This window comes from Schistosoma haematobium, chromosome 6 (genome assembly GCF_000699445.3).
Source record: "Schistosoma haematobium chromosome 6, whole genome shotgun sequence".
Classification (NCBI taxonomy): domain Eukaryota; kingdom Metazoa; phylum Platyhelminthes; class Trematoda; order Strigeidida; family Schistosomatidae; genus Schistosoma; species Schistosoma haematobium.
Genome location: NC_067201.1, coordinates 4516060 through 4763538, shown reverse-complemented (window position 1 = coordinate 4763538; position 247479 = coordinate 4516060). Strand labels below are relative to the sequence as shown.

Here is a 247479-nt window from a genome sequence, read left to right as displayed (position 1 = left end):
AATATTGAATAACTTGTGACCTCTCGAAATATTCAGTGAGATATTCTAATTTAAATTATCGCTTTGCGTCTATATGAAAATTTCAATAGTTGAAACCATGAGTTATTTGAAGCTAGACTATCATGGAGAACCTGGAAGCACTGGATGGTCTTTTCATCCTATTGTGTGACTCCTCAGCAGCGCACATTCATGATCCCACCCCACGCGAGATTCGAACCCAGAACCTGTCAGTCTCGCGCACGAGAGCTTAACCATTAGGCCATTGAGCTGGCAGGCATCCAGTGGTGCCAATGTCTAACTATAACCAATCCACGAAATTACTGAGGAGTCCCATACTAGGACGAAACGGCCGTCCAGTGCTTTCAGGTTTTCCACGGTGGTCTAGCTCCAATTGACTCATGATTTCAACTATTAAAATTACTAAGATCTCCACAAAACCATATCTGATATATGAAAACTGCAAAAGTATACTCTTTAGATGAAAATTCTGATGTACAATTGTTTTCAAATGTTCCTGGAGTTTTACTTGAAGAAACCCCTTAGAAAATGTGATGACAATTTTTAAGTGAATATTTTCAAAATGGATGGTTAATTGATTAATTCTTTAACAGGAATATCTAGAGAATACTATAACAATGATGTTAGAGAACTAAAGATAGACAAAAATTTCTGACCTAGGTCACGTGCTAGTTGGTACAACCTAACAAGACATATCCGTAATGTTTGAGGAACTTAGAAGAGACTATAAATAGTGGATGATCTCTGGGAGATACAAAAGTGGTCTTGAAAAGCTTAACTACTTACAAGAGTAATACTTAAGTTATAAATTACTGATAAAAATCAGAGTTAAGCTTCTCCTCAAGAAATGATATTAGCTATTATTCCAAAAATCTATTTATCCAAATGACTGAATGGATTTAGCCTCGAATTCACGCCAAAGTCTTCATACTAAATCCAATTTATTCTTCCATATATTATAGTTCAAACTACAGCTTTATATTCTGAGAAGTTATTGGTGAATTGTCCAGAGCGCAACTGACTCACTGTAGGACTGAAAATATTTACATTGACTAACCACTAAGTAGTGATCAATATCATATTGTCTAGTTCCTAGTGCTGATCGAAATCGATCAATCAAGTTTCAATGTGAGCAATATTCTGAGTGTATCAACATCGTAATTATCATATTTTGATTCAAAATGAATAAACCACTAATTATTATGAACTTCAAGTAAGTTTAGAAATGTAAACTGATGAATCTAAACTAAATAATTCAAAAATATCGCGATCACAATCATGATTCAATACACTATATTTCATCTAATGTATGTATTTGTTTACTAGAGTTCTTCAACATTCATTAGGTATTATTACAACATTCAAATTAGCCATGACAAACAAAAGTGATCGATCGATAGATCGCTGGTTGTAAAGTGGCCTTCGTTATCATCAGTTAATCATCTATTGTGATATATAATTTTTTTTGGTTAGCGTTTTTTGGCGAGTTAGTTTTCTACGGGATGGGGTCGCCAACCCCATGCCCAACCCTCCTCCTTTATCCGGGCTTGAGACCGGCAGTAGCCCTCGGAGGGACTCCAGGAGGAGTTGTTGTGATATATAATTTGCCAATAAATAATCACTAACACTTTAAAATATCTATATTCGATCAGTTAATCAATGATGGTTATTCCTCTGTAAATATATTTAAATTCAGTTCAGTCAAAAGATTGGTTTTGATGGAGTTTTGTTCTCTGAGATGGATAGTTTGGTCGTGGAGTTTTCATCGTTATTCTGAACGACATCATCAGCACAAACTTCAAGTAGAAGTCTACATTTAGATTCAAACCATTCAGCTTAGAGAATAAAACTCTATAAAAATCATCCACTTGAGCTACAAATCTTCTCCACCATCTCAAAAGATTTGTTTCGCTAGAGACATTGTAATTTTATAACATCAGTCATTCTAATGTTCTGTCAAATAACTAAATAGTTATTAACTTCTCTGTTGGTTTATCAAATTTTCTTCAGTTTCCAGTTTCATATGGTGTATCTTATAGAAAACAAGTTATTTCACTTTATCAGATATTTCTTTATTGCATAGTTTTGAATTAATGGTCTTTCCAATAAATACATGAACGGCGGTGTTGAAAACCATATTTTACAAGCTTTAGGGTATATTAATTTTACTATAGTTAAAGAATTATATACTTGTTCCTGCCACTCTAAATATCCCAAGTTCTTGGCAGAATTTAGGTTTCTCCGGTTCCTAGCTGTTTCACATTTCATCGACTGCCTATCGTCTCAGAATCCCTCCACCCCGAAATAACCAGTTCACCTTTCAAGAGTGAATCAAATTTATAAAATGTTAAATTTAGTAAGCAGTGGATCAACGAGATACTTGTTGAGAATCACTATTGGATGTTTGATCACTTTGTCATAATACATTATCTAAGCAGTACAAACAACACTCTCATTATAGCTTATTATCTAATTGAAAATAGCTGCTTTCTTCAATTTCCTTCATAAACTTCTAGGAATTTCACAAAGAATTTTCATAGTTGCACCATAAGCATAATACTGAGTTATTGTTCACTTTAAATGGAATATTGAAAACATTATGTACATTAGGACTAATAATTATTTCTATTAATTAATAATCAAATACCCGGTAATTGTTGATTATTTCTGATAAAAATGGTAACTACTAAAAATGGACTTTCATTTTCAGTACTCCCCCCTCATGCACACACACACACATACCAAATACAATTGTTTTCCGTAAGCTATTACAATGTATCCATCTATGTTCAGATATAATGACTGTGTGTGTGTTTGTGTGTGTGCATATGTGCAATTATATTTAAGAACTCTTTGAAAATATTACTATATTTAAGTAGTATCGATGATATCATGTGACGGAAGAGTACCTTTTGAAGGAATAATTATGTCTACTTACTTAATATGGCATGTTATTCAATATGTCATACTTATATTATTACTTAATTAGGAAGTTCATATAATGTTCACAACTAGTCAATAACATGTTAATATTTCTTGTTTTTACTTTTGAAGTGAATATAACACAGTACTACTTGACATGATCATATTCCATTTGGATGGTAGATAGATTAAAATAATCTTATTAAATATAGTGGGCGGCATTCCTGCAATTAAATAACATATGGAACTCAAAACAACTGTCTGTCAATCAATATTAAAGTCACAATCTTCGATATGAACATCAAGATAGTCCTACTGTATGGAGCTGAAACATCGAGAACTAGTACAACTATCATCAAGAATGTACAAGTATGTATCAATGGTTGTCTACGCGAGATACTGAATATCCGTTAACCGGATACCCTCAGCGACAACTTACTATGAGAGAGAATAAACTAGTCTCTAGTTGTGGAGGAAATTAGGAAAAGAAAAGTATTGAATCAAAAATTATTTTATTCATTTATTTACTTTAACATATAAACATGAGTACAAGGAGTCACCAATTCGATAGGCTCTACATAAATCATTCAATTTTTGTGAAGGCTGGGATACTGTCCGCACACCCAAACCGAAGCGGGTGGTTTTCTTAGGGGGCCACAACCCGAGCCTTTGACCTAAAGGTCTAATCCACAAGACAGTGGAGCGACGTAAGGAGATGCAGTCCCATGGTAGCAGACGATCAGCAATAAGTTCATACACCATTTGTTTCTTCGGGATACTGGAGCCCATGTAAATGATTGGTTTTGAATCAGGGTTTTCCAACTTTTCTAGGTGGACTCTTCGTGTCCACCGACCCGGTTAAAGCGCCGGACATTCGCTTTTCATTCTCTCAGTTCCGTAAACAACACCCCCACCACAAGAAGGCAGTGAGTAAGACGTCCTTGTCAGTGATTGCGTGCACATGGCCATGTGAGAGCGTTTTGAGAGGGAGAGAGGACTCTTCCCACTCTCGACCGTACCAGGGCATATAGAGACATAACTGATTGAGCCCTTGTCTTCCAACAATTACGTTTATTGAAATAAACTAGATGAATACTAAATGCTGAATACCTACTGATTAATTATTTGATATGATTTACCACAAATATATCTCGTTATACCACATAAACTGTACATCTCTCTTAATGGTAAAAACAATATACCTTAACAAAGATTATATCATAAATAATTAAAAGCATACTTTCTTATTTCTTAAAGTTATTTTATTTTTTACAAATTAAGATAACAACAAGATAACAACATAATCGCACCCCCCCTCCTCATTTCAAGGTCTCTCATCAAAATGTAAATAACTTGAATCCATAATAAGTAATATAATGAAACACAAATGATCGATAAGAATTTGTAGAGAACATTTGGAGTGAAACAGAAAATCTTAGCTAAGACATGACAACTGAAAGATCAATGTAGATTTATGCACAGAAAATCAATCACAACTGAATATATATATATATATATATATATATATATATATATATTAGGTGATATATATTTCAGTTTGTGAATAGGGATAGTGTGAAACTATGTCGGGTAATCAGTTCACCAAATATATTATCAAAAATTATAAGCGAAGACAGATAATGGCTAACAGTGGAATCCAGAACGTGGGTTTAGTCCTATTTGGGACTCGTCAGCTGGATGCACCTGAATCTCAGAGTTGATATTCACTCTGGGACTTGAACGCAGTACTGTTCACTTCAAACGTTATCACGTTATCTACTTAGCTACTTAGTCCTGATAGCCACTTGTTTCACGAATGTTTTTTACACTGTTATATAATAAATAATTTTTTGGATTTTGGATTTCTAACTTAGTGTGATGTTTCGTTTGTACTTAGTTTTGTGGCAAATATATTTTCTTACAGAATGAGGGTTTGTGGGACGACCGCCCAGTGCTTCCAAGTTTTCCAGGGTGGTCTAGCTTAAATAACTCATAAATCCAACCAATTAATGACTAAAATTTCCACAAACCGTCATTCTGACAATAATTATCATATGCTTACTAGTGACTGTCTCCAAGAGTTATTTCCTAAAGTTCTAGTGAGAAGCAGCGATCAGTGGAGTTCAACAGGGTCTGTTGTGAGATAGTAACTCACTGAAGACAATAGTGGACGGTGGCGCAATATCCTGGCTTGATTGAATTTAGACATTAACACCGTTTGATAACGACTCAGTGGTCCATAGGTTAAGAGTTCGCGCACGAGACCGAAGGTCCTGAATTCAAGTTCCGCGTGCAGGGTCGTGGATGAGTACTAGTGAGGAGTCCCATACTAACACGAAACGGTCTTCTAGTGTTCCCATCTTTTCCATGATTTTCTTTCGTTGTTCTTAGTTTCGATTAAAATTAAGAAAAACTGTGCATCATTTGTATTTTTAAAAGATATACACTGTACACTACGATTTCCTGTCTTTTCTTGTGTGAAAGGTTTTTTAATAGAATTTTCATCATATTTTTAAACTAGTATGATAGACTGATTAACAGTAATAATTTTAACTGTCCCATACCTAACCACCAAAAGCTGTTAATAGTCTGTTCCCTTGTTTCTGTTGACTTTTGAATGTGAGTCATATTTCCAAAAAAAACACGAAATTCAAGTAGTCATCTTCTAATATGTCTAAATTAGAAGAACAAGAATATGGTACTGTGACGAAGGGTGATACAATAACAACTAAAGAAGTATTTATTTTGGATGACTGAAATATGTTTACCAAGTACTTCTATAAGGTTGAGAACTTATGTGAATAATACTTCATATCTTCAAAACATTGATATTCATTTTGAAGTTGATATTGTTGTACGAGGTTACATTTGGCACAGGCTGATAGGAACCCTCTGGTGAGAGGAAATTGTACAGCAAGGTTAAGTATATAATCGATCCATTCCTCCAGCAGACATTCAACAGGTACCTCGAGCCTTACAAAATACGGCCAAAACTATCATATGTAACTAGTAACACTACCCAAAACATCACGAATTAAGGACCACTTGTATTTCGGAAAGCTCCCTGACTAGTACATGGAAGGCTAAGATTGGCCGAAAACGACTTGAAAAACACAACAGACTTTAAAATTATACAACAATAAAACAGACGAACTTCGTGAAGAGGCAAAAATCATCAGCTTGGATGAAAAGGCAAAAAAACCAATCTCTGTAGTTAAGGAAATTATTGAAAAGACAACTATGATCGCACACCAAGCTACCGGAGCACCCATTAGTATTGCAGTAGACACATTCACCTGGGAGCAACCGTCAAACACATTGCAGAACGGTTTTCCTGGATCGTTAGGGATAAAAAGGTGATGATTCGGGTACACTTCAGTGTAAGCTGCCAGAAATCTAAGGTGATTGGGCACAACAAATGTCCCTTAGGCTCTTCGCTCCTCCCGACGTTTATTTCTATCACGTTCACCTTAAATGGTAGGACCCTTACTAGATTCCAATGAACACCATTGCCTCTTAACCTGTGCAAACCGTTCCACATGATGGTTAGAAGCAGTAACCACCAGGGAAATCGCTAATGAAACCGTGGTCCTTACCTTCGTCGAACGATGGGTGGCAAACTTCGGCTGCCATTCAACTATTACTACAAACTGTGGACGCCAGTTCGAATCTGACTTTCCCAGTTATCTTATTACACTCGTCGGAATCGAAAGATTCTGAACTGCCTACCCCCACACACGAGTAAACAATTTGGTGGAACGATTTCACTGACGGTTGGAAGTTTCATTTTCAGCTCCAGACGTATCATAATTGTTGATTTTGAAATATGATTCACCTTTGTTTTAAGGACGTTTGCTATTATTCATTCGGAGTAAATTGAATGGCTCCACCCTTCTTCTGGGAGTAGGATATTGTCCCTGGACTGGCATGAATGCATTTTCAGTCGGTATGAGTACATTTCATCAAGTGTCCGCATTTTGTCAGAAGGAGTACCATCCAGGTACCATTATTCGTACTTACATTATTTCCTGTAGAGCTTCTTCTGTGAATATCGTGCTCCATTTTGAAAGTGCGTCATGCTATCATACAGAAGTTATCGACCATTGTTGCCTTTTGAATTATCGAACTCGAAAGAGTGTGGGTGAAAATCTATCAATAACAAACACATCGAAGTGGTCCGATTATTGGATTTCACAAAATGTTGAATAACTACTACCAATAAGTGACATTTTACGTACAGATTTTATCGGTAACATATCGCTGGAAAAATCCTTTTAGGCTGAATCTCCCTGATAAAGCTATCACAAATAATATGAACGACAACAGTGAAGTCCCACTGCAACTCATTCACGATTCTGTTTAGGTTAATTCTCTCTCCAATATATGTTGTCTCGTTAACTGTGCATTTTGGCAGGCTAATTCATCTAGTAGCACCATGAATTTACTAGAGAATATTGGGAATGAAATTCGGAACTCATATCCAAATGGCTGAGGAAAAAATGAAACCCAACGGTTGAATAAGATCACAGGATAAACAGACATCTCCCTTTACTGCGAAACATTTGGTTGAAACTGGTCATAAGGTTGACATCAAGTCAGCATTGGTAGTGTTGTACAAAAGCCTTCAGGGACGTGTACCAAGCTTTATTGAAACGTTGGTTATAGGGAGACCGAAACCTCATTTGTGTTCAAAAACAATTTGTTATTACTCTTAACCTGCCCTGGTAATACTGACATATTGTCCAGAGTGATCATCACATTGCTTTTGTGTACTTTATTTTTCTTTGTTACGGCTTATTTTTAATCTGCCTAGTTGGCCTATTGGTTTTCATGTAAAAGTGTCTTTGCAAGTATATGTGTGATCAGATTGTTCGAAATGTATTACGCGAATATGCCACATAATTCTGACAATATTCGTCTTCTAATTGCACTATCGAGAGATAACTCAGATGTTTACTTTCATCTTTGCTGATAGTGCCTAAGTTACGTATTGCCTGACTGATAAAGCGCCGGACACTCTCTGCATCATTTCTTAGTTCAAAATGTAAGATCCATTTTGAATGCTTTGTGTGTTTGTGAAAATCCCTCCATGTATATACTTGCACTTTGTTCCTATTGATCCTCTTAGTTGTACATTGTTAACTTTTTGACTAAATTTGAGTTGTTAATATTTGTATTTTATTATAGTTTTCGTTTTTACTACACCTTCAATAATTCCCCGTGTTTCTTCCCGAACTGTACTTATGTTGTTTTACTTTATACTAAATCTGGGCGGTAGCCATTTTGGTTTGTTCCTACTTTTGATTGCTTGACCTGTATTGACTGGAATTGTGCATTTTGGTTGTGAATTGAAGCACTCTTCCAGAATTGAAAACACTCTGTGTTATAGAGCGACCAATTATTACCTTTTGAACGAATCTGTACGTGATCTATCCAGACAGGATAGAATAACCTTTAATTGTGGTGATTGATTTGATCAATTGAACAATTATTGGTTGGAGAGCTGAGTGGTTATATTTGTTTAGAACCGTCATCTTACTCAATTACTTTGTTTTGGTTTCAAACGGGCGAGGGCACGTATCTAACTCATCCAGACAGCTGTCCATCAGTCCAAACCATAGTTTGGATATTACACAAAAGGCTTGTGGTCAAAGTCATATAGTTCGAATGGAGCGGTAGTAGCAGTTTTAGGGATATTGTCTCAGTGAACTGAAATGTGCTGATCTGCGCGGAAGAGATTAACCCTCGGAAACATTATGCCAAACAGATTGTGAGCGAAGCCATGTAAGTGTGAAATAGGTTATCTATCTGGTGTCGTCCGACTGTCAAGAGCTCTATAGTCGTCAGAGGGTCTAACATAGGAAGAGAACTTTTTGGAGCGGTGATGCACAAGTACTATCGGTGATTTCGTCAGCTGAGTTTATGTGTATGTATGATATAGAGTGGGTTTTGGTTCGTTAATATATTTCATCGGCTATGTCCGCTAGTTCACCACCATCTACTTCTTTGGGTCCAATGGCCAATGTTAATCGAATGTCTTAAGGAATATGTTTGACCTACAACTGATAAATTAGGCGTTTGTCTATAAGAAAATTCCTCAGCATATGCGTTGTGTCCCGTTTCAACGGTGAAGGTGTATGCTGTACGCTAGCCAAAAGTTGGTAGACTGTCTACTGGTTGGTCAGAGATTTGACGCGAATGACCTCTCTTTTTAAATTATCGTATGGTGTCCGAATATGGTTTGAAAATTGGGCTAATACTTTGTTCTACAATGTCGTTTGGCAACAACATGTTTTGGTAAATATATTCCGCGTCTAGACTTGTGTTTCCATGTGCAACAAAAAAGATTTCTAGCCTTGCAAATCAGAGTCCAGCTTTTATAGAGTTAAATGGAAGAACAAATACAGATACGGCACCCACGTAAGCGGATTTAGATGGGGGGGTTACAGCTTTACTAAGCAAGATTATACGGACAAATAACAAAAGTAACAACAGCGACAATAATAAACCAAGGATTGTGATATGAAAATGAGGCAATAGCAAGCAACAGAGGACTCATAGAAAAAAACTTCCACTGTGAGTTTATATATGCGAATATAACGTAATAATTGCAAGGAAATAATGTCATAACTGAGTTTATTAGCAGTGTCAACAAACTGTTATCAATTATGATGATAATTCCAACATAAAACTGTTCACAATGTGTAAAGAAGTTTCCGGGAAATGGTGCGTGTTGTAACTGCAGCTCACAAATTTCATTACTTAACTACTCATGCCTATGACTCCCAGTGGAGAATAGGCCACTGATCAGCATTCTCCAACCCACTTTGTCACAGGCCTTATTGTCTAGTTCCATCCAATTCTTGTTCATTTTTCTCATGTCTATCTCCATTTCTCGGCGTAATGTGTTCTTTGATCTTCCTCTTTTCCTTTGTCTTTGAGAATTCCATATGAGGGCTTGTCTTGTGATGCAGTTTGGTGCTTTCTTCCATGTGTGTCCTATCCACTTTCAGCGCTTCTTCCTAATTTCTTCCTCTGCTGGGATCTGGTTTGTTCTCGCCCACAGTGGGTTGTTGCTAATAGTGTCCGGCCAACGGATCTGAAGTATTTTGCGTAGCCAACTGTTAACAAACACTTGTATCTTTTGGATGATGGCTTTCATAGTTCTACAAGTTTCCTCTCCATACAGTAGAACTGGCCTGACATTTGTATTGAAAATTCGGACTTCCATGTCGGTTGATAGACAGTTGTTTCGAGTCCCGGATGTTCTTCAGTTGTAGATATGCTGCTCTTGCTTTGCTGGTCCACACATTCACATCTTTATCAGGTCTGTAGATCGCCAACGTAGATTATCTATATCGAAATGATTGGAGGTCTACTCGAGTTAGACGTGAATGGTGCGACAAACTAGCTAATGTCGAAGTCACACCTCATGGTCAGCACCTTACGTGGGCTACCCCATCGACGTCACAAGGTACCATAGATGTTTTGAAGGCTGTACAACACAGGGGACGCTATTACAGAAATATATTGGTTAAAGTAGATACAATCGAAGGTAAGACCACTGCCGCACGGGCCAATCCATGGCATACGATTAACTGATGTGCGTTGGTTGGCCTTCACCTTGGGAGGATCGATGTTTTGTTCGGTATTCAACTATCCAACTACCGGATAATTTGACTAGGGCTTAGTGACATTTCAATGACCCTACAGGTCCACTGTGTTCATCATTTATGCTGCCCACATACGTAAAGGTTTATACATCTACTAAAGCTTCTCCATCAAGTGCGATTTGATTGGTGCATGTTGTGTTGTATCGGAGAATCTTGCTTTTCCTTTTGTGTATGCTGAGATCCACTACCGCTAAGGCTGCTGCTACACTGGTCGTCTTCTCGTGCATTTGTTGTTGCATGTGCGATAGAACAGCCAGATCATCTACGAAGTCTCGATCGTTCAGCTGCATCCTAACTGGCCGTTGTATCTCATGCTTTCCCCCAGATGTTGACGTCTTCATGATCCAGTCGACCACGAGGAGAAAGAGAAAGGGTAAAAGTAAGAGACCTTGTCTGACATCGTTCTTTACTTCAAACGAGTTTGTCAGCTGTTCTCCATGCACGATTTTGCAGTTTAATACATCATAAGAATTCCGTATGATATTGACTATCTTTTCAGGCACTCCGTAATGTTGAAGAAGCCACCAATTTTGTGGAGGTTAATCCCTTTCAAAGTGACTTCAATATTTATTGTCCCATTAAATGTGTATTTTAATAAGTGAATTCTCTTGATAGCATTGTAAATTTACTCGATAATATGCAATAGCTCGAAAAGCAGCCGTTGGTAGAATGTGCTCATAGTCATAAATGAAATTTGCAGGCAGACCAGAGTGCTGGAAAGTGAAAGAGTGAGTAAAAATTCGAAGCATATATATGGTAATAGATACGTAGGTAAATTTATTGATTGTTCAATCTTGTAATCAGTTAAGGGATAGATAATGATTGAGATACCTATATGGTTTCAAACAGACTATTATACACTATTACATAGTGAACCAGATGTCTAAATCGCAACAAGTAGGTAGTAAAATAATATAATGGGCTTACTATAATGCCCACTATTAAGCTGTCTTAAGAAATTGATTAACTGTCTCCTTTTGACCAGCTTTTATAGCATAAATTGTTCGGCTGATTCTAATGGCTGATAGCTAGTACACTCAGGTAAATCATAGGACAGCGCTCCAGATATTTCACCATGTAACATACCTTACGAAATACACCACATTCGGGAGCTATGAAATCCACCTCCAGATCTAATTGCAGTTCTAACCTCAGTTCTAGATGCCTTAACTTATCCACTTTAAGGTGCTACAGGTATTTTTAGTTTGACAACACTTTAACCAGTGAAACCTGTAGTTCAATAGCGATCACTCAGTAAAGTCAAAAGTCAGAAGTGAGGAGGTTCGAATATATATTTGTCAGGTTATCAATATACCAAGAAGCGAATGATCTAAACTGGCTAGCGGTTGCAGGAGACGTTGAGCACAGCGTTCCCACTCGTGACCTGGTGCGGATGCGTGACCGAGCGCCTTCAGCTAGGTGGGCCTATTAGAACCAATGTGGTCGGCATAAAATGTCGAAGACTTATAGAGCTACTGATTTTGGGGATTTTTTTACCACTACACACGTCTCTCAACAAAACTTCTGCAATCTAAGTTTCTTGAATAATCGATATGAACGATCTGTATTATTTATTTATTTTATTATTAGAAGCTTAATTCAACATTATATTTTTGGTACAACATAGAATTCTCAGCATAAAGTATTTCAACAAGTTTCCTATTCTTATATCTTGATCGATTGTGACGATAAATTTTGAATGATGACCAGTTAGATGTTAGGAGTTCGGCAATCCACATTAGATTAATGTTCATTCGTTTCAATGCATATTGCCACCCACCATAATGTCGCTGATTGTACCTTTTTGTACCCCGTATAGCGAAAGGTTGTAAACTTTTCATAGACGCGCCTGAATAGATTATGAGCACAAAAGACATAGTGATGTACTAAAACAAACAACAAAACAGATAACTTGAAGACATATCTATATCAGAGGAATTGGTGGCCCAGATATTCAAGCAGGCCGCCATACACTTTCCATACACTCAAGAACCAAACACGATAACGCAGATGCGAATATAAGGAGGTACTTATACTCTTATTTATTCGTAACAATGTTTTTTTATCTAATGACTGAGTTTTTGTACGCTATCGTTGTTTCAGTTATTTGACCCTGACAATTACTTACTTTTGAATATGCAACAACCCGGCGTAAGTAGTGTGGCTGCGAACGTATTCAACCAGTAAGTATAACTTGGGTTTTCTAACAGTAAATCCCCGTGATAGAATTGATAGGAACAGAAAGGGAGCCATAACTGCGAATGAATTGCAGCAGGCATTATCCAACGGTTAGTTTACAAATTGTTGAATGCATTCGTATTTCTTCATGTTAGTCTTCAGTAATGAAGATATTGGGTCGGCGGACCTGTGTTAATCCTTGCAGCTCGTTTTCCAGTTGAAACAGCTCCTCTGAAATATTCACTGATGGGACTGATACCATATGTTCGGAGAGGGTTTTCCAATCATTGGCTACTCGATGAGAAAAACGGAACCCCACTTTGAGTTTATGAGATCGCGGGTTTTGAACCTTCTTGCTATGGCCTCGGATAGGATTAGTTCTGGAGGGAGCGTTAGACACAGTTGAATGTGTTAGTATCTTGAATAAGACATGGACTGGCTGTTTGGACACAGTCAGATTTTATATTGTTTACACTCACTTAGTACCAGCATTTACTGTAAAATGCATTGGTTCACAAGTAAGTTTTCCTGGCTGTGTGAAACTTATCCGCCTCACAGAAACTGATGGCTAGTTTGAACCATTCTTGTCGACAAACTATTTCCCTTTTTCGTCAGTGTCCAGCTCTTGAGAAAAAAATGTAACATATTTGCTTCTCAATAAAAAAACCCTTTGTTGTTGTTCATGAGTATTGACTTAAGGTTTTTTCAGGTGAAACAAGAAGTCACGCTGAAAAAGCAGTGGCTTTGACACTAGTGTGTCACTGAGATGCTCAATAAGCTTACACACCTCTATCATCATAGTAGTTTGAACTGATGAGTTTCATTTGTACTTATCAGCAGCGATGAAAAAAGCTGGCGTATCCGTACTTAAACTAACTGGAGTTAGTATAAAACATCGTCATTCGAGTCTACATAATCAAGTATCGATGTTCGCATTTATTACGCTACGCTCGTTCACTTCATATAACCGTAAACTTCGTGCCCTGGTAATAGCTCAACTGCGCTAATTGCTTTTTAGTTTCATATAGAAGCACGTCAAAATGAAGTTATGAAAGGTTCTGGTTGGAGGCATTATTCGCATATATTTTGCTCTTTCTGGGCTACAATCTAAAACATATGCATCAAAGCATGTTATATTACAGTCTCGACTAAAACAGAATATATTTTCTCCGTAGCCAGATGACTTGACTGTCTTCAATTGTGAAACCAGTCGTTGGAGACTCAGATAAGTTATGAGTCACCTCCATTAAGAAAAAAGTCGACCAAAATGTCAGTTCATCATTAGTTTTAAGTAGACCAATTAAACTTCGGTAAATAACTTTTAGCCTGTGTTCTAGAAGTTGCTTAAGACTAAAACGTCATTTAGTACTTCTAGGATTAGGTTTAAAGGTTGCATATATGCAGAAAGTTTGCTTTTGAAGAAATCTAACCAACCGTTTTTTGATTCTTATAACAGACCTTGAAATTCATACTGACCAAACTAATTCCCCCCTTAGTTATCACACAAGGCCTTTATGGGATATTTTAGAGGATCATATATAGTTTCATCTGACTACGCAAACCCAATAAAATGTGCTCGTTATTAACAGGTACTTAACTGTTTGGTTTACATAAACACTAAAATGAAACAATTTGATATGACATAGTTTTATTTGGTGAAGACACTGGCAAAATGCAGAGTCTTCTGACCACTCTAAGCAATAATGCAAGCATGTTCGGGATGCGATTCTCCCCCTCGAAATGCAAAATGTTACTTCACGGTTGGGTTGCATTGACACCCGAATTAATGACACGGAGTGAAGTAGTTGAGAGTGTTGACCGCTTCACTTATCTTGGAAGTCTCATCATCCCTTGTGGTCTGGTGTGTGATAAAATCTCAGCACGGATACAGAAGGCTGGACCAGCTTTTACCAACTTGCGTCATTTATGGCGTAGGCGTGATATCCGTCTATCAACCAAAGGACGGGTTTACTGCGCAACAGTTCGTTCCGTCCTACTTTATGGCAGTGAAACACGGCCGGTAAGAGTAGAGGATATCCGTAGGTCACTAGTATTTGATCATAGGTGTTTTCGAAACATTGCTCGTATATCCTGGGACCATCGAGTAAGTAATATATTTGTTAGGAAACGGGTGTTAGGTAAGGATGGCAAATCAATTGATGACGTAGTGAAACTTCATCAGTTGAGATGGCTGGGACATGTGTTACGTATGCTCAATGACCGACTGCCTCGATGTGTGATGTTTTGTTGTATTGGAGTAGATTGGAAGAAAGCTAGGAGCGGCCAGACCAAAACGTGACACAAATTCATGAAGTCACTGACAAGTGGACTGAGCCATGTTGTTAGGTGTAGACTACCTGGCTGGGGACCGCGAGATGTTAGCAACCGATGGTTAGGGACGCTGAATGACATGGCTCAAAATCGTTTGCAATGTTGCAGGTGCATCCACTCTTTTTGTTCTCCCAAATTCTAGTCTTCTGAATTCTTCATGTCCCTTTCTTTTTTCTCTTTCTAAATTTATTTCACTGGATTATACTCCTTGAATAACATCTTCAAGCCCTAATTTTTCTGATTACAGCTTATAATTTTACTACATCTAGCACTACGGGATTTGAATCGACCACTGCATCTCTGTGCTAATGTGGTGTGGCAACTCGAACTGATGTACGTACGTACGAAGTTCTACGTTGTTACTGACTGACTGGAACAATTTGATTGGATTAAATCCATAATTAACTCGTTTAACAAGGTTTTTATTCTTATCGACTGTTGCTGATTGTAAGGTTCGCTGTTCGATAAAAATCTGTTTCTACGGTGATCGATTTCTCACGTAAATGTAATTATTTGGCAACTGTATTATATGATTCTCTGTTTATAGTTTAATTTTGTATCATCCTTGTTTTTTTTTTATTTTTTCCGAAATATTGACCTTAACAACTCCCACACAAAACAGGATTGGGGACATCATTCAATATCAAAACGGTTGAACTGATGATATGTATGTTTGACAAAGATATGAATGGCACTATAAATGTCTATGAATTCTCTCAATTATTTGAGTACGTACAACAGTGGCAACAATGTTTTCGATCATATGACAGAGATGGATCCGGTACAATCGACTGTCGAGAGTTTCATACTGCTTTAACAAGCTTTGGTTATCGATTGTCTCCAGAATTTTCACAATTCTTAATTAGAAAATTCGATAAAAATCGCCGCGGATCAGTAGGATTTGATAATTTTATCTTGGCATGTGTTTGTTTAAAGGTAACTTTCAAAATTTTATCTTCCATATTGTTTCCTATTTTTGTGCGTCAAAACGTTTTAGTGATAGATATACGAAAATAAATAAAGATAAAAGGCCTAAAAATACCTGTGTAACTTATTTATCGTGTTAGGAATGTGAGTTGTTCGGACATTCTGGAATATCGTAATCCCTTCGGCTATCGGTAATGTTTTCATTACTTTACTTTTCATCTCGTTCAACTTACCCTGATGATGTATAGTGTGGCAACTTGACTTGGCCCATGTCCTTATTTTCTTTATGATTAACCAAATTTGAAAGCTAGATATGTATTTGTTCTGAAATGCGACATAACTTCTGCTTTCAGTTTTTACTTTATGTTTGCTTGTCATGATGACTGAGACTATATATAACCCGAGGAATTTGTTGCTCGAGATCTTACCATACCAAAAATTCCGTGGGGTAGCAGAAAACTTAAAGTCAGACATCCAAGTTATGCTCTTGATTGTCTTGTAGTGTAATAGGTTTCACATGTTTCGGATGGATTATTAACACCCCCAGTAATGATGTACAGCTAGAAAAAGAAATTACAAACATTCAACCATAAACAGAGCATACACTCCCTTGATTAATGATTTCTGATCCCTCCTGAAAGTTTTGGAAAGTATAAAGCGTATGTAGCGAAAAATACTATTAACAAGACGATCAACTCGTTATCTATTGAGCTTCTCGGTCAAGCTCCGTGACCTAAAAGGTCATTGATACTCAAATAGGTTTTTCCTCACTTTCATCGAGTAGTCCTCTTTCATGATTAAAGCATTTAAGAACTATTGATTGTCAGTACTTTAACATCACTCGGGATTATCAATAACTGTCTCCAATGTTTTCTAAATTTCCTTCCATTCCCCTTGTTAATCTTTCACTTTGACTTTATTTTCCTTCTAATGCGCAACCGATTCTAAAGATTTAATTTTACGATGTGTTATTGCTGCTCTGCTAAAACTGTGCTCCATACTACAAGCCACTCTGTAACAATTCATATTATTACACGCCTATGTGATTTGTGCTGACTTTCTGATAGACAAATTAATCCGTTTTTCGGACAGACAATAAGAATATGCAGGTAAGAGCAAGCAAAACGAGCCTACTCAATTTCCATGAGTGTGATTTTGCATTGCTTCGTACGGATAAAAGAATATGTGATAGACAAATATATGTACATACAAGTTCTCTGAAGGTAATAAGTGAACAGCTGACAAGGTCAAACATATGTGTACCTAGTAACTCAAAAAGGTTAGATTAATATATTTGTCCATAAGTAGGAATTGCTACAAATGCTTTTAGTGTTTTAACCTTATTTCTAATCGAAAAAATAGTTCCACTAGCCCAAGATCCTAGAATATCTTCCGTTTGTTGGATACTATGTTACAGAAACCCATGTGTACTTATTTACCTAGCCAATATGAAGGACTTGTTTACCTTATCCTTTGTAACCGGAGGCTCAACCGCAACGTCTCATCGTGCTGCATGTGTAGATTTACCATTATGTTTTGCAGAATGAACTATCAATTTTCAACCTAGAGTAGTTTATTCTGTTTTCAATTAAGTCGAACATGCTTCAAGTACTTTTCATTAACCCACTATCCGCCAACATCTTATACACTATATCGTTATTAAGTTTGCAAATGTTACTGAAGTTGAGAAGCTTGTAATTAATTTTAGACGATGCATAGAAGCAAGTTATGGGTCGTTAATTCCACAAATCATATGGATTATAACCCAATATCATTCGTCAAATTAACAAATGTATTAATTGAGGTTTTGAAGATGTGAATGAATAAGAACGCTCAAATGTTTCTTGTCGTATATACCGTTTCTTCCTTCCCATCGTTTGAGAGATTTTTCAGTGGCATCTCCCACTGAAAGATTTATCAAAGACTATCAGTTTACTGAAACTTGTCTGTTGCGGTATGATTGATTAAGTCAGAGCTTACTAGTAACTATCATGTAGACTGACTCCATCAATCAGCATTCATCACGATTGTCCTGTTGTCCTACATTTCCCTTAGAGGTAACTGTTTCTTCGTCTTATTTCTCTTTCCTGGGTTAGTGACTTTAGGAGGAATACACTGTAGTCCACGTTGTCTTGCTGAAGACTTTAAGTCATATCTGTTCTTGGAGTAAGGCCGGTTGTTGTTTCATCGTTGTTTCGACGTGCCGCATATCAAATAAATAGAGCTTGCAACGTCAGATAGGTGTTTGGACAGCAGTCTGCTGTCAACACATTCGAGTATGTCTAACTTGTGGGAACAAATTTATTGAAGGTTATTTTCAATCTCCCTTACAATGGGCGCTTAAAACTCCTAAACCTTTCCCTCCTATCGTATCGTAGAACGTAAAGTGACCTGATGTTGACATTCCGTATGTTTAATAACAGTTTGAGGGTCAATACGTCTCATCTTTTCGCTCCCTCCAGAACTAATCCTATCCGAGGCCATAGCAAGAAGGTTCAAAACCTGCGATCTCATAAACTCAGAGTGGGGTTCCGTTTTTCTCATCGAGTAGCCAATGATTGGAAAACCCTCTCCGAACAAATGGTATCAATCCCATCAGTGAATATTTCAGAGAAGCTGTGTCTCAACTGGAAAACGAGCTGCAAGGATTAACACAGGTCCGTCAACCCACTATCCTTATTACTGAATACTAAAGGCTACATAATCACTTATTGATTTCCTAGTTTGAGGCTTCTTAGAAGACTAAAACATGTTTATTAGTCTCTGGTTTTCAGTGGTATTCTAAGTGTTCATTATTTGATAAAGAATATTTACAAGTTGTATGTGAGCTGATTATCATATGCAGTAACGAATTATACCCGTAATTGCTTGCTACATTATTAAAAACCATTCATTCTCCGGTTAGCACTGGTGATCACTATTTTATTTAATTCATAAAGAGTCGTCCGTACATTCTAGTCCCCACATAGTGATTTTTCATCTATATTTAATGGTTTAATACAATGGTAGGTTTTCGAATTATGCGTGTGTCTGTGTGTAATAATGTAAATTCTTAAACAAACTAGCAGTCTAAGGAAAATAAGCTTCTTGTCTAATCATACTATGATTTTGTATAGAACTAAAACAGTCATCATTGTGTTTTATTTGCTGTTTGAATATATTTCTAACCCACTGTTACATAGTCAGACCTATTGGATTGTCATAACTTAAGTCTTATTAATACATAACGTAATGATACCGCCAATTAGAGAACAGTGATTTATCGACCGGACCAATGACGCATAAACCCGTACGAGCAGTCTACAGTCCTTCTCCCTGCCTGTTGAGTCCAGAACATCAATCTCAGCCTCTGTGATATGAATCATGCATTTCAAACAGACCACATCATACCACAAAATAGAAAATAACATTTATACATGATCTAGCCAAAAATGGCTGTGAATGTGGGAGACCGTAATTAATAGACTGGGCATAACTCAAGAACGGTAGATCGTATAATAATAGTCCATTGGTCAAAACAAAGCTTTTAATAAGAGGAACACGAATATGCATAGTTTAGCTACTTACCAATCATACAATAAAAATATGTGTAACGTATTGGTCCATAAATAGTTCTCAAAAGTTACCATTCATAATTCTCGTTGAAATGAGTTGAATTCTTTGACTCAAGCTGCTTACTTACTGTGTAATCAATTTCACCTTCTTTGTGACTCATTTGCTAGGTATCAGCCTTGTAGGTTACTCGGTCTTTGATAAATCAGGATCTAATTATTAGGCTTAATTCTTCTGCATCACATCGGTGTTATTTGAAAACTTTGTTCCATCATCGCTAAACCTCCATTTTACTAAGGAACCTAACTTGTAAAATTTTACATTCTATGATATTTAATCATAATATTATTCATTTATCATTGTTAACTCCTTTCTACTATTGTCAATTAATTCAGTATAATAATAGCTGAGGATATTAATTACACAACTATGGAGCAGTGGCTTGGTGGGTAAAACATTCGACTTTTAATTCATGTTCTAATCCCGCTCCAATTGTTTCGATTTAGGTAACCGGGTAATATCATTGAACCTTACACTTAGATTGTTGTTTATATCTAAGTACCTAGAGAATTACTTAATTTAAATTAAAAAGTTCATTGTATTAATGATATTGTTTGTTTTTTTAAGCCAGTATACCATTTACCTTCTATTAAACTATTCATTTTATCATTACTACTATTATTATTATTATTGTTACAGAATTTAACTGATGTATTCAGACCTTATGATTATCAACGAAATGGAATGGCACAACTTAGTTATGAACAATTTTTAACTGCTGCATTCAGTGTAGTTAGTTAATTCAACATTATTATTAATGGTCAAATATTATCAATATCCTATTCTTTAAGATTGTAAAGATAATAGTGCTTACTTATTTATATTGATCAAGTTATTATACTTGACCCATATTCTTGTTTAGAAACAAACAAACATAAGTATGGAATATTATGTAATTATCTAAATAACTTATTGTGAATATACAGTATAATTGGAGACCATATCTGTCTGTCTCATGTAATTGTCTACAGTGAGGTTACTACTATAACCAATATACTCACTTTTTTCATTAAAAAAAACAACAACTAAAATTGCAATTACTTTGTTCTGTTCTATGCGAATAGTTTTTGTTTTCAGCAGGTAATAATAATGAATTTATTGAACACACTAAATAGAGGTCAGTGTTAGTGGTATGCGACTCTATTGTGCATAAAATCAAATTAATTGAATAGGGGTTCAAGTCTATCATTTATAATTAATAGTTGAGTAGTAGAAAGATTTATTAAATAAGATCAAGTGAAAATAAATCAAGTATACAGCCTTTTGCAAGTACAGAAAGAACAAGTCAACATGTTAAAACAGAAATTAATCAATAGGAATGGAAACTTCTTTGTTCACAACTCTGAACAGAGGAGTTTCAGGACGAATAAAACAGAAATTGCAAATTCCTAAATAGCATTTTATGATAAATAGTGTATGGGATCTGTTACTGATACACAGTGTGCTACGTGCTAACCCCTCAACTGAATACTTGGGCGAATAAAATACGCAAATACCCATCCGTACATATATATATATATATATCACTGTAACCCTTAGGAAATTTGTCTATTTCTTAGCCAGTGAAATGCCATTAACCTTTAGGTCACTCCTGATTGCCACCGATGATTTCTCGACAGGTCATTTCTGATTGACTTACCAATAGAATGTTAGTAAGTAATTATCAGGGGTTTATTTGTAACTATTTTTAAATTACAAGCTGATAGTCGTGATTGGTGTCACAGAGGGAGAGAGCTTCTCAAATTCAAGCAATATATCAAGAGTATATTGTTAGTCAAGTGTTGGTATGTGGACTCAAGTGTCATTTTAAGAAATCAGTTATTCACTAACTAATACATACACACACACACACTAGTACTTAATTCAATCAGTACTATCATTCGATAATTAAAAAATTTCATACACATAGTTCCCTTTATCATTTTGAAAAGAGCGAGAATAAACATTCTAGTAGAATAGCATGAATTCATTTTTATTTCGTTGGTTCTCGTCACAGTTTATTTACGAACCTCATTCAATTCATTTGTTCAAGGGTTAGGGAATACTCTTTATTAAATAAGTCAGAAATTGAAAGATTTATTTATTTAGATTGAGTGTAAATGACAAATGACCAGTTAGTTATAATGTACTTGTTAGTAGCTCAGTGCTTTATGTTCCTCTTTGTTAGTGTCCACTGTTAGGTAAAACGTGTTATAACTTGTGGTCTGAGCGCCCTGCTAATGTATAACGTAATGATACCGCCAATTAGAGAGCAATGAATTATCGATCGAACCAATGGTGCATAAAACCCGTACGAGCAATCTGGAGTACTTATCGGTCCTGCTTCCCGCCTAGCCTAGACCAGCCAGTTAAGTCCAGGACACCAATTTCAGCCTCTGAAGTATGAGTCGTTTATTTTAAACATACTGGGTTTATATACTATCCAGACAGACTACATCGTACCATAAAATGGAAAGTAACATTTGTACAAGATTTAGCCAAATATGGCTATGAGTGTGGGAGATTGTAATTGAAAGACTAGGCATAACTCAAGAATGGTAAACCGTATAATAACAGTTCATAGGTCAAAATAAAGCTCATAATAAGAGCGGCATGAATATGAATAGTTTAGTTACATAGCAATTATACGATAAAAATATACGTATAGTACTGGTCTCTAAATGGATCCAAAAAACTACTACTCATCATACTTATCGTGGCATAACAGAACTAAAATATATAACTCAGTGATTACTTAGAAGTAGTTGATGTATCGATTTTGTAAATCGTATACTTACACTAAATTATTGATTAAATAGTACTATCTGTCAACATTCAAATTTATTTATTGATTTGGTGAAATTTTAGTTGATATACAACTTTGTTCTTATTGATTAGTTGTGCATAAATAAATAATTATCTGATAACAACAACAACCTTGCTTGTTGTTATAATCTTGTTATACTGAACAAGTAACCATATCAACGATCAAATACGCTTTATTTTCAAGCTAGTAATTGAGAATTCATTTAAATTAACCATTTCATTAATATATATCGACATTGATATAACTGATGGTTTACAATATTTTCCTCTGTTAGAAGTATATTACTTACTTACGCATGTTACTCCCAATGGAACATAGGCTGCCGATCAGCATTCTCCATCCAACCCTGCCTATGCAATCCTTTCCAGTTGTTATTCATCCTTTTCATATCTGATTCCATTTCCCGGCATAATGTGTTCATTGGGCTTCCACTTTTTCGCTTCCCTTCAGGATTCCAAGTTAGGGCTTTCTCAGTGATGCAGTTTGATGATTTCCGTAATGTATGTCCTATTTATTTTCATTGTTTTTTTCCTAATTTCCTCTTCAACTGGAGGCTGGTTTGTTCTCCCCCAGAGAAGGCTGTTGCTGATGGTATTCGGCTAATGTATGTTGAGTATCTTGCTTAGACAACTATTTATAAATACTTATACCTTCCTGATGATGGTTGTAGTAATCCTCCAAGTTTCAGCTCCGTACAGTAGAACTGTCTTGACGTTCGTATTGAAGTTTGTGACTTCAACATTGGGTGACAGTTGTTTTGAGATGCATATGTTCTTCAATTGTAGGAATGCGGCCCTTTCTTTGCCAATCCTCGCCTTTACGTTAATAAGACTAATCATGTTATATCAGAACCAGGATTCACAACCCAGAATAGAGAACCAGGTTTACACTAGTGTATACTTTATTCAATATAATTACAAGCAGTCACACACAAAGAGTCCAGAATAGAAATCACCAATAAGGCGTTAAACCAAATATTTAATACTCCGTAGGCTGTGACAGTGAGACTATGATTTATGGATGACTTTTTAGCAACGCTAAAGTGACCTTGAGGGTGTCCACCTAATAATTAGGACCAACTAAGGGTTATAAACCTGTGTGAGGAATTCGAATTACGATTTACAGTTGATGGTTAAGGTTAGAAATTAGATTTAATGTTTTAATCACGTACTGACATCGTCTATAATGACAAAACTCGACTCAGCCAAATGGATCAGTGAATTTCGTGCCGAAACCTGTTATCTTATTCATGATTGGTTCGTCCTTAAATTATAGTCCCAACGCTGTGACTGTTTGACCCAGGCTCATTGACCAATCATACTTTAATTTCATTACCATACATCAGAAGTTTAGTTGTATGAGGTGTTCGGTGAATGTATTACTTCATTTAATCATGTCACAAATGGATATCAATTGAAAAACGTTTAAGACTCAAAGTAATTAATGTTCTTTTAAAGCACTTGAAGTGTAGACCAGAAGTTTTACATTGTTACATAAAAAAGTAGCTTCGGTTTTTCAATAAGGAAAAGGTTACTATCAGAAGGGGTTTTGTGGAGATTGTAGTAATTTCAGGCGTCGATTGAAGCTAGCCCGCCATGGAAAACCTGAAAGTACTGGACGGCCGCTTCGTTCTATTGTGGGACCCCTCCTTGACTGTGTTCACCCACGACTCCACCTCGCGGGAGCCGAACCCAGGACCTATCAGTCTTGCGCGCTAGCGCTTAACCACTAGACTACTGAGGTGGCCGTTATCCAAAGGTGTTTATGTCTAACTTCAACTAATCCACGAAAAAGATTAATGAACACGACATATTTGAACTAAGATTGAATTTGTGTTATTAGTTCAAGCATTTGTCTTATAATCATTCAGTTATCCGACTAACCTTTATCCTACTAATAATTACTGGAGTAAGCGATTGGTGATGTTAACTACCATAGTCAATATAAGAGATTTTTGGTTGAATCTCATTACTAAATGTAATATTTCTCCGGTTGAAAGACAAACAATTCATTCATTCAGTATGTATTTGTACTGTGGTGTGTACTACTGATGTTGACATATATAAGTAGTATGTATCACTAACCAAAAGTGAATTGACTAGTGGCAGAAGGTCTAAGGAGAGAGAATGATTGAACGAAGAAATAATCAAGTTTAAGACAATTGATTGACATTTTACAAATGATGTATTTACTGTATGATTATCTGATTTCACTAAAAGATTCTCTAATTTCCTATTGAAATACATTTGGTTATCCTCGCCTATGTTACCGTTCACTACAGTACTTCATATAGTTGTATACTGTAAATTCTATTCAAGATAATAATTTAAAATTCCCCCATTAAATTTTAACACGAATATAGATATATATTAGGGAAGAATATTCTCATCAAGAAATTCTCTTTCAATTCTATAATTATCCATCCAAATTAATTTGAAAACTAATCAGGTTTAAGGGAAAGTACGTCGTTTACAGTAACAATGAAGATGCTACAAGTCGAATGTCGAAGACTTACAGAGCTATTTATTTTGGGGGGGGGTATTTACCGCCACAACAGTAAGTATATTTAAGATTGTTAATGTTGAAATAACTAACATGTTATATTAACTTGAATAAGCATATAAGTTAAATGAATGTGTTATATTAATAATCAAAATCAATATAGGTCAGATAGGGTTACAGAAATAATAATGGAATGATAATTATTTATCTCTGTTTACTTAGAATGATTGGAATGACCTTGAGCGGTCATCGATTTTTCTATCGTTAATTCCAGATAACATAATTTTGTTGTTCTACTAAAGATAGTTTCTTTATAAATCAATACTAGTTATGAACAAACCATTGGTGGAGAAAATTTGTAGCTCAAGTGGATGATTTTGATGAGGTTTTGTTCTCTGAGCTGGATGGTTTGGTCGTGAAGCTTCGCGACCTATCTCAACCTATTCAGCAATAGGAGAAAGGAGTCAATCTAAACGTCTGTTTGCCATCAAGCCTATGAATAAAACTGGTTTTGATGAGTTTCATTCGGTGATTTATTTATTTGAACACATAGATATTAGTACAAGGGGGCACCAGATATATATGCGCCACATAATAACAATGAGAATGGGAAGAGAAAAAGAATGTAAGGTGTGTATAAGAGAGAAGAAAAAAATAGAACAATAACGACCACAGATTAGTGTAAGATAGTGTAGTAATAATAATGGAGGAGACGGAAAGGTACAATCAGAACTAATTCTTTCAGTTAAAGAAGTTACGGTCACTTTTTATGAAGAAATTGAAAGAAAGTTACAGCAGGATCGCCACTGGCTTCTATTCTGAGCTATATCTGATAACGTCTCTAGCCACTGTGTCGCACCATCTCCAGGACCCCAGCCAGGAAGTCGTGAAGGACTTACACAAGCCAGCCCTTTGCAGCTTTCTTTCAACCAGGCAGTTACTTGAGAACATTTAGACAGAACCGAGTTTTCACCATAGGCAAGCTGCTGACTTATTCGAAAAATAAGGATACACAGATTGGGAATAAATGACATTAAATAAAATAATAATAATAATTTGAATTGTTTGACTGTTAATCGAAGCAATTATAGTGTTTCCCGTAAGTATTATCATTTCATTCTGTTTATTTGTGGGCTGTGATACTGCCCGGGTGCCCAGACCGAAACAGGATTACTTGGAAAGGTTCGAAATCTGGGCTATAACCAAGGAAGATATTGAGGATGTTAATATTGTGGCCTATTTCCTCACATTCATCGGAAAAGAAGCATACAGCTTATTAAAAACTCTGGCTTTACCGGAAAAGCTCATTTCGCTTTCTTATACAATTCTCAAGGAACTACTGATAGACTATGTTAAGTATACAAATTTCAATTGCGGTAAAGGAGGAAAATTTCGTAAAATGATTAATCGGGACATCAAAAATTCCACTACATTACGTCATCCCAAGCCAGTGCATACTCAATGTTATGCAGATAACAGTTCATTGAGGAGTTGCGATACAGTTCACGAAGATGGGCACAAGTTTGGTCAATGTTTGTCTTGTGGCAAGTTTCACCCATGTATCTCATGTGCACTTCGTAATTCTAAGTGCTTTAAATGTGGTGATATTGGACATATTCAGTCAGTCAGTAATACTAATGTTCATCTTATTGCAACTAATATTAAGTCTTGTAATTCTGATTCTATTGAGTCGAGTATTCATAATGATCATTTATCTTTATCAACGATTTCAAAAGACAATGTAGAGTCATATAGCAGTTCAGAGTTAAATAAAACTCAGAATCCTTGTGAGACAACGGTTTCTAATCAATCAATTTGTCGGATTTCTCATGTTATTGTGCCAGATATGGTTTTTCCTAATGATTCACTTATTTCTAATGAAATTCCTTGCAAATCTGAGGAAAATATATGAACATAATTATGATCGAAAACCTGATGTTGTTTTGATAGATGCTGATTTTTTCTAGTGATCATTTGCTCTACAATGACATTCTAAATAAATTCGAGGAAACTATTTCAGAAGAGTTAAATCTTGATGTTCTATCAAATATTATTTGTCCTCACAATGCATTTGTTTCTTGTGGGAAACTTGTTCAATCCGAAGCACAAGTACTAAATGAGCTTGAGTTTGATTACAATTCGGATGATTTCATATCAATTGTTGTTTTTCCTTATCACGAAGTTTACTCTGATCAATGTGAGAAATATGTTATAAATGAAGCCACATTATTCATAACTTGGAGATATGAAGATCTAACATTATTTCGTGGGGGAGGATAGTGTTTGAAAATCTACTGTGCGAATTCTAGACATCAATGACTTGAGTACACACAATCGACATGTTTATCAAATACAATTCCAGGAACCAGGTGAGTCTATTCCAATTTCGGTTGTTAATTCTAATGCTAATGAGTACATTCTAGATAATATAGAGTCTTTATCCAATACACTATCCGACAGACACAAGATGAACTTGAGAAGAAGACGTACAATCGATTACAGACACCTAGACTCCAATTTAAGTCGTGGCGGATGTGGTGTCTGAATGAACTAATGATTCCTTTGTACTCGTTGAGTGCTTGATTTCGAATTCCAAATACAGTACATTCGTTAGTGCTTATCTAGTACTTCTTGATCCAATTGCGTTATTCCTGGGATTCTTAGTTCATACTATAATTCAAATACTCCTAATCACTATATAATTTCAGGGCAACAATAATCTCTTTAAAGATAAAGATTTTTTTCTCTTTATAACTACAAACTAAAGTGAATTATAAAGTACGTAACGGTTTCTATATTCGATCTTTATTAAAGTTTGCACAGAAATATAAAATCGCATAAATTCACTTGTTGTTGTTTTACTTTTATCTTCTAATTATTATTTAGGATTGCAATTGATCAGTCTCATGTTGGGATCCTTTGCGGATTGCCTTGATATACCCTTAAGTCACAAGCTTCACCCCATTACACAAGCAGGTGGCTATCAGGACTTAGTAGATAAGTAGATAACGCGATGATGTTTAAAGCGAATGGCACTGGGTTGGAGTCCCGGAGTGAACCTCAGCTCTGGGATGCAGGTACACCCAGCTAACGAGTCCCAAATAGGACGAAACGCGCGTCCTGTATTCCACTGCTAGCCACTATCCATCTTTGATAAAATCGTATAGTTTAGTAACCGTAATACAAATTCTAATGATGAAATCCATTGACCGTTGAAATGGTAATACAGTATTATCTTACTAATTTTTTCCGAATATTTCTAATGAGTGATACGTATTGGAAAACTTACTATCTACTTACTAGCTAATGGAATTTACTTCCTTATATATGTGATAGATCCGACTCTTGGGTTTGTATTCCCAAATTAACCGTTACACACCGTTTCTCTGATTTAAAAAAAGACCACCTATCCTTATTACTGCAGAAGACTGAAGAGCAAGTGGTTGTGCTATATTCTAATGAAGAATAAATAAGTGGTAACTGCTAGAAATTAGTTATGGACTATTATTACATATATTCTTATCGTATAGCTATTATGTAGCTATATTATATGTATATTCTTATTCCTCTTATTACAAGCTTTCATTTGACCTATTGACTACTAGTATACAATTTACTGTTTTTAAGTTATTCTCAATTTATTAGTTACAGTCTCTCACATTCACAGCTACTTTTGGCTTGATTTTGTATAAATGATATTTTCTATTTTATGGTGTGATGCGGTCTGATTTACTTGTAGATGAACAGTGTGTGTATGAAATACATGATTCATATGGTGGAGGCTGATATTTGTGTTCTGGGCTGAACCATTTGAGAAAAGTGAAAAGCTACTATGTCAGTGGACTAATAAGAACTCAAAGTTGACTATAGGCTCCTGGTGCATATTAATGCATCAATTGTTTGTTTCAGTGTCAAGGTCATTAATTCGTGTCCTAATTGGAGATTTTATCACGTGATATATTCGCACGGCATAAGGACTAAACAAGTTGAACTAAACAGTTCATAGGTAATTTCGGAAAGTCATTTGATTTTTATTCTACTTTTTAAATAAATTTGTTCCAAATATTTTTTAGGAAATAAATTTATTTATGCTGATTATTACTTACACCTATTACCCTTCATGGAGGAGCGTAGGCCTCTCGCCAGCATTTTCCATCCAACTCTGTCCTGGGCAATCCTGTCGAGATTCTGTTCATTCTTTTGATATCTGCTTCCGATTCTCGACACAATTTGTTCCACGATCTTCCTCTTTTCCTTTTACCTTGACGATTTTAAGTTAGCGCTTGCCCAGTGATGCAGTTTGATGATTTCTGTAATGTATGTCCTATCCACTTCCAGTGTCTTCTCCTAATTTCTTATTCAATTGGAATCTGATTTGTTCTCTCCCACAGTATATTGTTGCTGATTGAATCCAACCAACGGATATTGGGTATCTTGTGTATACAACTGTTTATAAATACTTGTGCCTTCTTGATGATGGTTGTAGTAGTTCTTCGAGTTTCACCTCCGTACAGTGGAACTGTCTTGACGTTCGTATTGAAGATTCTGACTTTGATTCTGATCGACAATTTTTTTGAGTTCCATATGTTCTTCAACCGTGGGAATATCGTCTTTGCTTTGCCAATCCTTGCATTTACGTCCGCATCGTATTCTCCTTGTTCATCGATGTTGCCACCCAAGTATGTGAATATCTCCATTTGTTCCAGGATGTCTCCATCTAGTGTGATTGTGTCGGTGTTCTCCGTGTTGTGGTTGAGGATCTTGGTTTTCCCCCTCTGTATGTTGAGGCCTACTGATGTAGAGGCTGCTCCTACATTAGCTACCTTCGCCCGCATTGGCTCATGTGTATGGGATAGAAGACCTAGGTCATCTGCAAAGTCCAAATCTTTTAAATGCATCTATTGTATTGTATTCCGTGCTTTCCCTAAGATATGGAGGTGTAACGGAAATAAAACTCCTAAAATCCCTCCAAGGTATTTTGTTGAGCAGTATTTTTATTTATTTGTTTCTTCGCCTTGTCATGTGTTTAACCTTTATTCAGATCTCTTTTAACCACACTTTGTGTTCTTCAGTCTACTTCGTCCGAGCCTCTATTATGCGACTTTGGTTAAATACTCACCCTTTATTACTTTTTTTTGTTGCATATCGTCGGACTATTGCCAATAAGGTTGTGTTTGACTGAACCCAAGGTCATGGCTTGGTTCATTGTCTAACTGTTAACCTTTGACCGTCTACTTGGAAAGATTGCTGGATTCCCTGCAGATCGATATCTGATCCCATCTTGTTGGGAACATATTTTATTGATTCTCAGGTATTGAAGTCTTGTATATTAACCATTTATTTTGTTGTTTGGTACGCTAATTTTTGTAAGAGAAACCTTTTGCCGTATAGCACAGGCTGTATCGTTCGACGTATTTTGTATTTTTGATATGATTTGTCCTCTTTCTTAAACAATAGAGTCGAACGCTGCCTTAAGGTCGAGAAATACTACCATTATGGGGCGTCTGAATATGTGTTCGTGTTCTAGAACCTGACGTAGTGTGAATATCTGATCTATACAACCACGTTCAGGTCGAAAACCAGCCTGATTTTCTCTAGTCTGTTCTTCACGAACTTTGGTTAGGCATCGAAGTATTATTGAAGCTAATATTTTAGACACGATATTAGTCAAACTGATTCCTCTGTGACTGTTACAAGAAGACTTTCATCTTTTCTTATAGACTAGCACAATCAGTGATTGAGACCGATCAGATGGTTTTACTTCCAGTTCCCAGATTCTACCTAAGACCTCAGTCAATCTCACTGCTAATACTGGACCACCATCCTTAAAAATCTCAGGCGTAAACCTGTTAGGGCCTGCTGCTCTCCCTCGCTTCAGATTTCCTATAGCTTTTTCAACTTCGTAAAGAGTCGGAGGACTTACATTAACTTGCCTTTCAGGTTGACTGGAGATCGTGAAAAACCAAAGTGTGACTGAAGGCCAGTTGAACTGATCCTTAAACTGTTCTTTCCATCGGTCCAAACTCTTGGATTGAGAATGAATAATATATCCATCTTTTTCTGAGATAGTTTCGCTAACAGTTGGGTTCCTAACACCGGCTTCCTTAACAAGTCTAAACAGTTGTCTGCTGTTAACTATTGCCGCTGCCTTTTCCACCTCTCTTGCTTTCGCTACCCACCACTGTTTGTGATCATTGAGTAGGCTTCTTATCAGCCTGCACTCAGGCTAATTCCGCTCCTTGTCAACTCCAGAGCCAGATGGGATGAGTTTTCGAGAATGTAGCGGTGCGGTAGATGTTGCTGAGATTCAGTGTTGCTCCCTAACCTTATGGTTTACCGTACTTGCAGACATCGCTGCTGTTTCCACAGCTTTTCGGATGTCATTCCATGCTGCCTCAGGGTGGGCATCACATACATGGCTGCCTAACTGTTTTTCTAGTTGTCCCTCAAATATACTCATAGCTTGACTATCATTAAGTAGGGCCCTAAGAGGTTTCCTTGCAGCGTTTTCCTACGTCCAGCAAGACGCAGACAAATACGCGCTCGCACTAGAGCATGATCTGAATCTAAGCACGTGTTCCAGAATGAGCGACAGTCTTCTATCGAGCCCCTCCATCGGTGGCTGATAGTGATGTGATCTATTTGGGTCCAGTGTTGAGACGAATTCGGGAGTCGCCATGCTAACGGATGTTTTCGCTTATGCTAAAAGTTAGTATTTGTAAGAAAAAGGCGGTATTCTGAGCATAGCTGCAACAGACGGTCGCCATTATCTGTTCTTTGAGCCACGACACCGTGAAACCCACCCAGGTGTCTTTCCCTTTCGCTTGGTTACCCTACTTCAGCATTAAAGTCACCAGCGACTATTACTACATCAGTGCGCCTAGCCTTTCGGAGAAGGTCGGGAAGCTTTCTGTAAAACTCATCGTTTACATCATCTGAGCTGCAGTCAGTGGGAGAATAGGCAGAGACGACGAAGAGGCAACGACGAGTGTCCCTATCTTTCCGAGTTTTCATTGTTCCGTTTAGTCGGACAGCGCACAAACGACTGTCTACCGGGATCCAGTCTAAGAGAGCTAGTTCTGCCCTAGAACTTAATGCCATACCTACTCCAGCAAGGCTGCGGGAAGCAGCATCAAGGCTTCCAGATACATGAAGCGTGAACCGAGTTGGTTCTTTATTTTGGCATGGTGAGGTCAAATGAATGACGCTACTCGGATCCTGTATGCACGTTTTAAAGATGCAGCACACATCGATGGCGCAAGATTATAAAGTCCTTACTAAGGAAGCCTGCTGTCCTATTTGGTATTGTGTCCAACGTTAAGAACTCCTACATGTAGTTTAATGCGTGATTTCAGGAGACCAGAAATAACGTTCCGCGTACTCGAATCGTTTGCCGTAGCAGTGAGAGGTGATGAGGGGAAGTGAGGAGGGTTAGTCGTGGAGATAAGAGAGGTATGAAAAGGTGTAGGATGGATTTGAATGTGACCAACTTGTTCTCGTGTGCTGTCACGGGTATGAGGGTTGACGTCAGTTCCCGGCTACCCACACCGTGGAAGGGTATTTCTTGAGGAACCTTGAAAAGGAAGTCGGACTGGTGTTGGTCTTAACGACCTGGGAGCGTGACCGCAGAGCCCAAAGGACAACTGCTTAGGGCCGGTCGCGCACGGTTTTTATGGAAGGTTTTTGATGTGTTAGCTTCGTTCGTCAAAGGGAATCCGTGAGGTAAGGCGAGGTGTGACATTTTTAGGGTCGACCTTTTTTAACCTCTTCCATCCTTGTGGGAAGGCAGCATCGCTGCAGATGCTGCTTGTCCAAGGGAAACACCTTACTGCTGTCACACCCCTCTACAGTCAGCAGTACGACTTCGCCCTCAGACCTTGAGTCGCTGCATTTAGTCTTACCGTCCTCCAGTCGACCTGCCTGGCATGGTAAAACCCGCAGGAGCATATGTTCCGGCCAACATAGCTCGGTTGGGTCATCACGATAGGCAAGCCTGACCACCGCGTCAGGGTACCATCTACAGTCGGGAGTGTTGAAATTTATCTTGAATTTGTTGAGTGTGTTAGTATCTCGAAGGAAGGCTGTGTTGAACTTTTGTAATCCTATTTTCACAGCTTGCCAGTGTTTTGTTAGCATTAGTTTTAGGTTGGCCACAACTAGGTGGTGATCTAAAGTTATATCAGCTCCTCTCCAGGTTCTCACATCTTCCATTTTTTATTGATGCAAATATTATCTATCTGGTTCTCAGTGGTGCGGTCCGGTGAGATCTATGTAGCTTTGTGTACTCGCTTGTGTAGGAATATTGTATCATCTATAACCAAATTGTTGGATGCACATAGATTTGCAAATCACTCCTCATTTCCGTTTCTCTCTCCCAGTCCGTGTAGTCTCATGATATCTTCATATCCGGTGTTGTCCATTCCGACCTTGGCGTTTAGATCTCCCATCAGGATGGTGAGGTCCTTTCTTAGGCACTTTGCTATGACCGATCGCAGCCTCTCATAGAAATGGTCTTTATTGTCGTCGTTGCTGACATTGGATAACCTTCATTGTGATCTCCACCTCCTTTGTTTTAAATGATGGTCTGATGATTCTAGATCCGTGAGATTCCCATCCTATAAGTGGATTACGTGCTTCTTTGGACAGAATCTTGTCAACTTCCTGAGTGCGTGTGGGGCATTTTCTTCTTCGTGACCAGAGTACAGCAGCATCTCCCGAATCTATCTCTGTTCAGTTTGGGTCCAATGTGTTTCATTGAATCCGAGAACCATCAAGTTGAATTTCTTTATCTCCGTAATCAGCTGACTGGTCTCCATGGTCTCCCACATTGTCCGAACACTCAATGTACCCATAAAAATTGTTGACTGATTGTTAATTATGTTCATAACTAACCAATAAAAGTGTTGCTTAAGATTCCACCAGGTCAGTCTGGTCTAATCTGTCGGTAGACTATCCCTGTTGCATGTAACCCGCCAGTTGAAGGTTATTATTATCCTGTTATATTAGTGTGACTCATAATTTTTATTTATTTCGATGACATGCAGTACAGGTTGGTGTGTTTGTGCGGTGCACCTAATGACAATGATTCCTTTAAATATTGTGCTAGCCAAATTGTTATTTTTACGTTAAGAAACAGATAACGTTTGAATCCAAGTTGTTCTTGTTGTACATAGACTCTGGTGTCGCCAGTATCACGTTTACAGTTCTAGTAGAATATCGGTAGATTGAATTAAATTCTACACTGGTTGCTAGAAGAGGCATCGGCTTCGCCATGAGGCATCATAATTATTCCTTCAGCTTTCAGGGCAGAGTTTAAATTGTTTAGTTTGTTTATTCTAGTCGACGTTTTTTAGCGAAATTTTCTTCTACGGGTTGCGTTGTCGACCCCATTTTCAACCATCCTCCGTTACTCGGGCTTTGGACCGGTAGTAGCCCAAGAATAGTTACAGGAGGAATTTCATACTGACTATGGTAACCTGAAGTGGTGACCGTTTATACTTTCGTCCACTAAGATCTTGATGTGAATCCTGTCACACCCGAATCACTTTGAGAAACCAGATAGTATCGCCAATCTTGACATTTGAACTGCAGTCCGAGGCAAGAACCAAAATCTGTACCTAATAAATGAGTCTGGTATGTTGATCTAACTATTGACCTTAGGTTATTTGAAATCCAGTGGGTTGCAGCCTCAACATGGGAATATTAATTTTCGATTTTACCAGTACAAGAATATGTAAACCATTGGTGTTCTCTTTTCCGATGATGAAACGAGTGGTGCCGTTTTTCTTGATCAATGATTTATGATTTACTCTTAGCTCGAGTGCAGTATTTTTACTAACTCTGTATGTTTATCTTTTAAAGTATATTTGGATCGACCGAGAAACAGACAAATATGAGAGAAACTGCAATATTTGAATGTGTTTATAAAACACCAACGAGATTATTGCAGACAGTTTCGTTCGTTTTGTTAAGTCGAATAGAAAACCAAAGTGATAAGTTATTTAAAAGATAGAAACCTGATGAACATGTTCGGCAATATCATGATTATGCGAAGATACTTTTAAGAACATCCAGATTGTAAGTGTGGATTATTGAAACCTGGTTTGAGTGAAATTCGACTTTGTTAAGAGAATTTCCTGAAGCCACTCGGATTTTCTTGGGAGTCCTATTTTGCGCATGCTGTTATGGGACAAATAAGAGGGAATGAAAACTGTAAAAGCTGATTTTAGGATTTCAGTGCTGTTAATTATTAACGTGTAAATACCAGAACTTAGTTGATCTATCCTTAATATTCTACTCCTAAGTTTTCAATTGATTTGTTGACAATCGTCCTGATTTCTGTTTCAAATTATCGCCAATTAAAATTTATATTACCATTCCACTTTTGTGAGAATACATTCATTTTGCGTATCATATTACTCATGAGGAAAAAAACTGGACCAGTTCATCAATGCTCCACTCTTCATCACCATCCTGATCGTATTTTTCCATAAATTTTTGTACAACACTTTCTGACAGTTTGCGATTAGAATTTAATTCTAATATCCTCTTAACTTCTTTAGAGGAAAGTTTTCCCGATTTGTCGGTATCTGCATAATCAAAAAGTGCTCTGATTTCCTCCATGGACATCATGACTCGATTGGTGCTGAGTGTTACTCTTTTTAAACACAGTCTAATTCCTTATTTACGATGTGTTGTGGTTCAGTTATCCACTGATTTAATCAAGTTAAATTTTGTGCCAGAGATACGGAGGTTAACATCGTTTTATTATCTTTGGTTTTTGATTGGGTATCAAGTAGGAAAGTTCTGAATGGTAAAACATAGTTTTCATAGCAGGTTATGTAGTCCTATCAGTCCCATCCGAACTCACTCGTAACAAAATACACGGTACCGTTCAGTATTTGGTAGGTATACGCACATCCCTACGGTTCCTTTTTGTGGTGTGGGAGTGCAAGAAGTATTAAGTGAACAAATATGGAGGAAAAAGGTGAGCCAATGAGTCAGCAGACACATAGGGTGCACTGATGAAACCGGCCAAAAACAATCAGAATTAACACTATCATTAGGTTGGGACAATACGATAGTCGAAATCGGAAGTTGATGGCGTAACGTTTCGGGTGCGTCACATAACGTTATGAGTAGCGCGCAAATCCATAGAATACAATAATAGTAATAACATATTTGGCCATTACAAGTGGATAGGCACGGCAACTACTACGTGAATTCGGACACATGACAAACCCGTAAAATATGCATTTGTCTCGGTATTTTGGAATGATTTTTCTCTATATGGGCTCGAAGAATTTGCGGTTCACTTGCTTAGGTATTAAATCTAAATTTCACTTTAACCACAGAAATGCTTCCGCGTAAGCCTAAGAACTTGAATTTCCATTTTGTATGGCCTGCTTAGAGCAAGGATGTCCTAATCATTTTAAGTATATTATTGTATAAGTCAAAAGTCAGGAATGAATTGAATACAGTTGATAACAGATCAGCTTTCTGTAACCATCCTCTGATTGGATACTGAGTTGGAAGTGATTTAAAAAACGGTAAGCATAAATGCTGTTTTTCGTTAGCTGGTATAGAACATGCACCTGCTTCCTCGTCATTACGGCACGATCGCATGGGACCTTATGCAACTCAAGCAATGCCGTTACTAAATCTGTTCAGTATTCTTTTATGCACCTGATAAGATTGAACGACAATGTCAGTTTTTAAAAGCACCATCACTATCTAATATTTTCAAGACTGGATGCATAAGTCTTATTATCCAGTTAATTCAGAACGAACCAAATACAATAAAAACAAGTCGTACGATCAAACAGACGCTGAATGAAAAGATCCATAGAAATAAATTTCAGGGTTTCTATCCTCCTTAGAAGTATTGTAGAATCATGGTCTACTTCGTTAATAGTATTGCTCTAATAATAGACCTAATCCTAAAATTGTAGATTTGTCATGATGCAACTACCTAATCTATAAGGTCTTACGTGAAGTTTACTTCATCGTCTGCACCAACTCACTGCATCCCAACAATTACCAATACATGATGGAGAAAAAGCTTAGGCTAGAGATAGAACAATATATTTATTATGAATAAAAGATATAAGGCAACATTCCACAGGGACCACGCCTGCAAGGCCGAGTCATGCCATCCGATCAACTCGAATTCGATTCGTTGTCCCCGCTTTTTCCATCTTTGGGTTTTTCTCCGACTTAAATGCTGAATGTTTACTTCCCGAATTGTCTCGTGTTAGGGCCCAATGCCACTACAGTATCACCACACACTTCAACCACCAGCAAACATCCATGATAGTAACACTTGTTTTCTTCTGCGTATTCTTCACCGATATTTTAACGTGTTTATTCTTTGGAGTCCCTCTAGTCTTGTCTTTTTACCTCACTTGATCAGTGGCTTATCACAATATCCGGTCTTTGGTCTCCGGATTGATGTTACCGATTTATTTATTCGTTGTATCGACTCTGTTTTTCTGGGGTCGCAATCGATATATCATTTAACCTGAGTACAGGAACCGCAGAAATTTAAGTGAGTTGGGCTCAAGATGTCACGGTTATGCAGTATTCAGCAATGCTACAGCCTGAATTCTCTTTTATGCAAGGATCAAAAACCCAATCGTACCAGGAATTGGGAATGAACAGGTGTGAAGATGTATTTAAATAACGGCGAAAGTATCAGAGTGTATGAATTTTGGTCTGACTGGTGGTTGTGGTAGTTGCACAGCAAAGCTTACTCGGTTGTGATTTCGAGGGGATGCACGACTGAGCCTCTTTAGCCAGGGGTGTATCCAGTAAAACTGACACATTATACATGCTGTGCTCCCTCTGTTCGACTTTAGTTTCTGTAGTATTCAGTTGCAAAACCTTGAAAGTTCTATTCTCCCTTTAGACTGTTCACTTAGCGTGTAAGCATGCCTGAGACGAGGGTTCACAGGCTTTGGTACCAATGAATAGAGTACCGTTAATTGCTCACTGACCGTGTGCATTGATAGAGTTCTTCCAAAATTTATATTTAAGTTACCTTCATTATACCAATGAGCTGCGATAAAAATGCTGATGAAGCTTATGCATCACTTCCAGCGTAATTAGCTGGACTGAGAGTTGCTTACCATATACATTATTATTCCATTTCATGGCACTATATTTTAAATCCATCACGATACGCCAACATCAATGGATGATGCGTGATATGTGTAAGATCCAAACTAAGGTTTGGACTGAAGAATAGCTGTCTAGGTGTGTTTGTAGTGGTATTGGACCATAACCACACAATCCTCAAAGCTGAACACGAAACGACTAGGAAAATAGATATTCAATATTTAACGCAGAGAAATACCGAACGATGCAAAAGGCGGGAACAACGAGTTGAACTGATTAAAGTTGATCGAATGGCATGGCTTGGCCTTGCAGGCGTGGTCCCTCCATTATTAGAGCAGTACTAATTCCATAGTAGACCATAATTGGTGAGCCCGACAGGTTAGATACGCGCCCTTATCCGGTCGAACCCAAAACAATGTGACTGGGCAAATTGACGGCTCTAAAATTCGTCATAAATCTAAATGTACATTGTTACCTAAACAAATATGACCACCCAGATATACAACCAATAATTGTTCAATTAATCAATTATAAATTACAATAAATGAGGAAGTTAATAAAGGATGAGAGAAAATTACCAATCACAACAAATAAATGCTATTTTATCCTGTCTGGATAGACCACGTACATATTCTTACAGGAAATAATATTTGGTTGCTTTATAACAATCCCAATTCTGAAAGAGTGCATCAATTCACAATCAAAAATGCACAATCCCAGTCAGTACAAGGAAAACAATCAAAAGGAGGAACAAACCAACATGGTTGCCGCTGGACTAAGTATCAAATAAAACAACATAAATGCAGTTCAGGAAGAAACATGAAAACTTACCGAAGGCGTAGGAAAAATAAGAACTGTAATAAAATACAAATATTACCAGATCAAATGGAATCAAAAAGACTAACAAAATGTACAACCAAAGGAATGAACAGGAACGAACTGCAAGTGTATATATGGAGGAATTTTCATACACAAAACATTCAAAATGGATCTTACAATATTTAAGTCTCTGGGATGATATTCTTGTCAAGTCACGTAAATATATGTCTAAAAATGGTGACACTCATGGAATCTATGATATTTCCAGACATCAATGTCAGTAATACAGCGTCGTGACCAGATAACAACAGTCCTCTACAAGCATTAGTGGTCGAACGCAGGATAGCAGAACATTCGTAGCTTAGGTAGGCTGCGCTCAACAAGCCCAGAACAGAATTGTTTCCTGACGCAGTGTGGACGCAACCTCTGCAGCCGGAGAAATGTCGTGACGGAGGAGCAAGTGACCAACACCAGTCGTCAACAAATTGAGTGTAACTTAGATTGCTTGGGTATTCTACACAGTGAGGTAATATGGTCCGTTTGTTTCAGTTTCGAAAGGATTTTTCTACGTATCATACGTACTCCACTAAATTGCAGAAAAGTGTGTAAGACTTAGGATTAACTTTTTCATGAAACATTATTAGAACTTTCTAATAATTTTTCGATAGAAAACGCGAATTACAATTTAAATTTAAGTGTTCAAATGGATTTTATAGATTCTCTGTTGTCAGTTAAGTGGATAAATAAAAAAAGCTTGTAGGCACAAAGAAATCTCACTGACCACCATCTAAACCATCTGACATTCGGGTCACTAAATGTCCAGTGGTTGACTGATTCTTCTTAAGATCAAGAACAGCTAACGCACACCATGATTCGGCCCATGCGGTGGTTGTCGTATTCTCCTTCTTATATATTTCTGTAATAACGTCTTTTGTGTCATACGGTCTTCAAAGCAGCCATAGTAACTTGGTACGGCGAAAGGGTAATCCACGTTAGGTGCCGAATGTGAGGTGTAACTTCAAAGTCAAATAGTTGCTCACATCATTTTCATTTAAACCGAGCAACCCCTCTACTATTCGACACGGACTATCTACGCTGGTGATCTAGAAGCTTTTGCTTCACTGGCTTCATTTTCAATATTAATATATCAAAAGTGACTCTTGATAGAGACCTACGTTTATCCGGTGAACAAAATAGAGATATTAGTAAACTATAACAAGATGGTGTTGTAGATATATCAAGTTTTCTCTTCAAGGACTCTGGAAAGGTTGCTTGAACGACGTGAGCTGACAGTAAATCCTGGAATTTGACCAACAGTAAGGGGCAAAATTTACATACACAGTCCACCTTGCTATGTCATGCGTCTGATTTCTTGGTACTATATCTGTGGTTTGCTTATGGATTGAGCTCGCGTAGGTGGTTAACTGATGCACAGAAGTGTTTAGGATGCCAAACATTATTTAAAGATCGGCATTCGGTGACTTACACTTTATTGAGTAAACATCCATAATAAAGTTTAAATTTAAAACCCCTGACTAATTTCGTACTTCAACTTTGGATTCGTTATCAATTTTGGGAGTAAAGGGAGACGCGCTACACTTTAGTACTCCAAATAGGGGTTGAATTAATCTGCTAAAAATGCAGCGAACATTCCTGCTGCCGAAACTGCCGAAAATGTTCCTCAATGTAACCATCGCGAGGTTTCTTCTAGAGGCGTTTTCTCGCGGTTGACTTAAGATCTCGGACATCGGGGTACGATGACTCCAAGAATTATATCAACTCCGAACACGTTTGGAAGGAAATTGCCTGAGTTGAACATGTATTTTTTAATATGCCTCGGAACAATTTACACTAATGTGTCTTGAAAGTTATTTCATCGTTATTCTCCAAACTTAGACATGGAGTTGGATCCTCCTAAAGTCCTGACTTAAAGTCTAAGTTTGAAACTTCTCTCCAAGATCTACTGCCTTCAGCGAAAAGTAGTAACTCAAACGAAGGGAGAAGAGTTCCTAGTACTTGGTTATGGATTGAACCTAACAGGATATTCTGTAGCCTGAGAAAATGTCAAGTATACAGTGACTTTCGAGTACCTAGTATATCAACATGACTCAAACTATTTTATTAACGGTGAGCTGATACCTAACACCCTGAGCTTAGTGAAAAGGCATGTGTTATTCACCTTACCAAAGGTTTTTGAGAAATCGAGGTGTGCTTCATCGGTCTTCCATTCGCTGCCGAGAATGGTGGCTGACCTGCAGATTGGTAATGCAGGATGTGGCGCCTCTTGAAACTACTTTGCTTCGGGGAAGAGGAGTTTGAAGATAATAAGTAGTTGAGTAAAACATTTTTCATCACGAATTTTGTAACCTCTGAGGGTACTGGAAGATGTGCTACTGTCACCCAAATTTGAGAAATTACGTATATGCGAGTTTCAAGTATTTTTGCTTGCACGCACTTTTGGCGAACATCAGAGTATCACACACTGGTGTGACTATAATTCATGGATGACTTTTGAGCCACGCTAAAGTGACCTTGAGGGTGTCTACCTACTTACTAGGGCTAAATGAGGGTTATAAAGCAGTTTGAAGAATATAGACATTGATTTACAATTAATGATAAGGGTAAGGATTTAGATTTATGGTTTTCATTACGAACTGACATAAACTAAAATGCCCAAACGCTATTTGGGCGAATGGGTGAATGAATTTTACGCCAAAACCAGAGACTCGTTATCCTAAATATGATTGGTTCGCCCATAGATTATTGTCTCGCTGTTCCTGAGGTATAAACAAGAGAAATGCACCTTCCATCGTTCCATTAAATCGTAACATGAAATCTCAAGTCCATGGAAAGTGTGAGTCAATTTAACTGCATAACACCGTTCAAGTTTGAAGACTTTATATGGCGCTTGTTTAGTTCGATACAAACGTGTCGGCGACCTGACGTTTGGTTTCAACTATGGTAAGCTATCACCTATTCTAATCACTGCCTTTTAGCCTGTTAGTAAGAATGCAAAGATCAGCCAGCATGTTAATTATAGGATTAGATGTACCATGCAAGATGGCCGGCAACTAGTAGGGACGTTCAAAGCTTTCGATCGTCACATGAATATAATATTGTGCGATTGCGACGAGTTTCGCCAAGTCAAAAACAAGACAGCAAAGCAAGACAAGGATCGCCAGGAAAAACGGGCTCTAGGCCTTGTTCTTTTGCGAGGTGAACATGTTGTAAGTAACTTTTTTGCTATATAATTCTGTTGTCATGTACCGTACAAATGTTATTTAAAGTGTAATACGCACTAAACAGGTGCAACATTAATATTAAAATAATGTTCAACTTCCAAAAAGCCATTAAAGATCGTTGAATCAACGTCCCTTACGACGTTAGTCATATTTCAGCCAATCTGCGTCATTGAGGATTCCAAAACATTGCAAGTGTGGAAATCTCCCTCTATATAAATCGGTCATGAATGCAAACTCAAATTCCAGACTTAATTCGAAACTCGAACTCTGCTTGTTCTTTGTATGCTTGAAATTCACTACTCTGGTCAACAAGACGGTACGAACTTAATAATTGGTCTTATGTTAATACTATAATGTGACAACTACATATTTTCTATGGACACTACTCTGTTTTCCAAGTATGGATCTGTAGTCATATAGTTAACACGTCTTAAAAGTGTTGCAAGTTTATTAAGAAACTTTCAGAGTTGATTATTTCCAATGCTACTCGAACTAAAATTCACTGCATAAGCAGCTGTGCTTCATTGTCTTCTTGGATTAACCATTTAGTCGCAAAGACCCTGAGTTAATTTAGAACTTAGTTTAATTTCCTTGCTAATCTGGCTACGTTTTAATACACCGTAATATTCATGTATGTTCCGGGGAATCCCTGTTAAATTGCAAAGCTACCAACTCTCCGTTGTTAACAATGATGTTTTGTTTCTCATCTACAGTCCAATTTGTCGTAAATCTATTTTCACTCATTTTACGTTGGATTACTCGTTCTCAAGTATCTATAAACTGTTAATTTCATACGACGCCTGGGAAGTATAAGTTTATGTAGAGGTGTGTGTTTCACAACAGTGCTATATTTCACCAGATTTAACGTAGCATCAGTCCTTAAATTCACCAACTTCTAGTCTTAGCTATGTTGGTAGATGCGGACGGCGAGAATATGATTTATGGACGAACCAATCATGTATAAGGTAACAAATTCATCCATCCATTTGGATAAATAGAGTTTTGGCATTATCGTCAGTCAGTCAGCTAGCATCATAGCTGATGTCAGTTAGTGATGAATACCTAGTTTCTAACCTTAACCATCAACTGTAAATCATAATTCGAATTCCTCACACAGGTTTATAACCCTCATTTGGTCGTAGTTATTACGTGGACACTCAAGGTCACTTAAACGTCGCTCATCGGTCGTCCATAAATTACACTCTCACCAATGCAGACTAATTGGTTGGAGTCCGCGTGACTTTCGTAACCAATTGTTGGAGACTGGGTGACATGGCCCAGAACCGGTCACAATTTCGTAGGTGTATACACTCTCTGTGTTCCCTTAAACCATGAGATTAAAAAGGTTTTATATCTTTCTTTTTAAGCGCTAATTCTTTCTTCCTGTTCTATATCCTTATATGCAATCTTCCCTTTATATATTACCACCATTGAATTAACTAATTTGTGAATTCGGTGTTGATCTTGTTGTGGTAGTGAGGTGTGGCAAATTGGACCGATGAATATATGTGCCTGGTCCTACTTTGTAGCTGACCGACTGACTGAGAGACCTGATTACTAGTATCCTCGAAGCTTTCTCACTACTAATAAAACTACCTAGTTGGTAATAACTTGATGCATTCATTACTGGATGATGACTGTGAATGCACATCAACTGAAGCTGCTAAAAGATACCGTGAACATCTTAACGTTTGGTACTCCACTTCCAAACAGCTTAGCTCTATACCCTGTTCGAATTCAGTTTGAGTAGTCGAGCAAATAGAGGTGGATATCGCCTACATAAAAAGTAGTTTCTGTTCATCCTAATGGAGTCATGTCAATTTTGTAGAGGGAGTAGCGAAAATAAAGTCCACAGTTTTTCGTTAATTAGGAGTATTATTAAACTCTTTACAGACTAATAAAAGAAACTGGAATTAATAAGTCGAGTGTAAGTGAGACTATTTCGGAAAAGGACACATCTGCTCCCAGTCCAGACGTTTAGAACGATGGGCGGAACATTTTAGAAAACAGTTCAACTGGCCTTCAGCTACTCTACAACTACCCTCCATTCCCAGACTGTGAATGGAACATTGAAGTAGGTCCCCCAACTCTAGCTGAAGTTCAAAAGGCCATAGTTAATCTGAAACAAGGAAGGGCAGCTGGTCCAGATGGATTGGCTCCAGAAGTCTTTAAGGATGGTGGTCCAATTTTAGCGATTAGGTTGACTAATATTTTAGCTAAGATCTGGGAGTTAGACGTTATTCCATCTGACTGGTCACGATCACTTATCGTCCCAATATATAAGAGAGGGTTAAAATCAACCTGTGACAACCATAGAGGGATTAGTTTAACTAATATAGTATCTAAAATACTAGCCTCGATAATTATCAGACGCCTAACTAAGACTCGTGAACTGCAAACACGAGAGAACCAAGCTGACTTCAGGCCTGGTCGTGGCTTCATCGGCCACATATTCACCATTCGTCAGGTTCTAGAACACAGCCATACTTATCGGCGTCCGACAATGGTGGTCTTTCTTGACTTGAAAGCAGCATTTGACTCTGTACATTGCGATATTCTGTGGCAGTGTCTGTCATTGAAAGGCGTACCTCGGAAGTACATAAACCTTGTGAAGGCTCTTGACTCGAACACTACTAGTCGAGCCAGAGCTTATAGCGAACTGTCATCTACTTTTGCAACCTCAAGTGGTGTCCGTCAAGGCTGTCCACTTTCTCCATTTTTGTTTAACTTCATCATAGACCTACTGATGGAAATAACATTCTCGTCGACTGAATTCTCGGGTATTGACCTCCTTCCAGGAGGTCTACTTATCGACTTAAAATACGCAGATGACATAGTCCTGTTTGGTGAAGACGCTGACAAAATGCAGTTTTTTGGTAGCACTAAGCAACAATGCCAGAATGTTTGGAATGCGCTTCTCTCCCTCTAAATGCAAGTTGTTGCTTCAGGACTGGTCTGTGTCAACACCTGAACTAAGGATAGGGAGTGAAGTAGTCGAACGCGTTGACAACTTCACTTAACTTGGAAGTCTAATCAGCCCTAATGAGTTGGTGTTTGGCGAAATCTCAGCATGGATTCGAAAAGCTCGTTTGGCTTTTGCCAACTTACGTCACCTGTGGCGAAGGCAAGATATCCGTCTATCTATAAAGGGACGAGTGTACTGCGCGGTAGTCCGTTCTGTTTTAATTCACGGCAGCGAAACATAGCCATTAAGAGTAGAAGACACTCGTAAGCTACTAGTATTTGACCACAGATACCTTAGAAATATTGCTGGCGTCTGGTGGGATCAGCGGGTAAGTAATAGTGAGGTTAGACGTAGGGTATTAGGGAATGATGGTAAATCAGTTGATGAGGTTGTGAATTTTCATCGACTGAGATGGTTGGGCCACGTGGTACGTATGCCTGAACACTGATTACCACGACAAGCAATACTGACTAGTGTTGGAGTTGATAAGAAGAAAGTTAGGGGCGGACAAACTAGCCAAAACGTGGTATCAGTTCACAAAGTCACTAACTTCTAGTCTGAGCCATGTTGGTAGATGCAGACTACTTGGTTGGGGTCCGCGTGACTTTCGTAACCGATGGTTGGAGACTCTTGGTGACATGGCTCAGAATCGATCACAATGGCGTCGGTGCATACACTCCCTGTCTTCCCTTAAACTAAGAGATTAGAATTGCTTCATATCTTTCTTTCTACTAACTAATTCTTTCTTCCTATACTACATCCTTATATGCAGTCTTTCCTCTATATATGACTACCATTGACCTAACCGCTCTTATGAATCCGGTGTTCATCTTGCTATGCTAATGCGGTATGGCAACCTGGACCGATGCACATATGTGCCTGGTCCTACGTTGTAGCTGACTGGTCAGGAGTATTATTAAACTCTTTTTAAGTATGACATCTAAGTATGTACTTAAAAAGGGTTGGGTTATTTGTCCTTTTCAACTGGATACTAGTGATTTATCTTGTGATAACTATCAATTGTTCTGATCAGACTTTAACGTTCTAAGTTAGTAACTGCTGGAAACAAATGGCTGTCGATACTTATCACTACATGTTTTGTGATTTTGAACTCTACAGGTTTCTTTGAGTGTGCAGTGTACCGCCTTAGGTGACTAATTAAACTGAAAAGAGGCTTAGAGGACTTAAACCCCGAATATCTTAATCCTACCTGGTAGAACGATGGACGGCAGATCTGACTGTAATCTACTTCAGATGGGCTATCTTTAGAAGTCTATCATTACGTTTGCTAGCGTCACAAATTATTATCTTCAATTTTCTAACCTTTTCTAGGCTAAAAGCTTTGCTAGTTTGGATAGTTTTCATTTTGGAACTTTTATTTGGATATGTAAAATAATCATGTTTATAACACGTTTCTTATAATTATCTAATCCGTTATCTCCGATATTCATTCTTATCTCATTCAACTGAGTAATAAATTAACAAACCATGTGTTGACGGTTAAGTATTGGTTTTTCTGGTAATGATCTATTTGTAAATTATTGCTTTTCTAGTACTGATGCTTAGTTGTCACTTAATCTATTTAATTACTACTAATCTACCATTCATAAGCTCGAATCTCCCGAAATAGGGTTTTATATTATTCACAGTGCTTTTATACTTATTGAGCTCCCCTAAATTTATCTTTAAATTATTTGTTTAGGTTACTATGAATGTAGATGGTCCCCCACCTCCTGAAGATGCCGCCCGAGTTCCGCTCCCTACAGCAGGTGCTTGGTCAACTGGAGTTAAGCCATTGACTGGTATTGCTGTCGGGCGCGGCATGCCCCTTGCGACCCCAGCAGCAGCTATTGCCCCAGCTCCACCCGCTGGTTTAGGTGGGCCAGTTTGGGGAGTCGGAGCACCAGCACCGGGTCTGATGCAGCCACGAGCGCTTCCTGGCATGCCACCTCCACCTCCTCCCCCTGCAGGCGCACCAACTGCGGCGTTCGGTCGTGGAATGCCAACTGTCACCGCTGTACGAGGATATCCTCCTCCTCCACCTCCACCTCCTCCTGGATATCATTGAGACGCAATCTGACTCATGGTATCTATCCCAGATAACCACTTATTATCGCGGAGAAGTTTTGTAAAAGCATTTACTTGTTTCAATATACTTTTTTAAGCACTTTGACGTTCATATTTTCTATAAAATCCTTTGCTGTGGGTCGCTCCCCTCCTTTTACTAATTGGATTTCGTGACTGACACCAATCAAGAAACGTGAATTATTTATTAAATAGGACTAAAGGTTATCCAGCTTAATATTAGGGTTTTAAAATTAGACTTGGTGGACAAAAAAGGTATGGGACTGTTCTCTAAGAGAAGGATGAAATGACAGCCCTTATTTATATATATTTTTTCTGTAAAAGCTCAGTTATGTTTTTCATTATATTTAGGCATCTATTATTGTCATTTATTCAGTTGTTTAAATCATAGTTGTAATGGTTCCTTGCTAAATCGGATGCGAATATTGTAAATTTTATTCAGATTAAAAGCACAATATTTCTATTGATAATATATTCGTAATTATAATGGAATACAAAAGTTTCTCGGTTAAGAGATTCTATGGAGATACTATTAGACAGAAATAAATAATAGTTTATACTAAATTGTGCAAGAGTTCTATTCTAAAGATGGGAAATGTTAGTTGGTTGTTTGGAATGCTTTGCAAGGTTACTTCATTCGTCCACTTTACACATCTACTTTCTCAACTCCATTTTTAATAATGAACAATATTTCTTCTCCTAGAAAAGAAATAACAAGTGCTGTATTATTGACAGGAGATTCATATTTTGCTATCGATGTTTTTATAGTTGTAATCGACTTACTTTTTAGGTAAGTAGCAAGTTGTGGGTCATTTGCTTTTAGTGCCAAATTACTTGGTTGTTTCCCATAAATATCAGTAATTATTGGGCAGGCTCCAGCTGTGATTAGAATTTTACAGATGACCCTCCTTCGACTTGCTGCGGCTTTATGTAGTGCTGTTTGGTTCCTGAGAGAAAGACAAAACGAACATTTGAAATATTTTATATGGAATTAGCATACATGCTTGATTAAAGGTTGCGTCTTATTTTTACAGTAATCTGCTTCAGAGTATGATGTACCTCACAATTTTGAAAGTGAACCAGTTTCCCTAAACTGTCGTTTTAAATTGTATTTTTCAAATACTTTGTCAAACGTACAGACTTTCTGACTGATATGTTAAACAAATTGCTTGGTCGATGCTATTTCTGTGCTATTTTTACTTTGGTCAGTGCTAGATATTTATTAACTAACTATATATTTTCAAGAGGCTCTCCTGTACCATTTGTGTCTATCTTTGTTCTCCCGGTTAGCGTGATTTTCCTATCCCATTATTTCAACTGTTAATTACCTCAAGTATTTTAGACTGAGCACCATGCTATTGAGACTTATCTTCGGTATTATTTGATTTTGAATAAGATATGAATGTTTGCTATTTATGAACTTCATAATCATATAATAAAGCTTGGATAGTTCGAATACAATTCATGTACAAGAAGTAAATGATTAGATATTTCTCCGGACATTCGTGTCTACATGCTAGATGAATGGTTAATATGTTATTCTTGGAGTATGTATACTCCCTTGTCTATGATTATTGTTGCTAGATTTCGTCAAGGCATTCTATATTCGGCCACTAAGTCCTTGCTTTGAAGCCTGATCCGCACGTTTCCCTTTTCGGTATACTCAAATACCTGGTTAATGAGTTTATTTAAGTTAGAATATATAAATATTAAACAATTTAGAAGGTCGGTACTTACTTTTCATATTCTTGTAAGTCGATTAGTTTTTCTGGAACTGGAATGAAATTTGCAATTAGTCTGTTAATATCTAATCATCTATAAGTGTAAATCTAAGTGAATTGTAAACTTTTTAATGAAATATTACTTGGATCAGTGAACTATGAATGGGAACCAGAGATTTATTTATTGATTAGAGCTTTACATGATGGAGTCTCGTTTCTCGAGCTGGATAGCTGTCGTGGAGCTTTCATTTTACTTCTGAACAACATTATTATTATTATTTGGACATATTGTTACAAGGGGCCACCAGATACATATGTGCCACACAAATCTAATTTGATTTGTGTGAGGGCTGTGATACTGCTCGGGTGCCCAAACTGAAGCAGGTGGTCTTCTTAGGGGGCCTCACCCGGAGCCTTCGACCTAAAGGTCTGACCCACAAGACAGTGGAGCATCATAAGGAGATGCAGTCGCATGGTAGCAGGTGACCAACGACTGGTTCATATTTCATTTGTTCCTTCAGGATCATGGAGCCCATGTACACGATTGGTTTGGAATGAGGGTTTTCGAACTCCCGTAGATGGATCGTCCCTATCCACCAACCCGGTTAAGGCACCGGATATTCGCTTTTAGTCCTCTCAATTTCGTAAACACCAACGAGAAGGCAGTGAGTAGGACTTTCCTAACAGTGACTGTATACGCGTGGTCATGTGAGAGCATTTCGAGAGGGAGAGCGGACTCCCTCTCTTCAGGTAGAAGTGTTTGGTTTAGTCATCAGTCCCAAATATAGATGTATCTTAATAAATGGTGACAAATAATGGCCTTCACATTATTGCAGAATATAAAGTAAATTAACAACGTTGGATAAAATAGTTGTCGCCACCATCTTCGTTTGCATGAACAACTAGCTGTCAAACGCCACAATTTGACATCGTTCATATCAATGCACGTGGATGATTATGAACACTTTCGACTGAAGAAATGTCGAAATATTGGATAGAGAGAATGATAAGGAAATCACAGAGTTTTTAGAAGTTTAGAACTCAGGTCAGTCGGTAAGATACATAATTGGATATAATTGTTTGAGTGAAAGGAATTTTGATAATTCTTTTAGTTTTGAAAGTTGAATTTACACGATCCACTGAAGTCAGCTAGATAACCAATGAAACCAGAAAGTAGAAGATCTATGTGTACAGTCGACTTTTATGAAGTACAAAAGTTTAGAAATCAAGCTATTGTATTCTTACTAGAATGTCGCAAAATTGTTGTGCTTAAATAAAAAAATAAACATTCTGAGTTCAATTCACTTGGTATTGTTTACTTGGGTCTTCTCATTAATGTTTAGGACTGCAATTGATCAGTCTCTCATCGGTATATGTGCATACTGTGCATATTGCCTTCATTCACAAGTATTATAAGCAAATATATCTTGGACGAATACACCGCTAAAGAGTCCTAGTGTTGGGTCGAGACAGTCATTCTGTGTTACACGGTTTCATTGACTTTCCTAACTAGCTTGAATTGGCGATGAAGGTTACATGACAACACAATCGAAGCCAATTCCAGCACTTACAGTGATCAATACTTTTCAAATATTATTAACTTTATAATAAATGGAATTTAGTTAGTATCAAATGTCTAGGATGTAAGTCTTGTCTAATTTAGCATTTGTCATTCAGATATACCATCATTTCAATATTTATGTTCACATGAGGTTTTAAACCTAATATCTTTTACTTCAAGTATAACAATTGATCGACCACCAAGTACAAATATCAGTTAACTTGTTCTTTAAATATAACTTAAACTCTTACTAATACTGTTATTCTTATCTGAATTTATAACGAAACAAAAAGAATATATGAAGAGAGAGATTAATTATTTGTATGAAACTCACTGTACTTTAAGAGATATTCAATAACTTTTACATGTCCAAATTTTGCTGCTAAATGTAAACATGATCTTCCATATTTATCTAATGCATGTATACTTGCACCAGTATTTAACAATAATTCAATATAATTAATTAAACCATTATGTGATGCTCTAAGAAGAGCTAAAAAATGGAATGAAAATAATTTATCAGTTTAGGGGTTGTGGAGATTGTTAAGTTTTTGATTTAAATCATTATTCAATTGAAGCTAGACTACCATGGAAAACCTGAAGGCACTGTTTGACGGCCGTTTCGCCCTATAGTGGGATTCCTCAGCAGTGCGCGTCCACGATCCCGCACCCCGCGAGATCCGAACCAAGGACCTATCAGTCTCGCGCCAGGCGCTTAACCAACTAGACCACTGAGCCGGCTGGCATCCAATGGTGTTAATGTCTAACCTCAACCAATCCACGAAATTGCGCGACCATCTTCCATTGTACTGAGGTAGACACCTGTTTCTACCCGACACGGATTAGCTCTACTGTTCACAGCTCACCAGAGCTCCGAGACTTTTCTCACGAGGAGGAGTCTCATACTAGAACGAAACGGTCGTCCAGTGCTCTCAGGTTTTCCATGGTGGTCTAGCTTCAACTGACTCATGATTTCAATCAGAAAATAATTTATATTTAAAAAAAATTATTTACTACTAAAATACTAATAAAGATAAAAAATCAATTTCATTGAATAATACAAACACGATTTAGTTTGATTGTGGAGTTTTCATGAATCAAATTTCTAGGAAAATAATGATGTATAATGGGATAAGCGATTCAAAGTTTACGAATGATTACACAATACTAATGATGAGACATTAGAAATGGTTACTCGAAGTGTTAGAAATATATGAAATCCCAAAATGACAGAATAATTGTAGTTTATCATAGAGAAATTGGGTATGTTGTATTTTATTTTTGTGCTGGAGAAGAAACAAAACCATCAAAATGTAACTCCGGAGTATGATTTTTATGAAATTGCCGGCGAAACTATAATTTATGCACGAAGATAAAAGATCTCGGATTTCGGCTCAAAATTCACCCATCCATTTGGATAAATAGAACTTTGTCATTATAGCTGATTTCAGTTTGTGATGAAAACCCTTAATCTAATTCCTAACCTTAACCATCAACTGTAAATCATAATTCGAATTCCTCACATAGGTTTATAACCCTCATTTGGTCCTAGTTATTAGATGGACGCTCTTAAGGTCACTGTAGCGTCGCTCAAATGGTTGTCCATAAATTTTAGTCTCATCAAGTTGCCTTCTCTGAGGTAAATGATTTTAGAAATAACGACAAAGTAAAAAGTCAGAGTGAAGAAAAAGAAAGTAACTGGATCAAACATTTAAACATTGGTGGCACAATTATTGACAACAATCATGGAAATTCACTGTCAACACAAGAAACTATTGGTCACTTATAGAGAAATTGTGATTGCTCACTTCTTTGTTTACATTTATGTTAATGATGAAATTTAGCAAACAAAACAATAAAGAACGACATGATTAAACTTTCTAGCATAGTGTAAAATATAATTTCACTAGAAAAGGCTAATCAACGAAAAAGAAACATTCCTAAAAAGTTTCCTCTTTCTGAATTATGATGCATAATGTATTTAAATAAGGAATCAATGATCTTGAGTGCTGTTAGAGGTACGAGGGTGGTTATCACTTCCCGGTTGCCCACACCGTGTAAGGATTCTTGTAGAGGCACCTGAAAAAAATTGGGTTAGAGGTGGTCTTGGTGATTTGAAAGCGTGAACGCAGTGCTCAAGGAACAACTGCTTGAGGCCGTCTTAGCTTCGTACTTGTTGAGACCTTATCGCCCGAGAAGGAAATCCGTGGGATAAGGCGAGGTGTGTATTTTCAGGGTCGATCTTTTCTGACTCCACCACTCCTTGTGGGAAGGTAGCATCACTGTTATGCTGGTTTTCTGAAGGAAAAACTTTACTGTCGTCACACCTCTGTATAGTCAGCAGTACGACTTCACCTTGGGGCCTTGGGCTTGATGCTTTTGGTCTTACTGTTCTTCAACCTACCTGTCTGGCATGGTAGGACATTAACAAACGATTGTTCCAGCTAGTATACCTCGATTGGTTCATTACGATAGGCGAGCCCGACTACCACGTCAAAGTAGCAACAACGGTCGGGTAAATAAGGAATATTTAAGAGACTTTCTTGAACAGATAAGTAAATGAATATATAACGCTAAACTTGTTTTTAAATACGTCCATATATTCATTACATATCAAAATATCATTTTGTCTATTATGAATCAGTTAGTTCTAAATTTAATAGTGTCAGATTGAATCAGTTTGATTCAATACTAAAACGAATATACAATTTGACTAGAATAAGTTTCTCAATTTACTGTTTTACTTATCTAGTCAGTCATATTAAACCCTATAGGTTGGATAGATACTAAGTATTGTTTACACTTTAAGTTTTAAACTAATTTTTAAAAAAAGTTCTAATAAATACAGATATCAGATTCTCATCAACTTAGTATATCGATAAAATTATGTACTGTGTAAATAGAAAGTTTTCACAGATTGAAATCATGAGTCCGTTGAAGCTAGACCACCATTGAAAACCTGGAAGCACTGGACGGCCGCTTCGTCCTAGTACGGGACTCTTCAGCAGTGCACGCCCACGATCCCGCACCACACGGGGCCCGAACCTTGGACCTACTGGCTTCGCGCGCGAGCACCTAACCATTAGACCACTGAGCCGGCATCCAGCGGTGTTAATATCTAACTTCAATGCGCGCCGCTGAGGAGTCCCATACTAGGACGAAACGGCCGTCCAGTGCTTCCAGGTTTTCAATGGTGGTCTAGCTTCAACTGACTCATAATTTCAATCTGTGAAAATTTCTAAAAATCTCCACAAACCCCTTCTGATAAATAGAAAGTATCACAACTATTGTGGCATATACTACTTGTCTTTCAGCATAAGTAGTATATAACACTAATCAGAAGAGAAACGTATAGCAGCAGAAGTATCTATGAAGATCGAATTGAAGAAAAAAGAAAAGGAAATAGAAAGAAATTATGAATTAGAAAAATCATACAGAATGTAAAGGGAAATTGATGGAAGATTTGTAAATGAAGCATTTAATGCAGTTTGTTGAACTGTCATGATTTATAATTATGTAATAATCTTGACACTTATTGATAATTGAATGGTGATCAGTTTCACATTGCCTGAGCCTTAATACAAACTATAGTCTAGTCAAGGTCTTCAATAGGTTCAGTTACTTGGCGTCACACTGAAATTTGTTTGCTGTTGAATGATTTCAAATAATCGATGAGAAAGCAATAACATACATTTTGTGCTGGTTAAAACTCATTAACAAGGTCAATTATATGGAATGCTTAATGAATTCGTATTCTGTCCAACTAGTTCAATGTTATAGATGTTGCCTGAAATACTGAGCTGTGTTTAAATTTGTGTGAGAGGGTCATTAGGAAGCGACGTTTAACCGCTTCAATTTGTAGGACGTGGTATTGTTAGGTGAGCATTGGGCAGACGACTTGATATTTCAGTAATTAGAGCTTAACATGTCATGAGACCAGTAATATTCAATAAACAAATTAAAGGCCCATTGTACCCTTTACATGATATTGTAAATCGCAGCTAAAACTTGATCTGTACTTTCTAAAGCAATTATATTTTAGAATGAGAAGAAACAAGAGGTTGTTTCAAAAAAGGAGTAAAGAAGTTGAATAATATAATTTCTGAACATATCTTGGATACACTTGGTGAGTAACATAAAATCCTTTCAAATGATTGATGAACAACTAAGACTTAGTTTTTGATTATTTTCGAAAGCTTCAAAAAACTTGATTTACTCATAAAAAGAAATAATTGTTAATCTTTGTTTTACCTGATACCCTTGTGGTGTGTGCCACTTCTATCGACATAAGTAGTATATAACGCTAGTTAGGAATAGGATGTCTGACAACAGAAGGCCAAGAAGATCAAGGAGGAAAGAATAGGAACAGAAAGCAATTGGTATGGAAACGAAGGAACGGTCAAGTCGGAGACAATTGATTGACATTTTGCAAATAAAGTATTTACTATATGATTCTCAGATTTTACTAAGAGATTCTGTAATTTTATGTTCTAATGCATTCGATTGTCTCCACTTGTGTTCTCGTCCACTAAACCGTAACTCACAGTTTCCAAACTCTATAATTTAAATAGTTTAATAGGTCTTTTTTGAAACATCTATAGATCTAACTGAGCTATGTTAACTTTGCTGTTATTTATTGTAGTTTTTCTAGGTTAAGTAGACACCTATTTCCAACAATATGGTGTAATGCTACTATCACATCATTTCCAGGATTTTCTTTTCTAGTCGTAGACTTTGTTTAAAATGTTACTGACTTACGCCTGTTACTCATCGTGGTAGAGCATAGGCCACCCACCAGCACTCTCCATCCAACCCTGCTCTAAGCAATCCTTTCCAGTTCCTTCCGGTTGTTATTCATCCTTTTCATTTGGGCTTCCATTTCCCGACGTACTGTGCTCTTTGGCCTTCCTCTTTTCCGCTTCCCTCCGGTATTCCAAGTCAGTACTTGCCTCGTGATGCAGTTAACTGATTTCCTGAATTTATGTCCTATCCACTTCCATCATCGCTTCCTAATTTGCTCTCCAGCTGGTTGCTGGTTTGTTCTCTCCCAGAGAAGGCTGTTGCTGATGGTACCCGGCCAACGGATGTTGAGTATCTTGCGAAGACAACTATTTATAAATACTTATACCTTCTTGATAATGGTTGTAGTAATCCTCCAAGTTTCATCTCCTTACAGTAGAACTGTCTTGATGTTCGTATTGAAGATTCTGACTTTAACGGTGGTTTACAGTTGTTTTGAGTTCCATTTGTTGTTCAATTGAAGAAATGTGGCCCTTTCTTTGCCAATCCTCGCCTTTTCATCTGGATCCGATCATCCTTGTTCATCAATGATACTTTCCAGGTATATCAAAGATTCCGCATCTTCTAAAGTTTCACCATCAAGTGTGATTAGATTGATGTTCTCCGCGTTGTATTTGAGGATCTTGCTTTTACGTTTGTGTATGTTGAGGCCTACTGATGCAGAGACTGCTGCTACACGAGTTGTTTTTATCTGCATTTGTTCGTGTGTATGCGATAGGAGGGCTAGGTCATCTGCGAAGTCCAAATCGTCTAATTGATTCTGAGCTATCCATGGTTTTGTTTAAAATCATATCACACCATAATGATAAGTGTCCGCATGAATTTACAATCAAATTTATTTCTGAATTTTTTCTTTCGCAGGTCACCAAAACATCCGATTATATTGGCTTGTAACTAATTTAAGTAGTATCACTTGACCTTGACATATTCTCTTATTTTTCTTTATAGATGTAACACAAAAATAGATTATATTGTTTACAATCAATAAATTGTGTTATATGAGCTCACACATACATACATACCTACACACACTCACACACATACGATTTGTTACTCAGTTAAGTATTTCCATGTAGCTGATTTCTTCACATGATTTGTAGTTAACTGACTCATTTTACAAAAATCAACTTCCAAATATGATTGGTTTAACACAGTATAATCCTGATTGTTAAAAAGCTATATATTTCTTTGATAATTTTGATTTTGATTATTACCCTGAAGAAGTCCAGACAAGTTGGCTGGACGAAACGTTGGAATTAGTTATATTTCAATCTCTGAGAATATTTCAAATATAATTTTCACATATAATGACTTCTCTATACTCGGTGCTCAATTACTGTCAAACTATTCGTTCTAATCTTGACGAATATTCGTATAGATCATATATATATATTTTATCATAATATTTATTATTTACCTTTATTGAGACAATGTTGTAATTGTTGTGATGTAAGTGGACTAATCAATTTTTCAGGCTTCTGACGATGATGATGATGATGATAATTTTTAGATTTCAACGATAAATCATTAATTTCTATAAAGAAAAAAGAATCGGAAATAAATTAATAATAATAATAGGTATATGTTGAGGAATAAGTCACTGAAGAGTGAACTGAACCATGTTGGTAGGTGTAGACTACCTGGTTGGGGACCGCGAGATGATAGCAACCGATGGTTAGAGACCCTGAATGACATGGCTCAAAATCGTTTGCAATGGCGCAGGTGCATATACTCTTTGTGTTCTCCCAAACTCTAATCTTCTGAATCCTTCATGTCCCTTTTTTCCTCTTTCCCAATTTATTGCACTGGATTATACTCCTTGAATAACATCTTCAAACCCTAATCTTTTCGATTACTGCTTATACTTTTACTACCTCTACCACTACGGGATTTGAATCGACATCTGCATCTCTGTGCTAATGTGGTATGGCAACTCGAACTGATGCACGTACGTACGAAGTTCTACGTTGTTACTGACTGATTGACTGACTGATTGAAAAATCAATACCATTGACAGATGAATGATCTATAAAATCAGTAAATATTCTTATAATTATGTGTGCTGATTTTAAAGTAAACAAAATCCCCCACTGAATCACTATAAGAAGATGAAGATATTTTAACAAGAAGAATGTGTTCTTGTAGGCTTTGTTATATTGTATCTATGAATCATACTCTTTCCAAACATATTATCAGTTCAAACCTGATCTATATGTGCTTAGGAGCATTTTGTTCAGTCTCTTAGTTTATGATGATCTTAACATCTCTTTATATTTTTCTAAATTAACTTTTAAGACGCTATTGGTTTTCGTTCTTCACTTATTTACTACTTATTTATATAAAACATAAACATGGGTACAAGGAGGCACCAAATGGATATGCGCCTCATAAATCATTCGATTTGTGTGAAGGCTGGGATACTGCCCGGGTGCTTAAACTGAAGCAGGTGGTTTTCTTAGGGGGCCACACCCCGGGCCTATGACCTAAAGGTCTGATCCACGAGGCAGTGGGGCAACGTAAAGTGATGCAGTCCCATGGTAGCTGGTGACCAACGATTGGTTCATATGTCATTTGTTCCTTCAGGATCATGGAGTTCGTGTGCACTATTGGTTGGGAATCAGGGTTTTCCAACTTTCCTAGGTGGACTTCCTCTTCACTCTTCATCTTCCTGTCTGTATTTCTTAGGTGAAGAATTATCTTTCATATCACTACACTTTATCTTATTTTGATATATTCTTTTGTATTTTTTATCAACCTTATAATCATCAAAGTCAATTATCTATGTGTTATTAAACTCTGATTACTCTTTTAATAGTTGTCGATGACAAATTAATTCTCCATTGCTTCTGCCTGGAGTTTGTGCTGATAATGTCGTTGAGAAAAGATCGATGAAAGCTCCACCACCATACCATCCAGCTCAGAGAATAAAATTATCCATTTCTGTTATGAATCATTGTATGTAAAAAAAATAATTATTATATATAAGTATCAGAAGGGGTTTTGTGGAGATTGTAATAATTTCAATAGTTGAGATCATGAGTAAATTGAAGCTAGACCACCATGGAAAACCTGAAAGTACTGGATGGCCATTTCGTCCCATCATGGTACTCCTCCTTGGCAGTGCACATATACGATCCCACTCACGAAATTTAAACCTAAGGCCTTCAGTCTCGCTCGTGAACGCTCAATCTACTATAGATCACTGAGCCAGTCGACATCCAACAGTGTTAATGTCTAGCCTCAAACTATTTTAGTAATTTTCACCGGTAATGACAAAAAAAGTGAACGTTACCTTGAATAGATGCTGTCACCTTCATATCAATATCATCATCATCATTAATAGTAGTGGTATTATTATGAACGTTATCTTCATCGCTCGATATAATTTGTATTTCCATTGTATCATTACTAGATTCACTAGTATAATTATTATTTTCATAGTTTCTTAATGATAGTTCTTTATTCTCTTTATATTGTTGAAATTCAGTTTCAATTTTTTGTCTCATTATTACATCACTATTTGAATTGATTAATTTAATGGAATCATTTGGGGAAGACCATACATCATGCTGTTGTAACAATGATAAATCGATTGGAATATTATTATTATTATTATTAAGGAGAATATTAGTCGAGTAGTGTTTTGTTAAAGTACTTGATGTATCTTGAATACTATTATTAGTAGTAGTGGTAGTACTGTTATTACTGTTATCACTATCATCATTAGTATTAGTAATGGTATGATTGTTTTTATAATTAAACGGATTCATTTCATATATTGTATACATAAAAGGATTATCTTGGCATAAATCAATTGGATTATTATTTATTTTATTATCTATTTGTTGTACTTGTTTGTCACTAGGGGATTTTTTATCAAAAACTTGAGTTAGATATAATGTTGAACTGATTATATCATCATTCCTTTAAAAAACAAAAAAAGAAAGAAAAGAAAAGAAAAAAAGTTTTGACAAACATATCAACTACTTGTATAATGATTAGAATTGATCATAGATTAGGGATTGTTTTAAGAATTTCAAATGAATTTAATAACATGTAAATTTAGTTTTAAAGTAATATTCATTTGATGCTGTTTTACTTGTATCTTCCGATTGTTATTTAGTACTGTAATTGATCAATCTCATGTTGTTATATGTGTATCCCGTGCGAACTGTCTCGATATAGATTGAAGTCACAAGAACTGTAAGCAATGATGGATAGTGGCTAGCAGTGGAATTCAGGACGCGTGTCACTTCGTCCTGTTTGGGACTCGTTAGCTGGATGTACCTGGCATCTCAGAGTTGATGTTCACACTGGAACTTGAACCCAGTACCGTTCGGTTCAAACGCCGTCGCGTTCTCCACCTAGATACTGAGTCCTGATAGCCAGCTGCTTGTGCAATGGGGGTGAAGTTATATTCACTTGGTGTTGTTCAATGATAATGAGATAGGTAATTATTTCATTTGTAATCAATTGAGCAAGACTATAATTTATGAACGAACCAATCATGTATAAGATAATGAGTCATGAATTTTGGCGCGAAATTCATGCATACATTTGGCTAAATAGTATTTTGGCATTATAGCTGATATCAGTTCGTGATGAAAACCCTAAATCTTATTCCTAATCTTAATCATCAACTCTAAATGAAAATTCTAACTGCTTTATAACCCTCAGAAAGTATCCACTTGCAAGGTCACTTCAGTGTCTCTCAAATGATCATCCACAAATTACGGTCTCACTAAAAATTGCTTTTTTTATAGACTAGAATGATTGTGCCCTTTCAGTTAAATGTAGCATGTTTTTTTCATTCTATTTGGTACTTATCAATTGGACGTACAACAATCCTTCCTAATAACGTATAGATTGTGTTATGTTCATAATTCAAGTGTTATGTCTGAAAGTGAAGTATAGTCTAAACTATTGTGATTGTGAATTAGTGATATTAATAATTTTCATCTTTTTGGAGATTGTAGCAGTGGTTTAGAGGTTAAGCGTTTGTGTACACGGTAAGAAATCTTATGTTTGAATCCCACATGTGGGATTATGGATAAGCACTGTTAAGAAGTTCTATACTAGGACGAAATGGCTGTCTAGTGATTGCAAGTTTTCAATGTTGGTCTAGTTTAGATTGATTGATGAATTCAACTATTAAAATATGTTTACACTGTTGTGAATATGAATATAAAGGGAAACCAAATATATTTATATATCACCGAACAATGTTTAAATGGGATTAATATGAAAGTTTTAACTTGTATATGATTGCTGGTTAGTATATACTAAATACTATGACAGAATGTAATAGACAATAGTAAATCTATTCTGTAAATGAAATCTTCAAACATGCAATTAGTCATCATATTATCTACTTACTCTATTCTTGAGTTTATCAACCCAATCTATATGATTGAACCGCAAAAATTAGTTTCAAGGAACAAAACAAAAAGACTATTCGGTCAGGAGTTCCTGCTGACATTTTTTACAGCAGTTCAAAAAAGTCTTCAATATTTTTTATCTGATCTCAATGAAATATCGTCGGTGTTTTCTAAATGATGCAATATTGTAGATCTGAAGTGAATGAAGAAGTCAAATTTGAAAGATCAATCTATCGTTTAATACAACATTACAGAAAATCTTGATAAAATCTAAAAACTATACATTAAATGCATAATTTTCATATCTCTTACATTAGTTATCTTTTACAAACTTCATTCTTATTGTTATTTCAAATGGCTATTGGTTAATTTTCCTTTGGTCTTTAATTCTCTCTTCAAACAATCATCTATTACTAGGCATTTCACTTCGAATTAATGTTACATACTACTTCTATCTGTTAACATAAGTAGCAGATATCACAGATCTTATGCATAGAAATTGTAATACTTGTAACAGTTTAATTTATAATTTCTTTTTCTCATAAGAAGTGGATAATTACAATGTTTTACATTAATTAATTTTAATAGTTGAGATAATGAGTCCATCGAAGCTAGACCAACATGAAAAACCTGGAAGCACTGGATGGCCTTTTCGTTTTATTGTGGGACTCCTCCTTGGCAGTATGTATCCACATCAATTGACACATGATCTGAACTATTCAGATGACTATAATATCCACAAAACCCCTTCTCGTATTAATCAACGTACGCTCACTAGTGACTGACATCAAGAGGTATTTCTTGGAGTTCTAGTGAGAAGCAGAGACCAGTTGAGTTCAACCAGGTCTGTTGTGAGATAGTAACTCACTGAAAACAATGGCGGATGTGTCTCTCATTTTCGTGGACTGGTTGAAGTTAGACATTAACACCATTGGATGCCAGTCAGCTCAGTGGTCTAGAGGTTGAGCGTTCGCGTGCGAGACTGATAGGTCCTGAATCCGAATCTCACGTGGTGGGATCATGGATGCGCACTGCTGAGGAGGAGTCCCACAATAGAACAAAACAGCTATCTAGTGCTTCTAGGTCCTCCATGTTGGTCTAACTCCGATTGACTCATGAACTCATCTATTAAAATTACTATATTATCCACAAAAATCTCCTTCTGAAATTAGTTTTCAATTAAGAAAAGAAGAGAATTTTCTAATCAATGGTATCATTTACTCATTTTGTCCTATTGTATTTATAGCACATTTAATGTACGTCTATGTCTATCATAATACAGAAAGGCTTTGGATCACTCTTAACTATTCAATGAAAGTGTTTTCAAGTATAAAGAAATGAATGTATAAACTAATAAATGTTACATAACAGTGCAATAGGTAATATGGTATAGTCACTTGAAAATAAGTATAAATGAACGAGGATAATTCACTTGGATCAAAGGTAACAACTAAACAAATAAAAATGACTTGATTGAACTTGACTAGATCTTTTCTAGACTCATAGATCTGGTTTGAAATAATGATTGACTAACATTTCTGATGTGTATACGTTTCTGGTTTAAGTCAGATATTATCTCATTTGATAATTAGTGTTTAAAATCAGTTCTTATGATCAGAGTTGATGAACTAGTCTAGAAATGATTGGCAATTGTAGAATAATAGTCAAAAATGTGTTTGAACAGAATACAAGTTCATTATTCTACTTAGACTTAATTAAAAGCAAAAGCGAGGATTGGCAAAGCAAGGGCCGCATTCCTACAATTGTAGAACATACGGAACTCAAAACAACTGTAAAAAACTATTAAAGTCAGAATCTTCAATACGAACGTCAAGGCAGTTCTACTGTATAGAGCTAAAACTTGGGGAACTACAACAAACACCGTCAAGAAGATACAAGTATTTATAAATAGTTGTCTTCGCAAGATATTCGACATCCATTGGCCGGATACCATCAGCAAGAGCCTTCTGTGGAAGAGAACAAACCAGCTTCCAGATGGAAAGCAAATTAGGAAAAGACGATGGGAATGGATTGGACATACATTACGCAACTCGTCAAACCGCATCACTGGGCAAGCCCTAACTTGGAATCCTGAAGGGAAGCGGAAAAGTGGAAGGCCAAAGAGCACAGTACGTCGGGAAATGGAAGCCCATATGAAAAGGCTGAATAACAACTGGAAGGAACTGGAAAGGATTGCTTAGGACAGGGTTGGATGGAGAGTACTGGTGAGCGACCTATGCTCCACCACGAGGAGTAACAGGTGTAAGTAAGTAAGTAATTAAAATGATGTAGATAAACAACTTTTATTCATATTATGATGTGTTTGCTACTTATATCGACATGAGTAGTATATAACGATAGTCAGGATTAGAATGTCAGGCGGCAGAAGGTTGAGAAAGAAAGAACGGGAACAGACAGCAATTGGTATGAGAATTTAGGAACAATGAAGTCTAAGATGATTGAGTGATATTTATTAAAGGAACAGTCAAGTTTAAGATAATTGATTAACATTTTACAAATGAACTATTTACTGTATGGTTCTCAGATTTTACTAAGAGATTTTGTAAGTTTGTGCTCAAATACATTCCATTGTCCTCAATTGTGTTCTCGTCCACTACAATATTAACCGGATTTAAAGCAATAATTTGAAGCTTGAAACGAAATGCTGCTATTTATTAGTCTATTCAATTTCTATTACAATTTTTTTTGAACAGATATCATTCATTACAATGAGCTTGAAATGTTCAAATACAGAGATACATTCCATTCCATTTATTTGTCTTGTTTAATCGATTTCTAAGCTGAACTTTTGTCTACTTTCAAAGGTATTCTGTAAATAAATTTTCATTCATTTGTTTATCGTTTTTAAGTTTCATTCTACATAAAGAGTTGACCTTATTGGCGTGACTATCACGAACCATTGGATATTTGTTTCTTCTTTTTTTCTTCTAGTGTAGAACACTTTAGCAACGTGCATCCACAATCCTTCCACTTAGAATCGATAAGCTGTTGAAAAAGCTCTATGGAACTTTGGATAGAAATCCTTTCTTATTATACAAAATGGTGATATTCAATGGTGATAGACGAAAATAGAAATTTGAAGAGGAGATATTGAGTAACCAATGAAAAATTATGTTGATATAAAGCAGTTCTTTATAATAATGGTCACTTTCAAACGGTTGATCTATTATGTTCAATAACTAATTTGATTATTGATTGATCTTTTTCATTGAATCCTGTAAATGATAACGTGAGAACTTACTATAATCAATATAACTATATCATATGGATTTTGATGAATTTAAAGAGATAGAAGTTGGTGGAGATTTGTAGCTCAAGTGGATGGTTTTGATGGAGTTTTTTCCCCAAGCTGGATGGTTTGATCGTGGAGCTTTTATCGTTCTTTTGAACGATCAAGAAGAAAGATGAAAGATCAACGACTCAGCCATTCAGCTTAGAGAACAAAACTCCATCAAAAAGAGATAGAAGTTACAGGTTATATTGTCAACTTTCATCTTTTGCAACTTTATACTTTTATAAATAGTAACTATAGATATTAAACTCAATGTTACAGTTTAAGTAATTCAATTAAAAAAAACGTTTTGAAAATTAACAAGTCAATTTTTAAATGTTTAGTATTGTTCTAAGGATCACCGGGTATGTGATAGTGAGTTTAGATATAAGGTATTAGGGGTTGATGGTAAATCAGTTGATGAGGTTGTGAATATTCATCGACTAAGATGGTTGGGTCATGTGTTACGTATGCCTGAACACTGATTACCACGACAAGCAATGCTGACTAGCGTTGGAGACGGCTGGAACAAAGTTAGGTGCGGACAAATCAACCAAAACATGGAATCAGTTCTTGAAGTCACCAAATTCTAGTTTGAACCATGTTGGTGGATGCAGATTACTTTGTTGGGGTCCGCGTGACTATCGTAACCAATAGTTGGGAACTTTGAGTGACATGGCTCAGAATCGATCACAATGGTGTAGGTGTATACACTTTCTCTCTTCCCTTAAACTATGAGAATAAAATTGCTTTATACCATTGAGATTAGATTAGATTGAAACACACATGACGTTGGTCAGCCCTCTTGTGATTAATCAATTGTGATTACATCTCAGTTCTACAGGAGATCGGTCGCGACCTGGATAGCCCAGTGGTAACGTTTCTGGTTGTGAAGCTGGGCGACACGGGGTCGAATCCGTTAGGGAGCACCAGTTCCCTCAAGATTACAGGTACACCTTACTGACGAGTGCCAAGTAGCACGAAACCCGGGTCCAGGATTTGCTGTTGACTGCCTCTAACCACCATTTAATCGGAACATAGTGCACGCAATATCGAGTCACCTAGACTGGTAGCCACATTGCAGCATGGTCAACAGCATTCGATCTGCACCAATAAGGACTTGACACACATGACATTAATCACCACCCAGTGATCAATCGATTGTGATTACTTTATATCATTCTTTCTACAAACTAATGACTAACTGACTGACTGAAGCAGCTGTGTCAATATTCTATAAATGTTTCAACTGAAATCAAATCATAATGAAAATCATTCTTTAAATATAGTTACCAGTTTATATAAGAAAGAAAGATAAGCAATTTTCTTTGATTAAAATAAAAAGGTTATTCAGCCTACCTGTTGTTGATTGAGCATATTAATAACAAATTCGGTAGTTTTATTTATTTATTTATAACTGTTATATGGTTTGAATTGGGTACAATTATGAATAATAAAACATAAAATTGTTCTTAATCACTAATCGACCTAATTCAAATGAGAGAAAGAAAGAACACAGTTTATGTGAATTTATATAATGTAACTTACGGACTAAAAATGTCCCCTTCAAAAGATGGATTATTTGTGGAAATGAAGTTATTTTGTGATTGAGTTTTAATAAGACATTCATCATTATCAGCATCATCATCATCATCATCAGCAGCAGCATTATCATCGTCGTCGATGGAGTTATCATCAACATGATCATCATTCTCATTCTCATTATTGGATGCTATAAGATTACTTGCCTAAAATGATCAAAAAGGAGATTTAATAAATTGTTTGTTGAAAATGTAATAATTTGTTAGTAATAAACACTATGGTAGTCTATTATTATGATATATTATCCAATTTTATGACTTCGAAAAATGTAATCTCCAGGAGAAAATCATTTCTATTTATAGAATATCACCAATGGATTGAATATGAACCATTGATTAGCAACTAACTGAGCGCTCTCCATAAGACTTGAAGGATTTTGCCTTATTTACGCTACTATGGAGTTTTATACTACGATGAAACAACTGTCTAGAATTTTGGTGTAGTTTTGTTCTCTGAGCTGGATAGTTTGGTCGTGGGATGGAGAATAGCTGAGCAAAGTGGAAGAAAAATGGTACACCTAATGATAACGGATGCATATTACAGGATCCGCAAATAACAACACGTTATAGAGGACCAAGAGATAAAACTACAAAGGGCACTCACGTCAGAAGATTTGAAAATCTTGACAACAGACATCGAAATATCATGCAAACGACACAGAGAACAAAGAAGAAACTAATTGGGATCTCAAAACAACTCATAGGAGAAAACACAAACAGCTGCATGGTCGACCTGTCGAAACAACCAGTAACAAAAAAAACACGGCCAAGTCATCCAGCTCAGAGAAAAAATTCCACCAAAATCATCCACCTGAGCTACAAATCTTCTCCACCATCTCAACTGTTTAGAATCTCCTGGTTTTTACTGGTTGTCTAAGGTAAGTTCTTGATGTAAAATGTAAAATTCAATAATTATAACGAATCACTTATACTAATATGATGTATTTTTTTTAAATTGATGTCTTACAGATTTTATGCCTCACTGTATGTTTCTTCGAATTAGTTAAAACTAACTGTTTGATATTCTCATGTTTTCATAAATGGTATTCTTTTTTCAACTAATTCCTTTCAAGCAAAAATGGATAATGGCTAACAGTGGAATTCAGGAAGCGTGCCACTTCGTCCTATTCGGGACTCGTCGGCTAGATGCACCTGCAGTCCTAAATAACAATGGGACGACACAAGCAAAACACCACCAAGTGAATTAAAACTTTACCCCATTGCACATGGAGGTGGCTATCAGGACTCAGTAGCTAAATGGAAAATGCGATGGCGTTTGAAGCTAACGGTAATGGGTTCGAGTCCCATCAACTCTGAGATGCCAGGTACATCCAACTGACGATTCGCAAATAGGACAAAGTGACACGCATCCTGAATTCCACTGTTAGCCGCTTTCCATCATTGCTTACAATGCTTGTGACTTCAAGCTATATCGAGGCAGTCCGTACAGGATGCACATATGCTAATAAGAGATTGATCAATTACAGTCGTAAATAACAATCGGAAGATACAAGTAAAACAACACCAAGTGAATTTAATTCCTTTCGCTTATATCAGATAAGTATTTTGAAAGTTGAATTTATGATATCAAACATCAGTTTATTTAAATTGTATGTATATTACATTTTTTTGCCCAGACACTATCAACAACAACCTACTATAGGAGAGAACAAACCATAACCCAACGGAGGAAGAAATCAGGAGGAAGCGCTGGAAGTGGATAGGACACACATTGAGGAAAGCACCCGACTGTGTCACAAGGCAAGCCCTCACATGGCATCCTCAAGGTCAAAGTAGGAGAGGAAGACCAAAGAACACATTACGCCGGGAAATGGAGATAGACATAAGAAAAATGAACAAGAATTGGATGGAAATAGAAAAGAAGACCCAAGACAGAGTGGGTTGGAGAATGCTGGTCGGCGGCCTATGCTCCATTGGGAGTAACAGGCATAAGTAAAGTAAGTATATTAGATTTTATACTATAGGCAACTTTAAGAATATTTGCTATATGAAGTTTTTATCATAAGTCTATAAACAATGTAAATCATTATTATACAGTTGATTTCATGTTATTAAACAAATATCTACTAATCTGGTTCAAAACATGAGCTCAATGTTTCTTATAGATCATCATTGATCTTTCATCAAAATAATGAACAGTCATATCGAATCCATTATACAATCTGTTACACTGAAACTCTATCGATAATATTCGATCAACACCATTAAGATAAAGAGAAAAATGCTATCGATCAAGTTTTTTTTATTTATTTTATACTAGCACAATTACTAAAGCAGTAAAGTTATTCCGGAAGAACGAATCGAACTTTTGAGTCATCTGTTTAACATAAATCTTTCATTTTCTGCTATGTGGTGGATAGAAATTACGAGAGCAAAAAAAGCACACTGCACAATGTCATTTAATTCATTGAAGAGAATATCGGATATAAATAAACAACAACAACAAAAGAAATGATAACTTTAATAATCAAAACACAAATTTACGTCAATTGGATGTAATCTATTATTTAATTGATTCTCATCTTCCGGTTCAACAACTTTGATTTCATAACTTGTTTCACATGTTAAACTTTCCTTGACTCCTGATCGATTTAATTGATTATCATCATTATCATCTTTATCATCATTATCCTCTTGCGGTAATGATGAATTAGATGGTAATGGAAGTAAGACATGATGATCAATTAAAGAATTAGCTATTGGATTATCATTATTATTATTATATGTCAAAGAGGATTCTAATATAGAATCAATAAGAAATAAATCTTCCATATTACAAACATCCGTTAAAAAATGTACATTTTCTTGTTCTATATCAATACGGAAAAATCGACTAGCTGCAGTGGTTGCTATATTGATTTATTGAAGAAGAAGAAGAAGAAAAAAAAAAGAAAAGAAATTATATTGAAAGTAGTATGTTACTTTTTATATGCCAACCTTTTTCTTTACTTTAAAACATTTCAAACATATGACAATATAATATACTTAATTATATTTCAACTATTCAAAGTATTCTTAGAATATCTCTTGGGATATTCAGAAAAATATCCCAAAATTTATCCTGTTAAGTATAATGCTATTCTTGGACTTGGAATGGTATCATTTCCTACTGGTCAATATTTATTTCAAGTGTCATTTTCCTGTTGGTCAAATCTTGTACAAATATTGTTTTCTATTTTATGGTACGATGTGGTCTGCTTGATTTGTATATAAACAGAGTATGTTTGAAATATAGTGATTCATATCTCAGAGGCTGAGACTGGTGTTCTGGACTTAACTGACTGGGCTAGGCGAAAAGCAGGACCAATCAGAACTCTAGACTGCTCGAACGTGTTTACGCGTCATTGATCCGATCGATAAATCACTACCTCCTAATCGGCGGTCATAAGATATAACAATATCTTAGAAGGTATAGTGTTCAATTAATTGATCCATGTTTTGCCTAACGTTAAATAGTTTGTCTTTTTTTCATAGTAGATTGAATGAATAGAAGGAATTCCTATAATTGGTAAATTGAAGATCAGAAAGAGAAAAAAAGATTATAATATGAACTATACTTGATTTGATTTGATATTAAGTATGTCGTTGAGGAGTACGCCGCGTTTAACCAACTTGACTGTAGTCTATTTCTGAACAGTTATATTTGTTATCATTTGCTAGTGATTAAACTACATAAGCATAATGAATGATAAGTGTTGGGATCTATTTGTCGACCAGTACTATACGTATATTTTTATCGTATAATTGCTAAATAACTGAACTATTCATATTCGTGTTCCTCTTATCATAAGCTTCATTTTGATGTATGAACTATTATTATACGATTTACCATTCTTGAATTATGACCTTATATTGAACAGAACACGAGTGGAGACAACCGAATGTATTTCACTCAAACTTACAGGATTTGCTAATAAAATCCAACACTCAAATAGTAAATGCTTAATTTGCAAAATGTCCATCAATTGTCTCAGACTTTATTGTTCTTGCATTTTCATACAAATTTCATTCTGTTTCCATTCTTTACCGTTTGATCCTCTTGTCTCTCTGCTACCACACATTCTGTTCATGACTAACATTCTATACTACTTATGTCGATATAAGTAGCACACACCACAACTTGTTTATCAAATACTATCTCCCTGATTCACAGTCACATTTAGCTAAATCTTGTACGAACGTTGTTCCATATATTATGATACGACGTGGTCTGTCTGGTTGGTATATAAACCCAGTATGTTTGAAATAAACGATTTATACTGCAGAGGATGAGATTGGTGGCCTGAACTTAACTGGCTGGTCTAGGCTAGGCGGGAAGCACGACCGATAAGTACTCCAGACTGCTCGCACGAGTTTTATGCGTCATTGGTCCAATCGATAATTCGCTGCTCTCTAATTGGCGGTATCACTACGTTATACATTAACAGGAGACTCAGGCCACAAGTTATAACAAGAAACAATATATATTACAATCATTATTATGTTTGATTTTGTCTAACTGTGCTTGTGTCAGATATTTTGTATACAAGAATGAAGTAGAGTATACTCGTAATATTTCTCTATAAAGTCGCCCATATTTTATCTATTGTCAAAATTAAAACAATTGTTAGCATAATTCAAATCATTATTAGTCGAACATTTTATAAATTGCAACCTCAAGGACTTCTGATTTGGGGATCTAGAACAGCTCTAATTATGCTGAAACTGTAGTCGACAACTTTGTTGAAAGTAATTCGTGACTATCCAGTAAATATAAATAGGTGATAATAGAAAGTGGGATTCTCTTATGATGATATTATTATTGATTATGGTATATGTGTATTATTTGTGAAACCGTTGTTGCTGATTAGGTGATGTCCCATTAAACGGATTGCGATCATATTCTTTTGTAAATGTAAATTACAGTCAGACAATTAAACAACATCACCTATTTACTCACACCTTTTTACTTTACTTAGAGCATAGGCTGCCAATAAGGAATTTTCAGGCAACTCTGATCAGAGCCTGTTTTTTCAGTTGTTGTAAGACTGCAACGATATGCATAGATATATGAACACTTGTTTTCTTTATTTTGAACAATATATACATATGATGTAAGCCGGTCACCGAGTGCTAATTAACATTATTCTCAATTTCTTAGTAGTAAGAAAAGGTATTGTGCCTACAAAATGACAACGATTATAGTTTATGCCTGCTGACATTCTTAAAACCAATAGCCATTGATTTAATACAAGGATGGTCTTTTTTGGAAGCATCTACCCATCTTTCAATCTTCTATATTGGACAACATCAGGAATAGCCGTTTATATTGCATGTTCTATCAGCCTAAACTGATGGTTAATGGTTACCTTTACTTAGTATCCTACTTCCATTCCCGATAATGTTAACTAAAGTGTTCTATCATATGGGGTAAATGCTTCAAAGATGACAATCCCAACTGTTGGTGATATTATTCTATACTATGTTTTATAACCTTGAAATGTGTATATATCATTGAAGCACAAGATTTTCAGATGATTATACATCCCAAGCATTGGCATTTATAACCGGACTACCTGTAAATGATGTATAGACATGATGATATTCTATACTCAATCAACTACCGTGTAAACTATTTATGGAACAGAATTCTTGACCTATAGATTTATAAAGTCGACAAGAAGCATAAAACAAGGGTACAATTATTGTACATAAGCATATTAATTGTTTTCGGAACCATAAAAAACAAATTATTTAACGAAACTACTCATATATCAATACGGGAAAACACTAGGTTATATTGGAATTAACATTGTAAATAAAACGTATTGACAGTAACTTGTGGTGGTCGGTATTCAATATAATCCTTAAATTTCGTATATAGTTCATCCGATAACCGTCACTAGATAATGCCTCAGCGGTGTAATAATTAGAAGATGAATACGAAGTGTTGATTACGTTTATTATTGCACCACGCACAGATAACCAAAGTTACAGGTACGTTAAACAAACATGAAAGAGTAGTGCTGAAAAGCTATCAGGCAAGCGAATGAGTGTGAGAGTAGGCGAGACTATAATTTATGGACGAAACAATCAGGTATAAGACAACAGGTTTCAGATTTTGGCGCGAAATTCACTCATCCATTTGGATAAATAGAGTTTTGGCATTATAGCTGATGTCAGTTCATGATCAAACCCAGAAATATAATTCCTAAGCTTAATCATCAACTGTAAGTAAGAATTCTAATTCATCACACAGGTTCATAACACTCATTAGGTCCTGGTTATTAAGTGAACACTCCCAAAGTCAGTCTAGCGTCGCTCAATGGTCGTTCATAAATTAAAGTTTCACCAGCGAGTCGTTGAGTCAATGAACAGGATTAAAATGTACATATATATACCTAGGGAAACGAATGAATAATCGAATCAATTGAACGACTAATAATAATGCTAGCCGAATGAATATATGCGTAGGCAGTAAGCAATACTCAAGTGTGCATATTCATACAAGTGTAACAATAATAAAGGTACAATGATATAAGTTGTTATTGTACGAATGACCACTCTATTCGTTAAATAAGTTAACAAAGAAGGCTTAGCCAAATGAAATGTGAACAAACTCAATTGCACATGAGCTGCTATAAACTGTATGAAAAGTAAAAAACATCATGGAATGTAACAATATTAACAATGGGTGAGCGTTCGCGCGCGAGATCGATAGATCATGGGTTCGAATCTCGCGAGGAGAGATCGTAGATGCGTACTACTGAGGAGTGCCACAATAAGACGAAACGGCCATCCAGCACTTTCAGGTTTTCATAGTGGTAGTTTAGCTTCAATTGACTCATGATCTCAATTATTGACATTACTATAATATCCACAAAATTCTTTTTAATATTAAGAACAATAAAAATAGAGTGTATAATACAATCAATTACTTACAATCAATAAAAACCCAAGAATCCGATAAATGAACTCGAATTTTTAGATTAGTTTCTATGGATTGAGAGTTTTCATTGCATAAATTCTCTTGAGCATTATCTTTATTCAATTGAGTAATAATTTTTCTTACAGTTGATAAGTCTGTATCATATTTTGCAGTAATAATACCGATCCACACAGCTTTAAAGAAGAAGAAAGAAAAGACGTAACATATTTGAAAGAGATTTTGTATAAAAAGAAAAGAATACGAATAATTATTTTTTGTAACGATAAAACTATTCATTAATTTTAAAGTTGGAAACATCAATTACAGGTTTGGTATGTCTGTGTAAGTACACTCGTCAATATGTATCTTTATCCCGTCAATCAGTTGCAACGTAGGACACAGAAAGTGTATACACCTACATCATTGTGATCGATTCTGAGCCATGTCACCCAAAGTCTCTAACCATTAGTTACGATAGTCACACGGACTCCAAAAAAGTAATCTGCATCTATCAACATGGCTCAGACTAGGAGTCAGTGACTTCAAGAACTGATTCCACGTTTTGGTTGGTTTGGCCGTCTCTAACTTTGTTCCAGCCGTCTCCAACACTAATCAGCATTGCTTGTCGTGGTAATCAGTGTTCAGGCATACGTAACAAGTGTATTTTTATAAATAAGAAAGTACCTTACAGTCTGTTTCAAAGTCAAATATTGTAGGAAATCAATATTCAAACTTTATCAAAAGTAATAGTAAGTATAGGTTTGTGGAGATTGTTGAGTTTTATTGGAACCATGGTGGTTGGTAGGCATTGCTGCAAAGTCACATACTAGGACGAAATGGCCATACAATGCTTCCAGATTTTCATCAGTAATCTAATATTGGTTGGCTCATGATCTTAATAAAACTCAGCTATATCTGCAATCTGATACTGTTAGTTATTATGTGTTCACTAGTGAATAGCTTCCACGGATGATTATCGTAGTTCCAGTGAGAAGTTGTGATCAGTGGAGTTCAACTGCATAAACTTTGAGTCAGTTATCCATCGAAGACAACGGAAGATGGTAGCATAGAGTCTTGAATTGATTAAGATTAAACATTACCACTGTTTGGTGCCGGCTCAGTGGTCTAAAGGTTAGGCGCTCGCGCAAAACTGTAGGTCTTAGGTTTGATTGCCGTCTACAGGATTGCGATTAGACACTTATGAGGAGTCCCATATCAAGTCGGGACGTCTGTTCACTCCTTCCAGGTTTTAAATGGTGTTCTAATTTTGAACAGTTCATAATTTCAATAAAAAGTAATAGTATTGGTAAATCTGACAAAAAGTGTATGTTAATATGATTTTTAAGCGTCAGGTCTAATTGTATTCTCCAAGTTAGATATTTAATATAGTTTCACAAAATAAATTGTCGAGTATACACAATCAATCGTCTAGAATGTGTTTTATTGAGATCTCTACAACAAGTGCAGTTTATATCAGCGACTAAACACACATATAGCTGATTTCTTGAACTGAAATTAACTGTTTAAGATGCACTTAGTATATTGATAATGACTTGGATCAGGTTATTCAATGATAACTAATCTTTAATATCACTGGTTGAAATCATGAGTCAATGGAAGCTAGACCACCATGGAAAACCTGGAAGCATTGGATAGCCGTCTCTTCCTAGTACGGGACTTCTCAGCAGTGCGCATCCACGATCCCCCACCCCGCGAGATTCGAACCCAGGACCAGGCGCTTAATCAACTAGACCACTGAGCCGACATCCAACGGTGTTAATGTCTAACTTCAACCAATCCACGAAGTTGCGCCACCGTACACTATTGTCTTCAGTGAGTTCCTATCTCACAACAGACCTGATTGAACTCCACTGGTAACGACTTCTCACTAGAACTTCAGGAGTATCTCCTGAAGTCAGTCACTAGTGAGCAGGTGATTTCAACCAGTGAAATTTCTAAAGTCTCCGCAAAACCTATTCTGATATTATTCATTATTAATTAGTGAACTATTATACTTACCAGTTTGACGTAAACTGATTACATCATCGGACATTTCATTATAATCTTTTAAAGCAATCACAAATACATTTATTCTTGTTTCATAACCACCAATTGTTTTCCATTGTAGATGATTTCCATCTCTACAAAAATGAAAACAAACAAACAAACAAACGAAAATTTATAATCATTTACTTGATTCATAGATTATTCAATAATAAGCAAACTATAGTTAATATCTATAACAGTAGTATAAGAAATGCAAGTGTTAAACAACTACGTTAATATTTCTACAATTGTGAAATGTTTAGACTACATTTTAAATAGAATGAATTTGATTGGTTTCCTTTTTACCTATATAAAAATAGGACGAAACGGCCGTCCAGTACTTCCAGGTTTTCAATGGTGGTCTAACATCAATCGGTTCATGATCTCAATCAAAAACTTAACAATCTCCACAACTCGTAAACTGATAAAATTTAGTAGTTAAGGATAAAAATGTCATTGAAACTGGTTAAATGTAAATATTCCAAAATAAACATTATTGTTTATTGGTCAATGATTCATTTATTAGTTTAGCAAACAAATTCATATGGTAATTGACAAGTGCTTTTTGTTGCTGTTGTTGTTGTTGTTTACAAATGATTACAAAGCATTGATCAATTAGGTTGAATGTTTATTATACTTAGTTATTATTCATTCAGTTACAAATTATAGTATTGTTTTTAAGTGTAAATGACTATTTGCAAATCCACAAAAACCTCTCTCTGATTATAATCAACATATGCTCACTAGTGACTGTCTCCAATAGTTATTTCTTGGAGTTCTAGTGAGAATCAGTAGCCAGTGAAATTCAACCAGGTCTGTTGTGAGATAGTAAATACCTCACTGAGGACAATGATGGATATGTCGCTCAATTTTATGGATTAGTTGAAGTTAGATATTAACATCGTTGGATGCCCACCGGCTCAATGGTCTAGAGGTCAAGCGTTCGCGCGCAATACTTATAGGTCCTGGGTTGGAATCTCGAGGAGTTGGATTGTGGATGAACACTGCTTAGGATGAGACGGCCATTCAATGCTTCCAGGTTTTTCATAGTGATCTAGCTTCAACTGACTCATAAATTCAATGATTAAATCACTACAATCTCCACGAAACCCCTGTCTGATTATAATGATATTTGTTTCGTTTATACAATATATTCTACCCATATAAAGTAAGCGACTATTCAATAAACAAAATTCATATCTATTTAGAAACAAAAATAGATAAATACAAAATAAGATAATAAATCTTATAAACAAACAATCAAAACAAAAAAATCAGAACAAGAAAAAAGAAGAAAGATGTACAACAAATTAAAGTATAAATTTACAAGATTAAAATGTAAAATACAAAAAAAAAAGAAAAGAAACCATAATCAACTATCAATTAGTGTTTATCTAAACCATTTTATAATTAGTATCAGTAATACACAAATGTACAGATTTGAAATAATGTAAACCAATTCAATCAATTAATCCAGCTATTTAGAGAAATTAACAAACGATGTAATAACAATGACAATGACAAAAAACAAACCAACTTTATCTCTCATATTGATTGTGTTCTAATTTATATAATAATTAAATATTAAAAAATTCTATTACAGAAGATGATAATGATTAAAGATGTTACTGATTGTAAGGAAATTGTTTGAGAAAATCAAAATACATAGTCATTTGTATAACAAGAGGAACATAGGAACCAGAACGTTCTATTATCTATCTATCTACCTATATATATATATAACTAAAGATTTCTCCTCTTCCGGTTCCGTAATAATTTGATCAGCTCAACAGTAATACAAAAAGACTTGAAACTTAGAGACTTAATGCAGATTGAGGGACAAAGTGAGAGAGAGAGAGAGAGGGAGGACATAAATACCTGTTAACCCTCATAATAGTTTTTCTTTATACAAGAAAGAAACAACCGAAAACAGATTGAAACATCTCACAGTAGAATGTCATCTTTTATGATCGATATAGATGGTAACAATAAATCTTAATTAAATGAATAATTATTTTAATTAGGTAATCATAATCATAAAACAAAACAAAACAATAATAGTGAAGTAAATATCCAATGATTGAAAGATAATACCGAAAAAAAGAAGAAATAATAATGATTAATCAGCTGTGACAAATCAATGATGATATGATCCATAATCTAATAATATGGTGATGTTAAGCAAAACAATTACAATGATTGCAAAATCTTTAATTATTAATAATTATTATTACATGTTATATATATATATATAAGCACCGGTTCAATTATTTTAAAAAACGCCCCCCCCCCGCAAAAAATACACCAGAGTAAATCAAATTATATTTCCCCATATCATATAATCATATTTCATAATCATTAAAGTGATTATTAGAAAACCGCACGCACGTACACACGCACACACAGGGTAAAGCAAACAATGTAATTATCGTGAACAAATAAACATATTAATACAGAAACACGCCCACGCAAAAACGTTTTACAGGTAGGAAAAACAAACAAACAAATAAATAAATAAATAAACGGAAATCATTGAGTAATTTATATCATGGCAGAAGAGTTGATCATTATTGGAAAAAGTAAACACAAGCAGTTAAAAACAATGAAGCCAATTAACGTTTAATCAAGTTATTATTATTATTATTATTATTAATACCAATTTTTAGGTAATTAAATATGAACAGAATTGAAGAGATAAAAGAAAAGAGAACAATATGAGTTTACTGTTGTTGTCATTATTATTACTATTATTATTATTATTACCAAAGAGATAGAAAACAACTTTATTGATTTTAAATTTATTATGATCAGAAATAATTATTCATGTTGAATCAATTATATATATATATATATATATATATATATATATATATATATATTGCCATGTAGGATAAACTTAGATCAAAGTATACAACCTCCATTCTATTTTAAATAATATGAGAAATGTATTAAAGTAGGGAATATGTAATATTCGCTTTTTCTTTATTTGAAACAATTTTAGAGAATATTTCACAGAATAAACAGTTTTCAGTGATAAGATCATTGTGAATATGAATGTTAGGATCCAGATATTTGGAGCTGATTTGTTTATTTATTTGAATACATAAATATTGGTACAAGGGGGCACTAGATACATATGTACCACACAAATCACATTTGATTTGTGTGAGCACTGTCATACTGTCCGGGTACCCAAACTGAAGCAGGTGGTTTTCTTAGGGGGGCCACACTCGGAGCCTTTGACATAAAGGTCTGATCCACAATGCAGTGGAGCATCGTAAAGAGATTCAATCCCATTGTAACCGGTGACCAACGACTGGTTCATATGCTATTTGTTCCTTCAGGATCCTGAAACCCATGTGCGCGATTGGTTTGGAATGAGGGTTTTCGGACTCCCTTAGATGGATCATCCCTATCCACCAACCCGATTAAATCACCAGATATTCGCTTTTTCTCTTCTCAATTTCGTAGACAACACCCCCGCCACAAGAAGGCAGTGAGTAGGACTTCCCTGGCAGAGGCCATATACGCGTGGTCATGTGAGAGCATTTCAAGAGGGAGAGCTGTGACTCTCCCCACTCTCGGCCGTACCAGGGCATTTGGGGGCTCCAGCTGACTAGTTTCGAATAAGGGACAGTGACACATGCTGGATTTCATTATCAATCATAATCCAGTAGGTTGAAAAATGGAGATAAACTTGAGAAGAATGAACAACGATAGGATAGAACTAGAAAGGAAGGCCTAAGGCAGTGTGTGTTGGAGAATGCTGGTTGGCGGCCTATGCCCCATTGGGAGTGACAGGCGTAAGTAAATAAGTAAGTAAGTATAATCCATCTATACTATAATAACTAGTGACAAAATGATCACACTCAATCAATCTCTACAAAACGCTCAGGTAGTAATAAAAAAATGATCAATATTCAATTGTCATTATTGACATCAAAATCATTCAAACCTTTAATAATAGGGATATAAAATTATATCTTACAGTTATGTTTCTCTTTAATGACTATCAAATGAACAACATCTATTGGTATATCATTTGTTAACTCTGTCCTCTATAGATACTGTTGGTCACTGAGCTCAAAGATTATTAATTCAAAGAAATTATTTTAATGGTTGATATCATGTGTCAATTGAAGCTAGACAACCATGGAAAACCTGGAAGCACTGGACGGCCGTTTTGTCCTACTATCGGACTCTTCAGCAGTACGAATGCACGATCCCGCTCGTGGGACTCGAAAATTCCATTAGAAAAGAATGAGTTGTCTACTTTCACTGATATCTATAAATTACCTTGTTTTATTTTAACAAAATGACCTTGGTACCGATAAGTTTTTAAAAAAAACTATCCTGGTTCATGAAACTTTCAAAATTCTTAAGTAATTATAACTCTAAACGATCGATAAATCAACTACATGAATTGTATTTGTTTTTCATAGAAGAAAAATTTAAAGCCGGTTTGTTAAGTATAATAACCATCGTGAAAATGCATTATAAGCAAAGAAGTATGGTGACTAGCAGTGGAATCAAAGACGCACGTTTCATCCTATTTGGGACTTTTCAGCTGGATTTACATGCATCTAAGAGTTGATGTTCAAATCGGCACTCAACCCAACTACTGAGTCTAGATAGCCACTATTTTGTGCAGTGTGAGGTGAAGTTTTAATTCATTTCTGTATTGGTTGTCTGAATCTTCCCATTGTTGTGTAGAACTTCAATTATTCAGCCTTTTATTGGCAAATTGCCTCGACAATTCTTTGAGTCATAAACGTCATAAACAGAATGGTACTTGGTTTGAATCCCGAAGTGAACAGGATGCAGGTACATCCAACTGACAAGTCCCAAACTGGACGAAACGCGTGTCCTGGATTTCAATGCTAGCCAACACCAATCTCTGCTTATAAGGCTTGTGATTTAAAGCAATATCGAGACAGTCCGCATAGCACACACGTATACTGATAAGAGACTGATCAATTTCCGTCCTCAACATCAATGAGAAGATTCAAACAACCTATAAAAAGTTAAATGATTTGACAATGTTTTGTTTTTGTTTATTGTGAAATGTTAGGCAACCGTGAAATGTAGCTACTCGCTAATTAAATGGATTATTCTATCAAAATCTACAGATATTTTGTTACTTCACAAAGCTCATTTATGAAGAAATCCCGCCTCGCGAGATTCGAACCCAGGACCTACCAGTCCCACGCGCGAACGCCTATCCTCTAGACCACTTATCCGGCCGGCATCCAACGGTGTTAATGTCTAACTTCAACCAATCCACGAAATCGCGCGATCATCTTCTATTGTACTGAAGTAGATACCTGTCTCTATCCGACACGGATTGGCTCCACTGATCACGGCTTCTCACTAGAACTCCGAGAATTTTCTAACGAAGTTAATGACTAGTGAGCACGTGGTAATTATCAGTATGAGGTTCGAATCCCGCGAGTGGGATTGTGGATGAGCACTGCTGAGGAGTCACACAATAGAACGAAACGGCCGTCCAGTGCTTCCATGTTTTCAATGGTAGTCTAACATCAATTGGTTCATGATCTCAATAAATTATTTCATAATTTCTTTCTTTACAAGAAAAAAAGAGGGAATAATGAACTGTTCGATTTTTAATGAGACAACTAACCAACTACAAAAACCATATTCGTTTAGTTAAGATAATACGTTATGGTTAATGCATTTCCGTCATTTGTAATTTGTAGACGTAATAACAGGCATGTCACCGTTTGCTTGACTAGTTTTCATATAAATGTAATGAATGATAAATTGAGCAGAACAATACTGTAAGCTTAATTGACAATATAGACTACTGCAATTTTTGGATTTGTCCATAATGAAATTAAACTATATTTGATTGTGAGTTAGTTTGAAATCTTACAAATAATTATGAATTCTATCACTAAGCAGTAGTTGTTAAACAATTAGGGTATAGTCAGATGGTAGTCTTACCTAACTTAAATTTTGAGTTAGTCCTCACTCTTCAGCAAGATGTACTTTTAATGTTGAGTGAACGAATACTTCATGGAAGATTCAACTCTGTACTATCCAGCTTCACAATCACAGACATTAACTCTGAGCTATTCAGGGGTCGTGTAACCTCCTGTAAAACCGATATATTTTCAACTTATTGATAACTGATTAGGGAACACTGTGATCTTTGTTCGAGTGTTTGTATAATCTTAAAATGAAGGTGATTGTTTTGTTACAAAATAGTAAAAAAATTTAAAATTATGACTGTTGAATTCCTACTTGATGGTTCAGTAGTGTTATGTTTGTTCAGAAATTTTGAAAGTTTTGTCTTCCACGAATATATGTGGAAATTCCTGATAAATTTCAAACAGGAATTAATTACCTAGTTAATGATTACTTATGGTAAGTAAATAATTGTCCAGATAATATAAATTCTTCTATGTAATATAATTTAAAGCTTATGTGATTTAGTGTATTAACGATCAGAGTGTGATATTGAGATTGTGAACTGATCAGTGTTTCGTCTTAGCATGAGACTCGTCAGCAGTGAACATCCACAATCTCCACAAGCCTGCACTGATGATCGTAGAGTGGTTAAGTGTCTTTATATTAATCACAAATGTCTCTATAATACACGCAATGAGTACTTATTTATAAAATAAATACATAACCTCTATGTTGTCAATATATCTGATCCGATCACAAAAATAAGTTACATGTAGTTAAGCGTGATTTTTCTATTTTCCGGCAGCTGAGTAAATTGAATAGATCGAACAAAGCATACAAGGAAATGGGATAAATAAGAGTTTTGCTGACATAATCAGTTACCTATGAAACCTTACACACACATTATTCTACTTAGATTATGAAATTTCAACAGTTGAGATAATGAGTCATTTGAAGCTAAACCACCATGGAAAAACTGGAAGCACTGGACGGCCGTTTCTTCCTATTATGGGACTCTTCATCAGTGCGCATCCACAATCACACCTCATAAGATTCTAACCCATTTAGACACTTACACCATTCGATGCCAGTCGGCTCAGTGGTCTGGAAATTAAGCGTTCACGTGCGAGACTGATAGGTACTGGGTTCAAATCTGGTGAGATGGAATCGTGTATGAGCACTGCCTAGGAGTCCCACAATAGGAACAAACGGTCGTCCAGTGATTCCAGGTTTTCCATGGTGATCTAGTTTCAATTAATTCATGACCTCAATTATTAAAATTACTATAATCTCCACAAAACCCCTTCTGATTATGAAATTATTTATTGAAATAATTTATTTCTCAGTATATTTTGACACCGATAATAAACATTAGTGTTCACAAACCTTGATTGTTCACAATAGATTATTTCTAACTAATTTTTCCAGCCTTCGATATTCTGCTAATCCACTATAAAAATATAAATAATCATAATCATAAAACTCGACTGTATTGACCATATTGAGTGATCTGAAGAATAACACTACTCATTTGTAGCCCGTTTTAGATAATAAGTAGAAAAATACTGATCGAAATCAAGAGAACTTATCAGTACAGATATGATGAAACTTTAATGTGGACGGTGGCTTTACATGTTATAAGTTTTTCTAAGTTTTCTAAATGGTTTCTATTTAAACCTTGAAGCAAACTCTTGTTTGTTTGTTTGTTTGTTTTTCTGTAAACATTCACTTATCAGAGAAAGAGTTAGTTTATATTTAGGTACTTCCCTGTATAATAACTACTCTATTATTCATTGAATTATCTTTTTCTAGTTAGCGTTTTTTTTAGCGAGTTACAAGATACAAGGTATATGTGTTTATTAACAGTTGTCTACTCAATATACTTCTCATTCGTTGGCCAGACACTATCGGTAACAATCCACTATAGGAGAGAACAAACCAGATTCCAGTGGAAGAAGAAATCAGGAAGAAACTCTGGAAGTGGATAGGACACACATTGAGGAAAGCACCCAACTGCATCACAATGCAAGCCCTTACATGGAATCCTCAATGCTAAAGGAAAAGAGAAAGACCAAAGAATACATCACGCCGAGAAATGGAAACATACATGAGAAGAATGAACAAGGATAGTATAGAATTAGAAAGGAAAGCCCGTGACAGAGTGGGTTGGAGACTGCTGATCGGCGGCCTATGCTCCATTGGGAGGAACAGCAGTAAGTCAGTACGTAAGTAAGTAATTATTCATTGAATCCTACGTTTCACAGTATTTATATTTGAATTATTGATTATCGTCAAAATAAGGTTGGCAGATCACGATCTGATAGTGATGTAAATGAAATATTGACTATTTCATACAACTTATACTATACAAGTGTACATTTCAGTCAATGTATCATTAGTATCATGAGTTAAATACGAGTTCACTTAAAAAAAAAGAAATATATTTACATTAAATAATGATTCTAACAAGACCTTTCTGATTAAGACCCTGAACCAATTGATGCTAGACCACTATTGAAAACTTGAAAGCACTGGATGGACGTTTCGTCCTACTGTGGGACTCCTTAGCAGTGTGTATCCCCGCTCGTGGGATTCGATCCCAAGGCCTTCAGTCTTGCGTGCGAACGCTTAACTTCTAATAAGATCTATCTGAACTAGGAGTAAAAGCATTTTATTCATTATCTTTACTTTATAATATCACAGTGCAAATATTTTCTTTAGAATTCTATAAGTTTTTGAGATTAAATAAAGTTGAATCTCTTCAATGATGGATACTAATTACTAAAAAAAAATCGTAAGTTATCATTCTAATTAATATTGTTGTTCATTTCCATTGATTACAAGAATAATCTTTAATGAATGACGTGAGATCCCTAGAACTCACTTGGAAAAAGGAAAATTAGTTTCTTTTCCAAGTGAGTTTTGGAGATCTAACGTCTCCAACAATATCAAAATTACTTAAATTTTAAAAAAATATTACAAATAAACTTACTCGTTAAGTGTTACAGCTGAGATAGGTGAACGTGTTAATTTTTGTATGACTAATGCTTGATGTGAACAGAATACATCAATTTTTGATGGCATTAAACGACATGGTTCACCATCCATTTGCATAGGGATAACTATATCTGTTGTAAGATGTACACGACGACATTGACAAATTCGATCACCATGTCCACCTATCTGTAAAGTTGCCTAGTAACAACATATGCATTGAAAAAAGAAATGTAATTTTCAATGTGTAATTTAAGCAAAATATTATAAATGATTGGATGTTTGAAAATGAATTCTAAAGAGTTTCTCAACTTCATGTATATTGAGTAATGTGTTTCTTTTATTTAGATAATCTAGTCTTTATCATGAAGTAATTTTAACTAAATAACCACATAAAACTAAATATTTCATTTTGGAACCTAGAAATCACAATCTCATCATATGTAGTTGATAACTAACAGACTTCTAATCATTGAGTATACATGACCCTAACCAGGGATCGAACGTTTAATATCTAGATCACTGAGCTAAGGATAAATGGTTTACATGTTCGATTTCAGCCAATCGATAATACAGCTCAACCGTCTTCAAATGTACTTGGTAGGTAGTTACTTCACACTGGATGCTTTTAAACTGCATTGGTCATAGTTTCTTACTAAAACTCTAGAACAATCTTAAATTTAGTTACCAGTGAGCACATCATGATTATTAGTACAAGGATTTTGTGGTGATTGTAACAAACTAACTACCTAGTGCTTCCTGTATTATCATGGTTATCCAAGCAAATAAGTTACTATACTACATGGCTGGTACTGTTCAGGAGAAATATCTGAAACTAAGAATTGTGCTTATGGAGACTTGTCAATAACGTATGTAGGCTTATAGAAACTCACTCAATGTCTCAGTTATTAACATGACCACTGATCTATTGAACCCACAACTGACCAAAATTCACGTATTTACATTGTGTAGCAATCATAATAGTATTTATTATCTGTTCATTTAAACTGGTGGTCACGTTTGAAATGACTAACAGAAACCAAATAAGAATAAAGGCTAAACAAATACCAGATTTTGGACTAATTATTGATTACTCAATTCAACGAATCACAGTAGATTGTCATTGTTGCTTAAGATGATCTTAAATAAGTTTATTTCTTATATTGTTAAGAATTATGCAAGGTGTATCATGACATCACTTGTTTTATCATTGTTTTCAAGGGTATACACTATGACAAATTTTTATTATCTTAAAATAACCCATAGTGTCATTGAATAAGAAAAAGAGAAATCAGCGAAGAAAATTTTCTTTTCGACGTTTCTCTTCATATCTGTCAATTGGACTATTATCCGACCCATAAATTCTGTTCTCCCTTACCCCTTGATTAGTACGTCAACCTCATTTGTTAATTATTGTCGAATCCATTTTTGTGATACAATCCCTTCCATCCCTCTATAGACATATATTTTCCATATAACTATATATATATGAATGTACAGCTTAAGTAAATGATTTCGTCGAAAAGAAAATTTTCTTCGCTGATTTCTCCTTTTCTTTTTTATTATTTTGTTTGATTACGCTCTTAGCAACCTGTGTTGAAACATTTTATTAGACATTCCATGAATAATTTAATGTCAAATAGGTTTCAAAGTATTCCCATTGCAAAATTCCGACTTAAGTTTTTAATTGAGATCATGGACCGATTGATGTTAGACGACCATTGAAAACCGGGAAGCACTAGACGGTCGTTTCGTCCTATTGTGGGACTGCTCAGCAGTGCGCATCCACGACCCCGATCGCGAAATTTGAGCCCAAAGCTTTCACTCTCGCGCACGAACGCTCAACCTACTGAACCACTGAGCCGGCAACCAATGGTGTTAATGTACAATTTCAAACAATCCACGAAGTAGTACGACCATCTTCCATTATACTGAGGTAGATAATTGTCTCTACCCCACGTGAATTAGCTTCACTGGTCACGGATTCTTACTAGAACTCCGAAAATTCCCTCACGAAGTTAGTCACTAGTGAGAAAATGGTAATCATCAGTATCGAGTTGAGGAGAATATTAAGTTTTTGGTTGAGATCATGAACCGGTTGACGTTAGCGTAACAACAGAAAAATAGACGTATTTCTAATATTCTGATATTTTTCAACGCTACAACAACAGGCAGGATATAAAAGTGATTCAACTTACTAATGACGTCGATGTAAGACCTATGACTTCAATATATCCATCATCAATTCTTTGAGGTTGGAATTCTGCTGTTGGCTGACCCCATGGTAAGGTGCCAGATCCATATCTATCGAAAATAAGATGAAAACATGCAAGTAGAAATCTGCGTTTTTATGATTATAAAAATGTGTCAGTGGCCAGATAGTGAAGAATACAAACTGAATGAGATGAAGAACCTCAAATAAACACCGAATTTGAAAAAGTTATTAAGATAGTTTATTAGGTCATATCCCGTAAATAAAGAGATATGGGTGTTAAAAATTCCTTCAGAACACGTGCACTGGTGTCAAAGACTCGGATCTACATACTGTCTGCTATATGTAGGAGACGTGATCGAAACCCATTAGAGAAAACTCAGGCATACAACAGATCACTCGAGACGACCATATCATTACTTACTTACTTACGCCTGTTACTCACAATGGAGCATAGACCGCTGACCACCATTCTCCAACACACTTTGTCACGGGCCTTCTTTTCTAGTTCTATCCAATTTGTTCATTTTTCTCATGTCTGTCTCCATTACTCGGTGTAATGTGTTCTTTGGTCTTGAGGATTCCAAGTGAGGGCTTGCCTTGTAACGCGGTTGGGTGCTTTCCTCAATGTTTGTCCTATCCACTTGCAGCGCTTCTTCCTGGGCATGGGGTTAGCGACCCTTTATGGTAGAAAACTAACTCGCTAGAAAAACGACGATCATATCATAGAAGAAACCAAATCTTTTCAAGTTATCTATTGTATGCCAGAATCATTTCTCAATGGGGTTTTCATCCCGTCTCCTACTTTTATATCACTTGTTTATGTGTTCAAACGAAACTTCTTGGACAGACATAACTCAATAAACAATTTTACTGATTTTCGTATTAGGTAAGTCTTATTACTTCATAAGATGGAACTGACAATGATTATTATTCATCAAATAAGATATAAACTTGTTATCAATTATTCATAAACTTTCTAATAAGGAGTCTTAATACATGACATTATCATATGTATGTTAAAAATTGGACTTTTTGTAATTGAATCCCTGAGGGGTATTGAAACCATAGATTCCAAAATGAAGTGTTCATGCTATTCTTTTTATGTAAACTTACACACTTTAAGGCCTAATACCAAGTAACATGAATAACAGTAAGTGTTTTTCCTGAAGTCATTAACACTTCAGTATCATCTTCTAACATCATACTGAAATTTAATTATCACAAATTAGATTATATTGAAACAAAGTCTTATTACATAATTCAAAGGATCAGTAAAGTTGGTTGATCACTTAAGACTTTAACTGATAATAAATAAATATTCACGTGATCTTCAATTTCCACAAAAAGTACCATATTACTGATTTATAATAAAGGCCAAGTTTTACTGTCATTTTCAAAAATAAGGGTAGGTTAAAAACATTCCTTGTCAGTTTCTTTTGTATTGTTGATAACGAATAATAACGATAATAATAATGTGAAGACGGTTCATGGGTGAACCCGAGGAAGCTGTAAGAAGCTCAGAAAGAGCCAAGGATATTCCATCCAATCACCTTTTGGAAGAATATTCTAGAATCCCTACGTGTAGCTGCCCGATTGGACAATGCTAATAACCTCCTGTATGCTGATTAGAGGACTGTAATGATGATTTCGTTTCTTACTAAAACCTATTAATACTTGACAATTTTGTACTATAATTGACACTGTCTGGAATAACAATCCTTTCACTAGTCTTCTGTCTTCTCATTACGACTTGGAAGGGTTTCAGCGTTCTAGGGCTTAAGTTATACGCGGTATATCAAGAATATAAGCATCGAGATATAACAAATAATAATAATCAGTTACTTTTCACCATGATAATGAATCACTTACCTTGGAATATTTAGAAACAATATACAATGTGGTTTCAAACTACGGATAAGTGGAGTGAAATCTTCATCATCACACTATGATAATAAAAAAGAATAAATAAAGTTTACCAAAAATATTTTCATTTTAACACAAGTCTAACATCTATAGGTAAACTTTCAATATAGATAAATATGATAATGTAAATACTAACAACTTGAAGATGATCAAAACGAATCATAATTCAAATGGATGAATTTGAACAGCTCAGTTCTATTTGAAAAGCATGCCGATAATTTTCAATTAATTTCAAAGATCGAGTTCATTGGTCAATTGAAACTGGACCATCATGAAAAACCTACAAACACTGAAAGGCCGTTTTGTCATATTGTGGGACTCCTCAGCGGTGCACATCAACGATCCCACCTCGTAAGATTCGAACCCAGGATCTATTGATCTTGCGCGCGAACACTAGACCTATAGACTACTGAGCCGACTGGCATCAAACGTTGTTAATATCTAACTTCAACCAATCCACGAAATTGAGCGACACATCTAGCATTGTCTTCAGTGAGGTACTTGCTATCTCACAACAGACCTGGGTGAACAACTGTGGTCACTGCTACTCACGAGAACTCCAGGAAACATATCTTGAAGCCAGTCAGTAGTGAGCATATGCTGACTAATATAAGAAGTGTTTTTGTGAGTATTATAGCAATTTCTCGCTTGCGCGCGAAACTGATAGATCCTGGATTCGAATGTCAAGTGGTGGGATCGTGGATGTTCACTACCGATGAGTTTTACAATAAGATGAAACAGCCATTCAGTGTTTCTAGATTTTCTCTGGTGGTCTAACTTCAACTGACTCCTGATCTCAACTACCAAAATGATTAACTCTTCTCAACTATTCTATTCCCTATTTTCTTTATCCATATATTTTACTGAAACGGTTTTTGTTTCTTTATTTCGGTTAAAAGAATAATAATAATAATAATCTAAACACAATGAATGAATGAATATGAACAATTAAGCTTAAACCATAATGATCAACACTTAACTCGCAATTAAAAAAGAAAACAGAAAAAAGACATCACAAAACAGAGTAATTATTATTATTTTTCTTTTTTTTTTTTGAAAAAAAACAAAAAAATAAAATCGTCAGTTTTTCTTTTTTCTCTTTCTTTTCGTAATTTTTTTCTCTCATTCACTCAATTGATAATTAATGAGTAAAAAGTTAAAAAAAAAAACAGAAAAACAGAAAAAAAGAATCTCATGATTTTTGATCATGGAATAAAGTAATTATTAACTAAAATTGAATTGTACAATGCTCAATGATTAATGGGAAAAAAAGGAAAAACAAAAAAAAGAAAAAAAGAAAAAAATTATTTAAATTCTAGTAAATATAAATAGGCCAAAGAAAAAAAAGAAAAAAATGAGAGAAAAATGATGAAATGACATAGTTCTATTGAGTAAAATTAACATTTGCATAGTTGCTTTTCTTTTCTTTTCTTATCTAAATAACAGTTTGTTGCTTCTGTTTAATGATCTCCTGACAATTTCTTTTCTTTAGTTTGTTTGTGTTTTCACTTTTTTAAATAATAAAATATAGATTTTATACAAAATTTTTCATCGCACTGAAAATCACTTGCATTTTTTTTCCTCGGAGTTATAGACCAGACAGGAATGAGATAGAAATGATTGATTATTGATTGAGATCATGAACCGATTGATGTCAGACCACTATTGAAAACTGGGAAGCACTAGACGACCGTTTCGTCTTATTCTAGGACTCCTCAGAAGTGCGCATCCACAATGTCGCTCGCGGGATTCGAACCCATGGCCTTCAGTTTCGCGCGTGAGCGCTCAAGTTACTAGACATTCAACGAAGTTAATGTATAAGTTCAACCAATCCATGAAATCGCGCGACCATCTCTCATTGTACTGAGGTAGATAACTGTCTCTACCTCACATGAATTAGCTCCACTGATCACGGCTTCTTACTAGAACTCCGAGAATTCCCTCACGAAGTTAGTCACCAGTGAGAACATGGTAATCATCAGTATAGGGGTTGTGAAGATTATTAAATTTTTAATTGAGATCATGAACCGACTGATGTTAGACGACCATTGAAAACCTGAAAGCTCTGGACGGATTGATGTTGTTGTGAACGATAATACAAGTGGGGACAATCAATGTATATTAAAATTACAGAGTTCTTTCTTAAAATGTAAAGACCATATATATCCAATACTTTATTTACAAATCCTTCATCAATTATCACAAACTTTATAATTCTTTTATTGCTATTATAAATACACTTTGTTCCTGTTCTTTTAATATTTGATCTCAAACTTCTGCTACCAGACATTCCACTTCTGATTAGTGATATATACTACTTAGTTCGATATAAGTAGCATACACCACAATAGTATATTGGTCAGTATTTTATTGCGTAATTTTATGTATTACATTTTTTGTTTACAAATTAATCAATAAGATTGATGAACTGATGTAGTGTACTGAATACCAAACAACGTCATTTATATACGGTCATTAAAACGTTACTTATGATAAAAATTATTTAGTATGGTAGTTACTGATAATCTCTAAGAAAAATACCTAAGATACAGTAGATCAGTTTTATTACAATAGTCTTTGACAGAGTACATTTATAACTGTACACATTTATTAATGTTTGGAACGAATCATGTTATTCATTTGCATTAGCAAACGTTAGTGGATAGTGTCTAGCAGTGGAATCCAGGACGCCTGGCACTTCGTCCTATTTAGGACTCGTCATCTGGATGTACCTGCACCTCAGTTGATGTTCCCTCTGGGACTCGAACTCAGTACCGTTAACTATCCATCTTTACATATAGTGCTTGTGAATTAAGGCAATATTGAGGTAATACGCACAGGATGACTATATGCCAATAAAAGATTGATCAATTACAGTCCTAAACATCAATGGGAAGATTCAAACAAACAATACCAAGTGAAGTTAATGGATTACATTCATTTTTATCAGTGGATAGCTTTATAAGAATACAGATAAGTAGGATTCACTAGTTCTCAATTAGACAATAATATTTGATGAATGCTTTTGAAAAGATCTATCAAATTTTTATGATCATCTATTTAAATGGCGAAATAAATGGTTAGATTTCCACAGTTTGACTGTGTAGTAATTCCTATAATAATTAATTCTAAGTATTCAAAGAAAAATATGGATAAATAAAAATGAGTTATTGACCAATTAATGTTTTAATGAATTAATGAATTAACTTTATTCTATAATGATATTAACCAAAAGTTTTGAATTGATGCTGAGGAGTCCCACAATAGGACGCAACGGTCGTCCAGTGCTTACAGCTTTTCCATAGTGGTGATCTAGCTTCAATTGACTCATGATCTCAACTGTTGACATTACTATAATATATCCATAAAAACCCTTCTTATGCATATGAGTTAAAATGTGTAAAATATGTCAAAGCGACCCTCAAAAATAAGATAACAAGATGTAGAACTAAACTGAAATCTACAAGTTGTAATGTATAATTCATGTACAAATATACGACAGAGACATTGTGAGCAAAAAGAAGTAGTAGGGTATGACATTTCATCACTGAAAGTTTTTCAGGATGTTTTTTTTGTTATTAAAATCTCTTTAAATCTCTTATGCCGATGATGATTATGTCACTACCAGTGATGAATTTTGAGATGACAAAGTGACAGACCGTGACTAAAAGAGGCCAACTGCGTCTAGTGTGAGGCAATCACCCACCGAAGGCAGTAGAAAATGGTTGTCTACTATCACCAATTAATTAAAGTTTGATATTTAAATTATTGCACGATGGTTCAGCGATCTAAAGGTTATGCGTTTGCTCACGAGACCAAAGTTCCTGTGTCTAATCGCTTGGTGTGGTCGTGGATGCGCATTGTTAACAAGTCCTATGCTAAGATTAGACAGTTGCTCAGTACTTTCTTGTTACTAATAGATGTCTAACTGAAGTCAGTTCATGATATCATTATTATATTTCATATGTAAACACCGATACCTCTAAAATAAACTTTTAAATAACTATTAGCAATGGAATCCATAAGGTACATCTCATTTTATTCGGAATTTGTCAAACAGTTTTACGTATATTCTATGGTTAAACAAGCAACTACCTGTAATATATGAAGGCATACACTGAAGAAGCCTATATTCTCAAAGAAGACTGATTCTGTTCTGTCTAGAATATCAAATTTAAATATACACAAGTCCTTATGTGTACCTCTTAATCCGTTGAACTTCATTTATTAAGTCTCTTATTATTATTACACCAGTAATTATACTCATTTACTAGTATTCCAATGAAGATTATGGAGAAACTACAATTTATGGCCGAACCAATCAGACACAACATAATACGTCTCAAATTTTTGGCGCAAAATTTACTCATCCATTTAATTAAATAAAGTTTCAGCATTATAGCTGATATCAGTTCATGATAAAAAAACCTAAATCTAATTCCTTACCTTAACTATCAACTGTAAATCATAATTCTAATTCATCACATTTGTTTTCAACCCTCATTTAGTCCTAGTTACTAGGTGAACACTCTCAAGGTCACTTGAGTGTCGCTCAAATGGTCATCCCTAATTAATAATCTTACCAAAATTCTTCTTTAAAATTAGTAATAATGTCAATTAAACTAACATTAACTATAAACTTACAATAAGTGTAATATGTTCCGATAGATCACGCCAACTTCGTCGAAGTAGATCTTTACCACCAAGCTAAAAAAAAATCATGTAAACAAAAAATTAATATTTTAATATTTTTTTGATTGAAACCATGAATCGACTGATTTTAGACCACCTTTGAAAACCTGGAAGCACTGGACGCCCGTTTCGTCCTATTGTGGCTCAGTGGTCCAGTAGGTTAAGCGTTCGCGCTTGAGACTGAAAGATTTGGGTTTGAATCCGGCGAGAGGAATTGTGGATGAGCACTGCCAAGGAATAGTCCCATAATAGAATGAAAAGGCCATCCAGTGTTTCCAGGCTTTCAATGGTGGTCTAACATCAATCGTTTCATGATCTCAATCAAAAACTTAATAGTCTACACAACCGCTACGCTGATAAATATTTAAATAATCTCTTTTCCTCTTCATTTTAGATGAAAAGAAAAAAGAAAAAAACATTAATGAAGACTCCGGTAGGTTTGATTTACAATATGTTCATACTGGATATGATCGAGGTCGACAAGACAATGTATGAGTCATATGTAAAGAGATTGGAACACTTCATTTCTACCTGGAGTTTGTGTTGATGACGTTGTTCAGAAGAATAATGAAAGCTGCATGATCATACTATCCAACTCGGAGAACAAAACTCTACCTAAATCAACCATCTGGCAGACACATATCCGTGTTTAACTTTTGACAGTGAAACAAAGTTAAAATTAATTAATTAATCTCAGGTTGATTTCTTATTGAAGTATACGAAGATGATCATATGAAGAGATTAAGAATCAAGAATAAAACTGTGGATTGAAACATTACATAATAATATTTTAATGAATTAATTATGAACATGATTATCCTGAAGTACTTTGAGAATTCCTAAGTTAAGATAAACCTAGTCTTGTTGTTGAGCTGATTAATATATCTGGAATGTTATCAACACCGATTGGTACATAAGAAATACATTTTAGTTTACGAAAATAAAAACAAACAAATATTTCTTTTTAATAGTTGAGATCATGAATCAATTGAAGCTAGATGACTATGGAAAACCTGGAAACACTGAATGGCTGTTTCGCCAATTCTTTGTCAAATAACAAAACAGTTGTTTTTAACATAACGCTATATTGGAATAAACTTTCAATATGTTAATGAACTAGTATGATACGTCATCTATGATCACATTTATTCAATTATGCTATGTTATATCATTTCTGATTAAGATACTTTAATTAACTGAATTGTGAGGATGGCCAATTGGTGAAATCGAGGAAGCTGTAAGAAGCTCATAAAGAACTGAAAATATTCTATCCAAGCATCTTTTGGAAGAAAATTCCAGAATCCGTACGTATAATTTTCCCTAATGGGCAAATGCTATAATCCCCCCTTGTATGCGGATTGGATGATTATAATGATAATTTTGTTTTTACTAAAAACTATAAATACCTGATAGTTTTGTACCATATATGACACTTGGAGGGTTCTCACATTCAACTGTTCAAGTTGTACATAGTGTTTTTTATTTACATTTATTTGAACACATAAATATTGATACAATATGGGCCTCCATGGCGCAACCGGTTAGCGCGTTCGGCTGTTAACCGAATGGTTGGTGGTTCGAGCCCACCCAGGGGCGGTACATAGTATATCAAGAATCTAAGCTGTAAATATAACATGAACATTATTATATGAATGTCAGTTTAGAACAATTGTTTATCCCTTTCAATCTTATTGAATTGTGTAGTATAAATGTAAGCAAAATAATATATAAAATTTCAAAATAGAATTATGCAGTAACATCATATATTGAACTTACTCCAGCGTAAAATAATTTATTTTTTAAACGACTATTGAATTTTTCAGGATTTGCTTCTATTAAGTAAATGAAAGAAAGTAAATAAGAGTATATTGGTTATTAATTATATATATATATATATATATATATATATATATATATATATATATATATATATATATATATATATCTGAGCCATGTTGATAGATGCAGACTACTTGGTTGGGGTTCGAGTGACTATCGTAACCAATAGTTGGAGACTGTGGGCGACATGGCTCAGAATCGATCAAAATGATTTAGGTGTATACACTCTTTGTTTTCCCTTAAACTATGAGATTAAAATCGATTCATATATTTCTTTCTACGAACTAATTCTTTCTTCCTGTTCTATATCCTTATATGCAATCTTTCCTTTATATATTACACCACTGAGTTAACTGCTTCTATGAATCCGGTTTTCGTCTTACTGTGCTAATGAGATGTGGCAACTTGAACCGATGCATGTAACTGACTGACTGACATATATCAGTGATTGTTTTTCTGGAAAATATAGGTCTATAGGAGGATAGAAAAGATTACTTCATAAATGAATTTAAGACTAAATAACATATGAGATTACGTAGGAATCAAAAGGATTGTAATAATCTTAACAATTGAATTCATTAGTTGATCTAACCTAGACCACTAGTGAAAACCTAGAAATACTGGACGACTGTGTATATGGACACTGTTGAGGAGTACTATATTAGGATGAAATGATTGTCCAGTAATTTTAGGTTTTCGATGGTGATAACAGCTAGCATTAAAATCCAAGAAGCAAGTTTTATCTCATAAACAACACATTAGCTGGATGAATCTAACACATCACATTGCTTATGTTCACATCAAGACGTGAACTCAGCACCTTACATTTCAAATGTCCAATGAATTATGGATTAAACTGTTAAGTTCAACTAGACACTAGAGTTTGCAACGGGAATACATTTTATTATATTTATTGGTAAGTTTTGGAATCTTCCAGTTGTTAAGTGAACATTAATACTAGGATACAGCGGTATCCACTAGATGAGTCGCATATAGGGCTATACGAGAGCCTGGATTACACTGTTATTCACTGTTCATTTTCACTTAAAACACTTGTAACTTAATATGTATATCAACGCAGTCCTCTGAGGATGAATATGTTTAAGAAGAGATTGGTCGAAATTCAGACCTTAATACTGACAACGCAAAGATTTAAAAACAAACAAATGAAGAAAATGAAAGATAAACCAGTTGAAAATCACTTGAAATATATATATATAGCAGATTTGGAACAATGAAGAGGTTATTGATACAATGGATTACATAATAAACATAATGCATCCACTCTTTATGTTCTCCCGATTTCTAATCTCCTGATTCCTCATTGTCTCTTTTTTCTCTTTCCAAATTTATTTCGCTGTACTGTATTCCTTAAATAACATCTTCAAACCCTAATCTTTCCGATTACTGCTTATACGATTACCGCCTCTACCACTACGGGATTTGAATCGACAACTGCATCTCTGCGCTAATGTGCTATGGCAACTCGAACTGATGTACGTACGTACGAAGTTCTACGTTGTTACTGACTGACTGACTGACTGATAATAAACATAAACGATTTAAATACTTTACAAAATTTTAGAGAATCAGATGAGTGTTGAATAGGTGAATAAAAGAATAACTTAGTGTATATAGAATAGCAATTAATTTACTGAGGATTCAATAACAAAACAAATGCGATAAAAAAATAGTAATAATGATTACATCACAAAATGATAATTGCAAGTTATATTAGTTCAAGTAATGAATTAAGCAAGGTAGTAGTGATAAGTTGATTATTGTCTATTTCTATTACAGATTAATTTGGTTTGAGTCTTGTGATTGTTATCGCTATGACAAAAACTAAAGAGAAGTTGTGTTATTTTTTCCGATGATCGTAATTTGAAAAATACAGAGTTATTACACAATTTAGAGTTAATCCATCTCTAAGTTTCAATTTATATATAGAACGTCATCAGGAATACGAATATGTACCATTCTCTGTGTAATTCTAATGTATGTATTACAAATTAAATATTTATAAATGGAATTTTTGAATTGACCTAGACTCCGACGTAGAACACATCATGTCAGAAATTGGAAGCAGCCGTGAAAAGTGACGAATAGCAACTGGAAAGGTTGCCCAGGATAGGGTTGGATAGAGAGTAGGAGGCCTATACTCCTCCACGAAGGGTAACGGGCGTAATTCAGTAATGTTTTAAATTATTTGTCTCACTAAATTGTTGTTATTTATAATTTTGCATGTATAAGAATTTATTATGATATACTTTACTCTATCCTATAACCAATTTCGATTATGCTTAATTTTGGTTAAGCCCTTTTGATTGACTTACTTAACAGACAATGTCATTGGAATAGTAACAGTTCCCATATTTATTTGTACCGTTATGTTCATATGATAGACTCTAGCCAAAGTATTGATTGATTAAATACCACTCAGTGATTCATCCTCTTCCCCATGTATATATGTGCTCAAATACTATTATTAGTCCTTTTTTTGCCTTGCTGTGCTTTTATGCAATTTGACTATAAATTTTCCTATGCAATTGCTCGCACATACTCTCCTATTCAAATTTGCTTGATGTGCCTTATAGCTTTGTGATCTGTTCTATCCGTTAATAAACTGTAGTTGCTGCTTCTCTTTGCATTCTGATTTTAAACACCATTGTGGTTTATATAATAAAGGTTACGAGAGTGATTGGTTAACGAAGCAGAGTCACTAACATCATTTGAACTTATGAAAAAGGCCATATTATACATATATACATATAACTTATATATATTCAACTCAATTATCAAATGATTAACAATTAACAAAACTAACTACTGTTTTCTCAGTGTATATTTACTCATCAATAAGTAATATTAATGAGATTTAATGAGAAAGTCCCAACAATAACAACAACTCATCAGTCAATCCATCAACCAATCGTTATTATACGATTTACTATTCTTAAGTTATATCAAGTTTATTGATTACAGTCTCCCACATTCACAGCTACATTTTGGCTTGATCATGTATAAATGTTATTTCCTAATTTATGGTGTGATGAGGTCTGTTTGGTTGGTATATAAACCAAGTATTTTTGAAATAAATGATTCGCATAGTGGGATCTGTTATTGGTATTCTGGACTCAACTGGACCAGCTAGGCGAACGAAGGACCAATAAAGAAACTAGGCTGTTCATGCCTGTCGAACGTCATTGATTTGGCATAGTACTAGGATTGAATAAGTCACATTTCGATTGATGAATAAATCACATGATAATAAGCTGGGTTTAAAGTCACAACAGTTATTTAGTTGAAATACAATGACAAAATTTATAATTTATTTTTTTGTATTGCTTATTTGAATCTTCTCATTGATGGTTAGGACTGAAATTGATGTCTTTTTTTTGGTATCCTGTGCGGGTTTCCTCGATATTGCTTTAATTCACAAGCAGAGATGGATGGTGGCTAGCAGTGAATTCCAGGACGCACATTCCGTCCTCTTTGGGTCAGTAATAAATTAAAATTCACCCCAATGTAAAAGCCAACAGGCTATTTGGACTAAGTAGCTAAGTGGATAATATGATGGTTTTCGAAGTGAACGGTAGTGGGTTCGAGTCCTGAAATGAACACCAAGTCCGTGATGCGGTTACATCCACATGACGAGTCCTACATGGGATGGAACTCACTTCTTGGATTCCATTGCTAGCCACCATCAACAATTTCAATGAAATTCAAACTTTTATGGTGATTAACTAACAGTTTACTTAAAAACATGCTGCGAACATAATGATCATTCTTTTGGTTCATCTCCCCAATCGAGCATAGGCTACCGATCAGCATTCTCCAACACACGCTGTCCTGGACCTTCCTTTCTAGTTCTATACAATTGTTGTTCATTCTTCTCATGTCTGTCTCCATTTCTCGACGTAATGTATTCTTTGGTCTTCCACTTCTCCTTTGTCCTTGAGAATTCCAAGTGAGGGCTTGTCTTGTGACGCAGTTGGGTGCTTTCCTCAATGTGTGTCCTATCCACTTACAGCGTTTCTCCCTGATTTCTTCCTCCACTGGAATCTTGTTTGTTCTCTCCTATAGTGGGTTGTTGCTGATAGTGTCTTTTCAACGGATCCAAAGTATTTTGCATAGCTAATTGTTAATAAACACTTGTATCTTGTGGATGATGGCTTTCGTAGTAGTACTGTCTTGACATTTGTATTGAAAATCCTGATCTTGGTGTTGGTTGACAGACAGTTGTTTTGAAATCGAGATGTTATCCAATTGTCGATATGTTGCTCTTGCTTTGCCGATCCACGCATTCACATCTGCATCAGATCTACCGTGTTCATCAATGATGCTGCCCAGATATGTAACGGTTTATACGTCTTCCAAATCTTGTCCATCAAGTTTGATTTGATTGATGCATACTCTGTTGTATCGGGGAATCTTGTTTTTCCCTTTGTGTATATTGAGACCTAGTTCTGTTGAGGCTGTTACTACACTGGTCGTCTTCTCCTGCATTTATTGTTGCTTGTGCAATAGAAGAACTTATTTATTCCATTTTATCTTATTTCACAATAATATATATATATCTTTATTATGACAATAAGTTTTTTTTATTTTCCTGATTTCTTTTAGAATTCTATTTAAGTATCTTATATTTAAATCTTAATTAAATCAAGAAATTGATATTGTTTTATTGAATTCCATGATATTTGGTTAAGAAATAATTAATGGATCAAACAAATCAATTTTTTTTCCATTTATCCCTTCATTACTACTTAAGTAATATTTATTTAATATCAGATGGGTTTTGTGGATATTATATTGGTTTCAATGGTTAAGATCATGAGTCATTTGAAGCTAGACCATCATGGAAAATGTGGGAACACTGGATGGCCGTCCCGTCCTATCGTGGGACTCCTCAGCAATCCGCATCCAAGACCTCGCCCCCTGCGAGATTCGAACCCGGGACCTACTGGTTTCGCACGCGAGCACTTAACCACTAGACCACTGAGCCGGCATCCAACGTTGTTAATGTTTAACTTCAACTAATCAACGAAATTGAGCGATACATCCACCATTGTCTTCAGTGAGTTACTATCTCACAATAGACCTGAGGAGTTCCACAATAGGATGAAACGGCCGTCCAGTGCTTCCGGATTTTCCATGTTGGTTTAGCTTCAGCTGACTCATGATCTTAACCATTGAAATTAATATTTATTTATAGACTGATGTTCAATGAATAAATAAACCGAAGTAGTAGAATGTTTCTTTGAAAAGTGTACGTTATATTATTGTTTTGATTACCAATATTGGACGATTATCTTCTAAAAAGTTATATTCCCAAACATTTTATCTTATAATTAAATACATTATGACTTACGGATCTTATGATTTAAAGGTATATTTTTTTTTCTGGTCAACTAATTACTTTCTTTACATTACTTATCTTAGCCAATATTTGTATATCATGACCAATGTTGAATAAATAATAAATGATTGATGATTCAGTATTTTATGTAGTATTGTATGTTGGATCCTTTCTTTAATTGACTAAGTGGTCTTATCATGTATATACAATAATTCGAACTAATCATCTTTCTTTATTCACTAGCACGCATTTTTTTTATCACCTGGATGGGACACACATTGAGTAAGGCACTCAACTGCGTCACAATGCAAGCCCTGACGTGGAAACCTTAGGGACAAAGGAGAAGAGGAAGACCGAAGAATAAATGACGCCGAGAAATGGAGACAGACATGAGAAGAATGAACAACAATTGTATAGAATTAGAAAGGAAGGCGCTGGACAGAGTGGAGTTGAAGAATGCTGTTCAGTGGCCTATACTGGATTGAGGGTAACAGGTGTAAGTAAATTATATTCGCTGAATTTAATCTCAAGTTTGAAGTTAATATCCAAATCAATTATGTAATAAATGATTTGTAATTATATTAATAAACAGTTACCTACTTACTTACTTACTAATTAATGAACTAACGTAATGAAATATGTCAGTAGAAAAAAGATAGAACTAGAGATAAATTGCTTACTCTGTTATTACTTATTAGTAGTTTGAAGAGTATTGAAAAAGGTTTTTTCATTTAAACTATACACATGTGAATATTAATATATTTTAAAACACTTTTTATAATAAAATGATACAAATTCATTCAGATTAGTAGTATAGATTAATATAAACGAAATTAAATATCTCCACTTGATGTTGTTTACTTGTATCTTCCCATTGTTATTTAGTACTGCAATTGATCAGCAAGTGGCTATCAGGACTCAGTACCTAAGTGGATAACGTGATAACGTTTGAAGTGAACGGTCACAGAATAAGCATCAACAGTGAGATGCTAACGAGTCTCAATTAGGATGAAACACGCGTCCTCGATTCCACTGCTAGCCATTATCCATATTTGCATATAATACTTGTGAATTAAAGCAATATTGAGGCAATAAGCATAGTATGCACGTATGCCAATAGGAGATTGATCAATTGCAGTACTAAATAACAATTGGAAGATACAAGTAAAACAATATCGAGTGAATTTATACTTCATCCGATTGCATAAACAAGTGGTTATCAGGACTCCGTAGCTAAGCAGATAACGCGGTGGCGTTTGAAGTGAACGGTACTAGGTTTAAGTCTCAGAGTGAACATCAACTCTGAGATGTCAGGTACATCCAGCGGACGAGTCACAATCAGGACGAAGTGGCGCACATCCTGGATTTCATTACTATCCACCACCATCCAATTGTGCTTAATAATTAAAATATCAATTTATTTAAGTTCCATAATAGATATGAGCTGGTTTTATATTACAACATTAACAATCAATAAAACGAGCTCAATTTCAATTAAACAAATTTCATAATTAACACTCAACTAAAAAAAAATACGTAGAGAAAATGGAGGGGAAAAAATAATAAAAAGAAAATCATAATTAAATTATATTGTATTTAATTAAAAGTCGATAGATTTAAACCATAAAATTGTCCTAGTTTTTATTGATTATGTGTACACATTTAACCATATAGAACTTTCAATATATGTTAACAATATATTTAAACAAGCAATTAGATTGTTTCACTGATTGAAATCATGAGTTAATTGAAGCTAGACCACCATGGAAAACCCGGAAGCACTGGACGGCTGTTACGTCCCAGTATGGGACTCCTCAGCAGTGCGCATCCACGAATCTCGCGGGATGCGGGATCGGCCGTCCAGTGCTTCCAGGTATTCCATGGTAGTCTAGCTTCTATTGACTTATTATTTCAATCAGCGAAATTTATAAAATCTCCACAAAACCTCTTCTGATAATTAGATTGTTATCATTCTTTAATCTAATATACATGAATATGTATACGGAAATGATAAACTAATCAAGGTAATTTGAGTCAATAATCATAATGAAATAGATTACGTCACCGTATATAATAGGTAAAAGTACATACTGAAATTTGTGTTATTCAGAAATATAGTAAGAAAAATTTAGGAGTTTGTTAAGTTTACTAATTTGTACAATTTACATCATAAATTATTATTACTCCATGAACCAGGTTTTCCATGGTAGTCTAGCTTCAATTGACCAATGATTTCAATCAAAAACTTAACAATCTCCACAACCCCTGAACTGATAATTACCATATGCTCATTAGTGACTAGCTTCGTGAGAAAATTCTCGGAGTTCTGGTGAGAAGCCGTGACCAGTGAAGCTAATCCGTGTCGGATAGGAACAAGTGTCTACCTCAGTACAATGGAAGATGGTCGCGCAATTTCGTGGATTGGTTGACGTTGGACATTAACACTGTTGGATACCGGCCAGCTCAGTGGTATAGTTGGTTAAGCGCCTGGCGCGAGACTGATAGGTCATGGGTTCGAATCTCGTACGGTGCGGGATCTTGGATGCGCACTTCTGAGGAGTCATAGAATAAGACGAAACGGCCGTCAAACAGTGCTTCCAGGTTTTCCATGGTAGTCTAGCTTCAATTGACTCATGATTTCAATAAAAAAAATAGAGAAACACTGATCAATTATTTTAACCCCCAGGATTGAATAATGAACCTTATAGCGAGCGATTAAATTTTTAATTCGTGAAATCACTGTGATCGATAGAGTTCAAACCTGTCAAACTTAAAAGTTAGTTATCATTAATGGCAGTTAACGATGACCATTCTTTACAGGGAATTGTTTATATATGTATTCCATAGGATACTTAATGAACGGTCAAAAGGCTAAAAGCTTACAGTGAAACCTATATGTATTCTGTTCGATTCTAGGAGGGCTAATGAATGAATACTTCTAACGAATTCCATTAGAAAAGAAAACGGCTATTTAATGCTTTTAGTGCCTCACTAGTAATTAAATTAAAATCAATCCATGATGTAAACTATAAGCGACTTAATTATTTAATATATTTGATAAAACATACATGCCTCCGCTAAGAAGACTGGAAAAACAGTTAGTTAACTAATATGTAGCTTTACGTAAGTTAAAATCTTTTGAAGGCATCAATCATAAGTATTACCGTAGGGAAGGAGAACACAAGTGAGGACAACCGAACTATATTTAGCACACAGGCGTAAGTAAGCAAGTAAGTAAGTAATTTCTTGTAAAGAGGTGATATCCACAATGATTAGCCACTTCATATTATCAAAAATCATTTTTACCTAGTACTAAGTAATGCTCGAATCCTATTGAATAAACTCAAATATAACCAGTAATTTACATGATTCGATACAAAAGTGTACATTATTTTGGTACGGAATAGTTGAAAATGATTAATATGATATGCAGAACATAGATTTTTTGTTGGTTAAAATCAATCATCATTACATTTCAGTAACACCTAAGGAACTGAGTAGATATAACATAGTTTAAAATTTCACCACACACGTTTCATATTATCTGGCAAGTGATTATTCAATAGCAAACAATACAGATTTCAATGCCAGCGTCAAAGCAGTTCTACTGTACGGAGCTGAAACTTGGAGAATTACAACAACCACCATCAAGAAGGTACAAATATTTATAAATAGCTGTCTACACAAGATACTCAACACCATTGACTGGATACCATCAGCAAAAGCCTTCTGTGGGGGAGAACAAACCAGCTTCCAGTTGAAGAAGAAATTAGGAAAAGACGATGGAAATGGATAGGACATACATTATGCAAATCATCAAACTGCATCACGAAGCAAGCCCTAACATGGAATCGTGAAGGGAAGAGGAAAAGTGGAAGTCCAAAGAACACATTAAGTCGGGAAATGGAAGCTGATATGAAAAGGATGAATAACAACTGGAAGGAGCTGGAAAGAATTGCCCAGGACAGGGTTGAATGGAGAATGCTGGTGACCGGCCTATGCTCCTTTACGAGGAGTAACAGGGGTAAGTAAGTGAGTAAATAAGTAAGTAAACAATACAGATAACAAGATGTTGGCTATTTCTAAGTTATCCAACCTGTTTATACATAAGTTACACATAAGTAATATCTATTCGGTTTTCATTATCTCGTAGGAAGATCTTAATCAAACGATTAAAGTGGATAACAAGTACTTTGATATTTGTTCTATTGAATATTCAACTCCCAGTTCATTTTTTTCTTGAAGGATTATAATACATTGAAATTATTCACAGATGATTGTATTGAGAGAGAGAAAAAAAACTGTTCCTTCTTTTCATTGTAAACTTCTTAATTCAAACAATCATAACAAGCATATTTCTTTTTAAACATTTTCCCCCATACATTATTGAAGTTAATCAAAGAACTATGTCTGTTGTTAGTTATACTTTGGCGCCATTTTTTTTATAAATAGAGTTTTATAAAATATTTTAAAAATATTTGAGCATATTTTTATTTTACCAATTTAAAATTTGCTGATAAAAACACTAGACCACCATGGAAAACCTGAAAGCATGGAATGACCGTTTTAATCCTAGTATGAAACTTCCCAGCAGTGCGTATTCAAGGTCCCAGAGGTTAAGCTTACGTACACGACACTCATAGGTCCTGGGTTTGAATCTCGCGAGGTGGGATCGTGGATGTGTACTGCTGAGGAGTCCCATAATAGGACGAAACGAGGAAACAGATTAAACACAATACTATAGTGTAAAAGTGATATTTTGAAATTAGTATATTTTTTCCAATTAATCTTACCATAGATTGGGAACTATTTCATATGAACTTGATACATTACAGTATTGTAATAACTATAATCTTTTTTTAGAAAAGATAATTCTTCTAACTTTATTGAATTTCATTAAATTCATATATTAAAGATCAACACTTCTAACTATGGGATAGATTATTATTTAAAACAGAAATTGTGAAGTCTTATTCCATTTAAACTCACTGTCGTGTAATTTTATCAAGGTTAGACGTGGGGTATTACGGAATGATGGTAAATCAGTTGATGAGGTTGTGAACGTCCATCGACTGAGATGGTTGGGTCATGTGTTACGTATGCGTGAACACCGATTACCGTGACAAGCATTGCTGTCTAGTGCTAGGGAAGGGGTGGCCAAATCAGCCAAAACGTGGAATCAGTCCTTGAAGTCACTAACTTCTAGTCTGAGCCATGTTGGTAGATGCAGATTACTTGGTTGGGGTCCGCATGACGATCGTAATCAATCGTTGGAGACTCTGAGTGACATGGCTCAGAATCGATAAAAATGGTGTAGGCGTTTACATTCTCTGTCTTCCATTAAACGATGAGATTAAAATCGATTCATATATTTCTTTCTAAGTACTAATTCTTTCTTCCTGTACTGTATTCTTATATGTAATCTTTCCTTTATATATTACACCACTGAGTTAACTGCTTCTATGGATCCGGTGTTCGTCTTGCTGTGCTAATGAGGTGTAGCAACTTGGACCGATGCATATATGTGCCTGGTCCCTACGTTGTAGCTAAGCGACTTACCAAAGTCTTTTAGCTTCAAACAAGTACAACAGTACCTTCTCATTAATTGCTGAAATGTCACCAATAATACTCTTGATTTCAATACGAATGTTTACTAACTAAAGATATGAAGGTATTAAAGTTTATCTGTTCAACTATATATGTGTATGTGTATATTTATAAAAAGTAGTTTTATTCAGCTAGTTAATTAGATCTATTTTAGAAGTACTTCAATTTTAGTTACTTTTATTTGAAATATTGATCAAATCGAGTCAAATGACAATCTATACACACATAGATCTATTACAAACAGTTAGTCAACTTGATAAATTTAAATAAGATAATGAAAGTTCAAATTCATCAGAGTAATATATTTCTGAATGTTATATCTCGATGAGAATAAGGAATAGTAACTTTTGGGATCCATTTATGGACCAATACTATGCGTATATTTTCATCGTATAATTGTTAAATAACTAAACTATTCATATTCATGTCCATCTTATTATGAGTCTTATTTTCACCTATGAACTATTATTATACGATTTACCATTCTTGAATTATGCCCTGTCTACCAATCACTATTTCCCACATTCACAACCACATTTGGCTAAATCTTGTACAAATGTTGTTTTCTATTTTATGGTAGGATGTGGTCTGTCTGGTTGGTATATAAACTTAGTGTGTTTGAAATAAATGATTCATATCGCTGAGGCTGAGATTGGTGTTCTGGACTTAACTGGCTGGTCTAAGGTAGGCGGGAAGCAAGACCGATAAGTACTTCAGACTGCTCGCACGGGTTTTCTGCGTCATTGGTCCGGTCACCACTTTATTTTCTAAAAGAGATTCATCATTTCAATTTGATAATATTAAATATTTTCAAAGGTAGTTGATTGTTTTCAACTATCGTTAGAGAATCGTTGTTTCTTTTACTAATTAGATAAAATTTATGTTTTCATTTTCAGTACAAACAACATACAACACTTATTGCATCTTTCCTTTATTATTATTATCATCTTTTTCTTGAAACAATTCTCAGTTAATTCAGAAATCAGTTTTCTAAAGTGTCCAAGTATATTGATGCCCCCAAATGCTGTCGTATGGTCATAAGTGAAGAGAGTTAACTCTCCCTCTCGGAATGCTCTCAGATTGGCCACGCTTATACATCCACTGCCAGGGTAATACTACTGACTGCCTTCTCATGGAGGCGGTGTTTTTACAAAATTGAGGACGAAAAGCGAATGTCCTGCTTCATAACCGAGATGGTGGATATGGAGGATCCACCTAGGAGTGTTGGAAAACCCTGATTTCAAACCAATGGTGCACATGAGCTCCAGGATCCTGAGGGAACAAATGGCGTATGAACCTATTGTTGGTCAATGGTTACCATGGGACTGCATCTCCTTACGTTGCTTCACTGTCTTGTGAATTAAACCTCCAGGGTAAAGGCTCGAGGTGTGGCCCTCTACGAAAAATCACCTGTTTCGGTTTGGGCACCCAAGCAGTATCATAGCCCATACACAAATCGAATGACTTATATGGTGCATATGTATTCGGGGCCAATATTTATCTGTTCAAATAGTAATCAATACATCAATCGATATGCTGAAATATGATCCTCTTAAAAAGGATCTTCCTGTCTTTTGATTTATTTTTGGTGTAAAATTATGCTTGCTTAATGAACTGTATCGAAAAAGAATAAAAACTGAAATAAAAATCAATTTAGGAAATAATTCTGTTTTTTTTTTAAATTTATATTATGTACTGTATTATTTCGTGTATACCGGTCATTAGTTTTTATTAAGACTATAATTTCTTTACCATTTATTAATTACTTAGAGACAACATAAATTATACATATTGAATGATTTAAATATTGTTTATCATCAGAAGGGGTTTTGTGGAGGTTTTTAGACATTTCAATAGTTGAAATCATGAGTCAATTGAAGCTAGACCACCATGGAAAACCTGGAAGCACTGGATGGCCGCTTCGTCCTAGTATGGGACTCCTCAGCAGTGCGCGTCCACGATCCCACCTCACGAGATTCGAACCCATGACCTATCAGTCTCGCACGCGAGTGCTTAACCATTAGACCAATGAGTCGGCTGGCATCCATTGTTCTTAATGTTTAACTTCAACCAATCCACGAAATTGCACTACTGTACACCATTGTCTTCAGTGAGTTGATATCTCACAACAGACCTGATTGAACTCCACTGGTCACAGCTTCTCACTAGAACTCCAGGAAATGCCTCTTGAAGTCAGTCACTGGTGAGCAGATGACTATTATCAGAAAGGGTTTTGAAGTTAGACATTAAGTCCATTGGATGTCAGCCGACTCAGTGGTCTAATGGTTAAGCGCTCGCGCGCAAGACTGGTAGATCCTGGGTTCGAATCTCGTGAGGCGGGATCGTGGATGCGCATTGCTGGGGAGTCCCGTACTAGGACGAAATGACCGTCCAGTACTCCCAGGTTTTCCAAGGTGGTCTAGCTTCAAATGACTCATGATTTTAACTATTGTTTATCAGTTAATCATTGGTGGTTTACACTGTTTTGGAAAATACCCAACATAATACATAATTGATAATATAACCTCATTATTATTGATGTGTCAATTTTTCGTTTTTACATTTATGTTAAATGTTGTATAGTAACTGAAATAAATTCATTAGTTCATGTTTTCAGTATAGGGGTTGGGGAGATTACTAAGTTATTGATTGAGATCATGAACCGACTGGTGTTAGATCACCATGGAAAACCTGGAATCACTGAACATGCCATTTCGCCCCATTGTGGGGCTCTTCCTTGACTGTGCACGTCCACGATCCTGCCTCGCGAGATTCGAACCCAGGACCTTCAGTTTCGCGAGTGAACGCTTAACCTAATGGACCACTGGGCCGGCCTGCATCCAACGGTGTTCATGTTTAATCTCAACTAATCTACAAAAATTTATCGACTATTTTCCATTGTACTAAGGTAGATACCTGTCTCTACTCGACATGGTAAATGTAATCAAATTGAATCAATGGAAAAGTGTATCAAGAGAGTTGAATTTGAATATTTAGGATCGCCATCTTAGGAAGTATCATCAGACTACTGATTTCCTATTTAGTTCATAATAATTTATTATTGAAAATTTAATATTGATTGAGCGACAAGTCGTCGTCAAAGTCATATTTGCCTAGTCCTTAAATCTTATCTATTTCTACCGATCGAATCAGGATGTAACCAATTGTCTGAGTGATTTGACATCTCGTAAACTATGTAAGTATCTATGTGAAGGTTGAACTTGATAGTTTCGAATAATATCAGAAGGGGTTTTGTGCATATTATAGTAATTTTAATGGTTGACATCATGAGTCAATTGGAGCTAAACCACCATGGAAAATCTGAAAGCACTGAACGGTCGTTTATTATCTCGTGTACTGTGTTGGAAATTTAGGTAACTAGATTTAGTTGACAGAAAAACCCAGATCTAGCATTCGCGCTAGCCGACACTCGTGCGCAAGACCTACTAGCAACATTCAGGCGACTGAATCACTGTGAATTTGTTGAAGAAAGTAAGAAATCTCTGAAACTAATAGATGATAAGAACATTTACATATGAAAATTAGACGGATGTTTATATACTGACATCAATATTGTTATTACTTTTGATCACATTACCAATTTAACTTGTCAAAATTGATATATCACCTCCCAAGAAATTACAGGTAATCACTGATAATATCGAGGGTTTCCTACCTTCTACTTCCTATCGCTTGACATTAATGAAATTCAAAAATAGGCATTTATTATGGTTAAGTATGAAAAAAAGTGGATTAAATTTGATTTCAATGAAGATAAATCAAATTATAGAGGATCTTTAATCTAATAACAACATAATTATGACTAATTTTTCCAAATAGAAAAGATCGATCAAAATTCAGTCATGACTAGTACAGACTGCAAACATTTTTGATTAACGTAATATACACCATACAAGTTAAACAAACTAGTAAGGCTTTGAAGTTTAAGGTTATAGGTACTAAACTCAAATCTCATTGTAGATAGCAACATCAAGATGCAGGTATTTCAAGATAGCAAAATAAATTAATGTATTTTATCTAATATCACGAATTTATTGATTTCCATAGAAAACATACCTCTTGATTCATGAAATTGTAATGCCGTTGCAGCATCTGCACCAAGAGAAAAATAATTATTGAAAACTTTCAAGGGTAATGTATCAGAAATTGGTCTATTTCTTGTGGAATCATCATCTTCATAGTCGGTTAGTTGTTGAGTTGTTTGAAAATCTGTTTGTACTTCACTATTCACTTGCCATCTGTAGTATAGAAAATGAGAAATCGGAATGATTAAATAAATATATCTGGCTGAAGTATAAATGAAGTGATATGAAACTTAAAAATGTGGCAAAAAATGTATACACATCGAATTTGTGTAGGTCTCAAAAAATACAAAAGGAAAAGCAAGATTATCCGATACAACAAAACATGCACCAATCGAATCACACTTGATGGAGAAGATTTGGAGGATGCATAAACCGTTACATATCTGGGCAACATCATTGATGAACACGGTAGATCTGATGCAGTTGTGAAGGCGTGGATCGGCAAAGCAAGAGCAACATATCGACAATTGAAGAACCTCTCGAACTCAAAACAACTATCTGTCAACCAACATCAAAGTCAGAATTTTCAATATAAATGTGAAGACAGTTCTACTGTACGGGGAGGAAACTTGGACAACTACAAAAGCCATTATTCACAAGATATAAATATTTGTTAACAGCTGTCTACACAAAATACTTCGAATCAGTTGGCCAGACAATATCCGCAACAACCTAGTGTGGGAGAGAAGAGACGAGATTCCAGTGGAGGAAGGAATCAGGAAGCTCTGGAAGTGAATAGGACACACATTAAGGAAAGCACCTAACTGTGTCACAAGACAAGCCCTCACTTGGAATCCTCAAGGCCAAAGGTAAAGAGGAAGACCAAAGAATACATTACGTCGATAATTGGAGACGGACATGAGAAGAATGAACAACAATTGTATAGAATTAGAAAGGAAGGTCCAAGATAGAGTGTGTTGGAGAATGCTGATCGTCAGCCTATGCTCGATTGGGGGTAACAGGCGTAAAGAAATCAAATTTGTATGAAATGCATTATAGATTATCCCCGTTGTTGTAAACAATTTGTAAGTTATTTTATGTTTAAATAATATCTGTAAAACGATTAATGTAAACTAACAAATGAGAACTATTTATAATCATACGTATCGGATATGCACAGTAGATAGTAATTCAACTAATCAGTAGCAATATAAAATCTTCTAGTGATACTATAAGTTGTGAATGAATTAATGAAACTAAAGATAGTAAGCCTTGAATTTTCGCTCGGTATTCATTTATCCATTCATATGAATAACCATACTCTACAGTAAACGTTACACTATGAACTAAGCTTTTAAATAGGTCTCCAGTTCTGCCCAGTTTTTGTTAGTTATTTGGGTAAGATCAATCAGTGATGTAAACCGGCCAGTGATTTCAGGTCTTCAATAGTGGTCTAACATTGATCCATTCATGATCTTAATAAAAACTCAATAATCTCCAAAGCCCTATACTGATAACTACCATGTGCTCACTAGTGACTAGCTTCAAGATGGATTTCCTGGAGTTCTAGTGATAAACCGTGACCAGTTGAGTCCAACCGTGTCTGTTGTGAGGTACTTGTTCACCGAAAACAATGGAGATCGATTGCGCAGTATCGCTGATTGGTTGAAGTTAGACATTAACACTGTCGGATACCGGTTCAGAGGTCTAAAGGTTAAGCTCTCTCAAATGCAAAACCATTAGAATCACTCTGAAGACATTCAGTGGTATAATTTTAGGGTTCAGTTCTCAGTTCAAACAAGCATGAGTTCTCGATAATATCAATAGATTATCATTTTTATGTAACACAGATTTATTGAAGTTTGAATTGTACTATTTGACATTAACCCTATGTCTCAAAAGGCTAAATGTCAGCAAACAAAATACTGATTTTTAGTCCCCATCTGTACATCAGCATTGAGATCCAAATAAACCTATGTAGAATGTCCGAAATAGGATGAAATATAAATTCAAGATTCTACTGATTACTATTTCTTATTTCTTAATCAGATGTGCATGTTTTTCACCAAATATTTAGATAAACTATTTATACAACTTTTTGATTGAGATCATGAACCGATTGATATTAGACCACTATTGAGAACAGCGAAGTACTGGACGACCGTTTCGTCTTAGTGTGGGACTGCTCAGTAGTGCGCATCCATGATCCCGCCTCGCGGGATTCAAACCCGAGGCCTTCCGTCTTGCACGCGAACGCTTAACCTACTGGACCACTGAGTGAGCCGGCCGGCATCCTACGGTGTTAATGTTTGACCTCAACCAATCCACGAAGTTGCGCGACCTTCTTTCATTGTACTGAGGTAGATACCTGTCTCAACCCGACACAGACTAGCTCCACTGGTCACGGCTTCTCACTAGAACTCCATTAATTTTCTCACGAAGTTAGTCACTAATGAGCACATGGTAATTATCAGTCTAGAAGTTGTGGAGATTGTTTAGTTTTTGATTGAGATCCAGTAGGTTAAGCGTTCGCGCGCGAGACTGAGGGCCCCGCGTTCGAATCCCGCGAGGCGGGATCGTGAATGCGCACTGCTGAGGAGTCCTGAAATAGGACTAAATGGTCGTCCAGTACTTTCAGGTTTTCAATAGTGGTCTAATATCAATCGGTTCATGATCTCAATCAATAACTTGACAATCTCCACAACCCCTTAACTGATATCTATACAATTCATTGATTACCTGTAAAAAGTCAAATTTGTCATAAGGTGTAACTCTAAAAAATTATTAATTTATCATCGGTTTTAATGAAAACCTCAACTTAGTTGTATTGTAGTACTAACGTATAGACATATATTCATGGAGTTGTTACCAAAGTGACTGATATTTACAAAATTGTATGTAACTTGTAACGATGACTAATTTATTATGTTTTTTTTAGTTTTTGAATAAGACATAACTTTTGTAACTATGCCTAGTGATATCAGTTTTGAAATTTTGATTTCAGTTTCTGATTATCATTCAGTAAGTTAAACATTGATATATCAATCATATTATTACAAGTTTAAATTCTCTTATATTTGATTTCAATACAGTAACAAGATAGTACGAGTGATCTATTAAAGTGTAATCACATTATAAAAATTTTTGAATCACTTGAAGCTAGACCAGTATGGAAAACCTGGAAACACTGGACGGCTGTTTCATTCTATTGTGAAACTCCTCATCAGTGCGCATTCACGATCCCGCCCCACAAGATTCGAACCCAAGACCAACGCTTAATCTCTAGACTACTGAGCTGGTCGGCCGGTCGGCATCCAACGGTGGTAATGTCTAACCTCAACCAACCAAGGAAATGAAGCAACACATTCACTATCTTATTCAATAAGTTACTATCTCACAACAGACCCGATTGAGCTCTACTGGTCACTGTTTCTCACTAGAACTCCAGGAAATAATTCTTGGAGACAGTCACTAGTGAGCATACGATAATAATTTCGAGAAGGGGTTTTGTTGAGTTTTTAGTAATTTCATAGTTGAATTCATGGATTAATAGAAGCTAGACCACCATGGAAAACCTAGAAACACTGGATGGTCGTTTTATCCTAGTATGCCACTCCTCATCAGTGCACATCCACGATCCCACCACGCAAAATTCGAACCCAAGACCTATCAGTCTTGCGCGTGAACGTTTAACCTTTAAATCACTAAGAAATGTTTATACACAATAAGTAATTGATTAACTAATCTTAAGTACATTTTCATTGATACAAACCTGATTGTCAATTAATGTAAATTAATCATATTAAAATGAATTTATTCAAAGAAAACTTAATTTTATCCCTAGCGCATATTAGATTATTTTTATCTACTGACTTTATATTCTTACATTCATCACGTTATTCCCATTCACCGTTTCTAGTATAGAAAGAAAAAAATCTAGTTCTCCGCAGTTATAATAAACATCATTCATAATCCCTATACAGTATTTATGAGGCCTAATAGAATATGAGAAAATTATCTAATATACAAAATTGTAATAAAATTCAAGTTATAACACAAGTAATATAATATTGAAGTTAGGTAGCTGTGGCTAGCAGTGGCTAGCAGTGGAACGCAGGACGCGCGTTTCGCCCTATTTAGGACTCGTCAACTGGATGTACTTGCATCTCAAAGAGTTGATGTTCACTCTGCATCCCTGCAATTCTAAATAACAATTGGAAGGTACAAGTAAAACAACACAAAGTGAATTCAGATGTGTTAGTTTGATGTTAGTTGGCACTGGTCAATAACCTATAGATTTAACAATGAGGTAGTAAAATAATTTGACTTAATTACAGGCTGAAAAAAATTACCGGATATCAACGGATCTATTAGAGTGAAACAAATTGTCATTATAACTAATTATAGTAGTATTATTATTTACTAGCTTGTATAATTTTCTGGTTATCATTTCTATTTTAGTGTATACTACTTATGCTGATACAATATAAATAGTATGTAGCACCAATTGAAATGGGAATGCTTATCAATAGAACATTGAATTGAAGAGAACAAAAATGGAAATAAAGAGTAATTAGAATAACAATAGAATTGATGGAATCATAATAAATGCAATGAGCAACTGAAGGGGGGATGTGTAGATAACGTATTTGATGTATAATTTTCATATTTAATGAAGACATAATATAAATTTCTAAAAAAATTGGTTTTACCCCCTAAGTCCTCGTTCACTGTACTATGATTAGTAATAATAATAATAATTATAATAATAGTAGGAATGGTTACAAATTTATCCAGTAATTATTATTATTAAATTACAATAATTATATTATTGACAACGATATGATGAGAAATGAAAAGAGAACAGAAATAGTTAAATGATGCATTAGACTTATATAAAATATAAAAAAAATAATATAATCAATTGTAAAATAATATTAGATTAAGCATATTACTTACTTACTTACGCCTGTTACTCCCGATGGAGCATAGGCCATTGAGGGCCCGGAGCAACCTCTGAGGCTACTGCCAGTCCCAAGCCCAAATAAATTAGGAGTGTTGGGCATGGGGTTAGCGACCCCATCCCATAGAAAACTAAGTCGCTAGAAAAAACAATACTAACCAGAAAAAATAATTTAAACCATTTAAACTGTGCCCTATGAGTTAGAAGGTCTTCATTTAAAAGAGTTATGATGCCTCATAGTGAAAACCGAGTTCCTTCAGAAGTCACGAAACTAATGCCTCTTCTGACAACCAGAGTAACCATTAATTAAGCATATTAAAATAAGATAGAGATCATGTTTAAAACATGAATACAATTTTATTCATAGCAAAGGTCATTCATAATTAACGAACAAAGAACTATGATTGAATCGATATATATAGTGGGAGAGAACAAATCAGATTACGGTGGAGGAAGAAATCAAGAAGAAACGCTGGAAGTGGGTAAGACACACATAAGGCGAGCTCTCACTTGCAATCCTCAAGATTAAAAAAAAGAGGAAGACCAAAGAACACATTACGCCGGGAAATGGAGATAGACATGAGAAAAATGAATAACAATTGGATAGAACTAGAAGGGAACGCCTAGGACAGAGTGGGTTGGAAAATGCTGACCGGCGGCCTATTCTTCATTGGGAGTAACAGGGATAAGTAATATATATATCAAATAAATATATTAGCTAATATAGTTGGAGTAAAACTTTATTACAGAGAGAAAGTTTATGCAGAGAAAAACAAAGATGATGAACTCTTATTAAACTATTGGTGATATGAACAATGAACGGATGAAGAATTTTCAGGACATAATTTACAAAATTGTCAAAAGCACATCCCAAATATTAAAGCAAACAACTTTAAAAGATTTCTGTTGACCTGCATTATAAGTTAAAATGGAAAAAAAGAAGAAATTTTTACTACTACTACTAATAGTAGTAGTAGTGCAATATATATTACTTATGTATGCAGATATAGGTAGTATGTAACATCAGTCGGAAGTGAGATGTCTGCAAGCAGAAAGTTGAGAAGATTGAGATTAAGAGAACAGAGAAGGAAACTGAAAACAATCATGATAACAACAAGAATGAAGGAACAATAAAGTTCGTAATAGACAATTCAAAGATGTGAAAAGATTATATTTGATGTATGATTTTCACATCTTACTAAAACACTGTATGATTATTCATTGAAAAACAAATTGGTCTTCCCGAACTTGGTGTTGATTCACTGCAGTAATAGTGAAAAAAAAAACTAAAACCGTATGATTCAGTGATAGGCGTCGTTATAAACTCAAATCAGTACTTAATATCTGCACAGTTTTATTTTATTCACATATCTTTCAATATGATTCAGGCAAAGAGTTGGAATTCAACAGTAAATGTTTCAAATTCTACAGTTTACAAAATATCCCATTGCATAACTTTATGGTATTACAGATGGAAATATTTTCATCGGTTTATCATTATGTATGTTTAGGCTAATATAAGCTTTCTAATGTTTTGAAATTATATAGACGTTTTGGATTATCGCCTTTCATCTTTCATTTTGATGATCTATTGTCAAAAAGCTGATCAACTTAATACTAGACTTGATGTTGATTGACAATCATCAGCAAAAATTCTGGCAACTAACAAGCAAATAATATTACTAGCAACGTTAAATCTTCCACCAACCAGAATCAAATCCAAAACGTTCATACTAAGTTATCACCCTACTGTTACGCATTACTAATGATTAATAAGAATTACATGATCTCTTTTTTCTTGCTAATAATCATCCATCAAATAAATTCGACGATCTTATTTATAAAATATTGTATTGCCTTAAGTAGTTGTAATATTGTAACTTTATAGACAGAATCCGATTAACATAGAACGCATTCTACAATTCAATTAATCACTAAACCTAATTCTTTTCTTTTTTTTTTTCTGTTATCGAAAAAAACTTAGTCAGTTGAGGCTAGACCACCATGGAAAACCTAGAAGCACTGGACGGTCATTTCGTCCTATTATGGGACTTCTGGGCTCGAGTCTCTCTAGGCGGGATCGTGGATACACACTACTAAGGAGTCTAACACTGGGATGAAACGGCTATCCAGTTCTTCCAGGTTTTCCATAATGGTCTAGTTTCAATTAATTCATGATCTCAACAACTGAAATTACTATAATATCCACGAAAATCTCCTACCGATATTAATCAACATGTGCTCACTAGTGATTGGCTTCAAAAGGTATTACTTGCAGTTCTAATGAGAAGCAGTGACCAATGGAGTTCAACCAGATGTGTTGTAAGATATTAGCCCACTGAAGACAATGGTTTACGGTGGTGCAACTTCGTGGATTGGTTGAAGTTAGACATCCGTTGGACGCCATCCGGCTCATTGGTCTAATGGTTAAGCACTCGCGCACGAGACTTATAGATCCTAGATTCAAATCTTGCGGAGGGCGAAATCATGAATGCGCACTGCCAAGGAGGAGTCCTATACTAGGGCAAAACAGCCATTTAGTGCTGTCAGATTTTCCATAGTTGTCTAACTTCAATTCACGTCATCATCTCAACCATTAAAAAATTAATATAATATCCACAAAATCCTTTCTGATTTTTAATTATTTCTGAGTAAAATTAAAAAAATAGAAAACTTTTTTTAAAAAAAAATTTCATTGAATTTCTCACATCATTGATTTTCCACCCTCATTTCTCTATACATTTTCACGTTCAATAAGTATGTCCTATTTTGTCGGTATTATGATTATGATTAAAAAATAAAGGCATGAATTCAACCGATTGCATACAATCATTAATAATTATTATGTAATTCATTCTATGAGTATAAAAGTAAAAAAAAATTATTATTATTATTATTTAATTTACTTTTTTACTCGATTTTTCTAATCACCAACTAACTATAAAGTACTTTCAAACAAAAAGGAAATTATTTTATTTTTTTTTGTTTTTATCTTTTTTAATTATTTTTTTATATTCCTTTTAAGGGAGGGGGTGACATTTATACTTGTTTGTCTATTTGATAAGATCTTGTTGTCCCCACACCACCCTACCCTACCCTACCCTACCCCGCCCCACCCGTCCACTCCACTCCCCGAAAAAATAAAATTTAACAAATTTTATATTGTTTAACCAACAACAAAAAATTACAACATCAAAAGTATTATTTTATAATAATAAGACAATTTAATAAAGTCGGTACTAAGGTACGTTAGATAAAATGTATACGATAGTTTAATAAGGGTAGAATATCAAATTAATTGGATTGTATACTTAAACTGGTTGTATAAACAATACACGAAAACAATATGAAAGTAATAGACCATTTATTAGTGGAATAAAATAAAGGTTTATATGATAAAAGTCAATGATATCAATGTTGCTATGATGTTTGATCATAGTATCGTTTTAACTTGTGAAAGTTATAATTTCATTTATTAGGTTAACTTGAATTCAATAAAGAGTTTTTGTTTGAATAGTTCATTTCATAACTCAATAAGTTTATATTAGAATTCTTTTTAGGTAAACTGATATTTAATTACTTTTATACTTGTGTTAATTTGATATCTATTCCAGATTATGTATAAAGTTTATGCATAAAATGGTAAAGTATGTTCAATGAGCATATTTAAGACGATGTTATACATTCTACTGAAATCGTTTGGTTTATAAATAGTATTGTGCCTGATCTATAGTAAATAGTTTTTTTTTAAAATGATTTTAAGTTTTGTAAAATAAAAAGATATACAGAGAATGTCATATTTGCCATAGCAACATTAATATACTATATTATAGTTAAAATTGTATTTGCATATTAAAGATATAGTTCCTTTTCTCTATAAGCTTATGCTGGATTGTCCATGTAACAGAACAAAAAGAGAGTGAAATGAAAAAAAAATTAATGATTCCAGGGGAATCATTAGAGGTAAACGACATGAAACCCTGTAACTACATCTCACACAAGTCGGTACTCATTGTTAAAGTGTATCGTTAATCTTGAGAGAATTGATAAATCATGTTGGATTGCAACCCCTTTTCATAGAAGTAGTTACTGCAATGGTATGATCACATATAAAGATTGGTAAGTCATAAGAAAGATATAAAGTAATTTTAATCTTATGGTTTAATGGAAGATAAACAGTATATACACCTGAATTTCTTAATTAAAAAGTACTAATGGAATATATTAGTAGTAAATTCATTTCCCCAACAAAAAAATACATGCATTAACTAGTACTGTAAAACTATTAATAAGTAATGATCATATATATATAAGGAAAAGAATTTAACTGATACTTACCTGTCTAACGCAATAACACGACCTTCATAAACGGATTTTAATATTTTCGATACAGATTCATCAATATAACCCTGTAAGAAATAGTGATTAGTTTTAGTTTTAAGGGAATATATATATAAAAATTATCTTCAACAATGTAGGGAAGAAGGAAGCCCACCACTATTCGGTAGATTTCTGTTTCTGAGTACAACTTGAAATGATGATTCTCTCTTGATCGAATGAATTTAGTTTACAGATTGTTCAGTTATGCAATTACTTATGCATCCACTTTCGCTGACTATTAATAATGCTATTTTATGCTCTTTAATTTCCTAGGATAGAGAATACACCAAATGATCCGTATACGTAGCTTGACAGCGGTAGATGAACTGACGAGACGAGACAGCTAAATGCTTGTCAACATAAACATATGTCAACATAAACACTTAGTTGAAGAGTGTTATTTTGAACGTGTTTGAAATCCTTCTCATCAATATTATAATAACCACAGGTCATTCACATTTGAAATCAATGTTCATGTAAACCAATTACATTAGTATTGTGATTATTCATATATTTGTAGACCTGAGCTTTATACTATTATTGACATATCTATTTGTAATGAGTATTTCATTGAAACGGTTTAATTCTTCCCTTATCATTATTATCGAGACTATAAATCCATCAGATTAGTAAAGGGTAACGTATAACTAACCAACAATTGACAGACATTATAATTTGTCTTTCAAAGATATAACAACCATTTAGTAATTGATAACTTCAATCTATTTAAATATATCAATATCTTTACATATCTATCAATATAGTAACTTAAACGTTGTTAAAAATGCCATAAACCATTTGTAAACTACCTTTTTAATTTGTTATCTTTATAATCGTTTGGTACTCACTATATAAAATAATTGTTTCTGTCAAACCAAAGACTTATATTTTTCAATGGTTGAGATCATGAGTCAATTGAAGCTAGATCACCATGGAAAACCTGGAAGCGTTGGACGACCGTTTCGTCCTATTGTGGGACTCCTCAGTAGTGTGCACCCACGATCCCACCTCGCGAGATTCGAACCCATTTTTTAAAATTTCTTTTAAAGGTAACTGAGAGTTACTTGTGACAGCGTGACAGCAATGTATATATGTATATACATATATATACATATATGCTTACATAATCATATAACCAAATTATTAAACATCATTCAACTAGCTCATGTCAAAGAAGTAGCTAACTGAACACAGAAAAAGCAAGAGATTTTTCGTAGGAATTAAACTCATTGTCTTATGTAATTAGAACGAATAGTTTGATAGAAAATGGATTCTGAGTATTGAGGAGTCATTAAATGTGAAAATTATATTTCAGATAATCTCAGTGATTGAAATTTAAAATTATTCTAATGTTTCGTCCAGCAAACCTATCTGAACTTCTTTAGGGTACCCGGAGATTAATATAATATCTTATGTGATGTTTTATTTCAGAGTAAAATTTTCGGTGGTCTAACATCAATTGGTTTATGATCTCATTCAAAAGCTTAATAATTTCCACAACCCCATACTAATAATTACCATGTGTTCACTAGTGACTAACTTCGTGAGGGAATTTTCGGAGTTCTAGTAAGAAGTCGTGACCAGTGGAGCTAATCCGTGTCGAGTAGAGACAGATATCTACTTCAGTACAATGGGAGATGGTCATGCAATTTCGTGGATTGGTTGAGGTTAGACATTAACACCATCGGATGCTAGTTGGCTCAATGATCTAAAGGTTAAGCGTTAGCACGCAAAACCGAAAGCCTCAAGTTTGAATCCCGCAAGGCGGGATCGTGGATGCGCACTACTGAGCAGTCCCACAATACGACGAAACGGTTGTCCAGTACTTTCAGGTTTTCAATAGTGGTCTAATATCAATCGGTTCATGATCTCAATCAACAAATAAAATTTTTGGTATTCATTTTTGTTACACACTACTCTTTATTCTAACTATAAATCTATTTTCCGAAAGAAAGAAAAAACTAATAAAATTGATACAGTGACAACTGAAGTGAGAAAAAATGCCTTAAAGGAAAAAAAACTAGATATTTTTTGTATGTTGATTATGTGTAGTTCAGTTAGATGATTTTTTGATAAATTACATTTCCTTTGTTTTTAATCATACAAAGCATCACGTGAATAACAAAAAAAAAATGAAATTTATGTACTAATCTGTTATATCCGGATGAAGAATAAAGGAATGGTTAGTACTAGAATCTATTTATGGACCGTTATTGTATATATAGGCTTATTGTATAACTATGAAGTAACTATATTATATGTATATTCATATTCTTTTTATTATTGGCTTCTATTTGATCTATTGACTACTATTATAAAATGAAATATTCAGAAGTTGTCCTAAACTATTAGTTACAATCTTTCAAATTCACAGCCACTTTTAACTTGATCTTGTATAATTGTTATTTTCTATTTATCGTATGATGTAGTCCGGTTTGTTTGTATATAAACTAAATATGTCTGAAATATAAGATTCATTCGATGAAAGCTGAGGTGTGTTTTATGTCAGTTAGTCAGCTACAACGTAGGACTAAGCACTTATATGCATCGGTTCAAGTTGCCATACCTCATTACCACAACAAGATCAACACCAAATTCATAGAAGTAGTTAATTCAATGGTGGTAATATATAGAAGAAAGACTGCACATAGGGATATAGTATAGGAAAAAAGAATTAGTACGTAGAAAGAAAGATATGAATCGATTTTAATCCCATTGTTTAAGGGAAGACAGAGAGCGTATACACCTACACCATTGTGATCGATTCTGAGCCATGTCACTCAGAGTTTCCAACTATTGATTACGATAGTCACGCGGACCCCAACCAAGTATTCTGCATCTACCAACATGGCTCAGACTAGAATTCAGTGACTTCAAGGACTGATTCCACGTTTTGGCTAATTTGGCCATTCCTTCCCTAACATTAGACAGCATTGCTTGTCGTGGCAATCGGTGTTCAGGTATACGTAAAACGTGGCTCAACCATCTCAGTCGATGAAGATTCACAACCTCAACTGTGTAATCTGTACTCAAACGAACAGGGTTAAACAAGAAAAATCATTGAGTACTCAGAGTTGACTCTAGGCTACTTGTACAAGTTAACAGTAACAAGGTCATACAAGTTAGTGTTCTGATTGTCTATCTTGCCATGTGAAAATTAACAAGGCATAGAAACACAACATAATCAAAATGAAAACAAAGTTTTTTTTCATTTCGTTCATCATTATTGAAAACAAAATCATTTTATCTTATTTGATAAATTTGTTAGTTACTTTAAAATATGTCATCAGATTTAATTAGATTTTACTATAGTAACTTAGTAATAATGAGAGATAATTAAAATGAATATGAGAACAGTGAATAGACATTAATCTATCGAATTTTCTAATGATAACTTACTGAACCCCAATTTAATGCTCTAGCTAAATCATTTCCAGTACCTATTGGTAATACAGCAACTGGTGGTATTGTATTAAAATTCATTGAATCAATAGTAGAAAATATCCAACCAACTGTACCATCACCACCACATACTAGGATACGTAGATTTGGTACACGACTGAACAATTCTAAACTATAAAAAAATGAAATGAAATAATAGTAGATTTAATGAATTAAACAGAAATAATATCAATAGTTGAAATCATGATTCAAATGAAGCTAGATCACCATGAAAAACCTGGAAGCACTGGACAGCCGTTACGTCCTATTATGGGACTGCTCATAATTACGCATCCACGATCCTGTCCCCGGTGGGATTCAGATTCAGGACCTAACTGCCTCGCGCGCTAGCGCTTAACAAAAACTTATTCATTTCTATGTGATATAAAGAGGTATGAATCGGCATATATACAATGAGATCATTCGCATATATCACAAAAGTGTTTTTTGTGGAAGATGGCAGATCATGCATATATATATATATATATATATATATATATATATATATATATATATATATATATAAACATATGTATGCACAAATTAATATCCCTTTCTAGCATATGTAAGCATTACTTGCCAATACATTAGAAAATTTATTTGTTTTAATGAACTTCATTAAAGATGTATGAACTAACTATAAGAAAGATAATTCACAAGCATTGTAAACAAAGATGGATAGTGGTGGCTAGCAGTGGAATCCAAGACACGTGTTTCGTCCTATTTGGGACTCATCAGTTAAATATACCTACATTTCAGAGTTGATATTCATTCTAGGACTTGAACCAAGTACTGTTCGCTTCAAACGCCATTACATTATCCACTTAGCTACTGAATCCTGATAGGCATTTGATTTTGCAATCATGTAAAGTTTAAATTCACTTGATATTGTTTATTTGTTTGTTTGAATCTTCCCATCAATGATTAACAATTGATCAATCTCTTATTAGTATATATGTGCATATTATATTTATTGCCTTAATTCACAATTACAGTCTTAATCATCAATAGGAAGATTCAAGTAAAAATAATACCAAGTGAATTGATAAGAAATGAATGTTAGAAATTGTTACTTTGTTTCCAATACAAAAAAAGAAGGTAATCCCAAATTTATTGATTCATTATTAATGAATTTACCCCATTTTTGGTCCACCTTTAGATAAATCAAATAATTGACGTGGATTTAATAACCATTGAAATTTTTTTAATAAATTTATACCTTGATTACCACCAGATTTTGGATTAAGAAATACTAATAATGGGTTTAAAGAAACATTATTGATTGGATTTGTTTTAATTACAAATGATAGATTCGATTGAATATCAATCATATTGGATTGACTCATTGAAATAGATTGTTTATTATCATCATCATCATTTGTTATTATAGATGTCATGGAAGTTAATTGTTCTGATATATTCTGAATTAATTGATTTGAATCATTAAGATTATCTGGACGAGAATATGAAGAACGTAGTGGAGATGAATTTAATTTATAATTTGTTAAACATGAAGGTGTAACAAAACTATTTGATCGATATATTGATGTAGATGTTAATGGTGTTGATGTTGATGATGATGGGGAGGAGGATAATTTGTGATTATTCTTGAAAATGAATATAAATAATTAAGAGTATAGTGATGATAAGAAATAATAAAGAAAATATAGGAATATAAAATTATGTCAATAGTTGAAATCATGAGTCACTTGAAGTTAGATCACCATGGAAAACCTGGAAGTACTAGATGGCTGTTTCGTCCTAGTATAGGATTCCTTCTTGGCAGTGCGCATCCACGATCCCCCCGCGAGACTCGAACCCAGGATCTATCAGTCGCACGTGCGAGCACTTCAACCAATCCATGAAATTGAACGACACATCCACCATTGTTTTCAGTGAGTTGATATTTGACAACAAACCTAGTTGAACTCCACTAGTCACTGCTTCTCACTAGAACGCCAGGAAATGCCTCTTGAAGAATTTATACTGTAATACGATTAGTTATGATTAGTTCATGATTTTAGCTATGAAAATTCTGTAAGACTATAATGTATGGACAAACCAATCAGGTATAAGATAACAACTCTCGGATTTTGGCGCGAAATTCACTCATCCATTTGGATGAAAGAGTTTTGATATTATAGCTGATGTTATTTCGTGATGAAAACGCCAAGTCTAACTTCTAACCTTAACCATCATAATTCAAGGTCCTCACACAGGTTCATAACCCTCATTTGGTCCTAGTTATTAAACTGACTCTATATAGGTCATTCCAGCGTCGTTAAAAGGTCGTCCATACATTATAGTCTCACCGAAAATTCTATAAGCTCTCTATTCTATACGAATGTATGTTTGTTAAATGGTTGAAATGATATTTAACAAGGCATTATGTAGAAGTGATAACTAAGTTATTTAAGGAAGCTGATATTCATTTCACCATTGAAAATACTCCTTAGAACATCGCTTAATCGACGTAAATAATGGACCTTATTATTTGTATTCATTAACAGAAATAAAAAACTAATTTGTGGATTGATTCGATTTGGTGGTTATTGATAAATGATGAACAGTAATTGATCTAAACTTTGTATCAATATACATTCATCAGTGTCATGAATAAACTGATACTCATTGCAGAATTCCAAGATACGCTATCTATCATCTCACCTAAATACAATATTAGTCAGTTATCTATGTTATAGACAACTTTCTCAATGTAATATTCAAAATAAAGTCATGATATCATAACTTATAAATAAATATATATCAATGAATGTGTATGTCATTTAATGTATTTATTATCAGTATAAGGTTGCGGAGATTATTAAGTTTTTTTGATTATGATGAATTGATTGATGTTAGATCATCATTGAAAACCTGGAAGCACTGGACGGCCATTTCGTCCTATTATAGGACTCCTAATCAGTGCACCTCCACTATCCCGCTCGTGGGATTAATTGAATGATGTAGATACCTTAGTCAACTGTTACAATTGAAGCTATTAGGTCTAATTTTTAAGAAAAAAACGTTTGAGCAATGATTCCCATAAATGTCGTAATCACTTTCATAATGAAATCTAGTAAATAAGAAGATAATCCTTAAATTCTATCTGCTAATTAAAGAACAACTTAATCAGTTTAGATATATTATCAATATTCTTATGGGTAGAAAATTAAATTAATAATGTTTCTTGTCTTAGTGTAAACCACTTCTTCACAGGATAAATAAAAATAAATGAATTAAATGAATACAAGTTTAAATAGTACAAATTCCGTTTATAGGTTTTAGCGGCCTAGTATCTGGTTCAAGTTACATCGTAACCTGATTATTATCAAAATATACATGACACCAATTCTCGTCTATTTTCATCAACTTAAGTCACATTATTGAATAACAAAAATTAAATAGGTACGTATGTTTTGTACAAACACTGATCTCAACAGGCAATCACAGAAACGAAAAGGAGAGGAAGAAGCGAAACGGATTGGAAAAGGCATGTGAGCCAACTCAATTTAATCAAGCGTGACTCAATATTTGTAGTCAAACAAAAATAAGTTAAACACGTGATGAATAGGACAAGTAGTATTTATATAAGAACAGTCAAGATTAATAAGCGAATACGTGACAAGGTCACAATGTAGTTTTGGGAAAATGTGTCCAGAAACTAGAATAACCTATATGGGACTTAAAATAGAACTAGACAGTACAAGCTCTACTAGGGTTACTAGCGTTTCCACGCCTTGGTAATGGAGGTGTTTTAGGTATCCGGTCAGCAACCCATCCCCAGGTCCTTCTGTTTCGTGCGCGAATGCTTAACTTTCAAACCACTGAGTCAGTATCCAACGTTGTTATTATTTAACTTCATTCGATTCATGATCTTGCTCAACTCTTCATTCATTGTCTGAGGTAAATAACTATCTTATACTCAATACGGATTGTACTCCACAAGTCACAACTCATAGTTATCTAATTATATATATTTATAGAATATCATAAATCGATTTCTAAGGGCTGCAATTAAACGCAACTCGATCTCGTAAATGTGGCTGTCTGCTTAGCGACCAATCAGAATGAGGCGGGAATTATTACATCCTTCATCTTTGTAAGCAATAGCGGTCGGCTTTCCACATTCTGTGTTTTTTTTTCAGCTATTTCTTTTGTGTAGCTGTTTAATTTAGTGTTTCAGTGTGCTAAAACGCCGCAGTTATTGTAATATTCTAAATGTTGGCGCAAATTTTCTTAGATTCAACATTGTTTTCTGGGTTTTTGCTGCTGCTACTGAAGTCGATGTACTTCATCAAGGAAGCTGGCTAGTCTTATATTATACAATGTTAATCTGTTTTCCTTTGAGTATTTTTTTCAGATATGGAGAACCAAAGTTAGTTTCTCTTTTTGTTTAGCTAAAATAGGTGTTGCTGTCGCATGGGACTCTAACTGTCTGGTTATTTAATAAAAAATACATTATGAAATAACAAGTTCTATGATTACATGAATGCAGACATGATCGTTATTACACTGGGCGATACATTAGGTTTACATGGAAACGTTGCAAATAAATTCACCCTTTCTAAGTGTTTACTAAAAAATATTGATTAATCACAATATTTCTTGAATAGTTTATTGTTCCTTGATAATTTTTTTGTAAAAAAAACAAAAATTAAAATCAATAATGTTCAGTTCTCTATGAGTTACATTAAACTGTAGAAATCAATTTTAATACATTCACTAGTATCATTTGCATGTTAAAAGTTAGTTACATGATAAAGAAAATTATGTTAGTTACAGTTAAAATATGCGAAATAATGTCGATTGTTTTTTTTTGTTTTTAGATATTTAAAAAAACAAACGACATAAAATGAAATTCATTAGAAAATTATTGGCTAATTTTAGCGGGATCATGGATTCGCACTGCTGAGGAGTCCCACAATAGGACGAAATGGCCATCCAGTGCTTCCAGGTTTTCACTGGGGATCTAGTTTCAATTGACTCATGATTTCAACTATTGTAATTTTAGCTTGTTCATCATGTAATCGTATCTAATTATATTCATTTAAAAGTCATTTTTATTGATCAGCTGATATTTTTAGTCCATTATAAAAAAAATACTACAAATTATATACTATTTCTATGACAAGAAAAAGTAATAATTAACGATTTAATACAAATGTTTTATATGCTACTTATATTGATAGATATAAGTAGTATGCAATACTAATTGGAAGTGAAAACTTGGCAGGAAAAAAGCTATGAAGGTTGATTTGAATAAAAATAGAAACGAAATTAGAAAGGAATTGTAAATTAAAAGAATCATACAAAATCTGAAAGACAAATGATGGAAATTTGTAAATGAAACATTCAAAGTACACTTCTCGTATTTTACTAACAGATGATGTAATTTTGTATCAAGGTACAATGAATTAATTTCTCGCTCGTAACATAAGTAGTGGATATTTAGGTGAGAAAAATGAGTGAAATCATCTTCAGTAACAGAATCATATAAAATCTGTGATATGATATGTAATGACATCGTTACATTTCCCTCACCCAATATTATTGATATTTATTTCGATGATTCATTGCACAATTACATTGAACAATTAAACTTAACCATTTCAATGCTAATATGTTTCAATAGTTGAGATCATGAGTCAGTTGAAGCTGGATCATCACGGAAAACCTAGAAACACTGGACCGCCGTTTCGTCCTATTGTAGGATTCCTCAACAGTGCGTATCCTTAACCCCACTTCGTGGGATTCGAGCCCAGGATCTATTTATATTTGTATTTTACAAACAATTGCAAATATTCATGTTATGATTTTCAACGATCTATGCATCTTCCATGTAACTATTCTCATTCAGATTATTAATTATATTCTTTTATAAATTACAAGAACCTGTTGAGCATTAATTAGAATGAATATAATTCGGTTATAATAAATATAGTTTATGTTATATCTCAATGAGTAGAAAAATTGTATTTCTGATGTTTCGTGATTTAGTGTAAATCACTTCTTCAGTGTAAATAAATAATTAACTTTTTATACAATGTTCAATTTATTTGAAACTATCAAGTCTAAGCTTATCATTGATATCTCATAAATTCTTCGTTCAAATTGTACTAAACGAGAACACACGTGGGGACAATCGGATGGATTTGGATTCAAAATTATAGAACGTCTAAGTAAAATCTGAGAACTATTCAGTAAATATTTCATATGCAAAAATGTTATTCCATTGTTTCAGACTCCATTTTTCTTTCGTTTCTACACCAACCGTTCTCTGTTCTCTTTCTCTCTTTTTCAATCTTTTTAACTTTCTTCCGTCAAGCATTTCTTTTTCGATCGATGATATATACTACTAATATCTGTTGAGATCAGTAGCACATACCATAATATTATCTCTGTTTTAAAATGGTAATTCATCAATAAGACATATATCAATACCAGAACTAACTATCAATTTTTTTGTAATCAATACGTGTACACTACCAAAATGTACATGTACAGAGAATAACTGTATTTTATCTTAATACTTTTTAAGGTAAAACAGGTTACTTTTGTAGATATGATTTATCAACAAAAAATAGAAACAAAGACAAAACAAGTGAGAAGTCAAGTACTAATTTGCCGAATTGATAAATCATATTAGTTTAGAAAAAATAAACGTTATCTCACCAGTTTAAATCATGAGTCAATTGAAGTTAGACCACCATGGAAAACCTGGAAGCACTGGACAGCCGTTTCGTCCTAGTATGGGACTCAGCAGTGCGCATCCACGGCAGCGCTACTTCGTGGATTGGTTGACGTTAGACGTTAACACCGTTGGATGCCAGCTCACTGTTCTAGTTGGTTAAGTGCCTGGCGCGAGACTGGTAGGTCCTGGGTTCGAATCTCGCGGGGGGCGCAGAGTCGTGGATGCACGCTGCTGAGGAGTCCCATACTAGGACGAAACGGCCGTTCAGTGCTTCCAGGTTTTCCATGGTGATCTAACTTCAATCGACTCATGATTTCAACCAGTGAAATTTCCAAAAATCTCCACAAAACCCATTCTGATAATAAACGTTATAATTAGTCTTAGGGTTATTTTTTATATGAAATTAAATTACCAGAGGCAATAACCATGAAAGTATATCAACAAAAATAAAAGCTAGCTGTTTATTCCTCATAAATTAATTTAATTTTAATTGCTTCTATATAACCTAGCTTACTTCGATCGGTAATGTCATCTAGTGTAGGAGTAGGAGTAAGCTTAAAGAAAACTAATGGTGCTCAAAACCAAAAACATGGAATCAGTTCATGAAGTCATTGACAATTTGATTGAGCCATGCTAATAGGTGTAGACTAACTGATTGAACAAACAAGTCAACCACGAGAATCGTACAGTGGAACTGGTAAGTTATAAAGTAAGAAACTATTAGTGTGTTACTTCACATCTCATTAACTGAAGTGCGTTTTATGAAAAATGTACTGCTATCATAACTACCATTGATATTGTTATAGTTAGTTATTATCTCCAGTAACTAGAAAAAATTCTGAGACAGTCCAGACTGCCCAGAGACTGGAAAGACGCGATAATAAGTCCAGTGTATAAGGCTGGGAGTAGGGATTTAGTTAGTAACTATAGACCCGTTAGCTTAACTAGTGCAGTTGTAAAACTGATGGAGAAAATCATTCAGATATCTGTCATAAACTATGTTAAAGGGCATAATCTTTTTTCCAGGGAACAACATGGTTTTCGGAGAGGCCTATCATGCTTGACAAATCTTCTCATTGCAAGAGAAAATTGGGCTGCGGCAAAAGATTGGAATATTCCTGTAGATGTAATCGTCATATATTTAAGTAGGACCTTCGATAAAGTCTCCCACTCTGGTCTCACATTCAAACTGAAACGTTTTGGAATCCATTATACAGTAGTAGATTGGATAAGTAACTTTCGCCATGACAGGAGACAAAGGGTAAGGGTTAATGGGTCTTTCTCCTCGTGGGTACCTGTAAAAAGTGGAGTTCCCCAAGGTACGATCCTCGGTCCTCTCCTCTTTTTACTTTATGTAAATGAATTACCAACTGTACCAAAATCATGCGTTCTACCCATCGCTGATGACATAAAAATTTAGAAGTAAATTCTAATAATAGTGTGGTGATGCAATTAAATAACCATGATGAATCGTATCACTATACAATGTGTGGATTCGTGCTACCCAAAGTAAGAAACTATAAAGATTTAGGAGTCATATTAAGCAATGATCTCAAAACCACCAGTCACTGTTAGGCTGCTTCTGCGTAAGGCTATAGGGTATTATGGTCTATTCCTAGGTCTTTTCAGTATTTAGATGATGAGATGTTTGAATTATTATACCCGATTCATGTGCTACCACGTTTAGAATATGGGATTCAAGCAGCAAGTCTTTGTTTTAAGTATGAAGCAGATATGCTGGAAAGAGTCCAACGACGAGGTACTAAGATGGTAAAAGGTCTATCTGGCCTATCTTATGAAGACAGACTGAGACAGCTTAACTTATTTCCGTTATCTTACCGTAGAATACGGGGTGACCTAATATTGGCTTATCGTATACTGAAGGATAACCTTAATATTAATATGTCTCATCTTTTACTTCGGTCTAGGACTGATCATTTGAGAGGACATTCGAAGAAAGTTCAAAAACCGAGATCAAATCGTTTACGTCTGGAGTTTCGTTTCTCATACCGAGTAGTAAATCACTGGAATTCTCTACGGAAACACGTAATATCAGCACCTTCTGTTCATATATTTAAAACGAAATAGGACCTCCACAGCATTACAAACTGCAAGGATTAATATAGGTCGATAGACCTCCCATCCTTATTACTGAAGGCTGAAAACTAAAGACTATTTGTTTTTCATTCCCATGATTTATTTTATCATTATACTTATTTCACTTTGACACCCTGCTCTAAATATTTATGAATGGTCTTTTTAGCTTACAAGTGACATATTTTTGAGATATTTATCCTGTAACAGAAGCAAAAGTTCACTTTTTCAAAAAATTACACTATCTAACTCACTAGCGTGATTTATTCTGTCTTCATACGACAACTATCAAACCTGTTTACAAAGTTAATAAATACAGTTGTTTGCTCTAATTTTCTTTGTTTTCAAGTTATCATAATCATGATATGACTGATCTACAAACGTGGAACGTAATACTTATTTCGATATAAGTAGTATATAACGATAGTCATGAATATAATATCTGGCAGTAGAAGCTGAAGAAGATCGAAAAGGAAAGAATGAGAACATAAAGCAATCAGTTTAAAAATGCGGGACCAATGAAGTCAACCAATTTTAAGACGATTGACTGACAATTCGCAAATTAAGTATTTACTATTTCGTTCTTAAATTTTACTAAGAGATTCTGTAATTTTATATTTGAATACATCCAATTGCTACCAGAAGGCGTTTTCGGGAATGTTATGGTGATTTTAATAGTTGAGATCACGAGTTAACTGAACCTAGACCACCATGGAAAACCTGGAAGCAACCACTAGATACCGGCTCAGTAGTCTAGTGATTTAGCGATCACGCGCGAGACTGATAGGTCCTGAGTTTAAAATCTCACGAGGCAAGGTCATGGATACTCACTATTGAGAAGTCCCACAATAGAACGAAACGGTCGTTCAATGCTTCCAAGTTTCTCATAGTGGTCTAGCTTCAATTCACTTATAATCTCAACTGTTCAAAAAAAGACATTCGATTGTCTTCAATTGTGTTCTCGTTTACTAAACAAATACTATTGACATATTAATTTCAGTTTTCATATTTTCACTTGTTATAGAACATGGAGTTTTGAGATGGTGACGAGTTGTAGCTCAGGTGGATGATTTTGATGGAGTTTTGTTCTCTCTCTAGCTCAGAGAACAAAACTCCATCAAAAACATGGAGTTTTGTTGTGACCAACTGATAATATTGTTTCTAGCATATAACTAATGAATATATATATATATATATATATATAATAAAAACTTACTCTTTCAGTTAATTTAATAATCCAATCAGGTGGAACAATTAAACATGAATATGGTCCTAATGAACATGGTTCAGTGAAATATGATTCACGAAAACAAGTTGATTTATTATGATAACCTATTTTACACCAAGTGCATTGAATCGTTATATATTCCTAATGAAATAAATTGAAAATAGATAAAAAAGGAAAAAAAGGTGAATTTTACAAATGAAAAATAAAAAAAAACTTTTCTAAGCAATGATGGATAGTGGCTAGCAGTGGGATGCACATACGCGCGTTTCGTTCTATTTGGGACTCGTTAGCTGGATGTACCTACATCTCAGAGTTGATGTTCACCCCAGGACTCGAACCCAGTACCATTCGCTTCAAACACCATCGCGTTATCCACTCATCTACTGAGTCCTGATAGCCACTTGCTTGTGCAATGGGGTGAATTTGAATTCGCTTGGTATTGTTTGGCTTGTATCTTCTCATTGAGGTTTAAGACTGCAACTAATCAATCTGCTAGCCACTATCCATCATTGCTTACAAATAGCTTGTGAATTAAGGTAATATCGAGCCTTACGCACAGTATGCACATATGCCAATAACAGACTGATCAATTGCAGTCTTAAACCTCAATGGGAAGATACAAGCCAAACAATACCAAGTGAAAACAACTTTTGGTTTTTAAATTTATATAGTAACATAAACCTTTCAAATGCTGATGAGTCCCATATTAGGACGAATTAGCCATCCAGTACTTTTAAGTTTTCTATGGTGATCTAGCTTCAAGTGACTTATGATTTCAACTATTGAAATGAGAAGATATAGATGATGAATTGTAATTCAGCTATATACTTTTGATATTGTTCAGTTCATTAGTTTAAATGACTTAATTAATGAGTTTTCACTGTTATTCTTAACAATACTATCATTAATTAACTGATGTAAAAGTAAATTTCTTAGTTGTCTCAGAAATATCAAGTTAGTTTGTTGTAATGATGTATTTCGTGGCCGGTTATCATTATAGTTTGGCTTACCTTCGATTGTTTTTTTTTTAATCAAAGTAGATTACCCTGTTCCATCTGTCATTGACCATCATTTTGATTGATCCTTTCGAATGGTTTGTGTTGGGGACGATATGTCCCCAAAACTCATATTTTGTGATTTTATCTTATCGATTAACTTATCGATTAAATGTTTAAATATTTGAATGGCAGCCAATTGATGAACCTATCGACTAAATCTTTAAATAGCAGTCAATTGACGAACTTATCGATTAAATATTTGAATGGCTGTCGATTGATGAACTTATTCATTATTGTTTAAAAATTTTTTACCACGACAATATCGATTATAAATATTTGTATAAATACGCTTGATTTGTGTGCCTGATTGACCTGACCTGACCTAGTATCTGCTGGTTGCCTGTAGAATACACTTCTACGTCTTACCAAGACTTCTTGATCGAGTTAGCTGAGTCGGGGACAACGGACCAGAATAGCCTATCGAGTCTCTGAATCATTGATCCTTCGTTCCGTTCCGACTATGCCGAATCAGCAGTATCATTCAAGCTTAACGAACCTAACAATTTGATAGATTGAATCTAATTAAATGTATATACTGATTGCTAATTGATCCAGGTATTGTTTAGTCTAGTTGCAGGATTTTGACGTCTTCTCAATTGAATTTATGTCTATAGTCATTTACATCAGTTGCCATAGGTGATAACATATCGTGTTGTCTCACCAATATATTTTATTCGTATATGCGTAAATAAACAGGTCATCTACTTTGTCTAATGTAATGTTTACCATAGTTCACCTAAGTTTTTTTGTAGGCTATTTTACATTTGTCTTCCTTTAGTGTTGTGTCTTTTAGTCAAGTTTATAATTTATAAACAAAATTGACTCCAGAAGGTTTTAAAGTTAACGAGTTCGGTCCTGAAATATTAAGTAAGATTATCTGTTTCCTATTTCTGAGGTTGGCTTTGCGATTTTTGGTAGATTCGGAAAAAACAACTTTAATTAACTCGTTGGAGCAATTGCATCTACGAAAGATAGATACAAGATGAGTTTCTTAAACATTGATGCATAGCTAGGGCATTACAATGTATTTATTTGAATTACATTGGCATATAACTCTTCATGTGTATTTCTGGGTTGTTATTATTATAATTGAATATGTCAATTAATTGCACAACCTATTTAGAATAGTTTGTGAAAAATTCACTTTTCACTATACAAGTTAGGAAAGAGAATAATCAGAGACATTGTGATTACTGGCAATATACATCGAAATGAATGTATATTATTCAGATGCCGATTCTTGTACTGTTAACGTCTAACTGGCAATCACTCATTGTTTATCGTCAAGATCGACCATGAATTAAGAAAAGGAAACTTGTTGAAATACTTTGCGCTGAGAATTCTATATTGTACCAAAACTATTGAATAAAGCCAATGATAATAATAATAAATAATAAATGGATAGAAATCGATCAGTAGGCCTCAGCATACACAAAGGGAAAACTAAGGTCCTCAAATTCAAAGCGGAAAGCAGCAATCCAATCACACTTGATGGCGAAACCCTGGAAGATGTAGAATCCTTCACATACCTAGGAAGCATCATCGATGAACAAGGAGGTTCAGATGCAGACGTAAAGGCGAGGGTCGGTAAAGCAAGGGTCGCATTCCTACAATTGAAGAACATATGGAACTCAAAACAACTTTCAACCAATATCAAAGTGAGAATCTTCAATACGAACGTCAAGGCAATTCTACTGTATGGAGCTGAAACTTGGAGAACTACAACAACCACAATCAAGAAAGTACAAGTATTTATAAATAGCTGTCTACGCAAGATACTCAACATCCATTGGCCGGATACCATCAGCAATAGCCTTTTGTGGGAGAGAACAAACCAACTTCCGGCTGAAGAAGAAATTAGGAAAAGTCGATGGAAATGGATAGGACATACATTACGCAAATCGTCAAACTGCATCACGAGGCAAGCCCTAACTTGGAATCCTGAAGGGAGGCGAAAAAGAGGAAGGCCAAAGAACACATTGCGTTGGATAATAGAAGCAGATATGAAAAGGATGAATTACAACTGAACGGAGCCAGAAAGGATTGCCCAGGACAGGGTTGGATGGAGAATGCTGGTGAGCGGCCTATGCTCCTTCACGAAGAGTAACAGGCGTAAGTAAGTAAGTAAGGATAGAAATCACAAATCTAAAACATCCCAACTATCATATTACAAGACTAATCTTCTTACACAATCTATCATTGCTGATCGTACGAAAGAATAATTCAATTAATTGATTAATCTAAAATAACAGGTATACTGATCATTTTATGACAAAGTATTTGTGAATAAAAGTCATAGTATCTTATTCATTGAAGGATTGAAAATCTGAGTCAATTTTGAAACAAAAAAATTTTCAATGGTTGAGATCATGAGTCGATTAAAGCTAGACCACCATAGAATACCTGAAAGCACTGAACGGTCACTTCGTCCTATTGTAGGACTCCTCAGCAGTGCGCAACCACGATCCCGCCCCCCCGCGTGATTCGAACCCATGTTCTACAAGTCTCGCGCGCGAGCGCTCAACCTTTAGGCCACTACGCTACGAAATTGAGCGACACATCGACCATATTTGTTTGGTTTTTTTTACAAAATATTTTCAGATGATAAACAACATCAAAGATAATATTACTCACTTTAGATGAAAATCCCAGTATTGATTGTAAAGACTAAAAAAGAAATCAATATAAAGTAGAATGATATCAAAGTCAATAATAGAAAACAGTCTATTCATTATTATCATTATTACTATTCTTAAAGTAAAAAAGTAATACTCTGTAACAAGATTGTGAAATGAGTTTTGTTTATATTCCCTTTTGTCTATCTTAACATTTTGGATATGGTTTTGAGAAACATACACATACATACATACATACAAACAAACAAACAAACATACATACATACATACATACATACACATACAACATACATACATACACAATTCAAATGATAATGGTACCATAATTAATAATAACAACAACCAACAACAACAACACCAACAACGCCAGTATTGAAAACAAAACAAACAAACAAGCCAAAAAAGGATAAACAGCGGTTAAAAACCGAAAAACAAACGCATTCAACGCATTCTTCACAAATATAGAAATGTATACATACATGAAACTAGATAGGTATGTTTTTTATAAAGAAATAAGACAATTTAATTTCTATCTTAAAAAAGAAAAATCAAGTGCTTTCGTTCTTTTTTTCAATTTATTTCACGATTTATCTATTACGTAATCAAGCAATAAATACTTGAAGCAATGACGTTTTATAATGTAAAACAGTTTAGTATAGTTTATTTTATTGAAATGATGTATATAGATAAAAATTGGATGACTAATGATAAACTGTGCATTTATGTAATTCTCTATCTTTCTGACAACCAAAGCAACCATTTATTTAGGTACATAGAATGTGCGTACAATGTGGAAGACCGGAAGAGTCTTCCAAATTGCAGAATTGCTGCTATCCGTCTAAATGATTAAACCACATTATCACAATGATTAGAAACTAATAAAATGGATAAAAAAAGGAAACAAAATGATGTAGTAACAATAATAATGAGAAAGATTAAACAGTAAGACTGTGGTTCATAACCGATAGAATGAATAAGGCATCTAGGAAGGACTATTGGGACTCAAGGTCTTAAGAAAGAGTGACAGCATGTGAACCATTGTGAAAAATCTTAAAAATTTGTTAACTGAAGTCTCCAACTACCCAAACAGATAGTCTACATCAATCAACATAGTCAAGGCCAGTAGTCACTGACTTCCTAGACTGATGATATGTGCTAATTTGAACGTCTCAAGTTTTATTTCAACCTATATTAACAAACATCACCCATTAAGGTAAGCGAAGGTTTGATAAACACATAGCTCCACCCCTAATATACTTTCTAACCATGTTCTAAAGTCTGTCTTATCAAATTACATATTTCGAAAGAACACAGAATAAATATAAATTTGAAGATCTATAATCATATTGTGGTGTGTGCTGCTAATGTCGACAGATATAAGCAGTATACAACACCAATCAGAAGTGGAATAGCTAGCAACAGAAGCTTGAGAAGATTGGGTCAATGAGAATGGGAACAGATAGTAAATGTTATGGAAATAAATGAACAATGATCATTCAGACAATTGATTAAAGATTTTCAAATAAAGCATTGAATGTATGGTTATCATGTTTTACCAAAGAACTCTATGATTTTGCATTGATATACATTGGTTGTTCCCGCTTGTGTTCTCGTTTATAGCAATGAGAAAGATTCCGTTAGACAGCAATTTAGTAAAATGGTCAAATTTCTATCTTTAAATCAAGAGACTATTTGTATTCATAATGATATTCTGAATCATTTCGGCTTTGAAACTTTTTTTTAATAATAAGTAATGAATAAAATAAACAATGATAAATTAATAACAATAATAAATAGAAGAAATTGAACCAAAAAAAAAACACAACAAAAATCATACCTTTCCACAATGGTTACATTTTTTATTTTGTTTTCGTCGTTTAACCCAATGATGTGTCGTATACTTCACGAGGATAATAAAACATAAAAAGAAAATTTAACGGTAATTAATTTAAACGGTATATATATACATATATATATTAGACAGATAGATAGATAGATAGATAGATAGATAGATAGATAGATAGATAGATAGATAGATAGATAGATAGATAGATAGATAGATAGATAGATAGATAGATAGATAGATAGTTATTATTTACGCCTTATTAAGGTAATATTGGGTTTATACATTAAAAAAAGACCAATAAACAAATTAACACTAAATTGGTCAAAGATTGGTGTCCTTAAAGGTTAAATGAATAATTGCAAGCAAATTATCACCGTAAATGAAGAATTAGACAACAACAATAACATTAGACATTGTTAGCTTTAAACCTATTTAGTTATTATTTATTTAAATGAACTGTAATTATGTTAAAATCTATTTAAAGTTCAATGTTTACTTTGATAAATCAATCAAATACTTACTTAAACAAATGATTTAAAGTTGAAAGATAATTAGTTTAATTATGATTGAATATAAGAATTGTGGAATATAGTGTAATGCCTCATTTTGGGGGGATATAAAAGTAGTATGTTTAATAATAATTGAAATCATGAGTCAATTAAAGTTAGACCGCCATGGAAAACCTGGAAGCATTGAACGGCTGTTTCGTCCTATTGTAGGACTCCTCAGTAGTGAGCATCCACGATCGCACCCCCCCCCGAGATTCCACCCCAGCACCTATCAGTCTCGCGCCAGTCGCTTAACCAACTAGACCACTGAGCCAGCATCTAATGGTGTTAATGTCTAACTTCAACTAATCCACGAAATTGAGCAACACATCCACCATTGTCTTAAGTGAGTTACGATCTCACGATAGACCCGGTTGAGTCCTATTGGTCACGGCTTTTCACTGAACTCCATAAAATAATTCTTGGGGACAGTCACTAGTGAGCATGTGACGAATATAATCAGAGATGGATTTTGTGGAGATTGTACTACATTATTAATTGAATTCATGAAACAATCGAAGCTAGAGGAGTCCCATACTAAAATGAAATGGCCGTCTAGTGCTTCCAGCTTTTCTATGGTGGTCTGGCTTCAATTTACTCATGAATGCAATTATTAAATTACTAAAATCTCCACAAAACCCCTCTCCGATTATAATCGCCATAGTATGTATTTGTTGGAACCCTCCAAAAGTATCTCATTAACGTCTCCAGAAATGCAGAAAATGTTAAGAATTTTTTATTTTATTAACATTGAAAAACATTTCTCAGAAATATCCAAAGTAATGAATGATTATACGTCAAATCATAACTGGATAATTACTTATTTGTTGCTAAGATTAACATATTTCCAGAAGCTTCTACATGATTAAGACCATTTGTAAACCTACAAATAAGTTTATTTTGTGTGCATAAATTATGCTTCAAGTAAGGTTTCCATTCCTATTCCTAAGGTTTTCTTTAATATTCGGTTCATATATAGGAATGGCGTGGGGGTATAGACAGTGGGTAAGCAATCAGTATATAGGGTTCAAGTAGAGGTATGTTAGAATCCAAAATTACACACGGAATTGAAATCAAAACCTACTGGCTACATAGTATTCATGTTATCTTTAGATCACCGAGTTTAATGTTGGTGATCCAAATTTTTAATTTTAAACAATTTCCAAGATAGATCGAAGATTATTCAATAGAATGGCTGATAAGTATTTTATTTAGAATAATGATGATCTCTATGAACTACAGTAAGTCAATGAAACATCAAGATTACATTTCAAAGCTAGCAACTACTAAATAAACTAATAGTAATTGAAAAGTCATTATTATTCTATGAAGCAACAAGATATCAATCATTAATAATATTTACTCTGACTCAATTATCTCATAAATCTGTCTATTTTGATCTGTAAGTAACCTAAAACCCATTTTTATGGAGATAAATATTACTCAGGTGATAGTTATTAAGATATAACACTTAAGTATGCAACATATTTTGATATCTTCCTTGAGCGAGAGACCGATAGGTCATGGATTCGAATCTCACGGGAAGGCGAGATCATGGATGCGCACTACTGAAGAGTCCTATAATAGAACGAAATGGCTATTCAGAGCTTCCAGGTTTTCCATAGTTGTCTATCTTCAATTAACTCATGATCTCAACTATTAAAATTACTACAATCTCCACAAAAGCGCTCTCTGATTCAAATAGAAAATAGTACATTTATGATTGATTTTCAGTTCGAATTAATCACATTTACAACAACAATAACAATAGTAGATAAAGAGATTAAGTGTTACTGTTTGAATGAGAATATGTAAACAATTAATTTTTATAAGAATATCATTCAACTTTTCTCATTCAAATATACTATAAATTCAACCCTAATGTCCACTATACAATTGTAATGATGATGTAAACAAAATAGGAATAATAATCTTGATAAGCATAATTTGTTTAAACGATTAATGCCAATATAATTTGTCAAGTCAATAAACTTCATAACTAGAATGTATTTGACAATTGTACTATTATAGCTGATAAGTCATTGTATTGTTTATGAATGAAAGCACTTTTTTTTCATAAAAAAGAAACACTACTTACAAAAGGTAATTGATAATATATTGATTGTTTGTTTGTTTGTTTTATTGTTTAGTAAACACTTGAAATAGTTTGTTTTCATTTCATCTCTTGTAAGAATGGATGTTTACATTATACTTAGTGTTGTGATGGGTAGTGTCAAAAATTTGATTTTGATACCATGATGTGCTATACGCTAACCACCATCCCCACTCAATTGACTAATTGAGTGAGAAAACAAGAGTGAGCGAGAAAATATATTGGGCTAACGAATAAAATAAACAAATTCATAATATGTACCACTCTAATTCTTAGAAAATTGATCGATTTGTTAGTTCATGAAATGTACTTGTCATTTAGGTCACTTTTGAACAATTGACCTTTTGATTGACTCTCCATATTAATTAGCGATAATTCACTAGTGTACAATTCAGTAATTTATTGACAAAGTATATATGTGATCAGATTGTTCAAAATCTTTCTTCAGATTAACTTCATCTTTTCATTCTTGTATCGGAATTTATCAAAGAAATTAATAACTTTAAATTCATTCATAGCTGTGAATGGGAAATTTAAGGCTAATATCGAAAAGATATAAATGCTTAAGCAAATATTTTTATTTATATATTTATATGAATACATAATGTAAACAGAAACTAGTTTTATATTTGAATGATCACTGGGTGGTGATCAATGTCATGTGTGTCAAGTCCTTATTTAGTGCAGATCGAATATTATCGACCAAGTTGCAATGTGGCCACTAGTCTAGGTGATTCGACATTGAGTGCACTATATTGAGATAAGATAGTGGTTGAAGGTAGTCAACTTGGAAACCCTGGACCTAGTTTCTATGATGCATAGAAGTTTTTTCTATGTAGTTCTTCACAGTGTCAGTGTATCCTGTGAAGAATACACGTCAAGTTAAAAAAAAGAACTGATATGAGAATGATTGATGTTATTGTAAATACTATGGAAATGGGTAACATTTAAATAGGCAAAAATAATTTTGATTGAAATCATGAGTCAATTGAAGTTAGACAACCATGGAAAAACTAGGACGATTGGACAGCCGTCTCGTCCTATTGTGGAACTCCTCAGCAGTGTGCATCCACAGTCCTGCACCCGGCGAGGTTCGAACACAAGACCTATCAGTCTCACGCCAGGCGCTTAACCAACTAAATCATTGAGCCGGCACCTAACGGTGTTAATGTCTAATCTCAACCAATCCGCGAAATTGCGCGACCATTTTCCATTGTACTGAGGTAGACACCTGTTTCTACCCGACACAGATTAGCTCCACTGGTCACGGCCATTCAGTACTTCCAAGTTTTATATGGTGGTCTAGCTTCAATCGACTCATGATTTCAATCAAAAACTTAACAATCTCCACAACCCCTAAACTGAAAAATAATTTTGATGATTCATGAATAAGATTTTAAATTTGTTACTGTCTAAGTAATAGTTGATTTATCATTAAGTATAATCCATTCAGTTAAGTTAAATAAATCACTAATCTCAATTCATTGGTACATATGAAGTTCAAAGAAGCGATACAAAGAATAATGTACATAGTGATCTTGATTATTATCTAAGATGTAGATTGTCTAAAATATCACTTGATTAACTTTATAAACTTAATATTGTATCAATATAACTTATATATCTAATATAATTCATGATAATAATAAAATAAGGATACTTTGATTAAGTTGTAATTTCTGATTATTGAAATAATACAAATATATCAATACAATTAATTATTAGCAATCAACGTATATCTTAATTTATGTGAAATTATCATAATGTCGATTTGTCGAAATTGTGGTATATTAACAGTTAAATTCACGAGTCGATTTAAGCTAAATCATCATTGAAAACCTTGAAGTATTGGACAGAAGTTTCGTAATAGTATGGGACTATTCATCAGTGAGAATACACAATCACGCACACAACATTTCAAAAACATGACCTTCGGTATCGTCGGTGAATGCTTAATCTCTAAACCAGTAACCTGTTATCCAACTGTGTTAATGTGTAACTTCAATCAATCCATGAACTCACACAACGGTTCATCCATTGTCTGAGGTGGACAACTGTCTTCACCTGACAAGGATTGGACCCTTTGAATCTGTTGAAATTAGACACTAACATCGTTGAATGCACGAAGCCGAAGGTCGTGGGTTCGAGGCCCGTGTGAGTGACTGTAGATGAACACTTTTGAGGAGTCCCATAGTATTACAAAACGACCGTCTAATACTTCTAGGTTTTCAATGGTGGTCTAGCTTAGGTCGATTCGTGAATTCAATGGGTAAACTTATCTGCAATTATCGAGTTAACTATTGATTGTTATAATTTATAATTAATGATAGTCTTGAAAAGATTTCTTGATGTCCTACTATACCGAAAAGGGTTATTTTTATATCAAGCATAGAGTTAATAATACAACTTTGCACTTATTTTTCACTTAATATACTGAACGTATGAGATAACTCAATAAATTGGGCCATTATCAATAGAAAATACAAAAAAGAACAGTAAATTTTCCGGATGGCATTTGGTTCTCCTGAAAAACAATGTAAAATTACTCTGGCCCACAAGGGTATATTATATAACTGTGAATAATTTTTTCTGTTTTAAATTACAGCATCTAGACAAAAGCCCATATTATTATTTATTTGCCTGTTAAAGTCCTAAAATGAAACCCAAGTATAAACGCATACAATCTGATTGTCAATACCCATGTTTCATAATTATCCAGTTATTTATAAATTAATTTGAAATAGAGATTGATATGTAGGAATTTGTGAAGATTGTAGAATTCGCTTAGATTAAATAAAGAAATGATCTCAGTTGAATCATTATTAACAAATCATGATCAATTGGGTTCGAAAATGATTGACTTAAGACAATTATTCAACTGACGCAATGGACAAGGATTGTCCAATATTGTGAATTGACTGAAATAAGACATGTACAAAGCTCTATCCCGACTCATAGCTGTACAAATCAAGGGTTTGCGTGAGACTGAAATTTCTGGATTTGATCCCCTGAGATATATTCGTAGATGCACACTTCCAAGGATTATCCTACTAGGACAAAACCGAAGTATACTGCGTCCGGTTATTTTTCAGTTGTTGACTAGTTAAGATCAGTTGATGATTTAAACGATGGACGTTTTGCTATTTCCACAATGGAATATTGATTAAATTATATATTTAATTGCATTTTGAGGTTCATTCGTTTAAAACTGTTCTTCACAAGAACTAAGATCAATTCAGAAAATGAGAAACGTATCACTGATGATACAGATTGGTTTTCGTGTTAGGATTAAAACCTTACGTTGTCCCAATTGAGCCTAAACGTACTTTGCTCATTCCGTGTAGTAGTAGTAGTAGTAGTAGTAGTAGTAGTAGTAGTAGTAGTAGTAGTAGTAGTAGTAGTAGTAGTAGTAGTAGTAGTAGTAGTAGTAGTAGTAGTAGTAGTAGTAGTAGTAGTAGTAGTAGTAGAGTAGTAGTAGTAGTAGTAGTAGTAGTAGTAGTAGTAGTAGTAGTAGTAGTAGTAGTAGTAGTAGAGAGTAGTAGTAGAGAGTAGAGAGTAGAGAGTAGAGAGAGAGAGAGAGAGAGAGAGGAGAGAGAGAGAGAGGAGAGAGAGAGAGAGAAGTAGAGTAGAGAGAGAGTAGAGAGGTAGAGAGAGAGTAGAGAGAGAGAGAGAGAGTAGAGAGAGAGAGAGAGAGAGAGAGAGAGAGTAGAGAGAGAGAGAGAGAGAGAGAGAGAGAGAGAGAGAGAGAGTGAGAGAGAGAGTGGTAGAGAGAGAGAGAGAGAGTAGAGTAGAGAGAGTAGAGAGAGAGAGAGAGTAGAGAGAGAGAGAGAGAGAGAGAGAGAGAGAGTAGAGTAGAGAGAGAGAGAGAGAGAGAGAGAGAGAGAGAGAGAGAGAGAGAGAGAGAGAGAGAGAGAGAGAGAGAGAGAGAGAGAGAGAGAAGAGAGAGTAGGAGAGAGAGAGAGAGAGAGAGAGAGAGAGAGAGAGAGAGAGAGAGAGAGAGAGAGAGGAGAGAGAGAGGAGAGAGTAGAGAGAGAGAGAGAGAGAGAGAGAGAGAGAGAGAGAGAGAGGAGAGAGAGAGAGAGAGAGAGTAGAGAGAGAGAGAGAGAGAGTAGAGAGAGAGAGAGAGAGAGAGAGAGAGAGAGGAGAGAGAGAGAGAGAGAGAGAGAGAGAGAGAGAGAGAGAGAGAGAGAGAGAGAGAGAGAGAGAGAGAGAGAGAGAGAGAGAGAGAGAGAGGGGAGAGAGAGAGAGAGAGAGGAGAGAGAGAGAGAGAGAGAGAGAGAGAGAGAGAGAGAGAGAGAGAGAGAGAGAGAAGAGAGAGAGAGAGAGAGAGAGAGAGAGAGAGAGAGAGAGAGAGAGAGAGAGAGAGAGAGAGAGAGAGAGAGAGAGAGAGAGGAGAGAGAGAGAGAGAGAGAGAGTAGAGTAGAGTAGAGTAGTAGTAGTAGTAGTAGTAGTGTAGTAGTAGTAGTAGTAGTAGTAGAAGTAGTAGTAGAAAGTAGTAGTAGTAGTAGTAGTAGTAGTAGTAGTAGTAGTAGTAGTAGTAGTAGTAGTAGTAGAGTTTGCGAATTGCCTAGTAGCCCAAAAACTAAATACTTATTCTATGTTCACCAATTACCAAGCTGATTCCGACAAATAACCAGCAAAAAAGACATTTTAAGAAAATATGGATTGAACGAAAAAAAGTATTTCATTTCCATTAACTTCTCATTATAACCTGGCAGTAATATATAGTTTTACCTATGAATATGAAATCAATACCAATATGGTGCTAGTGAATATACTAACCCATTATTAAAAATAATAAACCGGTAGAAAAAATCGGTTGACTAATAAAACATAGTAAACTCCATGTAAATAGTTTAAGATTTCCACATGACATCTCTTAACCATATTAGAAAGCTTTAAAATACATAAATGTATCCAGGAAACAATAATACTTCTTTTCTCTTTATTTCTCTCTTCTCTGATTATTTAGCTCACGTTATCAAATTTTTTAAAAATCTTTTTATATAATCATTTAGAATAGTTCACAGATTATGTTAATAGTTGAAATCAAGAGCCAATTGAAGCTAGACCACCATAGAAAACCTGGAAGCACTGGATGGCCGCTTCGTCCTAGTATGGGACTCCTCAGCAGTGCGCGTCCACGATCCCACCTCACGAGATTCGAACCCATGACCTATCAGTCTCGCACGCGAGTGCTTAACCATTAGACCAATGAGTCGGCTGGCATCCATTGTTCTTAATGTTTAACTTCAACCAATCCACGAAATTGCACTACCGTACACCATTGTCTTCAGTGTGCTGATATCTCACAACAGACCTGGTTGAACTCCACTGATCACGGCTTCTCACTAGAACTCCAGGAAATGCCTCATCAAATCAGTTACTAGTGAGCAGATGATTATAATCAGAGTGGATGATTTGTTTAAAATTATGATCACATCTATTTATTCTCTATCCCCATTATTAGATATACTATTAAGACTGATTTCCATAGTGAACTAATCTCTATGTTTGAGATGAGAAATATATAGAGAAAAAAAGATACAATTACTTACAGTTTTTTCTGTTCGATAATCATGAATAAATGCTTCACGAAACGTTGGTCTACATGATACCTGAACCTATAAAGAAAATACAAGTAAAGAATGAAGTTATATAAAGAATAAAGAAGTATAAAATATTAGATGACAAGCCTGACTTAGGTCAAGTTAACGTGACTGGAAAAAAAAGGATCTTTTTGACCATGTTGAAATGTACAATTCTTTTTAGGTTCACTTATATTATAACTAATATATTAATGAGTATATTATATAATAAAGAGTTGTATGTAAATTGTATGTAGCTCTTCTAGAGTTACTACCGGGTCCCAAGTTCGGGTAAATGAAGAGGGTAGAGCATATCAGGTTGACAATTTCATCCTGCAGAAAATAATCTTGATAAAAAAAACACTAACCAGATTAAATAAATTAAACCATTAACATCTGAATTCATAGATATAATGAATGGTGATATGATATTATCGAGTTATTTTGATATTTCAAAATTTAATCAAAAGTGTCACGGAAACATTAAAACAAAATGTATTCATACAAAAAACGTTTAAAAAAACAGACATTTATGTATATATATATACATATATATATATATATTCTCTTTTTCCTGCTGACCGACTGGATTATGAAGACTTGAACATCTGAGGGGGAAGCATGGGATGAAGTGGACTGCTAAGATGCAGCTGGACGATTGCTAGATTTCGTAGATGATCTGGCTGTTCTATCACACAAGCAACAACAAATGAAACAGAAGACGACCAGTGTAGTAACAGCCTCAACAGCAATAGGTCTCAAAAATACATAAAGGGGAAAGGCAAGATTCTCCGACACAACACAACATGCGCCAATCAAATCAAACTTGAGGGAGAAGATTCGGAAGATGTAGAAAAATTAACATATCAGGACAGCATCATTGATGAACAGGGTGGATCTGATGCAGATGTGAAGGTGCGGGTCGGCAAAGCAAGAGCAGCATATTTACAACTGAGGAACATCTGGAATTCAAAGCAACTGTCAACCAACACCAAGGTCGAAATTTTCAATACAAATGTCAAGACAGTTCTACTGTATGGAGCGGAAACCTGGAGAACTACGAAAGCCATCATCCACAAAATACAAGTGTTTATTAACAGTTAGCTATGCAAAATACTTTGGATCCGTTGGCTAGACACTATCAGCAACAATCTAATGTGGGGGAGAACAAACGAGATTCCAGTGGAGGAAGAAATCAGGGAGAAACGCTGTAAGTGGATAGGACACACATTGAGGAAAGCACCGAACTGCATCACAATGAAAGCTCTGACTTGGAATCCTCAAGGACAAAAGAGAAGTGGAAGACCAAAGAATACATTACGTCGAGAAATGGAGACAGATATTGGAAGAATGGACAATATTTGTATAGAACTAGAGAGAAAGGCCTAGGACAGAGTGGGTTGGAGAATGCTGGTTGGCGGCCTATACTCCATTAGGAGTAACAGGCGTAAGTAATTTTTATATTTAACGATAAACGTTGTAGGAATATTATGAAATATTAGATAACTAGTGATAATCAGTAAGAAATTGTATATCTACTTTTCATGCTATTTAGCAATTGTCAACGAAGTGTACTTATAATCTTTAAGAACTAGACAAATATAACATTGGTCATTGACTAATAAAGTGTATATAAATATATATCAGTAGGATGTGAGCTAGATTTCCCCCATAGCAATCAATAGTGTTTGCCAACTATCACAAATCGATTGAGATTAGGCAGGTGCATAACTGAATGTAAACCCAGTAGTTTGAAACTTAACTTCTCACTGAGAGAACTAAAGGCTTTTGGACAGATTCCCGATAAGCCCTGGTATGGCCGAGAGTGAGGAGAGTCAGCTCACCCTCTCAAAATGCTCTCACATTACCACGCGTATACAGCCACTACCAGGAAGTCCTACTCATTGGCTTCTTACAATGTGGGTGTTATTTACGAAATTCAGAGTATGAAAAGAGAATGGCGAGCGCTTTAACCGGGTTGATGGATATGGAAGATCCTCTTAAGTTAGTTGTAAAACCATGATTCCAAACTAATGGTTCATATGGGCTCCAGGATCCTAAAAGAAAAAAAAAGTCGTTTGAACCAATCATTAGTCACTGGCTACCATGGGACTGCATCTCCTTACGATGCTCCCACTGCCTTGTAGATCAGACCTTTAGGTCGAAGGCTCCGGGTGTGGCCCTATAGGAAAACCACCTGTTTCGGTTTGGGTACCCGGGCAGTATCATAGACCAGACACAAATCAAATGATTTATGTAGCGCATATATATTCGATGCCCCTTCATATAAATATATATATGTTCAAATAACTAACAACTAAATAAGATTCCCTGTAGATTCATTGTAGTATACTTTAAAGGAGTCATACAATAGACTAGTATTTCCCATAATTCATTGATTATCTAACTCAGTTTATTTTATAATAGTAACTATGACAATGTGTAATTACCAAGGAACATATTTTTTTTTTATTTCACAGCATCATTTTTTTTCTTTTTTCCATTTTTATTTTGAATGAACAATTAAAGTTTTAACCATTTTAATTTCATCTACATCATTTAAATGTTTGTTAATGATGTAAAAATTTTTTTAAATAATTCACAAATTTATTACATAATGTAATTAGGTTTTAATTAATTTTTTTTTTCATAGACAATAAAGTGAATTGTTTATTTCATTTGGTTTTTTTTTTATTAATGGTCATTATGAAAAATGCTAGTAATATTTAATCAGTCAGTCAAATATAACATTAGGACCAAGCATATATATGTATCGGTCCAAGTTACCACACTTTACTCATTAGTACAACAAGATGAACACCAAGTTCAGAGAAGTAGTTAAGTCAATCGTGATAATATATAAGAGAAAGATGGCATATAAGGTGATAGTATAGGAAGAAAGGATTAGTTCGTAGAAAGAAAGATATAAAGCGATTTTAGTCTCATAGTTTAAGAGAAGATAGAGAGTGTATACGCCTACACCACTGTGATCGATTCTGAGCCATGTCACTCAGAGTTTCCAACTATTGATTACGATAGTCACACGGACCCCAACCAAGTAGTCTGCATCTACCAACATGACTCAGACTAGAATTTGGTGACTTCAAGGACTGGTGCCATGTTTTGGTTTGGCCGCCCACAACTGCTAACAACATTAGAATAAATGGAAAATATAATCATGTTTCTTAGGTTTTGAAAATATAATAATTACAAAACTATGAATAATAAAAGTTTTTTTAATAGTTGAGATCATTAGTCAATTGAAGCTAGACCACAATTGAAAAACTGGGAGCACTGGACGGTTGTTTCTTCCTATTGTGGGATTCCTCAGCAGTGCGCATCCACGATCCCGCCTCACGAGAATCGAACCCAGTTCCCAGCCCAAACGCTTAACCTCTAGACTAGTGAGCCGACCAGCATCCAATGATGTTAGTGTCTTATTTCAATCGATTCAGAAAGTCCAACCCGTGTCGGGTGGAGAGAGCTATCCACCTTAGATAATAGATGAAGGGTTGTGAGAGATCATGGATAGACTAAAGCTAAACATTACCACGGTTGGATGTCTACTTACTCGTCTAGAGATTAAGAGGTTTTCGAAAAAACTGAAGGTCGTGTTTTTGAATGACATGTGTGGAATCATGTATGCGCACCTCTGAGGAGTCCCGCAATAGGACGAAACAGTCATCCAATGCTTAGAGGATTTCAGTAATGATTTAGCTTAGATTGACCAATTAATACACCTGTTAAAATTATTACACTCTCAACAAACCCCCATTCTGACCATTATATTTAACTAGGAAAGATTATAAATACATTAGTTAACTTGTGTCATTCGAAAGCTAAGATTACTATTGATTAATTAGCCTTAAGTTTGGTTAAGCTATAATTTCTTAATCCAAATAGCTACTGTTACCATCGTATATCTCTTTGTATCCCTACACTGTTCAACAACTGTTGAGTTAATAAATAATGATGTTTAATCAATTTCTTGTGTTGATATAGTTTTATTGATCAATTCGATAGGGTTATCATAATCTAAACAACTCTAGTTAGAAGTAATCATTAGTAAACTTTAAAACTAATCCATTTGTGTTAGTGCTGAACATCAACCATTCCACGAAATTAAGCGACCATCTTGAATCGCATATAAAGTGAATATTCTGTATATTCCTACTGATGTAACTCGTTTTTTTTCTCGAATACCTTATAAAGATATCCCTTCAAATAAGTATTTTTGTCTATTAAAGAGAAAGAATGTATTTGTAAAATTTCACTGAATGAATTTGAAGTAAATCCAACATTTTGTCTAACAATCCGCTTCAAGCTTTTTCACTACTATAAAATCAAAACTAGTAAAAGTCAAAGATTTAATACACAATGAGGAACAACAGAACTGTGTTCATGAAATCAAATGCAGTGACTTTAATACCACGTATGTAGGTGAAACATCAAGGCAACTGAATTTGACGGTGAAGGAACACAAACTATGCTCAAAGCACATTCCTAAATCTTCAGTTGATGTAAGAAAACTCGAGAATAAATCAGCGGTAGCATTACACTCGATAGAATTGGGTCACACAATTGATTTGACTGGCATAAGAATCCTTCAAAAAGGCTTTAATTCTTACAAAGAGAGAGACTAACAGCCAAAGCCATACATAAATGGGCTAATCCAAATATTATTAATAGAAGTGATGGAATACAATTAGCTGTTCTATGGCAACTAATAATTAATAGCTAAACCTGAACTCCTTATTCCATTTTATCTATCTTGTATTACCTGAATAATAGATATTACATTCAACGGTTCAAATCAGTTACCTTATCTGAATATGTTAGCCAATTAACTGGAACATTGAAATAACACAAGCTTTCAATTACAAATACATTCTTCCTCTTTGAATTCATTCCTTTATCTTGTTTACTCATCTTCGTTTTATGCATGCTATGACATATTTGTATCACATGTCTCTTACACAATAATACAAATACCTACTTCAAAGATTGAATAACCTATTCAGTATACAATGAACCGGAGAACCATGTACCTATTTATATTCGATAATTTTAATGTTTAATTATATTTCCTTGAAAAAGCTTGGATCAGATTGTCAGGCGGTACGTTGGATTTACTTCAAATTTGTTCATTGACATTTCACAAATATATTCTTCCTTTTTATATAATATAAGTTTAAAAATTCTCTTTGTATCCCTATCAACAAATAACATCAAAAACAATTCATAAGATACTAGATCTCTTACACTTATGAATACATCACAACGTATTCAATAGAATTCTATCAATAATACGGATTAAACAAACCACAGAATGGATACCACTCAAAGGTGAAATCAGTTTACTTATAAAATGGATTCGCTTACCAATGGAAGACAATTTACATGACAAACAATATGACAAACAGAGCATTTCCTTTTCGCTCCAGATTTCTATACAAGAAAAATACGAAAAATATATATATAAAGAAAAGGGAATTAATTATACTGATAAATTACAGAAAGTAACTAAATAAATCATTATGTATCTATTGTTTCTCATATATAATAGGTCATTCACCCCACTGCACAAACAAGTGGCTATCAGGATTCAGTGGCTAAGTGGAGAATGCGATGGCGTTTGATGCAAACGGTGCTCAGTTAGAGTCCCGGAGTGAATACCAATTCTGAGATGCCAGGTACATCCAGCTGACGAGTCCCAAATATGAAGAAACACGCGCGTCCATGCATTCCACTGCTAACCACTATTCATCTTTGCTTATACACATTTAGTCTTAAAAATAAAATTTTTAACAAGCAACTGATAACTGAATGAATATTTATTCAAATGGAATGTCTTCTACTCGGACGTTTGTTACTGATTGACTATCTGTTATAATATCTCTAGATTACACCTACATTTGAACTTGAATAGTAAAGAAAACGTGCACATTAAGAATGAAATCTTTATCTTAATATGTTTAAAACAACAACATTAACTATAGGTTTATTGATAATCATTAAACTTTGGAAACTGAAAACATGTTAAGCTAAGTAACAGAGTAGGTAATGATCCAATCGGTGCATGACAATATAATCTGTTTACATTGTGTATACTGATTGATCAAAATGCTTTCAGCCACCTTTTGGCTTCTGAAGATCAATTTAAAGAATTCTTGTGGAGTACAAATAAACGTAAGTGATGAAGTGATGTTACAATATGTCGCAGATGAATGGATCATCGAATAAATACCCGATATAAAATATTGACAATATTCAACAATAATCAAAAGATTTACTAAAAGTAGAAGATAGGAATAATAAATTTGTCTAGCTTACTACATTGTCTAATGGCTCTTTTAAATAATCCCACTTTTTAAAACAACCAAATGATTGGACTAGCCATCGGATGAAATGATGTTTAAAGTACCATGTAGTGTAACCTATCAACGTTAAATGTCAATTATTTACCTGTTTTTAGAGCACGTTCAACCTTCATATAGTCTAAAGCATTAAACTGAATAGTTTCGAAGATGTTAGTAGACGAGGTTTACGTAGACTGTTGAATTCAATAGTTTACATATATATATATATATATATATAACTGACGTCAGTTAGACATTCATTAAAAATGAGGAAGCACTAGAGAGACGTTCTACCATAGTATCGGATGCCTCAGGAGCACACAGTGAGACCTAACTAAGCTACATATTTTTCAAACTGTTTTCTGTGGAATAATGTCACAGTTTATGCAGAAGAACTACATAACTTAAGGAATCAATAAGTAATTGTTTCCTTCTGTCTCTTCACTCTTGGTTAATGTTCAACCATGACACACACCTAAAGATTGATACAATCAGAAAACTGCTTTATATTCCGTTTTTGGTTAACCCTTAAAGTAAAGGTACAAACAAGTCATGAGTACGATAAAATCTCATTTATAATATTAAATACGCAGCACGCTATTTAAAAATGTCAGAAATGTAGGCAACTGGATCCACCTACAGGAATATACATTTTCAAAAAACTTTCATTGGAACCATAAACCAACCTACGTTTAATAAGTGTTGAAAAACTAGAAGCATTAGATGATTGTTTCATCCTAGTATGAGACTCTTCAACCATATTTCATAGTTGCCACATAATCTCAAATGACTGAGTAAAGGGATTATAAGTGGATGTCAGTACATTTCCAATGTCTAAAGACTTAAAAACGAGTATCTTATTGATTGTAAACTGTAAAAGAAAAATTTATTATAACTAGGCTTCCCTAATCTTCATTAATAAAACATAGATCTGTTGATATTAAAGAAAAAAAAAGAGTGACTTGATAAAACTCTGAGAATTGATTTCCTTTTACCCAATCATGAATTTTTAATAATTGCCTCAGTTACTATGTAAAATAAAACTCTTATACAAAGCATCATGAAAATATGTTATCTCATTAGTGAATGGTTTAAGTTTAACAATAGGACGAAATGGCAGTCCAGTGCTTCCAGGTTCTCGATGGTGGCCTAGCTTCAACTGACTAATGATCTTAACCAGTGAGATAATCATTTTGTCAATGATGTAATACGTTACTTGTTAGTAATCATACAGTTCATTGAATGAGTTTTTTCCTTTATGAATAAGAATTATTCTACATTAGATAAATTACATTTAAGGTAATAGGTTCTAGTCTAAACTTCGCCTGTAGCTCTTCTAGAGTTAATACCGGTTCCAAGCTTGGTTAAAGGAGGAGGGTTGGGCATGTGGTCGTTAACCCTACCCCATAGAAAAAATCTCTTTTAAAAAATCGCCAACCCGATTAAGTATGTTCAAGTCTAATTCACTTTATGATGCAGTCGATTGCAAGGGAATATGTAATGTCAATATACATTTATGTAACATAAAGAATAATTGCTATGGTGGTGTGTACTACTGATGTCGATTGATATAAGTAGTATGTATCATTAATTAAAAGTGAAATGCCTGCTGGCAGAAGGTTAAGAAGGTCGAAGAAAAGAGAATGAGAACAGAGAATGATTACTGTTGAAATCAAAGAACAATGAAGTCTGAGACGATTGGCTGACATTTTGCAAATGAAGTGTTTACTTTATAGTTCTCAGATTTTACTTAGATGTTCTATAATTTTGTATCCACATCCATTCGATTGTCCCCTCGTGTGTTCTCGTTCACTACACTATCATGGAGATATACGGATATATATATATATGGGACGCAATTAGATACGATTAAACAAACACATTTTTAAAAATAATAAATAAATTTTTGTTATATCTCAATGAGTAGAAAAATTGTATTCCTGACGTTTCGTGACTTCGTGTTAGCCACTTCTTCATTGTCAACAAATTTTCAATATTGACTTGAACTCATGAAAATACAGCAATAATGTTTTAAGTTTTATATTAAGAATCCGCCTTTGAAAAAGTATTAGTAATTAATAGCTCTCAATCAACTATATGTTATTTCAGTGAGACTTATACCGTACATCAAAATTGTTTTATTGATTACTGATAGTTTCCTGATAGATGCTATTGTCTAATCAAAAGTCGAACATAATAATAATGCCAGTTAATGAGTATCACCATAGCTGGTTGGAGGTAGTCGATAGGATACTCTGAACGTAGGTTTCGAGCCATTTGACACTCATTAAAATGTTGTGCCTGTAATCTTGAGGATACTACCTAGAGGATTCAATTCAATGTCACCTAACTTTACAGTCTAGGATGTTATCAGTAAAGTCTTTGGGCAACGACTCACCTTCTATCAGGATTGAGATATTTATGATTGACTGATCATTGAAGTATATAAAATTACTTAGACTAGTTACCATATTACAGATAGATCGATGAAGCTCGAAAAAAAACAATATAAATTTAGCTTCTATTAAATGGCTAGTTAACTATTACTAAATATGACTACAAATGAATTTCTATGCAAAATCAATTTCTGTAATAAAATGTCATATGTATTGTCAATAAATTCAGTTGGAATTTCAATTTATTTAATAATTCTGTATCATATGACGTAAGACATTACTTATTATAAAGGAATCATTGATAAAAAGTGAACAAACAATCTTGAAACCATTGCCATAAATTTTGAAAAAAAATTATGTTAAGTATGATAAAAGAAACTCTGCCTATAGCTCTTCTAGAGTTACTGCCGGTCCCAAGTCCGGTTAAAAGAGGAAGGTTGGGTATGGGGGTTAGATACTTATCTCGTAGAAAACAAACTCGTTAGAAAAAACAACGCTAATCAGAAAAAAATAATTCAAACCATTTAAATTCTGTCCTAAGAGTTAGAAGCTCTTCCTTTAGAAGAGTTATGACGCCTCATGATGAAAGCCGAGTTCCTGAGTAAGTCAAGAGGCTGATGCCCTTTCTAACAACCAGAGTAAAACTGTTTATAGGTGTATGGAACGTCCGGACAGTGTGTGAGACCAGAAACACCAGTGAAATAGCAACGGAAATAAGGAGGTAGTACTGGGAATCAGCGAAACCTATTGAACCGAAACTGGACAGCAAAGACTAGATACAAGAAAGTTGCTGTTATACTTCGGTCACGAAAAGGAAAATGCTCCACACACTTAAAGAGTTGCACTAATTCTATCCAATGATAAAAGATATTGAATAATCATATTATGATACAGTTAAAAGATGTACTGTCTTTTTTTCTTGTTTTATTACAAAAAACTATACTACTTATAATAAGAATAGTTTACAATTCAGTAAACACTAATTTTTACAATTCATGTTTTATTTTACAGATGATTTCATTTATTGTTTTGTAATATTTTACAATAGAAAAGAACCTAACTAAAGTTTTCTATTGAGATAAATTAAGTAAATCTGAAATCAATAAATTAGGTAGTTGGATTATTTATAAAAGATGTAACTTTAATCTAATCAAATACAAGTAGTTAATGTTGTCATATAACAAAGTACAATTATATTGAATGACATTCGATTGAGTTTTATGAATTGAATGAATGACTGAATAATTTAATGTATATCATATATGATATAATTAATTACGTCTGTTATCCCTTTGTGAAGTAACATAGGCTGTTCATCACTATTCCTCATCGAACTCTATCTTAGATAATCCTATCTATTAGTTTTCAGTTGTTATTCATCATTTTCATATTTGTTTCCGTTTCTTGTCACAATTTGTTCTTTGTTCTTCCTCTTTACCATTTCCTTTTTGGACTTCAAGTAATCAATCGCTTTTCTCGTGATGCAGTTTGATGATTTCCGTAATGTATGTCCTATCCACTTCCAACATCTTTTCCTAATTTCTGATTCAATTAGAATCTGGTTTGTTCTCTTCCACAGTATATTGCTGTTGATGGTATCCGACCAACGGACAGTGGATATCTTACGTAAACAATTGTTTAGAAATAGTTGTACAGATTTGATGATGTCTTTAGTAGTTCTCCAAGTTTCAGCTCCAAACAATAAAACTGTATTGACGTTCGTATGGTGACTTTGATATTGATTGACAATTGTTTTGAATTTCATATGTTCTTCAATTGTAAGAATTCTATCCTTTACGTCTCAATCAGATCCTCCACGTTCATCGATGATGCTACCCAGATATTTGAAACTTTCCACCTCTCCTAGAGTTTCTCCATCATTTATGATTGGATTGATGTTCTCCGTGATCTTACATAATGTATTATCGAAAAATGATACTCGAGTTTTTTCCTTTGCAGTACCACCAGAATGCCACGACAATATCAGTTTTTATTATTTTCCCATTTAATAAGTGATGAAGATTGAAAATAGACATATGTTTCTTTATGACTGAAGATCCGATTAGTATAGGTCTACAGTTTCCTGTTGATTAATTTCTATTACTTAAAATTCAACTAATGTTCACACATTATTAAATCACTCAGAATACCAAACAATTATGGATAAATTAAACAAATCATTTTTAGTAATTTAGTAGTTGAATTTATGAGTCAGTTAAAGCCAGAACACCATGGAAAATCATCCTAGTATGGGACTCCTCAGCGGTTCGCATCCACGATCGCGCCTTGCAAAATTTGAACCCAGGATCTATCGGTCTCGCGCTCGAACGCTTAACTTTTAGACCATTGAGCTGGCATTCAATGGTGTTAATGTTTAACCTCAGTCAATCCAACTAACCAACCAACCCATTCATTGTTATGGATGCTGAGGAAAAATATACCAATAATTATCGTGTTAAGTTTATGGTGGCCTTGGACCTTAAATGTACATTTCCTATTGGTCGATGTTTATATCACTTGTTAAATATTGTGTAAATGTTGTTTTCTATTTTATGGTACGATGTGGTTTGTTTGTTTGGTATATAAATAGAGTATGTCTGAAATACAATGATTCATAACTCAGAGGCTGTGACTTGTGTTCTTGACTCAACTGGCTAGGACAGACAGCGAAGTAGGGCCAATCGTGACATTAGGTCGTCCACTGCGTGTTTACGTGTCCACTGCCACTGTAATCGATCGATAAATACACTGCGCATCTATCCTGCAGTCTCACACGTTACAACATTCATACAAAACAGCAATGAAATCTTTAAAGTCAAATTAACCAACTTTAAAGAACAATAACATAACTAAAAGTATCCACCTGAAACAAGAATCTTCTTTATCATTTTCAAAACAAAAACACTACAAGATACATCGTAAATTATCAGATAGAATTCAAGTATCACTTAAAAGTTTAGACAAATACAATAAACTAGTTACTATTCAATGATTAATTAAGATTCATATTAATTGATATAACATTCCTATTGTCTATTTATATGTTTTTTTGATTTAACTAATTAAGATCATTTTATAACTGAAATATAAAAACAAACTCCACATTACATAAGGGTTATATAGTAACTGTGAGAGATAAATAAATAGAAAAAAAAGAAAGAAATGGACTTAAAATGTCAAAATCTAATACAAAATTACAGCATACGATGATGATGATGATGATGATGATGATGATGATGATGATGATGATGATGATGATGATGATGATGATGATGATGATGATGATGATGATGATGATGATGATGATGATGATGATGATGATGATGATGATGATGATGATGATGATGATGATGATGATGATGATGATGATGATGATGATGATGATGATGATGATGATGATGATGATGATGATGATGATGATGATGATGATGATGATGATGATGATGATGATGATGATGATGATGATGATGATGATGATGATGATGATGATGATGATGATGATGATGATGATGATGATGATGATGATGATGATGATGATGATGATGATGATGATGATGATGTGATGATGATGTGATGATGATGATGTGATGATGATGATGATGATGATGATGATGATGATGTGATGTGATGTGTGTGTGTGATGATGATGATGATTGATGATGATGATGTGATGTGTGATGATGATGATGATGATGATGATGATGATGATGATGATGATGATGATGTGATGATGTGATGATGATGTGATGTGTGATGATGATGATGATGATGATGTATGATGTATGTGTGTGTGATGATGATGATGATGTGATGTGTGATGAGTGTGATATGTGATGATGTTGTGTGTGTGATGATGATGATGTGATGTGTTGTGTATGATGATGATGATGATGATATAGATGATGATATGATATGATATGATATGATGATGATGATGATGTGATGATGATGATGATGATGATGATGATGATGATGATGATGATGATGATGTGATGATGATAATGATATGATGATGATGATGTGATGATGATGATGATGATGATGTGATGATGATGATGATATGTGATGATGTGTGTGATGTGTGTGTGATTGATGATGTGATGATGTGTGTGATGATGATGTGATGATATGTGATGTGTATGTGTGATGTGATATGATGATGATGATGATGATGATGATGTGATATGATGATATGTGATGATGTGATGTGATGATGTGATGTATGATGATGATATGATGATGATGATGATGATGATATGATGATGATGATGATGATGATGATGATGATGATGATGATGATGATGATGATGATGATGATGATGATGATGATGATGATGATGATGATGATGATGATGATGATGATGATGATGATGAGTGATGATGATGATGATGATGATGATGATGATGATGATGATGGTGTAAGATGAACTGAATTGGAAGTAGATATATATAGAGAGATATAGATAGATATACATAAATTTAAAAAAAGAATGAACGAACTAAGTGCCAATAAATGAATGATTACAAATAAATAAGATTTGATTATAAAATGTCTATAATAATAATTCGTATATTAAAATTATATTTGATTCATTGAAAAGATAACAGACAATTATAGCGAATGAAAGCTGGTTACAAAACTAGTTGTTGTTGTTATTGTTTTGGAAGGGGGTGGGTGCAGGGAGGTAGGTCTAAATAAATCCATGATAATATATCATCTTCATTGTATGAAAAGAAAGAAGAATTACTGAAGTGTACACATCAGATTGTCGGGTATTTTTTACTTATTTCTCACTTGTACAACTGTATACATTTATATCATCTATAAAAATACCATTTAAATTCTACTATGTACATGGTAACATGGAATAAATAAAGCTTAGTAACTAAATCAAATTATAATGAATCTGAAGCTTTGAAAAAGATTCTATAATGAATTAATACTTAGGTGGGAATAAGCAATTTATTTTTCAATTAAAAATTAAAAATTATACATTAAATACTTCATTTGTACATCAACCATCAATTGTCTCTTACAAACTTAATCTTATCTTTATCCCAGGTCTCATTACAATTACTCTTTGTTTAAATTCTTATTCTCTTTACTTCGATCTTCCCAATCTTTTACTGTCAAACATTTCATTTCCTATTAATGTTACATACTACTTATGTTGATAGATATAAGTAGCATAGATCATACTTTCAGTTTACATATTACATCATTTGTAAATGCTAAAATTATATACATATTTAAACTGTTTATTATGAAATAAATAATTGTGTTAATTTAATAATCTACATTAAGGTCATATGCTTAACTAAGATTAGTAAATGATGTAGACCGTGAAAAAACAACAATGGAACAACCTCCATATCTATCTCACATCTGTTGGCTGATTATTCTATTATTAAAATTAAGATAAGATTCTTATTATTGTTAAAATAATCTAACCAATTTTCTGATACTGTACATAATAATAGATTTTTCAAATAAAATTATAATATTGGGGTTAACATGACATGGCTAGAAATCGTTTACAGTGGAACAGGTGGATCCACTCTTTGTGTTCTCCCTAATTCTAATCTTCTGAATACTTCATGTCCCTTTCCTTTTTTTGCTTTTCAAATTTATTTCACTGCATTATACTCGTTGAATAACATCTTCAAACCCTAATGTTTCCGATTGCTGTTTATACTTTTATTACCTCTACCACTATGGGATTTGAGTCAACAAGTGAATCTCTGTGTTAATGTGGTATGGCATTTCGAATTGATGTACGTACGTACGAACGAAGTTCCACGTTGTTACTGACTGGCTGACTGACTGATAGCGACTAACCACTTAGAATCGAGAACTCAGCTTTGCGTGAAATTCAAATATCAAGTATAACAAGCGGTAGAAATACAATGTTACACTGTTTCTAAACGTTGGAAGTGAAAATCTTAGAAAAAAAATTATAGTATTTTTGTGGCCTGATATCTGACTTCAGTTAAATCGTATGAATGTTATTGAAATACATATGTCACCTATCTTCATATATAATTATTGACTTAACTTGCGTTAGTGAATAACGGAATTAAAATAAGTCAAATATGAGGATGGATTTCTAATATATATATTGTACAATCGTTGATCGGAACAGATAACCAGAGAGACGTAGAAAAGGAAGAGAAGAGAGCGAAACGAGACGGCACGTAGGAGAGGCGTGTGAGCTAACTCCAATTAACCAAGTGTTAATCAATATTTATAGTCACACAAAAAAGGTACACATATGTGATGAATAGGATAAGAAGCGTATGCAAACATACGCCCATAAAAAACAGTCAGAGTTGATAAATAAGTAATTGACAAGGTAAGAATGTAACTCAAGAAGAATGGATAATTTGGCCTGGCCAGAAGCTAGAATAAGTTATGTAGTCTGAACATAATAGCTGACACTCCAATATAGTACGAAAAAAAGCATTATGTGCTTAATCCAATCCCTGTGGATTGTATACAGCAAGCAAATTAACACTCTCTCAAAATCTGAAACCCTAACCCCCCCATTGATATCATGAACTTATCTAAGTCAGATTACCATTCGAAACATGGAAACATTATACAGCCTTTTCGTCCTAATATGGGACTCCTCAGCAGTGCATATCTATGACCTCACACGCGAGAGTCGAACCTAGGACCTTCAGTTTTATGTGTCACCACTCAAGCTCTAGACCATTGAGGCGAGATTTAATGGCTAACTAGAGTTTTTAAAATATTAAAATACTTGAGCTGAAATAAATACGAGGACATTAAAAGACCACAGTAAAATATAAATTCCAAGTTTGTTTAATAAATATTTTCCTTTCTGCAATCAATTATATAGTCACTCTGTATTACTGCGCAACAGTAAAAACGTAAGTTTATAATTGCTTTAAATTAAGTAGCTTTTAACATTTTTTTACAAATTTAAAAGTTGTTTCATTAATTATATTTCGTAACTACGGTAATTAAACTAATATTTATTAATAGTTAATCAACATTTTAATGCGGCTTTTTCAATAAGACTTTCATGTAATAAGTTATTTTATTATAAACCTAAAACAAAATGTAATAAAAATATAATTTACACCGTAGATTGACTACAGATGAAGACTCGAATGTGCATACTTATGAACCCTCCCTCCTTTATCTGAAGGTTAAACATAAAATCTCTATGCCTCATTTAATGTGTATTACCCTTAGATTACTTAAGAATTTCATAGTAATACAAAGTATCTATTCATCACTCCACAATATTCAATGATTGTCTAGCTAAAATCATACCGTAAAGTGAATTGAACAATCCTCTTAAATCTTTTAAAATAATACAATCACATAACGTAAAGAATTTCGATTTAATATATGACTGTAGTATTATTCGGAGAAAATTACTCATACCGTAACATGTACTATTCCAGTTGAACCAGAGAAACAGTTATAATTCTTAAACTGCTACATTTCATCTGTATGACCCTTTACTGATAATTACCATGTGCTCAGTAGTGACTAACTTCGCCAGGAAATTCTCGGAGTTCTAGTAAGAAGCCGTGACCAGTGGAGGCAATCCGTGTTGGATAGAGACACTTATCTACCTCAGTACAATGGAAGATGGTCGCGCAATTTCGTGGATTGGTTAAGGTTAGACATTAAGACTGTAAGATGCCGGCCGGCCCGCTCAGTGGTCCAGTAGGTTAAGCGTTCGCGCGCGAGACTGAAGGCCCTGGGTTCGAATCCCGCGAAGCGGGATCGTAAATGCGCACTCCTAAGGAGTCCCCCAAAAGGACGACACGGTCGTTCAGTACTTCCAGGTTGGTGTAACATTAATCGGTTTAAGATCTCAATCAATCATCTATCAGTAGTTTGATGAGTAAATTGGACATCGTTTCACAGTTAATTCATCAACATTTAAATGTATACAATGACTTATAATTATGAAATTAAAAGAAAACAATGAGACTATCATTGAACTTACAGTACATTCTGATTCATCAACATAACACGTTTCCGTAGAAGTTGTATCATTCCATAAATGTTCACCAATTAATGCAGCATTCTGAAAAGTAACAATTTCATCGAAGTAAAAGTTCTAAGATTTGTAAAACTGTATGTATAATCAACTTCAAAATTCACCAAATAAACACAACTTTAATGTATAATTTAATATTGATGATTCTTCTACATGAAACTTGTCAGTGGCAAACTTTTCTTTACAAAATGTGTGGTTAATCTTGAAATATACTTATTTCGGCTTGATAGTCTGTTAATTGCTTCAAGGAAAGGGATAGATAAGCCAAGCAAATATACGATCTTCAGTCCATCTAATACATTATTAAGTACCTAACATACAATGAGTCACGTTTACTGTTTAAATGCCACTAAATTGAATATGATTTTGTTATAGAATTTATTAGAATCATATTGAACAATTTCGCACATACATACACTATTTTTAAGCATATATGGATAGTGGCTAGCACTGGAATGCATGGACGTGCGTTTCGTCATATTTGGGACTCGTCAGTTGGACATACCTGCACCTCAGAGTTGATATTCACTCTGGGACCTGGACCCAGTACCGTTCGCTTCAAACGCCATCGCGTTCTCCACTTACCTACTGAGTCTTGATAGCCACCTGGTTGTGCAATGAGGTTAAGTTTAAATTCACTTGGCGTTGTTTTACTTCTATCTTCCCATTGTTATTTAATACTGTAATTGATCAATCTCTTATTGGCACATGTGCATCCTGTGCGTACTGCCTCGATATTGCCTTAAGTCACAAACTTTCTAAGCAAAGATGGATAGTGGATAACGCGACGGCGTTTGGAGAGAATGGTAGTGAATTCGAGTTCCACAGTTTACATTAACTCTGGGATGCAGGTACATCCAGCTGACGAGTCCCAAACAGGATGAAACGCACGTCATAGACTCCACTGCTAGCCATCGCCATCCATCTTTGTTTATAATGCCTGCGAATTAAGATAATATCGAGGCAATACCCATAGTATGCACATATGCCAATAAGAGACTGATCAATTGCAGTTCTAAACATCAATGCGAAAATTCAAGTAAAACAACACCAAGTGAATCTTCACATACACTGTGACTTGATTTAATAACAATGATGCAATTATTTGATCCACTTTTATAACCAAGTTATCTAACTGACTTTAGGTACTCAAAAAATTTTAATGAATTAACCGATTGTAAACATAATAACCCAGATCAACAATCTTAGCCTCTTTTTGCATATTTGTGTTATTTATAGTTTGAAAATGATTGTTAATTCAAAAGTAATTCAGTACATTCAAAAGAATAATACTATTCCAAAAAGAAAATTAAAAATATATGATTTTGCAATCTGTGTTTCTGATATTGTAATATATGTGTGTTTTGATGAAAACAACAACTGATTGTACATCAAAGAACTATGTGAAATGAATGGAAGCTTTACTCTTTATTAGGAAACCTAGTTTTTGACATGCGGTGAATACATAGATTCATACATGAATTCATCTCCTAAACACTTACATTTATTGTTGATCATTCAAGAAAATAAAGGTCATGTTTAATTTGTACCTAGTACTTACTTAACAACATAAAACATATGTCAAACTAGTTTGATAGTAGTTTCAAAACTCTCTAAAATATATATGATAATTTCATTTTTTTTAAGAATTCAAAAAGAATATATCTAGGAGAAAGAAGAATATGAGGTCATTGTTGTTAGATTATCATGAAAAAATAGCATTCGGTTAACTTAAATAACCATCTAATTTATTGATATTGTGATATTTGACATAATGTTAAACTACCATAATAAAAAAGCAAACAATATATTCATTCTCAGAAAGGGTTTGTAGAGATTTTTAGAAATTTCACAGATTGAAATCATGAGTCAATTGAAGCTAGACCACCACGGAAAACCTAGGAGCGTTGGACAGCCGTCTCGACCTATTATGGGACTCCTCAGCAGTGCGCATCCACGATCCCGCACCCCGCGAGATTGGAACCCAGGACCTACCAGCCTCGCACCAAGCGCCTAACCAACTAGACCACTGTGACGGCATCCAGTGGTGTTAATGTCTAACTTCAACTTCGTGAATGCGCACTGCTGAGGAGTCCCATACTAGGACGAAACGGCCGTCCAATGCTTCCAGGTATTCCATGGTGGTCTAGCTTCAATTGACTCATGATTTCAATCTGTGAAATATATTCATTCAACAAAACCTTAGTAAAAATATACTAACCTATATAGAAATAAACTATTTAAGTAGTTTTATGAATATTGTTATTATAGGTGACATTGAAGAAATATCTACTTATTAGAAAGGATAATTTTGTTATTCTAAACATGATATGACTTGACATCATATTTCCTAATGAATATTCCATGAAATGATGACTACAGATTAGTACTATGTATCCTTTACACCATAGTAATATAATGATATTATGATGGATATTTTTACTTTTAAAAATAAAGTACTGACATCAAAATAGGAAGAGATATAGGGTAAACAATTATTGTCTGACTAGTTAGGACAATGTTTAAACAATGATGAAAGTCATTACATTTTTATGTCTATCACTGTTTATATTGTATCTAGATGTGTAAGAGATTTCAGGAATATATCAACCTAACCGTACTTTATAAAGATTTGTATATTTTTAAAAGTATTTTGAAAATAATTGATAAACCAATACCTTATGTAATGGTTGAATTCATGAGTTGATTAAAGCTAGACCACCATGAAGAACCTGGAAGTACTGGAAGATAATTTCGTCCTAGTATGGGACTCAACAGCAGTGTGCATCCACGATCCTTCCCGCGGGATTCGAACCCAGAACCTATCGGTCTTGTGCTCGAATGCTTAACCTCTAGACCACTAAGCCGGCATCCAACGGTGTTAATGTCTAACTTATGTGATTAACTAATATTCCGTAGACATAGTAACTTCATTTTTTATGCTACGTTATGAGTATTTCTAATAAATATTATAAAATCATTATAGATTATGACTTAAAGGATATTGATTGTATATTGTTGAATGTAAATCACAACATAAACTGTGATTAACTGTCATTTCAAAAATGACTAGTTATGACATAATTCAATTTTAATTAAAGTTATTCACTTAAAGATTCATTCATATACATTTAGCGTGTATTCCGAATCACAGTATAAAATACCAATGGTATATGTATATAGGTAGATAAATAGATGGATAGATAAGGAAAGGCTGAAAATGATTATATCAAATACTATTCTTTAAAATAAATAATGTTTGTTTTTCTCATTTACATTATTTATTCAATATTTTACTTACTGTCCAATTGGGTGTAGCTGAGATAAATGAGCATAATGTACTAGAAGTTGTATGTAACAATTCATTGTTTCCTTGATTTTGTTGTTGTTGCTGTTGTTGTTGGCTAGAGAGTAGAAAGAAAAGACAACGATAATTACTTAGTGATAATGTTTATATATATATACATGCTTATATAGAGAATTATGATAGAATAGCATTAAAAGTAATGAACAATAATGAAAGTGGATGCGCACTGCTAAGGAGTCCCGGCCATCCAGTGTTTCCAGGTTTTCCATGGTGGTCTAACTCCAACTGACTCATGGTCTCAACTATTGTAATAATGAAAGGCCTAACTAATATCATTATGCTTACCGTTGAAGTACGGTTGTGTGCATTTCAATTACTTTTATACTATAATGATATATATATATATATATATATATATATATATAAACTTGACAACCTTGACATATATTGATTAGCTGGTTAACTTAAGGCTAACATGTACCAATGTCTTAAATACCTATTCCAATCATGATAATAAACTAATAATTAATCAATGACAATAATACAATCAAATGACTTTTAAACTTATTATGAAATCTGTAAACAAAATATTTATTTTTGTTTTGTTTTATTATTTTTGGTCCTCAGGTAACTGTGCCAATAAAATTGTAATGAAACCGACAATAAATTGATAATAATCTGTGAAGGCGCAGATCGGTAAAGCAAGAGCAGTATATTTCCAACTGAAGAACATCTGGAACTCACAACAAATGTCTGTCAACCAACACCAATATCAGAATTTTCAATACAAATATCAAGACAGTTCTACTGTATGGGGCGGAAACCTGGAGAACTACGAAATCCATCATCCAGAAAATACAGGTGTTTATTAACAGTTGTCTACGCAACATACTTAGGATCCGTTGGCCGGACACTATTAGCAACAACCTACTGTGGGCGAGAACAAACCAGATCCCAGCGGAAGAAGAAATCAGGAAGTGCTGGAAGTGGATAGGATACACATGGAAGAAAGAACCCAACTGAGTCATAAGGCAAACTCTCACACGGAATCCTTAAGGCCAAAGTAGGAGAGAAAGACCGAAGAACAAGAATTGGATGGTACTAGAAAAGAAGGTCCAGGACAAAGTGTGTTGGAGAATGCTGGTCGGCGACCTATGGTCCATTAGGAGTAACAGGAGTAAGTAAAGTAAGTAAAGTAAATGAAATATTTGAAAGTGTTTTATTTTAAAGTTTATGTTGATCGTTTATTAAGAATAGTAGGATAATTATTGAAAAGTAGAGACTATAGAATACTCATATTAGTGTGTAAAGATGGATAGAAATTTACAAATTATAATGAAATAACTGTTCAGTTCTCTTGATGACATTGTGAATGTTCAGATCATTAGCGGATGCGCCCCGCTGAAGAGTTCCACAATAGGACGAAACGACCGTCCAGTACTTCCAGGTTTTCCATGATGGTCTAACTTCAATTGACACATGATCTCAACTCTTAAAATTACTATAATCTACACTAAACTCCTTCCGATAGTTTATTATTATTATTATTAGTAGTAGTAGTAGTGGTGGTAGTAAGAGTTTGAATTATCTCGTTTTTTTGTATTCATTACTGAATATTCATCATTTTGTGATGACATATGTTCATCCTATACACTTTGCTTTGATGTTATCATTTTATTATAAAATAGATGAATTTTCGGCTCACATTGAAATTTAGAGCTAATGTTTCATGTTTTCATTTGTCAGATTGATATGCCAGTATCTCAGTTCTGATGTTTAAATGATGACAGGAGCACGGTGTCTTTAAACTCAGCCTACTAAGCTGCTAAATACACTATACTAGTCAAAATTTATCTATTCAAAAAAGCTTGTAATAAAATGACTTTATCATGAAAATCCACACAAGATGTATGTTTACTGACCAAGACTGATTAAAATTCAGTGCCAAATATTTAAATCAAAATAACTCAAGCACACATCACACACGTTGAATGAGTCAGTGCCCATTTAGTCAGCTGTAAATTGTTTTTCCGAAAAAGGAGCGGTTTGATCTAGGTTTTGTGCTACATAGCACTCGTAAGCAAGATGAACCTGCAGTCTTGAAGGAACTGATGCTTCCTGACGGATTCGATCCCATGTCACCCAGCTTCATAGTCAGAGACGTTACCACTGAGTTATCTGAGCAGAAAAAAGGAGCGTTAGCTTCCTGAAATCTCAAATTACAGTCATTAGTTCTTAATACCGATGAATATACATTATGAGTACAATATAAAAAAATATAAATATTTATAAGTTGATAAACTGGTGATTTATGGCCCTACACTATTTCCCTTATCATTCCATAGACATGATCTAATTACACTGTATCCATCTCTATACATTCATTGTAAAATAAACATTTATTCCCTAATAAAATAATCTAATTTTTTTTCAGTAATACAACCAAAACAATGAAATGAACATCCGAACTATGTATAATAAGTATGAGTTATTTTTATTGAACTGAAATGTTAGAAAAAACAAATAGTGAGACTATAATTTATGGACGACCATTTGAGTGACACTAGACTGACCTTGAGAGTGTCCACCTAATAACCGGTACCAAATGAGGGTTATAAACCAGAGTGTGGAATTCGAATTCATGAGTCAGTTGAAGTTAGACCATCAAGGAAAATCTGGAAGCAATGGATGGCCATTTCATCTTAGTATGGAACTTCTCAGCAGTGTACTCACGCACGAGTCCGACAATCTCACGAGGCGCAATCACAGATGCGCAACTACTGAGGAGTCTCACAATATGACGAATTAGTCATCCATTTCTTCTAGATTTTCCATGATGGTCTAACTTCAATTACCTCATGAATTCAACTACTAAATTACAATAATCACTACAAAACTCTTCTCAAATTAAAATTTATTAAGTTTTTTCTCTTTTTCCAGTCCCATTATTGATCATTTTCGAGCTTAGTTTTCTTCTTCTTTTATTTTCTCTCGAATAAGAAAATGTTTTGCTTTAATTAAATTGACAGAATAACAAAATAGAATTAATTGCTAAAATAAAATTTATCCAACTATGTTGCTTAGTTAATTCATATAAACATGCTTGACTTGAATGTGATAATCAATCCAATGGTAATTTCTGATATTTTCTTTGACCTATCCTATGATGTAATTAAATTTATTTCATATGATATTAGAAGTCGAATCCAAAATGTATAAAAATTATCTTTAACATATTTCATATACTGATTCAACAGAATACATGTAAAGAGTATAACGTTTATTGGAAGTAAGATTTTGGTGGAGTTTTGTTCTCTGAGCTGGATGGTTTGGTCGTTGAGCGTTCATCGTTCTTCTCCTGAACGACATCATCATCAGCACAAACTTCAGATAGAAGTGAAGTGTTCGAATGTCTCCATATGTGTTTCAAAGCTTATTCTGTGCACCTCGATGTTGATTGGTTCTTATTGACCTTAAATTTGTCATTGTTTACTTCTTTGTTTTGGTTGTGTCTCCCATTGGTTTGATTTTTGTTCCTATATTTGTGCATGGTTTCCCTGATTGGTTGGTAAATTGAATTAATTTCAATATGCTTGTTGATTGCTGATTGACCTGAGTCCCAGGCTTCTAAAAATTCTCTGGTGTTTTTGGAGTTTCCTCTGTCTAAGATTTCCCCATTTTTCCAATCGAATGAGTGTCCGCAGTTGTCCACGTGTATTGATATAAGTGAAGAGATATCATGGCGTTTGACTGCTAATTGATGTTCATGTAGGCGAAGGTGAAGGGGGCGTCCGCTTTGTCCGATGTAGTGTTTTTTTTCGTAGTTGGTACAATTTATTTTGTAGATGATGTTTGATTTGTTTTCCTTTGTTATCTCATCCTTTGGTTTGCGTAGGGTTGATTGTAGTGATTTTGTCGGTTTGTGTGGAACTAAGAATTACAATGAGATATATAATTGTGTGAAGATGAGTAGATTAATGCAAAACAAAACAAAAATCAATTATGTAAGCTATGTAGGATATGCATTTGATTTGGCAGTCAAATTGATGTATAAATTTTTTGTTTAAATATATATAACATAGGAATTTTATGATCGGATAAACAAACAGGCAGTCAAGAGTACCATTTATATAAAACAAAAACGGTACATGGATAGAAGTTAATAATTAATCAATTAAAAAGTATATATCTACAGGATTATAAATAACTCAGTTAAATATTCAAATGAAATATAAACCATAAAACAATTTCGATAAGAACAAACTTGTGTAGGTGTAAGGCTTCTACAAACATTTCAATGTTTTTTTTTCTCGCCATTGATAATAGTGTTTTGAAAATATTTTAAAATTAGTACATTTTAATGGTCTTGAGTATACTGTGTGACAGTTCGTTCTGTTCTATTTTACGGCTGAGAAACGTGATCATTAAGAGTAGAAAATACTCGTGAGTTACCAGTATTCGATAACAGATGTCTTAGAAATATTGCTGGCATCTGCTGGGATCACCGGGTAAGTAACAGTGAGGTTAGACTCAGGGTATTAAGGGATGATGATAAATCAATTGATGAGGCTGTGAATCTTCATCAACTGAGATGGTTGGGCCATGTGTTACGTATACCTGAACACCGATTACCAAGACGCACAATGCTGAGTAATGTTAGGGATGGTTGGAAGAAAGCTAGGGACGGTGAAACCAAAACGTGGCATCAGTGCTTGAAGTCACTAACTTCTAGTCTGAGCCATGCTGCTGGACACAGAATAATTGGTTGGGTTCCGTGTGACCATTGTAACCAATGGTTGTAAACTGTGGGTGATATGGCTCAGAATCGATCAAATGGTTTAGGTGTATATACTCTATGTCTTCCCCTAAACTACTAGATTAAAATCGATTCAGATCTTTCTTTCTACGAACTAATTCTTTCTTCCTGTACCGTATGGGTGATCTTTGATTATAGGTTTTCCGGACATATCACCAATTTAATCACTATAATCACTTATGTACTTTTTTACATAAAGATCAGACAAGTGATTATGATAATCGAACCATAAATGTTTTAATGCAAAAATATCAGTGGTGAAAATTATTCATTCACTCGTAATCCATGTATTTGCATTCAGGGACATGTAATAAATGACTGGAATCTTCCATAGCTTGTTAAAAATACCATCCAAAAAAAGGATAATCATGGTGATGTTGTGCTTTCTTAACTGCATTACTCAGAGTATATAATACATACACCAAATAGAGTCCTTCTATGATTAACTAACAGCATGTTCCGCTCATCTAGAATGTTGTAAGTTGATGTTCGTAAATATGTGGTTGCTATTCACAGATTTATTTTAGTCACGTTTTTCTCTTGGTTTGATTTAAGACCCTCAACGTTTTAACCTTCTTTATTATTGACATATAGATTCAAATAATTTCTACATATCTGTTGATTAGCGAATACGTGGGATGAAAGGTTTCTAAAAAAAACTCAGAGAACACAAAACGTTTAGCACACTCACTTTCAGCTACAGATGTTCTCCAGCAAATCAAGGATAGCGGGGTAAAAATTAGGCAAAAATCAAAAAGAACTTTCGTCTAAATTTGACCAAATAGTTTCACAGTATTTGGGCACCGAGTTGATGCAAGACATTAAAGAGCAAGAATGTATTTGTAATTGAAAGTTTGTTTTATTTTAATGTTCTAGTTAATTGGCTAACATATTCAGATAAGATAACTGATTTGAACCGTTGAATGTAATATCTGTTATTCAGGTAATACAAGATAGATAAAATGGAATAAGGAGTTCAGGTTTAGCTATTAATTATTAGTTGCCATGGAACAGCTAATTGTATTCCATCACTTCTATTAATACTATTTGGATTAGCTCATATATTTATGGCTTTGGCTGTTAGTCTCTCTCTTTGTAAGAATTAAAGCCTTTTTGAAGGACTCTTGTGCCAGTCAAATCAATTGTACGACCCAATTCTATCGAGTGTAATGCTACCGCTGATTTATTCTCGAGTTTTCTTACATCAACTGAAGATTTAGGAATGTGCTTTGAGCATAGTTTGTGTTCCTTCACCGTCAAATTCAGTTGCCTTGATGTTTCACCTACATACGTGGTATTAAAGTCACTGCATTTGATTTCATGAACACAGTTCTGTTGTTCCTCATTGTGTATTAAATCTTTGACTTTTACTAGTTTTGATTTTATAGTAGTGAAAAAGCTTGAAGCGGATTGTTAGACAAAATGTTGGATTTACTTCAAATTCATTCAGTGAAATTTTACAAATACATTCTTTCTCTTTAATAGACAAAAGTACTTATTTGAAGGGATATCTTTATAAGGTATTCGAGAAAAAAAACGAGTTACATCAGTAGGAATATACAGAATATTCACTTTATATGCGATTCAAGCCGTGACCAATGGAGCTAATCCGTGTTGAGTAGAGACAGGTATATACCTCAGTACAATGGGAGATGGTCGCGCAATTTCGTGGAATGGTCGATGTTCAACACTAACACAAATGGATGCCAGCCGGCCCGCTCAGTGGTTCAGTAGGTTAATCGCTCGCGCGCAGGAAAGAGGGCCTCGGGTTCGAATTCCGCGAGTGGGATCGTAGATGCGCACTTCTGAGAAGTCCTACAATAGGACGAAACAGTCGTCCAATGCTCTCCGGTTTTCAATGATGGTCTAACATCAATCAGTTCATGATTTCAATCAAAAACGTAATAATCTCCACAACCCCTATACTAATAACTATACGTACAATATACCTGACGGTGAACAATAAAATTAATTAACTTATAATGGAATACACTCCTAAAACTAAATTTTTTCTAAAAATAAAGGTAACTCAAACTTGAAAACAACAATATAACTGACTATAATGAATGACCTTACTAACGCTTTTCGTATAATGTTGAATCATACTAAAGAAAACAACATGTAGTGCATAACCTTGAATTACTTACTTAGAAGTGTACCTTCGACGAAATCTTCTGTGCATAAATTCCTAAATTCTATTTGGCAAATACAGAGCCCTATATATATATGTATATATATTCCATTAAAGGTGTAATGCATCAAGATTTTGATTTAAAACAAGAAACTACTTATAAATTAAAAGCATATACTAATTTCATCTTTTCATTTCATTTGTCAGTTAAGTTATTCTTCATTGTTGTAACACAATCATATAGAATGAAAATAGTTGATTCACTAGTAAAAGAGATAACAACAATATTCCAGTCCAGTAATTAATAACAATATTCCATTTTGTAAAGTAAAAACATATATAGTACACATTTTGTATTTGTCTCCTAACATTTAATTACTCTTAATCTCTTTCATTTTATCTTTAAATGGATATCATCAATATTATATATGTATATAAGCTGTTAAAACATCGTAAGGATTATCAGTAAACATTTAATGTATTTTGGAAATAACCTACTGTGTTTATTTCATCGTCTTTGGAATTATTCAACTGAATGTTTTCAAAATCTAGTGTTAATATGAATTAATTATGACGTGGAACTTTATTACTCATTGTTTCAATCATTATATAGTTATTCACTAGTCTAGTAAGTGTGCAATAATCACCAGTTAATGTTAGAGAATTGGATGTATTCTACAGAAAACTTTGACCAGAGGTTTTATTCTAATTGGCACTTGTCAACAAGGTGTGACCATAATCTTAAAAGAAATTCATATTCAACATAAAATGCATACTTGAGTCACCCAGCTTCATAGTTTGAGATAATCGCATGAAGCCACTCAGGCCACAACTGACTTCTTATAGAATTGACATAATTAAATGAATCAATTCCAGATTAGTAACTGATGTCATGTTAATTTAACGCTCAGTGTTAATCTCATTCTATCAATATATATATTCGTTATGAAAATGATTTTCCATGGTGGTCTAGCTTCAATCGACTCATGATTTCAACCTGTGAAATTTCTAAAACTCTCCAAAAAAAACCCATTCTGATAAAATGATAATTGTCTACAACATAACAGTACCTTTAATTGTCCAAATGTTCAAAAGATAAAAACACTTTTGTACAAAATAATCCAATAAAATAAATCTTCCAATCTATTTACAATTAATAACTATACTATAAATATATATAATAACGTTAAACAAAATAAATGGAATATAATTGTGATAAAATTCATTCTATTTCAGTCCCCTATCAACTAAATACACACAGTGTAAACGTACAAACATCAATAATAACATGATATTACATAATCTTCAATAAGATAATGTAATAAATTGATGATTGATATTCTAAGATCACAAAGAACGTAAACGTAAAGAATAGGGAGGCGGAGGCGGACGGGGGGCGAAAGAAAAGATCAAAAATCTGGTATTCATCAAAGGAGTTCAAATGAATGAGTATTTGTATGCATTAAAGAGAAAATATCAAACAATGAGTATTCAATGAATGAAGTAATTCACATGATAATGATAATAATAATAATAAATTATCATTGTGTATCAATGATCAATTTACTATATATTTTGTTATTGGTACTCTCTATTCAAGCTTATCATTAATAATAAATTGCATGAAAATACATATTGACATTCTAGTTAGAAATAACTAATACTATAAAAGGAAAACGTTTTTATGATATTTTTCATTTAAAGGTTTATGGATAATCCTTACGTTGTTTCAATAGCTTATATACATACATATTAATGGAAACAGCCATGAGAAGAATGAACAACAATTGGATAAAACAAAAAAAGGGAGGCCCAGTACAGAATGGTTTGTAAATTGCTGGTCGCTGGCTTATGATTCATTAAAGGTAACAGGCATAAGTAGGTAATGTATATTTATATAAATTTATTAGTCGAATTCATGAGTCAGTTAAATAACTATAATATCCACAAAACCCCCCTCTGATTATATTTATCATATGCTCACTAGTGACGGTCTACAAGAGGTATTTCCTGGAATTCTAGTAAGAAGCCCTGAGCAGTAGAGCTCAACCGGGTCTGTTATGAGGCAGTGACTCACCGAAGACGATCGTAGACTGTGGCGCAATTTCGTGGATTAGTTGAAGTTAGAGATTAACACCGTTGGATGTCGGCCGGCTTAGTGGTCTAAAGGTTAAGCGTTAGCGCACGAAACTGATAAGTCCTGGGTTCGAATCTCGCAAGGTGGGATCGTGGATGTGCACTCTTGAGTCCTACAACAGGACAAAACGGCCATTCAGTGCTTCCAGGTTTTCCATGGTGGTCTAGCTTCAATTGACTCCCCAATTCAGCTATTAAATTACTATAATATCCACAAAAACCCTCTCTGAATATATTTATATACTGAAATAATTTGTTATCTTAACACATATACACACACATATAAGTGATTACATAAGAAAATCTAAAGCATTTCACCTTAATATCAGACAACTTTATTATAAAATGCAATTCAATATAGTGTATTACAATCTGAAAAATGGTGGATAAACAATGATTTTCTTATTCATTTCAAAACAACTTGATTCAATAATAAAGTAAATTCTCTACATAGATAGTTCTTTGATTACTCAAATTCACCATTTTATTACGTAATTACTGGTATTACAGTACACTAATGAGAATCATTTATTATCAAATTATACCTTTTGGTTAAACAGAATATGACATAGGTGATTGACCAAGTATTTAATCTTATATTATATACTTGAAATGTAACATGAATCAGAAAATATATGCCTAGCATTATCAATAAGGAATCAGAAGACAAACTAGTGAATATATCATTTAGATTTATATTATATTTATTTATCTTGCATTAAATATTATTCGATATTAACATGTAAAATCATTACCAGTCTTTTGTAGAGGTTATATTATTTAAAACGAAATTGATATGTCTAAAAGGGGTTTATTGTGGATATTATAGTAATTTTAACAGTGGAGATCATGAGTCAATTGAAGGTAAACTACCATGAAAAACCTGGAAGCACTGGATGGCCGTTGCGTTCAAGTGTGGAACTCCTCAGTAGTGAACATCCACGATCCCGTCTTGCAAGATTTGAACCAAAAACCTATCAGTCTCGTGCGCGAATGCTTAACCTCTAGACGAGTGAGCCGACTGGCATCCAACGTTGTTAACGTCTAACTTTAACCAATCCACTAGTAGTTAAGAGCTCGCGCACGAAATTGATAGGTCCTGAGTTCGTATCTCGCGAGACGGGCTCGTGGATACACACCACTGAAGAGTTTCATACTAGGAAGAATCAGCCATTCAGTGCTTCCAGGTTTTCCATAGTGGTTTTGCTTCAATTGACACAATAATTCAACTATTCAATTACTTTAATATCCATAAAATTCCTCTCTGATAAAAAAAATAATTTTTAAGAGTTGGATACGAAGAAATCTGAGTAGATTTGAACGAATCATATAAACAAACTTAAAATCAAATTGTGGATCTGTATAATGGTTACAGTCGATTAGGTGTTCAAGTATAGAACTCCTAACTGCTTTCCTTTCACCTTTATAGAACCAAGCTGGGATATGTTCCCGTATCCGAGTTGAAAACGAGCTCTGGCTACGGCCAATGTACCTTGCTTCACAAGAGCAGGTGTACTGGTAGATGCACATAGAGGTGACCAGACGCGGAAGCTTATCTTTCATGGATATAGAATATAAGTTCCTACTAGTGAAGGTTATTCGCAGTTAAGCCGTATTAAATGTTATTCTAATTGTTCGTCGATTGGTTGTCTATCTTTTCAAATGAATAGACAAATTCTTCTTTTTTAATTTATTTTTACAAGGTGAAATAAATGAAAGTAAATGAACAAATAATAATGATAATAATATGATATTATGAAATATGTATGTTATTCTATATACATATTCCTTTTTATTTTTCAATTCAATCGTTAACCATTAATTGTAGCTTGTATGCATATGTGTACCTTGTTTTAGTTTTTTGAACAACAAAAACAATCATTTCTTTTTATATTGTAGTAAAATCATGTCCTTTTCTATAAAATAAATTTTCATGTTCATAATAATTAGAAATGGACAACAACGACAACAATAAAAAGAGAAAAGAAAAGAAACGAGACATGTAATTTATCAATATTACATGTTCTTCTATTATAGATTTCATTATCATGGTATTCATAAAGTCTATTGTTAGATAATATCTGTTAGAGATAGTTTAGAATTTAAAAAAGTAATCACTATGTCGTTTGTTCCATTTTTAAGTTAATATATATATAACAGTTCGAATCGACAAAATTGTAATGTGACATGGTTAATTCAGATATTATTCATATGATTATTTCATAGTTTGGTAAACAATTTAATCAATATGATTACTACAATGTTTTTCTTATTGATGACAATTAAATATGGTAAGAGTTTGTAATTGATCAGTGTTGATATTGTAGAGTGTAATTGATCAATCTCTGTTAAAATATGGTCAGTGTGAAAAGATTACTTTAACATACCCTTTGACTACAATTCGTAGCATATTTAATTTATGGCTAATAATGGGTCTTAGAATTCATATATTTCTTGATGTTTTGAGACTTGTCATTTGGGTGTGTCTGGATGTTAGTATTGAAATTCTAACTCAGTACAATTCATTTAAAACATCGATACATTTTTCACTGAGCTATGAAATCCAGATCACTAATTATTTGTGAATATTTAATACAAGGATAAAGATGAATCCAGATGATGAATCAAAAATGGATTCAGACTTGTGTGCCGGATTCCACTAGATAGCAACATTACCACAGAAAAAAACACCTAAATATGTTTAGTGTTTTTAACCAAATTAAATGTCAGTTCATGATGTAAATAGACTGTTTCGAAATTTGCTGTTAAAATGTTTGTACATCAAAAAACTCTATAAATGTATAATAAAATATAAAAAAGGAAGTTGGTAATGAAAAGATCAATACCGTCACAGTGAATTATTCGATAGTCTTATGATAGGCAATATCAATTGTAACTAGGATAGAACTGTCAATTATTATTCAACTTGGAATTTTCTCGATTTTAGTAATTTCATACACATAGTTCCCTTTATCATTTTGAAAAGAGCAAGAACAAAGATTCTAACAGAATAGCATGAATTCATTTTTATTTCGTTGGTTCTCGTCAGCTGCTTACAATCTGTGATATTTAAAGAAAACAAACTCGGCGAGACTCTAATTTATGGACGAGCTTTGAACGAAATATTAGCCAGTCAGCAAATAGTCAGTATAGATTAAAAATATGTTATACAAAACCAAGGAAATAAAGTGGATAAACTTCTTATACGTGGTTCAAAAACTCGTCAAGGTTAGGAAGAGCTTCAGAGGTTCTAAAATCGTAATGCATGCAGTAGAGGAAATCATCCATACGGCTACAGAATAGTCGTCCTCTGGAGTCATGATAAAGTTTCAAATACTCTCTCAGCCTCGACCACATAGCTTCAATATTGTTTATGTCCACTCTGGTTGTTGAGTGCACAAAGTGCTACTTGTGGATAACTACACGATGCACATAAGCGAGCCTATGTAGGAGTCTGTACGCTCTCCAAACATCCGTATATATTATAGTACCTGACTGCAGCCAGTGTTATGGGTGCTTTTATTATCCAGTTAGCAATTACTGCCATGATTTGCTTTAGTTAGGAATTATATATGGGGTTTTCATCACAAACTGACATCAGCTATAATGCCAGAAATTTATTTAGCCAAATGGATGAAAGGCTCTCGTGTTAAAATCCGAGATCTATTATCTTACACCTGATTCATTCGTCCACAAACTATAATCTCACGGTTTTATTTGTTATAGCCGCTCAATTATCACGTTTTGTACAAAATTCACTGTGAACCGATCGTACATTAGCATTAAGCACTGAAGTTGGAGCCGTAACCTTGAAATCACTATAGCGTTTCTGATTGGCTCGTCTATAATTTAGAGTCTCGCCCTGAACTCTACTCACTATATTTCTATCAGTATTAATTCATTATGTAATCATTTGTTTCTGACCATTTGTACTGTTGTCACAATCAATGTTATAGAATGTACTTTTACATAAGATATATATTTACAATATTCAGTCTATTCAGTTTATTTTCACCCTTGCTATACTATACAATTATGTCTTTAATATTAACTTCCAACCAAACCCTTTCATTAGAGTCATTTAAACCATACACAGTCATTGGGTTGTTGTGTTTTCTTTTTCTTTTTCAGATTGCTTATCATGTTGACATCATTCATGTCCCCATAATCAAATGGAAAGAATACATTCAAATCTGTCTGTTAATAATTTATTACAAATTAAAATGAACAATTAAATGGAAGGTAAATCTAAGCTTATTTACCTCAAGTAACTTTACATTTTTTAATTGATGTTTTAATACACTAGTGAATAGTTTGAAATTGGAATTCATTTGTTTTATAATGTATAATACTATAACTTATTTTAGGCAGTTTGTAAGTTTTCTCTAGTTTCTATTGCATAATTTCTGTGTATATATTAAGAATCAATGTTTTATCATAAACCATCATATAAAAGTTAGGTTAAACATTGTTTTTGTTTAACATGAAAACTATTATTATTATTATTATTATCATCATCATCATTTTATCCAAACATTTCCATAATCTCAATGGTTAAGATCATGAGTTAGTTGAAGCTAGACCACCATGGAAAACCTGTAGGCACTGGACGGCCGTTTCGTCCTATTATCGGACTCCTCCTTGGTAATGCGCATCCACGACCTCACCCCCTGCGAGATTCGAACCCAGGACCTACTGGTCTAAATAATCGTCTAGTATTTATAGCAATACACAAAGAACATCCTTGTAGATATAATTAATGATTAAAGACGTCAGAGACTATGATTTGGAATCAGTGATTATGTGATAGATTCGTTTATTTTTCATCATTTTCTTTTTGGTTGATATTTCAATATCACACCTCAAATGTAATTTAGTAAATACAGTGCCACCTTTCAGACTGTTTCTTTTTTTTATCACTATTACAAAGTCAATTATTACTTTGATTTCTTTTGTTGTCCTTATTCCGGTTAAAGTCATTTTGGTTTGTTTTGCTGCACTATGAAAATCTATACCTATAAACATTTATGCTTTATTCCATATTGTCTAAATAATAGGACAACCTGTGAGCTGTATATGGAAAAATCCGAACACTTCACTTCTATCCGAAGTTTATGCTGATGATATCGTTCAGAAGAACGATGAAAGCTCCACAATCAAACCATTCACCTTAGAGAACAAGACTCCATCTAAAACATTTCATTTCTATTTAATATAGTTGAGACTTTTTGCTTGATTATTATTTCAACACTCTCTAACGTATCTAGCGAGTCGGGATCATCGATGGACACTACTGAGGAGTTATACAATAGGACGAAACAACTGTCCAATGCTTCCAGGTTTTCCATGGCAGTCTAATTTCAAATGATTCATGATCTCAACTATTAAAATTATTATTAATATCCACAAAAACCCTTCTGATATTAATGTATCACTAACGTAATTCTCTTATTAATATCATCGAGATCATTAAGCATATATATTTCAATCCTATGTCCAAATCTAATTTGGCTTCTTCAATCCTTTCACAGTTTCTTATTCTAACCACATTCAAAATTCATCAAAAATAAATCATTGTATGCACATATATACAAACAAATCAAATTATATATTCTTATTAATAATGACTATATATATATATATATATATATATATATATATATATATATATATATATATATATATATACTAATTTATATGGATACACAGTTAGATAGAAAGTTCAATGCTTCGTTTTTTTCCTTTCATTAGAAAAAAGAAAAGAAACAATCAACAGTACAACATAACACTTCACAATTTATATGAGATTATAAAATATATCTGGTATACAAAAGTAATATGATCATTATTCTGACAAGTTGTACATATATATATATATATATATATATTCGATGTTTCGTTGTTATTAATAGCGAAATGTAGATGTTTCTTGCCTACATAAGCATGTATAGAGATATTAGGTAGTGTGATCTGAAAAAAATATATCTATATTATGATTTTGATCTATCTATATACATATAATATTACAGCTATTATCCATTTATTTTGGTTAACAATAATGAATTTGGACACCATAGCAACTCCCAAACTGAAATGGAATTATATATATATAATACTGACATTGGCAACTAATGAAGCCATTTTAGAGATAAAAATAAAAGATATTTAAACTCATTATTAACAATAAAACATTAAATATTTTATACACATAGTTCCCTTTATCATTTTGAAGAGGGTAAGAACAAAGATTCTAGCAAAATAGCATGAATTCATTTGATTTCGTTGGTTTTCATCAGCTGCTTACAACCTGTGATATTTATAAATCATAATTATATAATGAGTTTAAATGACCTAGATGAAAGAGTTTAGTCGGAAGTTATGTTGAGGACATAATCGTATAGTATAGCAAGGGTAAAAATAAACTGAATAGACTGAATATTGTAAATATATATCTTATGTAAAAGTACATTCTATAACATTGATTGTGACAACAGTACAAACGGTCAGAAACAAATGATTACATAATGAGTAAAAATGAGTAAAGCTCAGTTAATAAAGTAAGATTACTAGTCTGAAAGACAGTTGAACTAAAAACCCAATAATGTAGTCAATGCTAATAAATACTACATTAATGTGTCTTCAATATAACTACCAACTAGACTTTTTCATGCTAGTAATTTAAACCTATTATGTTATTATGATTTTAAATATCACAGGTTGTAAACAGCTGATGAGAATAAAATGAATCCATGTTATTAAGTGCTATCTAAACTTTTACAAAACAAATCACTAAGGGATTGATCAATTGAGTATGATTGTTCACAAAGAACACATTGACTAATTCTGATGTTCACTACATCTATACATATCTAAATATATTTTAAATAAAACTATGTAACACAATCCAAATAGTGATAAATATTTACAGTTTCTTCTGTAATAACTTCAAAATATAAGTAAATTTTTCTTTGTATGAGAAGGGATTCTTGTGGATATTATACCAATTTTAATAGTTGAGATCATGAGTCAATTGAAGCCTGACCATCATAGTAAACCTAACATCAAGAGGTATTCCCTGAAGTTCTAGTGAGAAGCAATGACAAATGGATCTCAACTTGGTTTATTGTGAGATAATAACTCACTGAAAACAATGGTGGATATGTCGGTCAATTTCGTGGATTAGTTGAAGTTAAACATGAACACCATTTGATTTTGTCCAGTTCAGATAGTCTAAAGGTTAAGCATTCACAGACAAGAACGTTATGTTCTAGGGTCGCATCTGACGAAATAGAATTCGAAGACAATTTTAAGCATTTAAACATAAAATAATTATAGTTAATTAACTTCACTATATATAATCTAAATAAATTCATGATGAATATTATCTAAACATTGATGGTTTGAAGTTCTTTATTCAAAATTCTTATTTTTATTTATAAAAGATTCATTTATTATTATTATTATTGTTATTGTTATTTTTTAATAATTTTGTTTTAGTAAATCAACAAAGTACAGTGTTGAAACAAAATTTATTCACCTTGGATACGGACGCGATTTTTTTTGTTTTTTGTATTTTAATTGTTCGAATAATTCTTTCATATTTTTTTAATACAAATAAGAAACACATGTTATTTAGGGGGTAGGGGGTGTATGTATCTGGGTGTGCGTGTGGAAAAAAAGTATTTAAACAAGTAAAATGAATTAACAGTATTGTTAGTTTTAGAAATTTAAGTTAACTTTCTTTCTAGTCTAGATATAATACCATCTGTTCTATTTACCTTTAATCATGTTCATTTATGTTTATATATAATTTACATATAAGCAGTACAAATTAATAGTCAATGTAATTATATTTTCATTTAATAATTTGATTTTAGTCTTTTTAATATTTTATATATATTTTGTTTAATTGGGAGGTAAAATCTGACTCACACGTCCGCGTCGTGCCTCCTGGATAATGAGACGAATGACTTATGAAATAACGTGAGCGGTAACCCGGGTGGTGAAGATCGGGCTAATCACCCACTCTTACCTATACCCACCAACTGATTACGAACTCCACAGATAAATATAGCACAACTACGTTTGGAATGGGAAAAGACAAAAAATTTTCTCGAAAGTGGTGCATGTATCATAAGGAGTTGCTCGTCATTGGGCAAACTCTAAAGGATTGCAGAAACAACCATTATAGTCCCGGTAGTTGTGCCGCGCTTTGATGTAACCCACAGAGAAACACAGCACAATTACATTTGAAATGGAAAAAGACAAAAAATTTTCTCGAAAGTGGTGCATGTATCATAAGGAGTTGCTCGTCATTGGGCAAACTCCAAAGGATTTCAGAAACAACTATTCTAGCCCCAGTAGTTGTGCCGTGCTTTGATGTGGCCTGTTTTTCTCTCCAGAAGGGCCTACTAGGCTTCACCAAATTGTTTGGCTGGAAGAGGCATTATCTTTTTTTGATTTTTTTTGTTTAATTATTCAGTTGATCATTATGTAAATAATCAAAGTTGTTCTATATATTTTTTTGTTAATATTGACGATAACTTTCTAGATGTGAAGATATTTCAAGTTACAGAAAGAAATGTGTTGAAATTTCAGGTCAAATATTTTGATATTCAATCAATATTTCGAGTCAATCAGTCAGTCAGCTACAACGTAGGACCAGGCACATATAGACATCGATCCAAGTTGCCATTACTTCATTAACACAACAAGATGAACACCGAATTCAAAGAAGTAGTTAATTCAATGGTGGTAATATATAAAATAAATATTGTGTATAAGGACATAGTACTGGAAGAAAGAATTAATTGGTAAACAGAAGGATATGAGGCGATTTTAATCTCATAGTTTAGGAGAATTTAGAGAGTGTATACACCTACACCATTGTGATCGATTCTAAGCCATTTCACCAAGAGTCTCCAACCATTAGTTACGATAGTCAAGCGAACCCCAACCAACTATTCTGCATCTACCAACATAGCTCACATCAGACTTTAGTGACCTTATGGACTGACGCCACGTACTAAACTATGGAACTTGCTTGACATTAAAAGTGACATTCCAAATTATACGTATCATCAATTTGACTATGAGTCTATCATTGTCATGAAAATTTTTTGTTGATTTCTAACATTTTTTTTCATGAATTTCTCAAGAACTAATACCAGTCATCGAATCTTAAAATCATGGCATGTTTAGTACATATACTTGTCCATATAACATTAACTCAAGTTCCTTCTCTATACCATACAGAATTTTAGGCAGGAGTTTGATAAACCTTACATTACCTTCTACTTATGTGTAGATTGTCAGATTTATGTACAAGATGACAGTGAACATGTTGGAATATTCTTTTACAACTGAATTCTATGTAAGTGCTTGTCTTCCAGGTTGTAGAAACACAGCATTTTATTCTTTGAAAAGTTACTTCAAATGTAAAACAAATACGTTTTATAGCTTTGTGGCCTTAGTAGATTTTACGTTGGAACATTTAAATATCACTCATATTCACTGAATATATATACTTTATAATGTTTGTATAGACAAATTTCCATTATCAGAAAAGGGTTTTGTAAATATTATAATACTTTAATGGTTGAGTTCATGAGTCAATAAAATCTAGACCACTATGGAAAACCTGGAAATAATGAATGGCCGATTTGTTCTATTGTGGAACTCCTCAGTAGTGAGCATCCACGATCCCGCCTCGCGAGATTCGAACACACGAATTATCAGACTCGTGCGCGAACGCCTAACCTCTAGACCACTAAGCCGGCCGGCATCCAACGGTGTTAATGTCTAACTTTAACTACTCCACGAAGTCCAGCGACACATCCACTATTGTCTTCAGTGATTTATCTCTCTCGTTTTTCACGGAATGAAGTCTATAACCTCATGCTCAACCTTCCTCCTTTATCCGGGCTTGAGACCGGTTATAGCTCTAGAGAGGCTTCAGACGAAGTCTCTTAATCATACTTTGTAGGAAAGTTATTAATAAGATCCGTTCAGGGATAAGTAAGTAATTGACATTAACAAGTAATCAAAATGATATTTGAATACAATAATCCCGATATGTTTTATTTACACTAATCAACAGTCAAAGTTGAATAAATTAAAATGAATAGTACTTGACAATAATTAATTAATAATCTAAAGTATAAGCACACTTTACAAAATCATGAAATGTAATTTCTATAGCTAAAGTATTTTACTAATTTATCAAGTTGTATAATTAATCTTTCTGAAGATGTGTCTAAATGTCATAGATCATTGGTAAAAATCATTTTCGTATATTATTTACACTGTAATTAGTTAGTTTCTTGTTCATCATGTCTAACATAGTTATCAATATAAATTATACGAATATTCATCAAGCTTCGGAAGAAATGTTTAACAGAAATTGAATGCTGAGTATGAAAATTGTATTTGAAATAATCTCAGCGATTCAAATCTGAATGACTTCAATGTTTCGTCCAACAAACGTTTCTGCACTCCCTGAGAGTAATGATCAAAATCTAAATCAGCACTGTAAATATGACGTTTAGCAATCGAGTCAAATCTAAGCTGACTGGTGCTGGATTTGAATCTCGCGGGGGGGCGGGATCGTGGGTACGCACCGCTGAGGAGTCCCATACTAGGACGAAAAGGTCTTCCAGTGCTTCCAGGTTTTCCATGGTGATCTAGCTTCAACTGAATCATGAATTCAACTATTGAAATTACTAAAATATCCACAAAACCCCTTCTAATAATATATAACTGTCTTTTATCTATCGAACAAACAAATAGGATAGAAATTAACTTCATAAAATAATAAATTTTATATATGTAAGAGATGATGTTTGAAGCGAAAGATACTGGGTTTTTCGTTCTGGGTTAAAGATCAACAGCCATATCCAGCTAACGAATCCCGAAAAGGAAGTAATGCACAACCTCAAATCCACTGCTAGCCACCAATCATCTTTGCTTATAATGTTACGGGTTTCTTTTTCCAAATGAAAATTTCTTACCTGTTAATTTATGCTTCAAGAAAGCAAATAATGTACAAACAATTTACATTAATCGAAATGTACCCATCACTAAATATTCATTATTGAATAAATAGTGATGGGTATATTTTGACGTCATATACACGTTTCTAAATATAGGAGAAGACATAAAGGCTGCGTAATAATAAAAGAAATGCAATATTTCAGTTAAGAAATTGCAGTTTTGACATAACAAAGAGGATAAGGATACAGTTAATATTTAAGAAAATCCTTTTGTGTATAATTTAAATGAATAGAACAAGTATAAATGAATACCTTATTAATTCAGGTTAAATAGAGATATTTAAAAAAGAAAAAAAGTAATAATCTACAAAACCCCTATACTGGTAATTAACATGTGCTCACTAGTGACTAACTTCGTGAGAAAATTAACGGAATTCTAGTGAGAAGCCGTGACCAGTGGAGCTAATCCATATTGGGTAAAGACAGGTATCTAACTCAGTACAATGGGAGATGGTCGGGCAATTTCGTGGAATGGTTGATGTTCAACATTGACACAAATGGATGCCGGCCGGCCCGCTCAGTGCTCCAGTAGGTTAGGCGTTCGCGTGCAAGACTGAAGGCCCTGGGTTCGAATCCCATGGGCGGGATCGTGGATGCGCACTACTGAGTAGTCCCACAATAGGACGAAACGGTCGTCCAATGCTTCCCGGTTTTCAATGGTGATCTAACATCAATCAGTTCATGATCTCAATCACAAACGTAATAGTCTCTACAGCCCCTATACTGATAAAAAAGGTACTTGAAAAAATTTCAAAAAGAACTGTAACCTAAGAATGATCATTCATAAAAACTCATTTCATGACAAATTCTAAATACAGCATAAATAGCTTAACTATTGACTAACAGAGTTGGTAAACATTTGAAGAGTTATGAAAAGTGATATCGCAAGAAAAACCTAAATAAATTAAGTTATTTATTCGTTACTATGGTTATAAACAATGTAATTTGAGTAGCTCACCAACTAGGCATAGTTATGAATTCTTAACTTTCAGCCATAATTAAAGCGTGAGAACTCATTATACTGTTCCGTTGAGCCGGAGAGAGATTCAAACATGTAACTTATTGGCTGGACGTTGAATGTCTTACTTTCTGAGACAATACTTCATAAAAGTCCTATAAGAATTAGGTCAAACTAGATTATTATTCTTTATAATGATTTTTGTCTTTGCCAGTGTCGATATTCAACCACTACTTTTCACTAGTTTTTCTTGATAGATACGAACAACACAAGCGAATGCTTTTATGAAGGGTATGATTACAAGCTGATCAGTAGAAAAATAAAAGAACTCTCATTAGTCATCCTCTTTTTGTTGTTATTAGTATTGTTGTAACTTTAAAATTTTACAATCTAAGATAAAACACAAAAAATGATGACATTATTACTTGGAATTTTTCAGAAAACACTCTCTACTCTGAAGTTCAGTCTACAACCGGGAAATGCTTATTTCCACTGTTAAGAGGTATTTTTCATTTAATCTAGGATTTTTTACAGATCATTATTATCATGTTATTTACCTATTTTTACTGTTTATTATTACTATCATAATTGTTTGCTATGTGTTTCATTTTATTCATATTCTACTGTTTTGTATGTCTTTTGATATTTGGTTAGGTGTTCGTTTAGATGAAAAATGTGATAACTCAGACCGAGTCAGTCAATTAGGTATAAACAACTTGAGATCTGATTTTGAATGTATATATCGATTTAATTTGCAAGATTTGACGTGAACTCAATGAGAGAAAACGTGAAGAAAAAAAAAGGAAAGTTAAAAGAAATAACCTTGAACTCAATGAAATGTCAAACATGAAAATATATTCTGATAGGGGTTTCAATCTTTCCATTATTGATCATGAGGACAACAATCGGTCAATCTTTATTTCAGTATGTATACCGTGTATAGATAACCTCAATACAAATATCTTAGAAAGTTTATAGCTAGAAAGGAAATCAAAGACGCACGTATTATTATTCTATTTGTGACTTATCCAAGCCATTTCTCAGTATCAGTGTTCACGTCTGATTAGGAACATAAAAATGTTTAAAAAAACACAAATATGATCAGAGAATGAGAATTATAAAGTCAATAAATTACACTCAGTTCATGAACAACTGTGTCGGTTATTCTTCATCAGTAAGTTCTATTGAGAAACTAAGGGAAAAATTATTGCTGTTTTTTATTTACTCAACATTTGTATAAATATTTTCCCTTTTCCTTCACTTCTATAATAAAATGTCAATTCATGATTTATGTAAAGCAAAAAAAACAACAACATTAGTTTTCTGAAATGAACCATAGTTGAGTAGATTTGACAACTTGAATCTAAGGAATTATTAAGTGAAATCAAGCCACGTGTAAAAATTGAAATCGATGTTAGCTTCATTGCATTTTACAAAGATTACAATATCAGAACCCTTAATTATAAACACGTTGAGTCATAGAATTTGTTATCAGTTCATTTAGTTTATATTTCACAGTATGATTGATTGTGCTGTTAATGGGGGTCTATGCTTATCTGCAAGGAGTAACAGGCATAAGTAAGTATGATTGTTATAACCATTTATTTCCAAAGATTTTTTTAAAAAAAAATCGAAATTTTATCCTAGTTACAAATAATAATCTGTTGATTTGAGTGGAAGACTTTGAAAATGAAAAAAAAAATTATTGGTAAATTTACTTTGTATTTAGTATTTACAATAAGGTTTATCTGTAATTCATCGAACATTCAAACAGTTAGTTACTATAACTTTTGCCATCATAACTAGTGTTTTATACAAGCCTATTGATTGATGTTCCTTGTTATTTAATTTCAAAAACATTTATTACTTAGATCCATAAATAATAAACAGTTTACTAGACATATCATGTATAAAAGAAAGTTCTGCGAATGTAACCTACTCAGAAAGTGATGATTTATTTCATCAACACATAACTATACTTTTGTACAAAGTTGATTGGTCGTATCACACAGCTGTATAAATCTAAATGACTCAGTTCTTTGATGCAATGATGACTTAGTAATTAAAGATTCTATATCTCAATCAATAAGTTACAGATTCGAACCAACTCAACCTGCTTCGCTTTAGTCAACCAAACAGTACCACCAAACCTCATTTTAAAAGTGTGGCTCATAGCATGTTACTTCAAGGATGAACTGATGAAGTCAAATTAAATTAAACAGACCCTAAATACATTATGTGACATTCTAACCTATGCTAAGTGGCAGACAATCAAGAACTGAGATAACACTGTCAATTGTCACTATGTAAAAAATACAACACTTGTTATAAACTAATTAGAAAGCTTTTCTATGAAGATAATTACATGTAGATCATATAGAAACTAACCTAAGTCACCAAAATGAATAAATTAATTAATTAATAAAATGCAAACTAGATAACTTATTTAGCCCCCAAATGCCCTGGTGAGTTCGAGAGTGGGGAGAGTCAGTTCCACCTCTCGAAATGGCCACGCGTATATAGCCTCTGCAAAGGAAGTTCTACTTACTGCCTTCTCGTGGCGGGGGTGTTGTTTACGAAAATGAGAGGACGAAAAGCGAATGTCCGGCGCTTTAACCGGATTCCAAACCAATGGTGCACATTGGCTCCAGTATCCTGCGGGAACAAATGGCGTATGAACCAATTGCTGGTCACCGGCTTCCATGGGACTTCATCTCCTTACAATGCTCCACTGTCTTGTGGATCAGATCTTCAGGTTGAAGGCTCGGAGAGTGGCCCCCTAAGAAAACCACCTGCTTCGGTTTGGGCACCCGGGCAGTATCCCAACCCTCACACATATCAAATGAGATTTGTGTGGCACATATCAAGTTGGTGCCTCCTTGTATCAATATCTATGTGTTAAAATAAATAAATAAATAGACAATATAACACTGATTTTGCTCTATTATTACTTGCCTTGATTTATTCAATTGTAAATCATATAATGATTGTTTATAATCCTTTGATTTTTTTCTATTCACATCATTTCTATTATTCAATTGATAAAAATATTTATTGATTTGTTGAAATGTTTGACTAATATCAATTGAAACCGCTCTTTGTGTACGATATTGATCAGCTTGTTCAATAGTTTCATGACTACTAACATAACCTGTTGAATATCTTATATGTTTATTAAATAATTGTGATTTTTTTCTTAATATTGTTGTTTCACATGGTACTGTTAAATAATTGGCATACAGTTTACTATTATTATTATTATTATTATCCTTAGTGATAAGGGGGAGTTCAACTTGTGACTGTAGCTCATTATCATTTATATTATTATTATCATTATTATCGGTAATAATTTTATTTATATTTGAATAGGTACAACATTTTTTCGGATATAATTCATTATTCATTGATAAACATGGAATTTTAAATATATCACCAAGACTTTTAATTCTTGATTGATTTGTTGTGATGGATTTATTAATATTGATTGATTGATATAATGATTGTTCTTTATTATTATTATTATTACTATTATATGTCAATGTTGTTCTTGGTAATAATAATTGTAATGATTGACTACTTGTAGTCACTTTACTCTCTGTATTACTTAAATTTCTATGATGTAATTCAATATTTGATAATTGCATACATTTATTTTTATCATTAAGATTTATATCACTTGTATTTATTAATGATGATGATGGACTACTACTTATAGTTCCTAATGAAATAAATGATGAACATGAACTAGAATTAGGTAGATTATCATTCAAATAATATTTTGGATATAATTTATCTAATTCATTATTATTATTATCTTTCTTATTTGAATAATCATGATCATATAAATGAAGTTTAGTAACTAGATCAGTATCAGTAAAAGATGAATAAGGTGATGAAATTGGTCTATTATATACAGGTTCATATTGGATTTTATTTTCTTCTGGTAAACTATGAGTTGATTTTAATTTATTTATATTAGTTTCCAAAAAAGGGATCTGTGCATTATTGTTATTATTATATAACGGTGAATGAGATAGTTTAATAAATTCCATACGTTTAGCACGTTGTATACTTGCTGGTGATAGTTCACATACATTTTGTAATAATGTTTTATTTAAATTAATATTTAAAAAAGGATCATTTAGTGAATTTGAAGAAAATTCTTGCTGTTCTGAAGAATGACATACTGATGTGATGTTATTATATGTTTTGGCGTCATTCACAATTCCCTGATAATATATATCATGTTCATCTTCAAAAGTTTTAGATTTTAGATAAGTACAAGATTTATATTTATATAAAACATTTGGTATTATGTCATGTTTTACATCATCAAGACAATTTAGTGAATGTCTTGTCAATTGACATAGTTTGGAATGTTTTAGAGAATCATACAAATATGTACAGTACAAATCAGCATTAGTAGCAGTAGTAGTAGTAGTAGTAGTAGTAGTAGTAGTAATAGGATGTTTTGTTTTCTCTGTGTGACATTTACTACTATTATTATTGTTACTACTACTACTACTACTACTAATACTAGTATTATTATTCAAGTCACGATCACATTGTTCCACAATAACTAATGGTACTTGAGGAAGTGATTTTTTCTTTCCATATTTAATCTTAAATAGTGATTTCTTCCGGGTTTCATTATGCAGTGACATAATAATAATAATTTCTTTTTAATAATAATATTGAAGTAACATATTGTAAACATTTTAATGATCTATAATGAATTTAATAAACTAAAATATGAAAGAATAACTAGCAAAATACTTGCTCTTTCTTTTTTTTGTTTTGTTTTGAAAATGATGACTATACTACTTAGTTTTCATTTGATTAAGTAATATTAATCCATTCATATTAAATATATCCATTTATATAATAATAATATATGATTAAATCATTCTAATTATGATCATAATCGTAAACAAATGACAAATATCATCAGTTACAAGGAAATAAAAACCCCCGAAAAAATATATAGAAATTATAGAATACTAATTCCATAGTATCATATTCTTATTTCTGTACAATATAATTATGATGAATTAAAAAGAGCACTGAATTTTGATTGGTCAATTATTTTCTCTTTGTTTCCCAATTGTGATTTGATAAAGTTTAAACAGAATTATCCGTTTCATTGGTCATTTTAAAAATTAGTATTCTTATTATTACTGTTTAAAGTTACCGGTATATATATATATATAGAGAGAGAGAGAGGGAGAGAGAGAGGTGGAGCTTTGTTCTCTTAGTTGAATGGTTTGGTCACTGAGCTTTCATTGTTCTTCGTCATTGTTTAAAGAAAAAGGGAGAGCTTTATTGTTTTTGTTTTTAGTTCTTTTTTTTAAAAATGAATTATTGTAATTTCCTTTCCTTTAAATGAACCATAAAAATGGGCATTATACTTAATTATAACTTTTAATTACTAGGAAAACTAAGTTCAATCCCAATATCTACTTATTGAAATAGTAGGATAATTTGTGACTGTTTAAAAATAGTCAATATATAAGATTAGATTGTAGTGATTTTGATGTTTTGGATAGTTTGAATAAGGTGATATAAGAGAATAAAACATACACCAAATCTATTCTTAAAATTACCCAGTATATATGTATATATGAAAGGTGGCCTGATTGAATACCTAGGCTACATGTTCTTGCCAATTGGACATTTCAACAAGTTATATATTTTCTTGTTTGTCTAAACACATCAATATGTCTATTAATCATATAACTTATTCAGGTACGTTTGCGAAAACTTTACAACGTTTTATTGTAGAAGTTACAAAAGAGCCCAATCAGACACATCGTGATTGATGGCAATATGCATAGAAAAGAAAAAACATTTATCAGATGTCGATTGCTGAATTGCTAATATCGAACTGGTGACCACTCAATATTTATCACAAGGATAATACTACTAAGTATTAAGCTTTATTTTGTATTGTTAATAGTAATCATTACTTTTCAACCGAGTGAAACCACTAGGAACTGAGTTAAACTCTGAATATCTAAATGGTAAATTTATTACTAAACGTGAATAATAATGCTTGAAATAGTGTAGAAGATTTGTAACTTAGGTAGATGATTTTGATGGAGTTTTGTTCCCTGAGCTGGATGGTTTGGTCGTGGAGCTTTCATCGCTCTTCTGAACGACATCATTAGCATAAACTTTAGTTAAAAGTGAAGTGTTTGAATTTCTCCACATATGACACATTTTTTTATGACCACTTACAGTGTGCATAACAAATTGCATCCTTTAAGTTTTAGATAGAATATCATAAGATCACATCTTATTCAACTGTCTATGGTAACAAAGAATCTAATTTTTATCATCTTAAAGAAAAAAACGACTACATACATTGAATACAATGTCTTTCATACTTTAGACTAAGCTACATTTATCAAGATCGTTAGTCACATCCAACTTAATACGCAGTGAGAATGAATATCTTCGGACATATCACTGTTAACTGTGGACTTATTCTATGTACAGTTTCCAAGTAGAATGTTTGGCGAGAAATATTAGTTTACTTATATTCTATATTCATTTTTTTATTCTTCATTTTATTACTCGTCTGTGTAGTATTCTTATTTTTTGTTGACTTATACATTGTAGTTATATTTTGGACTTATCCTCAAGTTTGAACTATTATAAATCGTATGTTAACAACTAAAAATCCTCTTTGTATGAGTGTATGATCTCTAGAATAATAAAAATAGACCAAAATATGGGAGTAAATAAAAAAGAATTGTATACATGATCAATATTTATTAATATCGTTACACCCACGAACAAAGTGCCTCACCCTCTGTGTTTATTGGAACACTGTATTTCATCAACTTATTATTTTGCCACAAATAATTAATTCAAGAAGCTAATACATTCTAAAGTGTAGGAAAACTGAGTATGAGCAAAAAAAAATATTTCAAGTCAGACCAAGTGTACTAGGATATCGCAACAATACTTTATGTGCAATGTTATAGTATTTCTATCTATGGCAATTGGAAGTAATCAGAAAAATTCCATAAAAAATAAACAATTAGTGACTGATTATTTTAAAAGTTTCTCCCGTAGGGGAAAGCTGAAATAATTCAAAGGTAATACCTGAAGTTATAACTCTGGGTAATTTACAATCATGTAAAATAAACAAATCATCATTTCCGTAAATACTGACAAGAAACCTGTTGTGATGCTTAGTATCTGAAAGCTGATAGTGACACTCGTACTCCCGATTACACAAGTCAAAAGAAAAAAAGGAAAGTGAAGAAGGAAGTTTGTTTGTCTATGATCATATATATATACATATATATATATATATATATATATATATATAATAGGAAATAAAACCCATCAGTGCTCTATGTTTCATCATTAGGAAAAAAGCCATTTCTTCGAAAGTCAAGTGCACTTGTGATCTGGTGAATCTCGAGTGGCCTATATGTAATAAATTTTCCACAATTTAAGCGACTTATCACGAAAATCTAAGGTCACATACTTTCTAACGTCTATCTTCATGTAGTTATAGCAATAAAAGTGAAAATTAAAATGCTGAGCTTTAACAATTAATTGAAATCGATGCTGTTGACACTAATCATTATTTATTCATCAATTAACGTATCTTTTGTCTCTATAGCATTCAATAAAATTAAGGTGATAATATTCACTTAGTTTTGTTTACATTCATCTTCCTGTTGTTATTTAAGACTGAAATCGATCAGTCTATTGTTGACATATGCGCATCCTGTGCGGACTGCCTCGATATAACCTGGAGTTGCATGCTTTATACGCAAAGATTGATAGTGGCTATAAGTGGATCCATCCAACTGACGAGTCCCAAATAGGGACGAAACACACGTCCTGAATTCCACTGATGGCCACTATCCATGTATGATGATATGCCTTTTATGTAAGGTAGGGTGATCGTTTTGTTGATTTCCGTACTTGACTTTGTTTCTGATGATGCATGCGGCTGGTATTTTTTGATAAAGTTGATTGGGAGATACAACCAAAACAAAGAATTAAGCAATGACAGGTTTAAGGTCAACAAGAACCAATCGTTATCGAGGTGTACAGGAAAAGCTGTGAAACACATGTGGAGAAATTCGAACATTTCACTTATACCTGAAGTTTGTGCTAATAATGTCGTTCAGAAGAGCGATGAAAGCTCCACGACCAAACCATCCAGCTCAGAGAACAAAACTCCATCAAAATCATCCACCTGAGCTACAAATCTTCTCCACCATCTCAAAAGTTAGAGCTTTCATTTTATTCGCTTATTTTATCCGACAAGGTGAGATGTACAAATGTAACATGTTCACAGGACACATTTCGATTAATCTAGATGATTAGAATAAAGTCCCTGATCAAAATATGCAGCACTGACCAAATAAATGAGCGTAAAAATGCTCAGAAACTTTACATATCATAATCTAAGTTGAAATTAAAGAAAGGATGATTATTCTCGCACAAAGATTCATATTTTTTACATCACATATTTGTTTCACAGAAAACTGATAGATATCTTGTTACTTTAAATACATAAGGTATCTATACTCATAAAGCACATTCATAGACTTGAATAAACCATTTGATGTTTACGAGTAATTAGATAATGAACTACATTATTAGGACTTGCAGTAAAATTATTGAAGATCATAATTAAAAATAAGCAATTCGTTGATATGTTACTTTGAAATTTTAAATCATTGCAGCTTGTAATATGTTTATCAGTGACTTGCTCAAAAATTAAGTTTAAACATTGGAAACCCTTAAATGATGATCCATAAAAGTTTACAGAAAATGTTTATTCATCATACTCTAATGCAAGTGAACTGTGATCAGAATATTTCAGTGATAAATTCCATAAGTTTGAAGCTTGAGGAAATAGGTTGAAATTCTATATGGAATATTAACACACCAGTATTTTTAAATATGCCAGATTATTAAGTATCGAATAGTTCCAAAACTTCTGGTTAGCGTTTTTTAGCGAGTTAGTTTTCTATGGGATGGGGTCGCTAACCTTATGCTCAACCCTCCTCCTCTACCAGGGCTTGTGACCGTCAGTAACTCTGGAAGAGCTACAGGCGGAGGTGGGTGGTCTATGCTCCTTCACGAGGAGTAACAGGAGTAAGTAAGTAGGTAAGCAAGTTTCAAAACAGATTCAATGATTTCTGTTTATTGTCTCCAACTAACTTTCATGTATAATTCGTTACAGTTTCTTTACAGTTATTCAAAGTATACGTATATTTATATACTACGCATTTATTTTCTGAAATGAAAGATTCTAATCAATCGGAAAAGTCTTATTTCTGAGAAAATTTGTATGATTAAATGAACTTCTACTTTCAAAGATCAGAGAGAAAAATCGAAGTACATTTTGATGGAGTTTTATTCTCTGAGTTCATCCATCTGAGCTACAAATCTTCTTCATCATTGAAGTACATTTTTAGTCAAGTAAAAGTTAAGAATGATATCTAACTTAAGATTTTAGTTTACATTTATATCTCATAACTTGTACCATCTGTTCATTAATGCAATTTTCGACACAAACAGAGTATATGTACAATTATTGAAGAGAAAAACAATGTTAAGTTAGAAATTTAACTTAAAAATGTATCTTTTCACATAGTAATTCTGATTGGAAAACCAAAACGCTACAGATGACAGTTAGAAAAGTCAAATATTTGATTATACAATCGAAACATCACTTATTTTCAAGCATATGATGTGCCTTTTTTTTCTTTATCAAAAAAAATGATTAGAAATAACAGTATCACATGCTGAAATCCATAAATCAATCAGATTTCAGTGATTCGAGGATAACATCAACCACTTATAGTCAACATTAAAATCCAGTTACAAATCTGAATCTGATCAAGTTACTATGTTATATGAATGTACAGAGTGCACCGAAAAGACTTGAACCAGGATTGATGACTAGATTTAAACAAAGTGTTTATGTGGTACCATGCTCAGCAAGATGTTTGAAAAGTCTTCATTCAACTATGTCCATTCAAAATGTATAGAACAGAAATTTGACAAATTTTGATAAATGGAATTCTAGATCGAAAAGAATATAAAGAGTGAATTCATCAACACAATTTTAACCCATCTCATCCAAGTCTCTAATCACTGATAACAGTTATCAACCACCTTGGCTTAGACCAACAGACATTAACTTCATGGACTGATGTTATGTTTTTGTTTGACTACCCTTGATGAACTTAACTGAATACTGAAATACCATATAAATTTCCAAGTAACAAACGTGGTATCTTTCAACAATTTGACTTTAGTCTAACACCTCACCTACACTTGAGTCTGTATAACTTTAATTTTGTTAAACCCTTTTATTAACTTATTTAACAGACAGTATCATTTGTTCAGTAACAATTTATATATTTGGCTTATTATTATCATGTTTGTATGAGCATGTAGTTAAATATGTAAATTAATTCTAGTCATGGTAAACTAACTTTCGTTTGAAATCATTAATCTACATTTCTTGTGAACATTTTCAATGTACTTATTTGAACAATTATTCAATGTGAGTTAATAAGTCACTAAGATTAAATTTACACAATGAATTCCTATATTGGAAAAGAAAAAATAAATACTTGTCCAAGTACATATAAACTGCAGAAACTAATGTATCCTAAAGTCATGGTATAAGACGACTTTGTAAAGTAGAAGAGGTTCTTAGTCTATTTATTATAGTCTATCTGTAATTTTTTAAAAAAAAGTTTACAAATGAGTTTTTGCCCGTTAATTATCGACTATAGCAGTCCAGTTATAAATAATTGAAGTTCTCTATTTCATAACATTATGATAGCTTCCTTAGTCAGTGTATATAAAGTAAATGAAGACTTTCGTTAACAAAATTGATGCATACCTTCTAGTCTCCTGTTAATGAAGAACTGAATGAAGACTTAACAGAACTTCTTGTGATTAAGATACCATTGGTTCACCTATATATACCTTTAAGAAGAAAGGTAAAACTGTTAAATGAAAATTATTCACAACTAGTCTTTAACTTCTTTGTTCAAATTCTTATTGCTTACTGTTAGTTAAAAATTATAAGGTTCACCTCATTACTATCAGATATTCTCTTGACTGGAACCTATATACTACCTTCAGAATTTGTTCCTTCTGTCTAAAAGTAATATATCAGTTAATGGTATGCTAAAGGATATTTATATTAGTAAGAAATTATAGCAACTCTCCTACAATCGATTTCGATCAAGTTTTGTTCACTTAACAGACAACGTTATTCGAGCAATAAACAACTCATATATTTCTTTGTATTATTAAGATCGCAATCTTGTCTGTACGCTTGATTACTTGACAACCTACGCACATCTCTCTCTCTCGCTCGCTTAAATTTCGCTTGATCAATCATTCTCTTTTCCATGTATATACGTACTCGAACTCTACTATTATTCTTTACCTTGTTGCTGCCTTTATACGATTTGACTATAAATTCACCTCTGTATTCGTTTGTACACATATATTTACTTCTTTACCTCAAACTCCCTAGATAATGCTTATAGCTTTGTGATCTAAGCTATCCAATAATAAACTATAATCACTGCTTCATTATTGCCTTCTGATTCTAAACACTATTAGAGATTTCTATAATAACAGTTTTCAAAGGTGATCGATTAACGATGCTAAACTAATACAAATTATGAGTCAATTGAAGCTAGACCACCATAGAGAACCTGAGAGCATTGGACGACCGTTTCGTCCTAGTATGGGGACTCCTCCTTGGCAGTGCGCATTCACGATTGCGCACCCCACGAGATTCGAACCCAGGACCTATCAGTCTCGCGCCAGGCGCAAGAAGTCCCATACTAAGACGAAACGGCCTCCCAATGCTTCCAGGTTTTCCATGGTGGTCTAGCTTCAATTGACTCATGATTTCAATCAGTGAAATTTCTATAATCTCCACAAAACCCCTTCTGATAATAATTATCTGCTCACTAGTGACTGACTTCAAGAGATACTCCTGGAGTTCTAGTGAGAAGCCGTTACCAGTTGAGTTCAACCAGGTCTGTTGTGAGATATCAGCTCACTGAAGACAATGGTGTACTGTGGCGCAACTTCGTGGATTGGTTGAAGTTAGACATTAATACCGTTGGATGCCGGTTCAGTGGTCTAGTTGGTTGAGCGCCTGGCGAGAGACTGATAGGTCCTGGGTTCGAATCTCGCGGGGTGGGTGAGCACTGCTAAGGAGTCCCATACTGGGATGAAACGGCCGCCCAATGCTTCCAGGTTTCCCATGGTGGTTTAGCTTCAATTGACTCATGATTTCAATCAGTGAGATTTCTAAAATCTCCACAAAACTCCTTCTGATAACACAAATTAATTAGATAAGATTTCACTAACCATATCATATGTCATGTGTAAAGTTTCTATTTAAAACTGAATAATGAATTCTTTTCTTTTTATTGATTAATTAACCACACAGTATTAAACACAGACTAAATATAAACATGACTATAGATTGTAATATCATGCAAAAAAGAATAATACGGAATTAGAAACATTTTCATTTAAAGGGATATAGACAGATATAATTAGATAAACCTAAACTTATTGTATAATATAAAATCAGAACGCTGTATTAATTAAGTTATTGAACTTGGCACATTCAACAAATAGAAGAAAAAATAGAACGTAGTGTTATAGTATTTCATCTAGAATTCATTAAGTACCATCCAATCGAAGGTACTATACATCAATATTGTGATCTTATAAATATATACATAAATACGACTGAAAATGAATTACCAGTTGAATATATTTGACTTTATCTCGCCGATATGTTTGTTAAATTTTCATTTTTACGTTAAAGTATAAGACTTAGAATGATAGCGTATGGAAAACAACGCATGAACCTTGTTCTTCTACAAAGATAATTTAAACTGATTCAATCTTTTCATACAGACCAGTTTTAAAAAAGAGCTCAGCATCAATGGACCAGTTACTACACTGTTTTTTAAACATTTAGCCTAATTTATGATTCCACTGGTCTATTTTACATTTTACAACGGAATCATACTGATCACAATACATTTGTCTAACTATTAATAAAAGTATTCTGATATCATTAAAACTATTTTAATTTAAAGTTTTATGTTACTCATGAGTAACCTGTTATTTGGTATATAAAATTGTTTTGTTCCCCTTTTTGCTAAAAATATACATCATAAGGTCAAAGAGTTATTCAGATACCACCAAAAACATAACAAGTAATCAATATCAGAAACGGCAGAAATTACTCAACCTTTATGTTTAATCAATATGAATAAGATGTTACCATATGAAATATTAATGTGTGGGCTATTTAATTATTTAATAGAACCGACCTATAAGATTGTTAAATTTAAAATATATTTCAAATTGACTGCAAAACGAAGGATTTCTCATGTCACTATATGGTTTCTTAAGTCTTTACTTTAAATAATGAATCTCCAATATGTTGAACTATCAATACAGTTGGCTGTGTATTTTCCAAAGATTATTCATAAAAATGATATGCTTTAAATATTCCAATGAGTAGAAAAAACAACCTTACTGAAAAAAACGTTAAGCAGAATAAACAAATCAAACCATTTAAACCCTCTCTTGGGAGTTGAAGGGTCTTCTTTCAGAAGGATTGTGGCCCCTCATAGTATGGTTCATAAACAGAGGAACAGATGAGTAGAACACATTGGAAGTCTCTTGAATAAATAAGCTCCATTGAATACACCGGATACCGAAGTACCTACAGGCCTTCCTCTAAATGTCACTCCAACAACGATCGGGAAAGTCAGCATTGCTGTCAGATAAATCAAGAATTGAAAAGTAGCAGGACCTGACAATATACCGGCTGAAGCACTGAAGTCAGACATAGGAGCAACTGCAAACATGCTTCACGCTCTATTCAGGAAGATTTGGGAGGAGGAACAACAGCCGACGGACTGGAAAGAAGGATACCTCATCAAGATTCTAAAGAAAGGAGATCTGAGCAGATGTGATAACTATAGAGACACGACACTACTGTCAGTAACAGGAAACGTTTTCAACAGAGTATTGCGGAACCGGATGAAAGACGCAGTAAACGCCCAACGCGGAGATCGAGAAACTGGATTCCGTAAGGATCGATCGTGCACAGACCAAATTGCCACACTAAAGATGATGATTGAACAATCAGTTGAATGGAACTCGTCACTATACACCAACTTTCTTGATTATGAGAAGGCGCTTGACAGCGTGAATAAGAGAATCTCATGGAACCTTCTTCGACACTGGTGTACCTGAGAAGATTATAGCCAATATCCGGAACTCATACGACGGATTACAGCGCAAAGTTGTGCATGGAGGACAGCTGACAGATGCATTTCAAGTGACGACCAGAGTCGCACAAGGCTGCATACTCTCCCCGCTTTATCTTTCTTCTGGTAGTCGACTGGATTGTGAAGACCTCAACATCTGACGGGAAACACGAAATAAAATGGACAGGTTGGATGCAACTAGATGATTCGGACTTCACAGATGACCAGGCTCTTTCACTGCCTACACGCGAAGAAATACAGGTCAGGACAAGCAGTGTGGTCAAAGACTCTGCATCGAGTAATAAGAGTAATCACAAAATAACAAGTACCTATTTCGATACAGTTTAAAATACCAAGTAGTAAGTACGTTTGACTCTATATTCGAATGTGATCAAAGGCATTCAGACATCGTGATAACTTCGAAGTCATTGATCGAATGGGTTAGAATTCATTTTTCATCCTATCTAACCTCGAACAATTAGCATTATAGTCAAACGATATTTAAAGTCTAGTATCCATTGAATTTCAAATGATCATCATAAATAGTTGTACACGTCAAATTACTTTGCTCTTCAATTTTACAAATAAGGAAATATATCATAATTCAACTGACGTGTACTTTATATATATAATTGATCGTAAGTAGCATTCGATTGTTAGTCAAATGTTATTTGTTTATTTTAATTTAATTTAATTTTTTTTTATTGAGATCATGAACCGATTGATGTCAGACCACCTTTGGAAACCTGGGAGCACTATACGGCCGTTTTGTCCTATTGTGGGACTCCTCAGAAGTGCGCATCCACGATCCCGCCTCGCGGGATTCGAACTCAGGGCCTTCGGTCTTGCGCGTGAACGCTTAACCAACTGGACCACTGAGCCGGTATACAATGGTGATAGTGTCTAATATCAACAGATCCACGAATTTCGTGACCATCTTCCATTGTACTGAGGTAGATACCTGTCTCTACCCGACATGGATTAGCTCCACTGGTCACGACTTCTCACTAGAACTCCGAGAATTCCCTCACGAAGCTAGTCACTAGTGAGTACATGTTAATTACTAGTATAAGGGTTGAGGAAATTATTAAGTGGTTTTTTTTTATGATCTCAATAAAAAAACTTATTAATCACCACAACCCTTATACTAGTTATTTGTTTAGTCAAAATGTAGTAATCATTAAGTATACATTTATAACCGATTTGTAATACAAAATTGTCAGCTGACCTCTATGTACATTACAAACTACTTTCATTATTATTTACTTATTTTCCACTCTACACTATTGTATCTTCGTTTTATGTTTCTTTCATGTTTATAAGTTCTTATTCGTGTCGATTGATTACATTTTCTCAACTACAATTGACGAATTCCATTCATTTGATTATTATTATTATTATCTAATTATCTTAAGTTCAATTTCATTCTCATTTACAATGACCTTCACCATTCAGTTTTCGGAAATATCAAACCATCATTTTTTTTTTATATTATTTGATGTTGTTTTCTATCTCTGACCTTTAATTCATCCATATTTTTATTACTATGACCATTCATTCAGTTTGCTTTATTCATCACTATGCTCATAGTAAATATACAGAAAAACAATTTATGCCATAATAATTATATCATAGAAAAATGGTATACTCTTTTTTTAAAAATGAAATTGCCATAGGGAAATATTTTAGATGTTATCATGATCTTATGATTAGTTGATCAGTTTCGCTAGATATTGTTACGTTGGAAACTGTTACATAATCTAGGAAGTTAATAGCATGGGTACATGAATAATTGTTGTCTGATCATATTGATACTGTATATACAATACTCTGAAATATTAAATGACTTTGTGTATATTATTGATAAATAACTGAAAGCAATCTAGTAGGAAATTCTAAACGTATGGTAGGAACGTGTTGATACTTTTTATTTCAACAAGATCAAAGGAGCACAATTTACTCCGAAATATAATTCTTGAATCATAAAGCTTTATAATAGATTGTTTTATCATTGAACTATTCATACACGGATCGAAGCAAGGTGTGAGTCTGGGAGAGGTAAACATAAGCGAACTGAATAAATAATATATTTTTAATATCCCAATGAGTAGAAAATTAGATTTTCTGACGTTTCGTGAATTAGTGTACGTCACTTCTTCAGAGAATAAATAACCAAATTAAAATTAATCCAAGTTTAAATAGTACAACGGAGAACTAAGAATAATATTTGATCAATCAAAAACAGGTCTGAACAAGTTCATGTCATGTCATTTCTGTCAAGGTGATTCATAAGTGATATGTATGTAAATTTGTGTGTATGTATGTGTGCATTGTTTAAGAATGAAAAATTGTGTGACCTTTGTGGTGAGAAAGGATAGAACTGGACCAAGTGAACTCGAAAATACAACTAATAAGATTACTTTTATGACACCGTTCAGATTGGATGCCGTGAATTTAGTTACCGAACAATAATTATGATGAAACATGACATTAAGTCCAAAGCAAGAGCAGCATATTTCCAACTGAAGAACAACTAGAACTCGAAACAATTATCAACCAACACCATCGTCCGAATTTTCAATACAAATGTCAAGACAGTTCTACTGTATGGGGTGAAAACCTGGAGAACTACGAAATCCATCATCCAGAAGATACAAGTGTTTATTAACAGCTGTCTACGCAAAATACTTTGGATCCGTTGGCCGGACACTATCAGCAACAACCTAGTGTGGGAGAAAACAAAGCAGATCCCGGTGGAGGAAGAAATCAGGAAGAAGTGCTGGAAGTGGATAGGATACAAATTGAGGAAAGCGCTCAACAGAGTCATAAGGCAAGCCCTCACATAGAATCCTCAAGGCCAAAGGAGAAGAGGAAGACCAAAGAACATATCACACTGAGAAAAAGAGAAATACATGAGAAGGATGAACAACAATTGGATAAAACTAGAAAAGAAGGCCCAGGACAGAGTGTGTTGGAGAATGCTGATCGGCGGCCTATGCTCCACTGGGTGTAACAGGAGTAAATAAGTAAGTAAGTAAGTGACATTAAGTCACTGAGAGATTATTTGAAAGAAAATAAAAGCTTGATTGAAAGCTTAAGTGTTATTGAAAATGAGTGATAATAATGACACATCCCACAGTTTACACCACTAACTGATCTTTTTAGTCAACCACTGAAAACCTAGAAGTACTAGATAGTTGTTTCATGCTACAATAAAACCTTTAATCAATGGTGGTCCATAATTCCACCAGCAACCTAACACGGAGCCTTCAGGTCCCACAAGGAGTCCACAGCGTATAGATCACTAAAGCGGCATCGAATGGGTTACATGTCCAACACTAACCAATTCATGAAATTGCTTAGCCACCTTCGAATACTACTTGTGAGTAACTGTCTAACATCTTACACAGATCAACACATAAAAGTAATGAGAAAAGCTTTGAACATTTTGAAAAGAATACCTTAACTGAACTACACACATTCACACACATTTTGGTAGCTGATATTTTCATCTTTAATCGACTGTTAAACACTTGTGAAACATGTTTATAATGCTTATTCAAATAACATCAATCGCTAAGATAAAAAATCGACCTGTAATATAAGCTATGTGTGTAGCAATAACCATTTCTTAATTTATATGCTCGGTTTTCAGTCACATCTGCTTGTATGACACCTATCGGTATTATCTAGCTGTTTAGTTTGAAGCAGATAGAATCTGGAGCTAAGTGGTTAAGCGTTTATCTCTGACAACTCTCTTATTATTTATTAATGTATATGCTGTTCATTTATTACCATCTATACAATAATTAACACAATATACACAATGATAGTGGCAATAGTCGCTAGTAGTGAAATACAAAAAGCGCGTTTTGTCCTGTCTTAAACTCTTTTGGTGGTTGTATGCACACCAGAACACGAAGTCAGTACCTTTCGCTTTTAACGCTCTATGCCTAATCTACTGGACTGTTGTCCGGGATTCTAGTTAATCAGTCACTTTTTCCATGTATATGTCCTCTATGGATTACCTCAATATTAGTATTAGGTCAAGCCAAATGGATAAGGCATTGTGAGCTTGAATGAGTGTGAAAGTCAACAATGAGAAGTAAGTATATCTAGCGATATTTTTTCTCAAAATCAACTGATCGGTAATGTTCATTCTTATTAATTATCTCCATTTTTGTTTAACTTCATCATAGACATACTGATGGGAATAACGTTCTCGTCGACTGAATTCTCGGGCATTGATCACCTAACAGGAGGTCCACTCATCGACTTAGAATATGCAAATGACAAAGTCGTGTTTGATGAAGACGCTGATAAAATGCAGAGTCTTTTGGTAGCACTAAGCAACAATGCTAGAATGTTTGGGATGCACTTCTCTCCCTCTAAATGCTTACTTACTTACTTACTTACTTACTTACGCCTGTTACTCTTCGTGAAGGAGCATAGGTCGCTCACCAGCATTCTCCATCCAACCCTGTCCTGGGCAATCCTTTCTGGCTCCGTTCAGTTGTAATTCATCCTTTTCATATCTGCTTCTATTATCCGACGCAATGTGTTCTTAGGCCTTCCTCTTTTCCGCTTCCCTTCAGGATTCCAAGTTAGGGCTTGCCTCGTGATGCAGTTTGACGATTTGCGTAATGTATGTCCTATCCATTTCCATCGACTTTTCCTAATTTCTTCTTCAGCCGGAAGTTGGTTTGTTCTCTCCCACAAAAGGCTATTGCTGATGGTATCCGGCCAATGGATGTCGAGTATCTTGCGTAGACAGCTATTTATAAATACTTGTACTTTCTTGATTGTGGTTGTTGTAGTTCTCCAAGTTTCAGCTCCATACAGTAGAATTGCCTTGACGTTCGTATTGAAGATTCTCACTTTGATATTGGTTGAAAGTTGTTTTGAGTTCCATATGTTCTTCAATTGTAGGAATGCGACCCTTGCTCTGCCGATCCTCGCCTTTACGTCTGCATCGGATCCTCCTTGTTCATCGATGATGCTTCCTAGGTATGTGAAGGACTCTACATCTTCCAGAGTTTCGCCATCAAGTGTGATTGGATTGCTGTTCTCCGCTTTGAATTTGAGGACCTTAGTTTTCCCTTTGTGTATGCTGAGGCCTACTGATGCAGAGACTGCTGCTACACTGGCTGTCTTCATCTTCATCTGTTCGTGTGTACGTGATAGGAGGGCTAGGTCATCTGCGAAGTCCAGATCGTCTAATTGATTCTGAGCTGTCCATTGTATTCCGTGTTTTCCTTCAGATGTTGAGGTCCTCATAATCCAGTCGACCACCAGAAGAAAGAGGAAGGGAGAGAGTAAACAGCCTTGTCTGACCCCGGTCCTTACTTGGAATGCATCTGTCAGCTGTCCTCCATGCACTACTTTGCACTGTAGTCCGTCGTATGAGTTCCGGATAATATTGACAATCTTCTCAGGAACTCCGTAGTGTCGAAGAAGTTTCCATAATGTCCTCCTATCTACACTGTCGAATGCCTTTTCATAATCAATGAAGTTGATGTATAGTGATGAGTTCCACTCAACTGATTGTTCGACGATGATCCGTAGTGTTGCAATTTGGTCTGTGCACGACCGATCCTTACGGAATCCAGCTTGTTGATCTCGAAGTTGGGCGTCTACTGCATCCTTCATCCGGTTCAGCAACAATCTGTTGAAGACTTTCTTCGTTGTATCGTGAAGCTGTTTCATATTTCCTTCTCTAGCAGCTTTTTCTGCCGTCGTTGCTAGTTCTTCCACGTATTTCTTCCTGTCGGCTCTAATGCTCCTCTTCACTTGCTTGTTTGCTTCTATGTATTCAGCTTGTGCTTGGACTTTCTCTGCTCGTGTTCGGCTGTTGTTAATTGCTGTCTTCTTGTTCTTCCTTTCTTTGATCTTGTCCAGTGTTTCTATAGAGATCCATTCCTTATGATGGTATTTCTTTAGACCGAGAACCTCTTGACACGTTGAAGTTAATGCTTCCTTGATGCCTTTCCAGTTGTCCTCCATAGTAGTTTCTTCTTCTTTCAGTAGATCTCGTAAGGCTTGGAACCTGTTGTTGAGAGCTATCTTGAATTCATTGAGTTTGACAGTATCTTGAAGGAAGGCTGTATTGAACCTTTGTATTGCTGTTTGTCCACTTGTCCAGTTCTTTTTTAGCTTCAGTTTCAAATTGGCTACAACTAGGTGGTGATCTGAAGCTAAGTCAGCACCTCTCCTGGTTCTCACATCTTCCATTGTCCTTCGGAATTTTTTGTTGATGCAAATATGATCTATCAGGTTCTCTGTAGTGTGGTCCGGTGAGATCCATGTAGCCTTGTGTATACGCTTGTGTGGAAATATTGTGCCTTCTACGACCAATTTGTTGAATGCACAAAAATTTGCAAATTATTCTCCATTTTCGTTTCTTTCTCCCAGTCCATGTCGTCCCATAATATCTTCATATCCAGTGTTGTCTATTCCGACTTTGGAATTTAGATCTCCCATTAGAATGGTGAGGTCCTTTCTTGGGCATTTCTCTATCGCTGACTGCAGCCGCTCGTAGAATTGATCTTTAATGTCGTCGTTGCTATCATTGGTGGGTGCATAACATTGGATAATATTCATTAAGATCCCCTCCTTCTTTGTTTTGAATGATGCTTTGATGATTCTGGATCCGTGAGATTCCCATCCTACAAGTGCATTTCGTGCTACTTTGGACAGCATAAGAGCGACTCCCTGAGTGTGTGGAGCATTGTCCTCTTCGTGACCGGAGAATAGCAGCATCTCTCCCGTAGCTAGCCTTTTCTGTCCGGCTTGGGTCCAGTGGGTTTCGCTGATTCCCAGTACTGCTAAGTTGTATCTCCTCATTTCCATTGATATTTGACTGGTCTTCCCGGTTTCCCACATTGTTCGAACGTTCCATGTACCTATAAAAATGTTTGCTCTGGTTGTTAGAAGGGGCATCGGCCTCGTGGCTTCCGAAGGAACTCGGCTTTCACCATGAAGCGTCATAATTCTTCTAAATGAAGACCTTCTAACTCCCAGGGCAGAGTTAAAATGGTTTGGATTATTTTTTCTGGTAAGCGTTTTTTTAGCGAGTTAGTTTTCTACGGGATGGGGACGCTAACCCCATGCCCAACCCTCCTCCTTTACCCGGGCTTGGGACCAGCAGCAACCCTATAAGAGCTACAGGCGGACTGGCCCGCATCAACATCTGAACTAAGGATAGGGAGTGAAGTGGTCGAACGCGTTGACAACTGCACTTGTCTTGGAAGTATGATCAGCCTTGATGGGTTGGGGTCTGACGAAATCTCAGCACGCATTCGAAAAGCTCGTTTGGCTTTTGCCAACTTACGTCACCTGTGGCGAAGGCAAGATATCCGTCTATCAATAAAAGGACAAGTACACGGCTCGGCAGTTCGTTCTGCTCTACTTTACGGTTGTGAAACGTGGCCATTAAGAGTAGAAGATACTCGTAAGTTACTAGTATTCGATCACAGATGTCTTAGAAATATTGCCAATATCTGCTGGGATCACCAGTTAAGTGATAGTGAGGTTAGATGCAGGATATTAGTGAATGATGGTAACTCAGTTGATGAGGTTGTAAATCTTGATCGAGTGAGATGGATGAGCCACGTCTTACGTATGCCTGAACACTGGTTATCACGACGTGCGATGAAGACCATTGTTGGAGACGTTGGAAGAAAGTTAGGGGCAGCCAAACCAAAACGTGGCATCAGTCCACAGAGTCACTAACTCCTAGTCTGAGCCATGTTGGTAGATGCAGACTACTTGGTTGGGGACCGTGTGACTATCGTGACCAATGGTTGTAGACTCTGGGTGACATGACTCAGAATCGATCATAATGGTATAGGTGTATACCCTCTCTAACTTTCCTTAAGCTATGGGATTAAAATCGCTTTATATCTTTCTTTCTATGTACTAAATCTTTCTTCTTGTACTATAATATTCTTATATGCAATCTTTCTTTTATATATATAACCACCATTGAATTAACTCCTTCTTTGATTTCAGTGTTCATCTTTTTGTGTTAATGAAGTAATGGCAACTTGGATCGATGCATATATATGTTCCTGGTCCTACATTGTAACTGACTGCATTCTTATTAAGGATTATAAATCGAACTATATGAAAGTATTGACATATTCAATTATTCTTACTCAAGTGAACTATTCGACTATATTAACTCGATATTATAAATGAAAAAAAAGTATAAAAAAAAAGAAAAAAAGAAAATCAGTCAATCAACTTTGACCAATTCATTGTATGAACTATATAAAAGAGATTGATTTCATTCAAGTAACGAAATCTGAAATTGAAATGAAGATGAAATTTCAATGAAGAAAAAAAAGCACATCACAATGATTAATTATTCACTTGTAATTAACAATAAATAAATAACTTTCATTGATGCTCACTAAAAGGTCACTAAGTCATATCAGAATTGAAATTGTTTTTTTTATTTTGAAAATTTTTACTATTCAATGATGTAAAATAAAATTTCTTCAATATTTTAGTTGATTATTATTCTAGTTGAAAAATATCATGTGAATAATCAATTAACCAATTAATCAATCAATTAATTAATGAATTAATTAATTAATTAATTAGTGACCTAATTATTCAGACTTTCATTTTTTTGATAGAAAACTTAAAAAGGATGTACTAAAATAAGATTGGTTTTAATGGAATTGAGATTTTTATTCATTTATTGATTAAATCAATTAAATATGATTGATGATGATGATCATCATGATGATGACGAGGAAGAAGAAGAAGAAGAAGAAGGAAGAACAATAATAATAATAAATTGAAGCGATGAATGAGTATTTTAATGAGAAATGAAACAAATTTAATGAACAATGGAATTAGTTTATTATAATAATTAACAGAAAGTTTCAATGAGAACTCAAATGAGGATAATGAATTTATTGTTTAATATAAAACTATAAAATTGTTTAATAAAATGTAACAATTATATATGAAATAGTTTATTTGTAAATTCTTCACATCCTTCATGATTTTCTTCTCAATCCTTAATTCTTTTCTATTTTCTATAGTTCAAGTTTCAGTTATCTAGAATGATGGCCACATGTTAACTTAGTCGATAGGATTTGATCTGCACTAAGAAAGATGTGACACATATGACAATGATCCCTAACCAGTCATCAATCAATTGTAAACAGTTCAATCTTCTGAAACTTCATTTGAGAGGCATTACACTTCTGCTCAGTGTTACATACTACTTGTAACTGTCGATATAAGTACCATACAACACAATTCGATATTAGTGTTATCATTATTAAATATCATCAGTCTGGTTTGCTAGTCTGTCTACTTATATTTCAAGTGTATTAATAAAACAAATGGACATTCCAGTTTTAGACTTATTTTAGCTAACTATTGGTGGTGGTTGTTGGCCACATACTATATATAATCATGTCTATGATTGATTGGTCTCTGAGTAGTAAATTATTTCATATCTATCTAGTCCTATAACGCTGATGAGTGAAAAATGCATAAAACTTCAGTCAAGAGTATTCTGTCAACTACGTCAGATTACCCAACACCACTGCATAGTGCACGGCATTTTAAATCATTTAGACTAATGACTTCACTCCAACTTAATTGATGAAATCCGATCAACACTAAAGGGACTAGTTAAATATGACATTGTCCAAAACTCAGTGATCAATCAACTGTAAATATCTCAGTCCTGTAGCAGGTTAATAATAATAATAATAATAATAATAATAATAATAATAATAATAATAATTAAACCTATTACTCCCGATGGAGCATAGACCACCAAACAGCATTCTCCAACACACTCTATCCTAGACCTTCCTTTCTAGTTCTATCTAATTGTTGTTCATCCTTCTCATGTCTATCTCCATTTCTCGATGTAATGTGTTCTTTGGTCTTTCTCTTCTCCATGTGAGAGCTTTCCTTGTGTAGGGGTGTTGGGTGCTTTCCTCATAAATAGCTCAATGGTAACGTCTCAGACTATGAAACTGGGTTTTTCAGGATCAAATCCTCCTGGATGCACCACTTTCTCCATGATAAAAGGTACACTCTACTCACTACTGTCAGACACCACGAAACCTAAGTTCATGGTTTTCTACTGCCTACACTCATATTTATCAGTTTACTTGCTGAATGAAGCAGATTATATTAGCCACTGAAAGTATGTTCTTGTCAAATACATCCAAAGCAGTCATTATCCGAATCTTTAAAGATACGGAAAACATAGGTCATGTACCACCACGGGAATCATCTTTCCAGATTCTCTACAAGGTCAAGATAACTGAGCAAAAGAAATAATTCAGTTGAACGTATTTGAAGTCTCTCGTTGTTGATGTTAAAATCTGTAACTGACTAGTCTATTTTAGAATATGTGTATCTTAGTGTTGTCATCAGTCACGAAAACTTTCAGCAGAGTTTGATAACAGTTAGTGGTGGGATCCAAGATGAGCCTTTCACTTTATTCGGGACCCGTCAGTTAGAAATGAGTACTAATTCGATTTTAACCCACCAGTCCAAAGGTTAAATGCTAGCAGATCGGTATTGGGCTTAACTTCTGAAGAATTTACAAGTGTAAACACCTGGAGGAGTAACATGCTGGGATGAACCTGTTGTCAACCTTATCTTGGTTTTCACTTACACTTTCGGTCGCTGACATTCAGTAAAGGAAAACATTGTCCTTATATTTATCCATTTTTTCACTATTTTGACGAATATTTCACCTCGTCGTTAACCTTACCATACAGAAGTGGTGGATTACTTTCAGAAATTAACTTTGCAGTTTTCACCGTATGATAAAAACAATGCGAAGTTCTTAGAGTGAACTCCTTCGTTCCAATAAAATGAAGTCTTACGATGAAATTTAATGAATTAACATTAATTTAGAATAATCATCCAACGTATACTGAATGCTTATTACAAACCACATTATTAAACTTAGATAGTGATAAGAAAGAATTTTAATAATAATTTTATCACATGAGATGAAAAATATTTAGTTGGAATCATGAGTTTAATAATCTGTTTATCGGTAAATAGGAAATTAGATATCTACTAACAAGTGTTCTTACAAGTAGTTTCATGTGATCAAGACAATAATTCTAGAATTTTATCCATATGTTCGACAAAACTCCAACAACATAATATATTGATTCCCTTTGTTATTACTTCTCAAAAGAGACTAATGTATTCATATTGAACAGAGGTCTGTGTATGGGTAAAGAATAAACAAAGAAATGATATTAAAATTGCTTTAGTCATGAGCTGGCTTTTCTTGTTGAGCCATGGATAATCGAGGAACAGATTTATGTCTTCTTAATTGGAAATTACTTAACCTATATTATTTGCACAATTTCAAACCTAATTACTATATTACCTTAAGAACAGGCGTTCAATGGTTCTTAAGTTAGTAGTCTAGGACGAAATCTATTGAATGTTGAAAAACTACTCTAGAACTGCTAAATGTGTATGAAATTTAAAGAAAACAACGAGATAAAAGGAACTCTATTCGGAAGAAGAACTAGAAAATAGGTGTATTATTTCTGTGACAAAAAATGTTATCAAATTAGCCTGTATAAAAAAAACAAAATACAAGTTCTAACAAGACTTAAAATATGTAACAGTGGGGTCGATCTCTTCACTTCCTATCTTCCCTTAAATCCATAGTTTCCGTGTTATCTTATACGCTTTAATGCATTAGTAAATTCATTTCCGATATATAAATATATATATTCCCAGTTAGGGAGATACATATTCATACTAGATCCTATAATATTAAAGTTAACCCTATTATAGCAAAAAGATTAAGTGAGAGAAGTCAAGGCTAATCAAAACACAAAATTCAATGCTTAAACGGATCTGACTTAAAGCGTCTCTTACATAACAGAGAGAAATATCCAAACTTTTACAAAGATAAAATTCAAGATCACCATGGTTTATCGGGGCAATAGTTATTTGAAGATGGAGTGAAACATTAAATTTTCTTTCATTATAATCACAGTACATTAAAAAGAACTCAACTTTTTTATGTTTCATGTCTGGTTAATGTTATTCAATGAATCTTGAGACAATCTGTTGCTAGCGATTCGGCAATTTTAAAACCATCAACCTCCATATAAAAGTTACCTATTGTTCGACTATGTTACTGGATAGTTTATGGATAAAAACATTTTACGCTAACCTACAGAAATATGAGTTTATCTTACTCTATACTACCTCATGGCTATCAGAATGGATTTACAAAATTATAGGGAATCTTTAAGTTGCAATTATTTCATCATAAGAGTTTTTGGAGAATTATATTCTTTTGGAAAAACCATGAGGGCTGAAATTTGGTGTATGGTTTCTGTTAAAAATAGTAAGTAGATCAATGAATTTATAACCATTTATCTGCTGAGATGATGTGGATGAACATCACGAAGAAGCTCCGGAAATAGACAGAACACACATTGAGGAAAGCACTCAACTGCGTTACAAAGCAGGCATTCAATCGAAATCGTCAAGGTCAAAGGAGAAGAGGAAAACCAAGGAACACATTACGCCGAGATATGGAGACAGACATGAGAAGAATGAACAACAATTGAATAAAACTAGAAAGGAAGCCCCAGGATAGAGTGGGTTGGAAAATGCTGTTCAGTGGCCTATGCTCTATTGGGTGTAACAGGCGTAAGTAAGCAAATAACCCTGAGTGACTAAGTTTAATGTTATTAGTCAACGGTAAAAATAAAAAAATAAACATAGATATTATTATGTGTTTTGCTAATTAGCTAAGTATTAATAACATTCCAGTCAATTATTCTTGTTTTAAATAGATCTTTTTTATTTATAACTATTTATACTTATGATCTTCTTATAAATAATAAATACCTTCTAATAATAGAAATGTATTTTTAGTCTAATTAATCAGTTAATTTTAGTAACTTTCTTCTGATATTTATTTTATCACTTCCCCTCGCTCTCCCTCTCTCTCCCTCTTTACTTATTTCTCTCGTACTCAAAATATTAATAAATGTTTTCATCTATTAAGAAGTGTGTCAGCATAATCGGATACAATATTCAATACATCACTAAATATAAACAGTTACTTGTGTTGATGATGTAGTTTAGAAGAATAATGAAACCTCCACGATCAAACCATCCAGTTCAGAGAACAAAACTCCATCAAAATTATCCACCTGAGTTATAAACCTTCTCCATCAACAGTTATTTGTCTTTTTTTTAAAAAACATGCATAATCCCCCATTATTTATGTTATGTTTATAGATATGTATTATATAATTATCTTTAATAATCTCTAATTGTAGTTATTTCAAGCACATAAAATGTATTTATGTTAAACATCAGTGAAATATTAATTATTATTCTATAGTGCACATCCACGACTGCCGAGGAGTCCCACAATAGGACGAAACGACCGTCCAGTGCTTCCAGGTTTTCCATGGTGATCTAGCTTCAACTGACTCATGATCTTAACCATTGAAATTACTATAATCTCCACAAAACCCATCTGATATTATTCTATAGTTAAAGATAATTAGAGAACGTTTTCACTTATTTTATCAATATAAATGTTAAATTATCGATTTTAAACTATCACAATTATTGTTACTATAGAAATATTTCAATCATATTCGAAATATAGTTGACTGAAAACATTATGTTATCGACTATTCAACAAAAATTAACTATTATTTCTATTATCAAAAGGGATTTTGTGAAGATTTTAGTAATTTCATGAGTCAATTGAAGCTAGAGGAGTTCCATACTAAAACGAAACGGTCGTCTAGTGTTTTCAGGTTTTCCATAATGGTCTAGCTTCAATGGACTCATGACTTGAACTATAAAATTATTATTTCTATGAATAATGATATACATAAGCTGCCAAAAACTGCTTGATGACTATGTAACTTTTCAAAGATTTTCAAAGTATTTACTCTTTATGGTGATTATTTCAAACAGAAAGAACAGTTTTTTTGGTAAACTTGACATCTAGCCACACTCTATCATAAAGGTTATTGACACTATCAGGTTGATCAAACAGAAAGGTTAGGGGAAACAGGGTTTTATCTTGTGACTTAGTGAGTAAACATTGAATACATTAACCAGTAAGTGGATGTTTTACAAAGCAAAGACAACCTTAACTTCTTGATTTATATCTGTTCATCACATAGCATCAACTAATCACTCAAATTCCCCACAAAATTTTTAAAACCAAATGTAAATAGATGATCATCATAATAATACTCGGTAGTTCATTAATTGTTAAATTCGAAATGTATTTCTTGAATTGTTATTAAAATCAATTTGGAATTTAAATAATTATGTACCCATTGTTAACATGAATTAGTTATCATGTTATATTGTAAATAAATTTCCTTTGAAGATTTAAATTACTATCTAGTGACTGCTTGATCATTTTATGATCTAATATATCTATGTTAGAATAATAACTGAACACTATTAAAATGATCTAAATGAAATTGAACTATCTATTTATAATGTTCCTTGTTTTTAACTTGTAATCAAAATCACTATCCATATCTGAATTAAACCATACTAGAAGTAAAAGCTAACAATATACCAAGTAGCATCTCATATAAATTATTGTATAATAATAAACTGTAAAATTACAGAATTGACCAAAATCAATTGTACTCAGTGGTATAGGAGTAGGTTGGAAGAAAGCTAAGGGTGGCCAGACCAAACCATGGCACAATTTCATGAAGTCACTGACAAGTGAACTGAGTCATGTTGGTAGGTGTAGACTATCTGGTTGGGGACCGCGAGATGTTAGCAACCGATGGTTAGATACCTTGAATGACATGGCTTAAAATCGTTTGCAATGGTACAGGTGCATCCATTCTTTGTGTTCTCCCTAATTCCAATCTTCTGAATTCTTCATGTCCCCTTATTTTTTCTCTTTCCAAATTTATTTCACTGGGTTATACTCTTTAGATAACATCTCCGAACCCTAATCTTACCGATTACTGCTTATACTCTTACTACCTCTACCACTATGGGATTTGAATCGACAACTGTATCTCTGTGGTAGTGTAGTGTGGCAACTCGAACTGATGTACGTACGTACGAAGTTCTACGTTGTTACTGACTGACTGTACAATAAACTCAACTTAAAACAGATATAAATGATGCCATTATTAATTGAATATATTTAAATTTTTTACAAATAATACAATCTACATATTTCTAATGTTAACTTTGAATTACAAATCAATGTATGCAAATGAGTTGAATGTACATTTGTTTTTTAATGATAAATATCATTGAATTTTTTTTCGTTGTTGTTGTTGTTATTGATGAAAAAACGCATAGTAACTGAAAGGTAGTTCTGGTTGCCTTTAATTTAAAATATAATTGATGAATCAACTCAAATATTCAGTTTTTGTGTAATAATAATAATAATAATAATAATAATAATAATAATATTGGTAGTAGTAGTAATAGTGGTAGTAGTAGTAGTAGTAGTAACTGTAGAAGTAGTTGTAGCCAATTGAATAAAATAAAAATAAACTACCTTATATGTATTCGTTTAAACAAAATGGATCACACATAAATACATATCTACATACATACATACTGAGATTTACTATTTTTGAGTATAATTACATTTAAAATATGTTTCTTTTTTCTTTGTTAGTTCATTTTGACAGATTTAATATCAATCAAATAAAAACAACCTACAACAAAATAGATAATGTGAGCATTGATAAATGAGCTGTTCGGTATTTTTTTTAAAAAAAAATATTATTTAATCGAATAATGTTGATAACTAAGTGAATCTTTTAAAATAGTTTATATTGTTGACTGATTAAGTAAACAAGTAATGCCTAATAAATATTAGAAGGGGTTTTTGTGGAGATTTTAATAATTTCAATGGTTGAAGTCATGAGTCAATTGAAGCTAGACAACCATGGAAAACCTGAAAGCACTGCACGGCCGTCTCGTCCTATTGTGGGACTCCCCACCAGTGCACATACACGATCACGCCTCGCGAAATACGAACCCAAAACCTATCAGTTTCGCGCGCGAGCGCCTAACCACTAGACCACTGATCCAGTATCCAACAGTATTAGTGTCTAACAATAATCAATCCACGGTAATCGGCGACCATTTTCCATTATCTCCGGTGGGTAGCTGCCTCACAAGTTAGACATTAACACCATTGTACCCCGACTCATTGGTTTACAGATTAAGCATTTGTGTGACGCCGAGGCTCCTGGGTTCGATTCTTCCATACGTAGTTGTGAGTGAGTACTGTTCATTAGTCCAAAAAGTAAAACGAAACGGCCCTCCAGTCCTTCCACATTTACAATGCTTGTTTGACACTAATCAATTCATGATTTCAAAGAAACTCAACAATCTCCACAACCCCATACTATTAAACAAATATTTGTTAACATATTTTGATATTATTGATTATTATCTCTTAAAATATATCTACTTCATATTCTTTATCTGCATTTAGTATACAGTATTAGTTAAGATCTTGAATTCCACAATGAGATAAATAACACATTACAAGGAATGACGATAAGTTCCACTATTTTCAATATTGTATGACTTTTTAAAATATTAATAAATGGATTTTTCGGTATTTTTTATAAAGCTGATGTGTTGGTTATTGAGAGTCATAAAATGACTGATTACGGTTATCGAATCTTAAATAAATTAAAACGAATATTCGGTTCAGATAAATTTAACTTCCTTTGAAGTCTACATGAGAGAACAAGGCGATAGTGTAACCTATGAACAAACCAATCAGATTTAGGATAACAGGTCTTGGATTTTGGCGCGAAATTCATTAATCCATTTGTCTAAATAGCGTTTTGGCACTTTAGATGATGTTGGTTCGTAATAAAAACCCTAATTCTGATTCCTAACCCTAACCGTCAACAGTTGTTTATAACTCCCATTCACTCCTAGTTAGTTGGTGGACATTCTCAAGATGACTTTAACATCACTCAAAGGTCGTTCATAAATTATAGTCTCACCACGGATTATTTAGTGAACCACGGGTATGGTTATTACTATAAACTGTTATTAGTTTACTCCACATACTAATTTCACATAATCACAATAACTATATTAAATATTGTGTTCAATTATGTAAAATAAATTATTGATCTAGTGAAGTTTTATTTCATACAACTACATATATTGTCATTTAAAAATTCTCAATACTATGATAATAACTAAGTGTTTTAGTTTAACACACATTGTAATAGTGAAAACCATGTAAACCTATGAATTAGGAATTGATATGAGACAACAACAAAGAGAAAACAATTATCATAACCAGTAGAACTAAATAGATAAATAAATGAATATTTCAGAAGGGGTTTTTTGTCAATATTATAGAAATTTCAATAGTTGAGATCACGTGTCAATTGAAGCTAGATCACCATGGAAAACCTGGAAGCACTAGATGGCCGTTTCGTCCTATTGTGGGACTCCTCAGCAATCTGCATGGATGATCCCACCTCCCGAGATTCGAACAAAGGACCTATCAGTTTTGTACGCGAGCGCTTAACCACTAGATCATTGAGCCGGCATCCAACAGTGTTAATGTCTAACTTCAACTAATCCATGAAATTGAACGACACATCCACCATTGTTATCAGTGAATTATTATCTCACAACAGGCTGACTGAACTCCACCAATCAATCCTTCTCACTGGAACTCCAGAATATACCTCTCGAAGCCAGTCACTATTGAGCATATATTGATAAATAGATATTTGTCAAAAAATTTTCATGAAAAAGGTTAACCTGTTCATTGTTAAAAAGTAAAAAATAAATAATACAATCAAATGATTGCACACATTTTCATGTGTTCACCAGTGACTTATTTATTTTCTGTCTGGTACTTGGTGCTATCACTACTACTACTACTACTACTACTACTACTACTACTACTGAGTAGTTGGTTAGACTTGAAACAGATATGGTAATTTTGGGAAATTCAAGTGTTAAGAATTTCATATTTCAAGAATTAAGGTACTACTTCATTCTATTCAGTAAACGATAAGTTTTACGCATTAAATCAACCAGCCTATTCCTTGATGATAATAATGATAATAATAATAATAATCTATAGATAATTTAAATATTTACTCATTCACGCTTCAGAATGTCTCATAGTTCACTTTGAATTCTTATCATAAATATGTTTCATATTAAAATAGTGTGTAGTAGTTGGTTATCTAGATATTCCCATTTAGATTCCAGAATAATGAATAATTATGAATTCACAGTATGCACATTAAATACTTGATAAATGTCATTGTAGTTTTATTAATAGTAAATTAATGAGTAGTAGCTTACATATAAGTTAATAATGAACTAATTAAGATGAAAATCTAAATCGCATGATGTTCACTTATAGTTATTTTTATAAACTATGAAATAATAAGGTTAATAAATGTTTTAATATTTATTATAGAATGTTAAGATCTATTATGAAATCCATTAATATTTATTCTACAATCATTGCCATTAAACAAACAATTATTGATTCTTTGTATTGGTTGTTTGAATCTTTTCATTAATGTTTAAGACTGAAATTGATCAGTCTCTTATTGACATATGTGTATCTTGAAGGGATTGCCTCGATGTTAAGTTAAGTCACAAGCATTATAAGTACAAACGGATGGTAGCTAGGAGTGAAATCCAGTAGGCACTTAGAGTCTTGAAGTGGACATTAACGTCGAGGTGCAGGCATATCCAGCTGACGAGTCACAAATAGGATGAAATGCACGTCTCCGATTCCACGACTAGCTACCATCCATCTCTTCTTATAAACAATTATTCTCTATAAAAAACATATAATATAGAAATGAAAGGAGATTCTTGAATGAAATTTCACAAACAAATTAAATGTCTAAGTCAGTATGAATAAACAATTCAAAATATAAGTCTAAGTAAGTGTACTTGTTACACCAAACGAACATATCATCCATATATTTGTAATATAAAAATTATCTCATGATTTTGTTATGCAATCACTCGTATTCTATCTACACTATAAACATTTAAGTCAAGAATAGTTCTCATAAAGCACTCATTACTATTTCTATCAAATACTGTAAAACTATAAAAACAAGAACTTTGTGAATAAAATCGCTTTTTATCGAGCACATGTAAATACTTCTAACCATGATCAATTATTAGTCAAAATAACTGAACGAGCACTGAATATCATCAACATACAATCTGACAATTTATTTACCCAGATACAAAAAAGTATCGATCAGTAACATGAAGAAGCATAAGAAATTCAGTCAGTCGGTCAGTCAGCTACAATCTAGAACTTCGTACGTGCGTACATCAGTTCGAGTTGTCATACCACACTACCACAGAGATGCAGTTGTCGATTCAAATCCCGTAGTGGTAGAGGCGGTAAGAGTATAAGCAGTAATCGGAAACATTAGGGTTCGGAGATGTCATTTAAAGAGTATAACCCAGTGAAATAAATTTAGAAAGAGGAAAAAAGATACAATGAGGATTCAGGAGATTAGAAATTGGAAGAACACAAAGAATGGATGCACCTGCACCATTACAAACGATTTTAAGCCATATCACTCAAAGTCTCTAATCATCGGTTGCTATTGTCTCACGGATACCAACCAGATAGTCAACACCAGCCAACATGGCTCAGTTCACTTGTCAGTGACTTCATGAAATTGTGCCATGTTTCGGTCTGGCCACCCCTAGCTTTCTTCCAACCTACTCTTACACCATAAAACACTACACATCGGAGCAGTCGATGGTTGCGCATACGTAACACGTGTCCCAGCCATCTCAACTGATGAAGTTTCACTAAATCATCATCAGTGAATAAATTATGCTAAACAAAATCATAGAAATGAACAATTATCATATAATCAACTATAATATACACATATATTTTTTATCAATTCAACAAAAGTACTCACTTTTTAATTGGTTTTCTTATTTCCAGTTCCATGATTATTGTATGAATATATATAGATGTGAGTAGATTTTTTTTTCAAAAAATGATTTTACTACTGAGAATACAAATATTGTTTACTGATGAATACTAGTGAACAATTAATTATATTGTTATTCTTTTCAATTCCAAACCAAGAAAGAATATACATAGTATTTATACTCATTTATTGAATCAGTAATTAGTTATTTATATACCTAAATAAATGAAAGAAAAAACAAAATAATAAGTTTGTTTGAGTTATACAAGAAATAAAACTCGTCAAATAAATATATATGTAAAACAATACATGTTCATAGATAGATTATACTTTAACAAAGTAATTATACACCTAGGTTAGGATTAAACTAATCATTCCTTACTGAAGATTTTGTATACACCAAAAACAATGGGATTATCTCATGTTTATGGTATTACATTAGTATTATGTAATTAGATATGAATAATCATAATAATAATAATAATAATAATAGTCACTAAAAGTTACATTGTTATCTCGTTTGTACACATATATACATAAGCACAAATCACAAGTGAAATACTCTGAGATAATATGAGATGTTTTAAGGTTAATAGATATAGTTTCTGACTGGATTATTTTACTTAAATAAACCATCGAATGTGTTTCCAAAGGATTAATTAAAGTATACAAAGAAATGAAATGATTTGGGCGTCAACATACAGAATATAATGAAAAAAAACTTATTGCATCTTCTAAAAAGAAGAGTGAAACGATAGTTGAATAAAGAAAACTTTCTGTTTCAAATTATCATTTATTAATTGTAATTGTATTTTGTAGTGATGTAATAAGTATGAGAGTTTATAGGAGAATAAAAAGAGATCATATCATAAGTGTTCGGAAATTTATAGTAACACAAAAATGTAACGTAATAATTTAAAGCGAGTTAGAGAAAATAATTTTCTAATCAAAAATATAAATATAATTGTCCATTTGACAGATATAACGAAGAAAAATAAAAATAACGATAACAACTAAATATTATTTCAACAGTTGAGAGCATGAGTCAATTGAAGCTAAACCACCATTGAAAACCTGGAAACAGTGGATGGCTGTTTCGTTCTATTATGGGACTCCTTACCAATGTGCATTCACTATCTCGCTACGAGAGATTCGAGCCCAGAACCTATCGGTCCTGTTCGCGAGCGCTTAGCCACTAGATCATTGAGCCGGCATCCAATCGTGTTAATGTTTAACTTCAACTGATCTGGTGGTTAAGCGCTCGCGCGCGCCTGATAGGTCCTGGGTTCGAATCCCGCGAAGCGGGGTCTGGATGCGCACTGTTGAGGAGTCCCATAATAGGACGAAACGGCCATCCACTGTTTCCAAGTTTCTAATGGTGATCTACCTTCAACTGACTTATGATTTCAATCAGCGAAATTTCTAAAATCTCCACAAAAACCCTTTTGAAACTAAATACTAATTATGAAAATTATTAGTGTAATAATCAGAGATTAAAATGTTATATATATATGTAGTAATCATCTCTATTCATATAGCTGATCCACTACCTTCGCCCAGGTTTATCTCAAACAAATTTTCACAAACAAAACTACTACCATAAAGCACTTTCATCAAGAGAACCTGTGCAATATTTGAAATCTCTAATTTTTTCCTTTACACTTCTCAATATCAAATCGTTTTTTGAATTCATTTTTGTCTCCTGTTAACTATTCCCGATTCAGTTTTTTTTACTTAATGTAAGTGTATTCTTCTACCAAGTCAGTATCCACTGCGTTTATGCACATTTTCTTATTTTCAGCAGCGAACTGACATCAGCTTATTTTACTAAATCTAATACAAACTCTGTCCCAACAATTAGAGACCTATCAATTAAATAGAAACTTATCGACATCTATGCATTACAATATACGAACGAACTGAAGAAATAAAAAATTTCAAAGCTCTATCATAAGATATTCAGATTAAGGTATTCTGATCTCATTTTAGTATGAGTATAATTGAAGAAAGCAGAAAAACAAAACAGTTTCTTCACATGGAAAAAATTAAAATTGGGAAACAAGAAATGACAACGTCTAGTATACTTCATCAAGTTATAACATGTGAAATCATGTAAGTATTGGTTATTATTAGTATATATTTGTGAAGATTTTAGAATTCTTTCAAAACTATTCTAGGTCCTAATTTGAGACTCCTCAAAAGTGCTCATTTACGATCCTACAACCACCGACCGAACGCAGGATCTTCGGCCTTGCGAGCGAGCGCTTAACTTCTGGACTATAGAGTCGACACCCAATGGGGTACAAGTCTAAGTAAAACCATTGTGTTGTTTCGCTCGATAATTTTTTACTGTGGCCGGTGGGTAACTTCCTCATAATCAACACGATTAAACTGCACTAATCATATCTTTTCACTGAAACTGAAGAAATCTCCGATCGTAGCTGCACAAGAGTGAGCACATTACAACAGTCGGTTCGGTGTTCCGAAGATTTTTGAATTTTATTGAAGTCACAAACCGGTTATTGACTGACTGGTTTCATCGCAGTTTGTTTTCTCAGAATTTAAATGTAGAAAATATAAAAAAATTAAAATACAGAAAACACCACAAACTTGTTTAGTCTTTCGTGATGATGGTCGGATATATATCACGCCTATTTTTTTAAATTCACAACTTGTTAGCAACTATATATATATATATATATATATATATATATATATATATGCTGTATGTATTTATGCCGCGACATACATTTTCAGTGTAGCTCGTAACAGACTTGCCTTGAGTAACAAACCTAATGATCGAAAACCAGTAATTTGGAATGAAACTAAAGAAGCAGCGAGTCTTCTACAAAAGCCTGTTTCCTATCCTTCTTTATTAATAATAGTTAACTCTTATGTAATGCGTAAGAAGTCAGTGCAAAATGATTAAAAATGTAAACACTATAGCAAGCCAAATTAAAATAAATATTACATATCTACAAACCACCCTATTCATCTTTTTCAGCTTACAAGATACCTTTGTATACGTCATATAGTTCAATCGGACATTTAGAATGTAAAGTATAAATATATGCGCTTGGTCGTGAAATGAAAAAATATTCAACATTTTTTTTAATTAAAAGGCTTAATATACTGACTAAATCAAAAGAAAAAGATACGACACTTTATGTTTACGTAGCTACGGAAAAAATAGACGTGATATATATTCACCCGATGATGATGAACGAATGTAACTACGCTAATCCAAAATTAGTTTAAATTGTATAACCTAAAGTCTTCAAAAACAGAGATTTAAAGTGTGTTTTAGTTTAGGCAATCAACTTGCAGCAAATTTTGAACTGAGTCAAAAACTTTGAAGTAATCACTTAATTACTTGTATTCTGACTCTGGTTTATTTTATGATTCCGACGTATAGCTTGACCGATAAAACAAACAAAATACGAGCTAGTCACTTTATGTATTCCGTATGAATTTATTGATTGTATTGTTTTTCATCCGGCATATTGAGCTACATTACATCAACACGTTCATTAGATACGGTTGACAGTAACTTCAGACTTTTGAAATGAAGTCGTTATTAAAAACAACGGTTCAATAAACAGCACTTATATGTTAAATGAACTAGGAAATGACCGAAAATGCCATATATATTGAACAATGAGAACATTTTCAATAAATTAGCTCATATTTATTCAAAATATTTGTTTGTAGATATCAGGAAATAGTCTTATAAAGAACTGTTTAAACCGTAAGTTGTATTCCACCCAAGTTAACTTCATTTAAAGTATCATTGAAAACCAGGACGAATTGGACACCTGTTTAGTCTTATTAAGGAACTCCTTAATAGTGCTCTTTCAAAACCCTACCAGAGATCGCATCCAGATCCTCCATGTCTTGCGGTTTACGACTGATCATTAAAAACACTGCATAACGTTTATAGCTGAAGTGTCCTTCATTAAGACGAAACAACTGTCTAATGCTCCCTAATTTTCACTTGTACCCCTACTGAAATGAATACAACACATAAATATTTGTTTATTCCTATCAACCATAACCATCACCAGCAACCGATCAATATGAGATAGCGATTCTTAAAAATTAATATCGATCACATACTAGTTGATTTTAAGAATGATCTTGTTTAATATACATGAGTAGTATACTGACTAATTCAAGTGTTACCATCCCTTCATATACATATACATTGACATCGACTTTAAATAACTAATGTCATCTGACACGTCTATTAGATGTGTATGCATCCGGATCAATGAATATAAGGCGTGTATATACTACTAGTACTACCATTATTAATATTTAATATTAGTAAAATGGCACGATCTGCCTCAACTTGTCTCACAATGTACTGTGTTAATATATATATGCGGGGTGTATGTAAGTATATACTTATATGTATGTGCCTTTGTGCGTAGAATATATAGAATTAAATTAACGCAAGTGTTAACAGTGTTAGCAGTACCAGGATGTTGTGGTGTAGTGTATGTAAGTAGTATGAACATTGTTCTCACACTGTAAATGCACAATAATATAAATAAATTCATAGTGATTAATGTCATATATGTACCACAGTAATTTTCTTCTAAAATTATTTTTGTTAACTTAAATTTAAAAAAAAACTTTCTGAGGTGTTAAAATCTAAGGTTCGTCAAATAATACTGTTTTCAGCTTAGGATGATGTAGACCAGTAAGCAGTACGGTTCATCTGTGTTGGATTTGAGGAAGGCACTCACCTAAGGTAATAGAAGCTTGATGTTATGTTTTTATATCATCGAATTTCGGCTCAGTTATTCAGAAATTAGGCGTTTGTACTCGAGATCGGAGGTCCTGAGTTCGATCCACCGTCATAATATCATGGATGTGAACTACTGAGAAGTCCCATATTAGGACGAAGAGGTCATGCGGCGACTCCAAGTTCTCAATGGTCGTCTAAATTAAATCATTGCACGATCTCAATAAAATTCTTTAATTGATTTGATTGACCATAGAACATTGAACTCGTTAGGAGCTAAGGGATTATTTTCATCATAAAATAATCTCATTTACAGGAGCACTTATAAATAGGAAGCTTTGGACAGAGGTCTAGTTCTGTTTTTCAACTCGTGAACATTGCTATACTCATGGTCTTATATCACTATGAACTTAACTAGTTCAGATCTCACGACAGTTATGATAACAATGAATCATTAAATTGGGAATCATAATCTCATTGGCTATATGGCGTGATTAGAATAGAAAAATAAATTTCACAGATTGAAATCATGAGTCAGTTGAAGCTAGACCACCATTGGAAACCTGGAAGCACTGAACGGCCGTTTCGTCCTATTATGGGACTCCTCAGCAGTGTACATGAAATATGTAATATTATAAATTCGCATTATTCTCTAAAAATTGTGTTGTTTAAAATTTATAGTTAGAAACTATTGAATCAATTTGCATAATCGTGACATAATAATTGATTTTATACGATAAACCAATTGATTTATCATAAATGAGTTCTATTCAATCAAAGTTTAGTCTAACATGACCAGTTATCAATGTAAAAAAATCTATGAAAACAATGCACTTTTTTTCAGACTAGTTGTCTAAATGTGGCAGTTAAATTTGTATCTACTCATCTTTCTTTTTATTGATAACAATTCATTTATGCTCAAATGCGTAGGATACATTGATATTGTTTTACTTGAGTATTCTCATTGATGTTTAAGACTGAAATTGACCAGTCTCTTATTGACATATATGCATCCTGTATGGATAATCTCGATATTACCTTAAGTCACAAGCATTATAAGCAAAGATGGATAATGGCTAGTGATGGAATCCAGGACGAGCGTTCCGTCCTATTTGGGACCCGTCAGCTGGATGTACCTGCATTTCAGAGTTGATTTCAAAGCTAAGTGGATAACGCGATGGTGTTTGAAGCAAACAGTACTGGGTTCGAGTTCTAGAGTGAACATCAACCCTGAGATGCAGGTACATCTAGTTGACGTGTTCAAAATAAGACGAGACGCGCGCCCATGGATTCCACTGCTAGTCACTATCCGTCTTTGTTAATAATACATTGCATATAGTTATGGAAACTCCAAATATGTAAATATTTGTAAACAATTTTATCCGTTGTTTTAATTTTTATCAGTTAGTACATGACAAAAGTATTATTTCACTGATTGAAATCATGAGTCAATTGAAGCTAGAACACCATGGAAAACCTGGAAGCACTGAATGGCCGTTTCAAAACCCCTTTTGATAAAAGTATTATTTTAAATAAAATATTACCAAAACAATGTTTTACTACCTATTAGAGTTCAAGTGAACAGTATGTTTAACCTAATTTTTTAATATTAGGATTCAAACTAAATCATTCAAGATTAGTCACCAGTGAGACTTCGTTTGAAGATGTAATGTAAATGTATGATTAAGGTTTATTAACGCCTAGGAAGTTGTGAAATAAACCGAAATAATTTTTGTAATGAAGTGAGAAAAAAGTTTGTGTAAAACAAATACAAGGTTCTGAGGTGTTCCAAAGAAATTTCTTTTTACTAGTGAATTTGGATCTTGTGGTTCACATATTTAATTTCAATCAATTAGCTAATATAGTAAAGTGATCATCCAATAAGACGATTTGACCGAGAAATATGTAAAACAAAGGATTATATACATTAATATGAAGTGTCAAACATTTATTCGTCACAAACAACTTGAAGAAATGATTCAAGCATACAAAAAAATTCCTCCAACTAATACACAAAATACTGGACAATAGAAAGAAGAGATTGCAGGAATAGATATAGTTCCCCTCTTAACAATAATCTTACCAAGTTGGAAAAAATATGTACATATCCTTTAAATTAAATCCATTTATCTTGATTATAAAGCTAATCTTGGATAAAAACTGTATTCTGATTGTATGTTTAACAGACGAACTTTAAAGATGTTGCCATACAAAATAAAATTAACCATGAACCGGAACTAATCCATTCTAAAAATTATATGAATCCAGTTATGTGATAGACATTTAATGAGTTTATAATTAGTCGAAACCATATTTACATAGTTTGCTGTTTGTTAGGGGAAAAAAAGAAGTAGTATCATTGTATACCGATTGTAATAAGATCTATCAATGAATTTATTTTAATTTGACCTAGTAAGTCTGATCTTTTATGAATAACAACAATATCCATTTTATGAGAACATTTTTCAAATCTTTTTTTTTCGTTCATGAACAGTTTGACAGAAATCAAGTTACAAGTAGTTAGAATAAAGTTTCATTGAATATCTTTGTAATTTACTTTTTGGTTGGATCGATCAAATCCGTATTATACTTTTATAACTTGAATCTCAGTTTTTTCATTTAAAATTGACTGTACTTTAGAAACATAATCAATTAAGTTAATTATTATGACAATTGAATTTTCATGTGATAGAAAGTTTTCCTGAATGAAGGAAAAAGTTTGATCACGCTGTCTGATATGCTATAAGGTATAGCATTTGTTTATAAACTTTCCTCATCATCAAGATTCACACAATAGCTCAATAGTTTGGTGGGAATATTGATCAATGAGTAAAGATCAGTGTTATGTTTGTTCAGTTCTTTTAGTGCTAATCAAATTCTATCGATCAAGTTGCAATATAGCCACTCATCTAGGTGACTCAATATCGCGCACACTATATTCAGATGTAAGGTGATGGTTGAAGATAGTCAACAGGAAGCCTTTCACCCAAGTTTTGTGCTTTTTAGTGTTAGTCATCAAGAAGTACTAGTAATCTTGAGGGAGCTGGTGAGCCCTGGCAACCAGCTTTACAGCCTGAAACTTTACCATTGAGCTGTACGGGTTGCAACTATTCCTCTGTATAACTGAGATGTTTACAAGTGATTGATAACTAAGTAGCGAACAGACTGAGAAAATGATTGACGTGGACCCTATAATTCGCAGAGAACCAGTTCTCTGAAGATAACAAGTATTCTTTTGTGATGAGTGTCAAACGGCACGAAATACTTTCTTACCAACTACCTTCAACCACTCAAGTTGACACATGGTATTCATACGTTGACCATCGAGTCGGTTTCTACTAAAAAATCGCTCGCGCCCCTCCATAACTCAATCGTACTTCTAATTATGGCTGCCATTCGAGACTCGACAACGTACATCTATTTTGTCATTTATCTGAAACTTATTAGTTTGCCAAACATTATCCTTACTCACGATTAAAAAACTAAAGAATACTTACTTAACTCCAATGATTATGTTCCAGAAGCTTACCAATATATGTAAGAGTTAAAACGTTAGTATGAGAAAAATTAGTCCCCTTTTTGTCCATATACATGGGCGCGCGTTTCGTCTTATTTTAGACTATCCAACTAGATGTACAACTTTCTTATATTAATTGTGTGACAAAGTAAATATCCCACTATCAAAGATGAAGAACGTCATATGAGGTGAAATAATGACTAGAATTTAGCTTGACTAGAAAAAGTTTACAAATTTCGTACAGAGAATTAAAATGAATAAAATTTACATGAAGCCTATCAAGATACAACTGGCTTATATAATAAACAGTAAATTAATGGACCATGTGAGAAAAAATTTAAATTATGTTTAAGGACAAAATATTAAGTTTAGTGGAGGTCATATTCTGTTATGTTAATATCACTAAATGCCGTCAAAATGATGTTCCAAAATATAAAAAAAAGATAATTAGGCTAATGATCACTGCCTGTGAGCGAAATTTGTATTTAGATTTCAAAGTCACGATCCTGTACATGATAAAATATTACTCCATAGAAACGATTTATATATTCTTAGATATTTCGTATCATTAGGCTATTCTAGGAGTAACACCACAATAATATGAGATTTCAAGATGTTTCAAAAAACTTCTGTAATAGTTTAATAAATCCGTTAAAACCCAAAATAAATGAACTAGATGATATGATTGTATGTCACTATTTTACCATACACAAGTATATGTACTCGGCTTTCGGTCAAATGTTTATGTGCAAATGTTGGTGATGTTAACTGGTTGTTTAGACAGGGGTAGATGAAGTGGCATTTGAGGCTATAACTCACTAGTTGAAATTCGAACGGATATTAATTACCATGTTGAGTTTTAACAACTCACATTTTCCAGTAATAAGTTTCCCATTTGAAGTTAACAGACAAAAACAATGACATCAATTCAAAGGTAGTGATGGAATAACATTACATACAAGGATGTTAGGAAAGGAAAATAACTCTGGATGACAATGATCAGCTGCATTCAGAACTCCAGTGACTGTAGTTATAAGTTGTGACAGAGAGAAAGTGATTTCCTCTATCTTAGGTACCCCTTCATATATATATATATATATATATATATATATATATATATATATATCCTTATGATTTTAACAATTATAAGATGAAGAATCTAATGATAAAACAGAGTGAATAATAGTTGAAGGACTAACTTATCCCGTCCTGTCTGGTACTCTGAATGTCCGCGCATTCCAGAGCCGATGTTCACCTCGAGACTCCAATCCAGTACCAATCACTTCATCCGCCATCGAGTTATCCACTTAACTACTGAACCCAGATAGCCACAAGCTTGTTTAATAGATCGAAATTTAATTCACTTTGTATTAGTTGTTTTAATCATTTCATTGATGTTTAGGACTGCGATTGGTCAGTATTTTATTGACCTATGTGTATCCTGAGAGAATTGCCTCGATATTGCCTCAGGTCACAAGTATCCCACTTCTAGCCACCATCCATCTCTACATACAATGCTTGTGACTTGATGTAATATCGAGGCAATTCTCTCAGGGTACACATATGTCAATAAAAGACTGATCAATTGCAGTCCTAAGCGTCAAGGGTAAGTTTCAAAAAACCAATATAAAGATGAACTAATTTATTTGTTTGTTAGACGAACTGGATGTAATTAAGATTCACCTGCTGACCCTTACTTGCCTGCAGAATATAATCTTTCTGATCAATAAATGATACGAAGCTGTAACTATAGGCATTCACTCAGCATTAAGCAGTGGATACATTTTCTAGTGAATACGAAGCATTATGAGGTCATTTACTTTGTTTATTCAGTATTGGAAACTTAATTTTATGGTATAAAAAAGCTAGCAAAGCACCCTGCCGTTTGATAATATATCTTTAAAATATCAAATACGTAGGTTATGGGGTCGTTCAAGAAAACACCGGCTACCAAATTACATTAGTTTCTATGGGACATTGACCTGCATAGCTTAAAATTGCAGTGAACTTAGATGTGTTGGTGTGCAGTGAAATGTATCTAACAAATCCACAAACATGCAAACCAGTTTTTTACCATATAATCTACTTTTGAAAACCACAGCCTTAAGTTGGTTTAAAATCCCCATTCCTATATGACCTAAGTATTGTTGAGGGATATTCGATCACTTTGAAGGTAGATGCCTTACAAAGCTAGGTTTTATTCATTTATATTCCTTAGGAATACCGTTTACTGTCATGACAAAGAACAGCTAAAAATAACTTAACTGGCAATGAGATACAAACGGCTAAAGTTATGAAACAAAAATTGGCTACATTAAAACTCTGATGAGCAGTCATTAATAATAACTCAACGTATATGCCTAATGACACGAAACCCAATGTGATTTACAAACTTATAAAACTTCTACCAACAGTCAATTTAAGGCATATTTATAGTGAAGTATAGTAGAATTCTCAAATGAGTCTTACGATAAATTTGCACTCCTAATGTTTTACAACCAGCGCTCTGACATAATTTAATAAACTTGTACTTAAAGTCTCATATTTTTCTGGATTCTGTTGTATCAAATGACGATTGATTTCTATAAATCTCAACTAATTTTCGCACACCGAGTCTTCTATCTCATAAAGACGTCAATATAACTGACTAACATAAATCCGCAATCAAAGGTAGGAATAACGATTCCAGAATTTAATAACTATATTTTCTGTAGGCAAAAAATGACTACTCTTAGCTGTAATATCAGCATTCAAAGTGCGTGTGGAATTTTATTAGTCAGCGTTCTTCAGCTACAAATGAAGTCTAACGAGAGCTTCTTCCTTGAAGACAACAGTTAACATTTGTAGCTCCCATTAAATAGTTGTTTTGGTCCAAACGTATTTGTGTCAAAAGAGAACTTCTGAACAGCCTTTAAATTTTTTGAGTATATGGCACTTGCGGGTAAGCGAGAGACTCAAAGTAAGTAAATGAGAATATTAAAGGTATTATTAGCCGCATTTATTTGTTTACAATAAAGATTTTTGTTACATTGTAAGTAACATTTTGAAACCAACACTATTATAAAGTGCCTATGAATTCAGTCTACATAAGCAGTAATCTTTGTATCTCTAGGCATCTAAAATATGATTTCTCATTGTGGTAGGAGGATTCAGTGTTTTAAATTTGGCTTTAACACAAATTAAGGATGTACACATTTCTCATGTCCTTTAAATTATATTTTACTATTAAGTTTAATATTTTCGAGGTTAGATATCCGGCCTAAATAAAATATAAAGGTCATTATATGAAGTTCTGCTTTCCAGTCCATCTACCTATCACAACTGAGTTACGACCACCTTTCCATGTTATCTGCATTATCGATTTACAGGGTTGTGTTTATAAATCCAAAACTACAGTGCAGCAAATATTCATCGTAATCAAGCTAAAACAGTTATAGATATATTGGCAGACAAAAAGAGATTAAAAATTCCAAAAAGGATATTCATATGGAGTTTCCTTCTTTTAGTGCCGATAGTCACACAATAATTAACGTAGAGCCCGAAATTAATTTGTATCAGCCTAAACTGGGATACGATGATGATACAATAAGGTGAGCTTTATTTTGGCTCTTGCCATTTAGCATATACTCTGCATCACATTATACGATATCTCAAACGAACAATTCAAACGAGACCACGTAGCCCACCATTTAAGATATCTAAAGCTTTTTCTATTGTACAGAAAGATATATTGAGAACCTGACCCTCAGTTGTTAAAAATAACAAACTGTTAAAGCCATCTAGCTATGAACACATAAGATATGTTCCACATTATGCTGTGTTTTACTTAAACTAAAGAAATCCAATGATGATTTTAAGTATAACGATCATTGCAAACCTCATAAATGTGGTGAATCATTTCGTTTTTTAATTACCCAAGCTCTTGAAAAAGTGCGTTCAGACTTAATTGTCTTCACATACATCTTATCCCGAGTACCAAAGAAGTACATTAACCTTATAAAGGCTCTCTACTCGAACACAACTGGTAGAGTGAGACCTTATGGCGAACTGTCATCAGAATTGATTACCTCAAGTGGTGTTCGTCAGGGCTGTCCACTCTCCCCATTCTTGTTCAACTTTGTGGTCGACGTACTTTTAGAGATAACACTCTCCTCATCTAAATTTCCAGGGGTTGAACTTCTACCGGGAGGTTCACTTGTTGACTTAGAATATGCAGGTGACATAGTTTTATTTGGTGAAGACGCTGACAAAATGCAGTCTTCTGACCACTCTAAGCAACAATGCAAGCATGTTCGGGATGCGATTCTCTCCCTCGAAATGCAAAATGTTACTTCAGGATTGGGCTACATCAACATCTGAACTAGTGATAGGGGGTGAAGTAGTTGAGTGTGTCGATCGCTTCACTTATCTTGGAAGTCTCATCAGACCTTGTGGTCTGGTGTGTGACGAAATCTCAGCACGGATACAGAAGGCTCGACTAGCTTTTACCAACTTGCGTCATTTATGGTGTAGGCGAGATATCCGTCTATCAACCAAAGGACGGGTTTACTGCGCAGCAGTTCGTCCCGTCCTACTTTACGTCAGTGAAACATGGCCGGTAAGAGTAGAGGATATTCGTAGGTTACTAGTATTCGATCATGGGTGTCTTCGAAACATTGCTCGTATATCCTGGGACCATCGAGTAAGTAACGCAGTTGTTAGGAAACGGGTACTAGGTAAGGATGGCAAATCAATTGATGAAGTAGTGAAACTTCATCAGTTGAGATGGCTGGGACACGTGTTACGTATGCCCAACGACCGACTACCTCGACGTGCTATGTTTAGTGGTATAGGAGTAGGTTGGAAGAAAGCTAGGGGCGGCCAAACCAAAACATGGCACAAGTCCATGAAGTCACTGACAAGTGGACTGAGTCATGTTGGCTGGTGTAGATTATCTGGTTAGGATTCGTGAGACAATAGCAACCGATGGTTAGAGACTTTGAGTGATATGGCTTAAAATCGTTTGCAATGGTGCAGGTGCATCCACTCTCTGTGTTCTCCTTAATTCTAATCTTCTGAATTCTTCATGTCCCCTTATTTTTTCTCTTTCCAAATTTATTTCACTGGGTTATACTCTTTAAATAACATCTCCAAACCCTAATCTTCCCGATTACTGCTTATACTCTTACTACTTCTACCACTATGGGATTTGAATCGACAACTGTATCTCTGTGGTAGTGTGGTGTAGCAACTCGAACTGATGTTCGTACGTACGAAGTTCTACGTTGTTACCGACTGACATACATCTTATCTTACTGACAATTTCTTTCGCTAGACCTTCAGTCATTTCCTTAACTGATTATTTTCATGTAGCCTTCATTGACAAATAAAAGGCATCAAAAAGATTAATAAGAAGAGAATTTGTAATTTTACGTCTAGGTAAAAACACTCCAAATCGATGGAGCTCGCTAGATTTTAAATTTCATTCAGTACTTATAAATGGAGGATCCGCAGCACAAGATTCAGTAAATATCACTCATCCCTAAATAAAGCGCAGCCTAAAACAAATGTATATTAGTCTATGTCGTCACCTGGGCTAGTCAACAATCACATGATGCAGTAAAAATAGTCAGCTCCCACAATAATGAGTTACTTCCGTGCATCATCGTATAGGCTACTGAAAATAAAAGTTCATTCGTCCGACGAATCAGGTTTATGGCATTTGACATATCAAGAGTGGCATCCACGAAATATGATCTGTTCTTTTCATCTTGTATTAAGAAATGTCACTGTGTAGGAAACAAACACTGACAATCCTGCTATAAAAAAATTCATAGACTTTGTCAAGCTAATGAAACATCCCTTCGTTTCCATCTACGTAAATGTGTTGATATTAAAAATCACCTAATCAAACCGGTTTACAAACAATCGTTTAGGTTACGTAAGATATTTGACTGCTCATAAAGGTGTCTTTCTGGCAAGCAAATGATATACCTGTTCTGGTGAAAAAAATAAAATCCGACACATTCTAGACTTCCTAGACCTGCTCTAAAGGTTTGCGTTTACGAAGTTGAAATGTCGATTTAGATCATTTTCGAGATTAATTGTGAGATGGTATGAAGGTCGTATATATTTTGAGAACAAAGCTACAGTGCTTTAAGCCGTCTCACAGTGATCTAAAGTAGTGACACTGAGACCATGGCTCTCTTTCGTGTGGGAGCAGATAAAGGAAGTATTTCGAAAATTTATATTTCATACATTTAGTTTGGAATGTGGACGAAGATAAATAGATGTGAATTGTAGTTTCAGTAACCGCTTACTCAGCGGGCAAATCAATGCATCAATTATGGCCAACCAATAAAAGCATATATTACCGACGAACATAATGTAAGACACGTGAAACCTCACACGAATATAAGTTCATATATATAAACGGACAAAGAGTAATGTAGGAAGGTGAAGACAGACACAGATACATGCAATATCATCAATTACATTACAGTTAAACTTGCGAAGGTCAACTAAGATCGCATAGCAGTTTTCATCAGTTCACCACATTTAATTCAGGATATCATTGCAAATTAGATTAATTTCATGATCTAAGTGTATATGTTCCTCTGGATGTCCTCCGTTTTTCCCTCAACTGGGCTATGACAACTCAGAGGATGCGACAAACGAGTGCAAAATCCAAGAACAAACGAGATACACGTAGTATACAGGCCTTCCCATAACGTGACCAACTACTGAGACCTACTAACAGAAGACATGGTTTGCGCATTCTCTATCGACCCGTTCATAAACAGATTAGACGCTTGCTAAGGCTTACTAGAAAATGACTGTTATAGCCCATCATCTCTTTGTACTCATTATACAAATCCGTAATATAAATATTAAAATTTACTAAAAATTACTAAATATGTATCAAAATTTTATAAACCAACATTGGTTTTTGAATCTTAATATGATGAAATAGGAAGTTGAGAAGTTAGTGTGCGCAGACTCAATGGTTTAATGAAGCATTTTCCTTTTGAAATTAGATTCAAATGTATTTTTACAAACGCCGATTGTACGACAACCGACTACGTCATCAAAAACCATCCAGACGTAGCTCCCACATTACCAGTGGGGACCTAAAAAATACTTTTACCATGGAAAATAATACGCTCCTTTTATTATGCAAGAGCCTGAATAGTGTGAAATAACGACGGCGTCATTCCTGAAACCTGTCAAAAAGTTTTTTTGGCAAAATAAAAAATAACATATTCACCACGTTAAGAACCAAATCTATCAGCACTAAACAATACGACTACATAGAATGAAGTCAGCTACCACCAATGTTTTCTTCAGCAAACGTGTGTGCAACCAGGTTCTATCGTATCGCTTGACTAGATATACAAATTTTTGTGAGGAACTTATAAAACTGGAATAAGGCAATACATTTAAGTTGTACTAAGTCAAATGTATTGAAGGATGACACAGGGCTATTTATTTTGGGGATTTATTTACCGCTACAGTATGAACAGCCCAAAGACAAACAAGCTTTATGATCATCTCACGGGTTTCAAAATGTTAGCCTTAGTGAGTGGTGTGGGACCTGAAAGGTATGCTTTTAAATTCCACAAAAATCGGGTGGTTCGAGATTTAAAGCTTCGAAGGACTGTTTGACTTCGGACCTTTTTACTCATTAACACTCAAAGCCTCTACATATGTAAATATTCGATGAACAAACAAAGCTTGACTGGGCTTTCGTACAAAATAAGCCCAGTGGGAAGCTCTCACAATAATTTAAGTAATAAAGAAGCATTGTAATATCTGTTGGGATAATTATAACCTATAGACTAATTATAATTAGCCGGTATATGTACGAGATAAAATCTGGCTCTCCCTTTTTTGTTTAATGCTGCAAAAATGGTCCCCGTAATTTTTGTAGATAGTAACAATTGAAAGTAATATAATTACAATTATTATTGTCCGGACAATAATGTTTCGGCCGAAACATACATCTCAGTTGAATATATATAAGTCTAAAACGTATCAGCAGTGTCAATAACCCAAGCGTACACTGAAACGCCTGTCTTGCGTTAAATAATTTACTACTATGCAAGTATCTATTTACATTATTTTTATTTCGGTTACAGCTTTGTATTCTGCGAAGAAGAACGAACTCTGTTGGATAATTACCATGTTTCTTAAATTTCGAGAAGCAACTAACCACTATCGGTTGATGTGAATATATCATATAACAAACGGTTAGATGATGTCAACTCACATTTTAGTGACATATGTTATCGCACAACTAACACTACCCGCCTTTGTTTTTTTCGGTATCAATGTCAAATCTAATATCAGACTACTCAGATTTGTATAGTAAAGACAGAATGTCTACGGCCTATGTTATTCTCTCTTCTATTATGCTTCTGTGAGTGTCTGGTCTTCCCTTGAATGAGTCGATTGAAGGTGAGGACACCAGTGCTTCGGGTAACAGGTTCCAACAATTGATGACTCAGTGTGAAAACTTGTATGACACGGGTGTTTTGTTCATTCTTGGTTTTTATACTCTCTCGCTTTGTCTTCTGCGATGTTCTGATATAGTGTGAAGAAAAAGAGAGGATATATTATGTCCATAATCATTTCTTAGTATTCTACACATCAAAATCAGGTCACCTCTTAATCTACTGTAGGACAGAGCGAAGAGGTCTTGCTTTTCGAACCGCTCTTTGTATGATGAACCCCGGAGTTCTGGGATCGCACGGGTTTACTTTGTCCAGGATATCCCAGTCGCCTTTTACACGGGAGCTTACAGCCTGAACGCAGTTTTCGAGCTTAGTTCTCACTAAGGTTGTGCATACTGTAGTGAACATGATAGTATCTAACTTGGTGAATGTCCGTCTTAAAACCCATAGAGTTCTAAACACCATAGCTGCAACCGTTCGGCAGTAGATTTTGGTCCTAAGATCGTCATCTTAAGATCCTTGTGAGACCGGACCACGGATATAGACACTTCCCGTATGCTGTAACTATTTACCTTTATATCCCCAAAGTGAATGTATACACACTTGACCACGATGGTGAGCATCAGCCACTTTTTAGATCAGCTTATCAGAATATCTAAGTCTGCCTGAAGTGCGCATGCATCTGCGTCCCTTGTTATTTCTCGCCAGGTTTTTACATCATCAGCATATAGTAACATTGAGGACTCAACCAAACGTGAAAGTTAATATATGCCGTATACAATATACAGTGTAAAATGTAAAGGACCAAGGACAGAAACTTGTGGTACTTCAATGAGTACTAGTCTCCATGTGGAGCACTTGAAATTTGCCAAAGTACGAGGTTCAGTTCAACTGGTTCACTGCCCCGCCAAGATTCATCAGACTGCCCTGCCCTACATGGCATGTGACGACTGATCCACCGAATAAAGCGGGGGTCAGCAAGGAACTCCAACTCTTGAAACGCTACAAATCATCGAGCTCAGATGACTTTCCACCGACCCTCTTTAACGATTGTGATGACTTTCTGGCTAAGGATCTGACTGTGTTGTGTACAAAGGTCTGGGAGTTGGAGATTGTTCAAACATCGTGGAATGAGTCAATAATCATCCCTATCTTTAAATAGGGTTTATGTCGTTCCTCTAACAACTATCAAGGGATAAGACTACTTCCGAGTGAGTCCAAACTATTGACTTCTGTCATACTTCGTAGGTTGTTCAGAACCCGAGCAAGATTAACTCCTGACGAGCAGGCTGGTTTTCGTCATGATCGAGGATGTATTGATCGCATCTTCACCCTCCGCAAAACTTTAGAACACTGTCATACTTAACACGGACCAACAATCTTAGTGTTTCTTGACATCAGAGCTGCCTTCGATTTGTTTTCAGCTTCAGTTTGGGAAGGACAGGAGGCCTGATGGCTTGTGTTAGTCCTGGCAATGGTGGTCTCTCAGTTGATCCAACTTTCTTTTGAAAGAATCGACGGATGGAGCCTCAACCACGTGCTGAGATAATGAGTTCCACTCGTTGGTGATTCGATGGGAAAGTCGATAGTCAGCTGACAAGTAATTTGTTATTGGCTTGTGAACTTTTTTGGAGTGTCCATGTAAATTCTCTATTTTGGAAGACAAGAAAAATGAGGGCATATCAGGTGCAAATTTGGCACTAAGCAATTTGAAAACTGTAATCAAGTCGCCTCTAGCTCTGCGATATGACAACGGGAAAAGGTTCAGCTTGGCCAGTCGAGCTTCATATGGAAGCTTCGCTATTTCGGGAATCAGCTTAGTTGCCGTTCTCCGAACCTTTTCCAGAAGCTCACTGTCTTTTATAAAGCAGGGGCTGGCCGCTTGTTTGCAGTACTCAAGTTTAGGACGTATGAACACTGTATATAAAGTCAGAAACGTCTTAGCGTCGACATGACTAAAAGCCCTACGTATTGACCATAAGGTTCTAAAACCTTTGGCGGCTATTGCACGGCCGTGTGCAGTAGTCTTTAAGTCTTGACTAACGATGACTCCTAAGTCATTTTATGTCTGGACGACAGGTAGCTCAGTGTTATTCATCGTGTATGTATCTGTACCTTGATGTCCGATATGCATCACAACACACTTGAAAGTATTTATTGGCAACTGCCATGTTTGAGACCACTCAGATAACTTCTTCAGGTCATTTTGAAGTTCTAAGCTATCACTCTTACATCGTATCGTTCTCCATATCTTGACATCGTCAGCATATAGCAAGACCGATGATGATAGGAGACAAGGAAGTTCATTTACATACAAGAGGAATAGCACTGGCCCCAAAACTGTACCCTGGAGCACTCCACCAAGCACAGTTTCCCAGCTAGATAACTTTGAGTTCACCCTTACTCTTTGTTGACGCCCAACTAAGAAGTCTTTTATCCACATAAATAGATTGCCTCCAATCTCGACTTTTCTTAACTTATATAACAGCCGGTTGTGAGGAACTTTGTCAAAAGCTTTACTGAAACCAATGAAGGCGACGTCTACAGGTAGCTTTTGGTCCTTAAGAGCGCACCAGATTTCACGAGCCACTAATAAGTTAGTGAGACAAGAATAACCTATTCTGAAGCCGTGCTGCTTCTCCGAGAGGATCCGGTTTTTATCGAGATACTTAAACAGCTCCTTCTGAATAATCTTTTCTAAGATTTTAACAACCACACTAGTTAGGCTAACGGGGCGGCAATTCTCAGTTTTGTGTTTCGTACCTGTTTTGAAGACAGGACTTTGAACAGGACTATTATCTCTAATCGTCTATTTACGAAGGGTGTCCCTGAGAATTATATTAACATTCTAAAGGCCCTATATACAAACACCTCAGATGATGTGAGGCCATACTACCACCTCTCTCCATTGCTCCATTCAAACAGTTAGGTTAGACAGGGTTGCCCAATCTCACCGTTTCTCTTCCACTTTGATATCGATGACATTCTGGAAACAGTTCTGATGGATGTAAGTAATGGTGACGTGGATCTGTTGCCTGGAGAAAGACTTCTCGACCTTGAGTATGAGGATGATATTGTCTTACTGTGCGATAACGCCCATGCCATGCAATCCGCACTTAGTCAGTTGGCAATTAGTGTTCGTAAGTATGGTATGTGCTTTGCATCTTCGAAGTGCAAAGTACTTCCACAAGACTGGCAGGATTCTAATCCTGTACTCACCCTGGATAGTGAGCAGATAGAAGTAGTCGAGAAGGTCGTGTCTCTGAGTAACTGCACAAGTGCTTGTGGTGAGATAAATGCACGTATAGTGAAAGCCAGAGCGACTTATGCCAATCTGGGCCATCTTTGGCGCCTTCGTGATGTTAGTCTGGCGGTAAAAGGTCGGATTTACAACGCGTCGGTGAGAGCAGTTCTGCTCTATGCTTGTGAAAGCTGGCCTCTCCGGGTTGAGGACGTTGGACGACTCTCTGTGTTCGATCATCGTTGTTTCCGAAGGATTGCTGACATTCAGTGGCAACACCATGTTAGCAATGCAGAGGTTCGGCATCGTGTGTTCGGGCACAGAGACGATAGTGCAATTGGTGTCACCATCTTGAAACACCGAGTTCGGTGGCTTGGACATGGTCTACGAATGTCGTCCCAGAGAATTCCACGTCGTGCATTATTTGCCGACACTGGGACTGGTCAGTGTATGACATGGTCTCGTGGTATGAAAGAAAGCTACAAAGGGGGTCCGAGAGATGGTGCAACACAGTAACTAGAAACATCATCAGATATGGCTCAGAATAGAAGCCAGTGGCGACACTGCTGTAACCTTTTACTTTCTTCATAAAATATGGACTTGATTTCGTTAACTGGAAAAACTGTTTTTGGTTGTACCTTCGCTAAGTGAACAGTTTCTCCAACTAATTTTTGTTCCACCATCACACGTTAATTTCCGTTCGGTATTGTTCCCCATCTTCTTATACGCACCTTACATTCTCTCTCGTAAAAATCAGCTGTATAACGTTTAATATTTCTGGAGAACAAATTTGAACTGGATAGAAAGCAGTATACTTAATACAACGTTCAATATGTTTCAAGTTGAGTGACCACGTCTGTATGGCCGAGAAGTTCCATCCTGAGTGGATCTTTCTGCGTTCACTATTATCGACCGCCTCCAAATGTTACATGTTGAATTTTAATCTTTTCAGTAACTACATGTTCAGCTTCGAGAATCGCGTGGTTGGGAACCAACACCACTACAAATTAAACCTCTCCTACATTCTTCTCCTGTTACGGATATTGGTACGAACCTCTTCATTGAACCGCGGTAGGAAGTTTCTCGGACCCCTTGCTGTAGTTCAAGGGATGTGCGGTCCAGTGGCTTTTAAGTACAAATTTCTAAATACATCCCAAGTCGTTCCAATTGGTGACTCTGGCTCAACTGGTCAATCTACTGCTGATGTTGAGTGTATAACATCTTATATATTTGTTTTCCAGGCGCTAGGTCTGATACATCTTTGTTTATGTCAGCTATACGGGAATCAGAGATTAGAACTGTATGATCACTTCTACCTATGTGTAGCATATAGTCGAGGTTTGTGACATTGTCCTAATAAGGGATTAATATGAGATCTAGTAGCATGATTCGCAGTCTGGGTCATATCTAGTTGCTTCTTCAACATGCTGCACTAGGGCACATGTGATAACCGCATCAGCTAGTTCTTGCTCGAAAAAATTTTTTAACAACCCAGTTCTCAGATCTTTCCACTCTACCATGGGTGCATTAAAGTCTCCTTGGATTAAACACTGACCACTTTGTAACCAAGTGTTGAGACCATCTAGCCAAACCTCGTTTACCTCACAGCTTGAACTGTGGTAAAACAAACTACTCGACAGACCTTGTCCTTTACATTTTAAGTGGCAACTTACTAATTCACACGTCCCAATCTCATAGGATATGTTGTCAATAACGGTAAATGGGATATTAATTCAAATGAATAAAGCTATTTCTCTTACTTTACGCATCTGGATTGTGTCGGTTATTAGTAATGTGAAGCCTCCAAGATCAAGTTATACACTGCTAAGCAAGCTTCGGGTATTTGTGTAACAGATCCAAAGGCCACTTAAAAGGCTTCGTGCTGCATCCAAGTTGGTTACGTCATCATTCCCTATCGAAGCCTCACCACCTGAAAATTTACAACTCTATGGTCCTTTTCGCCAGTATCTAGCCCACATTTTAGTTCTTTTTCAACTTTTCGTCTTTTTATACAATCCGCGAACGGCAAGTCTTTACGGACAAAACTATCTGACCACTTTAGTTCGTGTCCATTCTATGGTGTTAGTTCCCTTTCGTTGAGAGATTTAAATACTAATTTTACCCCCCTGGTTTGGTGCTTAATCAAGTTCATTTGACTGCCTAGACTGTAAATCTTCAGCAAGGTGACATCATAGATATCCTGGTCTAATAGGTGTTTTATCAACTCGATGTCATGATGGAAACGGGTTTTAGGTTCTATGCTTTCACTCTTCTTGACTCTTTGAAAGATAACTGGCCGGTCACTACGATCAGTCTTAGACTTCACAGCTACTTTTTCGAAGACTGACCTTTCTTTAGTAACATCATGTCGTTTCTTACCCTCGATCTGTATGCATTCATCAACTTTCGTAGGAGTATCAGTCATGATTGCGTCACAAACCATGATATCCTGGATGACTGGGGATGACTCGGGGAGGGAGTTCCTACTAGAAACAGACCTAGCCTTGTGATTGGATTTTCCTGCTGGCTACTAATCAGAAGACAGAGGTCAGAAGAAACTTTTTTCTTGAGCTTTTGTTTCTGATGAATCACTTTGAAGTCGGCTCTTTCTCTTTCGGCTCATGTAAGTCGATCGAGTTCGAGATTATTAAAGGTAACTTTGTAACAGCTTAGGTTGGTTGGTTAAGAGTTCACCTCAAACAACTAAGCATATGTCAAAACAGTATAGTTCAAGTATTCACTCACTTCCTTATTTTGCATAAGCGTTATATTTCCTATTATCTTATATTGAATGTTGAGAGGCTTTGTTTTTCTGAATAAATAATCTCACACTCCATTGTGGCTGCGCGAAGATCTAAATAAAGACCTATTCACTGCTTGTCTGGTTTCTTCTATCAATAGCACGATGGTTACCTAGAGGGACGAAAACATCGAATCAATTTGCATGTCGACTTAGGGAACGATGTGCCTCAATTACGCTTGCTAGTATCCCTTTCAGTAGCATTCATCATTGCGACGGCTTCGGATGGAAAGCTGTCTGCGTCCGAGCAGCATATCTGACAACCATACGCAAATAATTCTGCTAAGCCGTTTAAAAGACTCAGGAGTTAGGTTCGTCCAAATTTCATGATATCATCCCTTGAACTCATCGCACTGCATGCCACTTTCCGCAGCATGAGCGTCGAAGATTGCTTGTTTTGCACCGTCCTGTCGTTAACCTGAGGTTTTGAAAAGGAAGTAGATACAAAAAATACCCGGTGTAACGGTAAGAGAACTATGAAAATCCCTCCGCAGCCTTTTTGTTGGACAGTGCTGTCATTTGTTCGTTTTTTCTCCCTGTCGTGTATCTTAATCTTTGTTCAGATCTCATTTAACCACACCTTTTGTTCTTCAGTTTTCCTCGTCTGAGCCTTTATTATGTGATTTGGACTAAAGACTTATCTTTTGTTACCTGATATTCTATTGCATGTTGCCGGACTATTGACAGCAAGATCGTGTTTGACTAAGCTCAAGGTCACAGCGTGATTCCATGTGTGAATGTTAACCTTTTGACTGTTTGCCTGGGAGGATTGCTGGAATCCCTGCAGATAGATATTTGATTCCATTTTGTTGGGAATATTTTATTCGTTCTCAGGTAACGTACCCTTTGGTATTAACTGTTTCTTCTATTGTTCAGCGCGCTTCTTCTGACTGTATAGCACAGGCTGTACCGTTTGAGGTATTTTGTATTTCTGATATAATTTGTTCTATTCCATAGATTAGAACCGTTTAAATTGAGCACGGAGTTTGTGTTTTCATATAATCTAGCACGCGTGTCTCAAAAACGCTTTGTAAGCTATACAGAAGAACGTAGTCTGGCCTATTCAAATACATTTTGGTTCACCAGTCCTGCGTTCAAACCGAATACTGGCAGCTCAGTCGTTACACCTAGAGTCAACAGAAAGTGATGGCCAGAAAAAGTGGAGAACTTTAAATTGACGGAATCCATAATGAATACAAATACAGAAGAACCGGTGTACTTGAAAGTAAAGATGATAAATTACCTTCGAAAATACCGATACTCTTGGCGAATGCTTGAACTCCAATAAATTCGATTAAAGTGGAAATAATAGTTGTGATGCAGAATTTACAATCAAAACAATAAGATTCACTCAGCGACGAAAAATATCACTGTTCTTTCAAATAACTCGCGTAAATATAGATGAGTTTGTCTGTGTTGACATAACTGTTTTGCTAGTTAAGACTGATGCATTTTGGGAAAAAGTTTGATTTTATCTGTCTGTCGAATCGTTGACTCACAACTCCTCGCGATTCACATCGTGAAGTGCAATATTGGGTTTCGGGCAAGATATTCTGGTTGGGGTGGCCAGGAGTGCTTAGTATGTTTTATACCTCCATCAGGTGATATCTAATTCTCCTCTAACCTAGCGAGCTTAAAATTTGTAGGCAATGTCAGGCTTCCTAGGGTACACCTTCATATCCTATATCTCACATTGAAGTTAGCATTTGAACACACTTTTATAAATTAACGTTCCTTTCGTTGAGAGGTTAGACATCAAAAATTGGTGTTTATTAATGTTAGAGGGTATAAGACTTGAAATGTCTCGGAAAAAACTGTGTAGTCAATATTGCTACTCACCTCTGGACAAAATGAAGACTTAGGCTGCATCTCTATAGTAGTTGTCATTCGAGTCAGGCTTTCTGCGAGCAAAAGATAGGGCTCGCGTTTCATTTAAGTTATGAAAAAAGAGTGACTGCGAGAGAAGTGCTTAGGCTCGAAATATAACCATTTGGTACACTCGGTGACTGAATATCAAGCTCTTATTGTATATCCATTCTCCCAGTAATGCTTGTATGAATCAACCTCAAACCTCATCGTACTCCACAGCTCAATATCGTTTGCATAAATAATATCTGAGTAACGGAGGATTAATGGATGATCACTTATGAATGTTAGGAACAGAATAGGGTTCAGTATAAAATTTTGCGGATCATTGCATTAAACGCTCATGGCACAGATTCGGCAACTTTTTATCCCGTGGTATACTTCATTCACGGAAATCATGTCCCTTTCTTTATGCTAGATGCTTTAAGTGTGGGAAAATCGGACACATCAAGTTAATGTGTAGAACTACTTTTCACTTCACTACTACTGAAACTAGACGCTGTTATTCACTTCCTAGTAAGAGTGATGTTTCCACTGACCACATATTACGTGTATCCATGATTTATAAAATTACTGTCCAGAGTCAGAGGCGACAATATACCTGTTTTGGTTCGTTCTATGATTTATTTATTGACAGGGCTCCATCATATGATTCTAACTCTGTTCTACGACGAATCAAAATTTTAGAATTGGGTATTAACGGACACAATTTGTTTATAAGGAGACTTTGAGTGTCGCTAATTGAAGACCTCAGTTCATCATTCATGCATCGTGTGTTTACAGTGAAACAGAACTGTCAGTACTGGGATTAAACAATTTAAAAATGTTTAGATTAGAGTTGCCTGTATTAGCTTCCGAAAGGTGATTCAGTCTCTTTCAAAAGATGGACAATTCCTTATATTCTTCCAAAAGTAGTACAGAAGGTACCCAGAGATTTGTGGGAGAAAAGAATAACAGAATCTTTTCAATCTTCTGTGAGATAAGCCTATAATGTCATCTGTAAAGACTGATAATTAACGTCAGTATCCTCGATCCAACCATGTCTGAAGTGTGGAGCATTTGGTTTGTTCACAGGTGCTTACAATATTGAGAGATGCAATTAGCCAATGGCACTAACATCACTTTCCTATATGAACTACCTATTTGATTCACGCTTGTAAACTTGAATTAGTCTCTCTTCCGATACATAATATTACTAGCTAAGTTGGACGGTTGCGCTAGAAAAATAGGAATGAAATGAAAAGTCAGTTTATGACTTGATGACAAGAATAATAAAGATCAAAAGCGTTTGTTATTAATTATGATAAAAAACCAAGTGCCATTGGTAGTATCGGAACCATGTATTTCCGACACCATAATTCGCCAATCTACATAATCATAAATGTATCAGTCCTTCTGAATCTCCTCTGTTCATACAATTTTTAATCCACTTGTTACCAATAGTCACTCAATCTGAAAGTGAAAGCGAGACCACGGCCACATGAGCCAGTCCATGGCGTACGATTAACTGATAAGCGTTGGTTGTCCTTGACCTTGGCGAGGATCGATGATTTGTTCGATAATCGATGACCCAACTGCTAGGGCCCAGCGGAATTTCGCTGGCCCAAAAGACTCGAGCGCGAAAAACCAGTTGTTATTAAC

General features: G+C 34.3%; 4 protein-coding genes across 6 annotated transcripts; 2 read left to right on the top strand and 2 right to left on the bottom strand.

Annotated features, from left to right (window-relative positions):
• The first annotated feature begins 12274 nt into the window (after window positions 1-12274).
• On the top strand, window positions 12275-22540 carry PDCD6_1 (Programmed cell death protein 6). Its single transcript, XM_051216722.1, has 5 exons — window positions 12275-12639; window positions 12717-12796; window positions 12840-12901; window positions 15745-16058; window positions 20301-22540. Exons 2-5 carry the CDS (start codon window positions 12750-12752, stop codon window positions 20400-20402), a joined length of 525 nt encoding a protein of 174 aa, XP_051065318.1. The 5' UTR covers window positions 12275-12639; window positions 12717-12749; the 3' UTR covers window positions 20403-22540.
• An 18948-nt stretch (window positions 22541-41488) lies between these two features.
• MS3_00008360 (uncharacterized protein) lies at window positions 41489-48063 on the top strand. Its single transcript, XM_012936378.3, has 4 exons — window positions 41489-41865; window positions 41901-42131; window positions 46814-47986; window positions 48020-48063. The coding sequence occupies exons 1-3, from the start codon at window positions 41863-41865 to the stop codon at window positions 47177-47179; spliced, it is 600 nt and encodes a 199-aa protein (XP_012791832.2). The 5' UTR covers window positions 41489-41862; the 3' UTR covers window positions 47180-47986; window positions 48020-48063.
• MS3_00008358 (uncharacterized protein) lies at window positions 47430-237782 on the bottom strand (the record flags this gene model as incomplete). Of its 3 annotated transcripts, XM_051216720.1 has the most annotated exons (26): window positions 47430-47895; window positions 47980-48143; window positions 48934-48970; window positions 50813-50971; window positions 56696-56812; window positions 58571-59202; window positions 60655-72671; window positions 74497-74618; window positions 83447-83649; window positions 85647-85752; window positions 87533-87606; window positions 92231-92293; window positions 94055-94110; window positions 109164-109345; window positions 118434-118504; window positions 121875-122049; window positions 123054-123523; window positions 131921-132073; window positions 135625-135657; window positions 137464-137526; window positions 145692-145757; window positions 151104-151169; window positions 162468-162548; window positions 165823-165925; window positions 221218-221449; window positions 230699-237779. In XM_051216720.1, the coding sequence occupies 19 exons, from the start codon at window positions 221247-221249 to the stop codon at window positions 72484-72486; spliced, it is 2307 nt and encodes a 768-aa protein (XP_051065317.1). In that variant the 3' UTR covers window positions 47430-47895; window positions 47980-48143; window positions 48934-48970; window positions 50813-50971; window positions 56696-56812; window positions 58571-59202; window positions 60655-72483. The 3 variants fall into 3 exon arrangements, with proteins under 3 accessions (XP_051065317.1, XP_012791851.2, XP_051065316.1); XM_012936397.3 differs by lacking the exons at window positions 131921-132073; window positions 135625-135657; window positions 137464-137526; ... (4 more) ...; window positions 221218-221449; window positions 230699-237779 and having other exon boundaries at window positions 47430-48143; window positions 62429-62734; window positions 65497-65696; ... (1 more) ...; window positions 72492-72671; window positions 123054-123313; XM_051216721.1 differs by lacking the exons at window positions 47430-47895; window positions 47980-48143; window positions 48934-48970; ... (3 more) ...; window positions 60655-72671; window positions 74497-74618 and adding an exon at window positions 75705-76731 and having other exon boundaries at window positions 237748-237782.
• Window positions 189812-191584, bottom strand: MS3_00008359 (uncharacterized protein; the record flags this gene model as incomplete). Its single annotated transcript, XM_035732350.2, has 1 exon — window positions 189812-191584. The coding sequence occupies one exon, from the start codon at window positions 191582-191584 to the stop codon at window positions 189812-189814; it is 1773 nt and encodes a 590-aa protein (XP_035587558.2).
• Window positions 237783-247479: the final 9697 nt, after the last annotated feature.

Coding starts and splice junctions, on each gene's coding strand:
- MS3_00008360 (XM_012936378.3), top strand. Junction 42,132..46,813: donor TTTTGCGAGGTGAACATGTT/GTAAGTAACTTT, acceptor TTATTTGTTTAG/GTTACTATGAATGTAGATGG.
- PDCD6_1 (XM_051216722.1), top strand. CDS start 12,750: ATGCAACAACCCGGCGTAAGTAGTGTGGCTGCGAACGTATTCAACCA. Junction 12,902..15,744: donor GCAGCAGGCATTATCCAACG/GTTAGTTTACAA, acceptor CACACAAAACAG/GATTGGGGACATCATTCAAT. Junction 16,059..20,300: donor TGGCATGTGTTTGTTTAAAG/GTAACTTTCAAA, acceptor TTATTGTTACAG/AATTTAACTGATGTATTCAG.